Source organism: Drosophila teissieri, chromosome X, assembly GCF_016746235.2.
Source record: "Drosophila teissieri strain GT53w chromosome X, Prin_Dtei_1.1, whole genome shotgun sequence".
Classification (NCBI taxonomy): Eukaryota; Metazoa; Arthropoda; class Insecta; order Diptera; family Drosophilidae; genus Drosophila; species Drosophila teissieri.
In genome coordinates, this window is record NC_053034.1 from 17,348,406 (window position 1) to 17,574,044 (window position 225,639).

General features: G+C 46.1%; 36 protein-coding genes across 43 annotated transcripts; 16 read left to right on the forward strand and 20 right to left on the reverse strand.

Moving 5' to 3' along the window:
- The first annotated feature begins 13,452 nt into the window (after window positions 1-13,452).
- Window positions 13,453-30,646, forward strand: LOC122624268 (carbonic anhydrase-related protein 10). The gene is made up of 8 exons (XM_043803759.1): window positions 13,453-13,792; window positions 22,473-22,520; window positions 24,431-24,567; window positions 24,716-24,907; window positions 24,974-25,136; window positions 26,690-26,844; window positions 27,673-27,804; window positions 28,234-30,646. Exons 1-8 carry the CDS (start codon window positions 13,705-13,707, stop codon window positions 28,318-28,320), a joined length of 1,002 nt encoding a protein of 333 aa, XP_043659694.1. The 5' UTR covers window positions 13,453-13,704; the 3' UTR covers window positions 28,321-30,646.
- Window positions 30,647-40,460: 9,814 nt separating this feature from the next.
- On the reverse strand, window positions 40,461-42,571 carry LOC122624248 (mitochondrial carrier homolog 2). Its single transcript, XM_043803733.1, has one exon. It carries the CDS (start codon window positions 42,470-42,472, stop codon window positions 41,297-41,299), a length of 1,176 nt encoding a protein of 391 aa, XP_043659668.1. The 5' UTR covers window positions 42,473-42,571; the 3' UTR covers window positions 40,461-41,296.
- Window positions 42,572-46,794: 4,223 nt separating this feature from the next.
- Window positions 46,795-48,363, forward strand: LOC122624471 (mitochondrial import inner membrane translocase subunit tim16-B). The gene is made up of 4 exons (XM_043804019.1): window positions 46,795-47,737; window positions 47,795-47,949; window positions 48,013-48,075; window positions 48,136-48,363. The coding sequence occupies exon 1, from the start codon at window positions 46,823-46,825 to the stop codon at window positions 47,324-47,326; it is 504 nt and encodes a 167-aa protein (XP_043659954.1). The 5' UTR covers window positions 46,795-46,822; the 3' UTR covers window positions 47,327-47,737; window positions 47,795-47,949; window positions 48,013-48,075; window positions 48,136-48,363.
- A 5,912-nt stretch (window positions 48,364-54,275) lies between these two features.
- Window positions 54,276-56,270, reverse strand: LOC122624874. The gene is made up of 2 exons (XM_043804617.1): window positions 55,446-56,270; window positions 54,276-55,391 (listed from the first exon to the last, which is right to left on the reverse strand). Exons 1-2 carry the CDS (start codon window positions 56,268-56,270, stop codon window positions 54,276-54,278), a joined length of 1,941 nt encoding a protein of 646 aa, XP_043660552.1.
- A 244-nt stretch (window positions 56,271-56,514) lies between these two features.
- Window positions 56,515-62,696, reverse strand: LOC122623666 (defective chorion-1 protein, FC125 isoform). Of its 2 annotated transcripts, none has more exons than XM_043802943.1 (5): window positions 62,447-62,696; window positions 59,934-62,385; window positions 59,608-59,873; window positions 59,280-59,407; window positions 56,515-57,290 (listed from the first exon to the last, which is right to left on the reverse strand). In XM_043802943.1, exons 1-5 carry the CDS (start codon window positions 62,597-62,599, stop codon window positions 56,561-56,563), a joined length of 3,729 nt encoding a protein of 1,242 aa, XP_043658878.1. In that variant the 5' UTR covers window positions 62,600-62,696; the 3' UTR covers window positions 56,515-56,560. The 2 variants fall into 2 exon arrangements, 1 of the variants encoding a protein (XP_043658878.1); XR_006326419.1 differs by having other exon boundaries at window positions 57,270-57,290; window positions 59,280-59,421.
- A 1,214-nt stretch (window positions 62,697-63,910) lies between these two features.
- On the forward strand, window positions 63,911-66,281 carry LOC122624280. The gene is made up of 2 exons (XM_043803775.1): window positions 63,911-65,183; window positions 65,259-66,281. The coding sequence occupies exons 1-2, from the start codon at window positions 64,329-64,331 to the stop codon at window positions 66,279-66,281; spliced, it is 1,878 nt and encodes a 625-aa protein (XP_043659710.1). The 5' UTR covers window positions 63,911-64,328.
- Window positions 66,282-66,369: 88 nt separating this feature from the next.
- LOC122624766 lies at window positions 66,370-68,204 on the reverse strand. Its single transcript, XM_043804458.1, has 2 exons — window positions 67,858-68,204; window positions 66,370-67,807 (listed from the first exon to the last, which is right to left on the reverse strand). Exons 1-2 carry the CDS (start codon window positions 68,202-68,204, stop codon window positions 66,370-66,372), a joined length of 1,785 nt encoding a protein of 594 aa, XP_043660393.1.
- A 1,094-nt stretch (window positions 68,205-69,298) lies between these two features.
- LOC122624851 lies at window positions 69,299-71,197 on the reverse strand. The gene is made up of 2 exons (XM_043804584.1): window positions 70,379-71,197; window positions 69,299-70,315 (listed from the first exon to the last, which is right to left on the reverse strand). The coding sequence occupies exons 1-2, from the start codon at window positions 71,195-71,197 to the stop codon at window positions 69,299-69,301; spliced, it is 1,836 nt and encodes a 611-aa protein (XP_043660519.1).
- Window positions 71,198-71,517: 320 nt separating this feature from the next.
- Window positions 71,518-73,496, reverse strand: LOC122624865. The gene is made up of 3 exons (XM_043804608.1): window positions 73,132-73,496; window positions 72,554-73,076; window positions 71,518-72,489 (listed from the first exon to the last, which is right to left on the reverse strand). Exons 1-3 carry the CDS (start codon window positions 73,494-73,496, stop codon window positions 71,518-71,520), a joined length of 1,860 nt encoding a protein of 619 aa, XP_043660543.1.
- Window positions 73,497-74,137: 641 nt separating this feature from the next.
- Window positions 74,138-76,088, forward strand: LOC122624875. The gene is made up of 4 exons (XM_043804618.1): window positions 74,138-74,463; window positions 74,525-75,029; window positions 75,096-75,284; window positions 75,423-76,088. Exons 1-4 carry the CDS (start codon window positions 74,138-74,140, stop codon window positions 76,086-76,088), a joined length of 1,686 nt encoding a protein of 561 aa, XP_043660553.1.
- Window positions 76,089-76,352: 264 nt separating this feature from the next.
- LOC122623645 (acetyl-CoA acetyltransferase B, mitochondrial) lies at window positions 76,353-77,888 on the reverse strand. Its single transcript, XM_043802920.1, has one exon. The coding sequence runs from the start codon at window positions 77,774-77,776 to the stop codon at window positions 76,544-76,546; it is 1,233 nt and encodes a 410-aa protein (XP_043658855.1). The 5' UTR covers window positions 77,777-77,888; the 3' UTR covers window positions 76,353-76,543.
- A 354-nt stretch (window positions 77,889-78,242) lies between these two features.
- On the reverse strand, window positions 78,243-80,728 carry LOC122623981 (serine/threonine-protein kinase Nek2). The gene has a single exon (XM_043803394.1). It carries the CDS (start codon window positions 80,632-80,634, stop codon window positions 78,415-78,417), a length of 2,220 nt encoding a protein of 739 aa, XP_043659329.1. The 5' UTR covers window positions 80,635-80,728; the 3' UTR covers window positions 78,243-78,414.
- Window positions 80,729-82,233: 1,505 nt separating this feature from the next.
- Window positions 82,234-82,486, reverse strand: LOC122624481 (NADH dehydrogenase [ubiquinone] 1 beta subcomplex subunit 1). The gene has a single exon (XM_043804036.1). It carries the CDS (start codon window positions 82,484-82,486, stop codon window positions 82,316-82,318), a length of 171 nt encoding a protein of 56 aa, XP_043659971.1. The 3' UTR covers window positions 82,234-82,315.
- Window positions 82,487-82,506: 20 nt separating this feature from the next.
- On the reverse strand, window positions 82,507-82,993 carry LOC122624482. Of its 2 annotated transcripts, none has more exons than XM_043804037.1 (2): window positions 82,934-82,993; window positions 82,507-82,675 (listed from the first exon to the last, which is right to left on the reverse strand). In XM_043804037.1, the coding sequence occupies exon 2, from the start codon at window positions 82,669-82,671 to the stop codon at window positions 82,507-82,509; it is 165 nt and encodes a 54-aa protein (XP_043659972.1). In that variant the 5' UTR covers window positions 82,672-82,675; window positions 82,934-82,993. The 2 variants fall into 2 exon arrangements, with proteins under 2 accessions (XP_043659972.1, XP_043659973.1); XM_043804038.1 differs by having other exon boundaries at window positions 82,840-82,954.
- A 246-nt stretch (window positions 82,994-83,239) lies between these two features.
- On the forward strand, window positions 83,240-86,352 carry LOC122623334 (general vesicular transport factor p115). Its single transcript, XM_043802424.1, has one exon. The coding sequence runs from the start codon at window positions 83,329-83,331 to the stop codon at window positions 85,837-85,839; it is 2,511 nt and encodes an 836-aa protein (XP_043658359.1). The 5' UTR covers window positions 83,240-83,328; the 3' UTR covers window positions 85,840-86,352.
- A 188-nt stretch (window positions 86,353-86,540) lies between these two features.
- LOC122623441 (40S ribosomal protein S6) lies at window positions 86,541-88,372 on the reverse strand. Its single transcript, XM_043802602.1, has 3 exons — window positions 88,250-88,372; window positions 87,807-88,011; window positions 86,541-87,212 (listed from the first exon to the last, which is right to left on the reverse strand). The coding sequence occupies exons 1-3, from the start codon at window positions 88,253-88,255 to the stop codon at window positions 86,677-86,679; spliced, it is 747 nt and encodes a 248-aa protein (XP_043658537.1). The 5' UTR covers window positions 88,256-88,372; the 3' UTR covers window positions 86,541-86,676.
- A 656-nt stretch (window positions 88,373-89,028) lies between these two features.
- LOC122623500 (bystin) lies at window positions 89,029-90,819 on the forward strand. Its single transcript, XM_043802696.1, has 5 exons — window positions 89,029-89,266; window positions 89,331-89,448; window positions 89,539-90,331; window positions 90,386-90,505; window positions 90,566-90,819. Exons 1-5 carry the CDS (start codon window positions 89,138-89,140, stop codon window positions 90,714-90,716), a joined length of 1,311 nt encoding a protein of 436 aa, XP_043658631.1. The 5' UTR covers window positions 89,029-89,137; the 3' UTR covers window positions 90,717-90,819.
- Window positions 90,820-90,951: 132 nt separating this feature from the next.
- LOC122623501 (fibroblast growth factor receptor 3) lies at window positions 90,952-94,614 on the reverse strand. Its single transcript, XM_043802697.1, has 5 exons — window positions 94,495-94,614; window positions 93,652-94,098; window positions 93,397-93,574; window positions 93,131-93,267; window positions 90,952-93,074 (listed from the first exon to the last, which is right to left on the reverse strand). The coding sequence occupies exons 1-5, from the start codon at window positions 94,574-94,576 to the stop codon at window positions 92,896-92,898; spliced, it is 1,023 nt and encodes a 340-aa protein (XP_043658632.1). The 5' UTR covers window positions 94,577-94,614; the 3' UTR covers window positions 90,952-92,895.
- A 1,679-nt stretch (window positions 94,615-96,293) lies between these two features.
- On the forward strand, window positions 96,294-99,444 carry LOC122623584 (very-long-chain 3-oxoacyl-CoA reductase). The gene is made up of 5 exons (XM_043802816.1): window positions 96,294-96,813; window positions 97,227-97,273; window positions 98,241-98,316; window positions 98,382-98,722; window positions 98,779-99,444. Exons 1-5 carry the CDS (start codon window positions 96,648-96,650, stop codon window positions 99,112-99,114), a joined length of 966 nt encoding a protein of 321 aa, XP_043658751.1. The 5' UTR covers window positions 96,294-96,647; the 3' UTR covers window positions 99,115-99,444.
- Window positions 99,445-99,758: 314 nt separating this feature from the next.
- LOC122624327 (sorting nexin-25) lies at window positions 99,759-105,450 on the forward strand. The gene is made up of 11 exons (XM_043803825.1): window positions 99,759-100,699; window positions 100,781-100,920; window positions 101,069-101,165; window positions 101,255-101,566; window positions 102,031-102,203; window positions 102,260-102,666; window positions 102,728-103,465; window positions 103,527-103,706; window positions 103,768-103,905; window positions 103,971-104,654; window positions 104,715-105,450. The coding sequence occupies exons 1-11, from the start codon at window positions 100,584-100,586 to the stop codon at window positions 105,081-105,083; spliced, it is 3,354 nt and encodes a 1,117-aa protein (XP_043659760.1). The 5' UTR covers window positions 99,759-100,583; the 3' UTR covers window positions 105,084-105,450.
- An 802-nt stretch (window positions 105,451-106,252) lies between these two features.
- Window positions 106,253-107,972, reverse strand: LOC122624328 (protein hold'em). Its single transcript, XM_043803826.1, has 3 exons — window positions 107,057-107,972; window positions 106,838-106,994; window positions 106,253-106,694 (listed from the first exon to the last, which is right to left on the reverse strand). Exons 1-3 carry the CDS (start codon window positions 107,970-107,972, stop codon window positions 106,307-106,309), a joined length of 1,461 nt encoding a protein of 486 aa, XP_043659761.1. The 3' UTR covers window positions 106,253-106,306.
- A 285-nt stretch (window positions 107,973-108,257) lies between these two features.
- Window positions 108,258-109,821, forward strand: LOC122624143 (synaptobrevin homolog YKT6). The gene is made up of 2 exons (XM_043803586.1): window positions 108,258-108,648; window positions 108,736-109,821. The coding sequence occupies exons 1-2, from the start codon at window positions 108,524-108,526 to the stop codon at window positions 109,208-109,210; spliced, it is 600 nt and encodes a 199-aa protein (XP_043659521.1). The 5' UTR covers window positions 108,258-108,523; the 3' UTR covers window positions 109,211-109,821.
- A 5,174-nt stretch (window positions 109,822-114,995) lies between these two features.
- Window positions 114,996-119,476, reverse strand: LOC122625287 (ATP-dependent RNA helicase dbp2). Its single transcript, XM_043805346.1, has 3 exons — window positions 118,972-119,476; window positions 116,972-118,493; window positions 114,996-116,653 (listed from the first exon to the last, which is right to left on the reverse strand). Exons 2-3 carry the CDS (start codon window positions 118,478-118,480, stop codon window positions 115,283-115,285), a joined length of 2,880 nt encoding a protein of 959 aa, XP_043661281.1. The 5' UTR covers window positions 118,481-118,493; window positions 118,972-119,476; the 3' UTR covers window positions 114,996-115,282.
- Window positions 119,477-119,773: 297 nt separating this feature from the next.
- LOC122624246 (dehydrodolichyl diphosphate synthase complex subunit DHDDS) lies at window positions 119,774-121,423 on the reverse strand. The gene is made up of 2 exons (XM_043803731.1): window positions 120,664-121,423; window positions 119,774-120,409 (listed from the first exon to the last, which is right to left on the reverse strand). The coding sequence occupies exons 1-2, from the start codon at window positions 121,318-121,320 to the stop codon at window positions 120,164-120,166; spliced, it is 903 nt and encodes a 300-aa protein (XP_043659666.1). The 5' UTR covers window positions 121,321-121,423; the 3' UTR covers window positions 119,774-120,163.
- Window positions 121,424-121,865: 442 nt separating this feature from the next.
- Window positions 121,866-122,862, forward strand: LOC122623482 (40S ribosomal protein S14a). Its single transcript, XM_043802676.1, has 3 exons — window positions 121,866-121,945; window positions 122,180-122,441; window positions 122,501-122,862. The coding sequence occupies exons 2-3, from the start codon at window positions 122,205-122,207 to the stop codon at window positions 122,717-122,719; spliced, it is 456 nt and encodes a 151-aa protein (XP_043658611.1). The 5' UTR covers window positions 121,866-121,945; window positions 122,180-122,204; the 3' UTR covers window positions 122,720-122,862.
- Window positions 122,863-123,050: 188 nt separating this feature from the next.
- Window positions 123,051-123,968, forward strand: LOC122625059 (40S ribosomal protein S14a-like). Its single transcript, XM_043804914.1, has 3 exons — window positions 123,051-123,104; window positions 123,344-123,608; window positions 123,681-123,968. The coding sequence occupies exons 2-3, from the start codon at window positions 123,372-123,374 to the stop codon at window positions 123,897-123,899; spliced, it is 456 nt and encodes a 151-aa protein (XP_043660849.1). The 5' UTR covers window positions 123,051-123,104; window positions 123,344-123,371; the 3' UTR covers window positions 123,900-123,968.
- Window positions 123,969-124,098: 130 nt separating this feature from the next.
- LOC122625051 (E3 ubiquitin-protein ligase Ubr3) lies at window positions 124,099-140,951 on the forward strand. Of its 2 annotated transcripts, none has more exons than XM_043804904.1 (11): window positions 124,099-125,790; window positions 127,854-128,590; window positions 128,667-128,895; window positions 128,958-129,370; window positions 129,435-129,593; window positions 135,619-138,516; window positions 138,580-139,000; window positions 139,075-139,856; window positions 139,924-140,055; window positions 140,129-140,268; window positions 140,330-140,951. In XM_043804904.1, exons 1-11 carry the CDS (start codon window positions 125,148-125,150, stop codon window positions 140,445-140,447), a joined length of 6,672 nt encoding a protein of 2,223 aa, XP_043660839.1. In that variant the 5' UTR covers window positions 124,099-125,147; the 3' UTR covers window positions 140,448-140,951. The 2 variants fall into 2 exon arrangements, with proteins under 2 accessions (XP_043660839.1, XP_043660838.1); XM_043804903.1 differs by having other exon boundaries at window positions 124,100-125,790; window positions 138,577-139,000.
- LOC122625054 lies at window positions 129,653-135,204 on the reverse strand. 2 transcript variants are annotated; one of them, XM_043804908.1, is made up of 5 exons: window positions 134,613-135,204; window positions 134,081-134,404; window positions 130,699-131,417; window positions 130,248-130,634; window positions 129,653-130,187 (listed from the first exon to the last, which is right to left on the reverse strand). In XM_043804908.1, the coding sequence occupies exons 1-5, from the start codon at window positions 134,880-134,882 to the stop codon at window positions 129,893-129,895; spliced, it is 1,995 nt and encodes a 664-aa protein (XP_043660843.1). In that variant the 5' UTR covers window positions 134,883-135,204; the 3' UTR covers window positions 129,653-129,892. The 2 variants fall into 2 exon arrangements, with proteins under 2 accessions (XP_043660843.1, XP_043660845.1); XM_043804910.1 differs by lacking the exons at window positions 134,081-134,404; window positions 134,613-135,204 and adding exons at window positions 131,859-132,023; window positions 132,085-133,027.
- Window positions 140,952-142,091: 1,140 nt separating the features above from the next.
- On the reverse strand, window positions 142,092-144,235 carry LOC122625056 (DM7 family protein GG17593). Its single transcript, XM_043804911.1, has 2 exons — window positions 144,055-144,235; window positions 142,092-143,864 (listed from the first exon to the last, which is right to left on the reverse strand). Exons 1-2 carry the CDS (start codon window positions 144,077-144,079, stop codon window positions 142,198-142,200), a joined length of 1,692 nt encoding a protein of 563 aa, XP_043660846.1. The 5' UTR covers window positions 144,080-144,235; the 3' UTR covers window positions 142,092-142,197.
- A 77-nt stretch (window positions 144,236-144,312) lies between these two features.
- Window positions 144,313-144,954, forward strand: LOC122625058. The gene has a single exon (XM_043804913.1). The coding sequence runs from the start codon at window positions 144,389-144,391 to the stop codon at window positions 144,920-144,922; it is 534 nt and encodes a 177-aa protein (XP_043660848.1). The 5' UTR covers window positions 144,313-144,388; the 3' UTR covers window positions 144,923-144,954.
- Window positions 144,955-145,038: 84 nt separating this feature from the next.
- LOC122625053 (neuropathy target esterase sws) lies at window positions 145,039-156,656 on the reverse strand. 3 transcript variants are annotated; one of them, XM_043804906.1, is made up of 11 exons: window positions 155,808-156,656; window positions 152,538-153,269; window positions 151,540-152,474; window positions 150,901-151,472; window positions 150,054-150,472; window positions 149,681-149,956; window positions 149,441-149,627; window positions 147,212-147,328; window positions 146,422-146,633; window positions 146,012-146,356; window positions 145,039-145,949 (listed from the first exon to the last, which is right to left on the reverse strand). In XM_043804906.1, exons 1-11 carry the CDS (start codon window positions 155,907-155,909, stop codon window positions 145,602-145,604), a joined length of 4,245 nt encoding a protein of 1,414 aa, XP_043660841.1. In that variant the 5' UTR covers window positions 155,910-156,656; the 3' UTR covers window positions 145,039-145,601. The 3 variants fall into 3 exon arrangements, with proteins under 3 accessions (XP_043660841.1, XP_043660840.1, XP_043660842.1); XM_043804905.1 differs by lacking the exon at window positions 147,212-147,328 and adding an exon at window positions 148,195-148,311 and having other exon boundaries at window positions 155,808-156,655; XM_043804907.1 differs by lacking the exons at window positions 147,212-147,328; window positions 155,808-156,656 and adding exons at window positions 148,195-148,311; window positions 153,319-153,348.
- A 1,377-nt stretch (window positions 156,657-158,033) lies between these two features.
- Window positions 158,034-174,932, forward strand: LOC122625057 (protein singed). Its single transcript, XM_043804912.1, has 6 exons — window positions 158,034-158,733; window positions 171,475-171,757; window positions 173,103-173,523; window positions 173,597-174,166; window positions 174,237-174,485; window positions 174,570-174,932. The coding sequence occupies exons 2-6, from the start codon at window positions 171,553-171,555 to the stop codon at window positions 174,661-174,663; spliced, it is 1,539 nt and encodes a 512-aa protein (XP_043660847.1). The 5' UTR covers window positions 158,034-158,733; window positions 171,475-171,552; the 3' UTR covers window positions 174,664-174,932.
- Window positions 174,933-177,290: 2,358 nt separating this feature from the next.
- Window positions 177,291-180,698, forward strand: LOC122624247 (DM7 family protein GE17491-like). The gene is made up of 2 exons (XM_043803732.1): window positions 177,291-177,351; window positions 179,088-180,698. Exons 1-2 carry the CDS (start codon window positions 177,291-177,293, stop codon window positions 180,623-180,625), a joined length of 1,599 nt encoding a protein of 532 aa, XP_043659667.1. The 3' UTR covers window positions 180,626-180,698.
- Window positions 180,699-186,201: 5,503 nt separating this feature from the next.
- Window positions 186,202-217,418, forward strand: LOC122623212 (tyramine beta-hydroxylase). 2 transcript variants are annotated; one of them, XM_043802225.1, is made up of 8 exons: window positions 186,202-186,397; window positions 190,012-190,381; window positions 212,233-212,591; window positions 212,656-212,807; window positions 212,866-213,257; window positions 213,595-213,944; window positions 214,031-214,218; window positions 215,481-217,418. In XM_043802225.1, the coding sequence occupies exons 2-8, from the start codon at window positions 190,117-190,119 to the stop codon at window positions 215,782-215,784; spliced, it is 2,010 nt and encodes a 669-aa protein (XP_043658160.1). In that variant the 5' UTR covers window positions 186,202-186,397; window positions 190,012-190,116; the 3' UTR covers window positions 215,785-217,418. The 2 variants fall into 2 exon arrangements, with proteins under 2 accessions (XP_043658160.1, XP_043658159.1); XM_043802224.1 differs by having other exon boundaries at window positions 186,202-186,393; window positions 189,983-190,381.
- LOC122623213 (DM7 family protein GE17491-like) lies at window positions 210,290-212,072 on the reverse strand. Its single transcript, XM_043802226.1, has one exon. It carries the CDS (start codon window positions 211,974-211,976, stop codon window positions 210,408-210,410), a length of 1,569 nt encoding a protein of 522 aa, XP_043658161.1. The 5' UTR covers window positions 211,977-212,072; the 3' UTR covers window positions 210,290-210,407.
- Window positions 217,419-222,691: 5,273 nt separating the features above from the next.
- Window positions 222,692-224,593, reverse strand: LOC122624041. Its single transcript, XM_043803470.1, has 5 exons — window positions 224,345-224,593; window positions 223,874-224,189; window positions 223,722-223,798; window positions 223,211-223,625; window positions 222,692-223,149 (listed from the first exon to the last, which is right to left on the reverse strand). Exons 1-5 carry the CDS (start codon window positions 224,566-224,568, stop codon window positions 222,892-222,894), a joined length of 1,290 nt encoding a protein of 429 aa, XP_043659405.1. The 5' UTR covers window positions 224,569-224,593; the 3' UTR covers window positions 222,692-222,891.
- Between the last annotated feature and the right edge of the window lie 1,046 nt (window positions 224,594-225,639).

A 225,639-nucleotide genomic window follows, 5' to 3' on the forward strand; every position in this document is an offset into this window, starting at 1 on the left:
AGTTTCATCACAAACTTTAAGAATATTGGTATGTATCTAACGAGTATCTTTGCTTTTGATCAGAAATTGTAAGATACTCACTGAATTTTGTTAGCTATACTTTGCTTACTTATTTACTTTAAGTACATTTCTGTATGTAGGTTAAGGCAGGGAATTAACGCTTTGTGGTCTGCCACTGACAGAAAAACCCCCCTAATTTCCGCAGGTTAAGTATAAAAAGGATGAAAAGGATAAAAACGCCATGCCAGCAGCTACAAACTTTCGCCAGACAACTTTTGTCATCTCATTCTTGACTTTAGAATTCTTTCTTTGATTTTTTTCTTCTTTTTCTTTTTCTTTTTAGTTTTTTTTTTGGTTTGGTTTGTTTGGCTTGCTGTTGCTGTTGTTGTTGTGCTTAGTGCAAAATTTTCATATTTACTAACTTATGCAGAAAGTGCCAGCCGCTGTCGCTGTTGTTGGCTAATGAAATGCAGTCCCTGCTGCAGTCTCTTCCACTGTCTGAAAGCAAAATACAAAAAAAAAGAAAGTGGAAATCATACAAAAAAAAAGCAGAAAAAGAAGCAGCAAAGTGTCGGCGGCAACTTTTGCCAGCTGCCAAAACTGGAGACAGTTGATAGCCACCGAAACGAGGCAGCGGTTGGGGAAATGCAAACTTGGACCTAAGTAAATGCTGCCACTGCACACATACCTTTCCCCCCTCTACCCCCTTTTCACCTACCTGCCCCACACTTTTCACCTGCTGCAAGATTTTCCTCGGCTCCGCTTTTCTCTGTTCTGCTGGCTGGCAAATTGCCCGGCAACAAAAACAGCCTCAATTTGCCACTGGTTAACAAATTGAATTGCCAGTGACTCTGTCACTATCTCTGCTCTATTCACACTGGCAAAAACAACGCCTTAAGTCTCTTAAAAATCACTAATTTCAGTTTGTTATCAAGTTGCATTCAAATATGGTTTCATTACATTGTGGTATAAAACCCCTTTTATTGGCGGTACTACGTATCTCGTTATTTCTTGCAGTGTTCCGAAAATGTTTAGTTCTAATTTCCTATTAGAGCAAACCATTTGCACGTTTTTCGGAGGACAGGCAGCCACCTGTTGCAGTTGCGCCAAATGAATTGCTGTTAATTAAGCGTTTTTTAAATCGCTGGCTTTTCTACATAGCTGCCCTTAAACCCTTTTGGCAGCCCCCTGCCCTTTCCCCTTTTTTTTTTGTTTTTGTTTTGTTGTTGAAGCCCCGAGGAGTATTTAAATGAAAAACATTGACAAACAGATAGCACTGCCTGTCTGTCGGGAGCAGACCCCATTGACATGCGAAATGAGGGGAGACCCCAGCACCTTTCCATACATACATATATACCCAATCCAATCGAATCCCACCCAATCCCACCCAATCCAATCCGATGCGATCGCATCCGGACCAATTCTCAGTTGCCTTGGGCTGGAGGAGCCTGGTGGCTTCACCCATTGTGAAAACAAAAGTATGACTGACTGAGTGAGCCAGAGCCAAGAGCCAAGAGCAACGTAGCCGAGCACCCTCGTAGTTTTTCCCCACACTTTTCCCCTCCACTTGCCACACGCTTTTCCCCCACGTCTGTCAGTCTGTCTGGGTCCGGTTTTCACATTGATTTACGTGGGGGAATGGGGCATGGGGCAGGGAACAGAAGGAGCAGCCACTTAACGCTGCACACACGCTTGCTTGGCTGCTTTTTTTCATAACTGTCTGCCTCGAATTTTATGGAGTTTATTAATTTGAGTGCTTTCCACCCTCCGGTGACATGGTTGTTCATGGGCTCAAACAACAAATGGCGATACTTGTTTTATTGAATGACCCCAGCACTCCAGACCCCAGAACCCCATACTCCAGATCTAAAAACCCAAACGTTGGCCACTCCAACGCATGTGTCGCAAAACTGTCAATGGAAGTAAACGGATTGGCTTTGAAATACTGCTCTTGACCCGCCAGCAACACAGCAACACAGCAACATCTGTCAGCTGTCTGGCCAATTGATTTTCAACCTTGTCCGCCTGCCTGCCGCCTGCCCCACGTAGTTTAAAAATATTTCACAAATATTGACACTGCCCCATTTAAGCTGGCAAGCGTCGCACACTTTCCGCAAGAAAATGCGAGCAAATAAATCACGTATACGCCATGTTGCTGCTGGTGCGTGAGTGCAGCAATTAGCATGCAATTAGTTGCAGCAAGCAGTTCCATTCCAAAACGCGCATCAGAATGGAATGGAGAAGAACGGGGAGGAAAGGAAAGACGCAAGGAGACGGATGAAGGAGGTGAAGAGTGAGGGAAAACTTTTTGATTTGTGTCATTGTCTTTTCCCCAGCTAGATGGTAGCTGTTGTTCTTGTTGTTCCTCTTGTTTGTGCCATAGAACGTGCCACAAGTTGAGTTTTCCAACCATCCAAATGCTCATCTTGAGGCAGCCGCCGAAAATGTTTTTGGGGGCGCCAACTTTTTAATTGTTTTGCTGGAAAGAAACAAAAAAAAAAAAAGAAAACAAATGAAGACAGGAGAAGCGTATGCAGATCTATGAAGAGTGCCGAAAAGATGGCACTTTAAGATGGTTTCAACTTTAAAATGGGAATGTTTCCCTGCTTGCGCTCCTCAGTTGGCCACAAATTGCCAGACAAGCCGAAACATAAAACAATTTGCCGGCTAAATAACAAAACGACAGCAAGTTGCGACAATGAAGCTGCTGAAATAATGATGATGATGATGAGGAGGATGATGAGGAGGATGGGATGAGACTGATGACAACATCGCCAGACGGCAGACCACAACAAAGTGCAAATTTATGCCACAATAAATGTAGCCAGTGCGACTTTGGCCCCACGTTTCTGCCCCATTTGCTCACTGTCAAATGAAAACTCAGATGAAAAAAGAAAAAACCAACTTTAAACACTGCATTGCTAGGGAGTTTTGAAAGGAGTTTTCTTTACCTATTGAACTCGATATTTACTAGCTATGGCAAAGAGTGAAACTTTCCAATTAATAAACTATTAATGATATTTAATCATCTTGATTCGATTCCAAAGTCTCATATCTCATGTACTCATATATACTCGTATGTGTTTGTAAAAGGTCAGTTTCCTTCTTTTTGAGCCCACTTGTGAAGCGATTGACGAGCCGAAACGAAGTGAAACAAAACGAGACAAGAAGTGAAGAGGAGTAAAGTGAAGTGAAGTGTAGAGAAGAGAAGAGTAGAGACGACACCTTGAAAGGCCGCTCAACCTTAACCCACAACAGACCATAAATAAAACGACTTCTGTCTGGCCACTTCAAGTGGCTATAGGCGGAGATCGGAGATGGTGGATGGTAGATGGAAGCTACTGGATTCCAGGACATCGGAGATAGGGGAGTGGGCAGGAGCGTCGCCGCAATTTTAGTCTCCATAAACTGTCAGGCATCAGTAACTTATCGACCCTTAGCTTTTAAGTGGATGATTTCCGGCTTCAGATTTCCTCACATAAACAGACACACCACCCCACACACACACAAACACACACACACACACAGGGAGGCTAAGGACACCTGGCCAGGTGGTGAAGTGGAGGTGGAAGTGAGGGTGAGGAGCAGCCCTTGTCTCGGTATTTTGTTTTATTTCACTTTCTATGCGGGCTGCCTGCTCCTTCTACTTTCATCTATTTTCATCTATTTTCTTTATGTTTCCATTTTTCCAGCGCTCTGCTCTCTCAACTATCTACAGATACAACTTTCTATAGATAACACTGAGAAAAAACTGAGCATCTAAAATATTTCACATATTTCTGCAGCAATTTGTAATTATTAAATATATTTGATACCAATATTTGATTGCCATTTGTATTTATTGCTATAAATGCTATATATATTTATAAAATATTTCATTTTTTGCAGAGCAACTTGCTTTCGAACTCCATTTTCGCAACTTCATCATCTGCGGCATCGTTGGCGTCATTTTATTTTATAAACTCCGGCACTTCTGGTCAACTTGACTGACTTTCAGTTGGCTTTAGCGGCAGGGTGGGGGGGGGGGGGGCCTTGAAGTGACATTTGGGGGAAAAAGGTAAGGAGCAAGGACATGGCCATTTCGACTGGGTCCGAGGTGTGCCAGATCCTGCCGTTGTCCTGGTTGTCCTTGTTGTTCTTGTTGTTGTCCTTGTTGGTCGTGCACACGTCAAGTGTCCTTAAAGGGATTAAGGGTGAATGATAGCGGCTTATGTCTTAGGTGTGTCTGCTTTCCTTTTGTAAAATAACTAATGCCCTCACCTTTCTCCTTTCTCCTTTCTCCCCTCTCCTCTCTCCTCTCTCCTCTCTCCTTGTTATTGCTATTATTGTTATTGCTATATTCTGTCATTGTGGGCGTCGTGATTGTTAGTGTTTTAAATGATGACGATGATGATGATGGTGTTGCTGCGGTTTTCTTACCTCAGCATTATGCAGCTCTTAATTAGCAAATTTTGTAGGATTTTTCCAGTGAACGGCTAGTTTATTAATTTAAATAATATATATTTAAGCATTCATTTTACCACTGATATATTCCTGCTGGTTGCACCAATCCATGCCATGTCCAATCTCGGTTAGCTGAACTGTCGAAACTCATTGGCGCATCGATAAGGATTCGCAGTGGCGGTGGCAAACTCCGATCGTAACTCTTCGCCACATAAAATCGGTTGGCAGCAAAGTTATTCCATTTGGATGCCGGGCGTCCTTTGGTCGAGCACTTAATTAACACCAAACAATATAATTTTCCAAACATTCCCGATGTCCAAAGTGGAGGAGGGCCCAAAACTTTTGTCATTTGCTGGCCCCAATTCTACCACACTCCCATTTCCCATTTCCCATCCCAATCACCTTCCACTTCCAGTCCATCCCAGTTCACTACTCATTAGGAAAGCTCATTATTGTCAATAGTTGGTAGATAATTCCAGACCCTTTGGGGCCTCTCGCTATGCCCATTGTTTCATTTCCATACCCTTCTGCTGCTGCTGCTGGGCTTTCTTGCCATTTGTTGTGCTGTTTTTATTTTCAAAGTCATTACTGAAGTTTGCCGCATCGATAAATGGATAACCAAAACAGGAGACAGCAGCAACAGGAGCAGGACGCCAGGATGCCAGGACTCGGCATCCTTCCGGTGGGCAACTTTGTGTTGTCATTGCGGCCCCCTAACATCCACCTATACCCATAGCAGTTGACTGGTCAACAGTTTTCCTACCTGTTCCTGTCTGCCGGGAATTTCCAATTGACTGCGGTGCTCCACAACTAATTGGCAACAAATGAGCACGAAGTTGGCTGCATTGTCTGGCCGTAGGACTTGGACTTGGACTTGGACTTGGACTTGGACTTGGACTTGGACTTGGACTTGGACTTGGATCTGGAACTGGGACCCAGCAAATCAATTAGGCAACGCAGCGCGTTGTTAAACATTGCAAAAAGCCCTTTTGTACAGCTCATGCAAACACAAAAAAAAAGATAGAAAAAAGCCAAAAAGAAAGTAGAAAGTTGTTAATTGAAAACGGCAAATGCTGCTTTGTTCGCCAGCTCCGTTTTCCTTGGCGTTTCCTTAAGCATTTCTTCCGTTCGACCAGCCAGCCAGCCGAGAAGTCAACTGACCTCTGACACGACAAAACCAACTGAATTAACACATTAAAATTACATTTTATTACAAGTCAAGCCAGGACACACGCACACACAGCCCAACTCATAAGTGCAAACAAAAGCCGCGTCACTGTGTGTGTGTGTGTGTGTGTGTGGCGCCCAAAGTTGAGTAATAAAAAGGAAAGGCAGTCGGCCACTCAGGAGGCAGAAGCCACCCACAGCTGCCCACTTTAACACACACACACAGACACACATATACGCACACACACAGACACACATATACGCACACCCACAGAGACATCTTTACGCACACCTATACAAGCAGGGAGTCAGGTGTGGCGTGTCGGTGAAATGTTTTCCGCCATGTGCGTGACCAAAAGAATAAGGGCTCTTCCAGCTTGTAAGTCCTTCAATCCACCCACCACCCCAAACCACCCACCACCCCAAACAGACCACTGTGCACACGTAGGCCAAGTTAAGCTGGCCGTAGTCCCACTAAAGACTGTGGACTCCAAATCAGTAGCTGCTAATTTCCGGAGTTTTGATTTGTGCCCAGGCAAGGATAACAGGCGATACTGATTTATAGACGGCTTGGGCTTGGACTTGGGCTTGGGGCAACTCGAGTTACCTTCAAGGGTTAAATGCGGCCAAGGGGAATAGCTAACAGAATAAATATGATATTAAATGGGAATACATTAGAGGGGAGCATTTCAATTGTTCCTTAGCTTGGAAACTGATAACTCAACAGTGGATTGTCAAAGAGCTAGCTGTATCTGAATTTGTAGTATCAATGCATATTGTTAGCATAACAATATATGTAGCAGGTACGTCGGTAACTTCCAAAGAATCATAGCTTCCATAATAATATAGTAAGTACATCAGTAGCTTCCAAAGGATCATAGCTCCCATCTGGAAGTAGAAGGATGCAGGATCCTTGATCACCTGGCGATCATAATCAGTAGCAGGTGTCCAATGGTCCTGGAACTTCCGCCTTTCGCCTGCAGTTCATTGTACTCAGAGTTCCAGCCAATCGATTCATATTTCATTAGCGCGAAGTTGCAACCGAAACTCGATCGAAATGCCAAATGAAAGCGATGCCGCGTGGAAACTCGACAAACTCGGCAAAATTGCCAGCTTGTGCAGCGAATTTGTTTGCGTCACCGTCAAATTAGATGAGGAAGACGCCCAGGGAAGAGCCATGGATGCGAAAGGGGCAAGACAGTTGGGGAAATTCCAAGGCGACGGCGACGGCGACGACGAAGAACCGCAGAAATTCAATTGAAGGAATGCAACAAACGAATTCGATTTTCCAGAAAGATGAAGCAGATAGAGCAGATGGGGCAGATGGTGCAAAGGGGGCTGGTTGACAGGTAAGGTCAGGTTAGCTGCACCGTCAATTCAATATTCAAAATGTAATTTAGCGTAATGCACACACACACACACACACACACACACACACACACACACACACCCGCGCAGAGCAACAGTCAAGTGGCGGAAGATGAGACGGAATTGCAGCGATAAAGTTGCTCTTCGATTGCCCAGACCGCATAGATAGCAGGATGTGGCTGCTTTTCCAACCCATTTTCCTTTGCTACAACAATTTTCCAACACCTCCTCTCCAAGCTGAGCTCGAAGCAAGCCAGCATCGGCAATAAATTTCTGTTTGGAGCGTGAAAATGCAGATAATGTTTACACCTGAAGGCCATGCACCGGCACCAGGGAGCGGATTGTGTGGCACTTGGGGAAAAAGGAGCACGGCTACGGACGGCGGATATGGCGCCTTAAACTAAAACGGAAATACTTCTGTAAACCGAATTAAGAGGAAACAGCAGGTGTCCTGTGTCCTGTCCACCTTGCAGGTGCCTGCGAAACTCGATAGCGCACGAATAAATAAATAAATTACAATTTGAAAGCATGCTAGCAAAGCATAAATGATATGATATAGTGCAAGGATCGTCGCTGCTTAACCCATGTTTAACCATCATGAATGGGATATTTAAGCGTTTAGCTTTAGATTTGCAGCAAATCTCCGCTCGTAATGCTTTTAGTGCCATTCGCAGCCCTGAGGGTCTATCAGCCAAAATGAATGGCCAGCGCCAGGAGTTGAAGCTCCAATTTAATTAGTGGTCTGTTCCAGTGCGTCACTGTCCACTTTTCCCGCAATGCACTCGCTTGGGCCGCCCAAGGGTTAAGGCAGCAGGCTTTGTCCGTCAGAAAGTGTGTGTGTGTGTTGGTGTGTTTGTGTGTGTGTTGGTGTGTGTGTTTTTGTGTGGCTTTCGCTTTGGCGTATCTGTACTTCCGCTTGAAGCGGCAGCGTCAAAGGAATAACCAACTAAACGCACCGCCGGCGATGAAGCGGAACGGAATGGAATGGAACGAAATGGAATGGAACGGAACGGACACTCAGGCGGGGCGGAACGGAAGTGGGGAAGCGGGGAAACGGAAAAGAGAGCGCGTTATTCCGCGAAAAGAAAAACTACACTATATATGTATGTTTGTATATCGGGGGAAATAACGAAGCAGCGCTGAGTGAAAATCAATAAATAAATAAAAAAAAAACACAAAAAGAAAAGAAAAACAAAAATAAGAAATAAGCAATAGAGAGACAGGAAAAGGGGAAACCCATGATGGAACGATAGAGCGATAGAATGCGGCGCCGTAAAACCTTTTAGTTATATTAATTTCAAATCACACACCCCACTCGCCAAAGGCGTGAACCGAAAATGCCGTAAAAGTTTTATGACTTCTTTCCCCACCTTGGGGCACTTCCTACATTTCTTCATTTCTATTTTTCTTTTTTTTCGTGGCTCGATGGAAATTTACAACAATTGCAGACCTTGAACCTGCCGCACACGGATTCGCAAGCAATTCGATGGCCAAATTGATCTTGTCGCATAATTCTCAGCAAATTGCCACAGCGATTTGTCTTGTTGCCAATTAGCCGCCGTTTCCTGTCGTCGGCGGCGATGGAAAATGAGGTGGAAAATGGGGTGGAGAAGTGGGCGGAAGGCCCAGAGACACGGAAATGCCATGGCAATTGCCATGCTGCCGGTGGATCGCAGGCCAATGGCAATTGCCGTTGGCGTTTTTAATTAGAAAATGCGCAGTGTCTGCGCCAAACACCCACTGCCCACTACCCACTACACCCACTACACCCATTACACCCACTTCACCACCCAATTTCCCCCCTTTCCCCGCTTCTGCCCATCCCCCGTCCACACATTCAACTCGCAGTGTCTGTCTCTCATTCGGTTTGGCAAGGTGTAAAAACTAATTACATTAAAACTGCCACGAATTCAATTGCATTGCCTGCAATTGCAATGTGCAAGTGCAAGTGTGAATGTGTATGTGTGTGTGAATCAGAGAACTGCATGGGTAGCCTTTTTTGCCACCTTAATCACACTCAACAAATTTGGGTATCGGGTGCCACTCACGCCGGTCACGGCGGGTACTTGCAAACACCCGCTCAAAATATTCGGGTGTCTGCAGGCACCCTGGTGTGCGCGCACCCGAATCAATGCGGCACTCTAGGTAGCGGGTACCGATCACACTCGCCACTCATAACGAAGGATAGGGAAGGCAAACATGCAGAAAAAGGCAAGTGCCCAAAAAGGGATGAGTGGCAAAAACACTCATTTTTGTCTCGGAAACACCCGGGTGTCTCGCCAAACACCCGGGTGTCTGGTAGACACTCCAGTGCCTGTGGTAGCATAATTCCTGAAAAACGAAATATATTATACCCAAAATCTCCAATTTTTGCATTCTTTTAAAGAAATTTTAACAACACGAAATAGACTTTTCTTTTTTATATATTATATTATATGTTTTGTTAAAATTTTTAATATCGGCTTCCCATATTTAACTTTATAAATGTATAATTTTAAAATAAGAATAAAAAAATTTTATAATAAATAAAATTGTATAATAAAAAAACAAGCGAAAAAACAATAGAAATAGAATAGTGTTAATAATGTATAAATATTATTTAATAATATATAAGATTGTTTTTTCTTAAGATATTAGAGACATCAAAACGCAAAAACATGAGCTCGACCTTTTTCTTGGGTGTTCCCTTTCACCCTTCATTTCTGAGACCGTCTCGCTTCCACCCATACACATTTTATGCATACAGAAAAGTACCTGCGGCCGATCGTTGCTTGCGCGTCACTCACCCTAAATTTTGTTGCTCATCAGACACCCGGGTGTTTTTGTGCAAGTAGCAAAAGACACCCGGGTGGCAAAACACCCGGGTGTTTCTCTTTGCTGAAAATAGAGTGTCTACAAACACCCGGGTGCTGAAATACCCGGTGTTTACCGGGTGCACTTAGGGTGCCGGTGGCTTGCTGCAGTTCTCTGGTGTGAATGCGAATGCTTATGTGAGTGTTTGTGTGCATGTCCTTGTGTGCGTGTAGCTGTCAGCGTCTATGTGTGAGTGCGAGTTGCAAAAAGCGCTGCATACTTTTCGTCGCTGGCCTTAATCAATTCCGAATGCCTGCCAATAACAATTGCATTGATATCGCAAATACAATGATTTCTCTCTAAAAATGCTCAATCGCCGGCTTGTAAGTCAGCCAGTTAATATCACATATACTTCTCAGGGATTCACTTGATTGCGAGCATTTAAAAGTGTTACGAAAAGACACGTTTTTAATCAAGAATTGTGAACCAGAGTACTGTAGCAAGCCACCGTGTTTTGCCATTATTATTAAATAATATTTATACTCAATTAACACTATTCTATTTCTATTGTTCTACCTGGCATTCAAAGAGATAATAATGAAATTATAAGTAAGATAGCTGAACATTAAAAGCAAATAATGAATAATACTAAATACTAAATAATACTAAGTACTAAATACTAAATAATTCTAAATACTAAATAATACTAAACACTTAATACTAAATAATACCAAAATATAAGTGCCCTTCTCTGCGCTTCTCAAAAGTCCTACGTAAGCAAACCACTTTTTCGATGTTTTTTTTTAAATACTAATTGTGAGTGAGTGGTGCAGTGATATGTGAGAGGATATCAATAATGTGATTTCGACCTACTGGAGGAAGTGGAAGTACCTGAGCTGCATAGCTATTTTCCAGGAGCTACAACCAGCTGTCAGCTCTGACGTGGAAAGAGCTTTAGGACAGGGGTAAGTGCCATTGTTTTTTTATCATTTGAAAAAGAAAAATAATTCATTTATAAAGTTAAATATGGGAAGCAAATATTACAAATTTTAACAAAAGAAATAATATAATATATAAAAAAGAAATGTCTAATTCGCGTTGTTTAAATTTTTGAAAATTAAGGCACAAAAGGTGTTTATCTACAGATTTCGGGCATTATCTATTTTGCACACCTGGGTGCTGGCAGACAAGCTGCTTCCACAAATAATAATTTATTATTTATTTATGATAAATTATTTATAAAATGTTCTCTATTTTCTAGCCACGTAAATATGTATTTAAAAATATTTCCGGTGGTCGAGTCATTGTTATTGTTATTGTTAGTTGGTGGCATTGCTTTTGCATTCAATTGCAATGTCAAGTGATTGGCTTTCAGTGCGGCGAGGAGAGGGGTGGGGATAATGGGGGCAGTGGGTGTTGGGTGGTGATTTGTGGGGTTAAGAACGACGGCAGCTGGCTGCCAATTTTCCGATTTCCCGCCTTTCACACAGCCGCCGATTGTTAACTGACTGTGATGGAAAGCTTTTAATAATGCAGCGCAACATTTGAATTGAATTAGCGGCAAAAGCGATTTTATGGATTAGCCGGCGAAAACTTGAAGTCGCTGCGAGTGCGTGGCGGTTGGAAAATGCTAACATCGCGGCTAAAATGAAAACTGTGTAACGCCTGGCTTAGCGGCATTAATATGTTATCGCGGCGCATTTAATGCCACAAAGGCCTCATTAAATATATATATCAAATATGTATATATATGTATGTATATAATGTCAAATATTTTATTTAGCTAATTTATGCGTGCTTGTTGGAGGGACTGATTCGCCATTCATGGATTCGCTTTCATTTGTATGCAAATGAGTTGGAAATCTAATTACCGCAAAACAAAGGACCAAATCCGTTGTCGCTGTCGCGAATCAAGTAAGAAAAAACGGTTTATGCCTTGTGTTATGTAATGTAAGGCGATTACATTATGTGCAAGGACCTCGCAAGGACCACACAAGCGCACACATCTCCAGGCAAGACGGCAATTTGTAATGCGCCAATAAGAATTTATATCAACGCCGGCTGCCAAGCAGAAACCAGAGCCCAGAACCCAGCCAGGCCACGACTCCCGACGAAATCCGACGACTCCTCGTTGTCGGAGGCTCCTCCGTGCTCCTTGCTCCCTGCTTCTTGCTCCTCGCTCCCTGCTCCTTGCTCCTCTCTGCCTGCCTCATCCGCTTTCGCCTTGCCACTGATAAGATGCGCCCGTCCCGTGGCACAGGACAAAAACACAAAAAACAGGCAACGCACGTAACGTTTCGCTGATTGCCAGCAGCAGCGCGGACTGCCGAGGGGGCAAGGGAACTAAGAGAAAAAAAGGACGAAACCATAACCCAGGACAATCGCAATAACAACAGTGACGGCAACAGCAAGAACAACAAGTAACAACAACAATTATGAGACTTGCACGTGGCTGGCAAGCGCTGTAATTCGCCGGATCCGCGGCACTCGTCGCCCCAAAGTCGCGCAGGCGTCGGCAGCGACGCAAGGACCTCGTGTCCTGCCACGAAGTTCGCCGAAGAGTTCGCAGTTTAGCAGAGTGTGCCGTATAAGAGTGGTGGCCTTAGTGGGAACAGATGTTATTCTAAAGGAACTATTAACAAAAAATTATAAGCTCTATATAAATAAATATAAATACATAAAATAAAAAACAGAAGAGTTGTTTTACAAAAATCTCAAAATTTAATTAGGAAAAAATTAAGTTCTTTAACCACAATTATATTTAAAAGTAGGTAAGAAAAACCTGCAAAAAAAGCACTATTACTTTGATATAATATTTATTATTACTTGAAATATTAGAGTTAAAACTTATATAAAATGATTTATTACTTGAAATTATATAGTTGAAACTGATATAATATGATTTATTATTTGAAATTATATACCATTAATCTAATACCAATTAAAAAAAACCGATCACATCCGTATTATTAACTGCATATATTTTTTAATCAGTTGAATGCATTGCTGTCTCATTTCCCACTTTTTATAGTTTGTTCCCATTTGTGGCGATTTCCCAACCGTCTTCAGCAGATTGCCTTGCATGGCAGTCCCAGTATTTCGAGTGGCAGCTCTTCGTGCGGCAGCCTTTCGTGCGGCGCTCGGCTTCGCTCGTTCACTTTCGTCCTGCCACGAACATCCTGTCGGCGCCGCTGCTGTTGGTAGTGTCCTGTGCCGTCGTTGCTGCTGTTGTTGTTGTTGCTGCTGCTGCTGTTGCTGCTGCGCGCCTGCCGAGCAGCACGTTGCATATCCTTTGGCGCTGATGCCACTGACAGCGCCGTTCAGTTTCAATTCGCATTCGGAGACAGACGGACGCGTCCTGTCGGCCCTTCGACTGCCCTTCTTTCGAAAAAGCGCGAAAATTGAAAATTAAATATTGAAAATTTCTAAAATCCAAAAACCAACGCACCGTTCAATGGAAGAGCAAAAAAAAGAAAACAACTGATTTTTTTTCGAGTGTGCAGTGTGAAAATAGAGAGCGGTCGAAAAAAAAAAATTGCAAAACGAGAAAACAGAAGACGGAAATGAAGCCAGCAAGTTGTGTGCATATCGGCGAAAGTAACGGAAATTAAAATTTGCATATATGCAAAAGGCGGCGGGCGGCGGTGGGCGGGTCATTCAGGAGCGATGAAGATGGAAATTAAGATGAAAGCGAACCCGCAACTGAGCGAAACAAGACCCCAGTGTCAGATCTAACTGCAGACTCGTGCGCAATCCAACCCACCAGCCTACAGCTTCAGAGGGGCATCCACCTAAAAGTAAAAAAGAAATCCCCAGAAAATATCCCCAGAACTCCCAGGAGCCACAGTCCAGTTGCAGTTCCAAGGTCCAGCCACAAGCAGCTACAGCTACAGCTACAGATACAGAGTCACATTCAGAGTCACATAGAAAGAAATGCCGTCGCCAGGACACCACACATCATTCTGCTGCTCCACGGCAGGATTTATCGCTTGCTCAGCAATCGTTCTGCTTTGCAGTTCCGGTAAGTGAAATATGCCCAACAAAAGGACTCGGGACTCAGGACTGAGGACTCACACAGTCCGGGTTGCCAGGATCCTGGCTGCAGGATTCGGTGGAAGGGAGACAGCACTTCACTTCACTCACTGCCTCGATTTCTTTGCTGTTGACCAACAAATTTGATTTTGCCAGCTTCTGGTTTTATTGTTGACGTTGCATCTTGCAATGGAAACGTCATCGAATGTAAAATGTTATGCGAGGCAAGTTTAAAAGGATTTTGGCAGTGCCGCACACAGATGCAGCTGCAGTCGCAGACACAGATACAGATAGAGATACAGATGCAGATACAGATAGATATAAAGATACATTTACAGATACAGATAGATATACAGATACATTTACAGATGCAGTTACTCCTGGCCGAACAGAAACGCACCGACACTTGCCACAAACAGAGAGCGGGGCATGGGGCATGGGGCATGGGGCAGTGGCAGTGAAAGGACGAAAGTCCTGGCACAAAGGACAGGCGGGAAAAACACTGCCAAGGTCTGGACACATGGACAAATGGACAAAGGGGTGTATACCAACACAACGACGCAACGAGACAAGGACGTGTGTGGCAGGATGTTCTCGGACAACTTCAGCTGGCTTAATGCATTTCGTTGCACACACAAAAAGCGGCAACAAGCATAAATATATTTGCGCAAAAATGCGCTGCAAGCAGCTTGGGGCAAGACCACTCACTGCTGCGCCACTCACATGTTGCAATGGGAAAACAAATTAACACTCAATTAGCTAAGCCGCAAGAACAAAAGCGAGGTTTTCCACTTTTCTACTGTAAATGTATCTTTTAAAAGTACATTCCACTCACAAGATACAAATTAATTTGGAAAATTAGCGTTTTGTTTTCCGTAGATCGTTTTAAGCTTTTCATTCATTCCTAAAGTGTTTTAGAATCTGAAAATATTGGACTAATAGATGAACTCAAATCCATCCGCAAATCAACAACTTTAATTTTAATTTTGCGCAATTTTCCCATTTGCAATTGAAAGGCCGGAAAAAGCAGAAGCCGAGTTCATCAAGCTGGTTTAATTCCATGCATTTGGCACACATTTTCTGCAGCATTTTCCGACCACCGAATTTTCATTGTCATTTTGCACTGCAGCTTTTTGCAGTTGATGGGCACAATATATATGTACATATATATATATTTATATATTTAAATGTTATATTCATAATGTTTTTACACATTGAACAGCGCATTAGTAATAAAAACCGCAGACAGATCGGTTTTTGGAACAGGCCTCTTAATTCTCTGCCGTTTTTCCTTTTGGATTTCTTTTTTTGGAATTTTTTTTTGAATTTTTTTTGGTTGTCAGGTGGTTGGCAGGGGTGCAGGACGAACAGGACACTCTGGCGTTTGTTATAAAAATTGCAGCATAAACAAGTGCAAATAAAAATAAACCCAAACAACAACAGTGGCAGTGCGGTCAGACAACAACAACAACACAGCAACAACCACAACAACAACAATAACAAGAGAAAGAGGAAGAGGAACAACAAAAGTGGCAGCAACTGAAATTGCATAAACTGCAAAGTGCAAAACTGAAAAACGAGCGAGGCGAATGAAAAGGGGTGTGAAAAGCGGGGCATTGGCGACAAAACATTGCCAGTCATAAATATGAAAATATTAAACCGAATTCACAAAAAAAACGAATCCCAAATACTCTTTGCAGTGCGAAAATATTGGCTGTGTCAAGTTAAATTGAGACACGAAACAAGGTTCTCTTCTCTAGTAAATGATTTAAATGTTAATGGAGAACTAGCTTACCTCTTCTACAATTTGTAAGCGAGAAGAACCAAAAGCATTAGGATAATTACTTAATATTTAGGGGAAACTTTGATTAAAAATAATTAACATTCCCTAAACTAAAAGTTACTGGCTTCGATGAACATGAGTGAAGCGCACTTTGAATTAATTCCATTTATTGCAACTTTAAGCGATGAGATGGCCGAAAAGAAATGCTTTCACCAAATCAGGTCAGTTTAAATGTAAAAGCCGACTAATCATATGAGTGTGGCCAAAACACCCTGATAATAATCGAAAGGCCTTTCCATGGAAGGCAGGCCATAAAAACTAAAGTCGGGAAGCCCAGGAAAAGCGAGAAAATCGAGAAAAGCGGGGAAAAGCGGGGAAAAAGAAAAAAACGGAAAACATTTTGTGGGGCGTAACAAAAGCGAACTATATGGCAGAAATGCATGCAGGACAATCAACTCTCTCACAAAACACACACACACAAACACACACCGTCGCACTCGCAGGACTCAATAGTATACGTATATGTGTGCGTGTGCGTGTGTGTGTGGTTTATGATACCATGTAGCCGGAGGGTTGTTTTGACAAATTGTGCAAATTATTGTGTTAAATTTGCCCTTGAGGTGAAAAATCACTTTGACATGACCAGCCAAGAGCCAGCGATTTGGCAGCCTTCTCGCATTTTCCCGTATTTTCCGCACTCCATCAGCCCCCTCAGCTTTCCATTCCACTTTTCCCGCTTTTCCAAGAAGTGCTTAGCTGATTGTGCTTTTGTCTGTCGCATTATGGACGCCAATACATATGTCAGCCGGCGGGCAATACGCCTCGTTTGACCAGCGATCCACTTTAAGTGGCTGCCCCAATCTGCTGCAAGTGCTGCTGCCTCGAGCCACAGCAGCGTTCAAGCAAATAGCACCCAAACTCATCTAGAAGATAAGTTGTACTTTGAATATTTGCCAGCTTACAAATTACACAACTTGCCATGAATATACATAGTGTGAATAACAACAAGAAATTTTGGATTGTGATTGTTCAACGTGTTAACTAACTATTTTATTTCTTTTTTTTTATTTCTTTGGCGAGTGCTAACATTTTGCTCGCCACTAAATGAAGAGACGTGAAGTACTTTTCGGTTTTCGGTGTTTTTTTGTAGGGCCAATGCCACTAATTGAGACAGCGCAGATATCCGTAGTTGAAGTTGCCGAGCTGGAAAAAGTTTTCAAAAAACGATTTCGCATGCAGCGTTGACGTGACTCGCATTAGCCACCGAAAACTGCACACGTGTGTGTCTGCCACACAGCCCCCTCCCCGCCCCCCCTTTGGCTGTGACCGCTCACCTTTGACCTCCAGCTCACTTCACTTCAGTTTGCCATGTTGCAGGGGGCAGAATGTACTGTTGCTTATTATCGAAATTGTATATGCCAAGCAGCGGCGGCCACAACTTCCTCTTGAGCCTTCTTCGGCGCTTTCTTTCCTTCTGCTGCCACTTCTACTGCCGCCAGGTGGTTTTTCCTGCTTTTTGGGGCAAGTTGGTGGTGCAGTTGGTAGTTGCTAGTTGGCAGTTGGTGGGCAAAAGTTTGTTGGCACCGGCAAATGTCTAGACGGTTTTTAGCCAAATTATGGTTTTCAAGCGCTGTATTTGCTCGCCCCCCAAAAACCTTTTCAGAACATGAGCTTTGGCTTATTTTGCTGCAATTACCTCGATGCACTCGGCAAAAAACATTGGTATTTAATAAACTGCATTAAGCTGCCTTAATAAACTGCATTCAGCTGAAATACGAATAATTGAAACTATCAGAAAGGCGACGCTTTAAAGCAACATAACTTCTATGAAAGAGTTTTAATATCTGTAAATACTTTTTAGGGCGGCTGTACGGCCATTGCGGTTGTGCGAGTATTTTATTTAATGACTTTTTGCGAAGCTCATCCGAAGATCCTTATCCGGATGGAATTGCTTTTCAATCAACGTTTTCGGCAGCATTTAAACGCGTTTGCACAGCATGCGAAAAAATAACAAATCAAACAGCACAAACAGCACAAACATCAACTTTTGCTGTTAACTCATCGCGTGAGTTGAACGTTTATTTCCCTCCACTTTGTTCATCAGTCCATCAGCATGCCCCTCGATATTTTCACCTCCTTCTCCTGCTTTTTCCTTTGGTTTTTCCTGACCCATTTTTTAATTTACCCCAGAAGATGAAATGGGAATTTTATTTTTGGCGCCAAGAGCCAACAAAAGTATTTCACTGCAAGAACGCCAAATGAAAATTCGCCAAACAAAAAACAACAAACGAAATGAAATGAAGTGAAGTGAAGTGAAGTGAAGTGAGGAATTCCTACAATGTTTCCTTCTGGGGAATGGAAAAACTTTGGCCAACTATTTAGAAAATCATGTAATGGTGTGGAAATTGTTGGTGTCCCCTAATTTGTGGTTAATTTGCCTCGCGATTAAATGGAAATTAAATGTAAACTATGCATTTAAACAAATTTCGAGGTACAACTGTTTGGAGAACATTTTCAAAAGCATGCAAAATGTATGTTAGTTCGCTCCACTCAGTTGATAATATATTTAAATCTGAAAATCTGGAAATCTGCAAATCTGCAGTTGAACTATTTTCCCCGTTTCGTAGCCATGCATTATGCAGCTAATCAGTATTAATGCGATTTCCATTGAAATGCCGTGTGAGCTTTCAGCAACAAATTAAATATTTAAGCGAAAAAAAACCAGAACCGAGGAAATCTGATTGAACATTTGCGAGTAAATGAAGAGTTTATGAAGTGAGGGAAACTGGGAAGCTGGGAAAATGGGAAACACCTCGAATGAATGTGGAAAATTCGAGGGCTTTGGAGTTCAAGTCGTCAATCTTTTGGGGTGAAGTGCCAAGGCGACAGTTTGATAAACTGATAGAGTGATAAACTGATAGACTGAAGCAGCGCTGCAGATACTAATCAGCGCTGCTCTGCTCGCCTAACAGGAAGCAATAAATTCCGCCAGGACATGCCAGGATATATGCACACACACGTATATATATTGTAAGATTGTGAGTTTGTAAGTTTGTAAGGTTGTGCGCATTCCGCGCCCTTGTCTAGAAATTTTAATTAAAAGCGATGACACAGCGCGTAATTCAATATCAAAATGTCGCCTATTAATTTTAAGGGCATTTCCCTTATTGATTCACTGTCAATATTATATATTGAACCCATAATTTATACATAAAAGGGCTATGTCTATCCCCAACACCCCCATTCGCCTTAAGCAGCCTTTGTGTTTCCCGGGTTTAATTCATTTAGACATTGAAATGTGTGTTGTGTGTTGGATGTTAGATGTTGGTTGGTCCCTTTTTGATGGCAGCCACGCACGATACGCTGTGCGTGACTCCAGGGAAGCGAGGAGCATTTCGAGGACATTTTCCCGCTCTTTGATAGCCAGACATTCCATCTTTACGCCATTTTCACGCACAGCCAAACGGGCGAGCAAACAAATAACAAGGCCTAAATGGCCCAAAACACACGACCCCACTTCATTCTGATTTTGATTCCGATTTAGATTCTAATTCTGATTCTGATTTGACGCCCAACTAACAAACAAGTTGAATGGAAATCCCAGTTAATTTAGTCATCTAAACGCGCTTGTTATTGATAAGCAAGTCCGTTGAAAGGAGGAAAACACGGCAATTAATACGTTCATTCCCTGCGATAAATTCATAAAATGTGGTCTCTAATAAAGTAAATAATAAAGTAATAAATAAAGTAATAGATAAAGTAATAAATAAAGTAATCAATTAGGCTTCCAGCACAGGGAAATGACGAATAGCATTCAGTTTGAAGCGTAGAATGAGTGGCAAATTATGCGCAAATATTCATGATAGTTGCAGACATTTTTACGGACTCCTTGGACAGCAGAAGATTTATTGACAGATTTATTGAAAGTTTAACAATGCCAACAGGTTTCTATAAACATATATATATATTTTAAATAGTTGCTGCACATAAACTAAAGGCCAAATTGAGTAAGTGAACCGAGCGAAGGACTCATTAAATAAAACTGTCATCCCAAGCAAATGGAACTCATTGAATTTGGAACCGACCACCAGCCAGACATCTGATCCAAATCCAAAATCCATGAACTATTTATAAGCCCAACTCTGGCCATAAACATGCGATACGTATGGACGTGTTTCGACTTCTGGCCGCCGGAATTGATAAACAGCCTCAGATACTCAGAGTAAAGCAGCTGGAACTGGCGCAAATGCCTGGTGCTCCCAAATAGATAGTTATAAATATAGCCAGTTGGAAATGGAGGTACATATATATATGCACATACATATATGTATATATGTATGTATATATATATATATTCGATTGAGACAATAACCCGAAAGCCAGATTCCATTTGAATGGCCAACAGGAACCCATAAACCATTGGCACACACTCATTGGCACACACACACTGATTGGCACACACACACACACAATTGTGGCGACAGACTGACTGTCTTTGGCAACCCCTCTCCCCGCTCACAAGTCCTACACCCTTTTGCCACACAAAAAATGGAACTCAAGTCTATTTACTAGAACCCCGCAATTCTTTGCATATATTTCACTTTTATTAGCAGATTTTGAGACGCAGATACATTTATTTACCAAACTTCAAATTCGCTTAAATTTTACATCTCTTCCAAGTGGCATGGAAATTATTGCAGTGTAGCCGAACTTCTAGGGGCAATGAAATAAAATGCTAATAGCCATAAATTAAGTTGCTGTTGTGGCATAAAAAACGAGTTTACCAAATGACTAAATTGTATTTAAGAGAACTGTTTTAATTGCGTGCCATGCAATTAGTTGACGAGTCGCAGGATGCGTGTCCTGGAAGTGAATCGAGATCCCTTTGCGCCAGGATCTGCTTAATGTTATTAGCAAACATTTATCGCTCGCCATTTTCGGGGCCAATTCAATAGCATACTTCACAGCGCTAAGCAGACAATAACAACCGGACAAATAAGGGGCAAAAGAGAGAAAAAAAAGATAGAATCGCCGGCAAGCGACAAGCAAAGAAACAAACAAACAAACAAAATGAAGTGACGTCGCCGAGTCGCGACTCGCAAAAAACGGACGTTCATTGTTATGCCAAGAAAAGCAACACGACGCCGACCCGAAAAGGAATTCAGCAGGAGCAAACAGAGACAAAGGAGGCATCCTGGGGATGCCCCAGGATCAGCTGGCAAATTGCGGATACGCTGTGCTGGTTGTGCAGCACTTGCCACATTGGGGGTACCTCAAAGATAAGGGAGATCTGTTAGAAAGTTGCATAGCAACTCCTCAGTTTTGTTAGGTCATTCAGAGAACAAACTAACTGCAAATATATCAATTATATATATATAAATTAATATAAATAAATTGAATATATATAAATTATTACAACTACAGACTTGCTTGATCTTAAAGCAGCGTAGATCATTCAGAGAACAAACTAACTTCAAATATATAATTATAAATTATTAAAACTACAGACTGGTTTGATCTTCAAAACAGCGTATTTAATGCCATATTTAGTGTTATCAATATAAATTGACAGTTGTAATGGGAAGAACCAGTTGAGCAATGGAGCAATTGAGGTGGAATTATGATGACCCTGTGCACTTCCTTCGCTCCAAAGTCGGAGTAACCCCATCTGCTCCTCCGCTGGCTCCAGGGTATTCGCACTGATGGCAGCGAACAGGAAGCGGGCAACGTTTCCAGTTCCACTTCCACTTCCCCTTCCAGTTCCAGCGACTCCCTTTTGAACTTCCGCTTTGGCTTGCAGCAATTTCTTTGGGCTTTATTGCCGCCCCGCCCCCATTCTCCTCCCCCTTTCGACCCTGCCAAACAGCTCGGTTACGACGCATATAGCATAAATTTTGAATACGCTCCAAAACTGCGACTCCAAGGGGGGCATGATGGCGGGGGTGGGGGGATTTGGGTGGGTCTTGGCACAAAAAAAATCGAAAAGAAAATAGCGAAAATTGTCTGTCGCTTGATAAAGCGGAAGCAGAACTTGCCCATAAACGAAATGTGGCAACTGAGTGTAAACTTTATTGGCGCCAGACTGCCTGGCGACATCGCTGTTGTCATGCTCATCCCTTGCTCCCGCATCCAGTAAGCCAGTCAGCCAGTCAACCAGCCACCCAGCCACCCAGCCACCAGCATCCCCAGCATCTCAGCATCCCCAGCTTCCCAGCATCCCCAGCTTCCCTGCATCCGCAGCTTCCCAGTATGCCCAGCATCCCGGCAAGAAGACGACTGCTTTTTTGTGTGTGGCCCAGTTGGACGTTGACTCATGCGACACGCAGGCTAGGATAAGCAGCACCAGCAGTAGAGCCAGGAGCAGGAGCAGCACCAGGAGCAGGAGCAGAAGCAGGGGAAGGACCAGGAGCAGCAGCAGGACAATCCGATGGCGTCTCGATGGCTGGCAACTAAAGTCATCGCTGGCCCCCCATGAAAGCGGCGGCCGCCTGTTTGTTTTGTCTGACTTCGCCGGTGACTTTCAGTCTGCGGGTGAAATAACGGGCCAAATGACGGCTGGCGAAGTCGAGGAAGTGCTACATTAGTTGATTCCATGCGCTGTTTACATTGGCAGCGAATTATGCGCATTGGAGAACCGAGATTTTGCTGCCAGCGGGTGGTGTCCTGGTATCCTGCACTGCTGCATATGCAAAGGGATTCGGGGATCTGGCATCCTGGGTATCCTGGCCTGTATCCTGGTGACTGCTCCTTGGAGGCGAATTCGAGGCGCATTTGCAGCGTGTCTAGACTTTAAGCCCCTTGGCACCTCGGTGCTTACCTTTCAGCTTTAAGCCTCTCGATTTGATTGCTTCCATCTCTCTCTCTCACTTGCCTCCTTTCATTTCAGAGGTCCTGTCCAGCTGGGAGGAGTGGTGGACGTACGATGGCATATCCGGTAAGTGGCTCAAAAGCAGTCTTAAGCTCACACAACTCACAAATATGAATGCAACTATTTAAAAATGGTCAGCATTTTGCAAAACTATATATGCAAACAGGCCACACCTTTTCTTCTTGCCGCCCTTCAATCAATTTCCATTGTGAACGTTTGAATCTTCATATGAATAAATTGGTGAAAACATTCGAGTGCTGCGGCTGATTTAATTACATTTCAAATGGTTTGGCAACAAAAACGCAGACAACGAGCAATGTGGGTGTGGCATGTTGTTGCTCTTGTAATTGTTGCATGTCACTGTCTGCACCCTGCCCCTCCCACCCCCATTGCACTTTTAGCAACAAAAAGTAAAGAAAAAAATAAAAGAATTGGGAAACAAGCAACATGCAACTGCAACAGTGGCAATAGCAACAGCAACAGCAACAAATGAATGCAAAACACAAAATGAACAGCCGCCACAAAAGCGACAATTGCGGGTGGCAAAGGGGGGCGGCGAAAGGGGGCGGCTAAAGGGGGCGGTGTGGGCGTGGCAGTGGGAGTGGGTCAAAACACAATGGCCGGGTCAGCTGCATCACCACGGCGCAGTTTTTAAACTTTGGCATTTATTGCCGCCGCGTGTCATCAATGCACCCACACAAACACAGGGGCAAACAACCACACACACACACACAGCTCACACACATATCATTCACACACACACAGCTCACACACATATCACTCACACACACACTCATAGCAGTTAGCCATCGAGAGCAAATTGCAGAAAACGGAATGCGCATTCGGAAAATGCTGAAAAACGATTTGGGATTCACCAGCAAGGCTGAAAATGATTGAGACACATTTGCAGATAATTAAATATGCAGAAAATGAAATCAATTGTTTATTATGCAAATATAATAATGCAAATATTTTACAGCAATAATTTGTGATACTCAATAAATAAAAGAAAGTATAAACTGTAGTCTTCTACAGCTACCCAATCGAACACCTATTGCTGGAAATTCTTCGAATTTCTTCATGGAAAGAAGAATATTAAATTTTGAATAAGGCATAGCAACCTAATTCCACTTGCGCCTCTTTTTTATTTTGACCAGCAACCACAGCTCCAACCCCTTTGACCACACACACACACCACTCAGATGGCCAATACACACACACACACACTCTCACAAACACACACACTCTCTCAATCACACTCTCACACATACTCACACTTGTTTGGTGCAGCATTGTTTTGAAAACTTTCGACAGTTTTTAGCCCATCACATCGCAACCAAAAACCCAGACCCAAAACCCAAACTCAAACCATAAACATGTGAGGGTGCCTCTGACCCCCCAGACGGTGCATTTAATTGCCATTTAAAAGGGGGGTCGATGGGGTCGGTTGGGCGGCTTATGAAATTTCATTTGGCATTTGAAATTGTCATCGATGTTGCTGCTGCAGTTGCTCTATCTCTATCTCTATCTGTTGCTGTTGCTGTTGCTGTTTTTGTTGCTGTTGCTGTTTTTGTTGCTGTTGCTGTTTTTGTTGCTGTTTGCATTGGAGGCGAAGAGGCAAAGACACGTTTTCCATTTGCTCGATTGACAGCACACCAACATATATCTACATATGTATGTATGTATATATATATATGGCTATATATGGCAGAGGAACAGAAACAGCAGCGATGTACCTGCATATATAGCCATGTTGCAGCGTTGAAAAACGCTTTTTAGCCACCTATCACCTAAAGTGAGTTACCACTTTAAAACGTTCCTATTTTTGATAGTTACACCCCGAGAGTTAACTTAATCACTTATGTGTAGTAATTAGTTCTTTCACTCATAGTTTTAAATCCCATTCACAACTGTGTTACTTTGGGGCAATGTACTCAATGGACTCTTGCGTTTGCATCCTTTTCTTTTTGTGGCAGGACCAAGCTTCTGGGGCCTCATCAATCCGCAGTGGAATATGTGCAACAAGGGGCGCCGCCAGTCGCCCATCGATGTGGTGCCCGACAAACTGCTCTTCGATCCATATCTGCGACCGCTGCACATCGACAAGCACAAGGTGCGTAGAGGTCACCAGGTGACCCACACCCCTTCTTTCCCTCCCCCCGCCAATATTTGCAATACCCCTAACTTGAGCGGAATGTTCGCGATATCCGGGATGTCCTGGATGTCCTGGCTACCGTGGATATCCCATTTGCATTCGGCAGGTTTCCGGCACACTGCACAACACGGGCCAGTCGCTGGTCTTCCGCGTGGACAAGGACACCAAGCAGCACGTGAACATATCCGGCGGCCCGCTGGCCTATCGCTACCAGTTCGAGGAGATCTACATACACTACGGCACCGAGAATGTCCGCGGCTCCGAGCACTTCATCCAGGGCTACAGCTTTCCCGGCGAGGTATAATAACAACTTTTACACACACATTACTATTTGTTTTTGAATCTAATCAATCAATTGGTGCAGATCCAGATCTATGGGTTCAACAAGGAGCTGTACCACAACATGTCCGAGGCGCAGCACAAGTCGCAGGGCATCGTCGGCCTCTCGCTGATGGTGCAAATTGGCGAGACGCCCAATCCCGAGCTGCGCATCATCACGAGCACCTTCAACAAGGTGTTGTACAGAGGTGGGTGCGAATTTCCAGGCATTTCCCCCCATTTCCCCCCTTTTCCAATCCCCAAGCCAGTGACCAGCCTTCATTTCCGTCTACGCAAAATGCTACCGGAAACGTTGCAATACCGTAATGCCGTTGCCAGTTGCAAGTTGCCCGTTGCAAGTGGCAAGTTGGCTTTTCTTTGGCCGCCCCGCTTTTATGATGTCATTGCAACAACAGCAGCATTGCCTCGCTGGGCCATAATTATGTCCAGACGAACAGTAAAAAATCGAAGGGTCAGAGAGGGTCAGAAGGGGGCTGAGATGGGGGCTGAGATGGGGGCGTGGCAAATTGAGACTGGCCGGCACAAAGTGACGAAAATGAAACCTCGAATTACACTAAACCGACACTTAATAATTCCCCCTCCCCTCCCTCCCCTCTCCTGCCCACAAGCCCGTTGCACGTCTCGTTGGCATTTTCGTGGCCAGTTTAATAGCCTTTTTACAGGTCGTACAACTTTACGGGTTCCCAGCCAGCACCAACCAGCCTTAATTTGCAAAACGTAAAATGCCGCAAGAAGAAAGCAGCCGAGAAGTCGAGAACCAAGAAATATGCCGGCAACAGCAACAGCAAGAACAACCATAATAACTGCAGGATAAGGCGGCTATATAAAGTTGAAAGTGCTTAAAACGCAGATACTCTTTCCCAAATACTGGGCACAGCGTGGGAAGTTGAAAAAAACTAGCAAAACTATGATATTCTTGCACAATGTAGAACCATTTCAATGCCATAGTGATAGTGAAAACCATGCGAACCACTTAAATAGCAGAAAACAGTGTAAGATTAGAAAATCTTAGAATATCTTAGTAACTAGAAAATATTAGGCAAAGTGCTGGGAAGTTGATAAACTAATAAACTATGATATTCTTGCACAATGTAAAACCATTTCAATACCATATTGATACTTATAACCATGCGAACCATTTCAATAGCATTAGAAAGTGTAATATAGTAATTAGAAAATATTAGGCAAAGTGCTGGGAAGTTGAAAAAAACTATCAAAACTATGATATTCTTGCACATTGTAGAACCATTTCAATAGCAAAACATGGTGATAATTCGTTTGGATAATGCTCAAGATAGACGCATTTAGGTGTATGCTTGCAATCCAGCCAACGTATCCGTGAGATACTTTCGCCAATCAGCTGATTTGGTGTGAGAGTAGCCCCGCAGAAAGTAAAACTATACTACCTCTGCCCAAAAGTGGAACTCCCACGCGAAGAAGAAAGCTTTCCCCTCACGGATGCCATTTGACTTGGGCTGCAAGCCGCGAGTTGCTTCATTTCCGGCTGGCAAAATGATTTGTATGAGTAAAGCCGAGCGCTGACGTTGAAGTGCTCCGCTTGGCCACTGGGAACTTTGAACTGGGAACTAGCAAGTGGGAACTGGGAACTGGAAAGTAAGAGCTGGGAACTGGCCTGAATTATTCATTCCACCAGTGCCATATGCGATATGCGCATAAACAGAGAGGGAGCCCCCAACCAAGCACCTTGAACTTAGCACTGCAACTTTGTTGTCCTTTGCAGGATTCTCCACGCCCATCCGGCACATATCCGTGAGGTCGCTGCTGCCGAACACGGACCACTACATCACCTACGAGGGCTCGACGACGCATCCGGGCTGCTGGGAGAGCACCGTGTGGATCATAGTTAATAAGCCCATCTATATCACCAAACAGGAGGTGAGTTCGCTGTGTGATTGTGGTCCCTCCATTTGCGGACCGCAAATAATTAAATGCATTTCGTGTGTGTTTTTCAATTGCAATTAGAGCGGCTTGTACTTGCTGGTTTGCTGGTTTATTTATGTTCGATTCGATACGATGCGATACTATTTTTTTGCCATTTTTTATTTACATTTTTTTGTATTTTTTGTTGCACTGTAATACTCAGTCCAGTTGCACTGGTCGCTGATTGCAAGTACAATGAAATCGCATAAATGCAATTATAAAATTGCTCATCAATTTGGGCATTTGGTCGGATCGCGGTGGAAGTGCGGTCAATATTCCGCTCTGTGCATAATTAAAAAACAATATTTGGTTAGTTTAATCAATTTGCATAAATGCATATGAAACATGTGTAATGGCCATGCCGCCGGGGTCAAACAGCAACAACAACAGCAAAAAAATACTCAAAGTAAATGAGTCAACAATGAAATAGGACTGGCAAAAAGCCCAAAATGCAATAAGTGCCATGTAAACAATGTAAAGTCGGCGAATGACAAGTGAGATTTTCATAGACTATCTCAGTTGTGGGGAAATATTACAAAAAAAGATTAGAAATATTAGAAATATCTATTTACTTAAATAAGACAAAGTTACATAGGCGAATTATGCATCAATGGGGCACTTGACACATTGCACAGCGGTGCTTGCCACACAATTTAGCGGCAATTAGTGGTGCATTCGGTCAGCTAAGCGAACCACTTAAAAGCCGCATATTAAGCCATTATCAATACGTGTTTGTATATATATAAATATAAGAGTATATATGATTGTGTGGCATTATTGCAGCTGTACCAACTCCGACGACTGATGCAAGGCTCCGAGAGTACCCCGAAAGCTCCACTAGGAAATAATGCGCGACCAGTGCAAAGTTTACACCATAGAACCGTAAGGACGAACATAGATTTTAAGCGAAACAAGGTGAGTGGCATCGGCTTAATTATAATTAACCCATTAGCCACACGGTTGGGCTCTTATTTGTGGTCACATCATTATACATTGCACACTTTTTTCCATTTTTCATTTGCTCATTCATTTTTAATGCCCCAATGGGGCAGTTGGGGCAGTTGTGTGGGCACAACCTTTATCGCTGATTGCTTTTTTATGCCATTAACATGGCCGTATTATTTGTGTTAATTTATTTTTAATGCCTAGTGCGGCATTTATTCTAAGTGTGAAACATTGTAAAGACTTCAAATTGGGCAAAACTAACTATTTATATTTTTACACACTCGTATGAAGTTTGGAGTTCGGCAACCGTGTGTTACTATACACCTTAACCATACTATATATCCTTGTATCTTCATTTCTCTCCCCGATTCTCCGCCATGCCAACGAAATTGGGAACAGAATCAATATGCGTGCCCCTCGATGTACAAGGACATGTACTACAGGGCGAATCGATGGTCGCCCGACACGGGACTTTTGATACGTTGACAACTCGGATGGGAGTGGGAATTATTGCTATTATTATTGCAATTATTATTATTATTATGTGTGGTAAATAATGTTACAGCAATTACAACTATAATGACAACAACAACAGCAACAGCAACAACAACTGGTTACAAAAACACCAACAACTGAGGCTGGCAACGAAGCATTTTGCATTTTGCATTTTTTATGTCGCATTCAATTTTTATATTCACGTTTACAACACGAACTCAGGATTCGTTTGGCCTGCAATTGCAATATTCCTACAACAGCAGCAGCAGCAAATTGTATTATTTATTTCATTATTATTAATAATACGACAACTGGACAAATTTAGGCAACAAAAGCAGGCACAAAAATGCTTGTAGAGCGAGCATAACAATAGAGTAAATGCCATGCCAAACGCAAATGCTAAATTTAACAACAATTTAAACAAAAAGCTAGCACACACACACACAGACACCAGCGCAAAATAGCAAAAATAGCAAAAAATAGCAAAAATAGTAGCTGCAAATTTGAGTAAGAATTTTATTGCATATTCTGGTGGCGCAGCAGGAGCAGTTAATCCAATGGAATTTAATACAAATCGCTTTTTGTCTTCAATTTATATGTATTTATGCAAAGCGCAAAAAGCACGAGTCCATCATCGTTTTTGTTTTTTAATGCCAGCCCTAAAAGTTTTTAAATCGCTGTGTGTGTGTATGTGTGTGTGTGTTAATTTAATAAACAAGGACTCTGGATGTTCAATCACCTAATTTTGAATAGATGTTCTAGTCGCACGGAAAAGCTGGTCGATTTAAAAGCTTTGATTTAATCTGCGCTCATTTAAATATTTCCGATTCAATGCATTCTACATACACATACATAAATATATTTTCATAATCATTTGTGATTTGCCTGCTTTGTTAAATGCCGATACCAAAAACAATTTAGCAAAAAAAACAAACAATGTAAAGAGCAACAGAAAGACAACAAAAAAATGCGACAACAAAGTGAAATAGGAGAATTTCCGTAAACTGGATGGGTGGACAATAACTAAGAAACAAAACTAACGAAATATTAATGAAGAGTTCGAGACGAAACATAAACAAATGGCAACAGAAATTAACAGAAAGTAAATATTCATATAAGTATACACAGAACTAAAGGTATCTATATAAAGTCATATATATACACACATATATATATATACCACTATGCCAGGGGATCCACAGAATTCGTTTGGGATTGCCAATTTCAGGATATTTCTTTCAAATGCTTTCAAAATCCTTTCAAAGCTATGGCAAATCCCGCTGCGAATCCTGGGAGGCCCCTGTTTATATATACACCACTATACGAGAGAAAGTGCAGTAACTACAGTGAAACCAATACGAACTACTAAGCAATGCAGCCAGGAAGTTGAACAAAAATCTATGCATAACTCCCACACCCTTACGTACTCACCCACACACACACAACCAATAGCAACCAATACCAATCTATAAGCGTCTATATACTTGGCTTAAAAACCTATGATCCCATCCTCAGTTGGCGGCCATCTATATATATCTATGAATCTATGAATCTATGAATCTAGTCACCAGTCAAGGAGTATACAATAAACAATAGCATTAGAACTAACTAAAGTAAATGAATTGATTAACTAGCCGTGTTGCTAACCGAAAAGCCCAAGAAGAAATCAAATTCGAATTAATCTATATATATATATATATATAATATAATATAATATACAATAAAGTAAATGAGTTTTTTTTTGAAGAAAACAGACAAACAGTGTTGTAAAGTGCTGTAAAGACAAGTATTATGGCTAATGTAGGACCTAAGTTACTGAATAGCATTTAGCAGTTAGCCGTTAGCAGTTAGCACCAACTGAGTTTGTATAATATACACGAATATATAGTATACCTAAACATATATATACACACACACACATATATATATATTTATCAGATCCGTTCAATTCCCACATTCGCAGCTGTCGAGCGACACTTTGTGCAATTATTTCTTTGGGCCAACAAGCGAGCAACTAACTTTGTTAACTAAGGAACATACTAAATGGCCCCCCGATTATGTGTAGAGCATTGACTATTTGTATAAAAGCTATTGGGATCTCTGATCTCTGAATTCTGAATTCCTCCTCTGAATTCGGCAACACTTTGCTACGACTGTAAGTTACTATTGTGTTGCCATATGAAAAGTATAAGCAAGAAAAGCAAGAAAAGCGGGAAAAGCAAGAAACAAGCAAAAACTATATATATAAATATATACAAATTCTATATATATATATGTAACTATAAATGCAAGAATTACTAAGCATAGAACGGGTGAACGAAGAAGGTATTGTTTCCCGAGAAAACTGAAAATTGAAGAATGCAAAACTAATAAATGAAAAGCGAAAGTATTATATGAAAACCAAAACTACAGCCTGTTCTTCATTTCATTTGGATGGGCAATCTCTTTCCAATATCCGCCAGCCGAGATATAAATGGAATTTTAAATTTCAAATCATCATCGACTTTCATCGAGTTGGGGCGATGAAAGTGAGCGAAGGCTTTCATCTTCTCATAAGCCAAACATCCTGGCCACCGATGCATTTTCGAGAATTTCCTCGGAAGAATTTCCAAAGGTATTGCGTTATCATCGAAGTTGGTTGACCAGAGCTGCACTGAGAGATAAATGTGCCCACAAAGGATCGACATTATTATTCCACATTTTCGAAATATAATTCAAAAATGCCGCTACATGTGTAATTCCAAGTGGAATGTCCTTGGGCAGCAGGACAATAATAATTATAGAAGCGACTGCGTAACGCAGTCAAGTGCTTAGAAATGGGCGGGCAACAAAAACACACACACTTTATTTCCGCTTGCCGCCACAATGACGACACGCACACATCTATGCACTCACACACACTCACTCAAAACACACGCATATACAGACACACACACACACACACACTTACACTCAGTGCGATGGACACAGTGGGAATGGCCTGTTTAAATATGCAATTTCAATTTCCGAAAAACACAAAACGCGTGCAGCACGCAGAGGATTCACAGCTCAGCATTTCACTGGATGGAAATGGAAGTGGAATAAAGGGGGGAAAAGGGGAAAAGGGGGGAAAGCGGAAAAGCGGAAAACCGGTGGCGATTGGGATTGGGATGTAAAATTTGATGTTGGATGTTACCAGGCAATCGGAAATGGCGGATTTGAGCGGCGGTTGGGCGATGGCCGCATGTTTAATTGGACGCAATTGAAACTAAACTAGCGTAAAATAGAAATAAAAACACATCCAGAATTGCTGCTTGCGGCCATATGGCACAATGGCCCATACAATTTCATTCGTTTCGTTTAGTTCAGTTTCGTTTCGTATAAAAATTAATTACAAATTAATTTACCATAAATTGCAGCAGCGCGCGCGACTCGCTGAATTGTTTGGTCACTCGAGTGGCCCGAATTACGAGTGCGATTTTGTGGGGCCCCCCAAAGTCGGTAGTCGGTAGCGGATGCCCCCTGTACTCATACATATAACGACTGTTCATTAGCGCGCCTCCGAGTGCGAGCACAGTAGTCACTCGATTTAAGGGGGAATTAATTCAAACTGCCGTTTATTTCAGGCTGCAAATTGCTAGACAGTTGGGGGATTTCAAAAAATAAGCAGAAAATACTTCTTTTATTAGAGTGAAAATCATATAAACCTATTTGTGATAATAATGTGTTTTTTGGTCTAGTTTTCAACTGTAAGTTAGTCAAAATGAGTCGCAAAGCCAAATGACGACTGTTTTATGAAGCTGCAGAGCCAAGCTAACAATCTGTAACATTTTTGGGATAATTCAGAAATTTTTTTCGATTTTTGACCACTCTTCAATTGGGAATTTTGTTACGATTTCAGCGAGCCATGAAATTTCACATTTGGATGAAACTATCGTTTCGGCCATTTTCCTATGTTTCTGGCTGAAAATCAGGAGACCCAGGATCAGTTGCTTCCCAGCATATAGCAACCTAAACTTAGGCAAACTTTGAATCTGAATTATTCGGCATTAACCCAACGGAAGTGTGTGATATTTCCCTGATAGCCACTTTTTTTGATTTTTACCATTGTTTGTGCGGATGCAGCAGCCTTGGGGCAAGTAGGGAAAATAGGGGAAATTGGGAAAATGGTGAAGAGGGGCAGGGGGCATTTAGGCATCAACCGCATTTTACGAAATGCGGTCAAAGGACTAATTATGCTAAACGCGAAAACCGCAACAACCAGTTAGCCATGGCCAAAATAATAAAATGCGTCCGCTTCTTTTTTTTTCGTTTTTGGTTTTCCGCCTCTGCAGTTGTTACTCGATGTGCTGTATTTGAGTTTTTCTTCGTGATGCGATAAACCAAAAATTGTGCACGATATTTCAATTAAATTGGAATGCCGATGGCCATGCATATGTAATGCATTATGATTTTGGCCACATTTTAGCTGCACTTGCAGTGGCACACACACACAGTGCCACGCCTTCCAGCGACAGTTTTTGCATTTTGGCAAAAAACGATGGGCGGCGCAAAGGGCAGCACATGTAAATAACAGCAAAAGTTTTAATTAAATTTTAAATACAAGTTAATTTTTGTGTGTTCTCATGCTAACACACACACTCGCACACTTTTGGCAAATCCATTTTATTTAACTTTGTCTATTATTTATCTTTGTGTATGCGCATCGCGCTGAAAATGAGTTATAAATATTTAGTTGTAATTCTTGTTTAGTTTGCACTGTTTGCTGCGGCCCTACAATCGACATCGAAATTAATATTCATGAGCCAGCGGCGCGACCGGTTCAAATTTTAATTAGAAATAAATAATTCCAGCACTTGTTGCTCCACAACTCCACAGCTACACACACCACACACCACACACACACACATTGCCATTCATAATCCTCATCGCATTCAGGTGATTTGCAAGTAATCATGTTGTGCATTTGCAGGCCACACAACGCATATTAATGGCCAAGCACAGGGCCCAAAGCCGAAAGCCCAACACCCAACGCCCAACGCCACGTTGCGAATCCTATTCTCCGATCCGGTTTCCAATTCCTGCTTCTTTTCCAGCAATAAACGTGCGTAATCAAGCCAGGGCCAGCTATATCTGTCTGCATGTCTGGGGCACACAACAAAGGCCAAAGCCGGCGCACATGTGGGGCATTGAGTGGCACTGAGCAATGCCCAGTCATTGGAAATTGGCATTGGAAAATCCGTCAACGGGTCGTATACGTTTTCGAAACAATTTCCATAGCATACTTATTGGCGGCAACGCAAGTACGTTTTCGAAACATTTGCATAGCATACTCTTTGGCGCAACGTTTTCGAAATAATTTTCATAGTATACTTATTGGAGCAACGCAAGTACATTTTCGAAATAATTTGAATAGCATACTTTTGGGGGCAACGTTTTCGAAACAATTATCATATCATACTTTTTGGCGGCAACGCAAGTTCACCGTTCAAGTTTTCAAACTCCAATTTATAAAAACCCTATTAAGTGTTTTCTATTTTAGAGCTAAATAAAATTAATATTTTCTGAATCTTATGCACATTTTTTTTGTGCAGTGCATGTGCTGGCACCTGCCTTCCTCTTCTGCCGGGTGTAATATTTGATTTTGATTGAAGTGCAGTCAGGCTTGTGCGGCCAAGGAAAAATCGCACGAGACCTTCTGCCTGTTGCCTATTCAGGACCTGTCAGTCCGGAGTCCTGCGTCCCGCATACCGCACCCCGCGTCCCTCGTCCGTAGTCCGGAGCTCAAGACGAACGCATAATGAGTGCCAGCCAAAGCCGGAGAGACGGGCTGCACAAAAAAAAAAAAAGAAAAAAAAGAAAAAAGGAGGAAGAAGGAAATGCATTATAATGCCGCCTGCCAACCGACATGAACGTGAGCGAACGCCTCCGGTTCCCAGCTCCCAGTTCCCGGTTCCCGTCCCCGAGTCCTCCTGGGACTCCATTTAAGCTACGTGACCAACAGGCCAGCAGGACTGCAGCCAAGGATGCGTGGAAACCGGTTCACAGACACACCGGAAAACCGGAGTCCAATATGTGTTGTTTTCCCCCATTGACTTCACTGATTGCTTGCTAATTCTGGCACAGGAATGCCATACTTATTGTAATAATAAATTATGGCCTTTAACACAATTAATTTGTAGACTTGCACTTTTTGAGTTGCAGAACTTTGCCTCTCAGTTGGAGGAACTAGTTCGCTTACGAAGACGGCACTGGGATTGGTAACTAGGAACTGGGAACTGGAAACCCTTTTGCCGAGCTGACAGACATCCTGCGCCTGCAGCCGAAACACGTTGAGCTCCTTTCAGCCCGGAGCTAAGCCATCTCAGACTTGGATTCGGACTGCGATCCCGCATCGCACTGTTTCCCCTCCCCCCTTTTCCCACCCCCCCTCAAAATAGATGCGGTTGCTGCTGCTGCTGCTGCGGCTGCTGCTGCACTTCTTCAGCTTCGACTTTCTCCACTTTTTACACGCCAGGCAATTTTATGGGCTGCATAAATCAGAGATGCCCCCGCCAATCCGGCAAGTCGTCTGTGGGCGTGGGCGTGGCAGGCAATTTATACATGACGACGTTATTATTTGCCCGCCTCCCCTTCCTCCCCTCCCCCCGCCACGATCCCCGAAAACTATATACTCGTACATACGTTTATATAGTTTAGGCCTTGGTAATTGCCGACACTCGCTGCGCATGAAAATTTAAAACGCAACAAATGAAAGAAAATGTTTCGGCTTTTTTCAGCATTTCTTTTTTTTAATTTTTTGCACCCTACACATTTCCAAGTGGCTTTCTGGTTTTGACTGCGAATTAAGGATGGGGGGAAAAAAGGAGAAGGGGACGAAGGGCGAGGACGAAGGACGAAGGACGAGGCCGGCACTCTGGGCCACAATTTGTTTTGGCCCGTTTTTATTTGCCTGTCTGAGGCTGGCGCTGCGAAGAAAAAACATTTAGGCAACTTGGCCCTTTGAAGGCTCGTGGTCATAAATTCCGTTCTCACCACATTTTCCCAGCGCGTCCTGCGTTTTTCATTTATTCGCTTTCCTTGCACACTTTTTTGTTTGTTGCCATTGGCAAGGGGCCGGCACAAACATTTTCGTCTGCCAAGGTGCAAAAAACTGTGCCGGCATCCAGCAAGTCAGCCAAGGCAGCTGAAAATTAAGTTCCGCCACGAGAAAGTCGAGCATTAAATGCTCTGCAGTCCGCTAAACTTCGTGGAATATTAAAAAAATATATATATATATTCCTAAAAAAAACCAACCAGAAGATGCTGAATATGTACACAATTAGGGTCGAGCAGCCTGCAATTAGTTTGGGAAAACCTTGCAAATGTATGTTGAATATATTTCAGTTTGGAATTTGGAATATTGCAACAGGCTGCCTGTGTAATAACACTGCAAGTAGCTCCATCTGGATCGGCCTGATGTCCTGACAGGAGGAGCAAAACCCAAACAAAGCATATTTCCGAGTTGACTTTGCCTTGGTCCTTCCTTTTGGTTTCGGACCACGCCTCCTTGCTCTTTGGCTCCTTGGCTTTCTGGCTCTTTGGCTCTTCGGAGAGGGGAATGGGAATGGAGTGCGATGGAAGGGAAATAAGGAATCTAAAATGATAATAAAATATTCATATTAATCTGCTTGGCTCATAAAATATTCAGCTGCGTAATTGTTGGCATTACGTTCGAGTCGAGATCCGGGGCAGCCAGCTATGACGACAGTCGTGTCGGGAGTGCCAGGAGTGCCATCATCATCATCAGCATCTCCCCGCCCGCAGAGGAAATACCAGGGAAAATCTTACAAGTTTTGTAATTTACACCTGGCTGCTCACCTGCCTGCTCCCCCTCCCGCTCCCCCTCCTCCTCCCGCATAAAAAGCAGCAAGCAGCATGTCCAAAAATTTGCTTTAAGCGTGGAATCAGTGGGGAAAGTGTGTCAATGGGAAAGTACGACAAACAAACGGAATAATTCCACATGTTGGAGTTGGAAAAACACGCCTGTACACACAGAGTTCAATGGAGATTAAGTACTTAAAAAACTGCATAGAATAGTACAATATATTAATCCCTAAAAAGCATCATAAATATATTAACTATTAAATCCTTGAACAGCATTAACAGCATCAAATAGTATACTATATTAAATCCTTAAAAAATAGCATCAAATAGAATAATCAATTTAATCTTTAAACAATTGCATAAATAATGTAATATAATTTATATTTAAAAAGCATAAAATTATATAATATATTTAATCCTTCAAAAATTGCATAAAATAGTGTAATACATATATTAATCCCTAAAAAACATTATAAATATATAATACTATTAAATCCGTAAACAGCATTAACAGCATCAAATAGTAAAATATATTTAATCCATATAAAATAGCATCAAATAGTAATAATATATTTAATTCTTATAAAATAGCATAAAATAGATAAATATAAATATATATATAATAGATAGATATAAATATATTATTTAATCCATATAAAATAGCATAAAATAGTATAATATATTTAATCTTAAAAAATTAAATAAATAATGTAATATAATTTATCTTTAAAAAGTAGCATAAAATAAAATAATAAATTTGATCCTTCAGAAATTGCATAAAATATTGTAATATATTAATCCCTAAAAAACATCATAAATATATACAATTAAATCCTTAAAAAACAACATAAAATATATTTAATCCCTAAACAAGAAATATAAAATAGTGTAATATATTTTATCTCTAAAAAGTAGCATAAAGTAGTAAAAATACATTTAAACTTACAAAAATGAAGTAATCATATGAAGCATGAAGTAATCATATATTAAGTCTATAAGCAATAGCCTAAAATAATAGAAACTAATACTCTATTACGTAAATAGCTTTGCAGGAGCTGATTGCAAAAAAATACGCTCCATCGGCAAACTCAAAGGGGAAAAGGGAAAGGGGAAAGGGGAAGGGGGAAAGCGCCTCAAAGGACGAGTTGGGTAAACAAAGGAAAATCGAGCAAGCGAAACCAATGCCAGTCATCGGCAATCCCATTAAGCTATTCATAATTGCTCATCATTTTGGCTGATTTCATTAGCATATGTAACATTTTAATTTGATGTGGGAAGCCGCCACTCTCCCGCCCCCCTTCCGCCCTTCCCTCTTTTCACTTGTACCCCCCACCCCCCTTGCACCCACACAAGCGCGCACATTCCGCGCCCGCAAAACGCGTATGCATAATCAATGGAGCCTCATTAACCTGTGTGTGTGTGTGTGTGTTAGTGTGTGTGTGGGTGAGTGAGTGTGTTATTGTTGTTGCGCGTTAATTACGCAACCCATAAAATATATATTGCTTCTCATCGCGTTTTACATCAGAATGACGTCGATTAACACCTCATGAATGCGTGTGTCTGCGTGTGTGCCTGTGTCTGTGTGCAAAACCTGTTAATTGGTTTAACGTTATAAAATTGAAACCGCCGTTGAAACGACGTTGTTGTTGTTGTTGCTGTTGTCGGAAGTCGGAAGCCGATGCGGCGTATGCGTAATATATTTGTGAACCGCCGGGAAACGCGTGCTTCCCACCGGCACTTCCTGTCTGTCTGTCGGTGCAGTGAGAACACACCGTGTTCCCAGCCCCAAAACCGCTTTAAATCACATCTCAAACATTTCAAACAATATATATGTATATGTATATATTACATCAACTATGCAACATTATATGGGCTATAAGCATATCATTGGCGTCATTTCAAAGCGATTGCATTCAGTGGAACATGTCGGACTATTAATAACAATGAATAACCCATACACTGGCATTTAGTGGCTAGTGTTAATTATGACATTTACCCTCCAATTTTCATTCTCATTTTCCTATGCCCGCCCTTAGAACACAGCCCACATGCACATGAACATACACATGCACTTGCACTTACACATATAAATATACACATATCGTTTTGGAAACGGATACAGATGTGGCTTTAATTTGATCTGATTCCAATAATAATTCATAATTGACTTAATAATGGACACGCTATTAATGTTAATTAGGCCCGCACTCTGGGCAATTACTTCAGAGCCCAGAAACCAGCAGCTCTGCGAGTTGAGCCCAAGACAAAGCCCCAAGTTATCCATGCAAATGCCTGACTTTGTTCAGCATTTCCGCTACATCATACATACATACATGTACATATGTATGTACATAGACACAGATGAACAAAAATTGAAGCACGAAATTGCAGCTCAGTGTGCGAGGTTTGTGCGAAAACAATTGCCAATTTGTGTACTTATGTAAAGGAATAAATTCAATTTAATATTGGATTAATGAAGAAAGCAAAACGTGTAAAAAAAACCTTTGTTGTGGTTGTTTGGTTTAACATATTTAACAATTTCATGCTCTTGTCATTAGAATTTTAGACTGTCTTGCGAGGAAGTGCATGTCGAGCCCTCGATTCGCCACTGACCATCTGACTATGTCCTTTATCCTTCATCCTTTATCCCGGGCATCGCATCTTTATGAAGCTGGAGACAAAATTGTGTTGCATCGTTAGTCTAATTGCATTTTGCCAGGCGACAGTAACAACAGCATCGTGTTCTGCTCAACAGTTGCCCCAACACACACGAAGCCCTATCTATGTACATACATATATATATCGAATCACTACATACACACCAAATATATATCTATATATACATATATATATATATACATGCCTCTATGCAGGCATGCGTGAATGTTGCAGGACACGTAGTCCTTGTAGTCCTGCAAAGCCTGACGGCTGATGCCTTTTTTTGGTTATTAAGACGATACGACTTATACCCACTGCACTGTCATCGTCACACAGACACACAGCTACACACGCACACATGGACACACAGAAACCACACACACACACACGAGCACACACATACACACGCTCATGTAATAACTAGTAATTTTGCAACGTTTATGGAAGATGTAGGAGGTCCAACTTTTGACTCTTGATTTCTCTGGCCCAAATGAACCTGACCAACTTGCAGCAGCAACCACCGAGCATAACTGGCATTTAGGTAATCGATTGTCGATTTTCAACGGACTTGCAGATACCCAGTACTTGATAACTACAGCATATGTGGTTTCTGCCTCTACAAAGTGAGAATTTAAGATACTGCAGCTAGCTACTAAGTGCTTAAAGGGTATGCAAAAACAAAGGTTTAACAACTGATTACTTAGGAGGAATGCAAAAACAGAAGTTTAACAACTGATTACTTGAGTGGAATGCAGAAAAATGGTTTATCAACTGTTTACTTAAGCTACAAAAAATGGTTTATCAAGTGCTTACTTAAGCTACAAAACTACAAAAAAATGGTTTATCAACTGCTTACTATATCTGAAATGCGACTTTCAGCTCCACTGACACTTGAGCTTTGGCTTTGGCTTTGAATGCGAAGGACGCGAGTGCCGAATGCTACCCTCTGCCCAGCGAAGTGTGGCCCGCAAATGTGTCGCATTCAAATGAACCAAAACTGAATTGTGTCTGAGCCATCGCACTCCCCCCTCCCCTCCACTTATGGCCCCTTGCCGCATCCCCTTGCCACACCCCCTTGCCGCACGCCACTGGCCACTGAAATCCTGTTGGCACATTTCGTTGTAGATTTTTGATATTTTCATTACGTGCATCTGCCAGTTACGCCTCATTGTGTGGGTGTACACACTCACTGCATGTGCACACCATCTACACACATACACACATGCACTCATACATACATATATGGGTCGGTGGGGGTTAAGGAGTACATAGAATGTCGTACATGTGTCCTGGCCTTGGTTAGTTCCATTCTGCCCGGATTCCAGTCGCTTAATCTCTGCTGACATTTGGTGAAACAGCAGTAGTAGCAACAGCAGCAGTCCCAGTGAAAAGATACAGATAAAGAGCGGCCCTGCAGCTTTGCAAGCTTATGAATGCGAAAACAACAAGGGGATGTGCAAATCTACAACCCAACTGGGGGTCTTCTCGTTGCCCCAGCAGCCCCATCATCCCCATCCCCATCCATTTGAGTCCTTTTCCATGGGCCAAATATGTCGGCTGACTGCTGGCTGTCTATGTCTTTGGCTTTGTTGACTGTTTGCCTAATAATACGCTAAATGGCAAACGTGCAACGGTTGAAAACTGCATTTAATAGTTATTATTATTATTACTACGATCATTACTACATGATCATTACACGATGATCCTGATGAGCCTTTGGTTGTTCCGCTATCCACAATCTTCCAGTTCCGTGACTCTTCTGTACTATGCTTTCCATACTAAATGTTCTTCTAACAAAATTCTTTGGAATATCTAGGCTCTTCCCACTCCTCATTCATCTCTGTTCATTTTATTAACTTCTAATTTTCTTCACGATCCAAAAGTATCCTTGTATCCTGTAGTTCTATCCTGTAGTTCTATCCTGTAGTTCTCTCCTGTAGTTCTATCCTGTAGTTCTATCCTGTAGTTCTCTCCTGTAGTTCTCTCCTGTAGTTCTATCCTGTAGTTCTATCCTGTAGTTCTATCCTGTGGTTCTATCCTGTAGTTCTATCCTGTAGTTCTCTCCTGTAGTTCAATTCTGTAGTTCTATCCTGTGGTTCTATCCTGTAGTTCTATCCTGTAGTTCTCTCCTGTAGTTCTATCCTGTGGTTCTATCCTGTAGTTCTATCCTGTAGTTCTCTCCTGTAGTTCAATTCTGTAGTTCTATCCTGTGGTTCTATCCTGTAGTTCTATCCTGTAGTTCTCTCCTGTAGTTCTATCCTGTAGTTCTATCCTGTAGTTCTATCCTGTAGTTCTATCCTGTAGTTCTATCCTTCAGTTTCTTCCATGTTTCTTTTCTTCATAACTCATACTTAGCTTGCATATCCTCATCTATTCTTCCCCTTGAACTCTCCACTCCACTGATACTTCCTCACCTCTGAGCTCCTCATTCCCCACCACTTTACAGCTTCTCCTCCATATTCACCTAACCCAACTTGGCATCCTTGTGGCGCAGCAACTGCATCCTGGGCACCGTGCGCCAGAAGAGCACGGCTCCGCGGTTCTGGGCACCGCGGGCGTAGAGATCCGCGAGGCAGTCGACCCAGTGGTTGTAGAGCGGCATGCTCGGCGGCTCACAGGCGGCCAGTGGTGCGCCGGCGCCGGCCATGCAGGCGGAGGTGACCTCCAGAGGATACGCCACCAGGCTGGCCAGCATCTGGATGACCACGGCATTGTACTGCTGCTGCGTGTGGCTCATCGGCAGGAGGCGGCGGCAGAGGTGGCTCAGGGCGCTCGTCGCCACAAGGACGCTCCACTCGCCCAGGAGGCGCGGCACCATGCCCGCGAACAGGCCAGCACAGCCCTGCTGCTGGGCCAGCGTCATCAGGCTGGCCAGGAGTCCCTCGTAGACGCGTTCGCGACCAACGAACTGGGCTATCTGGCGCACCATGACCACGTAGAAGGGATGCGATAGGGCCACTGCGGTGGCCAGACGCAGGCTGTCCCTGGTCAGGTTCCAGGCGAGCTCCTTGAGGGTTAGTCCCTGCCCGGGGCTCCGCTTGTAGGGGGCAAAGCGCAGGGCAGCCAGCAGCAGGTCGCCCAGCAAGTAGTCCACTATGCTGCCGGCCAGGCGGGCGGTCAGCCCACGGTACATGCCGGTGTAGCCATCCATTTGCTGCACGTGCTGCACATAGCGATGGACGCTGGGCAGGAAGAGGCGTGGCCGCCGCTGAAACAGCCGGAGGTAGAAGGGCCGCGCCTGGAGCGGCTCGTGGCCCAGTTGGATCAGCACCTTGGCCATCTCGTAGGGATACAGCAGTGCATTGTAGCCCACCCGCAGGCAGAAGCGCACCAGCTGATTGGGTCGCCCATGGACGGGCACCTGGTTGCACGGATGTGCCGGCACCATCTCCGATCCCACACAGCTTCCCTCTCGGCTGGCCAAGGGATCTCGAGCCACTGGCAGCTGCTGCTGCTGCTGGTTGGATGATCTCATGGAACGGGCAGGTGGCAGTGGTGGCTCCACCACCAGCGGCTGCACCGCTGATATCGGTGGTGCGGCGGTGCGTCGCATGAGTCCACTGTTGTCCGCATCGCCACCACCACCCAGCTGCAATCCCTCTGCCTGCGCATCGCGACGATTGTACTCCATGTGGGCCATTGGCGATGTATCCTTTATAACTATTTCAAACAACTCGAATTTAGTTGAAGGAACGTATGATCCAACCGACTGCCGTCTCAGTTCAAATGTACTGCGAACTTTCGCCTTCAGGCATTTGACATTTGACATTGGATCCACGGCCGACTGCGTTTTAAATAATATTTAAAGAGCTCCATTGAACGCAATTGAATCGCTCTTCATTGGCTTCATTTCAGTTCGATGCCCAGGCTGAGCGCTTTCTTCTCCACTTGACAACAAATCGCGGCAAAGGGGCAGCTCACACTTGCCCCAATTGATTTCCGCCTCCCACTTACTCTTGCAACATGAAATTTCAATTAGGCTGACCCCGCAGCTCTTTTGCTGTTTTTCTGGTCAATTAAATGCCACCGTATTGGCTGCCGCTGCACTCCGCCAGCTTCATCACTGCCATGCCCTTTGCCCCTTTACCCCTTCACCCTTTTTCCCCTTTACCCTCTTTCCCCTTTCTCCTCCCCGTTCAGATTGCATTTTAAGCCGTTAAAACCTAGTGCCGATTTCGATGCTTAAAACTCGCTGGCATTCGGTAGGAAAATAAATGAAAATAAATGAAAATATGGCTAGCCATAAACGGGGCCGAATTAAAACCATCACTCATTCGACACAGAAAAGCTTAAACTCCGCTAATGAAGCGCTGTGCAAAAATGGCGAAAAATTGTATTAGAAAGTAATAAATGCAGTTTAACTTACTGGGGTATCTTCCACCCACGCAGAACCAAACGACCCACAAACTGGGCCAAGAATAATCAATTCGCTATCCATATGATTAGCGGATGAGCCACAGCGCATTTCCACTCACTTGGATGGCCGGTTCTGTTGAGTCAGTTGGTCTCGGCCTCTGGAGCATGGAGCATGGAGCACGGAGCATGGAGCATGGAGCATGGAAACCAATCACACAACCCAGTGCCCAATTTAACCCTTTTGCGCCCCCGCCTTAACCCACCAGCTGGCCAACGGCAATCGCATGCAATCCATTCCGACCAAGCGACCGAATGCAAATGCAACTTATGCGACACGCACAGTTGATTAACAATGTCGCAATTTTTGAACCGAACCAATGTCCAAATCTCACCCACGGCTAAAGTGCACGCAAAGAAAAACGTTGTTATTTAGTAAAAATACAACTCCTTTTCCTCTCATTTGGAGATTTTGTTAAAATACCAAGCACAAAAAGTTAATTCTTAATAAAATGAAATTTAATGTAAGGTATTTATAAGATATTCTCTCGGTGTACCACACACACAGTGATCCACTGCACCACTAAGCCACCCATCGCCCTACTTCACACACACACTCACACACACGCACACTCGCACACACTGGCACGATTATTGCACATCACTAATTAGTGATGTGTGCGACGCATCGCGCCTAAAATTTCTGACCATCAAAAGGGGAAGGTGGGCGGTCGTCAGTGGGTGGTGATGGGCGGTGGGTGGTGTTTGGTGGGCGGCATGCAGTGGGGCATGGGGTAGCCGTTGGCAGAGCGAGACCTGACGTTGACATTCCACTAACAGTGAAATTGTTTTCCAAATCCTAAGCTCGCATGTTAGCCACAAGCAACAACAGCAAGCATCATCCCACAGGGGGTGGTGGTTGTTGCCCGTGGGTATCGCAGCTGAGTGAGTGGGTGGTGTGGAGTGGTGAGGGGTGGGGTGGGGGTGGGTCAACCACGAACTGCAGCAGCGAATGAATGGCAATGAATGCGACACTGAATGGCCGGCCGGACCAACTGGACAGTGGCAGGCAGTAGCGTTTTCAGCGCCATGGCCATGGCCATGCATCACCGATGGCCACCGCCAATAGAGCATCACCCACTCCACCCACACCACCCACTCACCAGCACCACCACCATCACCGCGCTGCAGAGGATCCCACGTTGCGTGTGTGGTAAATAGTGAACTGTTCGCATTTTGCCTGACTCCCTCGCTTTGGTAGCTACAGTTCCCTACTCCAAAGGGTCGTATCAGCTACTGAATAGCTTGTGAGCACGCCCATTGAATCCTGGAATTATTGTATAGATAGTATAGCTTTGCTGATAATAATACCACTGATAGCAGTATCTATCTACCTTGTGGCCCACCTACCCCTGCAACCTACTCTGTAATTCCTGGTTGCATTTGCAACTCAACTTTCCATTCATTTGAAGAGTAGCGATGGCGATGGCGATGGCGGCACTGAGCTGCTCTGAGTGCAGCGCCGCTGCTGTCGGGGGATTAAAACTGCCGGATGCAGTGCGGAAATCAAAATGCTATGGCGGCCGGCCATCGCAGCCATCGGACACAACTGACGAGCGGATGGAGTCCACTGTCCACTGCCGAGGCCCGAAAAAATTAAAAACACCCGGAAAAAACCCCAAACGATTCGGAATCAAAATGGAACTGGGAACTGGGAATGGGAATCGGACGAGGATTCTGGTGAGGATTCTGGGGCGGTAACAGCAGTTTAAATGGCAACTAATCGCAAAAGGCAGTCGCTGGCTGCTCAGCTGCAGAGGGAGAAAAAACTATCAATTTCAGAATATTTTCAGAACTTCTAATATAACTTTGAGTATAACTAAAATATAACAACAAGCAGTTATCAAGTTATTACTTTCAAGCATTTCTTTATATTTGCTTTGATTTCGAGTATATAGAAGTATTAATTTTGATTTTCGTTTCGATTTCTAGCTGATGATTGGGTATATAGTTTTTTTGCCAGTGTTGCCCAGCGCATCGGACGTGGCCACGTTTAGATAGCCATGTCGAGGTGTTTGCATAATGAATGAGCCCCGACCAGCGGCAACAACAGCCGCTGACCATCAACTGTGGCTCCCGAATTGGAAAAGTGGGCGGGAAAATTTGGGAGTGGGGGGGGCGTGGTGGGGCGGGGTACAGACTTGGTCGCACGCACAAGACAATGAAATCAAACGACAAAAGCAAATGTGATCAATTACAGTTTGTGAATTTTAACGGCAAATGGCCAGAAAGCCATTGTTGTGCATTTGCGGTGGGAATGGATGATGGCGATGGCGACTCTGTCAGCCAGGGTTGCCAGCCCCATCCGTGCAGCAGCAGCAGCAGTGGCCACCATGCAACTCTGAACGGCTGGAAATGGAAATGGAAATGTTAGCCAAATTCGGAAATTGCGGACAGCTCAGCAGTAAAGGGTACGGCAACAAGTCATTACTGTAATTATGTTAATATACACCACCCAATCCCCAATCCCCTCAGCATTTTCCCGGGGGGAGGGAACGTGCTCCGGGTAAATGAGACTGCATCCAGGCAGCTGGGCATCTGGGCATCCAGGAGACTGGAGACTAAACTACTTGATGTCCTTGATGCCTGGTCATAAGGCCGGAAGTCTGTCAATTTGCGTATAATTTGTTTACGAGCTTCACACACACACACACCCACACACACACACCCGCACACACACCCACACACACGCACACACACACACAAGCAGGCACGCACACAGCTGCAAGAACGCCTCCAGAACGGATACGGAAGCTGGAAATCAGAGCAAGGAAACGTTTTGATTTCATTCAGCCATCTCGGTCTGCATGAATCCCAAAGAACAGAGGTGGCGAGTATAGCAATATATATATATTTGATTGGACATTGCAGTAAGCTAATTAATACAAAATGAATTTTATTTAATAAAAAAAACTAGTTAATTTAGGTTGAGTTGCATATTATGCTGCAATGCAATAATCTCGCTATTGAAATACATTCTCCTTTTATTTCTCCACTTTATTTTATACCGATATCGATTTCAAATAATGGCAATGCCATGAATGCTACCATTTTGACCGCCACTGTGCCACTGCGAGCTTATGACACACTTTGTGTCGTTCTGTGGAATTTTTAAGCACTTGAGTGCGTCAGAAGTTCATGGGGTGCTATGTATATGTATAGTTTGTGGCAATGTGTATTAAAAATGAAAACTTCAACCTAAACATTTGAATCAAAGCAGATGCAGTCAGAACGGAAATGCTTTAATAAAAGTGTGGGGCAATTTGTCTATCGGTGAACTTAAAACAAAATATTTTGTTAAATGGAATTTGGGAGTTTGCAGGATGCCGTATTGTTTGCATAAGGTAAATCAATTTTGTGTGAAATGCGAAAAGACAAACAAAATTGGCTTAAAATCTATAATAAGAAAGGTTTCATTCGGTGGCAAAACATGCTCACCAAATATGTAAAAGAAAAACAGGTTAAAACACAACTAACAACTTGAAACAGCTAATGAATATTTTGGATTATTTTCGATTTTCTTCACCCAGCAATCGAGTGAGTTACTACTTTAAATTCCCATTACTATTTTCAGGTTATGCTTTCGGAGAACTCCACACAATCGCGAGCAAAATTCCACATAGACAAGCGGAGAATGGCACGGTACCTGGCACAGATCATCATCCTGGGTGCCCAGCTGGTGGGACGGGCGCTGGTGAAGACGATGCGCCAGGAGCTGCAGGCCTTCGAGGATGCGGCCCGCATCCAGGAGTCGCTGCGGGCCAACGAGCCCAGCAGCGGGCGCAGTGTCCTGGCCAAGGACATGACCCTGGCGGAGGCCCAGCAGATCCTCAATGTGAGCGACCTCAGCGATCGCCAGGCCATCGACTCGCACTACCAGCACTTGTTTGGCGCGAATGAAAAGGCCAACGGCGGCACCTTCTACATCCAGTCGAAGGTCTTTCGCGCCAAGGAGCGCATCGACCAGGAACTGGAGCGATTGCTCAAGAGCGGCGTCTCCCAATCCTCCCCTGCATCGCCAGCGGCAGCCACAGCCGCATCGCAATGCCAGGACAAGGAGACGGCTGACAAGAGCCGCTGATCCTGCCCAGCTGCATTCCTCACTTTGGCTCCTACTAGCGTCGTACTTAGCTGTCTGGTCATCTAGGTTAGCAAATCGTCTTTGAACTTCTCGTACCTGTATGCATTTAAATCGTCAATTAAATATGTTGACATGTAATCATTATCTGAGTTTCTTTGTTCGAGGAAAGAAAACCTATTTCTTGATATTCAGCTAAGATCTAGTGAGCCATTAAGTGCCATCAAGTTGGCCATGATTTTGGCTCCGTTTTCGATTTGCAGCCAAGCATAAAATATTTTCAGTTTTGTTTCGGGCTCAGCGGAGTAACAACTCTGTAATAATTTCGAGTAAAAATGTTCCTTAAAAATGTTCTTTAAAATGTTAGTAAAAATTAGCTGTAAAAATGTTGAATAAATGTTGAACTAGTAAGCGGTATGTAAATAAAAAATATACTAATTTGCTTTCTATTCTAACTCAACAACGCTGCAGCTTTTGCTCATAACTTACACAAAATATGGCAAAATTGGTAATGGAAGTTCGCCAGCTCCATTGGATTGCTCCATTGGATTCAAGGAATCGAAAACTCAGAACGTCGTCGTGATTTGGGCACACGACGACTTCGTCACATTACAACAAACTACAAGGTAATATAATTTAATTGCAATTTAATTAACATGTATCAAATGCTAAATGTGCCATTTATGCAGGATTACTTATGACAAACTGACAGCACCACATTTCTATTGCATTCTACTGCATACGAATACAAGGTAAGTATCTACGATTGGGAAACCCAAGAAACTTCAACCTAAAATGTCTTTATCTTGCAGATAGATAGATAGATCGCGTATCCACGAGATACTGGCAGCTGAGCGATTCCATTCCGATTTTGTAGCGCTTCAGCACGATGAGTTTTGAATACGTCGAATTATATTATCATTTGGGCAACACGATTTTCCACACTAACCAAATAGTAGGGCATTACATAAAGCTATATAATATGCACTTAAATATTAAATACTTTAACTATTATATTTTTAAATGCTAAATTTGGCATTATTCTGCTGCGCATGTGAACGGGAAAAGAGCAGCCATTTACATTCAAATGGCGTTTAATATCTGTTCGGGACATGTCATTGATCTTTATAATGAGGCACGTTTTCCCAAAGCAAAAGTTCGCCCATTCACACACACACACACACACTCCAACACACACTCACACACGCACATGTGCATATTGTATTATGGCAATTTTCAATTTGTGTATGCATTTAAAATGCAATTTTCCACGGCAAAACGAGAGGCGAGGCTCAATAAAATTCAAGTGATTTATTTATACGCATTGTTGGGCGACTGAAAATTTGCGAAACGCACGGCTGCGGGGGGGAGTGGAGGGGCGGGGTGTTGGCGAACTCTTAATAAAAACAATTAAGCCAAATTGGCCACAATTGTAGGCAAAAATGAAATAAAAACCCAAATTGAAACGGAAAACAGTTGAATGCGGGGCGCAATAAAAAAAGGAAAACAGACACAAGTTGATCAAGATGGCGGAAAATGAGTGGTGCGAGTGGAAAAGTGTGTGATGGTGCGAAAAAAAAGGAGAAAAGAGGCGAACACTTAAGTGGAAATGCAGTCGAGTGTCGTCATCATCATCATCAAGGGGGCGTGGCAGCAAACGCCCACACAAGTGCGGAAAACAGGGAACAGTGACACTTCTGCAGGCGGAACAAATGCTGATACCCTGTAATGATCAAAATATAAGAAAATAAACATATTGTTTGCTAACACACAGGCACAATTAACAATCAATAATATGCAAGTTAAGTGTAAACTAGGTCTGTCTTTCTCACAGTGCACTTTCGGATATTCGCAGAAGTGCAGCAAACCAATGATGAGCAGCAAAGTCGACGATGCGATTTGCGTTCGTCGCTTTTCTTGTGTGTTTCCATGCGCTCCTTTTAACTTCTTAGTATGGAAAAACTATTCAAGTCTAATGGCACGAGAGAGAATAATGACGCACAATACACTTGGACAGCTTAAGCGGATTCACATGATTACAGCCGAGCGGCGCGGGGAGAAAATGCGGCGGAGAAAGCGGAGAAAGTGGAGAGCGAAGAACGGCAAGGGGTGAGTGGGTGGGTGGTAAGTAATGATGGCTGTCGATGTTTGCAGAAACTTGTTAACCATTTGAAGGCGACAAATGTCGAGGGCATTAGACATTGTACGCCGGCCACAGTGGCGAGGGCTCACTGTACATCAAGTATCTCACAATCAGCTATCATGAAACATTTTGAAGATATCGATTTACATGATCCGTGAGTACTTACGCTTTTTTCCTCGCACCAGCTGTTAACTCTGATGAAACAAGTAGTTACTGTCTGCTGCCCACTGTGCATGTCCGCAGCTTCACTTGCCACTTGCCACTTGCCACTTGCCACTTGGCAGGATCTGGTTGAGCCAGGATCTGCCTGCACTTGAGTCAAACAAATGGGCCAGGATAACGCGGCCAGGCCGGGTAAGTTGCTAGTTCTCACAAATTAATGACATTTAATTGCACGAAGTTGCTAGTTTCTGTATGCCGAAGACATAATGTGCATATATGTATGTATATTAACACCTACATAGCACGTACATACGTGGACATATGGCGACGTGGAGTCGATTGAAAAATGCCTGGCATGCACAGAATGCGTCGCTGTGTGATTTTCTAATTCAATTATTATTCAAATCATATAATTTCATCTTTGTGACACGCGCCAACTGCGCCGGCAGCCCTGGCAACATGTAATAATCACATTACGTATACGACTCCGGCACCACAAATACATACATATCATATATATATATACATATAGTACATATGTCATACACTATGCACTATACACTACATGCCGAATGACGCATTTCTGGAGTGCCGCAGTGGACCGAATCCAATTTCCCGCTGCGCGAATGAGAATGAAAATGAAAATGAAAATTGCCAGCTTCATTCGTTTATTATTTCGTTTCTTGTCGCCGCTTTGTCTCCGGCTTATCCTTCATTTGCCGGCATTTATTTTATTTTGCATATTAATATTGTTAAAAGCGCGCCGCCCGTTGTGCTCCACAAAATTAGCCCGCCATTCATGCCGCATTCCGTTCATGCGGCATCTTCAATGCTGTCTGAATGGGGCAGCGTCTGTGGTTGGAATGGTTGTGTGGTTGGGTGGATTGAGTGGGTTGGGTGGTTACGTGGCTGGCAACTGGGAACCATATCAATTTACCCACCGGAAGGCACGCAGCAGCAACACCAGTGGCAACAAAAGAATGCGACCCGATTCGATTTGATTCGCTCCGTCTCGGCGGGAGTTCAAAAATCGTAAACACATCCCACCGTGGGCGTGTGGCACTAGGAAATCCCATGAATAAATTATGGATGCCACTTTCGCACCGTGGGCTTGTATATATATATATTTATATTACAGCTTGACAGGCTGATATTTCGAACTCTTTAAGAATGTGACTCTTTATTGAAAGTGAGTAATAATTATTATTTCACTTCACTGTATATAATACTTCATAATACGAGCGTGTGTGCGTGCGTATGTATGTCCGTTTGTATGTCCGTTTGTATGTTCGTTTGTATGCACTTATTAATGCGTATTCATTGTCACATCCGGCGCAAGGAAATTATATTCCTCACCGGGCAGCCACCCCCATGCCACACCCATTCCACCTCCATTCCACCTCCATGCCACCTCCATTCCACACCCATTCCACCTCCATTCCACACCCATTCCACCTCCATTCCACCTCCATTCCACACCCATTCCACCTCCATTCCACCTCCATTCCACATCCACTCTGCCTTCCATCTCCACAATCATCGACTCATTTGGCGGACTCGACGCGCCTTGCCTTGCCTTGCGGAAAGCAGACGCTTTTCTTTTGTCGATTTAATTGAAATAATTGCGAAAATGCAAAAATGCAAATTGAATGGACAACAGTTGACACAGGATATTAACCACGGACGCTGGCCAGCAACACGAGACGGCGGCGCAGGATCTGGTGGCAAAAGGACACGCCGCGCCAGGAGTCGCAAGTAATGAGCTAACGAACGTAGTGTGCGCCGGATAATTGAGTGGAGACCACATGTGCAGCTGGCCGGGGCAACCAGGTCGGGATCAGTGAACTCTCACGCGGATCGCAGCTGGAGCTCTGCGCAGGATTACCAATTAAGTGTGTGGCACGTCCAAGGAGTGTGTGGCCCTAGCTTGCAACTCAAAGGTTCTTAATGTGGCTATTCATATTTTAAAGTCCTTTGTGCACCTTCTTTAAATGTAATTGTTTCAAGTGCTGCCGAATGTGCTGCAGCCAGGGGGATGCCAGTTGGCACCTCGGCAATCCGTAATGAGTGGCCAACATTTGCCACATTGTGCGGCGTTGGGCGTTGCGTTTAGGCGGGCCGCATGGGGCGTGGCCGGATGTGGCGGCTGTGCAGCGAACTTGCTCCTAAGCCGCGTCCTCATCGAATGTTGGCCTATGTCGATGTCGATGTCGAATGTCGATTGCAATGATGATGATGGTGATGGCGATGTCGATGTCGATGTTGCTGCTGTGTCTGGCCAACTTCCGTTGCAGCAAGCATGCCACAATGTGTGTGAGTCCGCAGGATAGTCCCTTTATCCTTTATCCTGCGCGTGTATATGTCCCTTTATCCTGCGTGTGCTTCTGTGTGTGTGTGGGTGTGGATGAGGCCGCAGGTTGCACCATAATTGTGTTGATTAGCTAATTAGATGTAATTTCGCGGCCGGAAATTGGCAGTTGCTGCACTCGGGCGGCCATTAGGAGGACAATTTCCACACCAGATCCCTTTTTTCACTACGCAACCCCCCTTTTCGCCCCTCTCCACCCCCTTTGTCTATGCAAATGTTGAAGTGCAACAGCGCTTTGGATGCAGGAGCATAATCTCGTCATGAATATGTTTGTTTAGCGGGCAGCCATGTCTCGCCTTCAAGGGTTCCGCTCCATCAGACGCAGACTTTTGGGGCTAGGATACCCCCAATATCCTCAACACCCCCTTTCTCCCTTCCCCCCTGAAGCCACGCCCCTGTGTATCCTGTGTATGATGCTGACGTAAAAGTCGCGCCATAAAAATTCATTGCCAAACGAGCCAAAGTATTGCGGCTATGGATGGAGTTGCAGATGGAGAGGGAAATGGAGCTGGAGGAGGAGGATGTGGCAGTGGCGGTGGCAATTGCCGAGAGTAGTTCAGACAGCGCTGCAAAAAGCTGGGTAACAGATCTGCAAGTTGAGCTAAAGTCATTGGACGGAGTGCCCATGTTGAAATCATTTACTTGGGCTTACATGGCGTATGAGTGATGTAAGTGATAAGACAAGCACGTATCATTCGAATTTGCTAACTGGTAATTGATTGGCAAAGGCCGAATTTCTATCTATAAACTACAACTAATCAAATATTTTATATTTCAAATATAAATAACCTTTTAAATATAATCAACTCACTGCCTGCAGTGAATGATGTATGCAATAAAGCCAGAAATAGGAAACATTTTATAAAAGGAATTGCATAAAGTTGTGCGCCTTTTTGCTTGATTTTTCCCTAAACAGCGCAGCGTATTAAAGCGGTTTGGGGGTGTGGAAAATCGCTTGCGAAATGGAAAATGTAGCGGGAGTGGGGTGGGGTGGTTTTGGGTGGTTTTGGGTTGGTTACTGGATGGGATGTATCGCTTCAGACGCCGACTGCGACTGCGACTGCTTCGAAAACGACATCGCAGGCAATGAGCTTAAGTTCAATACATTTACTTGAATTTGCAGCGAACGACAAGGACGAAGACGACGACGACGATGTCGTTGACTAGTTGGCTCCCAAGGATGAGTCGGAAACTTTGGTGCGGGGTTGGGGATTCACTGAGGAACAAGGAAGCTGCAAAACAGCACGCAGAACTATAGTTTCTGATGCCAATATATTTAATATATTTATTTAACAAAACTGCGCTTTCAGTAAACTTAGTTACCTTTAGAGTTCTTCTGCTTGATGTTCACAGGCCCATAATAGTTTGCTTTCATGGAGCAGAACCTTTTTTTTGTCAGTGCATAAAGCCGAAGCCGAAGCCGGGCAACGTTGTGCCCATTACAGACAGTTTTTGTGGCGAGAAATTTCAAAAAGCTCAAATGTGCGAGGCGATAAGCAAAGCAGCAAGAGATTGCCAAGCATGGTGGCCAGAGGGGGTTGGGTAAGAGGGGGGTTTTAGAGGGTGCAGGGGTGTTCAGGGGTTCAGGGGTGCAGGGGTTCAGGGGTTCAGGGGGCAATGGCAGCACTTACATGTAACCAGTCGATGGCGACAACGGCAGCCGCAAATGTTGCAAGGATTGCCGGCAAGAAGCACACACACACACACAAAATTGATGTCTATGTGTGCGGCTTCGCTTGTATTGGGTCCTTGGAGCTCGGCTTGGTCTGGTCTGGTCTGAAGGACAACTATTCGAGGTGGTGGGGTGGTGGGCAGATCGGTGGTGGTTGATTCGCCAGCGCAAGTTTTGGTTTTCGAAATTTATCGCTTTTAGATAAAACGTTTTGCGTTTTTACGATACGAGCAGCGAACACTTTGGCCAACTATCCTGCAAGACGTCCTCGCCGCTGAAGGGGATGTCCTTTGTTGTTGGCAGGGGCGGGCTGAGTGGAACTGGAAGTGGGAGTGGCAGTGGAAGTGGGAGTGGAATTGGTGGAGGGTGCGGGCACTGTGTGGATTATGAAGTAATTTAATTAAAACGCCTGGGCCGCAAATAAATCCGGCATTATTTATGCCTTCTCGCAGAAGGAACGTGGCATTTCCTCCAAACTGTGTAATCGGTAATACACATTTTTTAAGAAATATTAAATATTTTACTAACAACATTATATTTCTTTGGTCGCCTGTTGAAATTCTGTGTAATTCCGTTGAATACTCTAATCTCTAAACGATTTAGAAATTCACTTTCTTATCTTACTATTAATTTTCGCTAATATTTTCCCCGCTTTTATTTGGGGCAGCAGCAGTTCCAGCACGAAGACGACCACCGCTGCCAGGTTCGCCCAGAGGATGAGCCAGAAGAGAGCGGCTAGTTCCCGCATGGACAGCACGTTCTGGCGAACGGTGGCCACCTGCTGCTCCTCCGAATCCGAGAGATTCGGGTCGCCATCGATGCCATCGAGGGTGCTGTACGATGTGGAGGCTATGCGGGCCACACTCTCGTCCTTCTCGTCCACGGCACTGACATACTGCCGCGTCCAGTGCTCCAGGAATCCATGGGCATGGGCATGCTGGATCTGCTTGTTCAGCACACCGACCAGATGCGAGTGACGCCGCACATAGAAGGCCAGCTGCTGCGTGTAGATGCGTTCCCGCACCAAGTGCAATCTCCTGCTCATCGGATGCACTTTGCGGAAGTAGCCGAAGTACTCGTAGGGTGTAAGAATGGCCACCCGCGCCGAGGAGCCACTTTGCCGGGCCAAAGCTGGAAAGGATTGCAGCTCACTGCCCGCCAGGTAGACCAGCTGCTCGGGGCGCAGTTCCGGCAAACTGGCCAGGATCCTCGCCTCGTTGACCTCCGCCAGCTGGATGGTGAAACGCTGGGCCAGCACCTCCGCAATGGTTTGCGGTGGATTCCTTTGGGTATCCTGCCGCAGCAGCTGATACATCCCCGACTGGTAGCCACTCCTCAGCACCAAGGTGGCAAACAGCCAGGTGAGCAGTGCCAGGCGCCCGGGAAACCTTTGTGGCACCAAGCGGTCCTGCAGATTGCCGCCGCTTGTCAGGACCCACAGCTCGTAGTATGGATTCACTGGCAGTTCAGGGTGCTGCCACCAACGCAGCACCAGCATCAGGAGCAGGCAGGCCAGGATGAGGACCACCGCAATGGCTCGCCACAGCAGCGGAGCGAAGGGAAAGGACAGCTTCTCGTAGGCGGAGTAGGCACTCTGCAGATTGGTCACCAGCATGATGTGGCTCATGAAGTAGTAGGAGGACTGCGAGTAGGGAATCTCGCTGCCGGCGCTGGGCTTGAAGTGGAATCCGCCCAGCGAGAAGTCGGCGTGATGGCCAAAGATCTGAAAGGAACACCAATTGCATTATCTAAATCCAGATTTAGATGCAGGACGCACCTCGTCGAAAATGGTGCCCGACTCATCGAAGGTGGCCAGCACCTCCTGCTTGTTCATCCAATAGAGACCCACGCTGAAGTTGAGATTGGCAGCCATGAACTGCAGCAGGGCACCCTCGATGCCCACGAAGCTGCCACTGCCGTCGCGCCGCCAAACCAAGTAGGGCATATCCTCCCACGTGGCGCAGGTGAGGAGACAGCCATGGAAGTTGCCCAGCTTGCTGGGAAAGTAATCTCGGCTCACCCACTGCTTGGTGCCCACCTGGTAGCGATTCACTACAGTGGACGAGATCACCTGGCAGCCGTGCCACGCACTGAATGGAAAGTAGCTGACCATGAGGATGTGCTGGCCAGGTGGACGCAGCACCACGCCCACATTCAGTACACTCAGACGCCACAGCAGTCGCAGGACCGCCTGCATCTCCTCGCCATAGACATCCGTGGGCAGGGACATGTATATCAGCGTGTGCGACAAGTCCTGGGTGGCTCCAATCCGAGCGTAGATCGCCGCCAGAGACGGCAGCCCATCGACCAGGGCCAGGACAGCGTGGACATAGGGCTTATACTCCATGGACTGCTGCAGCAGGAGCCTGCGTGCCTGCAAGTCGCTGGGCAGCAGCATCAGCACCTGGTCGAGCAGCTCCTCCAAGTGGCCACCCGTCGACTGGGCACTTGTGTGGCTGTAGATGTACAAGGTCTTGAGGCGACCCATCTCCGAGTGGGCCACCACTTGAGCCAGCGCCTCCGCCAGGTCGCGATCCGCACTGGCTGCCATTGTGCTGGCCACCAAGGAGCAGCAGGCGAGTGTGTACCACCAGTACCTCATGGCCAAAGAGTTGCCCAGGGAATGTGTTAGTGTGGCCACTTTTGGGCACTGGGCTGCTCAGATCCCTGGGGAAATTTTGGTAATGCTGCTGGCCAATCGCGTTAATCATGTCACATTAAAGGCGATTCCCTTGGGAAACCAACTTCTATTACTAACTACAGTTACAACGATAGTGATTTATCAACTTATAGACTGCTAAGTAGACTTTTTTAGACTGATTATTAACTTATAAATAAATGCTTTCTTTTACATTAATAGTATTTATTTTTATTGGCAATTAAAATAAAAGTCTAATCATCAACATCATCGTCATCGAAGTTGAAGTAATCGATGTCGTTGTCCTCCCGCTCTTTCCTGCTGCTGAGGCTGAATCCCCTGGGCTCACTGCTCTCGCTGGGCTCCTCCACATCCCGGACATCCTGCTCGTCCTGCTCATCCGGTTCCGGTTCTGGCTCGGGATCCTGCTCCAGCGAATCGTTGGCCTCGTCCTCGAACAGGCTACGCTCTGCGGCCGCCAATTCGAAGACGGGCTCATCCTGCTTATCCTTACTCTTGGTCTTCGTCCTGGTCTTGGTCTTGGTGTTGGTGCTGGTGTTCGACTTGGAAATCTTGCCCAGAACCGGCGGCTGTACCTCCACACGGGTAAGATTCGTGTGGTGATTCAGCATGCCCTTGTACAGATGCGGAAACCTACGCTGGAAATCCACCTTGATCCGCAGCAGTCGCTCCAACATGCCGGGTGTCAGGATGCCATGCTGCGACCCCTGGCCCATGATGTGGGTGTCCCTGCGATGGCGACCGTCCCTCAGGTAGGCGGCGTAGCTGCCACCGCCCGTGTAGAGAGGATGGTGGGGATCGTATGGCTTCTGGTGCCACGGATCATCGGGCCTCTCCACCGGCAGCAGCCCCATGAACGGATGCAGCAAACCCTCGTCGTAGGTGAAAATGGAACCCACTTGCGGGTCAGATGATGGTGCGTTTTCGATTTCGGATTCAGATGCAGATGGTGCTGATGATGGACTGGCGGAATGGACGAGGGATATGCAAATGAAAGATGGACATGAATGCTGGGCGGACGATTAGTGAACATGCTTAAACGCTAACTAAATTATGTTTAGGATTATGTTTAGTATGTGGGATCTGTGAGTTGGTTAAATGGGCTTGGAATCAGATGCATTGGAATGGAACTGAATGGGACTCCTGGTGGTGGTGGCCATGGGCTTGTGCTGCCTTCTGCGCAACCTTTTGCGCTTGGTGACTTTGCTGGGCTTCATGGACTTGGCCATGGTTTTCGATGGGTTATTGCTCTGGGCTCTCAGTAGGCTGGACTTCTTCTCCTTCTGGATTTGCAGGCGCACCAGATCCTTGAGCACATCCACCAAGCTGTCCAGCTTGGTGCTGCTCACGGTCGCCTGTGTGGTCACCACCTGCGAGCTAACCTTTTTCGGCCTGGACACGGACTTCTTGGGTCGCTGGGGCATTCCCGCCTGTCGAGGGGATCGCACCCAGACCTCCGCGCTCTCCCTCCCAATCCTGGGACTGGGTGTCCTTCTGGCCGTGCTCCTGCGTCTCACAAACTTGCCCCTCATCGCGTAGGGAGAGGGTGTGGTGCTGGTGGTGGTGGCGTCACTCGAATCACTGCCACTATCATTGAGGGCCGCATTCAGCAGCTGCGCCTGTTGCTTCACACTCAAGGCTCTTTTGGCCTTGCTTTCCGTATCGGAGCTGGGTTCATCCGCTTGGAACTCCGGATAGGGGCCATACTCCTGGCTGCCATGCCCATCGTAGTTGCAATGCTTTGGCATCTCCAGGTTTTGGCCCTGGGAAAACTGACGCTCGTGGGACTTGGTTAGGTAGTCCGTGTCATAGCCACGGTTGGCCAGAATGCGCTGCCAGTTGCCATCGTCCTCGTAGTCCAGTTTATTGGCGGAGCCAGCGGTTTCATCCATGGAAAGCATGGGTTTGAGTTCGGGCTTGGGCGAGCAACTGCCACTTGGTGAGGACGCCTCCGTGGTTGTACTAGTGGAGGTGCTATCCTCGTCCTCCTCCTGCTCTTCCTCCTGCTCCACTGGGGTCTGCTCTTCCGCAATCACCTTCTCCTCCGCCTTTGGCTGCTCCTCCTGCTTGGATGGCTTCTCCGGCGCGGGTGTGGTCTCCTCTGGAACTGGTTCCTTGGCCACATTGTTTGATATTATCTTGCTGCAGCGCAGATTCAGCTTAAGGATCTCCTTCTTCAGCTCATCCACAATGGTGTGCAGCTGGTGGATCTCCGCCTCCTGCTTGGATATCGACTTGGTCACATGGGAGCTCTCAGCCTCGGCCTGCGCGTCTTGCTGCATGTCCAGTAGCTCGGCCTTGCTGCTCTCTGTGGTTGTGGTAGTGGATGTGGATGTGGTTGTGGATGTGGTAGTGGCTTCTGGTGTGACAGGTGCTTCTGAAGTGGAGTCACTGCCTCCGAAGGGGGCAGCTTCTGTGGTGCTTGTGATGGGAGAGGCTGTGGAACTGGTTAGCCGCACGAAATCCTTGTAATTGTACTGGTGCTCTGTGTCGGGATCATGCTGCAGTTGCTCCTCCTCCAGGGGCTCCTGCTGCGCCTCCTCCTCATACTGATCGCCACCGATCTCCAGCGGCTCCATGCTGGCCCTCTCCAGAGCCTCGCGAATGGAGGCCGCATTGTAGCGCATCAGCGCCTCGGCGGGATCTTCGTCCGGACTCAGGGTGATCTCCTTCAGTCCCAGCTTATACTCCCTTCTCAGCTCGTTCAGCGAACCCTCGTCGATGGTCTCCAAGGTGCCATACTCCACACTACGTTTGTTCCGCCGATTGCCCTTGCACTGGCAGCTTCCCGAACCTCCACGCGGCACCACTCCATTTCCCAATCCTAGATCAGAATTGCAGCGACAACTCCTGCCGCACAGACAGTCCAACCTGCCACATCCGCAACTCCTGGATGTGGAGTGTGCAGCAGCTGCCCCAGTCCCGCGCCCCAACCTGTGGAAGAGTGCTAACCTTTTGTGGACTCGATGCTCTGGCGGTGGCTCCTGTGGAGCTGGTGGGGTCAACGTCGTTGGCGGATTAGAGCTGCTCGTCTGCCTCTCCGCTCCAGCGACTTGGCCTGGTTGTATCTGGTTTAGTGTCTGAAATGCGTCGCCTGTTTAATGCCATGGGAAAAAGGCGAATGAATCGTATGAAATGGATCAAATGAAGGCAACTGTCTACATGTTCCAGTGTGTTCCAGTGTGTTCCAGTGTGTGTTGCTGTGTGGTGGTGCTCAATGTGGTGTGGTTGTGGTGGTGTGTGTGGTGGTTCGAGTGGCTCTACACTAATCTCAACTCACCCTGGCCATCGTCTGGTGCTGGCGCAGCATGTCGTCCACCTCGTCGTTGCCCACGGCAGCCCGGTAGCCCTGACTTGGATAGGCATTGACTGGACGCTGAACCCCGTAGGCGTTCGATCCGTAGCCACCTCCGCCGTAACTGGTTCCGTAACTCTGCACCACCGGACGGGGCTGGGGAGCCGCATAGTAGTAGTTGATCACCGTGGGCGGCGCCGACTTGGACTTGGACTTCTTGCGCTTGTTGCCGCCCACTCCCAGGGCATCGACTGTGGGGGAGACGGAAGATGGCGCTGAGTCAGGATTGCGAAAGACTCCGAAGAGATTACCTTTGTGCCTGGCGCCGTTCTCGTTCTCCGGCATTTGGGGACCCGCCTCGCCAACCAGCTGATCCTCCGCCTCGGCATCCTGGTCCTCCACTTCACGCTGCATCATCGCTGGATTCTGCTGCTGCATCATCATGGTGGGTCCTTGCTGCTGGACAGACTGGGGATTCTCCTGCGCCCACTGGCGCTGCTTCATCATCATCGTGGGCGTCTGCTGCATCATCTGCCGCTGCTGCTCCTGCACCTTGGCCTGATCCTCGGTCCACTGTCTTTGCTGCATCTGCTGCATCATCATTTGATTCTGTTGCGCCATCTGCTGCGCCTGTTCCATTTTGGCCTGCTCCTCGGACCACTGCCTTTGCTGCATCATTTGTGGATTCTCCGCCATCTGGCGCTGCTGCTGTTGCATCATTGGCGTCTGCTGTGCCATTTGCATCCTGGCCTGGCCATCGTCGGCCCACTGCCTCTGCTGCATCTGTTGCATCTGCTGAACCACTTGAGGATCCTCGGTCCACTGCCTTTGTTGCATCTGCGGCATCATCATGGGTGTCTGCTGGGCCATCTGTTCAGCCTGTTGAGCTTTGGCCTGCTCTTCCGACCACTGTCTTTGCCTCTGCTCCATCATCATGGCACCTTGCTGTGCCATCTGTTGGGCCATCTGTTGGTCGTGCTGAATCTTGGCCTGGTCCTCCGCCCATTGCCTCTGTTGCATCATCATTGGATTTTGCTGGATCTGCTGTTGCTCGTGCTGAATCTTAGCCTGATCCTCTGACCATTCCCTCTGCTGCATCATCATTGGACTTTGCTGCATCTGCTGCTGATTCTGTTGGATCTTAGCCTGATCCTCCGCCCATTGCCTCTGCATCATCATTGGATTTTGCTGCATCTGCTGTTGCTCGTGCTGGATCTGCTGCTGATTCTGTTGGATCTTGGCCTGATCCTCCGCCATTTGCCTCTGCTGCATCATCATTGGATTTTGCTGGATCTGCTGTTGCTCGTGCTGAATCTTGGCCTGATCCTCTGACCATTCCCTCTGCATCATCATTGGATTCTGCTGCATCTGCTGTTGATCGTGCTGAATCTTGGCCTGATCCTCGGACCACTGCCTCTGCTGCATCATCATGGGATTCTGTTCCGCCTTGAAGGCCGCGTACACCTTGTCCTGCTTGCCCTTCTCGCTCTCCATCTGCTCGTTGGCCATGCGATAGGCGTACGCCATCAACTGGACGATCTCCTCCTTGGACATGGCCTGATCCTGCGACTTGGCCTGTCGCTTGAGGGCGTTTGCCTTCTGGGTGCTGATGCCGGAGATCCTGGCCTTGCGTTGCGCCTCCTTGCTGACCAGCCGGCGGACGTAGTCATCGCGAAGGGCCTGCTCGATATCCGCACGGGTGATCTTGTGAATGGGCGTGCGATTAAGTGGATAGCTGATTCTGTAGGGTGAGTCGGCGTTTGGCGCGGTGGCACTGGACCTCATCTGCTTGGCCATGAGTTCGATCTTCTGCAGCATCTTCAGCTCGGTTATGACCTGGCGCTCGAAGGCCCTCAGTTTCGCCTCCACCCGCCGATCCTCCAGCGTCTTTTCCTCAGTCGCATCCTGATGCTGTGTGGTGGGCATGCGGAACCAGAGGAGAGGCACTTGCTCCTGGTCCTTGACCTGCACCTGTTGTTGCCGCTCCTGCTCCCTTTCCACTGCCGACTGCATCTTCATCAGCGACATCTGGGCCTCTGGCGAGCAGGGCACCTCGGGACGTACCCTCACCTCGGAGATGTCGGAGGCCTGGGCATCCGTGCCAGCTGCAGCAGGTGGTTGGACTGGTGTCATTCCCGGGAAGAACTGCCTTTGCATTTGCGCCACGAAATCCAGATTGGGCGGAGCAAATGTGGGCACACCCTGGCCCAGAAGACTGGAGGCATCGAAGTTCGACGGGTTGAGGAAGGTGAACGCGTTCTGCAGGGCGGCTTGTCCCAGAATGGCTGGCGGGGCATCTGCCGCTGGCGCCGGTGGAGCAGCAGCGGGCACAGGAGCTGCAGCAGGAGCTGGATCGGGAACTGGCGCAGGTACCGGAGCAGCGGCACCCAGAAGAACGGGAATGGATGACATGGTAGGCAGTTGGGACAGAAACGAGCCCACTTGCGGTGCCAGGTCCATGGTGGGCAGCTGGAAGTCCTGCGGCAGAGCGGGCCAATTCATGAACTGGCCAAGTGGATTTAACGGCGGATTCTGACGGGTGACTCGGGTCTTGGCCGTCGCATCGTCGGCCAGGACGAGCACCACCTTGGAGGCCGCCGCCGTGGGCTGCAGGCTGTCGGGAATGGCGCCCAGGATCGACTGGGCGGGGAAGAGGCTGCCCCAGCGCAGCAGGCTGCCCAGTGCCGGGAACATCATGTAGAAGGCGTCCATCGGGGGACTGCCAGTGCGGATGGGCTGAAAGTTCGGCATCTGGCCAAGGATCTGGAAAATGAAATAGGTAGCATAAAACAAAGTCAATGTTTAGCACTCAAGTCGTACTCACCTCATCCTGACTGGGAATCCTTGGCTTGGTGTCCGCAGTGGAGTTGCTCGTTGCTCCGGCATCCGTGGCAGGAGCATCGGCGCTCACTTGACTTTGTCCGGCCGCCTGGACGACGAGGAGCGCCAGGAGCGGCAGCAGGCTATACAATCGCATCCTCTGTACTCTGCAAAATGAATCTGGAATGAATCTAAAGCCAAAGATCGCTCTGTGTTCGCCGGAGCTCGTTGGCCGACTGACTGCCGACTGCCGCCGGTCGGTGGTCCAAATAGATTTTTTGCCACCGCGTCGGCGGCGCAGAAGTGCCGACGTCTGCCAATTCGTGACCCGGACCCGTCTCCGCCACACGCACCGGACAGCCGCCGGAGTTTCCGTGTGTGTGCCCCCAATTGCAAAACCGGAGCGCAGCAGCCGCCGCAGCTGCAAGTGCTGCAAAACAACTACTCCGCTCAGCAAACCACAACTTTTTCCACGAATTCAGCGCAAATGATGCACAGTAGACAGTATGAACGAAACCAGGTGTGGAATCACACGGAAGGCGCCGAAAATCAACTCATTCTGGTCACTAATAAGAGAGTTATCTTCACGCGACTCTGCTGGCACTAAAAAGATTTTATTATCAACTAAAAAATCCACCAGAAATAGATTAGAATTTTGTAGAATGCATCACTTATAAATTATAATTTTGTAGAATGCATCAGTTATATTGGAGCATTTAAAGAACCTTTATTTGAGTAAGTAATCCAATCCGCACCTGGTTTTTGCCGAGGGCCGTGCTGTGGCTGCCCTTCAAGCGTCGATCCACGGAATTCTGGCGATCGTCTTATGGCTTATGTGTCACCAGAAGCAACAGAAGCACCACCACCATTAACACCACCAGCACCACCAACACCACCAGCACCTCCGTGGTTTGCTGAGGTCAGCGGTGGTGCAGCTTGTAGCGACACGAGAAACAAAAGCTTCAGTCGGCGCAGCGGGTGGCTTCTGTGGAGGTCAGCGAAAAGCGCAGTTCTTCCACTCGGCGGTACAGCGACCTTTGGCTGGCTCCGATTTGGTTTCAGATTAACGCAGACTCTGATTTACTTACATATATAAAATTACTCATGACCCGCAGTTATCTCACATTTAATCACGATTCCGGCAACTGAAATGCGTAAGCCGCCTAGTAAAAACTCATTGAATAAAAACGCCAAAAAACTAATTACAACCAAAGATATTATACATTTAAAAAAGGCCACAATTGATTTCTTACAACTCTTTTCATTTATTTATTTTTTGTATTAACCACCGAGCTGTGCAAAAATGCAAAAGAAAAAGAAAAAGCAATGCATAGGTGTTAAAAAATATGTTTAGTAATTATTGGAATATTGCCAGTGTAATCAAATATTTTCCATAACCTACATTCAAGTATAATATATTTAGCTTGCCCTTTTTGTATTTACACAAGAAAAGTGAAAGCAATCAACAACGGCGTGTAAAAGGGCTTTTTCTACAATTTATATATTTAAAGTTAATTTATTGTGCATTTGCATTTTCTGATTTCAGATTTCAGATTTCGCCGATAGAGCTTTCAGCACGCAATTTGAGGCGTCAGTTAAGTGACTTCTGTTTAGATAATAGTAACGAACTGATGCACAGAGAAAAAGTGTAATGAGAAGTGCAATTTAATAAAAAATATTTAAAAATATTATATACAAAAGTTATTATTATAAAGGCACAATGTTGCAAAAAAGATGGAAAACCTTTGGCGATCAGGAAGTTTTCGCACTCAACTCATGCATAAAATGCGACCATTTTCATATTTCCAGCGTAGCAAACACGACATGCAAACCCATCATGGTTTTGGGCAGGACATCAGTTGGCCAGGAGCCATCGGTGAGTCAGGATGTTGCCCAGCGCCGTGCACAATGTGAGCCTGGTCTACGCGCTGGTGTGGGCCATCGATAACTACTATGGCACGGCCACCAGCACGCCACTGGCGGTGGTGCAGTTCCCCACCAGCGGGGAGAGCAGGAGACTGCACAACGACATGATCGATGCCGCCCTGCTCAGATCCTCGGGCACGGGCCGCATCCAGTTCCTGCTGGAGGATGACCGCGTGGAGATGATGGAAACCAGTGCGGAACTGCCGCCGCCAAGCGGATTGACCGGCAGACCGATTGCCATCTGGTTCCTGGACAGCCTGCGCTCGTACTTCCGCCTGGAGATGTACCTCAATCAGCTGGGCAGTCCGTACAAGAGGAATGGCTTCTTTCTGGTCGTCTACACCGGACTGGAGGAGCAGCCCGTGGGGGCGCTGGAGATTATGTTTCGACGACTGCTCAATATCTATGTGATCAATGTGATTGTGTTCCTGCAGAGAGACGACACTGTCCACCTGTACACCTACTATCCCTATGGACCGCATCACTGTCAGTCCTCGCTGCCCGTCTACTACACCGCTTTCCAGGATCTGCCCGCACCGGCGACGGGATTCGGTCTCACCAAGCCGCTCTTTCCCAGCAAACTGGGCAACCTGCATGGCTGCCCATTGGTGGTGGCCACCTTCGAGCACCGGCCATATGTGAACATCGAAGACGATCCCCAGACGCCGGGCGGCAGGAGCATTCTGGGCATCGAGGGCTTGATCTTCCGCTCCCTGGCCGAGCGCATGAACTTCACAGTTAAGTTGCTGGAGCGGCAGGATAAGAACCGCGGCGAGATTCTGCCCGATGGCAATTTCACGGGCATCCTGAAAATGGTAGGTGAACCTAGGTCGTATACGTAATGCACCTCCATTTTATCCATTTTATTAAGTATACGCACGCCTTTGCAGATGGTCGATGGCGAGGTGAACCTGACATTCGTGTGCTTCATGTACAACAAAGCCCGCTCGGATCTGATGCTGCCCAGCATCTCGCACGCCAGTTTCCCCATTGTCCTGGTGATTCCGAGTGGTGGCTCCATATCGCCCCTGGGTCGACTGACACGACCCTTCCGCTACGTGATCTGGTCCTGCATCGTGGTTAGCCTGCTCCTCGGCTTCCTGCTGATCAGCCATCTGCGGATCACCGCTGCGCCGGAGCTGCGGCACCTGGTGCTGGGCAGGCACAACCATCGTCCCTGCCTGGGCATGTGGGGCAGTCTGCTGGGCGGTCTGGCCATTTACAATCCGCGCAGGAACTTCGCCAGATTCATACTGGTCATGTGGCTGCTGCAGGCACTGATACTCCGGGCCGCCTACACGGGTCAGTTGTATCTGCTGCTGCAGGATGTGGAGATGCGATCGCCGATCAAGACGCTCGGCGAGGTGCTGGCCAGGGGCTATGAGTTCCGCATTCTGCCCGCCTTGCGGACCGTCTTCAAGGACTCGATGCCCAGCACCAATTTCCAGGTGGTGATCTCGCAAGAGGAGTCGCTGTACCGGCTGCGGGATGAGGATGATGCGGGCATCGCAGTGCCACTGCTGCAGCCCACCGTCTACCAGTTTGACTTCCGGTCGGGCCCAAATGAGAGGCACCTGACCGTGCTGCCCGATCCCCTGATGACCGCCCCCCTCACCTTCTACATGCGACCGCACTCCTACTTCAAGCGGCGCATCGACCGCCTGCTCATGGCCATGATGTCCTCGGGCATCGTCGCCCGCTATCGCAGGATGTACCTGGACCGCATCAAGCCGGTGGCCAAGCGACGCAAGCTGGAGCCCAAGCCACTGTCCCTCTGGCGGCTGGGCGGAGTGTTCGTCTGCTGTGCAGGACTCTATCTGCTGGCCCTAATGGTCTTTATCCTGGAGCTCTTGAGCGGGCAGCATCCAAGATTACGCCGGGTTTTGGATGTCATCAACAGATACGCCGCATAAAAAATATACCAATCAACAGTACATTGAAGCTATTTAAACTGTTATATGATGCTTTAAGTTAATAAAAAGTGTATACTTAATTATCCCTTCAAACCCTTTCAAATAGCCATGCTAATCCCGTCCAGCGGCGTCTGTGGCTCAGCAGCTCCAGACCAAAGACCGCCATGGAAACGCAGAGCGCGCCCATCAAGCAGTTCAGAGCCGCCAGGACGAAGCTCATGGACTCGGCAAACCCCCTGGCCGCACTCTCCTTGGGGGAGTGAATGCTCCTACCCGGCGAATCCGTGTCCGTGGTGGTGGGCATGCTGTTCCAGGCGAGGATCTGCGAGTGGTGCTGGAAAAGGCCAAAGCTGCGCATGTTGAAGAGCAGATTGTTGATCTCCCAGGCGAAGTAGGAGCCCTGGGGGAAGTACACGCAGAGCATGTTGTCAATGATCTTTTCGCCCAGGATCAGCAGCTGGTTGCGATGGCTCCTGTGCCCAACCAAGTGGGCGGCCAGGAAGGCGCGACTGGTGAAGGCGCCTGTTCTCCAGGGCGCCTTCAAGAGAGCATCGAACACGTCCACCGGCTGTCCCGCGGATATCGAAGTTTTGCCCTGAAAAGCAGGTATCTGCAGGGTCATCCGGTAGGTGGCGTGGTCGGTGATGAAACGGAAGCCACCATTCAGCGCCTGCTCCAAGGTGCGCGGCGACGGCTTCACCGGTGAGTTGTGTATGAAGTTGAACACGGATGCCTCGTAGCTGGCCCGAATCACAAAGATCCACAGCATCCAGCCGGCCAAAATGGGCGATGGCATTCGCCAACGACTGCCCACCATCCACTGCACACCCAACACCGTGCTGACCACCAGCCAGGTGCCCTTCTCGAAGGGGAACAGCATGACCTCATAGATACTATAGCCGCCCCGGGCGCGCATCACGATGATGTAGGCCATCTGGCTGTACGGACTGGTGGACTCCAGGAAGGTGGATCTCTCCGGGGTGCAGGCAGCACATCCAATGGTGAGGTTGGCCCTGCGCTCCCTCAGCATTTTGTAGGCGCCCGTGAAGGTGCCGTTCATGAAACTGAAGCCACCAATCAGGCCACTCGGCTCGTTGGCCATCAGCTTCAGCGTGAAGTTCATCTTGCGCGCCACGATCCGCAGCAGCAGCCCATCCAGTCCGGCCAGTCCGTCCATGGGATCGCTACTCTGCCAGTTTACTCGCATGTAGGGCGGTATGTCCCACACGATCACGCTCAATGGACAGCCGTGTAGGTTCTTCAAGCGGCTCGGAAACACGTCCCACACACCGCCATCCTTCAGGTCCGTCTCCACGGGCTCCACGCTCGAGCAGCTGGCGGGGGTGTACGGCCGGACATTGAAGGCCCGGACGCCCTGCACGCCGGGCACCAGGATCACCACGTTGATGTTGTAGCGCTCCTGCATGAAGTACGTGAAGATCCTCGTCATGATGGGTCGCTGCGCCTGGGATGTCAGCAAGACGATGATGCACAGCATATTCCGGTTCACTCCCTCGGCTATGGCTCTGAAATTGAAATTAGAAATCTTCTATGAATATAATGTACTTCCACTTACATGGCCTGCTCGGCATTCTGCACGAAGAGCAACTGGCTGAAGATGTGGGCTGTCATTCTCCGGTTCATTTTGGCGGCCAGGAGAACGGGCACTGGAGCATTCGGCTGGTATAAGCTGCGATAGAGCACGCGATGCACCAGAATCACCCGCTCCCTGTCCATCTGCTCGTAGTCAGTGCTAATGAAGACACTCAAGTTCTCCGCCGCCAGGCCGTTGGTGAAAATCTTCCGGAGAGTGGCGGCTATCTGGGTGGCTAGCTGCTCCTCCAACGGATGCTGGTGGGGCCACCAAATGGAGCGCACTTCACAGAGACCCAGGAGCACGGCCACCAGGCAGCGAAGTTCCATGGCGAATGCGAAACATTTGGCAACACTTTTCAGCCAACTTATTTGATTCTGAGCCAAGGGACTGCATTTGCTTTGGCAAGGGAGTGCAGTTCTATGAAATGCACTATCAGAAATCTGCAACGCATACAGTGTGGTTCATATGTCCATGAATAACCAAAAATATAGTAATAGTAATAGAAATAGTAAATATTAAAGTTCAATATAGTTGTGCAACGGAAGCGACCCCTTTTTACTTAACTTGAAACACATGTTTCATATTAGTTACTTAAATTGCACTTAAAATAGTTTATGCCGAGCGATTGAAATTAATTCTAGTAACGTGCCTGTAACGGTAATGCATTAACAAATCTGTGTTCATCACTTAAACTAATTGCTGCGTACGGGCGCGCACCCCTTGGCCACCACCCAACCGCCCCACCACCCAACCCACCCAATCCACCCACCAGCCAGGCAGCTAGCCACCCAACCACCCAACCACCCACCTGAACCGTTCCGGAGGCATGTGCGTGACAGGTTTCGGGTGTCAGTATTATGCATGAGGCGCATAACCATAAATTAACACCATCAGCGGCACAGACACACACACACACCTGTGGGTGGAGTGGGTGGTAGGTGGGAGAGTGTGTGTGGGTGGGTGGGTGGGTGTGTGGATATGGCCGGGAACACCCCGTCAGTGTCAGGTTCAAGCGAGCACCATGTCGGCCGTAAGAGGTTTACAAATAGCTGGATAATGTCCTGACCTCCATGGAGACCACACGCTTGCCAGCGTCAGCCACACTGGGAATTATAATCTAAAGCAGATTGCATAAGAAATACATCTATAATTAAATTATACCATTTTTGAGTCACATTCAGGAACAAATAAATCAATGAAACTGCACTTTAATGCTAAGTAAATACTTTCATAGCTTCTATTGTAGCTATAAATGATAGTAGATAATGATAATATTATGAAATAAATACTTTCATAACTTCTATTGAGTTATAAATGACAATAGATAATGATAATAGATAATGATAATAGATTATGATAATAGATAATGATAATAATATGAAGCATAGCTAATGTAGCCAATGTTGCCTTCAGTACAAAACTATGTGAAAAGTTTCCTTAAGTAGATGGATCGCAGGGACACAAGTTCCAGGACAAAGACGAGCAGGCCCACGATGAGGCCCACTATGACCATTAGGAAGATGGCGTACAGCTCCATGGTGCCGAGGATCTTGTAGCTCTGCTCGTTGCGCAAGTAGCTCTCGGAGAGCTCCCACCTGGCCCAAACGGAGAGCAGGCCCACCGAGCGCATCCACATGATCTCCTCGTTGAGCTGGTCGATGAGGAAGGAGTGCTTGGCCAGGTACATGGTCAACTGCATGCTGATGATGTCCTCGGGCACAATCTCGAAGTGTGCGCCCGTTCCCCGCTCGCCCCTCTGATGCACTGCGTCCGCGCTCAAGCGATTGAAGTGGATGAAAATGTCCAGGGCGGTGGCGGTGGCGTGCTGGCGCAGTTGGTGGTTCGCCTCCAGGAAGTACAGCGGCTCCAGCTCGGAGTCGGCGGCCTCCAGCAGGCGGAATCTCATGTGCTGCACACTGGGAATCTCGTCCAGCACCTCCTGCACGATGGGCGTCAGCACCACGGTGAAGTTCCTCTGCACCAGCGACTCGATGGTCTGTGGCCAGCGATTCAGCTGATGGGTGCGTATCAGGTGGTACAGCAATCCCTGATAGATGGTCCGGATGATCAGGGTGTACATCATCAGCATCACACAATAGAGCCGAGCGGTGTGCGATCTGGGACACTCCAGCAGCGGCATGCCCACGAAGACCAGCTCCAGATTCAGCCAGAAGCGCGATCTCAGTCGCTCCCGCAGCATCCTGCCAACGAGCAGTTGGACGAGTGCGGATAGGGCCACCACGCCGAGGATGCCCATCCAGATCTGCAGGCGGTACGGGTAGAAGAGGATGTCGAAGGAGCTCAGCTCGTAGCTGGAGGCGAGCACGCCGAACACCTCGCGGGTCTGGTGGTAGTTGTTCGTCGAGGTGGCCACCATGCCCCTGCCCACCGTCTGCCGGATGCCGCCCAGCGTCAAGTCCGCCTCGTCATGTTGCAGCTGCCAAATGCGAAATGTAATATGTTCTTTGATCTCTGTTCTTTGGACAATCTGAGGACTCACCATTTCCAGGGCCTCGTCCCTCATATTGGCGTGCACCTTTCGAACGGCAATGGTGAAGTTCATCTTCTCGGCCAGCGCCAGGAGCAGACGACCCTCGTAGCCACCGCTGACCAGCAGCAGCTGTTCCTGGTCCTGGTCCTCAGCCAAGGTGAGGAATGGCGGCACATCCCAGAGGGCGCATCTCAGGGGGCAACCAAAGAAGTTGCTCAACTTGCGGGGGAACAAGTCCGGCTCCACGAGCATGCTGCCATTATAGCGATTGATCAGCTGTGGCTCCATGTCCGCACAGCCGTGCTCCCCGAAAGGAAAGTAGCTGTAGAAGAGGATGTCGCCGTTGGACTTCTGCACCTGGATGCTGCAGTGGATGAGGCGATAGCGCCAGCAGTAGTCGAAGATCAGCCGCATCTCGCCCTGCAGCAGACGATCCCTGGCCTGCAGGAAGATGAAGTAGTGCTCATTGTAGTTGTACTCCCTGGCATAGTACTCCATGCGGATCTCCTCGAAGGCGGCAAAGGAGTCGGTGAAGATGACGTTGTAGTGCCGACGACCCGGCACCGGATGCCACGGCACACCACGCAGCACATTGACGATCTGCAGCGGGGCCAATCCCCACTCGCGGAACAGGGTGCTCATCATCTCGTTGTAGAAGTTGCACGTGTGGTTGCTCCGGCAGCAGAGGGTCAGCACCAGCGACGGCGTCACACTGAGGATGTAGTGGTGCACCACGTGGAGCACTGCCCGGGCCACGAACTCGTTGATGTGGTTCATCTGCTCGCCGGACAAGTCGTAGTACGAGTTGAGCAGTGCGCTGATGTTCATTCCGGCGTAACATCAAGTGGCTCAATGAAGCATATCCGCATCCTGGCCAGCGTAGTGCCTCTGAAGCAGCCCAGGAACCCCAGAAGTTTTGTGTAACTTTCATGTTAATTGCCCGGAAAAGGTGCGTGATTAATGGTGGTTTCTCTGGCCCAGCAGAAAGTGGGTCAAAAGTGGGTCAAAAAACCACTCATGTGAAGGGAAGGCAATTCAAAGAAACACAACATTAAATCAAACTTATATTTTAAGATACTAGACATCTTAAGTCAGCTAATCTGTTTGCTATGTAGATATATGTATCAACTCCATATCCCAAGGACCTTCTAGTTCCGCTGCCGAAGTAGCAGCTCGCCGGCGAACACGAGAGCAGCTAGAAGGTACAGAGCCGCCATGACCACGTAGATGCCGGAGAGCTTGGCATGGTTGATGTACCGCCGGCTGGTCAGACGCACCTGCTCCCTGCGATGGACGGAGGCGAAGGAGGCGCGTCGCCAGGCGTGTATGAAGCCGCTGGCATCCAGGCGCCGAATGTCGTCGTCCAACTTCTCGTACAGGAACGAGTGCTTGGGCATGTACATGCCAGTGTACTCCACATTCACGGGCTGCTTGACCACGTGAAACGCATTGGGATGTGCGGTGGAGTGCAGAAAGGATGTGGTGACATCCTGATTGGCCACGGCGAATATCTTGCGATTCCTATTCCGCGTCAGTACATCCAGTACGTCCCAATCGGACGGTGTGTCCAGGGAGTGAAAGCTATCCGGATCACGGGCCACCTGTGGCATCTCGAGCAGCAAGCGCTGCGTATTCGCCGTGCAAATACCCTGGAATCCCTCCGCCAGCAGCTGGTCCAGCGAAAACGACGGTGTGCTGTACAGTTGCAGGCGGATCAGGTGAAAGAGCAGGGACTGATAGGAGATCCTCAGGGGTATGCTGGCCCACAGCCAGTGGGCGGCGATGAAGCGATGCCTCCAGGGGCGTGGCAGTCGGGACAAGGCGGCGCCCAAGAGCAGGGCCACCACCTGCAATCCTCCTCCTCCTTCATTCCCCCTCCGCCGCCCGGAGGATGGCAGTTGGATGCCCAGGTGTACCAGCAGTGCCAGCAGCAGGAGCATCCAAACGGACAGCTGGAAGGGGAATACGAGGAGCGCCAGCGAACCGATGCGATAGCGCTCCAGCTGGAGCACGGCCACCAGGTTGGCCGAGTAGTACGACATGGGCGTGGTGAGCAGCTGATTCCGGCGCGCCGTGCTGCGGAAGTAGCCCAAGCTGATGTTCACACTGCGCCGCAGCAGCTGCAAGCAAATGGATGTGGATTTGGATTTGGGAATCCAAGGCAGCATCACAATGACTACACACCCTTTCGATGGGTCCTTCGCTGGCGCCCTCCGCCAGGCGATAGGCGTGTGGGCGCAGCAGCGCCATGTTGACCAGCTCCAGACTGAAGTTCATGCGCCGAGCCAGTTGCTCCACCAGCTTCATCTCGAAGCCACTGCCCCGGCTGCGATTGTGCTGCGGATCCCAGTCCAACTCCACGAACGGCGGCTCGGGCCAGGTGAGCACGCGCAGTGGACAGCCGTGCATCTGGCTGAGTTTGTCGGGAAACATCGGGGACGCCTTCCACTGGCGGCCATCGAACGTGTTGACCGCAATGGGATGAGCCGCCTGGCAGGCGTCCGCCGTGTAGGGATAATAGGTGTAGACCAGCACCTCCACCTGGGCGGTCTGGATCATCACGTTGCAGTGCAGCCAGAAGTGAGCCAGGCAGTGGTCGAGGATCAGCTGCAGCTGCTCGGGAATGAGGTGGTCCCGCGCCTGCAGGAAGATGAAGTAGTAGTCCGGATCATCGAAGTCCGCATTGTTGGCCGTGATGTTGGTGTCGCTAATAAACCAGATTTAGATGCACGAAGAACATGTTGTGTAACTAGTTAACATACAGCAAACCCTGATAGGAGTCCACCATCAGCAGGCTGACGCGCTTCCTGCCCACCACCGGATGGGCCACCAGATCCGGACGGATGCGTATCAGCTGCACGGCCACCATGCGCCACGAGTCCATCAGGTTGTTCATCATGTACTCGAACCAGTGTGCGGTGCCCAGGTGGCGCGTGGAAATGGCCACCACCAGGGTGGTGCTCAGCTGGGCCAGCACATTCTCGATGACCAGCCGGAGAGCTCGTGCCACATACAGATTGGCCTCCTCCCCCTGCATGTCGATCCTCGAGTGCTCCAGGTAGCTGGCGTAGATCGAATAGCTTAGGCTGGAACTGGGATTGGAATCGGAATCGGAGCTGGTGTTCATGGCGCCAACTTGAATGCTCGACTGCGAGGGAGGGACAGCCACTGGGCCTTGGACTGGGTCACTCTGGACTGGGTGCAACCTTAGTTCACGATCAGATCTCTACGGAGATTGCGCTAATTAAAAGTAAATAGGTGGAACAGGATAATAACACCATGCCATCTGACGTTCTTATGAATAACTTGAGTTATTTGTATTGCCAGCAACTATTTATTTCATTAACATTCATTTCATTAACATTATCTATCATATTTAGTTATTTATTAAGCCAAAATCTAGTGAAAATATAAATGCTCAGTGTAGGGACACAAAGATTACATCAATCAATGCAGCAATGCCCACCACCTTATGAACTAAGCCATACCCTACCTGCCGACCCATCAACATACACGATTATATGATTATACGATTATTAGGGTCGCATCATAGCCACCACCTTGTAGGCCATATAAATGTGGACATTTACGATTGACCAGCTGTGGGACCAGAAACCCGGCTAATTGTCCAACTTGCTGCGTGTCCCACAATAGTTTTGTTTGACTTGGCGACCTAATGAGATGTAAATAGCCTTCGCATTGGAATAGAATTCACCCCGGATGCCGCATAACTACGGCAGTATTCTGGACGGATTTCGATAGACGGACATGAACGTGACCAGCCTGCTGCATTTCGAGTCGATGAAGTACATCGGCGCCCAGACGCAGGCGGCGTCCATAAATCATCACGTGGCCGAGGCCCTGCGCGTCTTCATCGAGGACTTCTACCAGCGGATCGCGCCCGCCTTCATTGTGGTCCTCTCCTGCCGGCGACCCAGTCCCATGAACTTCTACCGCAACATCATGCAGCTGCTCTACGAGAGCGTGGACACGATGATCGTCCAGCTGGTCCTGGTCGAGCTCGGTCGTCCGCGGCGGATCGCCGGACCCAGGACGCACAATCTGCTGCTGGTGGACTCGCTGGATGCGCTGCTGTAAGCTACACTCCAGCTACACCGGCTATGAATAATACCCTGCAATTGTAATACCCTGCAGCGACATCGAGATCCACACGTACACGGCGCAGTCGGACACCAGCGAGTACTACTTCATCTTCCTGCAGCAGCGGGATGCACTGATTCCGCACGACATGCAGGGTGTGTTCGCGTACTGCTGGCGCCACCAGCTGCTCAACTGCAACGTGATGACGCAGAGTTCCGGCGGCCAGGTGCTGCTCCACACGTACTTCCCCTACGCACCCGGCCAGTGCAACGACTCCCAGCCCACCAGGATCAACAGGTTTCTGGGCGCATCGTGGCAGCATCGCGACTACTTTCCCTCCAAGCTGCACAACCTCAACGGCTGCCCCTTGGTGGTCTTGGCGAGGAGAGTGTCGCCCTTCTTGGATCTGGATGAGGGGCAGCGCGGGCTGCGCGGCTTGGAGGGGCGACTGCTGCAGGAGCTGTCGCACCGGATGAACTTTAGCATACAGTTTGCGGGCTTGCAGGATCAGCTAAGGAATCGCACCACCTGGTCGGAGAAGCAGTTGCTCCAGAAGCTGGTAGGATCCACCATTCCAGAATGCCCAAGTGTAATAAGTATGTTCATTGTATCCATCATCCAAAAGGTCCAGGAACGCATAGCCCACCTGGCGATTGGCTATGTGAGGAAGCGCATCCAGTACGCCACGAATCTGACGCCCGTGTTTCCGCATTACTCGAACCGCGTGGTGGGATGTCTGCTCCTGAATGCCCACAACCTGACCAGCCTGGAGATCTGGTCGTTTCCCTTCCAGGCGCTCACCTGGATCTGCCTGGTGTCCAGCTTTTTGAGCATATCCTGCCTGGCCCTGCTCCAGTGACGCGGCGCTGGGGATCGGGTGGCTCTCGTCCTGGCGGTCTATGCCGCCGCCCTTGGCCTGCCCATCGATCCCCCCGAGTGTCCGTCGCTGCAGTTGCTCTTCGCCAGCTGGCTGATTTTCGGCCTGATCGTTAGGTCCATGTACTCGGCTCTGCTGTTCTTCATCCTGCGCTACCATCTGCATCAGCGTTTGCCGGGCAGCTTGCCGGATCTAACCCACGGCGACTATGCGGCGGTGATGGGTCGAACCACGTGGCAAGATCTGAGGGAGGTGCCCAGTCTGCAGGATCTGCTGGGTCTCAAGTCGGTGATTGTGTCCTCCGAACGGGAGGAGGAGGTGCTCCGCACTTTGGATCGGTGTACGCTGCGCGAAGGAGCCGGCTCGCATCCGCTTTTCTTTGGCCTAATCTCCCAGGATGCACTGCTCCATCTCACGCAGCGCGGCCATCGGGCTGGCGCGTATCACATCGTACCGCAGGACGTACTGGAGCAGCAGCTGGCCATTTACCTGCAGAAGCACTCGCATCTGGCCGCTCACCTGGACCACCTGGTCATGTCCATTCGATCCGTCGGCCTGCTCCACCACTGGGCGGGTCAAATGGCCAGCGAGCGGTACTTTCGCAGTCGTTTCCTCTACCGGGAGAAGCGCATCCGGCAGCCGGATCTGTGGGCGGTCTACATCCTGACCGCAGGACTCTATCTCCTCTCGCTGGTCGTCTTCGGGTGCGAGCTCCTGGCCACCAGACGAGCAGGGGTCTGAACCAAAAAAAATATTTTACTAACTATTACTAAATATATTATGAAAATGTATTATGAAAATATATTATGAAAATAACCCCTAAAACGGATATAATTACATATACAGAGAAAATCAAGGAAATATTAGATAGTGAACTTATGGACATAACATAGGTAACCTCATCCAGATAATCAAAGAATCTTTTAGCACTTCACTGGCTTTTCATAGAACAAATACAAGCTGTTTAGACTTTGAACCCAAGCGACGTCATGGAAGAAAACTGACTTGATATATGTACATATATTTATTCACTGTTTCATAATTTTATTATGCAAATCACAATATTTCGTTAAATGCGGCCAGGCGCAATCAAGACACTAAACAATTTAAAAAAAAAAGCATGGAGCTTTCCACAACGATCCCGATGGATCGGTAGTAAATGCATTTCTGGTTGAGAGCAGGGCCACCAGGTGACCTTACAGCTTCTCGATGAGAATGGAGGAGGCGCCACCGCCGCCATTGCAAATGGAGGCGCATCCCAGCTCGCCCTTCTGCAGGCTGTGCGAAAGATGGGCCACCAGGCGGGCACCGGACATGCCGATCGGATGGCCAATGGACACGGCACCGCCGTGCACATTCACCTTGGCGGGATCCACATCCAGTTTCTTGATATTGGCCAATACGACCAGGGAGAAGGCCTCGTTCACCTCCCACATGGCCACATCCTCCTTGCGAACGCCGGCACGCTTCAGTAATTTGGGAATGGCCAGCGCTGGGGCAATGGGGAAGTCAATGGGATCGGTCTCCGCATCCTGGAAGGCCACAATCCTGGCCAGCGGCTTAATGCCCGCCTTCTGCGCTGCCTCGGCACTCATCAAAACAACGGCGGCACCGCCATCATTCAAGGTGGAGGCATTACCAGCTGTCACTGTGCCATTTTCGCGCTGGAACACGGTGGCCAGCTGTCCAAACTTATCGAAGTTCACCCGCTTGTACTCCTCATCCTCGGCGACAACGATCTCCGGCTTCCTCTTCTGCTGAATCTTCACCGGTGCAATCTCGTCCTGGAACACCTTGTTGGCCCAAGCGGCCGCGGATCTCTTGTAGGACTCGATGGCGAAGTCATCCTGCTGCTGACGCGTGATCTCCAGCTTTTTGGCCGTATTCTCGGCACAGTTGCCCATGTGGAACTTGTTGTACACATCCCAGAGGCCATCGAACACGATGCCGTCGGTGAGATTGACGCCGCCGTAGGGCGTGGCGCCCCTCTTCAGGTAGTAGGGCACATTCGACATGGACTCCATGCCGCCGGCAACGACCACATCCGCATAGCCGAGCATCAGTGACTGGGCGCCCAGCATCACGGACTTCATGCCCGACGAGCACACCTTGTTCACCGTGGTGCAGCACACATTGGTGGGCAGTCCGGCGAAGATGGCTGCCTGACGGGCGGGGGCCTGTCCCAGACCGGCAGATACCACATTGCCCATGATCACCTCCTGGACATCGGTCTTTGCAATTCCGGCCTTCTCGATCGCCGCCTCAATGGCACGGGCTCCCAATTGGGTGGCCGTCAGTGGGGCCAATTTACTCTGGAAGCTGCCGATTGGTGTGCGGGCTGCCGAAACGATCACAACTTCGGCGATCTTGGAGCTGTAGTTGCGCTGGGCGCTCCAGCGACGCGTGGCCTGCAGCAGTCGGGCGGACATCTTGGAATTTAATTAGTTTATATTAACTAGCACAGCAATCACACTGGGAAGTGACAAGAACCCAATCGGAATCCAATCAGAAATCACGCCAGACCTGTTGCTTGCGTAACAAACCGGTAATCGGTCTATCGATAGGCAACAGCTGGCGCGCTAAAAGTGTTGCCAACTGTTAAATTAGATAAAGGCGATTCGAACTTTTTATCTAGCATTTTTCAAATTTATTAATTTTTAAATTATGAAGTTATTAAGCATCTTGCTTGAGTACCACATTGGAAAAAGGCTACGTTTATATATTATTTTTTGGCAATACCCAGCACTGAAAATGCGTTAATTGAATTTAACGGTTACCAGCAAACAACATTAAACAAAAAAACAAAAATCCAGATATTAAGCACAATTGTTTCATATTTAAGCAATGTATATTTATTTATAAGACTAATGCAAATTGCACACTGAATGGCAGCTGAAAAAAATATAATCTTAATGCTAATAATACGGGTGTAAAATATGGCAATTCAAAAAAAAATTGTTGCACAAAAAATAGTGTAAATATTTCGGAACTTATTCCACATCACAACGCTCATAGTCTCCATGGTTACCATGGCTCCTGGACTGCACATCTCGCTAGATCAATCTGCTCAGATCACCATCTGGTCGCGCGTTGTTAGCTTCTGATGGCCACTGGCCACCACCAAGGATCTGCGCATGCGGTTTCGCTGGAGCGTGGAGTTCCGCTCCCGCACCGATTGCCGCAGATGCTGGCGACGTGCTCCTCCTGGTCCAGATCCGACTCCAGCACCGCTGGCCTCCCTCTCCGCCGCATTCATGGCCGCCAGCAGCTCGAAGGCCTGTTTCTTCTGCTCCTTTGTCCAGAGATTGGCCACTGGCGGAACTGCTGCCGGCTGCTCCTGGGTGATCGGTGGCTTGACGGCCAAAGGAGGTCGCTGCACGCGAGTTGCAGCAACTTGGGCTGCCTGGTTGACCGCTGGCAAGGATTTGGAGGTCGCCTTAGATCCGCGACTCAACCCGAAAAGCGAGAGTATGGACTTCCTGCGGGTGGAGGAGGCCTGGCTGTCCCCGGAATCATTGCTGGATACGCTCATTTGCATGGGAACACCAGTGGGCGGAGGGTTCACTGCCGGATTCACCGTCTGTGGGGGCATATTCTCGATGCCATAGGTGACAAACTTTTGTGGCGACTTGAAGGTAACCTTGCGCAAAGTGTTTAGCGATTTTGGTGCCGGAAGAGTGGCCAAATTGAGTTTAGCCACCGTGGGCGATGTTTCGTTGAGTTCAATGGTGCAGTAGGTGTCATCATGGTGCGACTTCGCTGGCTTCCTTGGTGGAATGGGCGGAGCTATGGGCTGTCGGCAACTGCAAGTGTGTTTCTCCTGCTGGATAAGTTTTTCCTGCATCTGCCGCTCCAGCGATTGTACACGCTGCTCGGCCAGCTGTAACTCCTGCTCCCGGGCCTGTAGCTCCTCTAGCTTCTGCTGCAGCAGGGATTCTTGGGCACGAATTGCGTGGAGACGGGTCTTCAGTACCTCATCGAATATGTTCTGGGTAAGAGCACGTGGACTGCTATTGCCTTCCTTTAGAAGATCCTTTTTAAGTGTTTCTTGTCCATTTTTATGCTGCTCCTGTTCCTTCCTGCGGCGCCGCTCCTGCTCTAATTCCACCTGCCTCTCCTCCGCTTGCTCCTCTCTCCTTATACTTTCATATAGGGCGGGATCCGAAAGCTGTAGTTTTTTGGCAGGAAAAATCTTTCGCTTGGCGGAGTAGAAAAGCTCACTTCGCAAATCCGGAGTAAAAACTCCAGTGACGCTTAGTCTCCTTTGCCCATAGCCTTCATTAAAGCTGTACTGTTCTGTAAACATGGTGCTCGACAACTCTGGGTGTACCTCATCCTCCTCTTCGTCCTCGAAAAGTCTGCCACCAGAAGGCAGTGTGAAGAAATCCTCTCCGGAATCAACTAGACTTGGAAACTTGCCATCCAACTCGCTGATATTACGCACCACCAGCGGATGCCGAATGATAACCTCGATGCCAGGACGCTGTTCATGATCCACCGCCAGCATGAAGGCGATGATCTCCTGCAGATCAGCACTATAGACCGCCGGAATCCGACTAAATTCACCCTGGGCGATCTTCTCGGACAACTGGTCAAAGGCTCTACCGCGAAACGGCGGTCGCAGGGCGCACATCTCGTAGACCAGACAACCAACGGCCCAGACATCGCTCTTCCGGTCGTATTTCCTGCCCTTCACCAACTCCGGGCTCATGTAGTGCGGCGTGCCCACAAATGAAGCGGCAAAGCTCTGATCTCGTCGCAGCATCCGGGCCAGACCAAAATCTCCCAGTTTGGCATTCCCGGCTGCATCCAGGAAAATATTAGCCGGCTTGATATCGCGATGCAAGATGGTCCCGTTGGGGATTTTGTTATGGCACACCTGAAGCGCCCGGCAAAGTTGGAAGAGCACCCGCCAGATGTAGGGCTCCTCGAACCGCTTCCTTTGGGACCTCGCACGCTGGATAATCTGGGCGAGATCGCCGCCGGCACAGCACTCCATCACAATGTACACTGACTTGGCCTCTCGGTTCACCAGGTGGTGGTAGTACTGCACAATATTGGGATGCTGAAGCTGCCGCAGTACACTGATCTCGGAAACCAAGGCGTCGCACTTGGCCTCGTCCAGTTCATCGTAGTTCATTCCCTTCCAGGCGAACAATTCCCCGGTGCTCTTGTCGCGCACCTTGTAGCAGGTGCCGAAGGATCCATTCCCCATCACGGCCAAAACCTCGTAATCCTGCAGGGTCTTTTGCGAAAAGTCCATGCCGGCAGATTCCTCTCCGTTCATTGTACCTTAAATCTTTCCGTCACTTTTATTTTGGTTATTCTGCCGCCTATTTCAAATGATCCGCTTGCTTCGAAACCCAAACACGAATTGAGACTGGTTTTTGGGATGCAGGATTTCTGGAATTCTCATGGCTACCTGCAAAAACGGGAGAGAGAGAGCAATAACAAGTGCGGGAGGAAGAGGGTCTAGTGATGTCGCTAGCCCGCTAAATATGGCGGGGAAAACTGAATATTCTAAAAACAAGCCAGATACAAACTACCTTTTGTAAATGCCAAATTCAGTAAAGATAAAAATAAATATCCCATAATATATTTACATAAACAAATACCTATTTACATAAAAATAATTTGTAAATTGGATGTAATTATAAAACAATTCAAATATTGAAATCTACAACTACCGATTGAAATTTATAGCAGTCAACATGACCTTCATTTAAATAACCTTTCAATAAAACCCTTTCGCACCTGGCTGCTAATGGCCAATTTGGCTTTTTCCCGCCAAGTTGCACCAGCACTGCCTTGTTATTGTTGCACGTCTGGATCTCTCGTTTCCTTCCAGGAATAAAGATCGTGCTGTTACCCTCTCGCTCGCACCCACCAAGCACCGGTATCCACTTGCAAATCTGTGGTATCTCACCTCCTCGCTCACGCTCTCCCCCGCTGTGAGAGAGAGAGCACTTGTAAGGCGAAAATCTGGAAAATCCGCTCCATTTGATCCCACTGCGCCTGTGTACAAACTGCTGACCATTGAAAACAATGGGCTAGAAAGGGGCAGCACGCCCAAGAACACAATTCCAGCGATTCATCACGCTCAATTCTGGAACTCGAGCCCAAGTCTGATCTTGAACCGGAATCCAAAACCGAATACAAACCCCTAGCTCTCAGCCATAAAAATAAATTAGTTTTGTTGCATTGGCATTTCAATTTGCTGCCTTGTTTGTAAAAGTGGAAATGTCCTTATCGGATTTCATATTTCATATTTGAAGTGAGCGATTCTCCGCTCGGGGAGTCTGTCTAACGGTTTCAGCTGGAAGCAGTTACATACGTAAGAGCATGGGCGTACGAACGATTGTTTTAGGGGGTTCTTGCTTAAAAATAGTTTGGTAATATTATCGTTTGGTTAAGAAAATATTACAAATCCATATGTTGAAGTAGTTGTTGTATAAATCCTTTTCAAAATATCTCGGTTCACATGCTTATATCAGATCATCCAATGCCACTTAACGGAGCTCATATGATAGACTACTTTTGGCTAACCACTATTGATTTGATTTATGTGACATGCTCAAGAAGTCCTACGAAAAATAATACGAGTTTTGGGGTACACAAATGCTCTTTCCAAAATATCCTGCCTACGCCCCTGATCCCAACTAAGCAGAACTCACATAGCGTGCAGAGATGCACAGGTAAAATCCCTTGAAAAACGAGTTATCTCCATGGATTTTCGTTGGTTTTCGGCTTATCCTTAGACGTGTGTTGATGTTTTTATGGTTTTCCTGGGTAAAACAAACAATGCTACGCAATCCTTCACAAATAAATCACGTTCCCGACCACAAGTCTCCTCCCCGCCTTGCAGGTAAACCAGACGACAGGCGTATTTCACATTTCTCCGGTTTATTGGTTAACAGTGAGTTGGGGGAAATAAAAGAATATATGTGGGATGGCGATGCTGGGCAGGCCTACCAGGATGGCGCCTTATCCTCGTTGCCACCGGGGCGGCCGTACAGGGCACTCTTGTCGCGGAACATGGTCATTCGTTCCGTCTCCTTCTTGTCCAGGAAGTGACCGATGGCGAATCCCAGCAGGGGCAGCGCGCCCCACAGTGCTCGCTTATCCAGTCCCAAGACCATGGTGTATATTTGTGTATCCTCTAGCGCTGATCCTTTAGCTGGGCTTGGTGTGCCAACTGGAGCTGCTGGCGTTTCCACTCGCGTGTGTGCGACCAATCTGCGTAAATCGATCCGACTGCAACAGTGGGAAAGAATATCACTGCGCCGTACTTTCGAGCCAATTGAACCACAATCCCACTGCCCATAGGTCTGCAAGACAAGCACACGAGATGGCTAGATTTACATATGATTTACACACAAATTGATGTGGGGATTTGTTATGTTATGGGTGTTTTGCCGGATTACGTAATAAAAACGAGTGATCTCTCCCCAGCGGCGTGTTAATTCTGTTGAAATTTTTGTAAACTTCTTACGCCGTGTATGCGGAACGCCTTAAATAGTGTTTTTATGATCCTTTCGCTCAATTTTAAACACAAATTTGCTAAATTAGTTTTGTTTTTAACTTACTTATAGCATCGATAGCACCAGGGCTGTCGAGTCGTTTTTAGTTCAATGAAATTGACAGTAAAACGGCTATCGACTATCGCCGACAGGGCTGCCACTCAGTCAAAGTCCGGAAGTCAGCTAGAAACTAGCTATATGTTCTTCATTTTATTTATTTTCTATCAAACAAAAAAATAATTAAAGTATCTTAAAAGTTTGAGGATAGGTAAATATTCAAACATGATCGTAAATTGCGCATTTAAAAGTGGATTAAAAATATTTTAAGACAAGCCAGTTATCGATAAGTGGGCGCTTATCGGACTTCGGGCATCGCTAAGCCGCCCGTCAATTGTTTTCATGAATTGACGTGTCGTGTTGAATGCGAAAAAACCCAGAATAGACCGTAAACACACACTCGCATGGAGTTCCTGAAGAGTGGCATCAAAACGGTGCTGGGCGGCACGGAGCCGGGCCAGCAGCCGAGTGCCGCCGAGACGGTGGAGAAGCTGGTGGACCGCGTCTACTCATCAACGCTCCTGGAGGATCGCCGTGATGCCTGCCGGGCGCTGAAGGCCCTGTCCCGCAAGTACCGCATCGAGGTGGGCGCACAGGGCATGCCACCGCTGGTTCAGGTGCTCCAGAACGACGGACAGGATGCAGAGATCATTAGCTATGCGCTGGACACACTGTGCAACGTGGTCACCAGTGAGGAGTTCGATGAGGAGGCGGATAATCCCACCGTTTCGGTGAATGTGGGCGAGCAGTTCACGGAGATGTTCATCAAGACACCGGAGCACGTAACCGTGGTAATGGGCTATCTGGACGAGTACGATTTCCGAGTGCGGCGCGCCGCCATCCAATTGATTACGTCCCTTATCTCGAACAAGACGCGAGAACTGCAGGATTTGATCCTGGTCAGTCCGATGGGCGTTTCTAAGCTGATGGATCTGTTGACGGACAGCCGGGAAGTGATTCGCAACGATGTCCTGCTGCTGCTGATCGAACTGACCAAGGGAAACTCAAACATCCAGAAAATTGTGGCCTTTGAGAATGCCTTCGACCGCCTTTTTGAAATTGTCCGGGAGGAGGGCTGTTCGGATGGCGGAATTGTGGTGGAGGACTGCCTGATTCTGCTATTGAATCTCCTCAAGAACAACTCCAGTAATCAACAGTTCTTCAAGGAGGGCAGCTATATCCAGCGATTGGCGCCCATGTTTGAGCTCTCACAGGATGCGGAGGAGGTTGGCTGGTCGCCACAGAAGGTCTCAAACTTCCATTGCCTGCTGCAGGTGGTGCGGGCACTGGTCACGCCCAGTAATCAACAGCAGGTGGTGGCCGCCTGCCAGCGGGTCATGCAAAAGTCCCGACTGCTCCATGCTCTCTGTGAGATTCTGATGAGCAGTGGTGTACCGGCGGATATACTCACGGAAACCATCAATGCTGTGGCCGAAGTAGTGCGCGGCGATCGGGACAACCAGGATGAGTTGGGAAGAGTTATGGCTCCGAGCAGTCCACCCAGACCGGCCATTGTGGTCCTCCTTATGTCCATGATTAATGAGAAACAACTGCTGGCCTTGCGCTGCGCCGTTCTCTACTGCTTCGAGTGCTTCCTTTATCGCAATGCCGATGGCCAGCGGGCGGTGGTACAGACCCTGCTGCCCTCCAGTGCGTCCGATGTTAGCGCCCTTTCGACGGGACAACTCCTTTGCACCGGACTCTTCTCCACAGATGCGCTAGCCAACTGGTTCTCCGCAGTGGCCCTGATGCACTCGCTCGTAGAGAATGTCGCTCTAAAGGAGGAGCTTCTGCGCGTACTGCTGGCCACTCCGGGTGGCCAAAGACCCATCACTCTGCTCGAGCAGTGCACTAATCTCATGCAGCAGGAACGCTACCGCTTGCAGAGCAAGGTGGGCCTACTAATGCTCCTCAGCTTATGGCTGGCCCATTGCCCAGGCGCGGTGAAGGCTTTGCTGGAGACGCAGGGCACCATGGCCTATCTAACGGCCCAACTTTGCTCCAACGAGCACGATGAACGAGAGTTCCTTGTCCAGGGCATGTGCGCCTTCCTCATGGGCCTTTGCATCCAGTTCAATGACAACTCACTGCCCGGACAGAAGCGCGAGGACATCAGTCAGCTAATCATCAAGCGCATTGGCCAGGAGAGCTTCTGTAGCAAACTGGCCGAGGTGTCGCGCCACGAGGCCTACAGTAGGGCCTGCAAGCAGGCTCAGATCCGTGCCAAATCCGCCGGGGAACTACTGCTCGACTTCGAATATTGCAAGCTGTATAAGGGATTGGAGGCGTTGATTGCCAAGCTGGTCAGCGGATTTGATGTAGATGGCATAGAACTGACCGAACTCACTCTGAGCTCGGAAGCTTCTGCATTGGTTTCCCAGTACAAGGGAATTATCCGTGGCATGGATGCCCAGATCCAAGCACTGCAGCAAACCTCCAAAGAACTGGAACAGGAGAATGGCGAGCTGAAGGAGAAACTTGGTGAGGAGCAGTCGCTGAAGGCGCAGCTTTTGGACCAAAACACGCTGCTAAAGGCACAGCTGGGAGCCTCCACCGGTCAGGTGCAGTCCGCCCAGGGCGCGGAATCCACGCCGGCCAACGAGGAGGAGCTAAATGCCGCTCGCTACCAGGCGAACATGTACTTCGCCGAGAACATCCGTCTGACGAAGGAGCTGGAGACACTACGTCAGCAGTTGTCAGCCGAAAAGCAGCGTGCAGATGCGGCGCAAGAATCCCTGGCGGCCACTCAAAAGGATCAAGAGGATTTGCTCGAACTGCTGGCCGATCAGGAGGCCAAGCTAACGCGATACGAAGAAGTGGACTCCACTAATGCCCCTCCCACTTCCAACGTAGCTCCCAGCGTGCCAGCAGCTGGGGAAGGAAGTCCCATTCCCAGTGGCACCGCCAGCAGATAGGAATCGTTTCACGGATGAGCTGCTAGCCACGTATTACAACTGGAAATTGCTCGACTGCCCCAAAAACGTTTTGCTATCTTATATACACACATTCTACTTGTTTTATATTTATTTAACCTACGTACAGAATATATGTCTAGATCCAAATTTAAACGATTCCATGTTATGTTTTGGCGGGAACTGCAGCAAATCGCAAGAGATAGCTATATTCGCTCTCGATTTCCTGTCTCCATCTCTTTCCAATTCGATCCCAACTTTTTGTCTGCTTCTGTAGGAATTCTTAGATAGTGTTTGTTTTGACGTTTATATGTTTAACAATCTTAATATATTTATGATTGAGCTAATCGTAGTGTTGCAAGAAAACCCTTTAAGCCGCTTCCTGACCTTGTTAATTTAGATAATAAGTGTATTCATCGGCTTATTATGCCAAACAGAACTTTAATTTAACTATAGTCAAAACTGTTGCATTTAACTGACGAAAAGTATGAAATAAATAAATGAAAATAAAATATACTGGCGACCAAAACCTGTCTTTTAGTTAAAGAATTTTCAGTGCATAAAAACATCAGTGTTTCCTGTCATGAGAAGCTACTGGATAGGTCATAACCAAAACCACATGCACTATATGTAAATATACCCAATACATGGGAATATAAATCGCTACTTAAGAAACTCTCTATAATTCAACAGAACACAGCACATTGTATACCATTTTTCACGTTTATTTAACATAAATGGTTACAAAGTTTCTTTTCTCCTCTCGTAGATCATCATGTGGTTCTGATCAACGTTCAGTTTCTGCTTAAACGAAGAATGTGGGTTCCGTGTCCGCGGCGTTTACTTCTTGTCGCTGGAGATGGAGCTCTTGGACTCGCGGATGGAGGCAGAGCGGCGGCGCTTGGCCTCCTCGCGCTTAGCCTTGGACTCCTTCTTGCGCTGCACCAACAGCTTGGCGTAGTCGGCGGCAGCCTCCTTGGAAGCGGTCTGGCGCTTCTTCTTCAGCGCAATGCGACGGTGCTTGCGCTGCAGCACAACAGGGGTGATCAGGCGCTGGATTTTGGGGGCCTTGGAGGTGGCCTTCTTGTTGTCCTTGGCGGGCAGAGGGCGACGCACAACGAAGCGACGCACATCATCCTCCTTGCTCAGGTTGTAGAGCTTGCGGATCTTGCTGGCACGCTTGGGTCCCAGGCGACGTGGGATGGTAGTGTCGGTGAGACCGGGAATGTCCTGCTCACCCTTCTTCAGCACAACCAGAGCCAGCACGGACATGTTGGCGTCCACGATGCATCCACGCACAGACTTGCGCTTGCGCTCGCCAGTGCGGCGTGGGCGGTAGCACGAGTGTCCCTTCTTCAGGAGCAGACGCACACGGCCTGTTGGCAAAGAAGATTGGTGTTTATTACGGTTTCTTGAGAGGAATCTACGGATATGAGCAGTAATTGGAGAGAGCAGCTGGTTAACCATTCGGGTGTGCAAAATTAGCCAATAGTCTCATGATATATTAAACCTTTTTGCCTTTTTTATAGCTCATTCCTAGGTTATGTTTGGAAATGTGTTTGCAAATTCTAGAGGAACCTACTAATTGTTGCTTCTCTTTGGAGCATGCCCTAGTCACTAGTTGCCAAATTACTAACCCTTTGAAGCTTTGGAACTAAACGGTATAATACTATATATTCTGAATGGAAGAACTCACCAAAAATATACACAAATCTGCAAGACGCCAACATATTTAGGTTATGTTCCCCAGATATAATGACAATTATCACAAGACAAACCCAGGTTGCTATGTTCTTGCAGATGCCTAAAAGTGTTTCCATGCTGAACATGGAAATCTACAGATGGGATAGGTCTGCATCACAGAAATCTCCCCTTTCATTGGCTACACCTGACCAGAACTATGCCGGCTACCACAGATCCCTCCAATCACTGGCTCAGCACCACAATTGCGAATTGGATTGCAAACTTACCGTGGGTCAGGACACCCTGCTTCATGGGGAATCCCTGCTTGTCGTTGCCGCCGGCGATGCGCAGCTGGTAGCCCTTCCACTCGTCACCGAGGATATCGGCCTCCACAACCTGGCCCATACGCTTCTCGTAGAAGACGCGCAGCTTGTGCTCGTCCACCACTTCGAACAGCTTTTGGCATCCCGTCGCGGGATAGGAAACGTTGAGCTGGAACACACAATAAAAAAAATCAAGTCACACACAATGTATAAACATCTATATATATATATATATTTCTTCGAATCGCATCGGATAAAATATCATCCACTTATTTTATCGCAATCACTGGACATTTTCGCTTGCAATTTGTTTGTTCACCGCGCCAGTGCTTGCGCTTTAGCATTTTCGCAATATTTCACAAAGTCGAAATTATTTATATCAGTAAATTCACAAATTATTAGCACACCTTCATATTGTCGGTCTGTTTGCACGCAACGCAGAAAAAAAAAGAAACGGCGGAGGTCTGTTGGCTGCGAGCGCAGGGTTGGAAAAGACCGATAGGAGGAAGTAGAGATGGCAAATCGACCAGTTGTACCCGCGCCTATCGATAGTTCGCGCTCGCGGCGATATTTGTTCACTTCATCCGATGTGAAAAGTTAGCAGACAGTTTTTTTGAAATTATACAAAAATAAAACTGGTACCTAATATAATTAAGAATAAATAAAAACTGACATTTAAAATAAACATAAAATTGCTTGTAATGGTTCAAATTATATTAATTGTGCCAAGTAAATTTAAGAATAACACTATCTGTATATACCAATCGTACAAGAAAATTGTAATAATTGCACTGACTCAACTTGTATTATATGTGGTCCGGTCTGAATATTTTTTTTATTAAATTGCTTGTAATGGTTCAAATTATATTAATTGTACCAAGTATGTTTAGGAATAACACTATCTGTATATACCAATCGTACAAGAAGATTGTAATAATTACACTGACTCAACTTGTATTATATGTGGTCCGGTCTAAATATTTTAATTTTTTTGCAACTGTTTAAACACAACTGGAAACGAATAATATGGATTCAATCGGTTTCAAACCAAGCTTCAAAAACAATATATATGTTCACTTCACGTTTTGTATGTATCGTTTTCGCCACCATCCCTGGTTTCACAAGCCTATCGAAAAGCCAGCCCTGTTGCAACGTTGCCACACAAGCGAAAATGTGTTTTGTTTTTCGATTTCGCAAATAGCCGGCAACGCCACTGCTTTGTTGCAACACGTGTAGCGATTAGAATTTCTGTTGCCTTTATTATTACGCTTGATATACGACAATATCCGGGCAAAATGGGTAAGCCGAAGAAGGCCAACGTGGCGACGATCAAAAATGTGACCCTGGAGAAGCAGATCACCGAGGGCAGGGTGGCCAAAAACAAGAACAAGGAAAAAGTCAAACTGCGTGCCGAGGAATCTGCGGTAAGAACTCGATTTTAAACTGCATTTCGTGTTATTAATCAAAATATTTGATATGTCACCACAGAACATCGATGCCAGGAGCAGCCAAAAGATCCTGGCCGCGGCCAAGCTGCAGCAGTTGGAGCTGGACGAGGAGAACTTTCCCAGTCTGGTGACCGTCAAGAAAGTCAACTTCAATTTGAGTAAGTGCGCCCAATGTCCTTATCATTTTAAATCTAACCTAGCCGCGTGTATCAGAGCTAATTCATAATAAACTGTCCTTACTCCCCTAGACGATGGACATGTCAAGGAGGATGAAGAGGTCAACGAGACTGACTTCATGGCCGACCTGGACATGGACGAAGACGATGTGGCCGCTTTCGAGCGTTTCCAGCAACCTGCACAGGAGGGCAAGCGTACATTGCACCTCTCCAAGATGATTATGCAGAAGATCCAGGAGAAGGAGGCCGACATTCATACCAAGATCTCCGACGAGGGCTCCCTAAAGATCGAGGAGATCGACCCGAAAGTGAAGGAGATGTACGAGGGCGTACGCGACGTCTTGAAACGCTATCGCAGTGGCAAGATCCCCAAGGCCTTTAAGATCATACCCAAGCTGCGCAACTGGGAGCAGATCCTGTTTATCACTGAGCCCCACAATTGGAGCGCTGCTGCCATGTTCCAGGGCACCCGTATCTTCTGCTCGGTGCTGTCGCAGGCAATGGCCCAGAGGTTCTATAACCTGGTGCTTCTGCCACGAGTTCGCGATGATCTCTGCGAATATAAGAAGCTGAATATGCATCTGTACAATGCACTGAAGAGGGCTCTGTTCAAGCCGGCTGCCTTCATGAAGGGCATCATTCTGCCGCTGCTCGAGGGCGGCGATTGCACACTGCGCGAGGCTATCATTTTCGGCAGCGTGGTGGCCCGCAGCTCCATTCCCGTCCTGCACTCCTCCGCCTGCCTGCTGAAGATCTGCGAGATGGCCTATTCGGGAGCCAACTCCATATTCATCCGCTACTTCCTGGACAAGCGGTATGCTCTGCCTTATCGCGTCGTGGATGCCGCAGTCTTTCACTTTCTGAGGTGCGTATTCTTACTACAATGCCATTAAGATCGAAATAACATGTTTTCTTACAGATTCGAGAATGACAAGCGTGAGTTACCAGTGCTATGGCACCAGAGCCTGCTGACCTTTGCCCAGCGCTACAAGAACGATATATCCTCCGAACAGCGGGATGCACTGCTCCAGCTGCTCAAGTAAGTGAACTGAGGTCTATAAATACCCCAGCACAATTACTAAATTAATCCCAATTGCAGAAAGAAGAGCCATTTCAAGATTACACCCGATGTGCGTAGGGAGCTGCAGGCGGCCAGTTGTCGCGACGTCGAAATGATGGAGACGGATAATGGCCTGGCTGGGCAGCCAGCCAAGATGTACACAGATGCGGATGTGGAGTACGAGGGCTGAGGCGGTCTAAATTTAGGATAACTTTAAGATGATATTGTTTTACTATTTAATATCGGATAGTCGTTAAATATGTAAATATACCTACATATGCAGTGAAAATCAAGTGCAGATGTTTATTCTGTGGGAAAATGAAAGACACTTCATATGTTTTGAATGTTTTAATAGAAAAAACAAATGTGTTTGTGTGTGTGTGTGTATTTTTTTTATACAATTTTGCATTAAGTTTTAGTTCCCTTTGGTTTTTGCTTTTTGCATTTTGCTGACAATCGGCTATTGACCATAGGACGTCCGCGTTATACATTATGTATGTATGTAGTTTTATAATCTCAATTTTAAATGTAGTAATTATTAAATATAATTCTGTAACCAAAATCTTTCTAAAAGTTTCGTTTCGTCACTTTCTTTAGTCTCTAAGTATTGTTTCGTTATCTCACTCCAACATTTGTCTTGTTTTTGTTTTTTTGTATTTTGTTTGTTTTTTGTTTTTCATTTGTGTTATTTAAGGGCATACTCCAAGGACCGATTGGGGTCGGGATCAATTTGAATAATTTACAATAACTACACTGGACCATTTGAAATAAGTTTACCCAAGTACTTAGGCCTCAAGCCTTATCAATAATTTCGTTACTTAACTTTTCTTATTTTTGTATTTTTCTTGTGTGTTCCAAGCTGAGCTTTGATTCAAAATACAATTTGTAAGAAGAGTGTATGGTATGTAAGTATGTATATAATAACCGATCTTGAAAGCAATATGTATTTGGAAAGCCGTCAGTGAGTAAGGATATCGAAAGTTTTTTTGGAGCTTATATAGGCGGTGATCGTTCGAAGCTAAAGCTTAAGACATAAACTGATATACTCGCATGTGGGGGGGTACAGTGGGCATTGGCTATGTGAATACCGAATGATGGCTCCTCACCTTGCGCCCAAGTCGAGAAATGAAAGTGGCAAGTATTCATTTGCTTCTTGTTCTTGATCGTGATTTATTTCGTTTAATTGAATTACTTTTAGGTGATTCGGTTTTGGTTTTGGTTTTGGTTTTCGATTTTGATTTTCGTTTTGGTTTTTGGGACCGTTTTCAATCAAAGAATCAAGTATTTACCCATTGGTCCGAGTTGTGTTGTGTTTTCGACTTCAAAAGGATACAAATATATAGAATCAATTTGTTCTGCCTCAAATGGTCATTGGTTCCGCAACCGAATTAACAACAATTAAACGATATGTATCCATTTTGAATGGCACAGTTTTGTTAACGTTAAACATTACCTAAGTGTTTCTCTTCTACATTTCTAGATCATGGATAAACCAAGGAAAACCCAATCTCTGATCAAGCTCACGCATTTATAATGTTTCGAATTATTTCAATAATTTAACAACCTTTTTTTTTTGTGTGTGTATGTTAGCCTCCTTAGCTCTCCAGTTATCAATGCACTAAGTATTCAAAAAATCGGAGAAAAAGGCAAAAAACTGAATGAAGAATAAGGGATAAATGAACTACGATTTCGATCGGTGTTGATTATTATTACGATTAGAATGATCCCAACTGATATGCTGTTTGATTTCAAGAAGCTACAACCATATTTTCATTAACAAGGCCTTGGATCGGAGGTGTATACTATATGTTAATCGGGATATAGAATACACACGAGCGTTATGGAAATATTTGTGACGACCTTCGGATCGAAGGCGATCCGAGTGGGAAACAATGCTTTAAACATGCTTTAATCTTTTGGACCTTACAAATCTAGGTATGCATATCCATAATGACGTGGTGGTAACAAAGAGCTAAATGGATACGTTAGATGCAATAATGTATAATGTGTATGTATATAAGATCAATATGTTTTAGCCAACATAAACACGGCCGTTTTGGTAGTACAATTCGATTCGATTATGATACTAATAATGTTATGTTCTAGCGCTAAAAATCAATTTCTCATCTAAATTTCGCGTACGCCCTTACTAGTACGTGTTTTCGATCTTGCGATCTTTCGATTTCCGGTTTTTGTTTTTAAATACACTTGACTTAAGCTTAGTATTCGGTTTATGCTATGTATCGTACGTTAAACAACCCATGATTAGAGTAAAAGTCGAAAATGCAATCCTGGACAAAGACTCATTTGGTGTATGCATTTCCCGGGACACAATCTGGGATCTACGATCCCCGGATTAGGCTGCGTCGTCATCGTCTGGACTCCCATCCCCATCCCCATGTCCGTGCCGAGCTCAATCCCCGTACTATTCCGGCTACGGAAATGGATCCGGAGATGCACACGCCCACTAGAAATAACACAACCATTGTGGAGGCGTCGGCCTTTTGGCGGCTTCCATTCGCATGCTGCATGGCGGCTGGCTCCTCACCTGGAATTGCGAATTGCATACGTAAACCACTAAGTTACCACGAGGATAACACTTACCGTTTAGCACATGGACCACCACCGTCTCCGTAATCTCATTGCCCAGCATGCAGGTGTAGTTGCCGGTGTCCTGGCGATTGGCATTGGCGATGTACAGGCGACTCAGAGCTCGTCCTGGCAGCATGTCCGTCTTCACACTGCAAGTGCATAGTAACACATAAATAAAGATACAATCAGCAAAAGCTCGAATTCTTTACACATTTAAACTCAATACCCTAAGCTTTATATCTAGAGCACCTATGTACATGTATCTCTGCGAATCCTACCTGATTCCTCCGCGGCTGGTATCGTAGTTGAGCAGGCGCGGTCCGTGCCGCCAGGTGATGTAGGAGGAGGGATGCGGAATCTTGGAAATGACGCACTGCAGCTCGATGGTGCTGCCAGCCTTGTAGTACTTCTCCGGCGTGGCCGAGCCCCGCTCGTCGAGGATCTCCACGTGAGGAACTGCCGAAGGAAGATGCATGACATCAGCATGGCAATGTTACTGCATGTTATGTTACTATACTAGCGCTTTTGCTCACCAATTATCGTAAGGTAGACGAGCAGGACGAGCGGCGGATGCGAGGACACCTGGCACTCGTAGGGACCCTCGTCCCGCTCGTTGGCGAACTGGATGAGCAGCTTCCAATCGTTGGGCTCCTCGAACTCCAGCGAATAGCGCGAGTCGCCGCTATACGTGTGCTGGCCAAAGGTGATCAGGGTGAGGTCCTCGCCACGTCGCCGCATCCAGGACACCGTCTTGCCCTGCAGATCGTTCACCCGGCAGTGCAGATAAACGCTGGACGAGAGCTGGGTGCTGATGTTCAGGGTGGTGTACGGATCGGCGAAGAACGGGAACGGCTCGTGCGTGGTCGTCTCGGTGACCTCCAGCTCCTCATCCTCGGGCGTGTCGGTGAACGGCGACGAGAACTCCTGCCAGAAGTTCTTGGGGAACGTGTCGAATGGATCGCCAGCTCGCGGTCGTTTCACTAGTGCGAAAATAAATTTAGATTCGTTAACTAAACATACGAAATCATATAAAGAACTTAAATAAATAGATAAATAGATGATCTTTTTTAAAATAAATAACACTTCTAAGCTGAAAATATAATTGATTAAATATGCTAACTGATACATTCAGCTGAAGTCATGGATAAAAATGAAATTGATATGAAACAAATATTTCGTTCACTTTTAGCAGAAAATATGGATGCCGTAGGTATTAAAATAAATGCCATATAGAAAAGAGGCATTTTTCCCAGGTTTAATCCGCAGAGTAAACAAAGAGACTTAATCTTCAGCTGAAAAGTGCCAAACTTTTGAGTTGGGTAAAAGTTTGCCATGTGATTATGGCAAAAGTACATAGAAGGCATGAGGAGACTCACATGTGGTCGACGTGGAGCCCGAGCCGATGTGATGGAGTGAGGAGTATATAATCGCCAGTATCCAGAACAGCCTCGATCTCATCACTGCAACGGAGTGTCTTCATACGCCGACTTACGGGATACGGTAACAGGATGCGGGATGATGCATCGACTGGCGCCACTCGCCGCAGGATATGCACATATGAACGCGCCTCTCTGTTAGTCTCTGTTCTATATCGATCCAAGTGCAACTGCATTAGCGTCCCACTGCATCGCCAGCGAGGATTCCACGGACTACGCTTCGCTTATCGATTGCCCTGCGGCATTAAATTGCTGGACATATTGCACTCGAGTATCTGCGATTTCCAGCGAGATCCTTTTCGATTCTATGGATGATATATTTTCACTTTTTGTGTTGATTACTTTGCACACTTTTCAGCGCGCGGATGGAGGCTGGAGGGATTGGGGAATGTCGGACAATTGGAAAATCGGAAAATCAGAAAATCAGAAAAGCGCTTATTAACCAGCTCGTGTTGCGTGTGTATTTATCCTTTTGCAACTGCTGCTTGGATGGCCAATAAGCGGGAATGTAGGTCAGGGCATGCTCTGCGCATGGCCAGCATCCGCATCCCTATTATTCCATCCGAAGGAATCCCTCTACCCGAACGCCACGCCAAACAACAAATAGCAGACGCCACTCACCTCTTAAGCTCAAAATATTGCAATGTTCGGGGTTGTTTTTTAAATGTAATTCATTGAAATGACTTATTTTGCTTGCACTTGTGCAGGAAAGAAGCTCTTTTCAAATCGGCGGATGACTCTGATAAATATTTAACTATATAAAAATTGTTTTTGCCGGCCCTTTGGCGCTGTTCTGCCCTCACCCACACTTGTTTCGGCACTGAATCCGCTCCGAGATGCCAGCATCTCTCTCGGCATCTCTGCAATCTACGGATTTCTGGCCACTAAACAGGCTCCTTTAACTCCGTTTAGCTCTGAATGCGAAGTAATCAGAAGATTGAGGACAAAAATACCAGTGTTTTACTGTTCGTTAAGCGGCTAGAGTGAAAATTCAGATAAACTACCATTCTTTTGCTGTCTAATTAAGCTTCAAGTTCGAAATTCGATAAGTAACCGATACTTATCGATAGGCAAAGGACTACCCTCCCACATAAGCCATCGCCGCTATTGCTATCTCACTTTGTCATCAATCTACCGTTAACATACATAGCAGGCGTTACTCATACTGTCAAAAATATTTAACTACGTTAATTGTAGCAGTTGCTAAACTAAATTGTTTATCGCACTTTCTGCTTCCTGCGCATGTGCAGTAAATCAGTGAAACTAATTCGGTGGTTGCCCCATTTTCGCGTGTATTGGTGAGAGCATAGAACCTACACTGACGTCGTATGATATATGCATTCCCTTATTTCTTTTAAATAAACTAATAAATACATATGTGAACACAAGGATATACAGAAATTAACAAAAACCAAGAACCAGTGAACCCTTGAGCGGAAAACCATCGCAAAATTTCATTTTCATCCCCACGCTTACAATCGGGTGTTGCAGCATAACGGTTCTTGGTGTGATTAATTTTTGCGGGCACTGTTTGCAGCCGCCCTTATCTTTGAATTTTTGGTGGTGTGCGTGAGCGCTATGAAATGACATAAGTGGACATGCACACAGACGCTCCCGCACACACACACCCCTCTGATGGGGGCACATGGATACGAAAAAGAACCGTTCATTCGCTTTTGTGCCGTTGACAATTGACATTCAATCGGTTTTTCCATTTGTTTTTATTTTCCCCCTTTCTGCCTTAAGTTTCTCCTGTCAACGAAAACGCATTTGGAATACAAATCAGCCGAACAACACGCGTACAAAAATCGAGCAATCGAAAATCAGCGGCGATTTGGGAAGGGTGTGTGTGGAATTACTACGACACACCACAAATACAGTACGAAAAGGCAGCGCAGTCGGCAGAAGCGAAAAAAAAGCAGCGGCGTCAGCATTTCCATTTCGGCACTGCAGCTCGAAAATCGTAGAATCAGAAACTAATCAGCCGGCACAGGCTATACATATAGCAGTCGTCCGATCGCAATCGCGCTATAAACCAATATACCATTGGGTGCTTAGAAGTAGCAGGAAGCAGAGTAATACACATTAACGCCATGGAGGAGAACAATTCCCAAGTGCTGAGCCTGCTGGGCGGTCTGGCCATTGGCATCGTTGGCTTCCAGGTCTTCCGGAAGGTCCTGCCCTGGATCTACGCCAATGTCGTTGGCCCCAAGGTCTTTGGCTCCTCCGTGGATCTCGCCAAAATGGGCGAGTGGGCAGGTGAGTCGGTTGCCATGGAAAAAAATGCCGGAAGGGAGTGGAAATCGGGTCGAATCGAGTGCACAGTGAGAAAAACCATAGTCCGTTTGCCAACGATTGAAAGTTTAATTAAAAAGATTCAAGACCTTACATCTATAAGGAATTTCAATATTGAGATCACTACATTCACTTTTTCGAAACCAAACGTAAAACTTATTTACCTTGATACCAATCTTTTATTAAATTTTGCATTAACTGCCTGGAAGATTATTCGGCCTATAGCCCCCATTTATTTATTATTAGGTACGCACTAGTTCCCAGTGGAATACCTGGACTTGAGCACTTTTCTCACTGTGACCGATAAGAGCGTTCCCCACGCCCCACAAATCCACTGATAACCCACAGAACTTTTGGCTAACTTATTCGTTTTTCAGTTGTCACCGGGTCGACCGATGGAATTGGCAAGGCCTACGCCAAGGAGGTATGTATATATGTAGACGACATGGATGCGGTGACCCAATCTTGTCCAGCACCAGCCAAAGTCCGTCCAAGTTCGACTAATGACTATGGCAAAACGGGAAACGGGTCAAACAAACAAAAAAATAGTAATGAAAAGTAGTAATGAGCAATTAGTAATTACTAATTACCGAATTGAGCGTCGCCCACAATGACTTGGACATTGGTTTTGCGGTCGCCAATGCATTAGCCAAGTGAATCTGCACTTTGAAATCGATCTTCAGTCAACAGTCCGGTCGCAAACAGTCCCTAATAGTGTTTGCTTGACTGCAAATCGCTACATTTGCTGCATTTGCCTTCGCCTTCGCACTTGTACTTTTCACTTTTCGTTATTTATTTTTACAAAGTGCAGTCGCAGTTGTTATTTCCATTTTTTCTCCCTTTTTTGTGTTTTCTTTTGGAGAACGGGCGGTTCCCGGTTTTATTTTGTAATACCCACCTGGAGCAACCGAATCTAGAAGCTATAGGGAGCACGTGTCGCCTGAATGGCAACTACTGTATAGGTATATATATACATACTCGTATGTGTACAGGGTGGAGCACAGGGCCATGATCGAAGCCTCTGCCAAATTAGCATTCGGCGTGCGTCCAACGCACGGAAAATGGTCCAATGTTCACTCCAAACTTCTATTTGTACACGCATAGTACACTTTAATGACTTCCTGTTCTTGCAACCTACGGGTTACTCGGCTTTGAAGCTGCTACTCTAGGGAGGCACATTCAGTTTTTCCTCGCCCCATTGTATTTTTTCTCTTATCTAGGAGTTTACTATCCAAAAGTACGTAAATATGCGCAGGCCTGTTCTAATTTGTAATCAATCTATACCTTATAGCACACCACATTTTGTATGAGACTTAAATAATAGTTAGAACGCGTTTACAATACATTAAGCTTTCTGAATATGTTATTAATAAATATTTAATCACTTGCAGCTGGCGCGCAGGGGTCTGAAGCTGGTGCTGATTAGTAGATCCCTGGAAAAACTGAATGTGGTGGCCAAGGAGATTGGTAAGTTCGCACACTAAAAGACAGTTAACAACGCCAACTAACTCTACTTTGCGGTCTACTTTCAGGCGATAAATACGGCGTGGAGGTGCGTGTGATCGATGTGGACTTCACCGGCGGTGCCGAGATCTACGATAAGATCCGTGAAAAGACCACTGGCCTGAATGTCGGAGTGCTGGTCAACAACGTGGGCATCAGCTACAGCCATCCCGAGTACTTCCTTGACTGCTACAAGGCCGATCCCAAGTTTCTGCGCAACATCGTGGCTGCCAATATCCACTCGGTGACGCACATGACCGCGCTTTTCCTGCCCGGCATGATTAGCCAGCGCCGTGGAGTGATCATTAATCTGTCCTCCACCGCCGGTGTCATTCCCAATCCCCTGCTGAGCGTGTACAGTTCCACCAAGGTGAGTCATGTCATCAGCAGTGATAGAAAGCTAATGCTAATAACCATAATTTGCAGGCCTTTGTGAACAAATTCAGTGATGACCTGCAGACGGAGTACAAGGAGCACGGAATCCTCATCCAGAGCGTCCAGCCTGGCTTTGTGGCCACAAACATGTCGAAGATCCGAAAGGCTAGCGTGTTTGCTCCCTCGCCGGAAACGTATGTCCGCTCGGCGCTGTCCACCCTGGGCATTGCCACCCAGACGGCGGGCTATCTGCCCCACGCCCTGCTCCAGCTTGTCATCCACTTCACGGAGGCGGTGTTCGGCGAGCAGTTCGCACGCAACGTCGTTCTGAAGAACATCCTGGGCACCCGGAAACGTGCCCTGCGGCGTCTGGCCAAGGAACAGTAGGCTATGGACGATGGATGAATGGATTCGGCGGAGGAGGCATTTAATGGGAGTCGGTTGGGATGAAGAGTGGTCAGTTGGGTTGTGGGGAAAATCCGGCTAGTCAAATAGCTTACGTAATCACAGCGTGTCATAGGAATCCACAAACAGAAAACTTAAAATACCAAAAAAAAAGAAAATCTACCCAAATAAACTAAGTTTAGTTAGTTTTTGTCATTGATCAGCATTGAAGATTCGCAAATAGCCATGTCATGTAAACAATAAAATAATGTGTATAAGCACAGAGTTACTGGATGTACATAACTATATGTATATCTAGTTTCTAATGATAAACAACGCGTTTTATTTGCAGCCCTTTATTTTTATTTGAGTATAAAGTCCAATAAGAAGCCATTAATATATTCTATTGACAATGCAGTTTACAGTTTCATAATTTTTCATTGCAATCCTATTTTCTATCAACTTATTTATGAAATATTTTATTTATTTTTATTTTGCCCTATCGATTTTCATTTTCCGCTATGATTTTCTATGTTTTCGGATGTAGGCTTTTCGAAATCCAATTTGAATTTGACATTGGCTGTGTCGATAACGACAACAACTATCGATCCGTCATCGATAGGCGTGCCCTTTGGCTAATCGGCGAGATGGGAGTGAGCGAAAGAGATACAAGATTTCGCGCAGGGCAAAGAAGCAAAGCAAAGGGCAAAATTCATAAACATAACAGTAAAGATAGTGGATAGCCGGGCGTGAAATGGATTGAAGCGGGCGGACTCATGACGTGACGTGTTATCAGGGCCAGGCCGATCCCAACTGCGCAGCAGCAGCGACAGCAACAAAAGCAACAACACCCAACAATAACAATAATATCGCATCAACCAGAATCGAAGGAGTGTGTAATCAGTAATCAGAGTCGCTTGTTTTGATTTCCTTTCCTCGGAAACGAATCAAAACGAAACGAAACGAGTCGAGTCAAATTGAGTCGTCTCGAATGAAAACTCCGCTCCGGATAAAGCTGGCCAATCCAATCAACTTGTTGCGGATCCGCAGCGTCGCCCAGTATTGATTTAGCGCATATTGCCGACAGTTGTGATTCCGATTCCGATTCCCGATTCCCAGCCAGCTGTCTCTCTGCCCATATATTCAATATACGGCGGACGGCGCTTCTCCAAAAGCCGATACAATACACTGTACGATACCATATTTGTGTTCGTTTTTCATTCGTTGACGGGAGCGGAGGCGGAGGCGGCGGAGGAGGAGGCGAAGCAGAAGCCGTCAGCGACGGAGCAAGAGAAGGAGGAGGAGGTGGTGGACACCAGACCAAAGCGGAATTGACGCAATTGTTGAGAACTATTTTTAATGGTCAGCGGGTCGAAAATGTACGAAACTCATCAAATATTCAGAAGACAAGTAGGCAATAAGGTGAGGAGGCAGTGATTCGGAAGTCCCGATTCGGCGGAGTCAATTGCCCGATGGAATCAGAGGAGCACGCAGTGGACGCCATGGAGAATCGTCGTTTGCCACTGTTTCCCATCGAACCGGAGCCATCCGTAACGGCAACGCAGCGCCTGACGCTCCTGGCCACCCGGTAAGTCCAGAGACAAAACCAATTGAAATATGTACATACATATGTATATGGAATATGAACTAACCCTGAATTCCCTTATAGACTACTACGTGCATTGCAATTAAATTGGAGGATTATTGTCTCGGGCATCACGCTTACATTGCTGGCCGTCATCTGGTATTATCCCACCTTCTTTCTGTTTTTCGCCTTCGTGGTCTATTCTCTGGTCTTGGTCTTTGCGGGTAAGTCTTCCGCTTCCATTCCAGGGCGTTTTGCGTATGGAATGGAATGGAATGATGGCGAATGAGTCACCTTATCGGGCGCAATCAGTTCCGAACGAGCGCCTAATTAAAATTGCCAAATATCTAATTGCCCTTATCTTGCCGACAGCTGTGGCGGGAACCGTCTATATCCATTATATATTCACCACCAACGAGCCGACGCCACCAAGTCGCGTGCCCTCGCGATTGCTCTACAATGCCACCAAGTGAGTACCGGACTTTGTTCTATATATCTATATATCCGTGCTATATATATGTGTGCTATATATGTATCTGTATCTCCATTGACCCGCAGAAGCAACATCTTCGATCTGCCCAAGCCCATTAAGAATCCTTCGAATCTGCCCTTGATTTTCGGCAAAACAGTGGACCTGCAGCTCCAGCAGATCATTGAATATGTGCTGCGCGATTTTATGCTGCCCTGGCTGGGCTACGTGGTCACCAAGCCCAAGCTGATCAACGATGTGGTGCGCGAAGATCTCTGGAACGCGATACAGAAGATTCACGAGCGTGCCCTCAGAATGGACGCCGCCAAGATCATAGCCGTGGACATGGTCAATCGGGTGACAGTGCATCTGGAGAAGATTCGCATCGCTGAGGCCAGAGCGTAAGTCATCTACTTTCAACTACAAAGCTTAGTATCCAATAAAAGTTATTTGTCGTATGCTGATAAACATATTAGTAATTCCGCTTTAAATGTACAGTAGTAGGTCAGAAACCTTTCCATATAATGAATTTTTAACACAGATATCGGTTGCAAGTAGGATTACTTCTAAAGCATTTTTGGTATTGCGCCTAAAACAAAGAAATCCAGGGAAAATGATTGTGATTAGATAAACTAAGATACAATTTGCAATTCGACTCTTTGTTGTATACCTTTGGACTCTAATGCGAGTGCCTCAGTAAACTGTCTTTTATCTTTGCGTGAAAAAATGCAGTGCGCACAATTAAATGTAATTTATATGCTTCGGCGACAAGGCATCAATCACAAATTTTTAAATTGGTAATCAATAAGCTGAAAGGCAACAAATCAGATTTATAATAGATATATAATTGCATTCCTCTTTCTAGAGCTGAAACCAACACCCCGCCAGTTTTTAGTACAAACTCGTACCTCGCCGACGAAGAGAAGGAGTTGGAGTTCCTGCGCAAGCTATGCGAGATTATGGTGATCCTCCTGCTGCCACGCGGTTACTCCCTGCCGCCATTGAAGGTGCTGCTTAGCGAGATTCTTTCCTTCAAAAGTAAGTACCATTTCAGCATTCTAAACGAAACGTTTTGCTCATTCATCTGTGCGTAGTTTTCTTTCCGATGATCAAAATGCTGACAGCACCGGACTACATCAACCAGAAGGTGGTCCAAAACATTGAAACTCGCTTGGCAGCGGCGGCCATGAGCAAGAGGAGCTACGAGTATGCAGCCAGCTTCGAGGATTTCCTCAAAATCATCAACAACTCGGGCAACCTCGAGGAGCTCTCGCTCATCCGCAAGAGCATAGTGAACGACCTGATGCATGCCACCACCATGCAGAACCTGCAGCGTGCCAAAGGGCTGGATCCGGATCACGAGGATCACTCGCTCTCGAAGTCGGAGCTCACAGCCGCCGTCCGGCTGAAGCGCTATGTCCGCCAACTCACAATGGCCAAGGGCGAGTGCGAGAAGAATCTGGCCAAGTTCGGCTGGAACGGCAACTACTCCAGTGATATTGTAATTTAAATCCAGCATTCTCCATTCCCACAACACTGACAATCCCAATTGTTATTTGCAGGACCTAACACTGGTCGAGATCCTGAACACTGCCGTGGGCCGGCGCTACTTCACCCTGTTCCTGGAGCCGCTGAAGGCTAGCGCTCTGATTGGTTTCTACCTGGCCGTGGAGGAGATCAAGCACGCGCACAAGTCCGCCAGCCACCAGCTGGGCACGGAGATCTTTTACACCTACATCCGGGTGCCAAAGTCAGAGATCCAGATTGACAAGCACGAGCGCAAACTGATCGAGACGTTCCTGCTGGGCGATGCCGAGCCGGACATCTTCTACGACATCCAGCGCAACGTACTACGCACGCTGGAGGAGAAGTACTATCCGCCATTTGTGCTCAGCGATCAATACCGTCAGCTGAAGGAGGCGCTGGACTCCAATGAAATTGCCGATCCCACGCTGCTAATGTGTCATAACATTGGCGATGTCCAGGAGCCGCTGGCGGATGAGCAACCGGGCGCATCAGATGGACTTAATGGCGGAGCTGGTGGTGCCATCGATGTGGCCGCCCACACATCATATGCACGACGAAAATTGGAACAAATACAGGAACGCATTGATAAAAAGAACCAGGCGCTGGACGCCCTCAAATACTCCGTGAAGCCGGAGTCCAAAGTGCTGTCGATTCTCGAAAAGGAGATGGAGTGGCTGAAGAGCGAGAAGCGCCAGACAGAGGCGCATTTGCGGCGCACGGACGCCTGGACGGAGCATCTGGGCAAGTGGAAGGCCACCATCCAAAGTGTAGAGGTCAGTGACCAACCTCTGCTCGGTTTTATTCGCAGTTTTCAACTTCCCTTGCATTGTTTAGGTCTCCGATGAGAAAGAGTCCTTGCAGTTCATGATCTTGGTGCATGTGGACGAGGATATTAATGCGCCAGTACAACCGACTTCATCCAAAAACGGTGACAGCGGCCATGCCCACCTACGCAAGCGACCGTCGGGCATTTCCAGCGGTTGGGTAGTAATGCGCTCCCTAAATCAAGTGCATGTGTGTATTTCTTTTCAGATTCTATAGTTCTCCCTTACTAACGTTTTGGTTTTTCCTGCAGGAGCTACAACGGAAACTGAGACACGTGAGCTCCAACCTGAAGGCCATCGACCTGCCCACGAACTTTAAGTTCTTTTTTCTGAAAACAGATCGACACGGTCAGGAGAAGGCCAAGGCACAGATTCAGAAGTTCTTGAACGTGAGTTCAATCTTTTCGTCCACACCAAAGAGAAGTTTCTAATGCAATACTCTTTGGCCACTTAGTTTATCCTGGAGGACGATCATCTGAATGGCAGCGAGGCCATCTACACGTTTCTTAGCCCAAGTTCAGACCACCTGAAGCAATCGCTACCCTCGCCTAAGAAGTCGAAATTCTCGCTATCTACGCTATTCCGCAGCGATGCTGGAAAAGCACACGAGGCCAGCAAAGCAACCGATCCCTTTTGGGGACTGCAGCGCGATGATGAGGATATATCCACCTATCTGGACGGCGAGTCCGGCGGCGAGGCTAAGCTGCTAGCTGCCGATCTTGACAGCAAGGATTCGATAGCAGAACCGATGTACGCTCTAATGGGCGAAATCTTCGACATGGGCGGGGTTTTCAAGTGGTTGCGTAAGAGTCTCATCTCGTTTGTGCAGATCACATACGGCCGTACGATCAACCGACAGATCCGAGAATCGGTGGCCTACCTCTTTGAGGAGTCTATGCTGCACAACTACTTTTCGGCCATTCTCAAGTCATTTTGGCCAGGCGGCGTCCTTGCCTCCGCCTATCCGACACGATCCGAGGATATGCGCGAAATGACCACCACGGCGGCCAAGGCGCTGCTCACCGACCACATACCGGAGGTGCTGTGCAACCTAGTCGGTGCACAGGCTGCCAAACGGGGTGTCCTTAAGGTTTTCGATGCCCTGCAGAATCCCGCCTATAACAAGCAGCTATTCTACGTGAGTAGTGGTTTTATTGTTAATGTAGCCAAATATTCCATTTGCTAATGCTATCTACAGGAGCTGCTGGAGATACTTATGATTGAGTTCTTTCCTGAAATCCGCCAACTGCGTGTCAACAACGCCAATGGAACCAAGTTGAATACGGCCACTGCTGGAGCGGCGGCTGCATCCGCTGCAGCGGCACTGGTGGCAGCCACGGCATCAGCATCGATGCCCTCGCTTAATCATAGTGGTGGCGGTCACGGTGCGTCCACGGGGGGTCACCAGAACCATCAGGGATCCTCGACGGCCAGCGGATCCTCAGCTGGAGGTAGTGGCACCGCCGGTGTTGGTGCCGCATCGCACCACCAATCGCACTACCACCACGCATCGCACCACCACCAGCAGCAGCACCACCATTCTTCGCAGGCGGGCAGCTCGAAGTAGTGAAGAAGCCCCACTTCGTTTTAGATTTTACTTTAACTTAAAGGCCTTTTTTTTATTTATGTTATGTTTTGTTTGATTTTATGTTCGATGTTTAATGCTCTCCCTCTCTCTGAACGGTGGATATTGTTGATTTAGCCGGAGAAGAGGATTACAAAGAATAGTTATGTAGAACACAACACAACTCAGTAGTTACCAGTATCATTCCCTGTACAAATGCAGACTTAAAATTCAGTCCTTGTTAATTCGTTTGTCCATCACTTCCTGTAGCCAGATTTGTTTGTTATGTGTATATGTCTGTACATAGGTCAGTATTAAGCGTTGTACCAAATTGTTGTTTATATACTCGTATAGTAAAATGTGACACTCAGTTTGAATTGATTATAACTATAGTTCTGTAGCAGATATTGAGCCACAAAGTTGCGTCTGCAGCTGGCGGTTATTCGGTGCTTGTGATTGCCAATCCGCTCCAACTGTAGATCCATCTGCCCCACAAAAATATTATATTAACACAAAACAGGTGAGATTACTTTGAGGCAAACCCATGGGCGTCTTAAACAGTGCGTTCCATGGCCATAAGGCGGCTCTAGAGGTCACTAATTAGCTTAACAAATCATTTTTATTTTATTTGGTGATTTATTATTGACACAAATCTGTATTCCTTATCGAATTTGTATTTACATAGATTATTTGATTGTTGCACACCGATATCCATCAATTAAAAATTGTATTTGAAATTTCCCAACTGACCAAAATTGAATTTCACATATAATTGGATGCTATGGTAATGGTATCAAATAATCTTAATCTTGGTTGAGGCTGTCTTAAGAACAGAACGTTTGATAACAATAAAGCAGTCGCAAGTCGGGACTTTAAAGAAGCATTAATCCTAAAGCATTTGTGGTAACCCCACTGCATTTTGATACCATGTTAACTTAGAGCATTCAAAAATGTCCCAAAACTGGCTTGTGGACCTGAAACGCCCCATAGCCACCCACCACCACCAACCAAAGACACCGGCACCTTCTTTAGCACTAGGCAAAATGGCACTTAGACGATCCATCCCAATGAGCCAAACGTATCCCACTTAGGACCCACATTCAGAGATTCGAGGCGCTTTCAATCTATTTATGTATTGCAGTTGTACACTTTTATGTGAAAATGCGAAATAAAGATCGCTATTTATGTAGATGTTGAGCAGTATTTCAATGGGCTTCAAATTACATTTAGAAAACGGCCACCTTTGCGACAAGCTTTTCCAGGGGAGTGGCTTGCATGTCGACCACCACAACGACGAGATTATTGCGCACATCCACGGGCTTTTTGATCATCAATCTCACCTCGAAGTATTTCAGCAAGAAGCGCCACTTAAGCTCGCTTTTCTCGCGCTCCGCCAGTCGGTCGAAGTCCTCCGCCCGAAGTCCCAGGATTCGTTCTGCCGGCTGTCCAGCTAACCGGGCTTCGACGAGAGTGCCCGTCTGGTCGGACAAATGGATGTTGATACTGAAGTAGCTGATGTATCTGGGTTCATCATTGGCCAGCGAGAAATCCATCTGACAGGCGTCCGAGGCGCAATCTTCCAGGTTCCGTGGTATATGTCGTTGACAGGCAGTGCTGTAAAGTAAGAGTGTGTACTAAAATCGTGGAAAAGTACGTAACAAGTAGTGCACCCTAGAATGTTCACATATATATTCTATACACTGGTGGAGTCGATTTAGTCATGTCCGGGATGCGGGATGGGGTTGTATAACACTTACCACTTCCTGTTGACGTGGGAGGACAGTCCATCTAAGTCGAACTTGGTGACCATGGCATACAGCACTGCTGTAAACTGATGCATGGACGTATCCTGCAGTTCGCCCTCGGCGCGGGAATATATCTGCTTAACCGTCATCTGCGTCTGAATGCTGGCAACTAAAAGTAGGATAGAAAAAATTCAAGTAAATACTACGCCCGGATCATTAACCTTTACTCACCTGCAGGCAAGTTGTCCAGCTCTGTCTGGGCACAGCCCCTAAAACTTCTTGAAGGTACAGTGGCGGCAAAAGCTAGCAAAAGGCGGCAATCCTCTCCAGCCACCTCGGGATTTTCGCAAATAAGCGTGCAATTTGAATGGGAAAGCACGGGACAACGATGAAAGTTCGAGTAGGAAACACGCACATCGAGCAAATGCAGGACAGTGCGAAGTGGCCGCCAGTGTTGAGCACGTCGTATCCAGTCGGGTTGCCAAACGGAGAGCAGCATGCCCTCCGGATAGCTGGCATCGATCACAATTACCTCCAGGCAGTGCAGCAGCTCCTGGAACTCACAGTGTGACACCTGCAGCTTTCGCTTAATCTGACGCACTGGCCGCACTGCAGCCACGACCACCAGTAGATCCACATTGGTGGTGATTATCTTATCGGGGGATTCCAGGCCGGAACGCACATCTGCCAACTTAAGAACCGCTCCAAGCGGTTTTATGGGTCGCTGCAGTAACTGTTGCAGGATTGTTATGTGGTCAGAGTCTTCGTTGTTGTGGTGCATCACATAGCCAGATCCTTCGTTTACCACCAGGGCGCAGGAGACCGTCGCTTGGGGCTGGTAACGCTGTTCTCCCGGAGGAGTCGCCGGAATGGACATCACTTTGGCGCCCACAATGTCCACCACATGACCGATCTGCAGCATGGTCACGTACTCATCCACGCAGGCCCGCTGGCCCCAGCACTTGCAATTGGTCAGGTGATTGGGGGAATCTCGGATTGTCAAGGTGAGGACCCCACGTTCGGTGCCACTCATCTTGTCGTAGAAGATGTTCGGCGAGGATTTGGACACAATTAGCGCCACGGTGGAGAAACGGGTCATTGTGGGCCGCATCTCCGCCAGGCGTTGGAATTTTATACGCTTTGCCATGAAAATGATTAAAGAAATCTCGAAAAGTTAGCTAGCAGTGCACAAGAAAACCGTTACATTGCCGTTAGCGCCGATTAGTAGTTATCGAAGTTTTCAGTGATGTCTCACTATAATCGCGCACACGAATAGCGGTTATTTTTAGCGCTTCACAGTACGTATTGTTACCAAATTAAATTAATAAAAAAAATTTAAACATTTACTGAAAGTTATGCTTATCAACTGTAACCTTAACAATCGATAGTAATCGGAAGTCATCGGAATTCCAGCCGTACCATCCCCAATAAGCTGACACACACTACGCATATGTGCAAACGCACACACACACACACACACTGAAGGAACGGCACAGATTTACTGCGTTAAACAAACTCACTTGTCGCACTTTTCCACGAATGCCAGTGCGCTGAAACTGCAACCCACCCGCCAAAGCAAAGCAAGATTAGCCAGGACAAGCGTGCAGCGCAGTGCCCCAGGAGCATTCGACCGGAGAAGCAACAGTCGAGGAAGCCGCGACCCGCAGACCCACTCTTGGCAGCCCAGAGCCAATCAAAATGGTCAAGTTGTTCGCGTTGAGCATCTTTCACAAGGGCGCCAGCGAGGCGCGCCTCCTAAAGACCGCCTCGGACCTGCAGTCCTTCTCCTTTTTCCAACGTGGCACCGTCAACGAGTTCATGACGTGAGTATGCATGTGGATGCCACCAAACGGCGCAGGCTCAAAGAGTCATCAATGACGAACACCCCCCTACACCGTCTCCACTTGCAGTTTCGCTTCGAAGACAATTGTGGAGCGCACACAGCCGGCCCTGCGGCAATCGGTGAAGCAGGATGCCTACATGTGTCATGTGTATGTGAGGGCGGACAATTTGGCCGGTGTCCTGATCGCCGATCATGAGTATCCGCATCGCGTGGCGCACACGCTCATCACAAAGATTCTGGATGACTTCACGGCCAAGGTGTCGGCCGATCAGTGGCCCAATGGCACGGAGGCCACCATCTCATTTGACTTGCTGCCAGCGTTTTTAGCACGCTATCAAAATCCCGTCGAAGCGGATCCGCTGACGAAAATGCAAAACGACCTGGACGAGACGAAGATCATTCTAAAGAACACCATCGAGGCGGTGCTGGAGCGAGGCGAGAAGCTGGACGACATGGTTAGCAAGTCGGAGAAATTGTCGCTGCAGAGCAAGGCGTTCTACAAGACGGCGAAAAAGACTAACTCCTGCTGCAGCTTCACTTAGGCGCCAGCTGCACATCTCATTCCCCCACCACACTCTAATCCTCTCGAGCAGCAACCACAACAGGAAACACCAGATAATGCAAATCAAAGACAACACAAAGGATAATGGATAACACGATAACACCAACAAACTACAACCAAACAAAACTCCTAGGGAGCGGTGCGACTTTGGGTTTTGATGAATGCTTTTTATAAATGAATTAGTTAATTTTATATAATATATATATACTATACTGTATGAATAGGAAGGCCAGTTGCCAGTTATGATAGTCCGCTAACCCAATGTCTACCTGTCTGCGGATCGTTGAGTCCTGTCTGTATATGTCTACGCTTTGGATATCTAAATGTTAATTACTACCAATACAGATTACGATCTTAAACCATGTGCTTAACATAGTGTTCTCTTATCTCTGTTACGGAGGTCCGAAATCGACTCTTCGCTAGCTAGCTATTGATGTTGTGGCCTTTCTTATCGCCTCCCCGGCGGATCTATAGCTATCGGATCTGGAGGCTGCACCTATACACATGCAGTCGCACTTCCGATCCGGGCAACTGGCGGTCGGAATATGTGGGCGTTTCAATAAAGAAGTATTATGGGAAATGTGATTGGAACCGAGCTTGTTTTTATTGCTTACTAACCTTATCTTTGTCAAATTTGGCAAAATGTACTAACTTTTTGTTTTTAAGTTCACGTTCTTAAAATAATACGTACCATTTGGTTTTGCAAATTCCATAAGAGTTCAGAACCCCAAACCTCCCACAAAATCAAAATCAATTTAAAAGTGATTTTTGTTGGCGTTTATTTATTATATAGAAGATACCTATTTCGCTTTTTGTAAAGATTTCCGTTACATATTTCATATTTATGCGTTTTTTGTTTTTTTTTTTTTTTGACGTTTTCGTGTTTAACATTTTGGGATTCGGGACCAAGGGAAGGTTTGTTGTCCGATTTCTAAATGAGGACGGGGTTATGTTTATGGGTTCGTATAACCTAGTATAAGATAGGTAAATTGATTACAATTTAGTTATCGCCCCTTTTCCGACGCAACTTTCTTGGGTTTTGCGACGGGAAAAAGGGGGAGGCGGTGCATTATAAATATATGCATTATATTGCATACCTATATCGTTTCGTTATAATTAATATAATATATTGTGTGTGCTAACTTAGCTTAAGCTGCAAACATTCATTCAAACGCGTTTGCTTGGCTTCTCGTTTATGGATTTGCATCAACATTGTATGCATCATTTTGTGTTAGTGATCTATAGTAATATTTAGAATTTATTCAAATGGTTTGCTTTGAATATATGCAAGTGTAAATATTAGTTGATGTAATATTCTAAATGCACGCTCCTTCGAAATGGCTAAGAATTTGCATTTGTGTTTGTTTTTTTTTTTATTTTTCTGGTATGTGTATTTTCTTCTTTTCTTAATTTGTCGCTAAAATTTGCATTGGTCAACACAACAAATGAAAATCAAGAAAAGTTCTCCTTCCTTTTCAAATCAGTAAAAATACGTGTGTGTGCGGCTGGGTGAGTTGTTTTGTATTCGTTTAAAAACTAGTTTGGATAAATTGTTGGCTTGCTTGCTTTTGATTGAATTTGTATTATTTAGGACTTAGTGGGGGATCCCCGTTTTATCGAATTGCAATCGAAATACGTACAAGTAAGGTTCTAACGTGTTTCGTTTACGCAGCTGTTATCACAATGGGTTTTGGTTTCAACTTGTATTATTTTTATTATTTTAAAGTTAGTTCCGTCTGCCGATGGCAAAAATTTAGCCTACGTCCAGCAGCTAAATGTTAATTGCCCAACAAGTCTGGTGTTTAATGGTTTCCTTATTTTGTTTTTAGAACCCTCAAAAGACGCTCCTAACTTTGGCGCTTAAAAGTATGCTTGTTTTGTAGGCTTTGCGTGCACAGTGGGTCGCACAGGATGTGCCCACTGTGCAGCACATGTAATGTGTTTGTTTGTTTGTATCATCTATAAGAAACTTGTGTGTGTGGTTGTTGGCGTGTACGTGTATTTGTTTAATTGTTGTCGTGTGAGTGTGTGTGTGTGTCCGAGTGCGTGGGTGTGTGCGGGTGTTTTTGCTGCATTTTTGGCACTTGTGCGCATCGCACTGTAACGGTAAATGCATTCACTTTATCGACTTTATCGACATTGATACATGTATGCCCATACATACACATATATACATATTTTGGTTTACCAACGAAAAAGCTTAAAACAAAACAAATAAAAAAGTTAAACAAACGCAAAAACGATAACTAAATCAAAAACGCGTATTTGTGTGTGGGTGTGTATGTGTGTGTAAACGATTTAAAGTTCTCTAAGTAAACGAAACAGAAAATAAGTATTACAAAAAAAAATAACTATACAAACTATCGAAATAACGGCACTTCGTTGCACTTTCTCCGTTATTCTCTTGTTCTTGCTTCAAACAATTGAATTCATTTTGTTTTTGGCTTTAGTCTTTCGTCTTTATTTTTGGTTGCATTTTTTCAAAAGTTGCAATTCTATACTTTCAAAAATATATGTATATGCGAATTTCTATCGTTTTAAATCTATCGTTTCAAGAAGAGACTGCGAGCGAGAAATATATCGTATAAGGGGGCGGGGCGGGGGGTCTGAGAGAGTTAGGGATGGAGACAGAGATAGAGCGATCGATCAGGACTTAAACGAAGGACTTGCCTCAAAAGTGCGAAGGGAACAACGAATTCTCCGCTTTCCCCTTCTCTTTTTTGGGTGCTTTCGGTTTCAGTTACTCTTAAATTTTATCAGTTTCAACTTCTTTTGCTCTTTTTTTTCTAGTTTTTTTTTTGTTTTCTTTTGATTTTGTGTGTTCCATTGTTGTTTTTTTTTTTTTGCTTTTTTTTTTAGTTTGTTGTTTGGTTTGTTTGTTTCTTTTCGCAGTGTGTACACAACAACTTATAGATAAATACAATACAAATATCGCGCTCTATAGTTTTATTTCTTCAAAAAAAGAATGTATGCCTCAAGTCATCCATAATACATTATATTGTAGCCATCAGACATTGTCTATGAGCGACAACGACAACGACAATAATACAAATACATAACATATATTCATATTCCTCTTCTGATTCAGATACTGATTTCGATTCAGATTCAGCTTCAGTTTCAGCTGCCTCTGTTTCAGTTTCAGTTTCAGTGTTTTTGGCCTGGCCTTTTTGGGGGCACTGCGATTACTTCATTTAAATTGGTTATTAATTAGTATTTTTGTATTTTCGTTTGTTTATATAAGTCTATCACATCATCACAATTCGGTTGCATCGAAATTATAATAAAGAAGTATGAAATTATAAAAATAAAAACGTTAATTCACTTGGTAACTTTGCGTATACGCCTAGAGTATATAAAAAAATAAAACATCTAGTTGTAGGTTTCGAAACCCGTCTCTCCAATGATTTTCAAAATGTATGGAAATCGACTAACCCCAAGGAAACCAAAAATGAAATGAAATAAAAGTGAAATTCCCTATGAATTATAGGTCTATGTATGTATATAGAAGAATTCGAGTCTCCCGTCCGTTTTGCTTTAAAAAAGAGATCCTTGTGTTGACGATATACCCTATATAAATATTCCCTCATGTTTTTCCCGATTTTTTTTATTTGCTATAAAGAAACCGTATACGTAGAGAACTAATAAAAAAAATGAATAGAAATGTTCCTTTCACACCCCCCGATCGGCTAGGCTAACAAATATATTTATAATATAATTTACATGATTTTCATCTATTTTCCTTGTGTACTTGTTTTCACACAATTCCACTGTAGAATATTCCCTTGTGTCCGTTACGTTTTCCAAAAATTCTTCGGCTTTTTTGTACTTTTGTACTGCTTTCCCGTGGCGAGGATAACGCACTGCTTGCAACAACATGGACAACTGCTTGAACAGACGATATTTGGATATATTACTGCTAACTATATGACTGGAGCTGCCAATTAATGTTACTACTACTTATTTACTCATCCTGAACTCTGGCCAAAAGTATTCGGAAGAGGAAAATTAATGATACAAATCAAAGCGATTTTCAAATCAAAAAACAAATAAAGATATGGGGATACGAAAAAAAATGAGCTTTTTGGAATAGTCAGAAGTATGCATTATGTTTGCTGTATTATTATTATCATTATTTTCGTGTGGCATTGCTTGGCATTATTCGATCTTCTAACCTTGTTTTGTGTTCCTCCTTCTTTTCCTCTTGTTTCGTGTTCGCTTTACTTGTTTTTATGGATGAATGTGGCGTCTTTTCTTTTTTCTTCGCTTTCTATCTTCTTATTTTCAACTGCTTCTGTTCTTTGGTCTTTGAATAATTGAAAATTGTAATAGAATTTTTCTTTGTATTTTCAAGTATTTGCATAGAACTTTTGAAAAAACCTCGTTAATTTATGCGAATGTTGTGTTAGGGGATTATTATCGAATTCTATAAATGTTCAACAAAATGAGTTTTTGTTTTAATCTCCATTGAAAATCAAGCTCGAATCTACACATACATGTAAATATATATATAGCATATATAGAATACACACATATATGTATCAAAATGGGAAATTAAATGATAACTGTAAATTTGCTTGTCCTTGTGGTGTTCGTGGTGTGTGTGTGTGTGTGTTGAGTGCTTTTGTGTCGGTGTGGGTGTGTGTGTGTGTGTCTGAATGCGTGTGCTTGTGTGGGTTCTATGTGGCTGTGTTCGTGTTCTCCCATTGCTTTATAATTGTTTTATTATTATCGATTGTAACTTGTTTTAGTTTTGTTAGTTTTTCTTTAACATACTTCCTACCAAAGCAGCGCTGCCCATTTCCCATTTCCCTTTTCGCCTATTTTGGATTTGGCCAAAACATAGGTGTACATTATATATCTCAACCGTTAGCTGCGTTTTCTTAAATGGAATTTGTGTAGAATTTAGTCAGTTTTCCCTTTGTTGTAATTGTTTGTTGCAAATTTCGCTCGGATAATGTATATATATATGTCTATAAAATAATTAAACATGTGTTATTATAAGCAAACCGTACATTTCATACCAACCAAGTTAGTGAAAAGGGTTTCTCTTTTGTTTCAATCCCTTACTTTGTTTTTGACAATTTTCGAATTCAATATTTTGGTTTTTTGGTTGCGTGCTTGTGTTCTTAGCTTTGTGTAAAGATTGATACACACGAATTTACAAATATCACTTAATTAACAGTGTCTGTCTCTAGATCCTTTCTTGTTTTGTTTTCTTTTAGTATAACATATAAATGTATGAACGTTGATCAACCAACTGAATGGCTATAAAACGCTGAGTATACTCGATTTTGCCTGGCGAAAAAGAATAATAAAAATAACTTACTTAATTCTTTTAAACATTCGAAGAACATGCAACTGTCGGGGTGTGTGTGTGTTTTTTTGTGTGTGGAAAAGCTTAAAAACTACAATAATCGTTCCCTTTCGAGGTGTTCTTGATATTTGTTTCGTTTTACCTTGTGATTGGAAAACATAAAAGGGTTTCGAGGCCGACGATCCTTGCGTTGGCTGTGTGGGACAGAAAGATGAATTAAAAACTAGTTACGTTACACGTAAAATAGCACACACTTACCCCTGGTTATTGATGGTTGGGGCTGTTTGTCCAGAGAACAGTAACGAATGAAAGGTCGGGGGGGTGTAGATGTCAAATTGTGTCGCAAACACAAACTGCGAATGCTTAAATAAGCAAAAGAGAACACAAAAGTACTAATAATAGTAGTGAGTTGGGGTGGGGAGAAATATAGAAACAAAAAAGGCAATGATTTTCGCTCAGAATTTAAAGAGCAGCTGTTATATGCTCTTGTATGTTTGGCAAAATTATATCCCTTCTTTCATTTATCATCATATGCATTTGGATTTCATGAGTGTGATTGATTAATTGTTGATTTCTTTGTCCATGTCGTCGGTGTTGGTATAGTTGTTAAAGTTGTTGTTGCTAGCATTGTTGTTGATGTTACTAAAGCTGTTGTTGTTGTAGCTCTCCACGATTCACTTCCACTTCCACTTCTACGTCCATTTCCATACCATTTCCTCCCATGAGCGCAATAACCTATTGGTGTCCCGCCTGCTCGATGGCCTGGCCGGGTCCTGGTCCGGGTCCTGCCACGGCTGGGGCGAACTGGTGATGCTGGGCGGCATAGTAGGTGGCCGGCATGCTGAACTGGTTGGCATATGGATTGGTGCCCGGCGCAGCGGCGGTGGTCAGAACGCCGGCCGCATCGTACATGTAGGCGGCACCGGGAGCCGGAGCCACAGCTGCTGCTCGTCCGGCGGCTGCTGCAGCGGCAGCAGCTACGGCCGCAATCGGTGGCGAATTGGCTGGCGTGTAATGGACCAGCGAGGTGGTCACCGCAGCCGGAGGCGGTGGTGCATACTTGTTGCCATCATCCTTGGGCGGCTTGGTCTGCTGGCCTGCCTGCTGCACCTGCTGCTGTTGTTGCTGCTGATGCTGAACGGCCTGCTGGCCGTAGTGGGCCACTCCTTGTTGCTGATACTCCCGCTTGGGATACTGCTGGAATCGTGGCGGCATGCCACCGGCACCAGCTCCCTGCGGCACAAACTGGCCACGTCCGCGATACGCCTGTGGCATATACTGACCGCCCTGCTGGGGTGCCATGTGCGGCTGTGGGCCACCGCCTACGCCGCCTGCTCCACCCACGCCGCCTGCTCCGCCGGCGCCACCCTGATGGCCCATAATGGCACGTGGTCCGCCATTGTTGAAGGGAGCCCTCGGGCGATAAGTGTTGCCATTTCGCTGCTGCTGTCCAGCTCCTCCATCCTGTCCCATTTGATTCATGCGGTTCCAATTACCGCCGCCGCCGCCACCACCACCATTCTGCTGATAGCTATTGCCGCCAGCGGCATACTGCTGGTAGCTACCGCCAGTTAGAGGGCCGCTGCGATTGTTGTTATAGTTGTTACCGGCCTGGTAATTCAGCGGATTGCTATTGCGCTGCTGATAGACGCCGTTGTGACCGCCAGTGTTGCGATCGCCGCCACCGTTGTTGTTCCAGCGCTTGTTGCCGCGATAGCCGCCCGAGCTTGGCATCGAACGAGCCAAGTCCAAAAGCGCCTGTGACGGCGTCTGGCCAGCCTCTTCAAGCACAGAGATCAGTTCACGCGCCTGCTTGGCATTGTCGGGCGTGAAGAAGGTGTAGGCAGTTCCCAGCTGCTGGCATCGGCCAGTGCGCCCGATGCGGTGCACGTAGTTCTCCGATGAGTTGGGGTAATCATAGTTAATTACGTACTGCAGATCCTCCACATCAAGACCGCGCGAGGCCACATCGGTGGCAATCAGAATGTTGGACTTGCCATTGCGGAAATCCTTTAGCACTGAATCACGCTCATTCTGTGTCTTGTCGCCGTGAATCGAGGTGGCGGTGTAACCTTCGGTACGGATGATCTGCAAGATGTCCTCCACCTGGATAGGGGCAAGAAAAAGGTAGGACATTAGTGGGGTATGTTTCCAATTTCACATAAACATTACTTAATGGCTAGTATCTAGTATCTAGACGGGTCTTTTTGGATCTTTGCAATTGTAATAAACAAAGAATACGTTAATATCTGATGACATTACTTCGAAGTAAACCGAACAGAGCCGAAAGAAAAAATGATATTTGCAAATAAACAGTACGAATGAAGTGCGTCAATGTCTGATGACATTGCTTCAAGGTAATCCGAAAGAAGAACCAATGATATTTAGAATTCGTTAAGCCACCAATAATAAATTCGAGCTCACCTTGATCTTGGTCTCCACAAAGATGATGATCTTGTTGCCATTGTTGGCCGAATTCTTGGTGGGAGCGATCTCATTGAGTAAGCGCACCAAGCGCTGCGGTTTCTCCATTTCGGTGCAGATCTCGACAATCTGGCGGATGTTGTGGTTGGCCGATAGGTTCATGGAGCCAATGTTAATTTGGATATAATCGTTTAAAAAGTCGCCGGCTAGCGCCTGCACCTCCTTCGGCCAGGTGGCGGACCACATGACGACCTGGCGGTCGGGACGAATCTGCTCAATGATCTTACGGATCTGCGGCTCGAAGCCCATGTCCAGCATGCGATCGGCTTCGTCCAGCACTAGATAAGTGCATCTCTGCAAGTTGGTGTTGCGATTCTCAAGGAAATCAATCAGTCGTCCCGGTGTGGCGATGATTACTTCGACGCCGCGGTCAAGATCGCGTGCCTGCGGCACTTTCGATGAGCCGCCAAAGATGCAAGTGTGACGGATCTCGGGCTTGCACAGATGTCCATAGTCTCGCACGACCGACTGAATCTGCTGGGCCAGCTCCCGGGTGGGCGCCAGCACCAGAGCAATGGGTCCTTCACCTCGTAATATGGGCGGCTGATTACCAATGTGCACGATGGCCGGCAGCATGTATGCCAGCGTCTTGCCGGAACCGGTCTGGGCAATGCCAACCAAATCGCGGCCACTTAAGGCAATGGGCCAGCCCTGCGACTGGATAGCAGTGGGCTTGGTGAATCCCTGGCGCTTCATCTCTTCAATGACGTGAGCGGGCAGTGAGCTCTCCTCGAAACTGACCACCGGGTGCGGTAGTTCGTTGCCAGACACTGTGATTTCCAGTTCGCGGCGTATGTCGGCCACCTGCTGCTCTGATTTGGCCAGTGTATTGGGATGAATGCTGTAGAAATCCTTGTGGAAGGGCTCGAGATTCTCCCACTTGGGTTTCACTAGATTGCGGCCGGGATTCTTGGCCTTTTCGCGTTGGATCTCGGCGCGCTCCTCTTTGGAAAGCATGCCTAAGGCGGCAGCATTGTAGTTATTGCTTTGGTAGCCACCGCCACCTCCGCCGCCGTTGTGCGGCTTCTGATAGCGCTGTGCGTAATTTGGATTTTTGCCACGCGGTCCACCATAGCCGCCAGCTCCACCGGATCCGGCTCCGCCACCACCGCCTCCTCCAAGGCCATTGCCGGCGAAGGCAACACCGTTTTGCTGGCGATACGGATTACCGGCACCAGAGCCGGCGGCTCCCATTCCCAGACCATTCTGGATGCCATAGGTCATCACGCCATAAGGCTGGCCAAAGTGCATGCTACCAGCGGCAGTGGCTGCTCCATTGATGGCAGCTCCACCGGCGGCGCCGGCGAAATTGCTGCGCGGATAGTAGGGACGCTCGTGGCGTGGGGCACCATTGCCGCCACCGCCTGCAGCGGCACCATTGCCATAGTAACCGCCGCCCGTGTGCTGTTGAACGCCGCCGGCGTTGGGTGCATATGCTCCGGCGTACATCGTGTGCTGAATCCTGTCGAGAAATGAACAAAAGATCAGCGGAATCGCATGGAGATACCTCGCACACACCACCACAAAGACTTTGCACTTTTATAACTGTTAAGAGCGCTCTCTCTCGCTCTCGTAATGCTGCCGCTCGGGAGTGTAAATATAAATAGAGAAACGAAACGCGTTTGACTTTTAGGGCAGGGGCTTGCTTCGGATACAGGGGGCCGAGGGGTGGGACTTAGTTACGGAATGATGAAAAGGGGGGGTGCGGTTCCATCACCCACCCACTAGCCACCACCGAAAAAAATCAATACAGCATCGCCAAATGCACACGAGACGCGAAGAGGAAGGGACAGGAAGAGTGATAGCGGGAGAGCAAAAGCAGGCGCGTGAGAGGGACAAGTAGAGTGCACCGCGAAGGGAAGAAGCGAGAGCACGCTCACATTTGGAAAAACACTCTAAAAAATGCACTGCATTTTCACGCCTTACACACACGCACTCACCTTTTTTCCTGTTGCGACAACTGCTGCCTGTGTGTGAAATTTTGGATGAGCCTCACTTGTGCGGGGAGCTTCAAATTAATGTATTTATGCGCAGCAATTTGACATTTGCTCCCCAGGCAACCGGGTTTTTGTGGGGTTTGGATGTGGGGTTTTCTTCGGTTGTCCAAGTCTCTTCGATTTTTTCGATCCGTTTCGTTCACGTTCCCTTTCCTCGCCCTGTTCCGTTCGATTCGATATTCTGCGCTCTCTCGCTCTCTTCGTCACGCTCACACGCCTCTTCTTGCAAACTTCTCTTTTTGCTTCGCTCAACTTTTGCCGAGAGCTAATGGTAATTATTTTGCAATTATTCCTTCGCCACGGGAAAGTAACCGTAAAGCTAACTAAAGGTGTACTTGGTTAAACACTAGGAGCGAGTTAACTAAATCTAATTCTTGTACTTTAGATTTTTACAACAAAAAAAAACGCGCTCAGCAGTAAGTTGCATGTGAACTATAGAGCTGGAACAAAAGTCGATGGTAATGCGATACGTTCAATATATTTTGGCATCGATAGTTCCGTGTAAAGCTATCGATTATTTTTATTTATAATTTACTGCATCTATTTTACCGTTAAAACCTAAAATTTAAAAAACATGTACCTGTTTAACAAAATATTTGAATATTAAAAAAATAATAAGGAAATAAAAGCAGATTAAAATGAATTGAGGACCAATAAATAACATTTCAAAGAAATAAATTAATAAATTTTAAATTTGTTAGAAATAGCTTTATGGTACAAATTGGTAAAAATTAAAAAAACGGTATAATTATGTAATTATTTATTGTAAGTGTGTGTTTTATATTGCACTTTACTTAGATTTTTAATGTTTTTCCCCTCCACACTTAAACAAATTACTGTTTTTTTTTTTTTTTTATAATTTACTTATCAAATGGAAGGCAAACACTTTATAGAACTTATTTTAAGACCGAATGTGAAAACAATCTAGCTAAGCGCACAATTCGGCCACAAATTAATTGAATGTCTTAAACAAGTGCATTAAGGTGATGAAATCTCCAACGGGACATATTTTGAAAGTCGGTTAACCTTGTTACACAAGCCGGAAAACCGTACATATATGCTATTTACACGATTTTATTTCCCACTGATATCACAAACATCATCGTCATGTAGAAATCGGCGGGACTCCAGGACGTTAGTTGGCGGCCAGTCGTACGAGCAGCTTCCGCCGGTCCTCGTCGATGGTGGCCAGGAACTTCTGGACCCGCTCGCTGTAGAAGTCGCTCGTCTTGGCCAGCTGGCAGCTCTGCATCCTCTCCGCGCGCCGAAAGTCCTCAAGTTGCCAGCGGTCGCGCTGGTAGGCCAAAATGCTCGCCAGGAAGTGCCAGAAAGTGATTTGCGGCCACAGGACGTTGCTGAAGTACAACACGGATGTGCTTAACTGAAATAGAAGAAGCAGTCGTTTAATACTAAGACTTTTTAACTTTATCAAATACCATATTGCAAAACTGTTTTGAGTTCAATTTTAAAATGCATTGCATGAAAGTGATGCAATCGGAGCCCAAAATTGGGTAATAAATGAATGAACGCTGGGCACAGGTGACTACTCAACACACTAACAGAACTAAAGGATTGCGAAATGTGTCAATGGGGGTGACTTAGCCACCTGTTTCTATAAGGGATACTTATACACACCTGCCACATCATGAAGTCGCTTAGCCTGGTCTCGCCGGAGGTGCGGAACACCAGATCCGGTGGCGGCGAGTGCCGCGTGTAGAGGCATTCCTCCAGCAGCCGTTCACTGATGTCTTCGCCAGCCAAATCCTGGCTGCCGTGCCGCAGTATCGTTTCCACCGCCTGCGTAATCTCGTCCCGCGACGTGTACGCAAAGGCCACGTTGAGGAAGAGCTTATCATTGCGCTCCGTGCTCAGCATAGCAGAAGCCACTAGCTTCTGCAAGTCGAGTGGCAGTAACTCGATGTTGCCAATCACCCGAATGCGGATGCCATGTTCGTCCAGTCGAGCTGTCTCCTCCAGCAGGCGGGCAAACTTCTCCCGGGCCAAATTGAACAGTCCCTCCACCTCCTCGTTGGAACGCTTAAAGTTCTCGATGCTAAAGGCAAAGGTGGTCACCTCGCGAACGCCCACGTCCAGACACCAGCGCAGGCAGTCCGCAAGCTTCTCAAATCCCCGCGAATGACCCTCGATCTTATCAATCTGCTGTGAGCGGGCGAACCTCCGATTGCCGTCCATCACGAAGGCGACGTGGTGCGGAATGTAGCCACAGGCGCGTAGCGTTCGCATCGCAAGCCGCTCCGTCCATGTGTACTTGTAGTCGGAGACCCACGACATGGCCTCTGAATGCAGCTGGACACAGATTTGGTGGTCAATTAAATAAATATTTACTTATTTTTTTGGGTGTCTTGTGATTAGAGCTGTCACTCCGATGGCCGCTGCCAATCGACTGCGCTGCTATCGATAGTACAACTCAACTCTCTAAAAACAGTGTGACCGTTCGATATATCAAAATAAATCGATATTATTAATCTCGGACACGAACCAGTATATTCCTATAGCAGAGACACAATCCTCTAATGGAAAGTGTGACCATTGTATGGTACCAATTTATTACCACCATGCGAAGGCTCAAACCATCGATAGAAGAATATTCCAGACATCCACCGCCTAAGAAAATAAAAGCAGAAACTCCTGAAAGATGGATTTTGGTGAAGTTTTCCTTTCTGAAGGGTTTATGGATTTATGCAATAAATTAAACTTAAGATATTTAAGGCTTTTTAAAAGGCCTACCCCAATCAAAAGCCGCACAACAAACTATCTATTTTGAAATCCGCCAAGGGTTCGAAACCCCGCCCTGCTCGCTATCGATAAGCTATCGCCAACCATCGAGAAACTCAGCAACCCTGTCATTTTGACAGCTACGTCAACCTTCTTTTTTGATATCCGGTTCACGCAAGTGGTTCGTCTTAAATTTGTCCCCCTTAATTTTTGCGAAAAATTCCGACTTTGAGCCCTTTTGAGACTTAAAAAATGTGCTTCCCTCAAGAGTGTTCAAAGCGCCGCCCGAAAACGGCGAAAAAGCTGCCCGGCAGTTCATTTTTTTTACGTTTTTTGTTTTGTTTGTGCGCACGCATTTGTTTTTGTTTGTGAAACACGTGGTATAAATGTGGAAATTCCCTTGCTATTCCCGCAGTTGCTGATCGACAAACAAACCCAGAATGGCACCCAGGAAGGCTAAAGTTCAGAAGGAGGAGGTTCAGGTCCAGCTGGGACCCCAAGTTCGCGACGGCGAGATCGTGTTCGGAGTGGCTCACATCTACGCCAGCTTCAACGACACCTTCGTCCATGTTACGGATCTGTCCGGCCGTGAGACCATCGCCCGTGTCACCGGAGGCATGAAGGTGAAGGCCGATCGTGATGAGGCTTCGCCCTACGCCGCTATGTTGGCTGCCCAGGTGAGTTGTGCATTCTCCGGTCCAGTTGGAGCCCGTCTAACGGTTTCAATCCCCTCCAGGATGTGGCTGAGAAGTGCAAGACGCTGGGTATCACTGCCCTGCACATCAAGCTCCGTGCCACCGGCGGCAACAAGACCAAGACCCCCGGACCCGGCGCCCAGTCCGCTCTGCGTGCCTTGGCCCGTTCCTCCATGAAGATTGGCCGCATCGAGGATGTGACCCCCATCCCATCGGACTCCACCCGCAGGAAGGGCGGTCGCCGTGGTCGTCGTCTGTAAATGGCGAAATCTGGAGAGCAGGAGTCCCTGTTTGTGGTCAAAATACAATACTGCATTTGTGTATGCGATAAGAAAGCTATTCTGTTTGTGTGCATAGGTGCACTGTAATAAACCAGGAAAATACGATGTAAATGACTACAAGACATTTTTGTGTATCCATTGCGTTGGGTTTGGGGTCTGCAAGTGGTGCAATATTTCGTTTTAAAAGGTATTTGGCGAAATGTTTACAAAAATTGCCAATTACAAATCGCAGAGTTGCCACCCTGTCGTGCCGAACGCGGTGGTAGCCCGATAGCACCACCAAAGTAACTATGCGTCGATAACTATCGCATAAGCAGCTGTGTTGTTGTTGCGTTCTTTTTTTCGCATCCGGTGCACGCAATTGGTTGGTTTCCAGCTATTTCTCCCTTTTTTTTTGCGATTTAACTGCAACTTGCGAATTAGGCGGCGAAACCGAAAAGCTAATGCTCCATATGATCCTCTATTAAATGATTCAACATAAGTTGAACCATTTTGCGGGTGCGGTGAAAGCGCGGGCGAAATAATTTGTTTCCCTTTTTTTTTTGTGTTTTTCTTATTGTGTTGAACCGGCAATTAAACATGGTGTGTTTTTCTCCCTTTTAGTTGCTAATCGACGACCTGACTGTGCAGAATGGCTCCAAGGAAGGCTAAAGTTCAGAAGGAGGAGGTGCAGGTCCATCTGGGACCCCAAGTTCGCGATGGTGAGGTCGTGTTCGGAGTGGCTCACATCTACGCCAGCTTCAACGACACCTTCGTCCATGTCACGGATCTGTCTGGCCGTGAGACCATCGCCCGTGTCACCGGAGGCATGAAGGTGAAGGCCGATCGTGATGAGGCTTCGCCCTACGCCGCTATGTTGGCCGCCCAGGTGAGCAGATGCATGTGCTAGGTTTATCCCGAGGAGAAGCCTCTACAAATTCAATTTTTAATTCCCCTCCAGGACGTGGCTGAGAAGTGCAAGACACTGGGCATCACCGCTTTGAACATCAAGCTGCGTGCCACCGGCGGCAACAAGACCAAGACCCCAGGACCCGGCGCCCAGTCTGCTCTGCGTGCTTTGGCCCGTTCGTCCATGAAGATTGGCCGCATCGAGGATGTGACCCCCATCCCATCGGACTCCACCCGCAGGAAGGGCGGTCGCCGTGGTCGTCGTCTGTAGGAGTGCATCGTGCCACTGGCTTTTGACGCTGCGTTATATTTTTATACTAATAAATACAACATAAATGCAGTGGAAAGGGCATGTTTTTGGGCTCATGTGTTCGGTTGTGGCCTATGGCCAGTGGCAACACGGCATAAGAGAGGCTGCTATCGATAGGTGATGGTTGGGGCCACCACAAGTATGTTTAAGTATTGAGCGGTCACACTGCATGGAATTCGAGACCTATCGGGGCCTATCGATATCCTGATATACACGCCAACGACGACCGTGTGTGGATTCGTGGAGCAAATCGAAATTGGCAGGATTAAAAGCATTCGCGAACGCAAAGGCAGCGGCTAAAGGGCTGCCCATGCACCAAAGAAACTAACTAGCTGGCCCAGTGGTTCATTAATCTGCATTTAACATGCTAAAATCGGCGTAATTGGCAAGTTCAATGCACGACTAATATATTTGGCCACACTTGCCAGTGTGTGTTTGTTTGTATGCGTGCCTGTTTGTGTGGTGTCGTGTCCGTGTGTGTTTGTGTGTCCGCGACGAGTATGTGTGCGCACATATTCGTATATTTGCAAGACTCGCGGATGAAACAGCGTGAAAAGTGAGCGAAATATCGGGGAAAAACGGCACGGCACGGGCACAAAACGGAACGGTACGAGAAAAGGGCAACAGCCAGAGAACTCCTCAGTCCGGACACGGATAATGGGGATATAGCTGATACAGCCAATAGCCCCCCGAGAGCCACAGCACAATAGTTCGGTTGGGCGACGTCGTCGAGTGTTAAACGTCAAAAATCATACCCAGGAACGGACGGAGCTGAGATGTTGAAGCGGCTCCAACTGAGTGTCAAGTGTTTGGTGTTGTGAAATTTTCCGTCTCCATCTCTCCGTTCGGCGTTAAGCCAATTTGCCAACCCTTTCCCCCCTAAAAAACGTAATCCCCGAGACCCCTCAAGTTTCGGTCAAAATTTTCAATTGAACGCAACTCCGCCATAAACAAAAAAAAAGAAGTAAAATTCGGCCACTAGCCAAACAACAAAAAAACAGAGAAAAAAAATCACGCAGTAACGCAGAAGAAGCAGCAGCAGCAGCCGAAAAAAGACGAAAAGAAAACTTGTTTGAAAAGGCCGAACCGAAAGAAGAAAAAGAGCAGCAGCATTGCGGCCAAGTTTGGAAGAATTTAAGAATTTCAGCGTTCAGCGTGCTAGGAACGGAGCACCGGACCGGCGACGTCACCAAATAAACACCCATCACCATGGACGAGGATGACAACCTGTCCAATGCCGACATCAGCATCGATGACGAGGAGGTGGTGCTGGAGCGGACCCACAATGCGCCCATGCAGGAGGATCTAGAGCAGGAGGACGAAGACGGGTCATCCGATGTGGATCTCTCCTCGGTGTACGTCCTGCCACCCATAGTCTCGGCACCATCGCCCGCATCAGTGCGCATTGCTGCTGGATCCTCAGGTGGTGGCGTCGGAGCCGCAGCGGGAGCAGTAGCCACAACCACCGATAACTCGCATTCCCCCTTCCACGACTGGGATTCCAGTGTGGCGGCTGCTGCTGCTCCACCGCCGCCACCGCCCAGGGCAGGAGCGAGTACAGCGAGCTCCGGCACATCAGCGGGATCGGCGGGAGCAGCGGCCGCCTCATCCGGCGATGCCGGCGCCAAGCCTAGCTTCTTCTTTGGCGCCTCCTCGTTCAGTTTGCGCAGCCGCAAGGAGGTGGCCGCCCTGATCAACACGGAATGCTGCCGTGGCAGCCCTACACCCGATCTCGACTCCATCATGGACACCCTGTTCAATCCGGGCACGCCCATCGACAATCTGGACAACATCGAGTGGATACGATGGCTCATTGCCGGCGGACGGACGCCGCAGGAGTTTGTTAAAATTGGTACGTCCGAATGTGTGCATATCGATAAGTGTGTTGCATTTTCTATCGCCAAACAGCTGATCGCAAGTCCGTTGCCCCTGAAACTCAGACCTTGTGTGTTTGTTTGTGTGTGTGTGTGTTACCTGCGTGATGTTCATGCATGCATGTGTGTGTGTCTGTGTAATGTAATGGTTGTAGGGCACGCAAAGAATAGGGAGAGAGGAACAGAGCATAGAAGCAAGGTGCAAGGCAGCGTGAAGAGTGCGAGTGCACCACCATGGCAACAGCAATCAAGCGCACTCACTCGCACACACAACAACCACACGCAAACACACACACACATATGCACTGATTAGGGGAGTCAACTTTAGCCCAATTTAATCTCAACTGCTCATCTATTTGCAATGCTGTATTTGTGCATAATTTTCATCATTACCTATTACTGTTTGTGCCAGGCTGCGTATGTCGCCAAAGTTGCTTGTATCGTTTATGGTTGTTTGTCGCGTCTAGTCTTGTCTTGTCTTGTCCCACTTGTCAGCTCTGTCATGCACACACACACATGCAAACGCACACATTGGCAGACTGACAGGCGGAGACGCACACGCACAGTGGGATGCAACTTGCACCTTGTGGCTTTGTGTCAGCTGTTTCGGTTCGCCTTGCGTAATAAATGTTTCCGCAGCATCCGTCCCAAAACCACACGCACACAAATGCAGATGGTGCTTGTTTATACGATGGCACCTTTTGTCACCGCTAAGTGCTCCTGTTTTTTATTATTTATTTCTCCCTCGATTTTGTTTGTTACTCTGTTGCAACAGAACAGAGCAGAACAATTGCAAAATTGCACTGGTGCGGCAAAAGTTGATTGACCGTCATTGTTGTTGATTTGACAAAACCACGCACAGTGGGTGCGAGGGGCGGATGTGATGTGGCCCACTGTAAGCTGTCATCGGCAATTGACCGAAAGACCGTTATGTTATTGGGCTGCGTGGGGTGTACTCTGTGTGTTTTTGCGTGTGTGTGGGTGAGGGTGAGAGAATGCACCTTCTTTCCGTTCCCATGTCATGTCACCTCCCCTTCGTCTCTCCCTTGCTCTTCATTTCGGACCTTGTCCAAAAGTTCTCAGTTAGAAAGAGACGGCTGAACCACGATAGGGAGAGCGAGAGAGTTGCCAACTTTCCGTTGATCGATCGCTATTACAATTTTACAACATTGTCAATCAACTTTCCGCTGCACTGTAGTTGTTATTGGCCAATTCATTCGATTTTCTTCCGCATGCGGCGGCCGACTACGTTGACCTTTTTAGCCAACAAGGTCCAAGCGGAATACATATGTACATTGTACATATGTATATATAAACTACGAAACATAAAACAAACGTATGTACGTACACATTTATGTACATACATACGACCCAGAACGCAGCCCGAAGACAAAAAAATCAAAGAGTCACGCAACTAGAAGCAAGAAATTAACTAAGCAATGAGTGCATCATTTTATTTTTGGAACTCAATCAAATCAATAGCAATAGCAAGGCAAGGCGGTCAGGAAAAAACAGCTGGCCTCGACAGGTTTTACAATTTCACCTCATCGCGCAATTTCGCCAGCGATATTTTATCGTTTCGTGATTGGAGGTGGAACAATGTTTTGCAATCGAACGATTATTTCGATGATTTTGCATATGAATTCGCCGAGTTCAATTGGTTACAAAATCCTAATGCAGCTTATTAAGTCGAATTATTTTAGATATATTATAATCATTATTTAGAAAAAATACATATTTGTTTTATCATATAGTAGATTTTCTTACGTAATAACCGCATTCCAATGACCTATCATATTTAAGAAAATCAATAGTTGGCCAGGGTCTTTCAGATAAATACAGAGCAAAGTTTTTACTTTTTAAGTGCTTGCGAATGTGACTGTTGGTTAAACATGACAACTTTTTTTAGCTTTGTGGTTCAATGTGGCGATGTCCTTGCTCCAAATGTGTCCAAACCTATTTTATAGCTGCATCCTTTTCTACTATTTATACTCTATGAACTGGTGAATTGTTTTTAAGTTTTTGAAATTTTATTTTGCAGTGCGCAGCTATGACAACCACGCCAAATGCGGTCTGGTATGGGTGCCCCATGTGGTGGCCTACAGGTGCCGCACCTGCGGCATATCACCCTGCATGTCCATATGCCGGGACTGCTTCAAGAAGGGCAACCACACGAACCACGACTTCAATATGTTCCTCTCACAGGCGGGCGGTGCCTGCGATTGTGGTGACACCTCGGTTATGAAGGCGGAGGGTTTTTGCAGCGATCATGGCATCAATAACCGGGTTAATCGTGATCCGGTGCCCAACAATCTGTTGGCGGTAGCCGAGGCCATAATGCCCAAGCTGCTGTTCCGCCTGTTGCAGCACTTCCGCGAGCACAGCGACACACCTCTGGAGGTACAAGCGATAACGTCGTACTCTTGCGAGGAGTTCGCCAACATGCTGATCGATCTGAACAACATGGGCGAGATAATGCGCAAAGTGATGACGCGCACGCTGATTAATCCCGAGGTATATTCCTACTTCATGGAAGCACCGTGCCAGGACACGAGGAATGGGCGTTTTTTGAAGGCGAACCGTGAGAAATACGAGGATGCGGTTAACAGATTCCCAAATCCAGAGCCACCCGATGAGTACAGGGATCTGCCCGCGCTGGGCGACAAGCTGGTCCACACCACGCTACTCGAAGAGTTCATCTTCTGGACATTTAAGTTCGAGTTTCCACAGACTCTGGTCTGCTTCCTGCTGAACATGCTGCCTGATCAGGATTACAAGGTTGGTCTTGTTGAGATCATATGATCTGTATCCGTATCTGTATTAAAATTTATTTTGTTTTTCCGCCGCCCTAAAGGAACACCTCACCCGCACATTTGTGATGCACTACAGCCGCATACCGTCCGTGTTGGAAATGTCTCGTGATCCGGATACGCTGAGCAACCGGGTGGTCCACATGAGCGTCCAACTCTTCTCCAACGAAAGTCTGGCCCTCAAGATGGTCAATGAGCTGTCGCTGCTGCACGTAATGATTATCAGCCTAAAGCTAATGATGTCCAAGATACTCATACAGAATACATTGCATGGTAAGAATTATTTATTTTGTTTCCGACTGCTTTCCTATTAACGATATGATTTTTTTGGCCAGATCCCAACAAGAATTTCCATTTCGTCATCGACTGTACCCGCCAGGTGATGAAGGACCACTGCTACTGGCCACTAGTCTCGGACTTTAACAACGTCCTTTCACACGAATCGGTGGCCCTGGTCTTTCTGCGGGACGACAATCTCATCGACATGTGGTTCCAGTTTCTCCAGATGCTTCAGGGCATGAATGTCAATGTGCGGGAGACGGCTTCTCATGTGGAATTCGAGCCAAACAGCTACTATGCGGCGTTCTCCTGCGAGCTTGAGGCCAGTGCCTATCCCATGTGGTCAATTATCTCCCATCTGCAGGATGGCACACATGCCCACCTGGCAAAGAAGATCATCAACTACTGTGTGACGACGCTGCACGAGTGGTTAGACTCTATTTACTTTATGGAGGCGCGTCTATCGATGGTTGGTCTTTTCTTTCTGTTTAAAATTATCCCAGTTTCAATAAATCTTCTATTTATTCTTGCAGGAGGAGATGATGCAGGCCTCGTTCCACTTTCCCCTGCATCGCTATCTGGCTGCCTTTGTTTGCCAGGCGGTAACTAAAATGGGAATCAGTCTGAACGATGTCCTACCGTCACGACCCTATCTGCTGCCCCTGCTGATGATCCATCCACTTCGTGTCCAGGTGAGTCTGCCATCCTTTACTTCGATTATTTTTGTTTAAAAGAGCAAGAAGGTCTTCGATTCTCTGGGTTCTCAGATTCAGATTCTTTTTATTTCTTTTGTTATGGCTAAATTCCAATATAATTTGTTTTTATATTCTTGTCTTGCCTGATTCTGCATCTCTTGCGCTTCGTTCGCCTCCAATCTCACTTAAACTATGCGACAGTAATTGCAAGTGTGTATTGATAGGTAGTGTACAACTAAAAAAGCTATGAAATATGTGCGGGATGGAACTGCACCGCTTATCCGACTCTCTTCGCCCTAGAACTTATTATTTGGCACCTGAACGTGGGGCATAAAGTCGTAGGTGATGATCTTAGGGCCCAGGAAGCCGCCGTAGCCGTTGCGGCCCTTGTAGTAGATGCCAATGCCGGCTAGTGGCACTGGTGGATTCGAGACCACGTCCTGGATGTCAATGAAGGGCACAGTGCTCTGGGCGGCATCCTTGTCCAGTCCTGTGTTGGTGAAGTCGATGTACTGATTGTGGCGCGACAGAGGTATTGAGTGTGTGATTGTCCGCGTAGACACGTCGGCGTTGTTTAAACTCAGTTTCTCCCTGAAAGCAAGCGTTAGGCGATGGTTAGTTTTATGCTGTTCGAGAATAGAGTACGCTTACCTCCGTGCACCGCTGACATCGGTATTGTCGTTGGACTTCCAATAGCTATTGGCCTCCGGCTGGATGAGCTTGCCCGTCCGGAAATCAAACTCACTGTAATAAGCCTCCAAATTCAGATGTGTGCCCACCACACGGAATCGCACGCCGGTAATCACAAAGGAATTGTCCTCCGTATCCACATCGTCCAGATCGATGGTGCGTTTCTCGTAGCTCAATTTGTGATAGTCAACGCCATTCTTCACATGACGATCAAAGACGTTGTACTTCTCCACAGGTTTCCACTCCAGAGTGCTTTGATTGACAGTGCCACGCGGCAGGAGTTCGCCCTCCTGGATTTGCAGGTGGAAAATGCGATTTTGTTTTACAAAACGCAAACCAGTCACAATTCTGAAGAATAATTAGTTACTATTTGTTGATATATGAATAGTCAAACGATTTAACTGGAACTCACCGGTTGCGCTTGACATCGGCGACGGTATCCCGGAGATTGAAGAAACGATCCGACTTCAGACCCTCCTCGTCGCACAGGCAGAAGCAGTAGCTGCAGTGCCAGAGGAGGTAACGCCACCAGCTATCCACCTTGGTGGTGCCCCTGGTGCACTTACCGCGCTGGCCAAGGACGCGTCCGTTCTCGTACTCGATGAACTCGTAGCGCCTGGTGCTGTTCTGTGGCGACGGGCACACCCACATGTCGGAGTCTACGAACTGGCAGTTGTACAGCCGACCCGTACATTTCGGCTGACGGGAACAATAGAGATCCTTGAAGCAGCCTTCGCTGCGTGTGGACTGATAAAAGCCGCACGTCTCTCGGCAAGTTTCCTCGTTATTCAAATCCACCTCGTTTTCGATGTAGCCCTGCAGTAGGCGGGTGACCTCGTCGTAGGTGACACCCTGGACATGCTTCGTCGGATCACAGCGGTAAACGATTCGATCAGCTCGTAGCATCACATCCTTGAGCATTTTCAGCGTGCGTTCCGTCCTCTTCTCATAGTCGGAACGCATGAGTTCCGCCTCCTGGGTGTAGTTGCCCTTACCGTAGACCCGCAACATCATCCAAGAGAACTCCATCATGGTGTAGGCTTTCAGTTCGGTCAGGGCTATATCCGCATATAGCGAGTATATAAACTGCTGGGCCGATTGCATGGTATTGCAAATTTGATTGTTGGACACCTGTAAGCAAGAAATTTGTGCGTATTATTGGGAAAGTCATTAATATGATCGATATCCAGCTGTTTTCCTTTTACCCGCCTGGAATTCTTTTACTAGGTACCCTAGGTACACGTTAAATGTTACTCTGGTTTTTAGCTCTAATTAGCCATCACATCTGGCTGTTAAAATCTCTGGCATACCAGTAATATTATAGCTCGGTAATTACGGATCGCGTGGGGGTGTAAGATTAGCTATTGCATATTGGGCTTTTACACAGAATGTGATATTTTGTGTACGTTTCCACGGGAATCTAATGATTTTACGAGTATTTAATTTGAAAATTACTACTTTAAAATGAGATCGGGTATTGCAAGCTTTTTTTTTTTTGTTTTTAACTAAGAACAAGGGATTTCTTGGCCTTTGGTTTTAAAGTGCATATGATCTGTTCGTGGGGCAACTAACTAGCATGGCTCGGTAGTAGAGGGTCTGTGAAACCATCACACGCTCGATTTCCTGCAAGATTCGTGGCATTGAGGCGGTGTTATCGTTGCGTAGAATTGCTCCGGCGAGATTTAAAACGGCCAGTTCATCCAATTCGACGCTGTTGTTCTGCTTGACAAAGGTGTCCTATTTGGATAATAAGTTACATTAAAATCTATCCAAAAACAGTCTTCTTAAGTCGAAATACCTTGTAGGCATCGTAAAGCTTGCTGATATAAATGAGATCCCTTTCCAGCAGCGACCATTCGTAGTGATTGAGTACCTCGTAGCGATGCTCCTCAAAGGTGCGTCTCATTGCGGGCTTGGCATCGAAATCCCGATGCGAATCGTATACTTTCCTTATCTGGGTTTCCTTATTGTTCTGGCTATTGGCCGTTTTGGCCAGATAATCCCAAAGGGCGCGTTCCAGGGCAATATACTCGGTGCGCAGGGCCTCCACTTCCATTTGTGGGGTGCTTCGGTGCATCCAGCCCGCGGACGACGCCGATTTCGTATTTCCACAAATCACCAGCGTAACAAGAACAGCAACAAGAGCAGCTAATGCTCCGATAGGCGCCGCCATATTTCCTCGCCAGATAAGTTATAAGTTCGGCCAGCGAATGAAATGTAGGGGATTTCCCTGTATGTTTCCAAATGATGTAGCCTTGAGTTCTCTGCTTCTTCTAGTTCTTCCTCTTTTACTTTGAAGTTGTACTTCTTCTTGAGTGGAAGGGCAAGGCAAGAAGAAGAGCAACAGCAGCATGCACTGCTTGCACTGCTTCCCACAACTTCCTTTCCTTTAACTGGAAACAAAGAATCCGAGCCTCGATTTAGGACGCCCGTCCTCGATACAACTGAGATTCCACGATTTTTTATTATTTGCGATTTACTTTAATTCGCGCTCGCCTCTGGCCATATAATTTCTGATGGGTGTTGTTGTTCTGAGTGCTGTTCAGCTACTGTAATTTTTCAGTTTCTGTTTTAAAGCGCTCCACGCTCAGCGATTGTTTGTGTGTATGTGTGTTGGTGTGCTCGTTGAAAATACAATACAAAAAAAAATTGCTGACTGAAGCTCTTTTTTCATGCATTGTTGTTGTTATTTTAACAACCAGACGATATGGGAAGCGTAAACACACACAAGCTCACACACACAAAACGCTCGTGTTTGTGAGCAACAATCACGAATTGAGCAAATTTTGTTTGATTCTTCGGTTCCACACACTGCAATAATACCCTACTCAGTTAGCTTAATTATTCAATCGATTGGTGATCATATTGGCACTTGCAAACCTAGCAATCGATAACGACATAGAAAGTTGTGCTCGCATTGTTTTTGTTTCGGCCGACGTCTAATTGGTATGGCAAACAGCTGTGTAAGTGCGTTATTAGCACTCTCCTTTCTCTCACTACGCTCTCTCGCACTGACGCAATGCACTAACAAAGAGATGCGCTCTCTGCTCTCTTTTCGCAGCATGGGGGCAAAACTGCTGCATTGCCCTCTGACGTTTGTTTGTAAACTTTTTGTTTTGTTTAACTTGTTTCGCAGTCTTTTGTTGACACAAGACCTTTGACCCCACACAAATAGACGCACACACGCACACACCTGCAAGTGAGGGTAGCAGTTATGCCTCTTCCATGTGAGAGAGTGCGTGCGAAGGCCTTAACCGTTATTTGGCGACAAAAGAAACGGTGACTAATACACTGCGAGACTTTCTTTTGCCAAAAAAATGAGAAAACGAAGAACGACTTAAGTGACGCGTCAACCGGAAAGTCGAGTTTACAATGCTTAAAACGCCGTGTCTAGACCTATATCATATCCCCGGCGAGCATCATTTGTGAATCATCCGGTTAACAGGCATGCAGGAAGCAATTCGCAAATTGACACCCCAATCACAATGCGTATTTATTACAGTAAAGCATGCCTCGGCTCAAACCACCCTACAATGTAATCAGGGGAAATAGTTTTCCCACTATTCTTTTTCCTGACTTTCTTCTGAGCTAATAAGTTTGTTAGCTTAAAAAGGTTGCTATTTTTTCTGTGAAACTAGCAGTTGATAAAATGTTGTTCAAAATTATAGAGTATAGTTAAAATATTGCCAATTGAAATGCTTATTTTACTCAAGCTAAAAATGCTCTTTGAGTTCGATGCCCCCCAATTTTGGCCTGAAATCAGAGTGCTCATATAAAAAGTTAGTTGATATTACCTCATAGGCGGTGGCCAGCTGTTGGAGTAGATTGGTGGACGTTGTATTGGACGATCGATCTTCGTTGCCAAATAGAGTTATGTGCAGACGATCCATCAGGTGGTGCACCGAATGTGCATTCGGCGTCACTGTCCACTCGGCAAACGTTATTAGCGTGGACATCTCCAACTTGTCCTTGTAAGCCTCGTACTTCTGCATCTGCTGATAGCGCGATGAGATCCTATTGATCGTGTCCGAGATATCGTTCATCTTGGCCATAATTGGAGCATTGTTGTGCATGAAGCTAGTCACCGATTCGATGGCCAAGGCAACATATTGAGCGTGCTGAAGTGGGTTTTTTTTGGTATGTTAAGTAAGTATACAATTGTCGTTGTTGTTATACCCAGGTTGTACCGTAGCGTTGGTACTCTTGCGGTACACAAAAGATTAGATCTGTTAACTATGGTACAAACGGCTCACCAAAGTGGCAATGCCCACTGCAAGGGTACACAAAAAAGAGCTCAAGAGCGGACTTAGCCCGCTGCTGACTCACCTGATCTTCGGTGTGATCTATTTGCTTGCTGACTTCTTTGAGGCGCTGCAAGACCTTCTTCTGTTTCTCGCGCATCAGTGGGAAATCAATGTTGGCCGCCAACGGGGAGGATTGCACAATGTCCCAGGCCTTGAGGACGCCGGAGGTGACCTCCTTGACCACATGGATGATGTCCAGGACATCCTCGATCAAAGCGTCCGTTTGTGTGGGCTGTTGCAGGGCGACCAACGTGGCCAGAAGCAGGGGAACTATCCAATTCATAAATCCCATTCTGCAGCCGGCTGTGCGTGTGTGTTATTTGGGTCTCGTTTTGTATATATTTATTTATTGTTGCGCGAAATCCGACGATCGTTGGGGATGTTGTGATAGCAATGGTGGGGTGTCTTTTAAATATTATGATTAAATGCTTACACAAACAAACAACCACACACACAAAGACGGGCTGGCACGCAACTGCGCCCGCTGAAAATCGAAACGCAAATGCGGCAGTCACAAAAACAGAGAGTCGAGTTTAGTGTCGAGCGTCGAGTTTTGACTACTGTGGCAGATTAATCTGCTGCGCTGCTCTCGCCGCTCTGAGATGACTAAAAAAATCATACAGAAGTGGGTTTCACTTGTCTCTTTCTTCTTTTATTCCGCCATCTGCAGACACCCTGTCTCGCGCACACACACACACATGCATGCAAGAAGAGACGAGCTCTGTTTCTTTGTTTTGCACTGTTCTTTTATTTTTTGGGAGGGGGGTGGGGGGTAGATAGACAGCATAGGTCACAGCGAGCTCAGAGTTGAGTTTTTAAAGCGAGTTTCGATAACTTTGTCTGCTTGGAAGTCATCGATGTTTCGTGGCTATCGCACTCGCCGGTGTACCGTTATTTTATTTTAATTATTTATTTTATGAGCTTAAAATTCATTTAATTTATATAAATTTTTATATAAAATAGAAATAATTTGTGAAAAAAATTAAATTTAAATGAAATTTAATATTTATTTTCCTTCTCACCTTTAGAGTTTCTTCTACGAGATCCTGGCCGGAAAATGGGTGCGCAATGGTCTTCAAATCAAGGGCCAGGCAATGACCTACATACAGGCGAACTTCTGCAACTCGATGGCCGACATGGACCTGTTCTTCCTGCAGATCTGTGCCACCAACCTGCCGCAGTACTTCTTCCTGCAGAACACCATCGAGTTGTTCGACGTGGGTCAGTGGCTGGAGACGGCTCCCTTGAAGCAGCCCCAAAAGGCGGAGCAATCCTCGATGCTGGAGGGATTCCTAACCTTCCTGGCCACCCTGGTGACGAGTCGCACTAATCTGGGAAACGATGAGGCCACCCAGTGCATCATCGAGATCAGTGCCTTGTTGGCCACCGAGAACAAGACGCACTCGCAGCTCCTTGAACTAATGCCGGAGCGGTCGGGCAATGTGCATACCAAAAACTTTGAGACCTTCCTAAAGAAGCTCTCGGTTTACAAGGCTCCGTCGAGTGGGAGCGAGAACCTGGAGCAGGGTCTCTTCACGCCAATCGACGAAGTGTGGGAGAAGCACTACGATCCGCTGCACGTCCTTTTGCGAGCAGTGCACCGTCGGGACTTTCAATCATCGCTGGATCGCTTTACAAACTATGTAAAGAGCAAGGATAAGATGCCGGCGAGTGGTAACCTGTGGCCGCCATTCCGATTGCCGCAGGCTCTGCCCGCAACGAGCTCCTTCAGTGATCCCTGCAAGATTCTTAACTCGCGCGTCTTTCACTCCACCATCCTGTCGATATTTTTCCGTGCAGTGCACACACGTGATGTTTCCGAGCATCTGCTGGCCCTGGCTGTGTTCCTTTTGGAGATTGCTGTGGAAACAAGTGATGATGTTGGCAGTGGTACCGGAGATCGGGCCCCTCCTGCGCTGGCTGCTGTGGTGGAGTCTTCTGGCGGGCCGGGCTATCACGGCTACGGCTCGGGCCGGCAGGAACCGCCTAAGCTGTTCCAGTGCTATCCCACGGACAATCTTAGCTGTAATCTGCGCCACGTGGTCAAGAAGGTGTCGCTGAAGTCACGTGATCCGCAAGTGATCACCTCCAGCTATCGGTCGAACCCGTTTTACTCAGATCTGGACTTTGATGTTGACGCGGATCCAGAGCAATCGATGCGCATGATTGGACATGGGGACTCCGAAGCAGATGAGGCAACGGGTGGAGCTGGCTTGGGATCAGTTGGACTGGGAATGGGAGCTCTTAGCAGAAGGAATGTCTCTCAGGCGCTGGTGCCGATGAGAGTGCCTGGCATGGAGGTCGCCCTACCACCGGATCTTTCAGTAGTCGCCGAAACCGGTGTGGTTATCCGCCAGGATAGCAACGAAGATGATCTACTCAGAGAAGGCGATCATGCCATGGATATGAGCCCAGCGGCTGCACTCGATTTCCATTTTCCGCTGCAGCAGATCACGTTGCCGGAAAGTGGCATGGAAGTGGCCATTCGGCGAGATCTTCTGCTGGCCGAAACGAACAATATGGGCGCAATTGCAGGAGGAGCTGGAGGTGGCGCCAATGCCTCGGCCACACCACCAGCAGTGGCTTCCAATGAGATGTTCTCGCCTACCACACCCACGGGCAGCGGTATGCTCCTGCCTTTCCAGCGGGTTCAGCCTGTAGCCGTGCCCAGCAGCGTTAATATGGATATTGTCCCATCAAATGCCCTGGGCGCCGGCGGAAGTTTCACATCCGGCGTAAGTGGTGGCAGCACTGGACGTAGAATGAACTACGAAACGGGTGGAGCACGTAAACGATCCGTCGACATTGCCATCGGTGGCAGCAATAAGGATGAGCTGCATTTGGACGAGAGCATCTTGTCGCTGCTGCTGAAGCTCCATTCTCAGCTCTCAGGCACACTAGATAGCTTCTCGTTGAGCGACGGCGAAGATCAATCATCTGGCGACGATTCGTCCATGGATGTGGACTGCAACGAAGCCAGCACCTCCATGGCAGCAGCGGAGAGCACTGCATTGGCTGAGAGGGGACGCAGTGGGCGCAACTACAAGAACATTCATGTATCCTCCTCCCGCATCGGCGACGGACCATTCTTTATTGGTAATCTGCTGCGCAAGATCGCCAAACAGGATGAGCAGTGCGCCCTGAGCATCGACGACATCCGTGCCAGACTCTGGCCGAATCAGCGTGAAAAACAAGCGGAGGCGAAGGCACGCGAGACCAAGGAGAAGGAGGAGCGCCGCAAGAAAGCACGTGAGCGCCAGCAGAAGATGATGCAAGACTTTGCCAACAAGCAGAAGCAGTTCATGCAGTCAGCTGCGGCGGCAGCCAGCAGTATGGACTACGGACCGGAGGACGAGGACGATGAAGAGTTGTACGAGGAGCAGCCGCGCGAAAAGGAGTACGACTGCATAATCTGCAATTGCACTACGCCCAGTACTGAATCGAATCCTATTGGCTTGGTCGTTCTGGTCGAGTCCAGTGGCATTGTTGGACATCGGCGGCGCATCGCCGAGCGACTGCCGCTGCCGCTAAACGCGGAGGATGAGTCCCGACTGGCACATACCACCCGACTGGCGGCGGAATTCAGCAGGCGCACGGAACTGCTTAGTCTCAAGTTTGGCGATGAGTCCTGGTATCTGTCCAATAATATGGCGTACGACAACGGTGTACATGTGCAGTCGTGTGGCCACCACGTTCATCTCAGTTGCCTAGAGGCATACCTTAAGACGCTGTACACCACACAACGTCAGCCAGTCCAGGATCGTGGCGAGTTCTACTGTCCCGTGTGCCGACAGCTCTCCAACTCGGTGCTGCCGCTGAGTCCGCAGCTGGACAGACCCACACACCTTGTCCGCTCTGGTAATCAGCCGTTCGAACGTCTTGTCGCCGACCTCACCGATTTAATTAAAGAGAACGAAACGATACCGGTAGGAATATCGACTATTAAGCTCAAACGATTTGCCTAAAACTTAATCTTATTCTTTCAGCAGCCCACAAAACTGACAGAGGCCATGGGTCATGCCATGGAGGTGATGACAAATATTGCCCAGCGCAAGGTTAAATGCGCCTCGATCACGTTCCGCAAGCTGTTCATCTTCGTTACCTCGATTGCGCGTACAAACCTGGAGGCGGAGATCATCCAGCGGGGCGGATCACTATGCTCAGCGAATGCCACGCGGTACAAGCCAAAGCGGGACTGCATCGTACCGCTGCTGCACGTGCTATCGGTACATGTGCGTGTCTTGGTCGAATGGCCGCTGTGGAGCAGCTGGGCCTCGTTGGCTGGCCTGCCCGTTAGCGATACGGAACCTTTGCCGGCGCACTGCCTCGAGTTAATTCCCAGCCTGTTAGCGGATCCCATTGCGCTGCTGCTCAAGTTTATCCTGCTGGCGCCACTGCACCTGGACCAGGGTGAGTAGTTGCACATGATATATTATACAATTATAGGGCACTTCTAAATTCCAATGATTTCGCTTGCCATTTAGATTACTTCACTTGCATGGTGAAAGTCATGTACAACCTGCTGTACTACCAGATTGTGGTTCAGCTATGCGTTACCCTCACGGATTTTGAGTGCGATCACATTCTCAAAGTTTACGGCAGCAGTGCCGCTGGCAGTGGCAACTCTGCTGCGGAATCGCAACAGGAATCTGCCGCCGGGACCACGAACAGTCGTCGCCGTGCTGGTCAGCAGCAGCAGAGCGCCTCGCAGCTGGGAAAGGCCATGGCCCTGGTGCTAAGCCAGACAAATGAGCTGGCGCACTTGCGACGCGATTGCATACCCAGTACCAGCAGCTCGGCGGCAGCGGCGGCGGCTGGTTCCTCCTCCACGACCGCCCCTGGCTCCAGTACAGTCACAGCCTCCTCCTCATCCTCGGCCACGACGCACGAGGTTAACCTTAAGTCCATGGAACTACAGCTGCAGTCGCTATGTTTGCCGTTCTTGCGAGTAGCTGCCCTGCTGCGCCAGCATCTCTATCGCCACGAGATGCCAGAGATCTCGGCACCGGGACTGGAGTTTGTGCGTCTTGTTTACTATTTGGAACTCGTCACAGATTCTATGGACTGGGATTGCTTTAATGCCAGCAAGGGGCTATGCTTTATTCCCGGCACTGAGCAAACGCTGCCGCAGTTCTGGTGCCAGCAGTTGATGGAGGTGCGTCCGCCGGCGGATACGGTCAGAGAATTGGTGCTCATCAATCAGCATTCGTTGTGGCAGCAGCCGCGACTTCTCGAATTGCCGCGCGAGTACGAACGCTTGTTCACGGTGAGCTTTCTTATTTACTACGTTGATTTGGAATGAGTTATAATTTGATTTTTATTTATCCTCACAGTACTACCATGAGCGGCCGTGCCTCAACTGCTATAAAGTGCCCAAGGAGAGCTCCATCTGCCTGCTGTGCGGGACGATCGTATGCCTCAAGCAGAACTGCTGCGCGGAGAATGACTGCTGCGAGGCTGTTCGGGTGAGTTGGCTTGAAATTACAGCGATGCTAAATTACAAATAATGCTAAATCCTTTTATATATTCCGTAATCAGCATACGCTATCCTGTGGAGGGGGCATAGGTATCTTTTTGGTGGTCACCTCCACGTACATCATAGTTATCCGTGGACGACGCGCCTGCCTCTGGGGCTCACTCTATCTCGACGACTTTGACGAGGAGGATCGCGATCTCAAGTGAGTTAACAGTGTCTTCATAATTAAGGTATGATTTTAATACATTTAAACTTGTTTGCAGGCGCGGCAAACCTTTGTATTTGAGCCAGGACCGCTTCAATCTCCTGGAGTCGCAGTGGCTGTCCCATAAGTTTGCTCATACAAAACACACCTGGGTTTTTCATCGGGATCTATTGTGAAATATGGAAGACCTACTGCGCAGCATCCAGGAGTTGGTTGGCCAGATCTGAGATGGCCGCTCTTAGCCTAGTCGAACCAGTCAACCACCCGCCCCCGATATCCCCTCCAAGCACCAGCCGAATCACTAACCCAACCACCCCACTTATCCTCTAGTTTAAGCTAGTTTCGTTGTTTGTTGTGGAGCCTCAAATGCGGAGTTGGACAACCGGCCACGTTCTGTCCGCCATCCGTATACGCATCTGCATCCGTATTTGTTTACGGTTATCGACCCCCATCCTCCGCCACATGCCCCAACGCGCCTAGAAGCAACCGTCGGCAAATTTGCAATTAATTGATATTACACATTTTTATATATAACAATACTTATAAATATGGATGCGAACAATACGAAATACCTACAGCTATATTATTGTTTGTTGTCAACTGTTCAACTGAGAAACGCATAATACACCTTATATAGAAGATGATTGCATAATCTCGCGATCAACAAAAATATTAAACAACCAATTATGAATATATACAAATATTATACCCACCCACTTGCTGGGCAAAGTCGACACGAAAACAGCCTGGATAAAACGGAGATTGTGCACTGTGCGGATCTCCAGTTGCGTTCTACCTAAACTAAGTCTTAAGTCTTTAACTTTATGGATTTTTTTTGTAGGGAAAGAAAGGCAGAAAGAAAAGAAATAAGAAATTACGAGTAACGAATAACACGATACACAATATAAAAATTGTCTACATTGGACTCATGAGTTTGTGCATGTAAAAAATGAAAAAAAGATTATATAGTTAATATATATAAATACAATATACACTACAGTTAATGCAACATAAACAAAAAACGAAAACAAAAACAAAAAAAAAACAATAAACGAAAAGCGAATTGTGAAATGCATAGAAACTAGTTTGCATAACCCATTATACATAAATATTATGTAATTAAGAAGCATAAGGAAACAAATGATTGCAAATGATGAAAGAGAAAGAGGGTAATCAATCTGAATTGGAAACGCCGGGATCGGATGTGAATTTGTTATTAGTTTTTACAAATTGTGTGTTATTTAGGCGGCGCTCCAAAGGAAGTTCGATATTGTTTCAGCCCGCAAGTTGGGCACATCCAAATGTTTATTTTGAACGATCAAATTGAGCCACTGCAAAGACTAGCTAATATTTCAATATCTAGAAGTATATACATATGTAATAGGTTTTTCAAGCAAACTCAAAAATGTTGAAGTAATATCATCTTCAAAACAAAAACCTGGTTGCCTAGTAATTGGTATAAATTTCCAACGAGTTATAGAAGAATTGCATGTGAGTTTCACAAAAAAGACATGGAAAACTGCTACGAACTGTAAATACACTGAAAACGAAGCTGCATCTTGTATAATTAAATATTAATATATCACATTTTATCCTTTTTTTTTACTAGTTATACAAATCTAGATGTTTTGGTTGGCCTCCTAGACTAACTAAATTCTATTCTGCAAAACATAAAAACATTGAAACACGATTTAAGAGATTAAATGGCACAGCACAGCATTACACAACACACACTCGATACACACAGTACACACAACACACACACACACACACAGCCCCTAGTACGCAAGTACACCCAAAAAAGAAAATGTAAACGTGCATTCTGAGTGACAAACCGAAAACCCTGAATAAAATTAAAAAATCATTACAAAATGTACATATATGTTGAAATTGAGATATACACATTTTGATAGTGCCTCTGTGCCTCTAGTGCAGCATGCCGCATCCGGAGCACATGCGAATCGGCTGGCGCAAAGCCAGCATGCGATTGCGATCCATGCGATAGATGTGATCCTGCATCAGCTGGTCGGTGTGGCTGCGGATCTCGCTGCGATCCTCGAGCACCTGGCGCAGCTGATCCAAGGCGCGTGCACCATCGACTCCGGGCAGTGCCTCCTCCTTGGCCACCAGACTCATCTCGGCGGTGCCCATATCGGCCATGGCCTCGGAAATCAGATCAATGTCGCTATCAACATTGAAGCACGAGAGGTATTTCTTCTTGTCCTCGTCCTCGTCCTCGTCTTCGCCTCTATCCTCCACTTCCGATTCTACTTGGATGGGATCTAACTCATCCTCTTCTTGAGTGTCAGTAGTTTCGATGACCTTCACGATGCATCCCTTTTCAGTGGCCTCCTCGTAGCTCTCCAAGCAGTAAGCACCCCTCGGGGGCGTCGGCTGTTCCGTTTCCATTACCACGAAGCCCTGGGTAACGAGAAAGTAGGGCGTCTTAGGCTCGACAGCTTCAAGCGATGCCTCTTCCAGGGACTCAGCGCCTTGGCAAACATTCCTTTCGCACTCCAGCTGGATTTCCTTCAGCATATTGACGGCCCCCGCCTTGCCGCGGCTGTACTTGCCCACGAACAGCGGTGGTGTGATGGAACTGGTGTGCTGCGGCTGTGGAGTGCCGAATCGACCTATGTAGTTGACGAACCACAGCTCCGAAAGACTGCCCGGCTTGAAGACGCAGCCGGCTTCGAATCCCCGGGGCAAGAAACGCTTGGGCAGAAAGATGGGGCGATTGACGCCCTCACAGATGGGGAAGACATCGCTGGGCAGCTGGAACTTGGGGAACTCCTCATCGCCCATGGTGGCGAGTGCCACGGAGGGAACGTGCGGATGGTTTACAGTGGACAGCATGGCCACCGTTAGGTTGCGCTGGTGCGGCATGAGCATCAGGACATTGGACAGATCCGGGGTGTATATGTTGTACTGCACCGGGTCATGGTGATATGGATAAGGCGACGGTGGACTCGGCGGAGCCGGAATGTTGTAGACCATCGACAAGGTGAAGTCAGGGCGAAGCATTAACTCCAGGGGGTGTTCCTTTGGGAAAAGGGTATTGTAGGGATGCATCCCATAGACCACTGCGTCCTGGCTGGCCGGGAACTCGCCCACGTTGTCCAGGAAACTCTCGACCTCCGAAGGCAGCTTGACATACAGGCTGCGCAGACCGATGAACAGCGGCGGCGTTGGACCCTTGTGATCCTTGGGAACCGAGGACATCAGGTCGATGGGATAGGAACGCCGTGGAAGGACACCTGGGCCAAAAACCCCTCCGGCTTCAAAGCCCATGGGCAACATCACCGTGGGCAAGAAGACGATCTTGTCCAGCGGAGCCGCGCCCGGGAACAGGGAAGCCGGCACCTCGAAGCAGGGCGTCTGGAAGCCCTCGAAGTATTCGGCTGCCTGCTTGTCGTGCTTATGGACATCGAGATAGAGCCGGGCCACCACAATGCGGTTGGGGCTCTGGTAGAACATCTTCGGCATGACCAGGTTGAACAGATAGGGCAAGTACGAGGTCTTCTTCAAGTCCACCACCTGGGTCTCATCGCGATGCACCGCCTGCATTTGCAGCATTGCAGTCACCGGCTTTGCTGCAATGTCAGTTGTCAGTTTTAATTCTTTTGTATTCACAGATTATTAATAAATTTTCCCATTTGACAGTTGAGGTTGTCAAACAATGAGAAAATATTTAAGCCATCCAGTTTAAGAAAACCACAATGGTAGATGGTCTACGATGAATCCTTAGAGGATTCTGTGGACCAGAATGTTTTGTGTGCTTACCTCTGTTGTTTACGCGTCTGTTCATTTTGATTTGATTTGACGAACGGCAATGCAAAGTGTTAGCAGTTGGATAACAAAGTATACAAAACCGAATAGTTTTCAGTAGAAATATAATTTGGAAGCCAACCGGTGAGCAGTTTTCAGGTCTGTGAATGTGAAAATTCCCTTGAATACTGAGGATTCGTCTCCGTCGCCCGGCGAAGTCAACTTGACAGTTGAAACAGCACCAACAAAGGCCAACTGGGATCCCTGATTTACGGCTATACAAATTCCAGAATTGTCACCTTTTCGGTTAGTAGAAAATATCATTGAAATTTGTGAAAATTAAAAACAAATGGACGTTGCAACACCTTGCCGATTGCAGCAGGCGCATCAGCGGCAACGGAAGGAGTGGGACAGGATCGGTAGGCGCCTCAAGCTGCTGACGGGCAAGAGGTCCAGCGACCTGCTCCTCCACGATCCGCTCCTGCAGCCACCGTTCGCCGCCCATCCACGCCAGCGGATGAGCGGTTGTCAGCAGCTGCCGATGCCGATGGTCAGGAAGCAGTCCACGCAGATCAGGCGGAATCATCCAAATAGATCGGCTAAATGCCCAGCACCCAATGATCCCTTGGAACTGCTTGTCGTGGGTCAACAGCTGCAAATGCATCGTCCACCGGGTCGACGACATGTGCAGCTCCAGGATCCTGCCTCGTCGTCTCAGCCCCGCCAGCAAATCGAGGAGTACGTCTACTTCTATCCGGTCCACTACTATGAGATGGACCACTGGCCTCCACACGCCAAGCAGGAGCCGAGCCTTGTGGTGGATGCACGTTTTATGGCCGAGCTACTGGATGAGCTGCTCCTGAATGCAGGCAACCCTATTTGACTTGTGCTCCGTTCAAATATAAAAGATTCAAAAATTTGAACTTTACAATGGTTTTTTTATATCATACCTTTCCTAAAAATTTGGTATTATAGATTATCTGTACATAAAAAACGCCCTTTTGTTTGTACTTTCCATTTTTAAATTTATTAGTTTGCATTTACAAAAAAAATCCGACCATTAAACAAACGATTTGTTACCTAAAATAATAGAGAGACTACACAAGTGTGCGGCAAATTGGGAGCTGGATTTTGCATTTGAGGGTTCATTGCAAAGGAGTCTCAGTTTCGTGGCTACAATATCGGTTGCTTCAGTAAAAATATATAACTATATGTATATACAAAGTTTGTGGACTCATTGTGCCTCCATTACAATGTGTGTGTGGTTGGGTAAATGAGGATTGGATGCAGGATTGGGTTAATCGTTTCATACGCTAAGCTAAGCCTAAGTCTTGGTTGCTATAAAACCTATAGGTTAACAATTTTCCTTGTCATTGCTATTTAATTTGTTTCGTTGGAGATTGGATGATTGAGTAGTTGCGGTTGGTTTCTTGGTGAAGTGGGGCCCTAGTGCCGTTGGGCGTGTGGCAAGCGAAAGGCACCTCGTCCTCGTCCTCGTCCTCGGCTTGTTAATGCTTCTTGTTGAGTGGGATAACCACGCTTCGATTGGTTTGTCTATATAGCTAGTTTTTGGTTTCGTTATACGTGCTACTCCTGTTCTCCTTGTCCTCATCCTTATCCGCCAGCTGCTCTGCCCCAACGCCCTGATCCACTTGCTGCTGGTGTTGCTGCTCCTGGTCGCTCGTTGCGTGTGTGGCTTCAGTAGTCTCAACCTTGTGCTTCACACTCCAATGCCAATTAGCCTCTTCCTTGCCGCGCACGCTCGCCCTGCTGCTCGTCGGCGGCGTCGACTGCGTGGACTTGTCCGTCTTGCGCTCCAGCTTCAGGTCGAGCTCCACGTCCGAGTCCATTTCGGTCTCGGAGAAGGATAACGAGTTGCCAGCGCGCGGCACCTGAATGCGTCGTCGATCCTGGGAGAAAGAAGTAGTTTAGTAAAAGTATAGATAGATAGATATTTATATATTCCACATACCGTATTCAGCGTGGTCGGCTCCGAGATGTAGCCATCACAGTCTTCGTCCTCGCTGAAGAGTTCCGCCGTATTCACGGCGTAGGTCTCCGGCAGACGGCACACGATCTGCGCCAGATCGATGAACGTGTACTCGTTGAGTGAGGCGTGGTTAACACGCTTGGGGGGCTCCTTGTTGAACCACTGATTGAAGCGGCCCAACCGACCCGCCTTGGCCATGTTCTCAAAGTAGTTCTTGCCAAACACATAGCCCACGTCGCGAATCTCGTCGAAGCTGCCGAAGGCTAGTGTCTTGTACTTATCGATCGGCGGCCGAATATACTCGCAGTAGTCGGAGTTCTTGACCTCCTATAAAATATGGTATATTAAGTAAAACTCGAAACCCTCAGTTGGATTTCAGGGGAATTTCGTACCTCCAGTTGGCGCACACAGGACACATAGGCCAGTCGGGATTGGATGTCCGGCAGGTCGGGCACCTTCACTGGCGACGTGAAGGGATTCCATTTCTTGTAGAGCAGCCACCAGCCGCTCAGGTCGTCGCCGTAGTTGGTTAGGTCAGTGTCATCCTGGGATCCCACATCGATGGCGATTATGTGAGCAGCACCCAAGTTGTGCATCACATCGGCTAGATGGTGACCAATGAATTGAAGTGGCCAGCATGCATGTGGTTTTTTAGGTGATCGATGTGGAGGATGTCGTGGATGCAATACAGATTTTCAGTTAGTCGTGGTTATTGGTCTTGCGATATTGAAAAATTCATTTGACAAAGTGCGTTTACAATTCGAATGTTTCTTAAAAGTGTATACGTATTCGATTTGAATATTTTTCAGTTGAAAAGAAATTTCAAAAGTGATTAAATTTACATTAAATAAATATTATTCCAATTGTAAACGCATTTGAAAAGTCTTATCCTCCAGCATCTCAGTCCTATTGCCAAGTTAATCAATTTTTATATCCATGTATTTCGTAAATGGGTAATTTCGCGAATTCTTCAGCATTCATTTGGAAGTGGAATGTGTGGCAAATTTGGTTGAAACTGGATGGGGCCTTGGAAGACTGACTGAGAATGCTGGGAGGCAGGCAACTCTGGGAATTCAATTTCCAATACTGGAGCGGACGCAGGGGCGGCGCAGAGCGTTGGAACAGGATCGTGAATCGTGGAACGCCAATGTGGATGGTGGTTCTTTATCTTCTTCTTTTTACCTGGCACGTTGTTCGTGTAGCAGCCATCAAGCAGCAGGTGGCCGTCGCGGTAATCACAAAATGGTGGGAAGACGCCGGCAATCGACATGCTGGCGCGGCAGTACCGCCACAGGTGGCCTGTTTTTTGTTTTTTTTTTACCACAGGTGGGACATAGCAACAACAACAGCACAATATTGTGGATCGTATTGTTTGTGGATGACACGGACACGTGAGATTGGATTGGTTTATTTCATTGTTTTGCGTGTGTGATAGAGACAGGTCGTGTTTCAAAGATAAAGAGAGAGAGAGAAATAGACACACTTTTATCCACGAAATAATGGTTTATTTCAGTGCTATAGCTACATATGAAATTGGGTTTACTTATACGCATACAACAACAAAATGGTCTAAGGAAACAATTGGGAAATAAACAAACTAAAAAGCAACTCAAAAAATACCACCAAAAAACTAAAATATGTAGGTAGAGGAAAAACCAAAGAAACTTTGTGCACTCAATCATAGGTGTGATTTGTGTGTGTGATGCGTTATATATATGTGTGTGTGTGTTCGTTGTGTGTAGGTGGGTGGGAATGAGACAGATGGTGCAAACGAATGCGGTTTACCGTTAGAAATGCAGGACACGCAAACGATCGACAGGCAGCACTGGCGTTGCCAGCACGAAAAAACTCTCAAACTTTCAACTTCTAGAAGAACAAGAACAACAAATGTAACAGCATCTCAGGGACTTTTGGGAAAGAGGGTACAGAAACGGAGCGGAGCAAAACGAAAGGAATGGAACGTGAGGAACGCAGGCAAGCATGATCGAACAAGTGGAATTTCCAACACTCTGCGCGCTCTGTGTGCCGAAAAACCCAGCTCTAGATTGGAAATTGAATGTGAGAATTTCTTTTTTTTTTTTTGGATTAACGCTCGGGGTTAAATATTTCGTTTTTTGTTTTTGTTAATTCTATTTGCTAGTTGCTAAGTGCTAATTGCTAATTACCTGGCAGATTATTCACATAGCCGCCATCCAGCAAGAGGTGCCCATCTTTAGGATCGCATAACGGCGGCATGTAGCCACTGAGCGACATGGAGGAGCGTACGTAACGCCACAGAGATCCTGGTATTTTAGATCAACGACAGACACATGCCAGCAATGATAAGTCGGTGGGTGTGTGTGTGTGTGTTACATTTTCAGGTGTTTTGTGTGTGTTTGTTTTTTTTCGGGGGAAGGAGAAGAGAAAAATAAGAAAGATTGAGTGAAAGTTGCTTTGAGATCTTTGTTTTTTTTTTTTTCTTTTGATCGAGGATAGAGGGAATATGGAAATGGAATGGAGAATATTGGAATGAGGAGCACCAAAGGATTATTGGGTTTTAATGGGCGCAGCGATGCGGGGCGTGGGTTATTTAAAGGGTTGAAATGGGGAGCAACGAGTTTAGCCTCTAGCAAAAAGCACAAGAGCCAATTTCGATTTTTGGCACAAGCTTTCCAAACAACAACAACAGCGACAACAATGAGATTTTAATTTGATTTGTTAGGTTTCAAGTTCAAACAAAACGGCACATTCGATTTGGCAGCATAACGCCGATAGCTAGTCGATTCCACAGCAGAAAAGAACATTTAGAAAGGTGAAAATGCCTCTACAAAATTGCGCGTCATGGAATGTCTCTGTGTGTGTGTGTGGGTGTGTGTGTGCGTGCGCGTTTGCGTGAGTGTGTGGGTGCGTGCCTGTGTGGGCGTCTCATTGTCTGGGAATTCATTTTTGGGTACACTCAGTTCTAAGGCTACCAAAGGATCAAAAGGATCAGGAACCACAAAACGATACAATAGCAAATCAAAGGGGGGCATAATAAACTAAGAGAGCATTAAAAAGGGGAATAGCCAAAGAAAAGATTAGCGCTGAAAGCAAATCAAAACAGGGAGCATATACAATTTATAGGACAATGTATAAAAGCAGTTCAATGGTTCAATGGTTCTTTTTCAACTATTTAAGTAACAAATTTCAATTTTGACATAATTTCTTTACAAAGATAAACTAGTTCAACATTATTAAATTCAAATTGTAAGGTATTCAGAGCCAAATGTAAGTTTTCAATTAAGAGAATTTAAAGATCCCATTAGCCGAAAAACACACACACTAAAAGAAAACAATAGAAAGCGACAGATAATGACAGAGAGAGAGAGAGCACATACAAAGCGAGGGAGACAGAGAGAAAGAGAAGGCAAACTGGGAGCGCAATTGACTCACCATTGGTGTGAATGCGATGGCAACTGGCGGTGATGTCGGTGGTGAGGGTGAAGTAGGGTATCCACAGGTCCTCGATGCTCACGTCCCCGAAAGTGTCGTGGATCGTCTTGTTGAACTCCCGTCCGGAGAACATCGATGTGATCGGGTAGGTGAGGTCAAGTAGTTGTAGGAACCATTTCGTCATTTTCTAAAGTGATTATAAAGTAATTAATGGGCCAGAAATGAAAATAGGAAACAAACCTTTGACCACTCGCGCGCCTTCTGCGTAACCGTGGTGATGTTACGCTCCGAGCACCAGAGAGCACCCATCAGGGCACCGATGCTGACGCCGCCCACCATGTCCACCGGTATGCCCGCCTCCTGGATGGCCTTCAGCATCCCAATGTGGGCAGCTCCGCGCGCTCCTCCGCCGCCCAGCACCAGGCCAATCGAGTTGCCCGTAAGCCAGCGGGCCAAACGCGAGAAGTCGGAATGCATGTTTGGCTCGGACAGCAGCACGCGACTGTAGAGATCATTCTGCAGGGTAAGAGATCCATTGATTAGACTTCTAATTCAATCTATGTATGTATGTCTATCATGGAAAAACTAGGGAGCTCTTTTCCAGCTAACTTACAATGCGGTATTGACTTTTGCGCGTGAAGATCCGCTTGACGCAGAGCACATGGTGGTGCTTGGTCACCCAGGGTCGGGCATTCAGCCAACTGAGCGTGTTGGCCGGCTTGGCATTGGTGGCCTCCGGATATAGCAGGACGAGCTCCTTCTGCGTACGCATCGCCAGTCGGTCAATCTCGCGCTCGAACTTCCCGACCAGGTGTGAGCGATCGCCGAGGCCCACGATGAGGATAACGTCGGCCTGCCGCATGCAGCGCTGTGTCCAGGCGCTCAGCGAACTGTCACACTGATAGAGGGTGATGATGTTGCGGTCCTCCTGCTGCGCCAGCCACGAGGTTAGGCGGTACTCGTTGGCTGCCTCGAAGATGTTTGGACCCAGCTGCTTGCGCACCACATCGGAGGTCAAACGGAGCACGGGTCCTATGCGAGAAACAAAAGAGGAGCGTTAGCATTGGCGGGTATATCCGTGTAGCAGTGCAGCAATGTGAAACGTTACCGGACTTATCCATCGTGTTCTGAATAAATCTTAGCGGAAAAGAAGTGTAAAAGATTCTATATGCTGAAATCTCGCTATGTCTTGGACTTTGTACTCTTATACCTTTTCCCATTCCCATAAATTTACTCTAAGATTATTAGATTCCACCAGTAAACGTACGAATTAATGGCAATGAACTCGAAGTTATTAAGTAACCAATAGGAAATGGAGAAATTAACTAACCAACTTTATAGTCAAACCTTGCATTAGCTACAGGCACATATCCCTCGTTCTCAAAATCAATTGCAAATAATCAAATGTAAACAGTAAGAATTGTCCCACAGATGGAAGCGCCCACTAGCTTTATACGAACCTATGGCACAGAGCGAGTGGTAGAGCTCGTAGGTGAAGGGCGTCAGCGGCACCTCGTCGGTGATGGGCACCAGGGCCACCGTGGAGTACTTGTGCGTGACGGGATTGGCCTCGACGGGCGCGCCCGGCGCCCCGCTGCCCGAGCGCGTCTGCATCGAGCCGAGGAAGCGGTGGCTAAGGAAGCTAATCAGCTTGGTAACCACGATGGGGTAGCGCAGCTTGATGGCATTGAACAGGCCCTCGGGCAGCTTGGCCAGCTCCGAGTCGCGCACAGCCATCACCGTCGTGGTGCGCGACGTTTCCGTGATCATTTCGACGATGCCCACAAGATCACCCTTGCCGTATTCGCCGACAATCTCCTTTTTGCCACCGGGATGCGTGATCACCGAACGCATTCGGCCGCTGAGCACAATGTATGTGCTGTCGCTGCTCTCGTCCTGCCGATAGACAGCTCTGCCCGACTCCAGAAAGATCCAGTCCAAGGCGTAGTCACACTGCCGCACCAGAGGCGATAGGCGGCGTACTACTCCGTTGCCCAGATCCAAAACAATGCGCGGTCGTTGTCGCATGATCCTGTCAAGAACACGAAACAACCATAGATATTTCGGTTTTAATTAACTTGTAACTTGTCCAAACTCACTGGTAAATGGCTGCCCGTCGGATGAAGGCTATCCTGCTGTTGCTCCTCGATCGTATGGTATAGGCACTGGCCTCTCCCGTGAGCATGGCCAGTCCGCCAACGATTTCGCCAGGATGCACAAAGTGGATGAGCATGTCGTTCTTGTCCTGTTTGGCCCGCGTGGCATCCTGATTGCTCTGGTAAACGGCCAACGTGCCCGTCATCACAAACCAAACGCAGACATCGTCCGCATTGCCCTCGGTTATCAGGGTGACATTCGGCTCCAGTTCCCGCAGCTCTACGAAGGGCTCAATGATGTGGGCATCCTCCTCGGACAGACCCAACTCTTTGCGCAGGCTGTCCACCGCCGAGGATTGCACCAGTCGCATGTCTATCGAGGTTGTCACGCCGGGTGCCTGCGGACAGGTGTGCGAACCATCGGGCGTCATCTGAGTTATGGAACTGCGACGCGTGGACAAGTTGCCCACGGACTGCTGCTGCTGGTGGAATAGATCTGCATTCGGTGCGTCGCCATGCACCTCGGTGAACAGATTGCTAGTGCCGTGCACACTGCCATCCGGATTTGGATTCGGATCGGACAGCGTGTGCTCCTCGCGCGAGTGTCGCGATGGCGATGGTGGTGGCCGGGTCACGGTCACCGAGACACCCGATCCCGTTCCCGTTCCCGAAGCAGCGGACTGCATCAGATTCAGCTGGTTGATCACCATGGGCGGGCCATTGGCCGTCGCCTGGCGTGAGGACTGCGAGGTCTGCGAGTTGATCGGTCCACTCATTGTGGACACGCTCTTGTAGCGCATGTGATTCTGCACCAGTTCGGCATTCAGACCGAGGTAGTTGCGCAGTGCGGTGAACAGGACGCGCTGTAGCCGGATCATAATCACCTGGATGACGCGAATCATCACGTCCGGATTGTCCTGGAACACCTCTTCGAAGGCCTGCAAGTAAAACAAGTTAGTGGGTGTTCCCGGAACATCTATATTCTAGTTATAGAATAGCACCTGCATGGGCAGCCGAATGACCACCGATTTCTCAATGGCCTTGGCGGTGACCGTCTTGTAGTAGCTGGGATTCCCCGACAGGACATCTATGAAGCTGAGCAGCGACGTCACCGACTCGCCCTTCCTGACCGTCTTCAACGATAGCGTGCTGCCATCGGCATTGGAGATGTACACATTGATCATGCCCGACTGCACGATATAGACGCTGTCGTCCGGATCGGTTATCTTGAACAGATAGTCGCCGGCCATCAGCTCCAGCAGTTGGGTGTGCTTGCAGAGCCGCAGAAAGACGGGCTTCTCGAAGTGCCCAAAGATGCGAATGCTCTGGAGCATATAGAGCGCATCGGGCGGCACTCTGTCGCTGCCCTCGATTGTCTCCTCCAGATACTCGGCTGGCGGCTCCACGGTGCGCATCTCCAGCGGCATATTGTCCCGCCGCAGCTGGAGTATCCTCCTCGCGAATCTCATCACGGCCCGCCGCTTGTAGCCCTTACCGCTGCTGTACATCTGGCCGCTCACGTTCTTCATCTTGCGCAGCATGCGCCGGCCATAGAAGAGCATCTTGTCCCGCTTCCGGAAGCGCAGGCCACGCAGATCGCCGGACGAATTGGTTACGGCGCTGATGGAGCGGGCAATCTCGTCGCGCAGCCGCAAACGCGCCAGTCGCTTGAAGTACATAAACCAGGCGAGGAAGAGCACGCCCATCATGCCCAGGGCGCAGTACATGTACATCTGCAAGGAAAATTGAATAAAGATTAAGCTGAATTAGTGGGCTGCTCACTTTAAAGGCTCTCATTTGGCTGGCAGTCGCATTCAATCAGTTAGAACTCAATGCTAAAGTCACATTCAGTTAGGACTCAATGCCAAAGTCACAATGACAACTGACACACTTCCGGTTGACTTCAAATGCAATGGCATATCGAACTGGTTCCGAACTTGACGTATTATAGCCCTCAAAAAGCTTATGTAACATCTAGGGATTATGTTCAAGTTCTTTTTTGACAATCTTCGAAGCTGATGAAGGTGACTATCCTGAAGCTTTTGATTCTATATGGTTGTCTGTGCTTCCCTGATTAATTCCTATATCCAACATGCTAGCAAAACTGGTTGTCACTGCAAGATTGATAACGTTACTTGATAACGTTTCCCAATTATGTAAAACAAGGATTTAATTAGTGGCGCATGCCTTGCAACGCGATTTCCTCAGCTGCAGAACTTGAAACAAAAGGATAAATGTTTGAGGCACGACTCTTTGATGTCGTGTCCACTATAATTTTCATTTGCACGTTTGTTTTCCACGTCGCCCACATATTTTGGATGAATTATTCAGCACGAAGACACTTGGAATTTCCCAAACGCAAGTGTCACGCCCGTGTAATCAAGTGCATCAGCTGTGTTCTGTTGTTAGTTTCCCTAAATTTTGTTTTGTTTTTTGCTGCCGCTATGTGCAATTGTTATTGCTATTGCACTCAGCACTTTGACTTTGAAACGACGACGCAACGGCGCTGCACATGTTTTGTTGTTATTGCCAGCGATTCTCAGTGAGTGGTTGTTGTTCTGGTTTTTGTTGTGACTGTAGTTTCTCTGGCGATTTGTTGTTGTTGCTGCTCCCCATTTGTTATTGTCTGCAGTTTCCGCATTTGATACTACACAGCGCAAAAAGGTTGCCCTATCTATGTACAGATCGTACTTTTCCATTTCGCGAATTATAAGTCAGCATGACGGAGTTTTGATTTGCTTCGATAGAAATAAACAAAGAAGTTGTATATTTATAACTGCCTTTTTATTTTTCTCTTTTATGAGTTGCGCATTTTCTCTCTGTGCACCTACTGTTAGTCTTTTATTGCCCCAGCTATTATTGTTTGTTTACAGTTTATTTTTACAACAGGTTTGCCAATTGTACAAGAAAATATGCCATAAATTCCAATTGACTCAGTCGGTCTAATTGGAAGCCGAAGCTGCGCCACACACGCACTTATCCAATTGGATTTGCTTTGATCTAATCTGACAACACACACACACACACACACACACACGCATAGCAACACACGATAACGATAAAATTCGCGCAGTCACAAGGCGGCTAAATTGATTTGGCCCCAAGGGGTTAATTGAATTATTGAAAACTGATTTCGTACGCACCCCCCCGCCCACGATTGCACGTGCTTCTGATTAGCAATCGGTTATAGTTATCAGCACTAGTGGTTTAGTTTTTTATTTTTTCCTTTTTTTTTGCTTCGGGGTCGCCTGGCTGTCATTATCAATAGTATTGGCCGTGTGGTGTTATCATGTGGCTACTGTAGTCAGTGGTTTGTGTTTTTCTTTCGTTTTGTTTTATGTAAGGCCACAAAACAATTTCGATTTGAAATGGTGACAAATGAAAACACGGAAGTTTCCCCTTTCTTTTCCGGTCATTCTCTTTTCTTATCATTCAGCTGATTAGAGTCCTACAATCCACATTTGCCTTTCTCGTTCTAATCCTTAGCTGCTGACTAAACCCCAGTCAGCTGATGGAGACTACTAGAACTAAGTTATGGAGAATTGGCCTGAAATAGTTGAATTTCGCGACTATTTTGATTCTTCTACCTATATGTTCATTTAAGTACTTAACCTATGATGTCTAGCCGACATTCATTTGGCGAGCTAAAATGTTGTAATAATTTTGATTTAAAAATTTCCATACAGATAATGGTTTACACATAAAAAACACGACAGACACAATACAGTGGAATTTTCTAACAGGTGTTTGCTCTTAATACTCAAGTGGGTTTTCTCGAATTAAGTTTGAAGTTTGTTTACTTTACTTTAACTACCTAGGTCTGCTTTATCGCTCATTCAGTGATTTTTATCAGGGGCCCTAATCTAAATGGATGTTGTAATGAAAAAGAAACCGTATTCTTAATAAAAATTTCGAATTATATAAAGAAATGTGACGTGAGTTCGAAAATACTTAGTAATCTTATATTGTATCTAGCTTGGACATGAACCTAACACAGCTGTTATCCTGCACAAGTAAGATCCACATGCTGCTCTCTTTCCGCTCTCGCTCTCTCTCCCGCGCTTTAAGCACGGACACAAGCCCCGAACAGCTGTAGTCCTGCACCCCCTCTCTTCATATGTTATGAAGCTTTCCAGCTGCCATTCTAATCCTTCGCGTCCTCTCGCTCTCGCACACATTGTCTTCAAACTGACTCACTCACACTTCAAACGGCAAACCAAAACCGGAGCCAAAGCAAACAAAAAGACAAAGAAAGGGTGAAGTGCACTTACCGTTGCAGTGATCTGCTTGGAAACATATTGACACCACGCGTCCGAGAAGATTGTGTTGTAGCTACCGCTGGCGCTGGCGCGCAGCATTTCCAGGACATCCATTGCGCTCACTTACGCGGCCAGTTTTCCAATGACTCCCCTCCGCTTTCCTTTCTCCAACAAAACTATTCGATTTGTTGTTTAGTTGACCGTTGGTTTTGTTGTTCTGCCTATTTTGGCTTATGTATGTTCCGTTTATTTGGTAAATACGCAAGGGTGAAGAAGGGGGGGCGGGGTACAGGGTGGGTGGGGGCAAAGCAAAATCACAGCCCTTTGTTGTTGCCTCCGTCGCGTACTCTCTCCCTCGCTCTCTCACTTCGAACGTAGTTTTTCCCTAATATGTCGCGCTCTGTCGCACTCACATTTAAAGACACCCCCGCCCCACGTTTGTCTTGCTTTTTGTGCAATAATTGTTATAATGCACGCACCACACCGCACAAACAAACTCACACACAGCACGCACAGCAGAGAGAGCACAGCTTCTTTTGATTTAGATTTATTCTCGTGTTGTTTTTGCTGTTACGAGAATCACCAGAACCAAAGCAATAGTTGTTTTTATTGGTGGTTTCGTGCGGAAATCTTTCGTTTTCGTTATATATATTGTTGTTGTTGCTCTTTCTCTGTTTTATTCTATCTCTATCTCTCTTTCTCTCTTGTTACAGGCGGAGGCGGGGGGTGGTTTGCCGTTTAGATGGGGGGCGTGGCAACGTGTAACAAAAACTTTCTTAATTTACTGAGCCGAAATAAACGCGCATTTTGCTATGTAACTACAAACTAATAAACTGAAATGCACTCTAGAATTTTTGTTATTGGTATCGATTCGCTTTGTTACTGGATTGAAAAACATCGATATGCCGGAAATCGATTGTTACCAGCTGAGTCGAGCAGACTGCCAGTGTGACCATATGACGACGGCTTTAGAACGGTTATTTCAAAATTATATGTTAAGTTCGAAAGTAATTTAATCATTTATGTTGCAAAAGAAATCGTAGGACGTGTATTAAAGAAAAAATCGCCTAGCATAGCTATGTATATTTTTAAATTACTCATAAGCTGTGAGTAATGCTGTGAACAGCATTGCACCTATTTAGACAAATGCACTTAAATATATAAGTTCTAGAAAAGTAATCCGGTTTCATCTGAAACAATTATGAGTGTCAGGTTCCTGTTCATTTGACTTTTATTTAATTTTTTTTATCAAAATAACAGTTTCTGGCATGACAACCCTGGGTAAAATGCGACATTGCGTTGACAACAGTTCAAATCAGAGCTGTGAAGGCGACAAACTTAGCAGAGAGCGCGCATTGCAAGAGCTTAAATTGTGTTTAAAAAAAGCACAGGTGAATTGAAAATGACTTGGCATGCAGTCTAACATTAATTTGCGAGCATAATTAACTCCGCTTAAGATTGCTGGCAGTCAAGGAGCCGTGAAGAGCGGAGACGGCCGCCAGTAATATTCAGTGATTAACAACTGTAAAATCTAAAATCAGTATAAATATTCATGTGTGTTGATTTAAAGGATTTTGGTGAAATCCGGACCCGAATCGGAGCGGAGGTCCGAAACTAACGTGCAACATCCAATAAAAGCAAATGCAGTGCAGGTTATTAGAGCATAAAGCATCTCCACCAAAGTCTCGGTTGCCAGCCAAGCAAAACGGCCGAGACGCGTCTCTCGGGTGGCCAGCTGCAGTTTCGGATGCACTTTTGGGCTGCATCTGCAATTAAATATGCAATGCGCTTAAGTTATGCACATTTCCTTTGCCCAGGGACCGTTACGATTTCGGATTTTAAAACCCGCGCGAAAGCTAACAGCGCTGTTGGCTAACAGACGCCTGCTCTGTTTCTGTTAGCCCACAGCGACAACCAATTGGCTCTTGTTTCGCCTGCGCTGCGATCGTAGCCCTTTTTCCGCTAAAGTTTTTCTGTGTGTTTTCTTGCCAACAATTTGTTCAATACTATTCCTTTATAAAAGCAAGGAATAAGTTTCTTATTTGTTTAGCTTTAATACAATATCAGGTTGCATTTATAGCTACGCCTATTACAAGTATATCAATTCATAAGGTTTGTATTTCAGTTCAAACGGTAGCTAAACGGCAGTGCTAACAGAGCTCTGCTATGGCGAGAAACCGCCGCAATGGTAACAGTGGCATCTCCGGCGGGCGATACAAATAGCGCGGCTACGCTCGCAACGGGTTTCATTCCCACTGGAGTGCAGTTCGTGAACGGTCGTTCTCTCCTCTCTCTCTCTCGCAGAAGTAAAACTTAAAGTTTTGTGCGCGCATGCGTCTCGTCTTAGAAAAACCTGCAATCAGAAATCTCGAATCGTGAAAATCCTTTTCTGCCATACCAAAAATAGAGCCGGACAAAGCAAAGCGTTCGATTGCCTTCTGCCAATTTGAGCAGGGTAACAAATAGAGGAAATTACAAATTAATTGCCGCCCTGACCGTGATTTGTTTACGTTTTTTTCTTCACTTTTTTTTACATTGTGTGAGTGTGAGAAATTGGTTGGCCAAAAAAATATTCCAGATATTCCCAGAGATATATATTCGAAATTCGAATTGGCGAAGTGAAGGGTGTGACGACAGACGCACACACACGCACGCACACGTAAACGCACTGAAAAAACACCGGCTAAAAGGCAGACGAAAAGGAGACGAGAGAGCGAGTGCTAAATAGAAAACGCGAAAACAGGATAATAATCAGCAAACTAATACTATAAAACAAGCAACTAAGTGACATCTCGATCTCGCCGAGAAGCAACAAAAACAACAGTTACAACTTCGGCAACAGCAACAAAAACAGCGGCAGCAGCAGCAGCAGCAGCAACAACAACAGAAGCAGCAAAGAGCATAGAGCCAAAAAGAAGGAGCAGCAAAAGCAAAGAAAGTAAGTGGAATTCCTTGCCCAAAGATGGCTCTCCTCTCCTTGCCTTCGCTCTCTCATCCAGACTAGAGATGGCCCACTCTCGTGCTACCTTTCGTGCCACGGCAAATTTGCGATTTTCCAAGAAATGTAATAAATATTTCGAATTTCGTGTGGCTTGTTTGCCTCTCATTTGCAATACAGTTTCAGGCAAATAAACGTGCACTTCAACATTCAATCTGAATTTGGAGTGTAGGATTTGTTTTGTTGCAAAGAGGATACTTAATTAGTTTCATACTTTGACTTATAAACTGTTTTCAATGGGGAAAATGACGAGCATAATAGATAATCGTATCACGCGACCATCTCTACTTCCAGACGTCTTGTGCAAATTAGACAGAGCCGGCTGCTGCTGCTCCATTTCCAGGTGTAAAGCCAATGGCCACGGTCTTTACTCTGGGCCTCTTGCAAGTCATAAAATCTATGGCAGTTGTCAGTTCGCTTCGCTGCCCGTTTTTCTGTTTCTCTCCGTCTCTTCATTTTTTTTTTTTTTGCTTTAGCATTTTTCACTTTAGCATTTCATTTTGAGCTCTCCTTCGGCTGCTCCACCTTGTGGCATTGTTTTCCAGTTCGGCCGCTGATTTTTCCAACCGGCTTTCGGCTGGCTAATTGCCTTGACATTGGCATTCCTCTTCCTCTCCTCGTCTTTCCTTTCCTTTCCTCTCCGCTCCGCTCCACTATGCTCTCTTCGGCTTTTTGCACTCTTCTCTCTTTTGACTCGTTTCAATCATTCAAGTTCAACTATAAACAGACATAAACACGCAGTAAAGGTGCCGCCGCCCCCTTTTCATGGCCCCGCCCCCTTTCTAACCGTTATTCCTCTCTCTCCCGCTCTCTCTTATCGCTCCCTCTTCAAGTTTGGCTTTGCCTTGTTTACATTTTCCCCAGCTCCTCTCCTTCGGCCGCACGGACTTTCCTCTTTGGTCCTTTGTTGCCACGCTCAAAAACGCATCCAATCCATCCCAATCCGATTCCTATACGTATTCGTGTGTATGTATCCGTGTCTGCTCTTCCGCTCCAGTCCGTCCGTAAGTTCCGTTTGTCCTGCCGTCCGTCTGCACTGGAAGAAATGGAGTAGCGCAATGGGAAATGCGCAGGTCAAAGACACAAGTATTTGCACTCTTTAAGCCATTTTAAAAGGGATTATTCAAGTTACGCCATGTAAACTTCATAAATTCCCAAATTCGTGATCATTAAATTGTTCACATTGAACCGTTTTCTTTGTCTACATTAATTCTACATATTAAAATTATGATGAAGACTTAAAAACAGCTCATATATTTAAAAAATAAGTTCAAATGGGCAGGGCTTCATCAAGTTCGATCCCAAAGTTAAGGCAGCACTGCAACTGGGTAGGGTATTATTTTTCGTTCGAGGAATTGCATTCAATTGGAAAATTACAATTTGGCTTTGACAAACATTTTTTTGTTTTTGGACCCATGGTGGGCGATGTGCGAACGGACGGACGAACGGACGACACGTCATGGATATTTCTTTTGTTTTCGCAGTGCGTTTCTGCCTCATTTTGCACAATCACCCCCTGGCGCCCTGTCACCCTGTCACTCCCCCCGCATTTGGTATCCTGCCCTACCCCAGTAAAATGGCAAATCAATAATTTTCAATGAGGATTTTGCATTTTAGCCGTCCGGCTTTTCGTTTCGGTTCTCGGGATCAATTAGTATGCCAGGAGCGAAATTCCCCTGAAAATGGCAGGAAGGTAGACTTATGGCACATAAAACCCCTCACACTGAGTCACGTTTTGTTTGTGTGATTTGGCCTGTGCTAATGGCAGCGTCTCCCATATCTTATACATATGTATATGTACATATATATGTATGGATATATATACGAGTATACGTGCATATGGCCGGTTGCTTATGTGGAATGGCAATCGAATGCTTCCGCTGCGCGCCGGAAATCAGGTACACCGACAAAGACAACCCCCGCCCCAACCCCTCTCGCAGTGCACACCCACACCACCTTAGCTCAAGTCAGTGCCCCCACCCCCTCCCTGGTTTGCCCCCGCCCGGCGAGCTGCTTCTTCACTTCTTCGCTGCTTGAAGTTCTTTGCCCGCAGAAGCCATTGTCGCAACATTCTGCCAAAGATGAAGAACACACAATACAGCCGTGCTCATCCCATTAGTTTTAGCCGAAAATTTGTATATTGTTTCACATGTTTCAATCTATAAATGCATTAAAGTGCACTGAAAACTGTGTCTCTGTATATATATAAAATATACCATTAAACGTATTTTATTGGTGCATTTTTAAAAACACAGCCTATGTTTGTGGCCGCTATTGTATGTATGCGCTTATTTATGGGAGTGTGCCTATGTACTTGTTTGTGGATTTCGGCTGCATATGCTCGCATTACACCCCCGTCTTGTGTCGCCTCCCCTCCTCCTCCCCCTCCCACACACCCATTCGCCATCCCCCAACCCCCCGCGTATCTGTCATCAATTGCAGCTGTCGCCCGTCCTTGAACGCACTTTACGCACTCATTGTTGCCGCGGCGGGGGCGGGTGGCAGGGTGCAGGGGGTGTGGCGCGAAGTGATGGGTGTGTCTAGGGTTGAACGGAATGCCAGCCACACGGGATAAGCTATATATATCGCCTGTGGAAATATTCCCGAAGGCACACTTCTTCTTCCATTCAACTCGCATTTCTTTGTTCGATTTTGCATTTAAAGTCGATTCTTGATGCGCCACATTTGTGCATCAAAAGTGTATTTTTCTCCATTAAATGAAAGCAGCTCTTTGGTTTGCTATTCTACAGCTACTCTAAAGTAATCAAATAACGAATTGTAGTCCGGTAAGGCTTTATTAAAGTGCATCTGTAACTAGCTATTTATATCGCCTGCAAGTGCATTTCCCTTTCATTATCGCCTTCCATTCGCTTATTTACTTATATTTACCCTTTGGAGTTGGCACTTCTTTGTGCGCCTTCTGGCAATCAAATCGTAATCCATCCCTGCGGGTCACAAAAGGGTTTCAGTTCCGTCTGATAGCGATATTCCGATTCCGATTCCGAATCCGACTCCAACTCCGATCCCGAGTCGAACTCTTTGTTAGTTTCTTAGGCAACGGAGCGACGCCCCCAAGTTTTCTCGGTTTCTTGGTTTCTCGGCTCTGTTGCCAGTACTCCCGTATATCTGTTGCTGTGGCTGGCTGACTCATGTGTCTCGACCCTCCCCTGCCCCCCCCGTTGCATTGTTATTCCTGTTCCTTACTCCTGCTGACTCCTTGTTGTGTTTTTTGCTGTTTCTTGTTGACTGGTTTCGCTTTCAACGACGCAGTTGAATAACCAAGCTCCTTACTTCCCGACTACTTGTGATTCACAGGCGCAGGCTGCCTCTTGTGTTTCGCCTTCGCTGCCAACTTAAAAAACTCACTTAAGGCCCATATATCAATGGCCCGCGTTGACTCCCCGTACTTGTTCCTCTTCTTGTTGGGCATTATCAATGCAAATGGGCATGGTATTTTGAAATCTTGGACCGGCGGGTGTGCGAAGGCGCCCGCCTGTCGTCGTCTCTGCTGCACTTGGTTCCTACCCATACCCATATCCATACCCATTCCCATTCCCAATCCGATTCCCATTCCCATTTCCTTGCAGCGATTGCAGTACAAATAATTGATATGCTCGCGGTTCGTTGCCGTCAGCCTTTTCAGATTTTTCTGCCGATGATATTTGGTCGGGTTCATTGGCCTCTTGGCATCAGCGGGCTGAAACATATCAGCGCTTCCGTTCGATAAGGCGAAATGCATATTTATGAAACCGACTTATCAACACCACTAACTGCATCCAACGAGCTGCACTTGGCTTAGCTGGATAATTGACAATGAATGTGCTGTGAATGATATGCAAACAAAAGATTTACTACAATTGTTGAACATTTATTTTGAAAATAGTATTACATGCTCTTAAGCTTAAATTACTTCCATTAGTCAAAATCAAAGCTTGGACTAGTTAACAAACAATTCGTTTCGTTTGACGTTTGAACTGAATACAAAGACATTTCCAAATATGTAATTTGATAACTTTATGTGGCATTGGGTTCTTCTGCTACCGCTTTATGTTTGCTGCTTTATATAACAAAATGGATATGTTTTGAATGGCTTAAATTTGTGAGCATCTTTGCGAGACTTATGCTAATATCCTCAGCGACGGGTGGTAAGTGGCGTTCGGGTTTTTCCCAGTGGTGGTGTCGCCACAGAAATTCATTTTGTCCAAACCATCTTTTCTTTTGGCACTTTTTGCATTTAGCTGCGGGCCGCGAAACTGGAAGGCGGCTGGCTGGCATACGAGGGGGCGTGGCAAGTGGCGCATGCCACACAAGTGCAAGTTGCAGTTGCAGTTGTGCGCCGCTGATAAACTTGTTGCGCTACAAACTGCAAAAAAAATGGGAAAAAAAACCGCAACCAGATGCCAAAGATGCTTTTGGGTGAAGTGCAGCAGTGACTGGAGGCCAGTGCAACTCCGAATGCGAATCCGAATCCGAATGCGAGTCCCACTACAACTGGTCCAGCTGGTTGTCAAGTGAGACATAAATGCCACGGCGCTTCGGTCCCAGACATTTCAGCTGCAGGTTCAGTTTGAGGTTAACCGAAATTAAAGATAGTTTGTCGCGATCATTTCCAGCTCTTGCCAGCTAATTAAACTCACAAAATACCCAATTTAAACATTGTATTTCAAGTTAACAGACACGTTTAAGACACGTCGTTATAAGGCAGTTATGACATTATATAAATATATATTCCAGTTGATAGGACATTATATAAATATATATTCCACTTGATAGGACATTATATAAATATATATTCCTGTTGATAGGACATTATATAAATACATATTCCAGTTGATAGGACATTATTTAAATATATATTCCAGTTGTTAGGATTTTCTAGTCCGGATTTCGTTGTAATACTTGTATATGGACTAATATTCAGGGAAATATGCAGCTCCAAGCTCTGCAAATAATTCATGGCTGTAATAATAATAATAAATTAGAATTGAATGGCCCCAGCTAACGGCCAACGAGCAACGGCCAGCCCCTTAATTCGATTTGACTCTTTGTGAAAGATGGCAAAATATTGATCGGTGGTACAAATGCATTTTTTCATGCCCGCCAGAGGCATCTGCTCTATGCAATTTGCTCGACTCCGTGATATTTATGCGCATTGTTATTATGTATTGAAAATGCGAACAAATTATTAATGTGCACCACCGGTCGATGGTGAGGGGTTCGAGCACGGTAAAAGGGGAGGGGGGTCGTTTTTTAAATGTGGTAGACGGTGGGTCGAACGCTTCGGAGATTTTCCAAGCGACTTTCCCGCGCTCTCTGCTGTCGGCGTTCATATATAATTGGCGCATAAATCATTTTACCTGCTTCGCCGAGAGCACAGCGGTAATTTCAGTGTTGCCACAACAACGAAGAAGCGAACGAATCGAAACGAAACGAAACGAAACTAAACTAAACGAAGAAGAGACCGTTAACTGCTTTGCCTCAGATACATTTGTATCTCATGCCACAGATGTTTTCATATGCCCCCAGATGTGTTCAATAAACCAAATCTCAACTTAATTGCAGGCCATCCCCCGTCTATCCGTCGATCCGTCTATTTGATATATGTATATGGTATATTCTCTGCCCCCACCCCCCACTCTATTCGCTCTAATCTCCAAAAGAAAGAAGAGAAGAGAGGTGAGGTGGGGAGAAAAGATAGAGATGGATTTCGAAACTCGAACCCAAAACCGTTTTGTCTTGTTTCGTTCAGTTTTTGGTCTGGTCTGCCTTTATTTTTTGGTGGCTTTCATTGATTTCTCTATTTGAAATCACTCCATTTCATTATTGATTTTGATTTTTTGATTGCCGTCCGTCCGTCCGTCCGATCGTCTCGTTTCAACTGTAAATTGCACTGGATCGGATCTGTTTTGATGGCATGCACTGAGAGAAACGTAACAATATAACAGTATACATCTTTATATGCTGTATCCATCGTTTTTCACCGTGCATATCGTTAAAACCGAATTCGGTTTGTTATTTTTAGGTAGAAGAAGACGCCGTTGGCTTCCAAATTTGCATAACACTGGGCTTTGGAGCCAACTTCGATTGCGAACGCCAGCGCGGTTCTAACGGTTTTTGGCAAACCGTCAAAAACATAAAACAGAAATCAGAAAACCGAAAACTAAAAACAGAAAACTAAAAACCGAAAACCAAACTACAACATATTGTTAATCTTTTGTCGCTCGTTCGGGAGACTTTTACTTTTAAAGCCGTCGATCTTTTGCCTCGTAATAATTGATTGCTGCACTTGTTTTGGCGCTTTCTAAAATGCAAAGGCCGCAAAAATAGGAAAAAAAAAGAAGAGAGGTGGAAAAAAAATAAAAGAAAAGCGTTGCGGTGGGTAATTATAAAACAATTGGAAAGGTGACCTGTTGATGAGTGGTCGAGTGGTTGAGTTGATCTCAGTTGAGTGGTTGCCGTGACAAACGATCGCCGGTTGTTATTTGTAGACCAGATGATATGTAGACCAGATCGGCATCGTCATCGGCAGATCGGCTATTGAATTCGTCGTTAATTGAATTGTGGTCGTCGATCGTAAGGCTTCATTATTATGGGTATGTAACAATTTGCACCGCTATACAGCAGCGGGCAAACAAATGTGTGCCATCACAGCGTGTCCGCAATTATCGTAACTGATCATGGATGGCCATATATAATGGCTTTTAAATATATACGTTTGTATTTGATGCGATTCTTGGCTGGCCTGCATAACTGCAAGTAATCGTGTGCCCTTCGTCTTTCGTCTTGCGTCTTTTGGCGAAATCTCATCTGCAAGAGCAGCATGTAAATTCTTCGCAAAAAAAAAAAAAAAACATGAAGAAAGTTGTTTTCTTTTGTTTTCAACGCCTGTGTTAGGGGGGAAAACAATAAACAACCGCAAAATGGTTTATAAATAACAGGCCCAAGGCAACTCATCAAGCTGAAGAGTGTAAACGCTTTTGCATCTCACTATTCACTATTCACTATACACTACTCACTATTCACATTTCGAGTATCTCCGCTCGAATCGCTGCCATCCATTACCATGGGTCCCTGCAGCATACATACCCTGTATACCCTGTATGTAATGTTTCAAGGTACTAGATATGCTTGAAAGCTTCTTCATTTATTTTAGAATTTACATTAGATTTTTTTGAAGCTTTGGTTGAATGCAATTAGATTCAATTGGATCATATTTTCATCAGTTTTAAAAGATGTTTGTATATTTCTACGCACTGAAAAGTGCATTTACAAACAATCTCTATATTTGCGATATTTCTATATCGAAAGGGTATCCAGGTGTGCGGCACTCGCATTTCTCTGTGGCTCCTTGGCTCAGCTGCGCCGCATTCTTGACAGCCATAAAAGTCGCAACACGAACACGATCACAATGCAATGCTGCAACGCTTGAGAGCGCGTGCGCGCGTGCGTCAGTTGCAAGTGGGATAGAGAGGGCGCTACGTGCCACTTGATGGCGAGCAGAAAGTGCAACAGAGACGGACAGGTGCTGCACTGAGTTTGATGGGGAGCCTCGTTAACTGTAGCAGTCGCTGTCTGTTTGTATATGTTATATGCTCTACGCTATATGTTAGTGCCTCCTCAATGTTTCTATTTCTTTGGCCAGAAGAGAGTCTTCAGAAGCCGAGCAGACGAGACCAATCCCCCCACTCCCCTCCCTCCACGTTTTATGGCTTGTTAGGCTAGGCGTAGATGATGTGTGCGCATGTGTGTGTACTTTCAGAACGCCAATGCTGCTCCATTTGCTGCAGCATTACAGTAAAATATACCGTATGCTGCAGCATACTTCTCCAACCCCCACCAACCCCCTGCTGCCCCCCGCCCCCCGCCTCATTTAAGGCTGGTTATAAAATGCTTTACAAGAGCAGCCAGCAGTTAGCAGTGAGCAGTTGGCGGTCAGCGCCGAATGGAATGAAAGAAAATCGCACAATCGATGTCTGCGTCTTTTGCTGGCTGATTTATTGCGCTTATGAGGGAAAAATTGCCAAAACCATGTCGGGTCTTTTGGTGCGACGAAAATGTAGAAAAGTAATGCATGGAAATTGGCCACTCCACACAGTGGAAGCTCCTCAATGGGCAGCCTTAGCAGCATTGGCTTTTATGCAACACATTTGTTGCATTGTCACAAATTGTATAAGAAATACTGCAGGTAGAGCAATGAAGTTTGACAATCTTATTACAATTAAATAACTATTCGATGACATGGGTAAATGTTAATTATATAATAACTATGTTAATGCTGGATTAAATCACGATAAACAGCCCAAAAGCATATGGTAACAATGATATAGTCACATTGTAAATGTATTATACATATTATAGTCATGTGCTCTTTACTTTAACATTTCCCTGTTCTCTGTATAATTGATGAATTTGGGTTATTCGTTGTATCGAGTGCCCACAGTGAAGATGAAGTGGCAACAGCTGAACGAATGGCCAAGCACAGCTGCACTGGAAACCCAACCTGGCAACGGATTTCAGATTTCAGATCTCGGATCTCTTCTGTTGTTCGCATTGTTTGAATGCGACTGCGTTTATCAGTTAGCCAGCTAGTGAGCTAGTGAGCCAGTGAGCTAGCGAGCTAGCTTGCTAGCTAGCTGTACCGTTATCATTAACCAGCTAACAGCCAACAACCAACAGGCAACACAGAAGCAGCGACGCAGGCAGAGCACGCATGAGAGCGAAACACACGCAAAATAAAAAGCAGGTTGGGCGCTCGAAAGGGGGGAGGGGTTGAGAAAGGAGAGAGGGGGAGGGGAGGAAAGGAGGTGGAGAGGCTGGCAGAGCAGCACGTCAATTGGTGAAAGGTGCGCTGGATGCGATAAAGCTTCCATCATATTTTACATTTTAGTAATTTGCTAAAAGCACACAGCACATGTCGTAGTGTGCGTGTGCAATTTCATTTAATTAGATTGCGTTTTAATAATGCCACACAAAAGCCCACACACACACAGATACTGATACAGATACAGATACACATACACATGAGGCACATCAAGGGAAAGATAAAAGATACAGATACACCACACCATCATTCTCCTCACACACACATGCAATACAATTGCTGCAGAAATTCGCACAAACACACACACGCACACACTCACATTGGAACATGGGAACAAACTAGCGACATTCAATCGGCGATATTGATAGTGTAATTTAATTGATTTGCCAGCAGAGCAGAGAAGCAAGAAGAAAAAGTCGGAGCAACAGCGGAATAATAATGAGCGGACACGAAGATGTGCCATTCCAAGGAACGAGCATTGCGATACCCTGGAAAAACAATCAATACCCTCAATCACATTTCTTTATTATGTTACTCTCCTGCTATTATTGCGAAACTTGGTAGAACTGTGTATTATGGCTGAGAACTGCATCATTCCAAAATTTGTTAAATTATCTGAAAAAGCTGAATAGAATTGCTCCTTTGAAGTAGCTTTGCCATATGCAAACGAACCCTTGAGAGTGACAAGATTTCTTGAATATTTTATTGATTGCATTTTCTTCTCAAAATACTTTCCCTGCTGCGAAAGTCAAGAGCGCCATTTTTCAAGGGCAGGGTAGTAAGCGCAGACAAAGCCCGAATCAAAGCCACTTGGCAACAGCTTCTGCGCCTTTTGGCATCGAGATGGACACGAACATGGATGTGGATATTCGCCTAGATAATGTGGGCACGGATGGATATGGCTATGGATGTGGATGTGCTGGATGTGGATGTGGTGGATGTGGAGGCAGTGCGGCTGCATTTGTTCCGCTTGGCGATGCCCGGCACTCCATTTGCAGTAATTGGCGCTGCTTGTGGCCCCAAGGCTCCCCGATAATGATGATAATGGCAATGATGATGTTGCTGCTGTTGCAAGTTGCTGCTGCAACGGTGTCTAACTGTTGTATTTGCCCGGCCAACATTGCTTTGTCTAATTGCTTGAGGCCGTGTGTCTCTGTGCATCTTCCCCAGAGATCTGCGGTCTGACCCCTTGCATAAAACGAACTAAATGAAAAACAAAAAAAACAGAAAAAAAAAAAAACGACTCGTTTGCATAATTAATTATGATTTGCACTGCTCACGAGTGTGGAAATCGTCTTGTAAATGGCCATCATTAATTTCCCAGCGAAATTGCCTCAACATTTTCGCCTATCGAATTGCATTTAACCTGAAAAACAAATGTCGAAAGACGCTAAGAGGCAGTTGCTCGGCAAATAAGCGGGGAAAGGTGAGAGCTGAAGGTACGGCTACAACTTTTAAGCTGACGAGGCATCCAAAAGTAGCGAGCGTTGACTCCAAAAGTAAAGAGAAGAAACCCAAAGACACCCAAAGCGGGCAAAAGTTACACACACAGCAAACCGTATATACATATATGCATTTTTAATAATATTAAAACAAGCACTTACCCTATGAAAATATGCTATACCTCGTTAACTACTCATTTCAAAAACTCCATCCTAGTTGCGCTTCAGAAAACCGTGTTCTTGGGAAACACTTCATGCAAAGATACTTCCTTGGTTTCCTTGGTTTGCCTAATGACAGTTTTTCGTGACTTATTTGTTATCAGATTCAAGCTGATCTTGGATTTCCCTGTGCAATTTCGGCCCTAATTTCTCATTTCTCGTTTTATGTGAGTTTTCATTTCATTTTCGTTTGCCTTGCATATGATGTTAATCAGCCATCTGCGATTTGCTTTCAAGCCAACGCCCAGGCCATCGTCCTCCGGCCAATTTTATGTTTCATTTCCTTTTTTTTTTCCTCCTCTGTCCAGGAGCCAACGCCTAGAAATGAACGCCAAGAAAAAAATGTGAAAAAAAGTATAAAAGTGGGAAAATGTAGGAGTTGCTGTCACGCTTTTGTCTTCAACTCCTAAATCGCCCCTTTTTGTGTTTGCTTGCCTTTTTGAGAAATTAGAATGCAAAATCCAACTGCCCCCTCTGCCCCTCCCCTCCCCCTCCACTACTCACACACACACACACCTTTTGTGGCATCAACTGTTTCTGTTTGCTGTGTTGCCCCAGCTTATTTATTATGATTATTGTGCCCCCGTGACTGTTTCTCTCTTTTCTCTGCTCGCATATTAGTCTCCTCTGTGCCCCGTCATATTTTTTATTTATTTTAGCTCTTTTTTTATATAGTTCTCCTTTTTTTCTTTTTTTTCTATTTTTTTTTTTCTTGATGTTCTTAATTTATGTTTAGCGTTACTGACTGTGCGCCTCTTTTTCCCAGTAACTTTTTTTTATTGCCGCTCGGCTGGCGGAGTTGTGTTGACTCATCCGGGGCCCGGCGATTCATAAGCTCTGATTAGCAGGCACGCGTCACGCTAATGAGTTGTTCTTGTTCTTCTGCTTGATGCGGTTTATGTTTATTATGATTCAACCTACATATATTTATATATACATATATATATTTATCTTTGCCACAGCGTTTTTGTTGCAGCCTTAATGTTGCTGCAGCTGCTAAATACTCGCAACACAGACGGTTTCATTTATCAGTGAATAACGGTTGGCCAAACGGTTTTCAGAAACTCCGACATTTGTTGCCATTTCAATTGCAAAGAAAACCATTTCTTTATTTATGAAAAAAACACCGTGGCATCTTTCACCAGCTGTTTTGTTCATCAATGGTTGCTTGATTAATTTCCAGCGGCAAATTGATGGCCGAGGATTAGTTGTTAATCCAATTATGCAAACAAAGTTGGATTTACACTGCTCCAGATGTATTAATTGGATCGGGGATTGGATGCGGTGTATTCCCAGTAGGTGTGATACCAGTTCCAGTTCCCCAGTTCCATCGGGTGCGAAGCCAAACACCTGCTACGAATCGCAGTTTTATCGATGGATCCCAACGATAGAGGAGTGTCATCGATGCTTTGACGTCTGACTGCTGCCAGTTGGGTTTGAATTTATTGGAGCTGACTTGAATAAGGAGAAAAGAAAAGGAGTTGCAGTTGGAGCTGGAGCTGAAGTCGCAGTTGTGGATCAGCGACATGTGTCGCCATGTAATGCAAATGTTATCTGCATTTCCTGTTCAGATGAATGGCAAAGCCAAAGATCTCTGTATGCAAACACCCCGCCCCCTTCAAAGAACCCACTGCCATTCAACATGCATGCAGCACACATGGCAGACAGCACAGACGGTACAGACAGTGAAGACAGTGGAGACAGTGGAGACCCTGTTTGACAGCCAGTAGTGGTGGAGAAGCGCAGAGACGACGACGACGACACATAAATCTTGCGTCCAGAACCGCCATGCACCCCCTACCCTCCCTCGACAAAGTGTTCATCAATCAAGCGGATAGTTTTACATAATTAAACGAATAATCAATGTTTTCACCCAGGGGCGTTACCAAAGTGGCAAAATCGTAAGCAATAAAATCCATAGGCAGGCTCAAGATGATAACCTCGATACCTATATATGTACATACCTCCTTATAAACTATATGTTCTATGGACTCTAAGAATCCCATATACGATCCCTTTATATCATGTTATTGGAAGCAAGATGATAACCTTCTTCTAAACTATATGTTCTGCAAACCCAACTAAATCATGTTAATATTCATGACTATGTTGAGATTGTATTGCATACTATTAAGACTACGGCCCTGCATCACCAGACAACTAATCGTCCCACTCCCCGATCCCCTCCATCCATTGCAGCACACCATTAAGCTCGATCTTCCTGTCGCAAAGAAGCCGGATTCCGGAGACAGCCTCAAGATTGCTCCCATCAGCACCATGAACGGCCAGGGCTGCGAGCTGGGCCACAGCAACGGCGACATCATCTCACAGAACCAACAGAAGGGATGGTGGACCATCGGCCTGATCAATGGCCAGCACAAGTACATGACCGCGGAGACCTTTGGGTTCAAGCTCAACGCCAATGGCGCCAGTCTGAAGAAGAAGCAGCTGTGGACGCTGGAACCCTCGAACACCGGCGAAAGTGAGTACAAGTTCTATGGGATCATCTACTTGCCTAACAAACCGTATTTAGTTAGTAAAGATATAGGTATTGTTAAGGGAAAGGTAGTCTGGGTTTTAGGAAGAACTTCAATGTTCCTGCATACTATGAAAAACCAATCCTTAAACTTATTGGATTCTCTTAAGTAGTATTATATGCTTGATTTTGGTTTAGATCTTATTTTGATTACGCCTGAAACCAGAAGGGTTTTGGAAACGAATGCTATTTCATACAATCACAGCTGTGCCCATTCGGTTTCGGGCCAATCGATGGCATTTCACATTTGAATGGCAAACAACAATATCCATGTGCCGCACTATCTGCAGATACCAGCGATAAGCGTGTAAATCCCACGACTGCAAGTCATTTTTTGTTGTATGTTGTTTTATTTCTTCTATTTGTTGTTTTTTGTTGTTTTTGTTTGAAGCCGGGGGGAGTGGTGCATATACAATACTTCGAACCAGTTACCCCCACTCCTTCACTTAAGTGGTGCAGTCGAAGCCATTTGCCAAGCGTAATCACTATCATCTTGGCCAGTTAGCGGAGTCTTAGTTTGCTTCACTTTTCTTATTGTTTGCAACATAAATCATTTGGGGTCTCTGGCGAAGCGGAGGATAATTCCAGTTGCACTAATTTGACGTGCTGGAGAGTGGAAAACAAAGCGCCTCACGAATTTGGCATCATTTATCAACCTGGCGGCTGCATCGCAATCGCAATTGGAATTGGATTTGGAGTTGGCTTTGACTTTGGCTTTGGAGTCGGACTTGCGCTTGGCACTGCAAGTCCGTTGTGTCCGTGGCCAGCAATTATAATTAAAGCTGGCCAGCAAGTGCAACTGGTTTTTATTCGTAGTCTCGCCGCCGCTCTGGTCGTTGCCACTGGCAATTAATAAACATTTTCTATAATACCAAAGCCATAAGTCAGCCGGCATTCGTTGTGGCCATTAAAATAGCTCATCCAAATTGAAAATTTCTTGCTCCTGGACTGGAGTGGACTCTAGAGTGGACTGCAGTGGAGTGGAGTGGAGTGGGGTGCAGCTCCCAACCGAATATTAGCGCTCATGGTCGATACGGATGGAGCCACTTGGCTTAATGGCTTAATAGATGATAGCATTCAAAATGTTTGGAAAGCGAGCCAAATCCAAATGGCCGGGATATCGATAGCCCAAATGCCATCGACGACAGAGCGCGATTTTTAAATTTGTTCCAAGCGCTGGCAGGGGGTATTATATAGTGTATAGCAGGTGTATTGATAAGAATTTCAGTTATATATCTCAGAGAAGTAGAAGAAGAAGTACTCATCCGTTTCGCCGCCATATCTGTTGCAGGTATTATCTACTTACGATCTCATCTGAACAAGTACCTTTCGGTCGATCAGTTTGGCAACGTGCTGTGCGAGAGCGAGGAGCGGGACGCGGGCAGCCGCTTCCAGATCAGCATCAGCGAGGACGGCAGCGGCCGCTGGGCGCTGAAGAACGAGTCGCGCGGCTACTTCCTGGGCGGCACTCCGGACAAACTGGTCTGCACGGCCAAGACGCCCGGCGCCAGTGAGTTCTGGACGGTCCATTTGGCTGCCCGGCCGCAGGTGAATCTGCGCTCCATCGGACGCAAGCGGTTCGCCCATCTGTCGGAGTCGCAGGACGAGATCCATGTGGACGCCAACATTCCTTGGGGCGAGGACACGCTCTTTACGCTGGAGTTCCGTGCCGAGGAGGGCGGTCGCTATGCTCTGCACACGTGCAACAACAAGTGAGTGTTTGGCTTGCCATCGTTTTATTTCTTGAGTTCAATGAATCTAACTTGTTTCCTAAACTCCGCACAGATATCTGAACGCCAATGGAAAACTGCAGGTGGTTTGCAACGAGGATTGCCTGTTCAGCGCCGAATATCATGGTGGCCATCTGGCGCTGCGCGATCGTCAGGGTCAGTACTTGTCGCCGATTGGCTCCAAGGCGGTGTTGAAGTCGCGCTCGTCGTCGGTGACGCGGGATGAGCTCTTCTCGCTGGAGGACTCGCTGCCCCAGGCTTCCTTTATAGCCGGACTCAATTTGCGATACGTGAGCGTGAAGCAGGGCGTCGATGTGACGGCCAACCAGGACGAGGTGGGCGAGAACGAGACGTTCCAGCTGGAGTACGACTGGTCGGCGCACCGTTGGGCCCTTCGCACCACCCAGGATCGCTACTGGTGTCTCTCAGCGGGCGGTGGCATCCAGGCCACCGGGAATCGTCGCTGCGCCGACGCCCTCTTCGAGCTAATCTGGCACGGCGACGGCTCGCTCTCGTTCCGGGCCAACAACGGCAAGTTCTTGGCCACCAAGCGCTCTGGGCATCTGTTCGCCACGTCGGAGTCGATCGAGGAGATTGCCAAGTTCTATTTCTACTTGATCAATAGGTAATGGAATTGCCTACACCATCCTCTGTGTTTTTCATTGCTAATTGTATGGCTTTTTGCTAATCAACAGACCAATTCTTGTGCTGAAGTGCGAGCAGGGATTCGTGGGCTATCGCACGCCCGGCAACCTGAAGCTCGAGTGCAATAAGGCCACCTACGAGACCATCCTGGTGGAGCGGGCCCAGAAGGGCCTGGTGCATCTGAAGGCGCACAGCGGCAAGTACTGGCGCATCGAGGGCGAAAGCATCTCGGTGGATGCCGATGCGCCCAGCGATGGATTCTTCCTGGAGCTTCGCGAGCCGACCAGGATCTGCATAAGGTTGGATACCATTTGACAAATGCAGTCATTTAAATGCGGTTCTACATTATGAGCTCTTACTAATGCTGATACTATATTTTTTAGATCGCAGCAGGGAAAGTACCTGGGCGCTACGAAGAACGGGGCGTTCAAGCTGCTGGATGATGGCACCGATTCGGCCACACAGTGGGAGTTCTAGGGCGTGACCACGACCACCTTCCCGAATGGGTTGCTGCACGCGTCATCAGTATCACAATTACAATCACACACACACTTCCCAACCAGGCGGGGATTCCCTAATTATCGATCGAGAAGAGTCGCACAAGAATTTGAGATCCTAAACAATTGCAAAATGAACGAGAAAATGAAAGGAAGGAAACGTTAAAAGACCCAAGGAGATACGAGTGAATGAAATATGATGAAACAAACTTATATATTTATATATAAAGATCTACGTATACATAGAGAGAGATTTTTTTTAAAACAACCTATTTAGCTTTTTATACGTTTTATACGATGAGAATATCAACAAACAAGAACAAGAAATCTTTTAGCGTAGACAACAAAACAAATCTTCTGTCGCGAGTCCTTCCGTTTTATCAAATATATCAGCAACTAGGCCAGCAAAAATGAAGAAGGACGTAATGGTTATACAAGCACATCATATATACACCTATATATATATACATATTCGATTCGTAAAGCTTCACGGAAAAGAAACTGAAAAAAGAAACGGGGAAATAAGAGCATAAAAAAACATGAAAAACATAAAAATAAATCAACACATATTCCTATAAATTTATTTATATATTTATATACATATTGATATGAACGATAATACACGGACACACACACACATACACACAAGACTCCACACGCCCACATAGACACGCATACCCACAAACAAACTCTCCCACACACACACACACATACACACTCAAGCAAGCAATTTTAATACGCAAAACAAAATTTAGTCGCTAAGCAAACCTTAAAAAATTAATCTGTAATAAAAACAAAGTCAAAAATTAAACATCAAATCTCTCCGTACGGCGATTTTGCAATGGAATCAACTCCACTATATCTAGCATATGCATATATTGAATTAGTTTTTTGTTATTTATTTGCGTCGATTTCTTAATTAATTAATTAGTAATCTTACTTTTTTTTTGAATTTGTGCACTTCCAAACGAAACAAAAACTCAACCCAATTTAGTTGCTAAATCTTAAAATGGAAATTTTGTATGATACATATGAAATATATACATATATACAAATTTCTTGTACCTTTTTATGGGTTCGTCTACAACGGAAAGCTAATTATGCGTGGGGATTGCATTGTTTTGAATTAAAGACTTGACGGTTACATTTTGTATAACATTTCAAATCGGAAACTTAAATTTGTACATCTGGCATCTCTATTTCCGCTGGCTGGCAACGCGGCGGCCAATGCAACTCTGCAATAGACTGCTATTTCAAAAAAGCGTTAGATATTCAAAGAAGCACATAAATAGAATGGATTTATCGTGAAATTAAATGCAAATGCATGCAATGGAATAAGGACTGTTATTCATAAATTTGCACTAATTTCGTAAGCGAAACATTAAAGTGCCATCAATTTGCGGACCAGCTGTGAAACAACGCCGCGTATTGCAATAAGTCTGAGGGTCGCCAACTTCTGATTGACCGTCTGACAAATGGTTGGTGGCGCCCCCACGTCATTTTCAAACGCCCACGGGTCATGGGTCACGGGCCACCTGCAACGTGTGCGGAAATTGGTGCCAACTGTCATAACAAGATGGAGCACACTCACCCACCCACACACATATACCGCCTACACATGCACATGCATGTGGCAGTGGCGCACAGGAACAATGGGGCATGGCCGGTGGATGGGCGGAGGGAGGAGGGGGGGGGCCGCCTACTTCGTTGGCGTCCAACTGCCTCCGTCAGGCAATAATAATTCGCCAGTCATTGACAATGTCGGTGCTATAATGGCTCTCCACTGGCTCCGGTACGCCCCGCAATTCTCCATCTTTGGCGTCCGTCCCCAAGCCATTATCCCATCGCCTCCATGCACTCCCAATCCTTGCCCTTTGCTGCACTGCGTCGACGACGTTGACAAAAACGAAATGACAGAGGGCGCGCAGCGCAGCCGACACCTACAATTGTCAGCGTCGTCGTCTAAATGAATGAATTAAGTCAGACATGTGACATAACTGCAAACTGCAATGGCCAGGACCAGGACCAGGACCAGGACACGAACTCGAACTCGTGCCCACACCCCAGATCCATGCAGGGACCCAGATTTGGCGACGGTGTGAGTGGCAATAGTGGGCGCCACCATCGTCAACATGGCAACCACCGCCAGCAAAAGCCAGCCCTGCACATTTGCCACATTGTTTCGCCGCTGTCATTCCCGATGTCGCTGCACTGTGGCTCAAGTGCTATAATTAAGTGTTTTTTTTTATAATACCAAGTACATATATGTACATATATTAATTGTATTTTCCCGTTTTAATCAGGAAAATGTGGCATATATATTATTAACTAGGTAATTTGGTGGTAATTGCATGCACTGCTGGCTGCAGACCACTGTGCTTCTCTGCCGCTGTTGTGATTACGTACTGCACTTGGTGCACAATGGACAACGACGATGACAATGACGCCGGCCAAGTTATATGGCGCACACGTAGCGAAACTCCAGCAGACGCCCACGCTGCCACCTCCACCCCGTGTTGCCCCCAATCCACCCCCTGTTGCCCCCAATCCAACCCCTGCTGCACCCCCCCTTGAATTCAACGCGGCCAAACGACTTGGCGCAGGACAATGGCGGAATGCAAATGGCACACGGACGTGGACGTGGGATGGATGAGCACGGCGCGAAAATGTATATGCAGCCATGGCCAGCGGACTGCTGCAATCATCCGAGGAGCGCTGGACCCAGCGGCAGAGCCAAAGGATCCGACGGATCCGGGGCAGCACGTAGCCAACTCGGCCGGCAATTTGTGGCAGTGCAGACTCGCTTCTCTCGGCCGGCCGCCAATTAAGCAACAAAAGGGCCGCGAATTTTCCGGCTGATGGTAGGGGCAAGGGGCAAGGGGCGAGGGGAGGGGCTGGGGGCAGGGGCAGGGTCCATGGGTCGCCATTAAAACGGAGCGACGTTGCGAAATGTTTGTGACGAAACCAAAGTGAACGATACGTACTGCCAGCCGGACTCAATCCCGGCTGCAACTTTCTCCGCCGCACTTTTTTCCTCTCACTTGCTGCACATTTCGCAACAAAGTTCCCAACAACAAAGTAGCAACAGCAGTTCTACACAGCAAGAAAATTGTACTCCTCAAGCAAGAACTTGAATTAATTTATAGCATATTTAATAGTAGTTAAATTGTTCAACACGTTTACCCATTTAGCTTAAGATCTTAGCTTAAACATCTTTAATATAAATATATAATTATACATAACAATATAATTTGTTGATTTATTAAAGAAAGCATAAAGCTTTTGTTTCCACGCAGAAGCCGGAGAAACAGTTTGGCAAAGCCGCAAACTTTGTGCCTCCATTGCACTGTGGGCCACTTTTGAAAAGGCTTTTAAAAAGTCTTTAAAACGCAGCTGGTTTCGTTCGCACAAAGTTTTTGTGTAAGGTAATCAAGAGAATCTAATGATTAAAAATCGCTTAAAAACAAACGATGTGATACAAATGTATCGTTTACCAGCAAAAGGATATTTCACTATTATTTTATTATTTTCTGACATTATTTTCCTAGCACAGAAGTAAAAGATGGCTAAAATTTCATCTCGATAACGTTTAAACTGTGCGAATTATTCACTTTGGCCCACTTAAGTGGTCTTTTGCCCCATAGTGCACAGCTCCAACTCGTGGCTTTCAATTTGCTTTAAACATTTTTATTGTTTTGCGAAATGTGTAAGGACAACTGAAAGCGGCTATAGCGGACCAGGCCAGGACCAAAAGACCGAACCAACAAGTGGATGGCCGACCTGACCCCGCCGAACGTGGCTCGTTAGGTGGAGCAAGAAAGCAAGAAAGCAAAAAAAGCAGAGAAAGCAAATGCCATGTGGATGGTCTAATTTGCCAAATTGCCGTCTGAGGCGCCTTAACCGAACAACTTTACACAATTTTCACTTAATTAAGAAATATACCACTTCTCAGTTCGTAACAAATTAAGTAGATGGCCTAATACATTAGGCTCTTCGACCTCTTAAAGGTCACAGCAAATATTGATTGCTTTTATCCATGAGCTTGTATAACAAAAGAAAATGTATCTTATCCTTAGGCTTATGATTTGGAGCATTAGAAATCACTACTAACATTTTTTCTAAAGCTGATTATTTAATAAAAATATTCATTATCGGTAGAAATAATGAGCCTATGCTAACAAGTCATAAATTACCAATCAAGTAGCATTTACAGCTGAAAATGTTTAATTTTTACTGTTTTCCGGAAGAAAGGATCAAGTTACCTTATACTTTATGTGTCAAATTTGAAATTTCATGAAATCAGCAGGAAAGTAAAAGGCGTCGTTTTGTTTGACAAACTCAACTGTCACATAAGGATCTGTGAAAAATTGATTACTAGTCATTGAATAGAAACAAGTTCCTGAGCGGGTGCAAATATAGAAATTTGTTTAAATTCAACTAACAGTCGGCAATCGAAAATGCAGCAAATGGAGTCTGTGCATCGCGATGAGAACCAGGTGGTGGTCTTGAAGAAGACCACGTACTTGCCCTATCTGTTCAACCTGGTCATGCCGAAGATGGTCTACCAGAGCCCCAACCGCATTGTGGTGGCCCGGCTCTACCTCGATGTCCACAAGCACGACAAGCAGGCAGCCGACTACTTCGAGGGCTTCCAGACGCCCTGCTTCGAGGTGCCGGCTTCCCTGTTCCCGGGCGAGGCTCCGCTGGACAAGATCGTCTTTATGCCCAAGGTGATTTTGCCCATGGGCTTCGAAGCCGGAGGGGTTTTTGGCCCGGGTGTCCTTCCACGGCGTTCCTATCCCATCGGCCTGATGGCCTCGGATCCCAAGGATCACAAGGGTCAAACGCCGCCGCTGTTCGTCGGTCTGCGCAGCCTGCATGTCAAGCTGCCTTCGGAGGTCGAGAGTTACCTGGACAGCGTGGGCGAGTTCCCGGCCATCCAGGACGCAGTGGTCAATGGGATGCATCCCGGCAATCACTCTTCAAAAGGCGAAGAGTCAAAGGAACTAATGCTAAGCAATGATTGCCCCTTGTCGATGGTCTACAACATGCCGGCTCCACCGAGTCCACTGCAGCCCTATCCATATCTTTCCATCGTAACTCATCCGCATGTTCCAGCGGAGGCACTCGCCACCATGGGCGATGAGGAGTGCCCCAATTTCGAGCTGCTCAGCGATATCTTTCCCATCTGTGAGGGCGTCAATCCGCACAAGAGTTTCTTACCCCAGAGATTTGAATCCCTCTGCGTCTTCAAGCCGGGAAGTCATTGGGATCTGTGGTACATGGATTACATGCGTCGATTCCGTGCCTTCAAAGCCCCTCACTTCGCGGGCAAGTTCCCCCGCGTCGGGGTTCCCGTCCATATTACGAAAAAAATCCAACTGGAGGGCGAGAAGGAAGACTGCGAAGGTGCTCAGTCCTTGCCAGAGGAGGGATCGCTGAAGGTTGTCGAGCCTAAGAGGGCCCTCGTTCCCACTACCCAGGGCTTCTTGGTCATGGAAACGGAGCACCCGACGCCTCCGAGGGGTGCTTACTCCTTGGCGAGCTACCAGAGGGCCAGTGAGAAGGGATACGTTCTGAAGGCTACCAAGGATGAGGCCAAAGAAGCCACTGACACTCTTCCGAAAGTGGAATCGAAACCGGAGGTCGAGAAGAAATACCTCTCGTGCTTCAAAGTTGACAGCGACATTGATCTGATGGCCGAGGCCATGGCCGATATGGGCACCGCCGAGATGAGTCTGGTGGCCAAGGAGGAGGCACTGCCCGGAGTCGATAGTGCACGCGCCTTGGATCAGCTGCGCCAGGTGCTCGAGGATCGCAGCCAGATCCGCAGCCACACCGACCAGCTGATACAGGATCACATCTATCGCATGGATCGCAACCGCATGCTGGCCCTGCGCCAGCCAATTCGCACTTGTTCGCAGTGCGGCAAGCCCCACTAAAGGCATTTTTGAAACGTTTATATTGCAATTATATGTACATATAAATATATATGCGTTATGATGTCACCCCTAATTAAAAATGCGAAAAATTGAAAAATTTTGTAACTAGTATGTATATAATGTATGTAATTAGGAGCATAAGCCAGCCACAATTTTCCGGTGTGAAATAATTGGATTGTAAAAGTGATACCAGGCCAATGAATGAGTTGCCAAGTGTGACCAGGTTTCCCTGCGCTTATCGTCGTCGTTGTGCCTTAAAAGCAAGGATGAGACAAGGCAAACGCATTGCAATATATCGCCGGCTCCTTCTTGCGTTGCAAACTGCCAATCCAATTAGTTTGGACTGTGTAAACAAGGAGCTTGGGCTCCACTCGCATGTGGCCACCGGGCAATAAAAATGGAAGCAGCACAAACAACAAAATAAGCAACAAAAAATCAACAACAACAAAAGCCAAGGGAACAGAGCAATGCACAGTGCTGCCAGCTTTCCAACAGGAAAATGGCTATATCTAGAATACACACAAGTGGCTAAGTACGTTATAAGCACAATGCATACATATGTAAAGAAACTTTTAAAAACCAAAAAAAAACGTTAAAAACTTTCATTAGAAAATATTACATTGATCTACATATGTGACCACATTTCTTAATGAAAAGGATTATGTTTTTGGCGGGAAAATAGCCAAGTAGGCAGCACAAATCTGCGATCCGGGACACAGGCAGAGGACGCACACCGCTCACACACGCACACAGGTGCAGTGGAGAGAAAGAGAGCGAGGGAGGGTGGTAGGCAGGGTAACCAGTCCAGTGGACTTTGGACATAGACGACGCCGCCGGGCCTCAGGATGTGGGACTAGGAATAACATTTTTATATTTTCCCGTACTCTCAGTCCCTTAACTATTTATGAGGTCGAGTTGTTTGTGCAGTTTGATTATATTCCTGGCAGCCGGACAACGTTAACCTGTGATTGTTCATAATTCAGCATTTCGGCAGAAGAGGAAAGAGGGAGATGGCGAGAGAATTGGGCGATCGCATTGGCCGTTGGCGTGGGAGAGAGAGATCAGCTATAGTTGTGCGAATATTTATTGGGATAACTGTCGTTGCTCTCTCTCTTTCAATTAAAAATTGCTTACTGCAACTGCAGGGGCATAAAAAATAAACGAGAGATGCAAGCGGCGATAAATGAAATTGATTTTATTTGTATGAATTGAAATTGGTTTCAACACAGTCGGCCAGCATCTGAGATTCTGAATAAAATGCGAAAATTCCAATAACAACTGCCAGCTGGCTGAGTACAGTGCACTTTGCTAAAAGGGCCAAAATGGATGCGACTATCTTGAAATTTGAAACTGAAAGTCAGAATATTTACAGAATATTTGAACTTGTACCATCAGCAGGATAATAATACAATTATATTTCTATATGTGCATGTTTGTATGCACGTAGCAAATTTCCACTGTAATAATCGTGATGAAAACCGCAAGGGGGGTTTTGTGGTTGTTGCAGCTGCAAACGCATTTTATTGTGGCCATCGAGGAAGCGTTTGTTAACTGCCGTCCGATGAGATGACGACCACGATGGTGATAATGACGATGATGAGGACCAGGCGGCCATGGAGAATGGAGAATGGAGAATGGAGAAAGGAGCTTGTTGGCCAAGAACCCCTCCGAACCCCGCTGAACCCCCCCACGAACGTTGCCAGCTTTAATTAAAAAGTTACCTGGGCAAAAATGTTTTAGCTATTTGCCTGGCAGCGATGGCAACCTGACCCTCTCGCCTTCGAGTGAATCCAATGAATCCGGTGAATTCCATGAATCCTCTGAACCTCCGAGGCCCCCTTCGAACCGAGCTAACCGAACTGCCAGTCAACGGCTCTTTTGCTGCTACATCTGCTGCCACATCAGCTGCTGCTGCTGCCACTACTGCCAATGCTGCCACTGCTGCGGTGCAGGTGAAACTTTCTATTGGATTCTGGATGCCAGTTCCTGTGCCCCATGGCCCATGACCCATGGCCCATACCCATACCTATGCCCGTGCCACAGCGCCACTACTTACGAATTGATTCCCGGGAAGCCGGTATCGATATCCCGTGTAAACTTCGATTGACAGCCTGCAGCAAGAATCGGAATAGCAGCGGAAAGGTAACGAGCGTTCAATTGGATTGGTTTGGATTGGATTGGGGTCGGAATGGATTGGTTTCTCTTTCGTTCTCTGCAGAAAGCCAGTTTATGCATCTTTTAGTTGCAATATATTTTTTTACGCATTTTACATTTCGAAATTCGAATGTTGCATGCGCGCAAATGTATGCTACACTATTTTTACTGTGATCGCGGTTTCCAAAAGTGCTTAAAGTTAAGGAATATGAATATTATATTTAACTTAGTTTTAAGTAAATGAAATTATTTTTCTATTGGTTACAACTGTAGCCAAGTTATCAAAAATGATTTATCTGTTTTGAAAAAGTCGAGCTTAAGCTTTAAATTTCCTTGCCGCATGTCTCAGAAATCATTAAATTGTGTGGCATAAACGCCGTATCTGCGCTGGAATGTCACCCACCATATATTGTACAACAATTTGGCCGCTTACGAGATATTGCATTTGATGGAAATTCCCATGACTATGACTCTCGCGGGAAATGGGAGTGAAAGTGGGCGCCATTCGGGACGCCTGATGATTGAGGCCTCTGGGGTGCGATTTTCCCGGTTTCTCAAAAATATGAAAAACGCAGAAAGGTGCGGCGGAAAGGTCCTGAGAATGAAGCCGAGTCGAGCTACTCAAGGCGATGGTGAATTTTTTAATGATGTTACTTTCAGGAGTGCTCTCAAATCGCTTGAATACAAATTGTTCGCCGACTCCCCGATGTCCTCGCCAGTCTCAGATTATATACATATTATGTACATATGTACATACGTATGTATATATGGAGTATATGTATGTATATCTGGCATTTCTTGGGATGTATTCATGAATTCTTCATCTCTATCTGCTTGCTCTGCCAGTTGGCAAGTTGTGAAAGTGAAATGCGAGACACGCCACCCGAAAATCCTTGAGGCTGCTAGGTATGCGGGGACTTTTGATGGGTGGTGGTGGCCATTGTCAATGAACCCAAAAGTTATCCCAGCCATGCAAAATATACGCAAACTGCACAAGCTGTGCACACTCGCAAAAACTATATATCACATATAGTATATATGTATGTACATACTATATCCCAGAAATTGTTGTGTAGTTTTGGCACTTTGATGATATTTTTAACTGTTTCTGCTGAGAACTTTATTTGTAAACGTTTGCTAGCACTCATATAATGTGCAAAAATATTTGTGATTTTTGCTTTGTGATAATCACTATGATTTGCTAATGACAATATAAGACAAGTGCAGGAAATTCAACCATATTTATTTGCAGGATAAGTTCATTTTAGTTCGATTATTTGGTTTATTTATTTATTATTTATTTTATAGTGCACACACATGGACCAACCCAATTTGAGGTATCGAGGGAATGTCGGGGCCTGTCACTCACCCAATTTGCCCGTTTCCCCGCCAGGTGACACAACATTCTCCGGACGGAATGCAGCCGGTTCCGGGAAAGTGCCGCAGGTGCGGCGTGTTTGTTGCGTGAAGCCGCGGGATGTGATGCCAACCAGCCCGGATCCATCTCAATTACCTTGCGCTCACACCATTTCACCATGTGAGCACCTCACCGTCGCCATCGCCATCGCCACTGCCATCACCATTACCAAGAAGCAATCCCTGGCAAGAAGCAGTTCAAGTTTGAGCTGTTCGGCTTGAGGTCTCGCTTATGAAACTACTAACTTGGCCAGAACTTGGCATCGCATTTGGCCCGCATGTGCAGCCCTGTCTGGAAGTTCAGTTCAAGTTTGAGTGGTTCGCCTCTGAAGGGGACTTCGATTCGAGTTGCCAGTGTTCCTGCCAGAGGTTCGGGCTGAAAGTTGCAGCAATTACAAGATAGATGGAAAACATACTGCAAATTACGAGCATAACCAAGTGAGTGCAGTTCTGAGTGTAAGGATAATGCATGACTTAAAGTAATGCTATCTGGTTGAAATAACTTGTGACTCGCTGATGATTTTGTGGGTTGCAGAACTTCTTAACGAGAGGTTAACGCCAACAAGTATCTACTCAGTTATTATATTTAATCGAAAATAATTAAACATCTCACTGATTGTCATGAAGGCCCACGGAATGCCAGCATATCGAATGCAATAAAGGACTGGCAAAAAGCGACAGCAGCAAACACACACACACACACAGCTCCTGTATATCCTTCATATTTGCCATTAATCAGGCATATCCATTTACATGTGATGAACTTTATCCCTTAACCTGTTTACATGTATGCACATTACTTGCTGCTCATTTTATGCTGCACGGAGAACTGGCAAACAAACAGATGCGTTGCACAGCTGGAAAAAAACACAAGTACAGTGTGACTTTTGGATCACGAACTCAATTAATATGCCTATTAATATATTTTGCATTTTTACTAAATTCCCCAAAGTGCACAAAATGAGATTATTAGATTTATAAAGCACATAATTACAGCTTTTTGAGATGCACACATTTACAGAGTTCTACACTGTCATTAAAACCTGTGCACATGCTGCATTAATAATTGCGATTCGGACAATGGAAATGCCAGCGCTGCAATGCATTTTTCATATTTACATACCTTGTGAACCAGCGCGATGGCGCACACTTACGGGTTAAATAATATCAAGCAGATGCAAGTGCCATTACATCCTTGTAATTGCCAAAATAATGGGAATTATGCGTATGAGAAAGTCAACACGGACACACTTTGCCGTCCGCCGGACGGATAGTTAATTGAGCTGTTGGCTGTTGGCTGTTCGCTGGCTTACAATTCAAATTGTTGCCTTTTTGTTGTTGCTGTTGTTGTTGTTGTTGCTGGTGTCATTAATGCGAGTGTTGGCACTTTCGCACGTACCTCTCGCTCGCTCGCTCGCCGTCTGCTGTCTGCTGTCTCTGTTGCGCGCCAAAGTTTGCTGGTAAACACATTCATAAAGTAAATATGCAAACACTCGCGCACAGCTTAGGCTAAACGACTAGCAAGGCTTGACATTCCTGCATTCGTTGAATGTCCTCAGACCTACATAGGCCGTGACTTTTTTAGCATACCAATATTTTAGGTGCAGCTGTAATAATAATGATTGGTTTTATCAATAATGTGTAGGCGTACACTCTATTAACACTTTTATGTGATCAGCATATCTAATATATCGTCACTTTCACTTTGATTCACAATAGATTCAATTGGAATAGAATGCAACAGATCCACTATTATTGCGAACTCTGCTGTGCGTGCACACGCACACGTGTGCCAGTGATGCCCATGTCGATGGCGGCAGACATATGCTAAACGAGCCGAAACCCCCGTCCCCCGCTTTCTATCGCTCACCCACTAACTTCCGTTACCCTCTCGCAGGAGCCGAAGTCGGAGCCGAAGGGCAACCAGTGCTCGGGTTGGTGGGCCGCGTATAAAAGCCGCTGATGGCTGCGCTGTCTGCTGCATTCTGCGTTCGGCTGGCGTAGGACGCGGTCACCACTTGCTCTCGCTCTCTCCACCGTTACGCGATATCCCTGGCGAAAGCGTAGAAGCGCGCCAAAAAAAAGCGCGCGCAAAAACAAAAAGCCAAGCTAACGGGACAAAAGTCGCGCGCGACTCGTAAGCTTGTTTACTTTGCCATTATAAATCCGGCGGGCGCTTTGTTTGTGTTTGTGTTGATGTTGGTAATTCCCTGTGTTCCCCTTTCTTTTTTTTTTTTTTTTTTGTATTCAAGCGCTCCAGTGCGCTTTACGTTATTTTCCCCATTTTTTTTAGGTGTTTTTTTTTGTGTCGTTGTTCAAACAGTGGCCAAGAAATAACAGGAACAAAAGCTAGTAAAACAAACGGGAATTTGCAAAACGGAAGAGCAAAGGAAAAGTGTTGCATTTCCGTCGCTTCGTCAAGTTGGTTTGCTGTTGCTGCCGTGCCCGTTACCGTTAGTCTCTCCATTACCGTTAGCATCTTGGCCGCGGCGAAATGGTAGCAGGTGTTATCTAGAAAAAAATGAGTACAGGCCAAACTACCTAAGTGAAACTTGCGTTTGAAAGAAGACTTGAAAATTGTAAAAGTATTTTCAAAAGGGATACCAATTACAAATGTATTTTGAAATTATAATACCATCATTTAGTTATAATGAACATTTATAATAATTAGTCAGAAGTGTTATTTTAAGTTACAATAGCTTGGAAATTACTGCCTGTCGATTGCCATTATTCATAGCATTTTTAAATGTTCAACATACGGAACTCCAACTGTAGCATAACTCCAACCAAATCACAAAAAACAGATCCGACAGAAAAAAAAAGGGGGGGACAGGACATGAGATATTGGGCAAGAACCACAAGCAAAATTGCCAGAGGGTAAAAATCCCCAAAATGGCATCATAAAATCATTTAATTGATGATTTAGTGCAGTTCGTGATATCAATATAAAATTCACCATTATCAGCCATGTTAGCACCGCACGCAGCCAGCTCCAAAAAAAAAAAGAAAAAAAAATGGGAATGTTTTCCATTCTGTTTTCCTTTTCACAAGCATATTTCAAACAACCGGACGGGGGAAAGCACCTGCGTTAAACATTTATGTTTTTAGCACTTTCTGCTGTCAATTTGGCACTCCTCCACTTAACAATGCAAAGTGGGGAAGCTCGTAAAATGTCGAAAACTCCAGCGGAGCAACTGAAAATTAAAAGCACGTCTGGCACTCTCCGTACGGTGACACATTTCTTTAAAATATTTTCCAAAGGCCAGTAAGCTTACTCATAAAATGGCTTAAGTACCCTCGGTAGAGTTAGAAAGTTATTTTAACGAAAAGGGCAGCCAGTTATGTGCTTTTCACTAAACGAAGTGCAGCAACAAATAATCTGATCAAAAGTATGATCGCTATAAGCTTTATAGTTTATAAATCGTTCAGAACGGTTGAGCTCTTCCATTTGATAAGCCAATCAAAATGGAAATTGCATTTTTTTACGCGTAGAAACGCAATGAATATATATATAGAACTTTCGAAGTTTTGCTTAAAAAAAAATTAAAAAAATAGAATTGAGAATAGAATAGAATAGAAGGCATTTAAGTACTTTGCCAAAGTATTTCGTATGGCGTGTGGCGTGTGGCGTGTGGCGCGGTGCAGAGAAAAAGCTGGCTAAAACTTTTGGCACAAAGCGTTTGAAATTTCATTTTAATTCGTTTTCAATTTGGTCTAGCCAACCGCAGGGCAGACTTAATGCCACGAGGATTGCTTAACTCATGCCCGAGTTGACAGCAAATACGCAGATCCCCCGCAAGGCGATTAAATTTGGCACGGTTTAGGTCTAGGTCTTGGATTCTCCACTTGGATCCTGGTCTTTGGTTTGGGTTTGGGGTTACGGCTTTGGTTACACAGCTCCATGGGTATTCAGTGGCCAAAGTTCATTCACAGCAGCTAATTTAGCGGATTGCTCAGCCACAAAACGCTTGACAATGCAAATGCGATACGCTGCTAATAGTATTTCGCAATGAAACTCAATTTTCTCTATTTAAGATCAACCTCAATAAGGCAATATTGTTTATTATTTGCTCATATTTGTTTACCACTTTTGCGAAACTATTTTCTAGCTAGAAGTAATTACTCCTGCTTTTGCGACACATCAATTTGTGTGTAGCATGGATTTCAATTAAAATCCAGCCAATTAAATTGTCTCTGGCAACTTTGGTCCGTTCGCCTTGTTGTCTGAAATATGCAGCAAACAATTTCATTTCGTAGAAAATATTTAACTTATTCTCGCATTAATCGTTAAAGTGTTGAATTTATGTACGCTTCACGCCAGCCACACACTTTGCAGTCGGTGTAATTCATGTTATTATCTCTTTCGGTATGGAAGCACATAACATGATTTGCCCTGTAATCCAGGTGCTGATATCCTTTTACTTCTTTAAAGACTCCTTTGAAGCAGAACACCTCGTATTTGCACAGATCCGGTGTTTATCGACATACATATGTACGTTTAATTGGAAATTTCAGGAACCTGGCTGCATGATGGCACCCAAGGCGTTGGAAATTCTTTGTGAAATTTAATCTTAAGCAAATTGCAATCTGCTGAAATTGAATATGTTGTACGGGGGATTCTCGGCAAATTGGGTTTCCAAAAACGAATGATTCGTGGAGGTTTTTGTGCGCCATTTCGTGACTCATGAGCCAAAGTGCAAGGTGCACTGCGTACAGGTTTCATTGTTCATAAAATACTCGTTTTCAAAGCCGTTTTCCCACATTTATGATTCGAAATTACCTTAAAAGTTCGGGACATACTTGAAACGAATTCCCAGTGAGAGAGAGAGAAACTTGTAGATTTCGATATGCAACTTCCCTAAACGATAAAGTTACACTTTGGCACTTTTACTTTCCCACCAAGAAGTTGGATGACTTGCGAAAGTAAACCGCAAACTGATTAATGCCATTTATGCCCAACGAATCTGGCTTTATGTACCAAGATTGTCAAGGCTGTCAAGGGGGCGTGGCTGCCAAAAGGGGGCAGAGAAAGCGGCAAAAGCGGGTAAAACGGCAAAAGTGGGTGGCTGAAAGTGAGTTACACGTCGCCGTTGTGATGCTGGCACGTTGAAAACTTTTTCGGAATAAGTTGAAGGATGTGGCAAGTCGTAAAATGAGGCGGTGCTGCAAAGTACGCCGCCACGTGAATTCACGAAATTTTTAATGCACGCAGCACCGTGAAAATCGCCCAGCGGCCATTAGAACATCACCATTATTACCGCACATAATTTAGCCATCAAAACGCCACCCATTCCAGCCAAGTTTCCTCAACCCCACAACAAACCATCGCCATCGCGTCGATGTCGCCAGATAAATTTGTCATGTAAATACGAGTACAATACAATGAACGTGTAAACATTTATTATGTGCTTACAATGTTGTCGTTGTTGTCCATGCTCAAATCTGTCAATTGTCTGATTTAAATTGTACACGGATTTGTTTTATTATACCCCCTGTTTGAAAATCAACGCGGGTATGATGGCCAGCAGTTGAGTAGGCAACTTCAGACTTTCCAATTTGATATCAAACCAAATAAAGTTTATTTACACAAAGTTCTGCTCATAGTTATCAAAAGAAATGAGCATAACTTTGGCATAAGTTAAAATTGAATAATGGCAATACCCAGAAAGGTTAGATTTAAGGGGTATCAGATGGTCTAGTGCTTGTTGTGGTTTCGATTCGTTTGGAGTGTGCTTTTATGTAAACACATCATCACTATCAATGATTTTGCAATATCAACATTTGCAGCAGCAGCACCCATTGCGAATTCATTTCAGTGATAGGCTACTAGTTATTAGCGATAAGCGATAAACGATACACGATAAACGATATCCGAGAACAATAATCCACAGACGATCTGCAGGCCGTGCAATCTGCTTAAAATGCTAAAAATGCCGCTGCAGCTGCAACTGCAGCTGAGCAGTCAGGATGGCATTAGGCCAACCCGATCCCGACGTCTCCACCACCACCACCACCAACTGGCTTATCAGCATCAGGACCAAGAGCAGCAGGAGCAGCAGAAGCAGCAGCAGCAGAAACAAAAGCAAAATGGAGTGCACCAAGGACGTTCGCCGACATTCATGCCAGTGATGCTGCTCCTGCTGATGGCCACACTCCTCACGCGCCCACTGAGCGCCTTCTCCAACCGTAAGTAGTTCCAAAGATACACACATGATACATACATGTATACTGTCCAATAATTCATTATCTAAAGTGGTTTTCATATCACAACATGGCTAGAAGTGTTCTCAGCAGAGCTAACTAGCTAAACCAGCGATGCATTTCACTACTCTGCTGACTTTCTGAAACTCAAAATCGTTTTTTATACAGCGAGGTATGTAAGTCTTAGTTTGGTCGCAAATACAGCTTATTGGTAGCGGAAAATAAGGACAAGAACTTCCTTCCGCGATCCTTGGCTCGGCATCAATCGGAACTCTCACGCAGTCATCTCCAGCAGGCAAGTGCATAGGCGGTACGGCGTTTTGGGCAGGCAGTTCAGTTGCCTGTTTGCCTGCTTGTTTATAAAGCTGTCCGTTCGTCCCTCCGTCTCTCTGTCCGTCCGTTTGTCCGTCCGTCCGTCCGGATGGATGGCTGTCCGTCCGGCTGTCTGTCTGCATGAGTGTCAGTCCGTGTGTACGGGTAATGTGTGTGCGTATGCGTATGCGTATGTGTGTGTGTGTGTGGTAGTGAGCTGTGGATGTGGATGTGAAAGCATGCGTGGGGCATTAAGTTATCAAGTGGAGCATTGGCAATGGCAATGGCATCGCCGAAGAAGATGGCGGATTTGCGGCCAGCCCTCTCGACTGTGACATGTTTGTTTGTTTTCCCAGCTACAAGCATTAAAATTCGCACCCACCCGCACACCCACACAACAGCACACCCGCACACCCGCAGAATCGGAAGAAACGCAGAGTGGGGTAAAATTGAGATGTAGCAGGACGAAGGAGCAAGGACTAAGGACGTTGGTATGCCAGACGGAGTCTGGGCCCGAGCAGGAGGTGGCTTCCTCGCCTCGTAAAGTTCATGGCTTGGTGGCTTGTTCCGAGCACCAAGTACGACTACGACTACGACTATGACTACGACGACTACTCAGACGACTACGACTACGACGACGCCTTGGCTGGCAGGACAGAAGGCGTGCATTAAAAATCAATAGAAGTTACAAATGTATCCTTCCATTGCGAAAAAGGGGCAAAACATTTGTGGCGCCATTTGTGCGCTGACAGCCTGACTGACTGACTGGCTGACTGGCCAAATGGCTGACTGGCTAAATGGCTGACTGGTTCGCTTCGATGCTCCACTGGCCACGACGTCAGTGGATACTGTGGGGGTCAAAGGTGTTCCGGGGGTCGGAATGTGGAGCGTGCAGGTGTGCAAACGTCATCGGGCGACTGATTTTCCAGATCCCCAGCCACAACAGTCAATGCAGTGGGATACAATTTATCCGCTTCAAATGGAAGCGGTAAAACAGAAAAAAGATACGTTTTGCGGGAATAAGACATTTTTATGCCAGTCATAAAACCGAAGTACACTTGCTAAATATCATAGATAAAAAATGGCACTTTTTTCGCATAAAATAATCAGTTTTTGGTCAAAAGCGAAAGAGTAGTGGACCAAAGGTAGTCGGGCTAAAATTTCCAATCGGGCTTTATTCACAGCTGGAAATGTAAGGTTTTGAGCATTTTTCAGAATTGCTTGTAATCGACAGGAAAGTGTTTAAGTTTAAGCCAAGCTAAATGCACAAAACTGCTATTTGCATGAGCTCAGGACTTGAGTTTGTAGTTGATTGTAGTTTGTAGTTCTAAGTCGCATTTGATATCATATTGTTTTGACATCTAATTGAACCCCAATCAAAATGGAATGCTCTGCACATATACACACCTTCAATCAAGAGCATTTCCATGAGTTTAGGCAAATCCATTTACTCGATACTCTTCAAGAGCTGCTAAGTAAACCCATCGAGTGCCCAAACATCCAAACATCCGAACATCGAAGGCAACAAGTCCAAACTGATGCTCAAGTTACGCCAGCTATTTGATGACAGTTCATTCGTCCGATGGCAGCAACAAAGAGCATTCATGAATCATAAACGGGACAAACATTCTTAATGGTCCTCCTGCCTGATGCTCCACTCGATGCACTGGGAAAAAATAAGTGCTGAACATAAAACGAACATTTCGTTGGGCAAATGAATGCATTGACAAGCCCATAAGTCGTTTGCTTTTGATAGTTACTTCTTTAAAATAACCATGCTGCGACTTACTTGTTTCTCGCAGTGTAAGTGACAGTGTGTATGCGAATGAAACTTTATATGTTCCTTGCGTATTGGCCATTGAGCGTCCATAAAACAAAATTTGAATGCGAAGCGTAAACATCGAAATAAGCAAAATAATTTGCTATTTTTTATGTCCGTCCTTCTGCCCCATTTTTTCCCCAGTTTTCTCCATTTCTCTCTCAATTTTTCCCCATTTGCTGCTCAAATTACGTATCCCACGTATCCTTGCTGCTCGTCCGCAGGACATCCCAAAGCCGACATAAGTGTCTGATTAGTGCAGGATGGCATGGGGCTGCTCCACTTATTTACCTTCGACGCTTGGCCCACATAAATCCATACGGAACTCACAAAAAAACAAGAAAAAAAACGAAAAACGAAAAAAAAGAAATGTAAAAGAAACTCGAGTGAAATCACTTTGCCTGTCGTGTTTTTCTTCTATTTTTTTGTTTTTTTTTGTTGTGTGTCTGCCGATTGGCCGGCTTACGAGAGCTTTGGATCAACGGGGCGCCAGGACACGGAGTTGGCCGCAAAAGCCTTGGCCATTTTCTAAGCGCCAGACACACGCACCTACTCACCTACTCCAGCGACTCACCAACTGTATGGTCCTCCAGCGCCTCCTCCAGCTCCAGCTCCTCCTCCAGCTTCCTGCTCAATGGCCTGGGCCATGTTGTGCCAAACAATTCAATTTATATAATCCGGCGGACAGTGGGTGCCCAGTGCCCGGTGCTCCTCCTCCGATTCCTCCATTCCAGGTTAATGTGTCACCAGCAGACATCCACGGAGGATGCGAATGTCACGTTAAACGCATCACGTAACCGGATGCGTGTTACATATTGCCTTGCTCCCCCTCTCTCTCTCTCTCTCTCTCTCTCTCTCTCTTTCTCCCTCCTATTATATATACTATAGCTACTATATCTGCTGTATTGTTTGTATTTTTTGTATGTTTTTTTATGTTTTTTTGCCAGATTCCGATCCTCTGGGCTTTCAAAGTTGCATTTGACTTGTGTAACCCCATTTATGCAAACGCACATTTGATTGCATTTCGCTCGCAACAAAGTTTATATGAAAACGAAGGCAGCTTAAGTTCGACAACTAAAGCTTTAATTGCTGTCACTAGAGATGCTGTCAATTTGATGGAACAAAAAAATATATATATTCTTAATTGCAAAATCAATTTAGTTTGCCAATGTGCAGTTTAACTGCGCGCATAATCAAGTTATTTTGATTCTATTAGTTAGCTTAAATGTTCGATTTAAATTGTAAAATCTAGAAAATTGAAACAAATACCACACAATAGTTATCAGAAATCATAACGGTTATTAGTTTTTTTATTAAATGTATATGAAATTAAATGAAGTAAATTGGCAAATATGTCTGTAAAAGCACATTTTGTAAATTGCAAGCCAATCGATAAACATGAGAGCACAATTAAATGCTTTTACCGTTAAATCCATCACTACCACCCCCTCTCCCCTACCCCCCGCACCCTTTACCCCTCGGCTGGTTTTTTATGGCTGTCGTCTTAATTGGGTTTGCAGGTCTCACCTTTTTGTGGCACCTGTCCTGGCCAACTGCTTCTGAATCCAGCTGGTGTTTATTTAATTCGCGTAGATTTTTATTAATTTTAATTGAAAGCTTTACGAGCATTTCGCTGTGCGCTTTGAGGCTTTGGTCCTCTGTGCACCCTTCCCCTCCTCCTCCCTCTTCGTCACTTTATTTCCCCCCCTCTCTTTCGCATGCGGCGCCTTTGTTTGAGATTAACTTTGTTTTTGTTTTTATTTCTCTGGCTGCATTGTTTTTGTTTTATGTGCTCAGCTGCAGTTCTTGCTCGCCCCCCGCTCCCCCGCTCTCACTCACTCTCCTCTCTCACTCTTCTCCCTTTCTTTCTTTAAGTTTTTGTCCCTTTCTTACGCGTCCGCTGCTCGACTTTCAACTATGTCTCGCTCCCTCTCTCTCTCGTTCTGTTCCTTGGCGCTCTTGCTTTTTATGCTCTGTTTTTGGTGTTGATTAAGTTGTTGTTATTGTTTGGAGACTTTTGTTGTGTGCAAAGTGCTCGCGCTTATGTTGTTGTTGTTGTTGTTGTTGCTGTTGTTGTTCCTCTTCTTTTTCTTATTGTTGTTTTTAGACTGCTTGGCACTAAGCTAACTGGACTTGACTGCAAAATTAAGAGACTGGAAGGAGAGCGTCTGAGATTTCTCTTTTACAGAGCTGGAAAATAAGAATTCTACATAAAGCGCATTTTTGAACATAAAATGCCAAATGCTAAGTGCAAAAATGCTTATAAATCAGGAAAAGAAATAAAATAGTATTTCTAATAGTATTTTTAATTGCAAATATTTAACAATGTTGTGTTTGAAACCAATATATACAGCAGATACAAATTTATTTATTAGTTGTTTAACAGCAATGTTGCTCATTATCTCACATTTAGCCGAAATAAATAGTGTTTGCCCATAATTTACACTAAACAAACTATTGAATTCCAAAGTAGAAAAAACACGGTGATATCGCAATTTTGTTCGTTTTCGCCAGTGAAAATTCGGTGCCAGCTAAAGTTGTCATTAATCAAGAGCAAAAATGGCCCCTGAAAAGTATGCTATGGAAATTTAATTAGCCAGACTGCATGAGAATTATGCATCGATTTTTGGAACTTTCGCCGCCATTCACACAAGGATTAAGAAGCTGTCATTGGTGTGTGTGTGCTTATTTATTTAAATTAGAAAATATATGGATATTCGCACAAGGATCAATGAACCGCAGCTGTCGTTGATTTATACGTATTTCAATATTTCAATTTCCATTGATTTAAGATCTGCAACACACATTTTGCAGATAATGTGGGCCCTATTATTTATGCTAAAATATTTCATTTATCATTGCAGCAGATTGTGAGTATTACAAAACCGTTTATCTAATCTGGCCCAAATACAATGTCAAATGATTTGGCCAAAAGCGTAGCGACCACCCCCCACATTCCCCCCACCTTTGCTGCCACATTTTGAAGGTGGCCTAAAGCGGTGTTAAAAGTTATTACCCTTCTTATCGCTGGCATCGTTTTTCCTTACCTTTTCCCCCACCCACCAATCCCCTTGACAGCTGGAAGTTGCCTTCATATCTGGATTCATCCGGATCGGGGGTCCTTTCTGGCGTTTTGGCCAACTTCGGTGCGACTGCAATCAGTTGACAATCGGGCAAATCATCCGCTAACTAAGAGCAGCCCAAACGACTAATGACATAGCCCCTTATGTACATCGCAAATATACATATATGTATATAAAAGTATATATATCCATATGGACCCAATAATGGGGGACATGTATTGGGATCTGGTGTCGGAGTGAAAACTTGACTGAATAAATAATAAGCTGGAACCAAAGCGGGCCAAAAACTTTGGCCAACATTTATTGGAGTGACTTGGAGTTTGCTGGGCAAACTTTCGGCTTCTCGTGTCGCCGTTCGCCGTTGGCCTTTTGGGTGGCGGCCCTAATATGTCCGGGGTGAACGTAAGGAGTTCTACTTATATAGTATATCCTATATATAAAAAAAAAATATATATATATATAGGATATGGTACGTGGATGGCACAGGTCAGGGGGTCAGGAGAGGCCAATGATGGCCATTCTGCGACGTTTGCCAATTTCAGTTCGATTTATTTAGTGGAAACCAATAAATAACCAATGATGTATGTCCTGCACACACACACACACACACACACTTGCACAACTCTGTCCCCCGAGTGCAGTGTGCACAGTGGTGCAAAATGGTGCCACCAAACAAACAAAAGCACCGAAAGTTTCGAGTGCATTTAATACGAAAGTGAAAGTTTAAAGTCTGAGTACCAGCTAACTCGTTTTATTTGTTTATGAAATGAATAGGCATTACTGTCGCCCTGAAGCACTGTTAATCAATTGCAAATTAATCGACATGATTAATAAGCAGTCCGATTTGGGGATGATTGATCCACTGTGCCGCGGGGATTGCCAGCAGCGCTCGGTGACATAAAACGGGTATTCCCCCGATCGCTGGTTGTCTGCCCATGTTCCATGTTCCTCACATCCTCACAAGCTCACATCTTGCCGGCGTTCTGTCATTCCTTGGCGAACACAATTTAACACTTTGTCGCCGCTCGGGGGTAGCGACTAGGATAACTAGGATGGTGTCCTGCAGCTGGAGGAGCATTTCAATTGCGAAACCAATCCGCATTCGCACTCGCGTTCGCATGCGGAATCCAAAAACAAATATGGCGTCATTCAACGCATTTCCGTTTACATTACACGCTCATTTCCGCTTCGTGTGGCTTTATTAAGCGTCGCTAGTTTTTCTGTTGCATTTTCCGTTCTCACTTTTCCGCTCTCACTTCCCATTTGCCCGCAGCGGGGATTTTCCGTGCAACACGTGTGTGTGTGTGCTTGGTGTGTTTAGTGTGTACGGTGTGTGCTTGAGTGTGTGTTTGCCACTTGAAGTGCGCCCAAGCAAGCCAAAGCCGTTGAGGGAAATTTTTCTTTGAATTTGCTCCAGTTAGCGAAGGAATCGAAATGTTTTGTTGGCCCCCGGATCCTCCTACCTCCCCCTGCAGCCCACTTCTCACAAAAAATTCAAACTAAGTACGGCTGTGTGCATGCGAAACGTACAGCTGCGCTCAAAATAATATGATTTCATATTTCATTTTACACTGAATAAATATAAAAGAATTTTGAAAGCTGTACAAATTGAAAAGGCAATGGCAGTAATTAAGAACTCTAGTACCTATCAACTTATTCCAAAGTGGTGCTACTATTTTAACCCCAGCTGTAGAGACTTATGCCAGCGATTTAAATTGGGCAAATCATTTGATGCAACTTAATCCATATGTGTGCGTAGCCAAGGATGTGGATGGTATGCTTAAGAGACCACGATTGGCTGACTTCGATGGTGGTGGTAAGAGCTTTAATGCGATTTAAGATGACCAAAGGGATGCTGAAGTGGAGTGGCATGTAGCATGTGGCATGTGGCGTGTGGTAGGTAGGTGGTAACACCACCGCGAGACCTTCACGGATGCAATCCGGCAGATACTTACTACGCTCCAGGGCCAAAATCCCACTTGATCTTATTGGTATACAAACACTAAAAAGAAGGCGAGCTGCTCAAAAAAAAAGGACGATATGTGGGAGATAAAAAGTATATGTTTCAATGTTATTTCAAGGAACTCTTTCAGGATGCACAGCGTCCACAGATTTGATCCGTTTTGCGGCCATTTGAACGGGCTTATCATTGACTTGGAAAATTGTTTTCCTCAGTTGCAAAATGAAAAGGACGAGGAATTTAGATGAAAGCAAATTTACACCAATTTGGGTGCAGCATAAAGAAATTTCTGGGAAAATGTAATTTCAAAGTCAAGTCAACAGTGTGAGTGATAAAGCTTGAAAACATTTCGCAGCCATTCTCGGGGAACACAAAGCATTAATTAATAACAATAACTTGACAGCCCTAGCGTGTGAATAAATAATGGCATTGCACAGCTCACAATGCAGTTTATCAAATATTTACACACGAATTATTGATTTTGCTAACATTTTAAAAGTTCGCCTTGCAACTGGAATGGTGGCTTACTTTATTTTATATTTCAGTGTCTTTTCATTTGCATGCTTTTCTTGTGCAAAAGATGCACTTACTTCTTAATGAGCATTATGGATTGCTTCGCGGTTGTGAGAAAATCAGATTTTATTTTCCCACCGAAATGGTCACTTGATTGAATTTCGATTTAAATGGCAAGTGAAAGGGAACTGCGATACCTTTGACCTGAATACCAACTGTTTGCCAGGTAACGCGGAGCGGTTAATGCACAGTGCCATTATTTACTCGCAGTTTGCTGGGCTCTTTCTTCGTTAGTGGCTCATTCAGGGCTTCGTTTCATAAGCAACATTTCGCTTCTTTTTGCTCAACTGCTGCATAAATATTTAGATTCTATTCAAATTGCTTTCCACTTTCGGAATTTCGCTGTCCTTCGTCCTCGCTCCACGCTCCACGCTCCTCGGTCGTCTCTTGGTCCTTTGGTCCTTTAGTCCTTTTCCTTTGCCCGTTTTGTTTGTTTATTTGCTTTGTTATTTCGCTTCGGCTTCCACTTCTGCTTGAGCTTTATGCGGACGATTGGCAACAAAAGCTGCCAATTTGTATTTCAATTAAATTTGAATGTATTTGTGGGCACTTGGCTGCTGCTTTTCCCCCCGCTTTTCCCCCCGCTTTTCCCGACTTCCGCTCCCTCTCTGCTTCTTAGCCGCTTCGCGAAGACGTTTCTTCATCTGCTCCTTGCATAAAAGATGTGCGCTAAATGTTCGGGTATATGCTTTTTGTGCACTCAAAAATTTAAGTTGCGAAATATGGGCCAGCACTGCGTATACGTAATATTGTTGCTTTGACTAAGAGACCACAGTGCGTATGAGTAATTTTCTTAAATACCATTTCACAGGCACCATAAAAGTTATAGAAACTAGCTATTGTATACTGCTAATTACTAACTATAATTCCGATAAGCAATATTCCTCATTTTCCAAGGCATTTCATGTTTTTTTCTCGTTGCCCTTATAAATAGGCAATGTTTTTTTTCAAGTCAAGTTCTACCTAAAATGTATAGCAAACCAATGGGTATCCTGCAATTGAAAGCTCTCAGCCTTGTTTACACTTTATGCCGAGAACTTAAATCCATCAGCGAAGCGTAGGCGTGGCCAAAAAGGGGGCGGCTGGATTTGCCCACTGAAAGGGGTGCGCAGGGGGAGAAGGGGGGGAGGAGGAGGGCGACGGACTGTGGAATTGCCGCCGCCAGCCAAGTGTCAAAATGGCGCTTCCAAGTAATTTACTTATGTCTAAACAACTTTTATTGTTGTTGCCGTTACGCTGCTTGTTAACGCGTTGTTTTTGGCCCAGTTGCTCCTTCTGCTCCTGTTGTTGTGGTTGTTGTTGTGGTTGTAGTTGTTATTTGTGGGGCGTTGAAAAGCGTTTAATTAACTAACTACCCAGCATATAGCCGCGCTTAGTTTTCGGCAAATATTTGTTAATTCCCAAACCACTTGAGAGCGCTCGTTTTGGCCGCGCCTCAATTAGCGCGCCAAAGTAAATCTATTTTAAATTGATTTTCGTTGCCTGATTAAATTAGGTTCGTCCGTGCAGCGTTTGCTCAGAACCCCCCCTCCCCCCACCCCCTTCTATCCTTCCTGGGCTTGTCCTTGTGGTATATAATTTCATTTTTGAATCCATCCCCGCACAGCGCGCTCCCTTAGCCAATTACATAACGCTGGCGGGCTTCATTCCGTTCGCAAATGTTTCCATGTGGAACATTTCGCAACTCATTAAAGTCGACGAAGAGCGGGCAATGCTGCGCTGCGAAGAAACGCTATTCAAATCCATTATAATCGTCAATTTGGGGCAATTTCATGCTATTTTTGCGTATTTAGAATATAATTTATATATATTTTTATTTAGTTTTTAGGAACTATATATAGTATATATGAAAAATGTCAGTTATCTCTGTATGAAAGTATTTATCTTGTGCTCTTTGATCCGCTTTTTCTCTCAGTTGTCAGCATTAACAATTTGCGCGGATTTATTATGGCTTCAGCATATTCCATGCGAAATTCAAATTTCGCTTCTGTCTGTCATCTTTGCGCAGTGGTTGTGGTCCCAAATCCAAAGTCCATCCAAAAACCAACTCCAACTCCAACTGCAAACCCTAAAGCCAAATCCAAATCAAAATCCATGAAGCACTACTCCTTTGCCGATTTGGGTCAACTATGGTATGTGGCGCGGCGCACATTAAAAGGAAAACCATTTGGAAATCGGGAATCATCAGCCGATCCATCCGGCATCCCGCATCCTTCGTCCTGCATCCTTCATCCTGCATCCTTCATCCTTCATCCTTCATCCTGCATGCATCCTCCATTCAACAATCTCCATGCAGCCATTATCGCATCGCCGGGCGTTCGAGTGCGATGCATCAAGTGCCCAAGAGCCCAAGTGCCCAAGTGCCCGAGTGCCCAAAAGGGTCGTCCTGTCCAACATCGAAGAATGGAAAAAATTCCACATCGAGGGCGCTGCGATTAAGGGGCGTGGCCGAGCGCAGCGAGCAGTGAATATGGGCAGGAGTAAAAAGGAGTAAAGCCGAGCGATGGGGTACTTTCATTGAGTACTTTCCATTTGAAACTCATTAGTGAGAGTTCAGTTGGGCTGCAAATGTGGGAGTTGCCACGCGGAGGATGTGCAGGATGTGGAGGATGTGGAGAATGTGAAGAACGTTGTGGAATGTGACGGCAATGGGCGGTATTTTAGCCTGGGGGCGTGTCAATGTCTTCATTGCAGCCAAATTGAATCATACATACATATGTGCCTGTGTGTGTGTGTTGGCCATGTGCAGCAGCTGCACGTGTGTGTGTGTGTGTGAGCCATGCAAATGTTAAGCCATTATTAAGTCACCAAAGCGCTCGGCGAGGGGCGAGGGGCGCCTATATTGGTCAAGCCCCTGGTAGTTTTTCCGCTTTTGGCCTACATTTCATTAACAGCAGCGCATTAATTAGTGACTTGTTTTTCTTTTTTTTTTTTAATTGCTACCAGAGGTCTAATGATGACATTTTTAAATGGGAAAGAACACTGCAAGCCGAAGCTTTAATGCACTTCTTATTATGCAAACTGCATTGCAAACTCAAGTCCTTTGGTGTGAAGTTATAAGCCTTTTGTAATTGCATTTACCGCATCATAGGGATTCTAAATAATATGCTACTTAATATTTATTAACCGAATGAAATAGAATGTTATGCTGAAATATGATTAAATGCCAAACAATAATTCATCATGCTAGATCCCACAATTGTACTTTGCACACAGCATAGACATACATACATACATATATGAACTCATAATGCAAATGCACATGTGTATGTTAAAGTATTATATATGTAAATATGTTTAAGTAGAGGTATATGTATATATGCTTAGGTATAAGTGTGTGTATATACATATTTGTATATGTATTTGGCTCAGCCCTCGACCGTTGTACATTTAATTCAATTCAGTTACATTCCATACGTTCTCGTCCGTTTGTCTATTTTAATGTTTTTTCCTTTTTTTAATTTAAATTTCATTTCCATTTCTTGCTGCCACAGCCCCCAGGGGGGTGGCAGTTGCAAGGGACACAAAGGAGGGGTCAGAGGGAGGGGGAGGGGGACAGATGTGAATGGGCATGCTGCATTAGCACAAAGCCAACAACATCGGCAGACAACAGTTGCTGCTAAAATAATTCAGCCAGAGTTTGGACTTCATAAAGGGGCAAAAGTGGTGTTGGCGGACGACCACTTTCATATGCACACACACACACACCAAACACACACACACAAACGGCAGCATGAACAACACAACAAGCATACATGCATACATATACACGAGCACTGAGAAAAACTCTTTGGGTGATCGTTCATATTCATATTTGCTCATATTTGCGAATACATTTTTGATATTTTAAAACACATTAGGTGTACAATTTGTACTTTTTCCGGATTCCGAAATTTGTTAAATCAAAAATTGAATCAAAGGTTTAAACACTCTTTTAATTTATTTAACATTTATTTAATTCATTTAAAATATTAAATATTTATATTTGCATTGTGTCAACTCTTACAATTCTATTTGAATTATTGCAACATATAAACGAACTTGAAGTTTGTCACACTTTTCGCTGTGCACAGTTGAAAAGTATCTTGGAGATACTTTCTTGCCTCCTTCTTAGCCATGAATCCCCCCCCCTGTCCCCCTGTGCCCCTCCCCCCTGTGGCCCACTGTGGCTTTTGGCGCAGCAACCGCCACAATGTCATTAACCAAATGAATGGCTGACACTGCAGATTCGAATGACTGAGACTGCCGACGGATGCAGGGAAACGGGGGGAAGCTACAAAGGCAGCACGAGAGGGGGTAGCGGGGTGGCGGACTTGCTGGCCAAGTTAAGACTGTGACGTCCTTTTCTTGTGATTAAGTCGGTTGCCCACCAGTCATCCCATCACAGTCTCCCCTCTTCTTCCCCTCCTCATTCAAATCCCATTCCCCCGACCATTTGCCGTTTAGCCGTAGATTACCTAGTGACTTGTTTCCCTGACCTTTCTCTTGGCCTGGCCTAAACAAACCCAAAATAAAACAAGCAGTCAGTAGTCACTTCTCGTCAACGAAGCTGATACACTTTTGTAAGAATTCTGGAAATCAAGGGAATGGTTTTCAATGCAGATATACATACATATATGTTTGATTAAAAGACACTTTTATCTATAGTTTTGTAGAATTCTATAGCTATTTAGTTTTAAAGTGAATAGAATATAATATATTCTGAGCTTACGTTCCAACTCGAAAGCAAAAGCCCGAGAACTCCATCAGGAATAGAAGAGTATGTGGCAGCAGGAGCAGATTTCGTTTTGGCCAAGAGCCTTGGGCGATGGTCAAATGAGGCTCGCAGGAATGTTAGTGATGACAACAACTTAATGGAAATAGCTGCACATTTATAAGTGACAACTCTGCAGCTGTGTGCGTGCGTGTATCTCTGTGTGTGTGTGTGTGTCCGTCTGTATGTGAGAGTATCTGTATCTGCATCTGTATCTGTGGCGACGTGTGAGGCACGTTTGTGTTGGTGTAGCCAGGACCCTAAAGAACGTGTTATTTATGGTCAAGGCGTGGCAGACAAATGGCCGGCATATGCATAGCATGCTGAGATAGACACACACACACACACAGATACTCACACACGCATAAACAGAGACACACACACACACACGCACGCAGATGCCAAGTAATAACTAACGGTAAATTAGTTTGCAAACAGAGTGCAAAAAAGGCAGCAAAATAGCAAAAGGAAAATTGCCCAAAGATGAAACCTAATTTAGCCAGCACGCACACTCACCCACTCACTCACACACACACTTACACTCAGGCACACTGATAAGGCTTTCAGCCAAGGCAGCCACCAGCCCCTTGCCACGCCCCTTTTGCCCTTTTTTGGTGCCAAGCTAACGGGACAAGTGCCTTATGGCCAAGAACGTGAAGGGGACTTCAGATAGATCATAAAACCTGAATCAGTTGCGTGTACCGATTAACTCCCAGGAACTTGACTCTAGATCAGGAATCCGTGATTACAGCGAACATGTATTAAGTTTTATCAATGAATATACTTATCACTGTGGAAGTGAGCGAAACAACTGAACTAAAAGCCATTTGTTTGTGGAGCAGTTGGCATATGGAAGCCCAACATATTTCCTCTTTCATTGGATCTTTCCTCTCTGCCACTCGATATTCCGATCACCTTAGCTGGTTTTTCCTCGGTTTTTCCCTTTGCTTCTCCGCCGATTTAGTTATCTTTTTTTTTGCTGCAGCTGCTGGCATCAAATAACCAAATGAAAACATGGTCCTTGCTCCTTGCTCCTTGGTCCTTCGTCGCAGGACAATTTCGCAGCTGCACTCGTTTGGACATCGCTTGTTGTCCATTGCCGTTGCACTGGGTATTTTTTACCACATAAATTGGTTGTTTTGTTGCGGACGCAAACTTTGCCAATGACGAACAACTATTTACGGAAAAAAATCAAGAGCTAGGATAAAGTTTCGCAATTCATTATTACCAACAGATCAGAAAGTTGATAGTTTCATTTAATTTGCGCAACTAACCTTTGTGCGACTTTTTCAAAGGGCGAATACAAACAAATTAGGTGAGCATAAAAGGTAAAGGTAATATATTTCAATGGAATTCCCTGTTTTTCAGCTTATATATATTATATATTATTAGGTGTTTGGAATTTCATTCTATTTAAGTGAAGACTGAAGCTGAAACGGCTCAAATTGCTGGGTATTTCTAGCATTGATCATACTCTACTCCTTTTTTTTTGTTTTATTTTTTTTTTGGTTTATCAATTTTGTTTAGGACTGTGGCTTTGCAGCTTCGCTTTTGGGCCGTTTTTGCAGCTTTGGGCCTGTTTTTTTGCCAACTGGCAGTGTGTGTGGCCACACATGTACCACCCCCTCAGCCCACTCCCCTTATCCCCCCCATCCCCCCCTGTGGACCACTGTGCGGTGCGTGGTCAGCTTTATTAGGTTCAAGTTGCATGGCCAACTTTGGGCTATTCCCGCTGTTTTGCGTGTGCCTTTTAATTTATTTATCAGAGGCCGCAGTCGCAGCCGCAGTTCTGGACCTTCCCCCTCCCTTTTTTTTTGCTGTGGTTTATGCTGGTTTCGGTTTCGGTTTTGGTTTTGGTTTTCCCTCTTTTTCCCACTTTTTTTCCATAGCGTCATTTGGCCAAAAACGTGGCCGTGGCAATTTGGCGGCTTTGTTATTTATGCAACAGCCTGCGGCCGTTTACATTCACGTGCGTTTTGGCCACGTTTCTCCCGCCACCTTCTCACATATGCAGCTCCCGGTTTTCCGTTTACCCATTTTTACGTTTTCCCGCTTTCCCGCTTTTCCGCTTTTCGCTTCCCCACATTGGATGCCAAATGTCGCCTTTGGGGGCCATCCATATGCCACGCGAAGTGCACACAAAAATGCTAACTAAATTAACGCGTAAAATACGCTTCCTGTTTTATGTCCATTTCCCCTTTATGCTCGAAGTTAAGCTGGTAAAACTTGTCAGCTGCTGGAAAGTGACAAACTTAAAGGCTTACTGGCACTTCGAAAGCAAAACAGTGATGCTAATCCACCTGTTAAACAAGAGCAGCCTCATTCTTCGGATATAATATAGATAATATTGCCAAACTTAGGGCCTTGGCCAAGTGTAGTTTCTCTGGGCTTTTGACTAGTTGGACAGTTGGCCATTTAACTTGGCTTCGAGATGTTGGGCAAAAGTGCGATGCCGACATTGGCATTAATTCACTGCCATTTAGCCCACAGCCTTTTCTTCGCCAGCAAAAAAAGTGGAAAAATAAGCAAACTAAACAGCGCTCCCCGGAGACATTAACGATTCATAGGCCCGCCGCTGGACATCCTAATGGATTATCGACTTGAGGGCGTCATTACTCAATGTGTCACGCCAGTTGCCCAACAGCCTCCCGCCGCCTCCATGTGTAGGTGGCACTTTAACACACCTTTCCCAGGATCGGTGGTCATCATCATCGCTGGGGAGTCGTCGTCGAAAGGTGGCGCAAAGTGGTGGCCATCAATAAGCCGAATGATAAAGTAAACGTGCGCTCATTTGTGCCAGACAATGTGCGAATTTGGCGCGATTCGCAAAATATATATATATATTTTAATAACAAAATTGTCAATATTAAGCTAGCATTTTTGAAAGAAACAAACTGCAGGTTCTTTGTTTCCACTTGATGTAAAACGAATGTGTACCAAAAGCTATTATCACCCAGGAGTTTTTGTGTGCGTCGATGTAAAAGGCAGTCTATTAAAATGCCAACATACATGTGTCTGCGTGTGTGTATATATGTGCATGTGTGTGTGTGAGCGTGTAGACAGTACATCCAATAAATCCTCAATAATTTATATTGAGCCGCCGCCGCATTTCTGAGGGCTTCGCCAACGGAATGGAATGTATGTATGTGGCTTGTCTAAGCGAAAGCGAAATTTGCTCGAATATTTGTCTCAATCAAAGAGGAGGCGCGACCATGTCCCACAATCCCTGGCAGAAGTCGACCGAAGGATACTCATTACTCAGCAAGCGCAAGCCCAGAAAAGTAGGCAACACTTTTTGTAAACTTCGCTTAAGCTATTTAAACATCATGCGGCTGCATATGTAACATATATATCTTCAAAAGCTGACCAGGGATAATGGATAATGGATACTGGTGCTTTGACGGTTGCGAAGTGCTCATGAGCAGTGATTGCCTAAGCCAGAGTCCATCTTTATGATGAGCCAATGTCCTGGACAACAGGGCAATCGAAGTGGACAGCTGAGGGCGCCGATAATGATAAGTGATAAGAGTAACAGGAGTAACAGGAGCAGCGGGAACAACAAGAACGGCAAACCGACTGGCATCCGCAAGAGGAATCCAATAAAGTGTTAAGTGGGGCAGCCAAAAAGGGGCGGAGAAGGAGGGGGGAGGGGGAGAAAGTCCGGGGAAAGCACGAACATTTCATTCCCCAGATGCTTTTGCGTCACTTGAGCGGCAATTTGAATGAGCGAATGGGAATCGGAATGCGAACGGAAGAGGGGCAGGGAAGGGGTAAGGAAAACGCTGGAAATGCGACAAATAAGAGGGAGGGGAGGGGAGGGGCTGGTTAAAACGATGGGCGACCAAAGCCCAGCTAAATCGTCCTCGGGCCAAACCAATTGACGATTTGTGCATATAACATTATTATAATGACATCATCCCAGAGCGCCTTTGGCAGCCCAACGTCCGAATGCAAAAAGTACACTGCGCGCAAAGCTTTTGGCTGCCAAGTGAAAGGTGGCCCATAAAATATGGAATATGCATATGTATGCAACGAAATATACAAAGAAGTGAAGTTGTGTTGTAAAAGGAGTCGCGCTTAGAATTTAGCATTTCCATTGCCTATTTGTCTATTTCCCTTTTAAAGACAGTAGAATTTAGCACTTCTAATGGCTTTCCATATTAAAGACAGTAAGAGAGTAAACGATTTTCAATCAATTTGAGAGTCCACTACGCTTTGTCGCAGTGTAGTGCTGGGAAGCACTTCGGCATGTTCGATGGGCGGCTGGATCTGCGAGAATCCACAGTGACTGGTGACTGGTGGGTGGTGGGGTGTGGGTGGTGGGTGGCAAGCAATTGGACATGCCTTCAAGTGCCGTTCGCATCGCAACCCATCGCATCGCATCGCATCCAGTAAATAATAAGAAAATTCCTGTGCGCCTTGGCATTTCCGCCACGCCAACATCCTCATCGTGCCCGTCATCTCAACTCAGCACATCTCATCGCAACTCGACTGAACTCAACTCATCTCATCTCATCTCATCAGTCCGGAGACACAAAACTATGCGGCGCAGTCCCAAGGAGCCGCCGCAGTTTAGCCCCCCCTTCCCCTCCTGAAAGGAGAGGAAACGGAATGAGTGGTGCGTCAAAATGGCATTTCAAGTTCAAGCGGATTGGAAAAATCGAAAAAGTTTTCGATTGGATAAGGTTCGAACCAGACAACACACAACGCAGTCGAGCAAATGCAATAAACTTCAAGTTTATTAAATTTTATCACACTTATGCGCGTGCCACCGACTTACACACATACAAATATGCACATATGTACGAGTATGTGTGGCCATTGGCAATTGTTCGCCGGGAATCAAATTGCCAAAAGATCGAAGAGAAAGTGTAAATTCCGATGGCGGCGCCCAATCACTGCCAAATCAAATCAACTCGGCCAGCTCCACCAACTGAATCTACAATGAACGCGCACCCACCAGCAACCCAATCCAGTCGAGAAAGTGAAAGTAGCGATACAAATTGAATTACTTAGGTAGATATGGATATTTGGGCCAGTGAAACGCGACTATTATGGCCAAACTCACGGGGAATCCCAATGAGCTGTGGCTCAAGGCTGCTGACTTCATCACAGAACGAAGTTCCTGTAATTGCTTCTAGTTTTTAAACGAATTCCTCTAATAATTTGAGGATCAACGAGCCAATTATGAGTTGAAACCATTTCCCACGGAATTTTCGGAACTCGATTCCCTCGCAAAAATGGCAAAATGGCAAATGGTGGGAACGTAACTGCGAAACCGATTTGTTTCGTATTACCAAACTTTCACCGGAAAAGAAAGCAGGGGTGGCTGGGGTTTTCCAGTTCCGCTTCGTTGGGGTCCTTGCGGTTGGGCCAATGTATCTGTAGCTGTAGTTGTAACTGTATCTATAGGTGTATTTGTATCTGTATCTGTATCCGTAGCTGTATCTGTAGCTGTATCTGTATCCGTAGCTATAGCTGTATCTGTATCTGTAGCTGTAGCTCTATCTGTACTAGTAGCCGTATCTGTATCTGTATTTGTATCTCTAGCAGTAGCCGTATCTGTATCTGTATCTGCATCTGTATCTGTGTTCGCTTACGTGTCCGTGCGCCTTGTAAAAGTGAAGTGAGACATATGTACAGTAACAAATCAATTTTAGTGGCAAACACAGACGCTGGTTTAAGGTGCGGAAAGGGGCAAGTGGAAAGTGGAAATTGGGTGGCCAATTGGTGGACTGTGTTGGCTGTTGGTGGCTGGTGACTGGTGGCCAAACTCGTTTTTGGGGGCATATTACTTCCGCCGAACTTGATTGAACTGCTCTGCCACGGACTGCGGACTGCGAGCGAGCTGAAAGCGAAATTCATCAACGCACCACTGCCCGCAGTCCCATGCCCGCCTTCCCCTTCACTCCCCCTCACTCCCCTTCACCCCCTTGCCGCCCGCACCCATGTCAGAAGGCCCCGCACCGCCCCCCTGGTGCCGTGTAGAAAAAACCACGGACCCCTGTCACTTTTGATTGTAATCGAGTGTTTTTATTGTCGCTCTCGCTCGCGCTGTGCCACTGCCTTCTGTGTCTTCATCTAGGTACACTGCAAGAAACAGCCAGCTAAATCGCTGTTTGCAGTGTTCCGTTTTAATTGAGTGTCTGATATAAAATCGTGATTTATTTGAGCTTCAATCTAAGGTATATTTGCCAAGTTCTGTAGCACAATTATAATGTTTTTCCTTTAGTAAGAAATCGTTGTCCATTTCAATGACTGAATATGTGAATATGCATATTTATGCAACGAAATATACATTTTATAAATGATTTTCTTTTTTTCCAATATTTTTTGATGTATTTGCGCCATGGCGAACGGTTTGATATACTTTACGAACTGCCCTGCAAAGCCACATTCACATCCGCATCCAGAGTCCTGGCCATGGTCCTCATCCTCATCCTCGTCCTTGTTCCTCTCGTTCCCGTCCACATCCACATCCACAGTCGCATCCTCATCCGCATCCTCGTCCTCATCGCTCTCGTCGTCGTCCTCGATCTCGGCGTATGTTTGCCAATTGGATTTGACATTTTATTGGGTTTTCCTTCGCTCTCGTTACTGCCGCTCCACTGGATGCACGATTGCTGTTCCTGTTGTTCCTGTTGTTGCTGTTGTTGCTGTTGTTGCTGTTGTTGTTGTTGCTGTTGATATTGTTGCCGTAATTGATGTGCCTGATGTGCTGCCGTTTCGACCAAGTCGCTGCCAACATAAATCCACGCTGTCCCCATGCCCCGCACTTCATGGCTGCCCTGGCTGCTGGGTGGCTTACCAGGACATCGCGAGTTACTCAGTTACTCAGTTGCTGAACTCCCGAGTTCCTGGGGGTTACGAGCACATGGGTTTATGGACTGGACAGTGGATAAATTGGAGTCGCGTGGCTCGCTTTTATTTGGGTAATTAGTACAAGGCAACTTGATTATCGCGCCATCTCCACGGATTTCGTTGCCCAGTTGCCCAGCAGCCCAGTTGCCCAGTTGCCCAAGAATTGGTAACCAAAGCAGTGTAGCCGACTTAATAGCCGGCTATAACTCCGCCTGTCGCTGGATGCTGGATGCTGGAATGTCCGCAAGGACTAACAGGTCGGATAACACTGACAGCATCGGTTCCCGCGGGAAATTCCCAGTTGGCAGCTCGCAGCTGGGCCCTTCAATCTCTGGTGGCCTAATTAATAAATTGAACCAGGGTCCTTCCACAGGGTGTTGGTATCTAACCAACCATTCATTTGGGCGGCAATTTGAAGCTTAATTATAGCAATTCATAAACAACCACCTCAGAAATGCAATCAAAGTAAAGGAAAAGAATCCTTGTAATATTCACAATGGATAAACCAACTGAAAAAAGAGAAAGTCTCCAACTTTAATAGCTAATTTCGATCGGAATCAAACATTTTCAGCTGTGAGCTGTAAGTGCCACTCGATTGGTAATTTCATTACAACTTCTACATCGAGCTCTGGCATTGCATATCTGAAACACTACTTCCTTTCGAGCATGCCGCACCCGAAGCAGGTGCCAAATGGCTGGCGCAGGGCCAGCATGCGATTGCGATCCATGCGATAGATGTGATCCTGTATCAGCTGGTCGGTGTGGCTGCGGATCTGGCTGCGATCCTCGAGCACCTGGCGCAGCTGATCCAAGGCGCGTGCACCATCGCCTCCGGGCAGTGCCTCCAGTGCCTCCTCCTTGGCCAGCAGACTCATCTCGGCGGTGCCCATATCGGCCATGGCCTCGGCCATCAGATCAATGTCGCTGTCAACTTTGAAGCACGAAAGATACTTCTTCTCCACCTCCGGTTTCGATTCCACCTTCGGAAGAGTGTCAGTGGCTTTCTTGGCCTCATCCTTGGTGGCCTTCAGCACGCATCCCTTCTCACTGGCCCTCTGGTAGCTCGCCAAGGAGTAAGCACCCCTCGGAGGCGTCGGGTGCTCTGTTTCCAAGACCAAGAAGCCCTGGGTAATGGGAAAGGGGGCCCTCTTAGGCTCTACAGACTTAAGTGATCCCTCTGCACCTTCGGCGGGCTTCTGCTCGCCCTTCAGTGGAGTTTCCTTCATCGAATCAAGAGCACCCAGGACGAGGGCGATCTTGCCCACGAACAGCGGTGGTGTGATGGCCAGGTTGTGCTGCGGCTGCGGAGGGCCGAAGTGACCGATGTGCTCCACGAACCACAGCTCCGAGAGACTGGCCGGCTTGAAGACGCAGCCGGCTTCGAATCCCCGGGGCAAGAAACGCCGGGGCAGAAAGATGGGGCGATTGACGCCCTCACAGGTGGGGAAGACCTCGCTGGGCAGCTCGAACTTGGGGCACTCCTCGTCGCCCATGGTGGCGAGTGCCACGGCGGGCACGTGCGGATGCTTCACGGTGGACAGCATGGCCACCGTCAGGCTGCGCTGCTGCAGCAGGAGCATGTGGACATGGGACAGATCCGGGGTGTAAATGTTGTACTGCACCGGGACAGGGCGAAAGGGATAGGGCGACGGTGGAGTCGGTGGAGCCGGCAAGTTGTATGCTATCGACAAGGAGCAGTCATTGTTTAGCATTACTTCCTTTGACGGTTGGTCCTGGCTGGGCGGGAACTCGCCCACGTTGTCCAGGTAACTCTCGACCTCCGAAGGCAGCTGGACATGCAGGCTGCGCAGGCCGACGAACAGCGGCGGCGTTTGACCCTTGTGACCCTTGGCACCCGCGGCCATCAGGCCGATGGGATAGGAACGCCGTGGCAGGACACCCGGGCCAAAAACGCCTCCGGCTTCGAAGCCCATGGGCAACATCACCGTGGGCAAGAAGACGATCTTGTCCAGCGGAGCCTCGCCCGGGAACAGGGAAGCCGGCACCTCGAAGCAGGGCGTCTGGAAGCCCTCGAAGTAGTCGGCTGCCTGCTTGTCGTGCTTGTGGACATCGAGGTAGAGCCGGGCCACCACGATTCGGTTGGGGCTCTGGTAGAACATCTTCGGCATGACCAGGTGGAACAGATAGGGCAAGTACGTGGGCTTCTTCAAGGCCACCACCTGGTTCTCATCGCGATGCACCGCCTGCATTTGCAGCATTTTCGGTTGAGTTTAAACAAATTTCTATATTTACGCCCGCGCAGGAACTTATTTTCTATTCACTGGTTAACAACAAAATTTTCACAGTTCCTGATGTGACAGCTGTGTTTGAATTGTACGATTTTACAAAAGCAGGGAAGATCAACACGAAATATTAAAGGAACTTGATACCATAAAAGATTTCCTGTGCTCCTGTTTCTTCTTAGAATATGACCTTGAATATGAACTTGAAATAAAGTATCACTTCTTCTTGCAGGACTGTCGGACACCAAGCTGCACGAGATCTACCTGGACGACAAGGAGATCAAGCTGAGCTGGATGGTGGACTGGTACAAGCAGGAGGTGCTCTTCCACCTGCAGAACGCCTTCAACGAGCAGCACCGCTGGTTCTATCTGGGATTCTCGAAGCGCGGCAGCCTGGCGGATGCGGACATTTGCTTCTTCGAGAACCAGAACGGCTTCTTCAACGCGGTCACCGACACGTACACCAGTCCGGATGGCCAGTGGGTGCGGCGGGACTACCAGCAGGACTGCGAGGTCTTCAAGATGGACGAGTTCACGCTGGCCTTCCGGCGCAAGTTCGACACCTGCGACCCCTTGGATCTGCGACTTCATGTGAGTGGAGCGTCGTCGGGCGGTCGGAGATCCATTTCCACATTTCAATGTGCGTACTTTGCAGGAGGGCACCATGTACGTGGTGTGGGCACGTGGCGAAACGGAACTGGCCCTGGAGGATCACCAGTTCGCCCTGCCCAACGTGACGGCTCCGCACGAGGCGGGTGTCAAGATGCTGCAGCTGCTCCGCGCGGACAAGATACTGATACCCGAGACGTAAGTTGTGGTTGTGATAACAGAACTTGACTTGCTTAACCACTTGATGACCCTCCAGCGAGCTGGACCACATGGAGATCACGCTGCAGGAGGCGCCGATTCCCAGCCAGGAGACCACCTACTGGTGTCACGTGCAGCGACTGGAGGGCAATCTCCGGCGGCGCCATCACATCGTGCAGTTCGAGCCGCTCATCCGGACGCCGGGCATCGTGCACCACATGGAGGTGTTCCACTGCGAGGCCGGCGAGCACGAGGAGATTCCCCTGTACAACGGCGACTGCGAGCAGATGCCGCCACGGGCCAAGGTCTGCTCCAAGGTGATGGTCCTGTGGGCCATGGGCGCCGGCACCTTCACCTATCCCCCGGAAGCTGGGCTGCCCATCGGCGGACCCGGCTTCAATCCCTACGTTCGCCTGGAGGTTCACTTCAATAATCCGGAGAAGCAGTCTGGTGAGTGGTGGCTGGTGGGTGGTGGGTCGCGATGGAAGTGGGTGGTCCAAAGAGGATTACCCCGAATCGATTTGGTTAAGTGATGGGCTGCCTCGCTTTTGTTTGAAGGAACGAAGCTTGGCTTATCAATCGATTCATAATACATTTCTTTGGCGATATGAAGCAAACTGGAACGATGTTTTGAGCAACAGCTTCAGTTAACTTAAATTAAACTACACATTTTGACAAGCAACAAAAATGTAATACTTACAACTAGTCGTATGCGCAATATGGGCACCAATATTAAGCATCCGCCCCATTGTCTGGCTGGCAATTCCCATTCCCATTCCCATTGCAGGCCTGGTGGACAACTCCGGCTTCCGCATCAAGATGTCGAAGACACTGCGCCAGTACGACGCCGCCGTCATGGAACTGGGTCTGGAGTACACCGACAAGATGGCCATTCCGCCCGGCCAGACCGCCTTCCCGCTCAGCGGCTACTGTGTGGCGGACTGCACGCGGGCCGCCCTGCCGGCGACGGGCATCATCATCTTTGGCTCCCAGCTGCACACCCATCTGCGTGGCGTCCGCGTCCTCACCCGCCACTTCCGCGGCGAGCAGGAGCTGCGCGAGGTGAACCGCGACGACTTCTACTCGAATCACTTCCAGGAGATGCGCACCCTGCACTACAAGCCACGTGTCCTGCCCGTAAGATCCTTTAACTAGATGATACTTTCCATTTGAGAATGAACTTTGAAGTGAGCATCTGCATTCGACCATTGGTTTTCTTGCAGGGCGACGCTCTGGTGACCACTTGCTACTACAACACCAAGGAGGACAAGACCGCCGCCCTCGGCGGCTTCTCCATCAGCGACGAGATGTGCGTCAACTACATCCACTACTATCCGGCCACCAAGCTGGAGGTCTGCAAGAGCTCCGTGTCCGAGGAGACGCTCGAGAACTACTTCATCTACATGAAGCGGTGAGCTGTGGCTTTTCTTGCTTTTCTTATGCATCTAATAGATCTGTTATCTAGTTATGCAAGTAGAAGTAGTTAAGTAGATACTATATCTCACATCTGTAGCCATCCGTTGAGGTGATGAGCTATTTTCCGTAGCTTGTTTGAACTGGGATTGATCGATGTGACGGCAGCCGAAAACCCTTTGATTTGCAAAAGTGCTGCAGGCAGGCGGAATGCCTGACTTGCTCACTCCCTGTTTTGACTTATCCTTATTATCCTTCTTTTTTGTGTGTTTTCCTTTTTCGTTTTTTGTTTTCTTTGCTGCCCTGCCTTTATTCAACAATTATAACGCCCATGCACATTCGTGGCATTCTATCCATCCGTCCCGCGGGCGTTTTGCGGCGTTAATGGAAGAAATATTTTTTAATCTACGCAGCGAAGGCGACGACAGGCGACGTCACAATGCCGCCAGTGGCGGGTATCCAACGGGGGCTCAAGGGTAACGCCAAGGGGAACGGTGAGGGGAAGGGTGAGGGGAAGGGTGCGCGGTGGCATTGTGGGTTTTCATTAAGGGGGCTCTTCCGCTCGGCTCCTTCTGCATCAAAGGCAAACTTTTCGGCATTCCCTTTCGAGGCTCGATTCCTTCGGCGCATTCATAACGGCGAAATGCTCTTTGTTCGCCTCCCGTGGCCACGCCCCCTGACCTTCACCGCCCTTTTCCTTTCGCTCGCGCCCAGAAAGGTGTTCGCTAATTGCCAACTTTAAGCAGTTGAGCATCGGTTGATGGCGAAGTTTACATTAGATTAGGGCCACCGCATCGCGGAAACTTGGAATGCGGCATGCGGCGTGGAGCATTGTGTTCAGCCATATCCGCATCCACATCCGCATCCAGCAGGTGGGAGTGGGAAGTGGAAATTGCCGGCGAAAGTTTAAGTTATAGCTGCGGTCATACTTGGGCGCTCATTAGTTGTTTAGCCTAAGCTCAAGTGATCACATAAACATAGTACTAAAGGCACACTAATAAAGAATTAAATTAATTAAAATTAATTTATTGTTTAAATCCGATTTTGAAGGCAATCACTTAGGTTTCAACTAGTTTATTTATTTATGAGCATTCAAACCTAACCAACTGATTGTATATGTGATGAGCTGGGTGCAGAAAAGTTAGGAACTATTCTATAACATAGAATCCTAAGATGAACTCAGTAACATAGAGCTCATATGTATATAAGTACTACATAGTTATATATAACTAAGTTATATTTGTGTGCGTTTGCTTGCAGCACGGAGCATCAGCACGGCGTGCATCTGAATGGAGCCAGGTCGTCCAACTACCGGAGCATCGAGTGGAGCCAGCCGCGGATCGATCAGCTGTACACCATGTACATGCAGGAGCCGCTGAGCATGCAGTGCAACAGGTCCGATGGCACCCGCTTCGAGGGGCGGGCCAGCTGGGAGGGCGTGGCCGCGACGCCCGTGCAAATCCGCATACCCATCCACCGCAAGCTGTGCCCCAACTACAATCCGCTGTGGCTGAAGCCACTGGAGAAGGGCGAGTGCGATTTGCTGGGGGAGTGCATCTATTAGGCGCCGCACATTGGGCATTAGGCGAATGGGGGCGTGGCATAGCACACACTCGCACTCCCACTTCCACTCCCTCTCACACACAGACACACATGCAGCACATGCACACATACAGCACAGGCACACATACAGCACATTATGGATAATACAAGGATTTCGATTTCAACAGTCGCCTATCCAGAAGCTAAACAGGACAACTTTTACTTTGAAAGTTTAACTCATGAATACTCTGGAATACTTTGAGCACTTTTATTTTGCAGAAACAGCTGGAAAATAGCTGGCAAATAGATTTAACTCAATTTTAAAACGCGATTTTACCCCCATTTGGTTAGTTAATTAAGTAAAATTGCGTTTATTTGCAAAGAACGAACTAAATGCAAGCAATTAGCGAAATGTTTTGCTTTGAAGTTGGCAACAGAAATCAGAGGTAACACTGTAACGTGCTTAACCCTGAAGGCTTTTTCCGCCTTATGGAGGCTCGACTGTAGTCGCTTTGTATTTACCCTTTCATGGTCATTAGCATTATCATCGCCCCTTTTTTGTAAGCTTCTCTGTGTGTGTTTGTGGGTGTGGGTGTGGGAGGGTGTGGGTGTGTGCGTGTTTGCAAGGGCAACAGGGCAAAACAAATGTTTTCACTCTTTAAATAACTAATGCATTTACCAATCCCGCCCATGCCGTACACCCTTTTCCATTCACTTTCGCCTTTGCTCTCGCCTTTGACTTTGTGTGTGCCCTTTGCCCGTGTTGTTTTGGCCAGCCTTTGAAATTCGCCGACTGACAGCGCCGCCAGGCTAAAACGTTTAATACAAAACAGCTTACAAAGCAGGGCCCACACACACACACACACATATATATATAGGCAGAGAAACTCACACACACACATTCAAGCGCACTGAACTTGGCTGAGACGAAACTGTAGCATACTTCGCAGCGCCAGCTGAAAAATTAAATGGCCAACTGACTGAATGAAACGGAACGTACTTAAGCGGACAAACTGGCCGGAAACAAGAAGGCCAAGAAACGGAGGGGGGAGGGGGGGGGGCTACTCTCACTGTTTATACAATATAAATGAGCAAACTTTTGATGCAACCCGACGTTGCCAAGTCTAATTACCAAGAAGCTCGAGGAAAAACGGCAGGCGAAGAGGCGGACAAAAATCTGAAGAAAAAAAGCAAGGAAATAAATTGGTATGGGATCTTATTGGAAACGTGGAAAGTTGGCAGAGAGGGGAGAGGGGGAAGGGGGGATCATGGGACATGGTAGATGGGCTACCAGCAGCCAGGAGCTTACCACATGCACCCGTGTGTTTCTTTAACAAAAGGACCATCTCCCCCCTCGCCCCCTTGCACCCCCTTTGAATCCAACTCCATCAGTCCTTCAATCATTTCTTACTTTTCACTACCGTTTTCCTATCGACACAAATGCACCCACACACACATACACATCCACACACACGCACCACACACACACCCACATACATTTGAGTAAACATGTAATGGATACGTTTAAGTGTAGCCAACATACATATGTAAGATGTGATAATTGTTCTATGGCTATAAATGAAGTATATATACACATGAATATATAAACTATGTAGATGAAATATTTATAAAAAACAGAAACCAAGCGAAAGCGAAACCAAAAAAAAAGTAAAACGTATAATTATCTAATAAAAACTGACCACCATACCAGAACCAAGTCATTCTTATTATTTACTCCACGGGGGAAATCGAATGAAAATTGTTGCGATGCATTGCACCAATGTTTATGCAACACTTAGCAAGTACTTAATGAAACGCTAAATATTTATCAATTAATTACACTGACGGATATTGTAATTCGCATGAATCGAACGAGTCTCCTTTAATTTGTTTCATTTTTTTATTTTTTTAAATTTTTTTCATTTTTTCACCTGATAGAATGGCGGAAATCCGAGAGTGTTTGATATTGTTCGAGGACTTAATCCCCGCCAGTAATGGACTCTCGTTTCTCATTGTCCTTATTGGGCACTTTTGATCCTTCGACGCGTCGACTGACAAGCGGCCATTTTAATTGATTTTTCAGTTTTATGCACAATTTTTGTGTGACCAGCGCCAAAAGGGGCAAGGACGTGGCGATGGGGAGCCATGAGCGTATTAAAAACGCTGCAATCCAATTAAAAGTTTTTAACGAAACAACAAATATTTTAATATTCATTGGCGCCCGTCGCCCCCACACACACAACCAAAAATATTGCGGGGCGTGGCAAGGAGGAGCCCAACTACATTACAGCAACCAAATAGCTGCACCGAGAACAAATCATGTGAATTGCGATCAATTAAAAGTTTTTGATTTCTCACATTTCTACAACATTGCACATTTTGTCAAATCTGTTTGCGTGATTTGCATTGTCAAGCGAACAACAAGAGCTTCCATTCCATTAGCATTATAACATCAGACATGGAAGCCTTCAAGCAAATGACAGACTTCCCACACACACACACACGTACGCACACACGTACGCACCACGCTTTTCCACTCGCTGCCAGCGGAAAATCTAGCGAAAATAAGGGGAAAAGTCAAACAGAATGAGCGATAAGAATGAACATCGCAGGAAGGGCGAAGAAATGGCACAATCGAATATGTGTGCAGTTGTATTCCCGAAATATTATAATAAATTATTAATAAAATATTAAATAAATTTGTAATTTGACACACCTTACTTTGTACGCATATTTTGTAGTCTCCATACTTTCAGGCATTTAGGGCCGCGAAAGTAATACACATTTTGCATAATGCTCCTGGTAGCTCAGCGACCTTTTCTTCTTCGGGGGCCAGCGCCTTACGGAGTGGAGGGGTGTGGTGTCAGTCAGCGGCAGATTCCCGATTCGTGACCGAGAAAAGTCAAGTGGTCGCGGCAAACGCGGCAAGTGCGGCAAATGCGGCAAACGCGGCATACGCGGCGTATGCGTAACGCAGCCGAACGTAATGGCATACGTGAAGGCATCGCGCTCCGCATCTTCTGCGTGTGACTGTGTGTGTGTGTGTGTGTGTGTGTGTGCGTAATCGCTTTTTTCGGTCTGTTGTCATTGCATTTTCACGCTCGCACACACACACAGCACACACACCCACACCCACACACACACAGCACACAGAGGAGCAGAACATTTAATCAAGCCAACCTTCATCGTGACCGCCTTGTTCCGCTTAGTGGTAGTACAGTGAAGCACAGACACAAGCACAGCTTTAATACAACTTAAACAAATAATAAAGAAATAATAATTAAACAAATAATAATTAAACAAATATTAAATTAAACAAATAATAATTAAACAAAAATTATATTAAACAAATAATAATTAAACAAATATTAAATAAAACAAATAATAATTAAACAAATAATAGTTAAACAAATAATAATTCAACAAATATTAAATTAAACAAATAATAATTAAACAAATAATAGCTAAACAAATAATAATTCAACAAATAATAGTTCAACAAATAATAATTAAACAAATAATATTTAAGCAAATAATAATTAAACGAATAATATTGAAGCAAATAATAATTAAACAAATAATAAATCAATTAAATTTATTAATAATCCAAAATCATAGTAGCAAGGCGCAAGTAACTAATTCAATGATTAATTCTATAGTCAACTCACTTCAGCTTGAGTTTGCTTTCTGTGTGAAGTGAAGTTTTGAGAGGTTGCACTGTGTGGGTTGGGGCAACGCTTGAGGCATCCGTTGGGGCACTGGGGCTGAGGCGCAGATCCGGATTTTGGGGCCCGTGCAGCATCCTTACTGCCATCGGCATTTCCATACCCAAACCCATACCCATTTCCATACCCATACCCATTTCCATACCCATTCCCATTGGCAGTTTCAGCCGCAGACACATTCTGCTAAAACATTTATCTGCGGCCCAATCGGTGGCGTGTGTGAACGAGTTCTTCTGGAAGGGCGGGCGAGGCTGTGGCACCAAATTTAATGTCACAAACTTTTGATGTGTTCTAATTTATATACAAACAGGCAGATAGACAGATAGACAGATGGACAGACAGACGAGAGCGCGACTTGTGGGGAATTCGCTGATACCCTTTGAAGGGGTATTGTTGTGCAGGCCAAGCAAGATGCTACACAAGATGCTGAGCACAAAACTCACTTGATATAAGATATAAATAATAATAATAATAATAAATAATGGCACATGCATAAGCACTTGTTTGATTTCGAGGCATTTGAGGGTATAGTACATATAAGTAGCGGCAAAGAACGAAGGTCTTCACAATTAGCCACCTCCGTGCCCCGGAATCGTTAAGGTAAATTTGTTTTCACGCTTGATGGCGAATTGTGCGACCTTCTTGATCTTTGCACACACGCACACACACTCCCCTTCCCCCCTCCCCGCGCCTCATCACCGTTTTTTAGCCTGACTTTGCCACTCTCACATGAACCCCGCCCCCCGAAAAAATTCGCCAGCGAGCGGTGTTCTTGTTAATATTTCATATGTCATCGCAAGGAGCCGCAGCAACACCACTTTGGCTCTCTTTTATTTTAAATTTTTTTAAATTCTTTTACATTTTCCTTGTTTTCTTCTTTTTCCCTTTTCTTTTGCCAGCCGTCATCCTCAGGATGCGCACATTCCACACGCCCACATTTTTGGCATTTTCCTGTAAGCGGCCACAACTCTTAAATCGCTTGCGTTAAAAAATTTGATTATGTGACATTTTCGTTCAGCTTTTGTGGAAACATAAAACGCATATAAGCAAAAAGCAAAAAAAAAAAGAAAAAGGGCAAATTAAATTTGTACACAGATTCACTTTGTTTCATTTATTTCATTTACTTCTTTTGTTTTTCATTTTGTATTTCGTGTTTCGCTGTCGTGGTGGCTGATGTTGTTGCTGTTGCTGTTGCTGTTACTGTTGTTGTCATTGCAGGACGAACAGGCGAAGGACCTCCGCACAGATCCTGTGGTAATTTCATTGCCTTTTATGACGGCTTTTCCGCATTTTCGGCATCAAGAAGGGAATAAAGTCAGTTATGGCGAATTGATCAACGTGCAGACACCCAGTGTGTCCTCATTTCGCCTATTTAATGTAGTTAGTTAACACAGTTGTAATTTAAAAACAGGAGTACGGCTCCTTGATAAGCGATGTCCAGTTTGGAGGACCTAAAGCCGATTCTTGCCGGGTGTTGTCAACCATTATAGGATCGTACTCTGAAGGATCCACGGTGGCTTGTGCCGTGAGGTGTACCTGGATCAGGAACACGTACAGCAGATATACTATCCCAAGAGCCGAGATGAAAGTTGCGTGCATTCTGGAACGCCAACTGAGTGAATCTGTTCATATGATCAGCTTGTTCATGAAAGGGAAGCAATTGTGTTTTTATTGGGGAGAGAGCTTTCGTCTATGTCTCTGGAGTCTGCTTGCTTAGTCTCAACTTTCTAGCTTTTATAGTTCCTGAGATCTCAGCGTTCATACGGACGGACAGACGGACGGACAGAAGGACAGACGGACAGACAGACGGACAGACAGACGGACAGACGGACATGGCCAGATCGACTCGGCTATTGATTCTGATCAAGAATATATATACTTTATATGGTCGGAAACGCTTCCTTCTGTCTGTTACATACTTTTCAACGACTCTAGTATACCCTTTTACTCTACGAGTAACGGGTATAAATATATGCACGGAAAATACTTCTTGACAATCACTACATTTGCATTTGGAATCTAGGGAGAATGTGCAGTTTAAACTTATTGTGCGTATGTTTTGGAACATTTTCCATTTAACCCATGAACTGAGATAATTTACTTAACAGACGACTGCGAAGACCACTCAATAAACATATTCTGCAATTATTACTACTATTTTCAATGTTACTATTAGCATTTGAGATCAATGGTGAGTACTTATTTCGTCTGTTTTTTGGCATTTGACGGCTAAAATCAGCTGAAATCAACTGAAATCGGATCAAATCGGCTTAAATGCTGGGGCGGTAAGGGGCGTGGCAGCGGGATGAGACTTTGGAGACCAATTTGTTAAATTTTTTTGCTTGTTTGCCGCTTTGTTTTATGCATAATTTATGCAAAACAACCAAGCACAAATTGACATTAATCAGTATGCTTTATTGACTCACCCGTGGTGAGTCCTGCCCGCACTGGTCGCAGGACTTTTGCCAGGATAAGCCCTCGAGTTCGCAGCCATTGGTGGAATGTCAAGTCGAGATAAAACGCCACTCATGGCCGCTGACATTTCTGGTGTTCTAGCGTGCTCTCCGCTCTGCACCGACCCAACATTCCTATTACTTAATCAAGAAATTCCTTTTGCCTTTCGCCTTTCTCCTTTCTCCTCTTCCTTTTGCCTTTGACTTTGCTTTTTAGCCCAATACGCCCAGCGTTAATGGCCTTTGTGGCCTTTGCCATTCGCGGCCAAAAGGGCATCTTCAATTGCTTTCTTATTCGAAATGTACTATGTACATATATGTATGTGCATCGTTTGTCAAGTAAACATACACACAGGGTACATACTGTACATCAACTGTACATCAGGTGTATCCGCCAAAGTCATATGTTACAGAATGATGAAAAGCGCTAAAATGAAGGGTATTCCAGGTTCGATGCTGAGTTTATGCCGTTGGCCGTCCGTCCTTCTTTTGTTTTGTTGATAATGAAAGTGACTTGACATTCCGCTCCCTTGTGGCGTCCAGTTGTATTCGCTGGCCCGGTGACCTCCCCCCCCCCACGACCCACCCACTTTTGGGTCACCAGCAGGAATTCGCAATAAACGTGGCCACTGGACGGGATGTGCCAACGCTCGTTTGGCTGCCACTAGGCAGAGGTATATTAGCGCCAGGAACAGCTGGAGGTTTCATCTCAGCTGTACCCTATCTGTATACCACTTTTAAAAGCTGAATATGCGCTGATTATAACTTTATTACTGCAATTATGGATCGTATATAGGGATCAAGTAAAGCGGACAGATTATATACGCATTATGTAGACATTTAACTACATAATGCGTATACAATCTGTCTGCCGCATGTTTCTTCAAAATGTTGAACAAAGTTATAGTTTTTGTTCAACTATTGAAATCTACATATCCGCATATCCACAAGCTACACCTCCGTTCCGAGAACCCCAGAAAAGGGGAAATCCATTTTCGGTGTCGTGGTTGCTGCTGTTCCGGTACCTTCGGTTGTCCTCGGTCCAAAGGGACCGGGGAAATTGTCCAGCTTGTGGGCCACATCCTCCACACGGCAGCACTGCACCATTCCAAGGGCGGGGAACTCGTGGAGGCTGGCGAAGACGCTGTTCCGCAGCCAGGACACCTGGTTGCACATCGAGGGGCACAGGTCGCTTGAGCCACTGCGGTACTGCAAAGATCGAAAGGATTGAATATGGCTGAGCAATACACATTCAATGACATGCACGCACAAAGGGCGAGTTGTGTCCAATGATGACGAACTCATCCGGCCCGGTACCGGTCTTCTCCACAGCGCGCACATGGGCCCAAATGTGGGCGGGAATGGGCACGTATCTGCCATCGTCCAATGCAATGCCCAACGATCGGCTTGAGTTGCATGATTGTCCGGCGAGCGTCGGCAGCTCCAGAACTCCGGAGACACCCAAACGTATGTCGAAGTGGACACCGATGGCATCACGCATTGCCGTCGTCCAGTGCTTCCAGTTGCCGGAACGCAGCTCCTCCCACCAAACGGTGGTCATCAAGTTCTCGTAGCCGGCCAACTGCCTACTAACAACCACATCCTGGACCAGACTGCCTACCCGGAAAGTGTCTTCCGCGAACAACTGCTTCTCCTTTGCCAAGTACGCATTCAGTTCCGGCTGGCTGCTCGAAAAGGTATTATGTTTACTATGATGTTAACTATTGATCAAGGAGAACTCCGTAGGCAATTGTTAGCCAGTTATGGGGCACTCAACCCACCTGATAATCCCAAATAGACTCTCTTGATATTTCACTGGGATATTTAATCCGACATCGTTAAGTTGTCCCGATTGGGTCTACACATGTACATGGAAGTGGGAATAATTGAAGAGAATATTATATATTTTGCTCGAAAAGGTACAACGACCCACCTGTGCGACGATCCGATTTTCATTGAAATATGTCGTATAAGCAATATATTTCAGTTGAGTGGCGACGATATCATAGCACAATGCCGCATTTTTGATTAAACCCTTGCCATCGAATTCACTACCCAACACGAGGGTCATGTCCGTGCAATTTGGCAAACTTGTTTCGCTCTCAAACAACTGTGACACTTCCTTGCAACAGTGAACATTCGGATTACCAAGACGATTACCATCATAGGTAAAATAACCATTACGATCGCAGTTCATTGTCAATATAGTCCCGGTAAATGTTTTCATCTTCGGCTCGTTATAATAATCTCTGAAACCAAAACAAAAATGTTTATTTGCAAATGTATGCAACGAATGTATTTATTGAAATTGGAAATCCCTCTTTTGAAAACACAAATTTGTGATAAAAATTCGTAATTTTTAGCAAAGCTAATATCATGCAAGTAACAGAGAATAAAACAGTACGAGAAATAGTCTATAATAAATCCACTCGCGCAGAGAAGGTCAATAGTCTGGCCCGTTTCCCGTTCAATTTGTTGCGGGGTATCGGACAATAAGTGCTTCGAGCCAAAATCGATAAGATGGAACGGAGCCGGATTAACGGTTTGAAGGTGGCACGTTCCACTTGCATCCTGGGGCAGTCGGGAAAGAATTGTAAGGCCCACGATCACGGCGTAAATCGGAAACATCGCGACGAATTCAAAAATCAACTGATCGCCCCTTTCGATGGGGAGCCCTTTTTATAGGAATTCTTATCGCATGAATTTGTGAGTGCTAGCAGTTTTCCGATCAGTTGAGCTGCCTAATCGCGGAAACCCCCTTTTTTCAAATTGCTCCAGCTGCAAGTGGAGATAGGAAAGCGGATCAGAGCAATAATACTCAATATATGTATATATTATATATATATACAACGGAATCGTTTGAATGGAAAACGCATTATTTAAATGCATTGATAACAATTGGATGGAAAGACGCGATTATAAGACACCTCGGGGTTATCAAAAGGTGAAATTACTATGTTTCACGTCGAGCGTACAACTACTGGAATAAAAACACAAGATTGCTCTTTTTTATGAACTTTTGTTTATTTTTTTGCAAATTTTTGTTGGTTTTCTTTAGTTTTTTTGCTTTTTAATTAATTTTTTTTTTGTTTCATTTCATTTAGGTTTTTGCTTTTGTCGGCCATTTCATTAATACTAAGTGTACGCATTAAAGGTAAAATATGTTTTATGTTTTACTTGTTAATTGGTTTCCTTCGATTTTTCCGCTTACGTTCTCCTCCATTAATTATAGGCTTACTAAGAATTGTTGTATATGTATATCTAGAGAATGCTAAAGGGGCCAAAATGATGTCATGTAAATGTAATGCTTTCTATGTCCACCCTTTCTGCCAGCGAAAACAGTTTCCCCTTGATCTTCTGCCTCATAATCGTAATAGTTATTAATATTAATAATAGTATTTATTAGTTCCTGCATTACGTGCCACACGCAACGTTGCTTTAAAGTTTGTCTGTTTAGCGGTAGGCGCTTAAGGCTAAGATCGTTTGCTTTTACGTTTCAGAAAAGTGATTCTCTAGTGAGTTTTTCGCTATATGTTACATACTCCTCGACTCCACTCGACTCGACCTATCATGCTATCATGCTATCTTGCTATCTTGCTATCCTAGTCCTCATCATAATCATTAGCATTAGCATCATCATCATCATCAGCATCATCATCGACGTCGTCGTCGTCATGGTCATCGTCGTCTACTTAATGC

Bases quoted from the DNA above. Each gene is read 5' to 3' on its own strand.
- LOC122625051 (XM_043804903.1), top strand. From the start codon at position 125,148: ATGGACGAGGATGACAACCTGTCCAATGCCGACATCAGCATCGATGAC. The intron at 129,594-135,618 runs GTGAGTCTGCCA...TCTCACCTTTAG, and splicing joins TCCATCCACTTCGTGTCCAG to AGTTTCTTCTACGAGATCCT. The intron at 139,001-139,074 runs GTGAGTAGTTGC...CTTGCCATTTAG, and splicing joins GCCACTGCACCTGGACCAGG to ATTACTTCACTTGCATGGTG.
- LOC122623441 (XM_043802602.1), bottom strand. The intron at 87,213-87,806 runs GTAAGTTTGCAA...CTTTGCCAACAG, and splicing joins GCAGGGTGTCCTGACCCACG to GCCGTGTGCGTCTGCTCCTG.
- LOC122623584 (XM_043802816.1), top strand. From the start codon at position 96,648: ATGGAGGAGAACAATTCCCAAGTGCTGAGCCTGCTGGGCGGTCTGGCC. The intron at 96,814-97,226 runs GTGAGTCGGTTG...TTCGTTTTTCAG, and splicing joins CAAAATGGGCGAGTGGGCAG to TTGTCACCGGGTCGACCGAT. The intron at 98,723-98,778 runs GTGAGTCATGTC...CATAATTTGCAG, and splicing joins GCGTGTACAGTTCCACCAAG to GCCTTTGTGAACAAATTCAG.
- LOC122623212 (XM_043802225.1), top strand. From the start codon at position 190,117: ATGCTAAAAATGCCGCTGCAGCTGCAACTGCAGCTGAGCAGTCAGGAT. The intron at 190,382-212,232 runs GTAAGTAGTTCC...TTCTTCTTGCAG, and splicing joins ACTGAGCGCCTTCTCCAACC to GACTGTCGGACACCAAGCTG. The intron at 212,592-212,655 runs GTGAGTGGAGCG...CGTACTTTGCAG, and splicing joins CCTTGGATCTGCGACTTCAT to GAGGGCACCATGTACGTGGT.
- LOC122624471 (XM_043804019.1), top strand. From the start codon at position 46,823: ATGCTTTCGGAGAACTCCACACAATCGCGAGCAAAATTCCACATAGAC.
- LOC122624481 (XM_043804036.1), bottom strand. From the start codon at position 82,486: ATGGTCTTGGGACTGGATAAGCGAGCACTGTGGGGCGCGCTGCCCCTG.
- LOC122624766 (XM_043804458.1), bottom strand. From the start codon at position 68,204: ATGGAACTTCGCTGCCTGGTGGCCGTGCTCCTGGGTCTCTGTGAAGTG. The intron at 67,808-67,857 runs GTAAGTGGAAGT...TTTCAATTTCAG, and splicing joins CAGAATGCCGAGCAGGCCAT to AGCCATAGCCGAGGGAGTGA.
- LOC122624246 (XM_043803731.1), bottom strand. From the start codon at position 121,320: ATGTCGTGGGTCTCCGACTACAAGTACACATGGACGGAGCGGCTTGCG. The intron at 120,410-120,663 runs GTGTGTATAAGT...CTTCTATTTCAG, and splicing joins GCGACTTCATGATGTGGCAG to TTAAGCACATCCGTGTTGTA.
- LOC122623334 (XM_043802424.1), top strand. From the start codon at position 83,329: ATGGAGTTCCTGAAGAGTGGCATCAAAACGGTGCTGGGCGGCACGGAG.
- LOC122623500 (XM_043802696.1), top strand. From the start codon at position 89,138: ATGGGTAAGCCGAAGAAGGCCAACGTGGCGACGATCAAAAATGTGACC. The intron at 89,267-89,330 runs GTAAGAACTCGA...ATGTCACCACAG, and splicing joins TGCGTGCCGAGGAATCTGCG to AACATCGATGCCAGGAGCAG. The intron at 90,332-90,385 runs GTGCGTATTCTT...GTTTTCTTACAG, and splicing joins GCAGTCTTTCACTTTCTGAG to ATTCGAGAATGACAAGCGTG.
- LOC122624851 (XM_043804584.1), bottom strand. From the start codon at position 71,197: ATGAACATCAGCGCACTGCTCAACTCGTACTACGACTTGTCCGGCGAG. The intron at 70,316-70,378 runs GTGAGTCCTCAG...CGCATTTGGCAG, and splicing joins GGGACGAGGCCCTGGAAATG to CTGCAACATGACGAGGCGGA.
- LOC122624247 (XM_043803732.1), top strand. From the start codon at position 177,291: ATGGCGGAATGCAAATGGCACACGGACGTGGACGTGGGATGGATGAGC. The intron at 177,352-179,087 runs GTATATGCAGCC...CAAGTTCCTGAG, and splicing joins GATGAGCACGGCGCGAAAAT to CGGGTGCAAATATAGAAATT.
- LOC122625053 (XM_043804906.1), bottom strand. From the start codon at position 155,909: ATGGATGTCCTGGAAATGCTGCGCGCCAGCGCCAGCGGTAGCTACAAC. The intron at 149,628-149,680 runs GTTTGTTTCCTA...TAATCACTTTAG, and splicing joins AGGCGCGCGAGTGGTCAAAG to AAAATGACGAAATGGTTCCT. The intron at 146,357-146,421 runs GTACGAAATTCC...CATATTTTATAG, and splicing joins CCTGTGTGCGCCAACTGGAG to GAGGTCAAGAACTCCGACTA.
- LOC122625058 (XM_043804913.1), top strand. From the start codon at position 144,389: ATGGACGTTGCAACACCTTGCCGATTGCAGCAGGCGCATCAGCGGCAA.
- LOC122624875 (XM_043804618.1), top strand. From the start codon at position 74,138: ATGAACGTGACCAGCCTGCTGCATTTCGAGTCGATGAAGTACATCGGC. The intron at 74,464-74,524 runs GTAAGCTACACT...AATACCCTGCAG, and splicing joins GACTCGCTGGATGCGCTGCT to CGACATCGAGATCCACACGT. The intron at 75,030-75,095 runs GTAGGATCCACC...ATCATCCAAAAG, and splicing joins AGCAGTTGCTCCAGAAGCTG to GTCCAGGAACGCATAGCCCA.
- LOC122624327 (XM_043803825.1), top strand. From the start codon at position 100,584: ATGGAATCAGAGGAGCACGCAGTGGACGCCATGGAGAATCGTCGTTTG. The intron at 102,667-102,727 runs GTAATTTAAATC...TGTTATTTGCAG, and splicing joins GCAACTACTCCAGTGATATT to GACCTAACACTGGTCGAGAT. The intron at 103,906-103,970 runs GTGAGTTCAATC...TTGGCCACTTAG, and splicing joins AGATTCAGAAGTTCTTGAAC to TTTATCCTGGAGGACGATCA.
- LOC122624280 (XM_043803775.1), top strand. From the start codon at position 64,329: ATGTTGCCCAGCGCCGTGCACAATGTGAGCCTGGTCTACGCGCTGGTG. The intron at 65,184-65,258 runs GTAGGTGAACCT...ACGCCTTTGCAG, and splicing joins TCACGGGCATCCTGAAAATG to ATGGTCGATGGCGAGGTGAA.
- LOC122625059 (XM_043804914.1), top strand. From the start codon at position 123,372: ATGGCTCCAAGGAAGGCTAAAGTTCAGAAGGAGGAGGTGCAGGTCCAT. The intron at 123,609-123,680 runs GTGAGCAGATGC...ATTCCCCTCCAG, and splicing joins CCGCTATGTTGGCCGCCCAG to GACGTGGCTGAGAAGTGCAA.
- LOC122625054 (XM_043804908.1), bottom strand. From the start codon at position 134,882: ATGGGATTTATGAATTGGATAGTTCCCCTGCTTCTGGCCACGTTGGTC. The intron at 134,405-134,612 runs GTGAGTCAGCAG...AACCCACTTCAG, and splicing joins TAGATCACACCGAAGATCAG to CACGCTCAATATGTTGCCTT. The intron at 131,418-134,080 runs GTAATATCAACT...TCTTGCTTACAG, and splicing joins AGCTGGCCACCGCCTATGAG to GTGTCCAACAATCAAATTTG.
- LOC122623501 (XM_043802697.1), bottom strand. From the start codon at position 94,576: ATGAGATCGAGGCTGTTCTGGATACTGGCGATTATATACTCCTCACTC. The intron at 94,099-94,494 runs GTGAGTCTCCTC...TTTTCGCACTAG, and splicing joins GGGCTCCACGTCGACCACAT to TGAAACGACCGCGAGCTGGC. The intron at 93,575-93,651 runs GTGAGCAAAAGC...TTCCTTCGGCAG, and splicing joins CGTCTACCTTACGATAATTG to TTCCTCACGTGGAGATCCTC.
- LOC122623981 (XM_043803394.1), bottom strand. From the start codon at position 80,634: ATGAACGGAGAGGAATCTGCCGGCATGGACTTTTCGCAAAAGACCCTG.
- LOC122624328 (XM_043803826.1), bottom strand. From the start codon at position 107,972: ATGGCAAAGCGTATAAAATTCCAACGCCTGGCGGAGATGCGGCCCACA. The intron at 106,995-107,056 runs GTGAGTAAAGGT...TCCTACTTTTAG, and splicing joins GCTGGACAACTTGCCTGCAG to TTGCCAGCATTCAGACGCAG. The intron at 106,695-106,837 runs GTAAGTGTTATA...CTTACTTTACAG, and splicing joins TCCCACGTCAACAGGAAGTG to CACTGCCTGTCAACGACATA.
- LOC122623482 (XM_043802676.1), top strand. From the start codon at position 122,205: ATGGCACCCAGGAAGGCTAAAGTTCAGAAGGAGGAGGTTCAGGTCCAG. The intron at 122,442-122,500 runs GTGAGTTGTGCA...AATCCCCTCCAG, and splicing joins CCGCTATGTTGGCTGCCCAG to GATGTGGCTGAGAAGTGCAA.
- LOC122623645 (XM_043802920.1), bottom strand. From the start codon at position 77,776: ATGTCCGCCCGACTGCTGCAGGCCACGCGTCGCTGGAGCGCCCAGCGC.
- LOC122625057 (XM_043804912.1), top strand. From the start codon at position 171,553: ATGAACGGCCAGGGCTGCGAGCTGGGCCACAGCAACGGCGACATCATC. The intron at 171,758-173,102 runs GTGAGTACAAGT...TATCTGTTGCAG, and splicing joins ACCCTCGAACACCGGCGAAA to GTATTATCTACTTACGATCT. The intron at 174,486-174,569 runs GTTGGATACCAT...TATATTTTTTAG, and splicing joins CCGACCAGGATCTGCATAAG to ATCGCAGCAGGGAAAGTACC.
- LOC122624268 (XM_043803759.1), top strand. From the start codon at position 13,705: ATGCCGTCGCCAGGACACCACACATCATTCTGCTGCTCCACGGCAGGA. The intron at 24,908-24,973 runs GTATAATAACAA...CAATTGGTGCAG, and splicing joins GCTACAGCTTTCCCGGCGAG to ATCCAGATCTATGGGTTCAA. The intron at 25,137-26,689 runs GTGGGTGCGAAT...TGTCCTTTGCAG, and splicing joins CAACAAGGTGTTGTACAGAG to GATTCTCCACGCCCATCCGG.
- LOC122624865 (XM_043804608.1), bottom strand. From the start codon at position 73,496: ATGAACACCAGCTCCGATTCCGATTCCAATCCCAGTTCCAGCCTAAGC. The intron at 73,077-73,131 runs GTATGTTAACTA...CTGGTTTATTAG, and splicing joins GACTCCTATCAGGGTTTGCT to CGACACCAACATCACGGCCA. The intron at 72,490-72,553 runs GTGTGTAGTCAT...ATTTGCTTGCAG, and splicing joins GCGAAGGACCCATCGAAAGG to CTGCTGCGGCGCAGTGTGAA.
- LOC122623666 (XM_043802943.1), bottom strand. From the start codon at position 62,599: ATGCGATTGTATAGCCTGCTGCCGCTCCTGGCGCTCCTCGTCGTCCAG. The intron at 62,386-62,446 runs GTGAGTACGACT...TTCATTTTCCAG, and splicing joins GGATTCCCAGTCAGGATGAG to ATCCTTGGCCAGATGCCGAA. The intron at 59,408-59,607 runs GTGAGTTGAGAT...GACGCATTTCAG, and splicing joins AGCACCAGACGATGGCCAGG to ACACTAAACCAGATACAACC.
- LOC122624248 (XM_043803733.1), bottom strand. From the start codon at position 42,472: ATGGCCCACATGGAGTACAATCGTCGCGATGCGCAGGCAGAGGGATTG.
- LOC122625056 (XM_043804911.1), bottom strand. From the start codon at position 144,079: ATGAACAGACGCGTAAACAACAGAG. The intron at 143,865-144,054 runs GTAAGCACACAA...CTGACATTGCAG, and splicing joins CAGACGCGTAAACAACAGAG to CAAAGCCGGTGACTGCAATG.
- LOC122625287 (XM_043805346.1), bottom strand. From the start codon at position 118,480: ATGTACGCCGGAGCATATGCACCCAACGCCGGCGGCGTTCAACAGCAC. The intron at 116,654-116,971 runs GTGAGCTCGAAT...GCCCCTATCCAG, and splicing joins TTGTGGAGACCAAGATCAAG to GTGGAGGACATCTTGCAGAT.
- LOC122624874 (XM_043804617.1), bottom strand. From the start codon at position 56,270: ATGAGGTACTGGTGGTACACACTCGCCTGCTGCTCCTTGGTGGCCAGC. The intron at 55,392-55,445 runs GTGCGTCCTGCA...TGTTCCTTTCAG, and splicing joins CGGGCACCATTTTCGACGAG to ATCTTTGGCCATCACGCCGA.
- LOC122624041 (XM_043803470.1), bottom strand. From the start codon at position 224,568: ATGTTTCCGATTTACGCCGTGATCGTGGGCCTTACAATTCTTTCCCGA. The intron at 224,190-224,344 runs GTACTGTTTTAT...TTTTGGTTTCAG, and splicing joins TTTATTATAGACTATTTCTC to AGATTATTATAACGAGCCGA. The intron at 223,626-223,721 runs GTGGGTTGAGTG...CTTTTCGAGCAG, and splicing joins AGTCTATTTGGGATTATCAG to CCAGCCGGAACTGAATGCGT.
- LOC122624143 (XM_043803586.1), top strand. From the start codon at position 108,524: ATGGTCAAGTTGTTCGCGTTGAGCATCTTTCACAAGGGCGCCAGCGAG. The intron at 108,649-108,735 runs GTGAGTATGCAT...CTCCACTTGCAG, and splicing joins ACCGTCAACGAGTTCATGAC to TTTCGCTTCGAAGACAATTG.
- LOC122623213 (XM_043802226.1), bottom strand. From the start codon at position 211,976: ATGCTGCAAATGCAGGCGGTGCATCGCGATGAGAACCAGGTGGTGGCC.
- LOC122624482 (XM_043804037.1), bottom strand. From the start codon at position 82,671: ATGGGCAGTGGGATTGTGGTTCAATTGGCTCGAAAGTACGGCGCAGTG.